This window comes from Falco cherrug, chromosome 2 (assembly GCF_023634085.1).
Source record: "Falco cherrug isolate bFalChe1 chromosome 2, bFalChe1.pri, whole genome shotgun sequence".
In the NCBI taxonomy this organism is placed as follows: domain Eukaryota; kingdom Metazoa; phylum Chordata; class Aves; order Falconiformes; family Falconidae; genus Falco; species Falco cherrug.
The window spans coordinates 105,899,697-106,188,054 of NC_073698.1; the positions used below are offsets into that span (position 1 = coordinate 105,899,697).

At 36.4% G+C, this 288,358-nt stretch overlaps 1 long non-coding RNA gene across 1 annotated transcript; it reads right to left on the bottom strand.

The window, feature by feature from the left end:
- Positions 1-245,489: 245,489 nt before the first annotated feature.
- LOC129735451 (uncharacterized) lies at positions 245,490-257,119 on the bottom strand. Its single transcript, XR_008731104.1, has 2 exons — positions 256,918-257,119; positions 245,490-245,633 (listed from the first exon to the last, which is right to left on the bottom strand). It is a non-coding gene; the product is annotated as an uncharacterized LOC129735451 (long non-coding RNA).
- Positions 257,120-288,358: the final 31,239 nt, after the last annotated feature.

A 288,358-nucleotide genomic window follows, 5' to 3' on the forward strand; every position in this document is an offset into this window, starting at 1 on the left:
GAGTGGAGGAAGGAGCTGTGATGTGATACATGGAAAAATAAATCAAATGTGAATTGAAATTGTCTCTCCAGTAGTACATTCATGAAGTGTTAAAACTAAATAGTCACAAATTAGCACTAGCAGTTTCCACGACCCCCAAAAATGTGTTCCTTTTGTCTTGATTCTAGCCTAATTCAGATATAATAATAATGAAATTAATTGATCAGAAACTAGATTCTTAAACCCATCTGGGTTGCAAGACCTCCCTACCTCCATTCAAGATGTTTCTGACTAATGTGGCAGATTCCAATGTTGTACTTGGAGATTTCCCACACACAGTCTAAATGTTAAATTTTGCATATTTCCACTCCTAAAAATCTGTTAGCCAAGGATGTAAGTTAATCAGGATTAAAACTAATAACTCTTGGAGGAAAAATAAACCAACAAAAAACAGTACTCCTTGGTCTGATTCCTGGTCCTGAACTCTTATCTCAGTGCTCTTCACTTAATGTCTTGTCCTTTTTTTCTTTTATGTGAGCTGTTTATGTGGGTACTTTTTTAAGAGCTTGTGCTGTTTTAGTAAGCACTTACTTTTCAGGATATTTCCATTTTCATTAATATGAATAAGCCTAAACATTGCATCCTGAGACTATTTTTGAGCAGTCTTACAGCATCCTTAAGTAGGTTGCTTTCCCCTACAGAAGGCTGCATCTTACTGAAAGATCCCTATAGTCATGTGTAGGTAGAATAACAGTCAAAGCAAACTAGAGTATAGAGAAAAGATTAAAAAAAATATTGCAAGTTCCAATCTGTTCTTTGAGAAACTGAGAGCACATTTCATCCCCCTGGTGACCTGTAAATATGAATTTAAAATAATATTTTAAATAAACTCAAACTGGTGGGAAGTGTCCAGCAACTTCAGTGGGTTTTACATTAAGCTTTACATAACCAAGTTCTCTAGGCCTATCCATAGGAATTCTAAGAGATCCATTAACTGAAATACAGCATGACTATTAAAGGAAAAATATTACTTTCTTTGTCAGTTGTGACCAGTTTGAAAGGTGGTTGGAGAGCTTCTGGTCATGTTAAGCACATATCTTTTATCAAATACAGTTTAGCAGATGTGGAAAATAATCTTTGATCCTCCGTGGTTTTAGTTAATGCTCTGTCCTGTTTTCAACCAGGATAAAGTTAATTTTCTCCTTGCTGGCTAGTGCAGTGCTGTGTTTTATATACGGTGTGGGAAAAATGTTGTCAGGGAGTTTTTTGGTTTCTCAGGCCTTGCCAGCAGGAGGTCTGGAAAGGCACAGGACACAGCCAGGCCAGCTGACCTGACCTAGCCAAAGAGGTGTTCCATACCATGGGAGGTCATGCTCAGTATGTAAACTGGGGAGGGTTGACCAGGTCTGTGGATCATTGCTCAGGGACTGGCTGGGCATCAGTCAGTGGCTGGTGAGCAGTTGTATTGTGCATCAATTGTTTTCTTTCCTCCCTTCCCTTTGGATTTCATCCCTCCCCCCTTCTCCCCCCTTTTCACTATAACTGTTATTGTTGTTATTATTATTATTTTTGTTTTATCTAAATTCTTAAATTGTTCTTATCTCATCCCTTGAGTTTTACATTCTGTTCTGATTCTCCTCCCCACTCCCATAGGTGAGGGGGGAGTGAGCAAGTGGCTGTGTGGCACTTTATTACCGGCTGGGGTTAAACCATGATACCCTCTCTGATAACCAAAGTGACTGATTTGGAAATGCAAGATGGGAACAAAACTGGAATCCTGTTAAAAAGTTGTGATGTCTAACCCTTTCTAAAGCAGAAGTGCTTGTATTATCAAACTTGGTAACATTAACATTAACACTGGTTTGTTACTGTTGTCTTGTTATTTATAACTTCTTGCTTTTTTCTTGTTAGATTAAATGTACTTCTGAGAAATTGATGGTATAGCTGTAGCATAGTGGAAGCTATGTATGTAGACATTGTACTACTGTGAACATGGGGGTGGCATATACTTTACAGTACAATTCTCTTGTTTAGACTGTTCTGTAATGTGATACCCTGTTTTGACATAATTTATTTATGCATTCTCCAAAATCACTAGATAAGCTTCTTCAGTCTTTTAAATATTACAGTTCTATATCTAGATCTTCTGTGTCTGTGCATTGCTATGGGAAAAGACATAGAATGTTTGGAAATACATCTGCATGCTTACAGCACTTAGAATGAAATGCAAACTTTTCATCAATACAAGAACTGTACATCAAACTAATGCTAACTCCAAGTATGCTGAACTCTAAACCAATCCAAGATACTATGTGTACATATGTTAGTTCCCTTGTGTACACAACTCTCCACTTCCCAGACATTTCATTTTCTGGGAGAAATGAGCTATCAGAATAAGCAGAAATCCAGAATAATCTGCTTGGCAAACTTTGCTAAATACAGCCAGTCCACACTGGTGCTGCAGTGCATTGGCTTTGTTATAAGGAGTCTTGAACAGAAAACAGGAGAGAGTATCATGGTCCTCTGTTTTTCACAGAAAACCTGAAGGAAGTTGAAGCATGAGCTCAGAATAGTCCCCTGTGCTGTCCTCTGTGCTACAGAAAACCACTCAGCATCCTAGAACAAACTTAAGACATATGGTTGGAGATCTTTCTAAAAAAGCCACACAACAAAATAACACAACTTCACTGTGCCACTAGCTGAGAGCAGGAAGGATAAAGGAAGAACCATTCTTTTGTAGGACTCAAAAGGAAACTTACATTCCTATGTGTTAGCTAGGAAATGTACACTTTACCAAATGGGGTCCAAGTAAGAAAAAGAACCAAAACAAAGAAGCAGAACAAAAGAGCAATTGCATCCATCCTCAGTGGAAGGAAAAATCCCTCCTGGCCCTGCCCTACTGGCAAATGCATTTGTCTCCAGAAGGTGAGCAAAGTCTGCTAAAGAAATAATTGAAAGACCTCAATGGCACTTCTGCACAAAAGCATTTTCTTTCTAGCTGATATAGCGTATAATGCTTCAGAGAAAGGTAACTGACTATCCTTTGCCAATAAAACAATAAAAAAGCTCAGAGGTGAAATTTTACAGTGTTTTTGCCATCTAGAACTTAACCACAAGTGAGGGAAAAGTGAAAGTATAGCAAAGGATGAAACTTTTTGGATTTGTTTACGGAATCTCCACACACAGGTCTCATTTAATTAAAGCTTCTGTATTCTTCCTGCTCTTGAAAAAGATGCTTTGAGGGCAACAGAATTATAGATATAATTACATCTATATCAGTGCTAAAAATGAAAAACTACCCTAGCGAAGCTAGTCTGATTTTTTTCAGTGCCAGATTTTTCTCTGTTGTATACTGTGTATCGCATTTTTTCTTAATAGCAACTGAATGGCTTTTCTGTGAGTTCCTTGAGAAAAATTGTTCTGTGGTTTAGTAACTGTTGCTGTTGGCAACTTTATTATCTGTTGACTTTTCCTTTTAAAGATTTTGAGAGGGAATTTTTGTTTGTTTTCTGTTTATCTTTTTTCCATCATTCCTAGTAATTCTTCTATGCTTCTGTATAACTTCATTCCTTCCCGGTATTTTCATCTTATGTTTCTTGTTGAATGTTTCCTTGGACATCATTTAACCAGGTACATGTGCTTAGTTCTCTTGATCTCTCTGTGTAGGTCAGCTGCTCCAACCTCCTAAATAATGTTTTGTACTGTTGTCTCTTTCATATGTCTCTGTAACTATTAGATAATTAAATCTTCTGGACTAAACACAGATGTGGTCACTAGTCCTTTCCTAATTCATCCGTCTCCCAGTGAACACAACAAAATTTCTTGTTAAGTTAATTGGACTTTGCTTAACTTTATAATAGAGTTGGCTTTTACCTCTCTTCTCCATGCAACTCCAGTGACTTCAGCTTTATAACATTTTTATATACATATATATCTATAAAACAGGGAATTAATTTAATTGGCTGTACACCAACAATTTTAGTTTCTCTCCCTACTACTTCTTATTTGAAAATCTAATATCATATTATGTTTAGGAGACTATGTATTTCTTGTTTTCTGTTATATTTCTCAGCTGTTCACTTTATTTTTTTGTCCCTTGAAACCAATGTGTCTTAAATCATTGTCATGCTGCATCTCTTTTTGCATAGTGCCATTTAATGAAGACAATAAGACAGAAGCCTTACATTCAGTCATTAAACACCTTTCAATGATCATTTTATTTTGATCCCCATGTTTAGTCACTAAGCCAAGTTCTTATCATGGGACTCTGTTCACATAATAGTCACATAACAGGGTTAACAGTACAGATGCTTCAATACTTAAATCTAAATAGATAATGGCTAGAGGTTTTTGCTCAATGGATCATTTTATGTTGCCATCATTAAAAAAAATGAAGCTTGGTGTGCAAGATATATTGTGAGGTTTATTAGAAGTAGTAAACAGAGAAGAACTGTCCATTCTGGACACTAGTCTGCTTCTTTTTTTGATGGTAAATTATCCTTCAAAAAGTGATATTGTACCGTCATTGCACAGAGAAGAAACATAAGTACCAGGTTTAGTGAGAGGTTGTATATCACAGAGATTCCCAAAGTGTCTGCAAGGGGAAATGGACAGGCTTTTGTTGATAACCAAATTCTACCACATCATGCAGATTAAATATGTTACTAGGGCAATAGCTATTTGCCACTCTACGGATTTACTTCACCAGTTATTGCCACGGACAGCGGTGTATTCAGTCAACAACTTCTCCCAACATGTTCAAAAGTTTTAAGCTTCTCTGAGTCTGTATTTCAGAGAAATAAATACAAAGTGACTAAGAACACACAGATGTAATCCAAGCCAAATATTAACATCATTTACTGCAGAAAGTAACTTCACATTGCAGCAGTTTTCTGAGAGCCCCTCATGAGCTGCTGCCTGACCACGAATTATGTAACACAACTGAATGCAAAAATCATAACCCAAGTTGCTCCAAATTCTGAATAAGATGAAAAAAAAAAGCACAAAGAAGTAATCGAAAACATTGTGGTAAATTCCTGTTCTGTCAGTCCAGAAAGTGTCCAGAAATCCTTTTGCCAGTAATCTTACTTTCACATAGCTAAATGGATATATAAATTCAAACTGTAGAAAGCAGTATCAGGAATTAGGAAACTAAACAACTTTTAAAATTTCTTTTTTTTATAAAAAAGGAAAAGACCTATATCTCCACAGTTTTGCTTATTGATAATATATTGATAGTTAGAACAACTAAACTGAAAGTTGTTGCAAAGCAATATATAACTTTAAATGTTTGAGAGTTTTGTTTCTATTTTACCAGTAAGAAGCAAGAGGGGACTTTGTATTTTGTTAAAATAACATAATAAAATTTTGATTTCTCAATATAATTCAGCATAAATATTTGTCTTTAGAGAATCAATGTCTACTCAAATTTCTTCCAAAACTGAAACCCAACTTCTATTGCAAACTATATATTTTTTTAATTTAATAGATAAAAGGCTTCATGTGACACATTTCACATGAAAGAAAGATATTCTTGGTCCAGGTTTAAAGTGCTAGGAAGAGTGGTGTATAATAGTACCACTCTCTGCACATAAACTAGAGTGGTGCCAAGGGGAGCTGCTGTAATAGCGGTAGTAAAAATGGAAAGAAAAGAGAATGTAGTGAAAAGAAAAGGCAATTAGGCTGTTCAACTGATTTAAAATACCAGATTGAAATAGCAGCCAGGAGCACTTTCTTGCATTTACACTTAGTGAAGGTACTGACCTTCCAACTTCAGTTACAAATCTTTCCTATGATATACTTCTCTTTGAAAGATTAATAGAGTCTATGAACTGTTCTCTCTTTAAACCCTTTTGTAATCTCTCATCAGATACAGCAATTTCAACATACAAAAGTAACTGGAATTACTTCTGCAGTTTAAAAACCTTTTGCAGAAGAAATGAGCAACAAAACAGATCAATGCTTTGCGTCTATCAAGTCACAGCAGACATATCCTTGCTATGCATCCTCTTCTAGAGGGCCTTGTGTATTCTTGTTATATGCCTTTAATGTTTCTATGGAAATGTCCATTTTCTCGGCACCAGTCAGGTCAGTGTATGGATTCTGCAAAATGTGTTCAATAACACATTGAATTACTTTTTTTGGCTTATTTTGATTTTAAATATAAACTTGAAATTCAGCCTCAGCTACAAAAAACTGCTAAACTTCAAAACCTGTGACTGTCTCTGAACGTACCTGACTTCTTGAAGCTTAACATGTAAGTGCTATGAATTCATATCTTTTTTTAGGTAAATTTGAAGGCAGAAAAAAAATCCTAATTCTTAATATTACTTTCTATTTGTGGGCTTTGGCCTGAGATTTAAACTTAAATGTTTCAGTAATGCTTGTAAAATCAGAAATAAAATAAAATAAAAAAAAACCCTCCAATATAAAGTTTTGCATGCAAAAGGCTATTCTACCTATTCTACCAGTCAGGTGCTGACTCTGCCAGTAAAAATTATGCACAAAATCAAAAGAAGAGATTTTTAAAAATCTGTGTAGATACCTATTTCTTATTTCAAAATATCTTCAATGACTCCTGGAAGAAAGAGGAATTGTGGACCTCTTTACACTACTCTGTCAAGTTGCCAGATCTCAGCCCTAATAAAGTTGGGACTATACTTTCCAGTTTTTGAAGGTACTTTAATAAGAGATAAAACCAAGTTCAGAGCCATTCTCACATGCCTCTGCTCCAGTCTGCCCTCGTGGAGAGTAAATAGCTGAGTAGGTTGTTCTGTGATCTGGGAGTGGAGAGGAGAGGAGAGGGTTTCTGGAGGGGTTTATATGGCTGGGGTGATGCCCTGTGGGTGGGATAGGCTGTCCTGGGAGGGGCAGAGACAGCTGAGCATGGGCCTGCCCCACCGACTACAACCTTGTGGTGGTACACAATGGCATCATCGGGAGATTGGGCATTTCCTCACATACTGAAGGATGTAGCTTTAGGACTCTGTTGAGGAAACAAAGTCTCAAGTTCATGCTCATCACATTTTTCACCCGCTCACACAGAATCCTTCTTCCAGTGGAATAAACCATTGCATGCTCTGGGGGAAGCAGTGCTGCCTCACATGGACATTGCTGCATGTGTCCTCTAGAGCTGATCTGGTCTGATCTCCTGCATACACCTGGTTCCTGACATATTGCTCAACAGTTGCTGCTTGGAAGAATCTGTCAGGCAGAGATAATGCACATTGTCCTTCTCATTTACTGTGCAGGAGAGATGACAGCTTGTCTTTCACAGCCCTTTTCATTCCCTGGGAGTGGCAGAGACTGGATGCCACAAACCGCCATGCAATGTAAACTCTTGTACAACTTATAGTTGACATTCACATCAACCCATTATATATACAGTACATTAAAACATACTACTACTTGTCCTTCTTCTAATCTGTATCCTAATCCTAACCCTAACTTCAGTTGTACACAAAGGCCAAATAACTCTCTATGCCTTAATGCCATTTGCAAATCACTGGAAAGGCTTGTCGCTGGCCTTTGAATTACTTTGGCAACCAGGGAACCCGCTGGATCCAAATTGTAATAATATTCATTGAAGAATTCATCATCACTTTACTTTGGATACTCTTTATGAAACTTTTTTATTGTACCTCTTCTCTTTCTCATTCTCCCAAATTTTACCCTAACCCTGACCTACAAAATTTCATGTATAATCCAGTGAAGATGTTTGTTACTAATTCTTCTCCCTCTCTCTCTCTCTCTCTCTGTGTGCCACTTAGGGACCCTATTCACACTGTAACCTAATATTTATTCTATCTTTAACTCTAGCCTGACAGAAGATCTAAAGATTTGAGTCTAACTATATAATTCATTAAATATTTCATTTGCCCACTCTCAGTCCTTTGGCTACTCCTCATAAATTTTGTCTTTCTGTGACCTCAAAATCTAACCCTGTATTTAAACCCAATTTGACATAAGAACTGCAGACCCCTGCCTAAGCATAAAACATGCTGATATCTGGCACCAAACCTCAATATACTTTGTTGCTTCTTATAGCCTTTAGTTTTACTGTGCTTCTTCCTTGTCCAAATTTGTTTGTCGTAAACAAAACCTCAAACTAAGCTGAACTCAATGTAGTTGCCAGAGACCACTGCCATACTCAACCCAATTGTAACTCCTGGGAAAGGGCAGTCTACAGTGTCTATTTCCTTTAGCTCCTCACTAGGTACGCCACTGTTGCTGTTACTCTTGTCTTTTTCACACACTAAACGCTGTCCCTGACTTGACACTGAGGCTAGGAACTCCTGTGAATCTTGAAGGCCATTATAACTCACTTGAAATTTCTGTTCCTACTCAACAATTAATTGAGTCACACCTTTTGATGAAGGTTCTTATTGAAGCATATTGGTTTAATCCCTAATTTTAATGTCAGTTTCACACAGACGGTAAAGACCCTTGGTAGTCTGAAGCCTATATGCTCCTTTTTAGGATTATTATATGGAGTACTTGGTTTATTCCTCTTAAATATTTTTTCTTTGCTTGTCTGGCCTCCAAGTTTTAACCTAGAAGAGCTGATGACCAGCCAGCTTCTGCACTCCATCTCCTGCACAGGTGTTGCAGTCTGTGACCCATAGTACTCTCTGGACACTCTATGAAACCCATTTTACTTACAGACTTTAATACCACTGCGTTTGTTTTGTAAGGTATACTTTAAAAAGCAAGATAACCATTATTAGCTCACATTAGCTTACTAGATAAAGTTATTCAAAGAGTGGAGCAGAGAACTGGAGAGAACTTGCTGGCCCAAGGCAATTTACAGTCTTGTATGTAATTTCAGGATTGTGACTAGCTACAAAGTAGATTGCCACCATAAAAAACTGAGTTAATTGTTCAATGTTGTATTGTTTAATATGTATAGGATACACTAAGATTTCTTTAGGTGCTCTATGTTTATGGAACATTGTTTTCTGTTTCTTCAAGGTATGCACTACCACTCATAAACCAAATGTAAAAGAAAAAAAAAAAAGGCAGAAAAAAAAAAAAAAAAAAGAGTTAAATGTTGGCTGAAACCTATGAGATTCAGCTGCCTTTCCTTAAATGAGGTTTGGGGAACTAGAATGTGTATGGTGAATGAGTTTGCTTTATTACCTATTATGGTCTTGTTTGCCCTAATATCTGCCACCCGGCAGTTTCTATTAGCATGATGAGAGAAAGAATGGGATAGAGAGAAGGAAGTGAGAAAATGCTCTGTGTATGTCTTTTAAAAATTCATAATGATTAACATTTATAGCGGAATACAGCTGACAGTCCAAACTGTTGATATTGGCAGAGGTGCTTCTTAAGAAGGCAAGAAATAAGGATAAATTCAGTGACTATATGTATCAGTAACTCCACTAATAAGAAAGCGTAGAAAACTAAAACAGAAAATATTGTATGCTGTTTTGCAATCTTGTGCAAACTCTGTTAAATTAATTTCCAGAATTATTAGCACCCAAAACAAACAAGCATGAATTTTTAATATACACTGAAATCATATAATTAATCTGTTTCTAAATAAATATTTTATTGTGTGAGTCCATTACAGGTAGCATTTTAAAAACACATTTAAATTTTGCCTTCAAAGAGACTAAAACAATTTCAAGCCCAGTTCCCACTGAAACTTAATTGAACTCAGGGTTTCCTGGATGAGTCAATCTTAATCAGCAATCTGATGTCCAGCAGCTGTCCTGGAGGAAGGAGAGGTCTCTTGACTCTCAGCATGTATAGATGTCCAGCATCAAAAGCAGAAAGGACTTAAAGCCCTCCTATAATGTAGTGTTAGTTGCAAAAGCATTTAAATTTGTTTCTATTCTGAGGAAGTCTTGAGGAAGAAATGGTTGAAAATAAACTATACAAATTATTCTAGCAGTGGTGACAACGGCAACATGGATAGAGCTTGTATATGCAACCAGGACCTAGATGTGCCTATTTAAGAGATTCAATTGTATTGAGTAAAGGAGATAAGGCTAAGATCTTGTATGAAAACATGTTTTGTGATGCATTTAGGGTCACACAGAAAAGCTGGAGAATCCTGCTTTGAGGTTCCCCAGCTAAGTATAGTTGTAGCTTTGCTTTTCTTTATTTTGTTCAGGGGCGGATGTTCAGTATCTTTGTCATGCCTAAGCTAAATCAGTGTGTTGGAAATATAAGCATTGCCCAGAAAAGATTTTTCCTACTAGGTTTTTTGGTGGTTGTTGCTTCTGGGTTGGTTTTTTGTTTGGTTGTTTGGTTTTTTGGTTTTTGTTTGTTTGGTTGGTTTTTTAAGTCTATTCTATGTACTTGCGCTCCACAGAGACAATGTGTTTTTTATTATTAAAAAAATATAAAAAATCTAAACATCACTAGGAAATACCTTATTACACTTGAAGGGGAGTTGGAAATATATAGCTCAGGAAGTGTTAACTGAACTTTAGTATATTTCATCTGTAAATACGAAACATAATCCTTACATCAGATAAAAATTTTGAAAAAGTTAGCTAGTAAAAAAATACTGTAATTAAATTGTTGTGATAATAAGTGTAATTACTTATTATATAGCTTGCTGCCTCACAGATGGCTTGTTTCTTTCCTTCTACATCAATAAAATAGGCCTGGATCCTAATATAGAATGTGCAGCAAAATATCTATTTAACTGTCTTCAAGAGGTATTAGTTAATGAGATTTTACTGTTTTGGGAAAGCTTGTCTCCAACAGCCTTTGAATGGAATTTAGGACCATGTCTAATTTTGGTACTTTTGACATCAAGGAAAATAGTTATGTATGTGGCAATTTAGGTTAACCATTTAATATAACTGGTTGATTCTTTTTCTTAAAAGCCTTTGAATAATAAATATTTTTTTCTTGGTATCAATAAACGAGTACTTGTTAGTGATATGAAGACAAAGTTAGAAATAATAATTCATTTTAATTCCCAAATAACTATTTCACTGTGTTCTATTTTCTTTAGGAATGACACATATATATTGCATGTATGTGTATGAAATCTAGTCAGAATATGTTTAGAAGATTTTTTTTTCTTTGATTACTCTGCTAACTGAAAATATTAAGTCTAAAATAAACTAAAAATATATGGGAATTTTTGTCAAATATATTATGCATTCTGACCATTTTTTCCCCTTTCGAAAGTGTTCTAATTATTAGACTAAGGTTGTATCAAGTTAAGTGTTCAGAAATAAGTTTTTCCTAATACTTGGGCTGACATATGGCAGAAGACCCAATATGTAGGAGAATAGTTGCAAGGGAAAAGAAGAGCTCCTACAGCAAAAGTATAAAGGTAAGGACAAAGAACTGTGGGATTTCCTTTCTTTTCTTTTGTTTGGCTTTTCCTTGCTTTCTAGCAGAGAGGATACTCAGAAGCTCTGTGTATAATATATTATTTAATATATTTCCTTTCCTAACCACTTCAAAATGTCTGGTCCACATTGAAATTCTAGGAATGCCATATCACAAAGAAAACCTGCATCAGGATTTTGCTCTAGAGTTTTTTGTCATATTGGTCCCTAAGGTGACCATGCATATAAATGATTCCTAACATAAGGCAATACCAGAAGTATATTTTAAAATCACTAAAAATTATCCTCTTCCTTCTCCTTCCCACCAGTAATGGTGAACTTGTTAAAGAATCACAGGGCTCCTGAGAGGCTGAAGTGAGAGAGTAAGAGTGCCTTCCTCACTCTTGCCCTCTTTCTCCCAGCCCACCTAATATAATAATTACATTAATTAAATCCTGTTTATAAGTGATTTAACCTCATGATGGAAGACTATAATTAAAAGTATCAGGAGGCCATCAGTACCCCCGTACAAGTGGTTGTAGAGACCCATCTCCTCCCCAGTAGCTCTCAGGAACAGCAGCACTGGCTCAGACCAAGGGCCAGTGTGGTACAGCAGCCTGCCTCCTGCAGCAGCTATGTGCAGGTATGTAAGGAAGAGAGAAAATTGATTAAGTGATACTTTATAATGATACTTCCTCCTGCAAGTTCTGCCTGCCTCCAGCTGCTTTCAGCTTTGGAAGTTTCCTGAACCTGCTGTGCTTTTTCTACTTAAAAACTCTTGATAACTTATTATTGAATGCTTGTGCAGTCTTCTGTCAAATCCATGTGAACTGCCAGTATCTACACTACCCTCAGCAGGGTTTTACACAGGTCTCTTGCTGCGTGAAAAGCTGTCTTATCTTACTAAGTGTTTTCAGCCTTGTTCCTCCTACTTTAATCCTTTCACTAGTAGGCTCCTAGTGCTTGTGTTGGTGTTGGAAGATACGACAAATGGTCAGGACACCTCTGTGCTCGTGAATTCTGTAGCTCTGTCATATACCATACCAAAGTATCTGTTTCCTGATTAGTCATTCTTACACAATTAATCCTTCTTTTTTTCCAATTTTTTAATCCATTCCAAGATGGGGAAGTCAGTGTTTCAAAGAAAAGTGAAGCATGAACTTATGTGATGGTACAATGTTGTTTTCAGAGGTGTGGGGTTTTTTTGTTTGTTTGTAGCTTCTAACAATAGATTTATTTTTGTCAGCTGATGAGTTTTGAGATCACGTTTTCATAAAACTATCATGGTGCCTAGATGAAACTTGTGTTTGGCAATGGTCCACAAAGAGTATGATATTAAATATGTAAACTTAAGTTTCATTCTTCACAAATAACATAGATTAAGAAGTGTTACTTACACACCTTTCACTTGTGTGTCTGTCTATAACAAATTTTTGTAGTTGTTTTACTATCACTTAAGATCAAAACTTCCTTTTGGAGTTGATTAGTTTCCATTGTCTTCACAGTCATCAGTAACACAATACGATTAGAAAACTTTCCTTCTTGCTAGGCCTTCCACACATTTTTATTTTGATAACTGAGTATATACTACTATCAGTTTCCCATTTATTTTCTTTTTTAACCATTTATTTATCTATATCACAACCTTTTTCTCTTCCCATGATTGTTTTGGTTTTTTTAAAGTTTTTAATAAAGCCTTTCAGTGAAAGCCTTCTGAAATGTAAGACCACTAGGATTTTAAATTTGCAAAGAATTTCAAGAGGTTTGTAAACATGTTTTTTAAAACAACCCAACATGTATTAACTTTTTTCACAATTGTCAGACCTTGGAATCCATTACTTGGTATGTTTTCCTTTTCCACGTGGTTTATGGGCCTCCAGTTACCTGAATACCACCTGAAATCTTCCTTCCTATTTCCTTTTTGTTTGATGCAGCTTTTGTCACTTAATGTGAGTAAGTATCATGTTAAAGACCACAATTAAGAATTCTATTTGAGTACCATTTAGTCCTAGAAGGGTTGGTGTGTTTTTGGTGGTTTTTTTTTTTTGTTTATTAGTTTTGTTAATTTAATTCTCTAACCTAAGTCATAGTCACTTCAAATTCAGGCAAACCTTCTTAAGCCTCCCACAGGGAGTTCCAGTGTGGACCTCTGGATTTTTCTCCTCAGAGAATGCTAACATTAAAAAACGTCACCACCTTTCTTCAGTAGTCTTGCCTCTTTGAAGGCTTGTTTTATACAGTGGTCATCAGCTGGCTTTGTGTACAGTCTGACATATTTTTGCTCCAGGTAGAGTTGAAGACAGTGTACATCCAGATACTTTTTTTCATTTAACCTCCCAGAGTATGATTCTATTTTCTTCATCTAGATGTAACTTTCTTTTTCTGGAATATGCTGATTCTTTCTAATACCTTGCCTTATTATTCTACTTAATTATATCGACAACTTTTATTCTGTCAAAATAAGTAATGTGCTCTGATGCTTTGCTAGCACTGTGGTGTTCTTCAGCATTCTCCTTGCTGCCTAAAAGGATTTAATTTTAGTTATCCCTTTTATCCTCTTTCTAACAAGCTTCCTAACTTTTCCATAGTTCCATCTTTCAGGTTAAGTGCAGTCACAGGGGTTTTAGCTTGATTCCATAGGGATATGAAATTTTAATACAACATATTTCCTATTACAGTATAACTTGTGGAGTGAATGATTTTGATACAGAACCTGCACACTGTTTGAGATGAAGGAAAGGTTTTCGTTTGCTCTCTTGGGCTGCATAACTGCTATCCTTGAAACAATTGATGATACTGTATAAAAATACCTTTTCTGAACAAAAGCTACATTGGAATGTGAAAGCTGTTCTGGCCATGGTAAAATAGGTCTTGCAATAACGGTTCAGAGCTGTGCTGGGGGAAGTTTAAACTGGGCATTAGGAAGCATTTCTTTAGAGCATGGTCAAACACTGAAACAGGCTTACTGGAAAGGTGGTTGGTGCCTTGAGCCTGTCAGTCTTTTTGGACAATGCCCTTAATAATGAACTTTAACTTTTGGTCAGCCCTGAAGTGGTCAGGGGACTGGTCTAGATGATCATCGTAGGTCCCTTCCAACTGAACTGTTGTATTCCTGTTCTAATATGCATAAATTCTGCCTGTCTTTTTTCCACTCCCACTTCTCCCCCAAACTCCCCACTTCCCCTTTATTTTTTTCCCCTCTCAGAGAAAGAAATAGTTTCTAAGTTGAAACCAAACTGTTTTTGTCGTTTTTCTAAGCAGGGATAAGATATTCTAGAGAAAAAAGCAACATGCAACTAGTGGTGTAGTGAGGTTAGATTGTAACATGCAGACTAAGGCATAATTAATATTATAAGGGTCAGTTTGGTTACAGCTGTAGGAAATGCTTAAATATCAGTAATTCTTTTTTCTAAAAAATGTATGTCCATGTATTAAGCCGAATTAGATACCAGCATTTAAAATGAGGGTAACTGGCACAATTATAGCAGTAAGTAGATATTAATATTTAGGTTAAAATATTCTGCAACACTTAATTTTTCATTAGCATAATTCTGTAGAATATTCTTGCATATGTAGTCTCTTTATTAATTATATATTAAAAAGGTTATGACTTGCTGATGTTCAAGCTTCTGAAATCATTTAACTAAAAAAAAGAAACTTTTCAAATTCATATATAAATAGTATTTTTTATATATTGCAGTTTGAGGTAACAACTATTGATGTCTAGTTGTAATAATAGATGGCAGTATTATAATTTTTTTGTTATTCATTGGTAATTTGAAACAGCTAGTCTCTATCAAGTCTTAATTTTTCCAAAACAGATCATTAAATATCAAATTTACTGTTTTATCTGAAAAAGTTTTCATGTTTGTTAGGTAATCCATGGAAGCTTCCTGTTAAAACTATTATTTTTTTGCTCAGCTTGAAGAAGTCAGCAATGCATTCATGTAAGTAGTAAATTGCCATAGGAGGCTCTAAAATAATTTCATTTCTATAGTGTTGATGTATAGCTATCTATACATAACAATTTACTGTTTTCCCATCATGATGGAAACAATGCTGGTACAAAGTTTGCCCTCATAAAAGGCTTTGTTTGCCCTGAGATTCTTAACATTTGTCATTAGCTGATAATTATATTGTTAAAAAAATATAAGATTTTGAAATCTGTATTTGCACAATTATCTCCTGCAATGAACTTTGAGTGTAACTGACTTAATATTTTTAAAGAATTTGAAAAAGCTGTACTAATTTTGCAGTAAGAATGACTGCACAGTGTGAAGTATTGAGGGAGAACCTAATGCATGCTGTCCAATTTAGTTCAAGCTAGTCTTTGTCCAGTCTCATGGATCAAATGCTCTGCAGCCCTTTGAGCTCATTACATGCTCTTCTGGAGCATGAATCTAGTTTTCTGCCATTGAGAAGCCAGCAAGTTCATGACCTCTCAGAGTGAGAATCAGAGTGCAATAAGTACAAGGAAGAAGAAGAAATTTACTTCAGTGGTGTTACAGATGAGCTTTTGGATTGCTTGGCAAAATCATCAGGAAATTTTCAGAAGGAAAAGGTGATTCTTTTGTTATAACACAGTCACAGTTCAGATGTTGGGTATTTGTATATCTCGGAATTTTCATGCTTTAAATCATGCCTGTCTGTAGTGATATGCCTGCTTTCACTTGTTAGTGATAGATATTCCACATTTTCTCTTGTGCTTTTGAAGGAATCAAACAAGCAAACAAAAAACAACCCCAAAACACCCAAAACAACAAAACCCCATGTCCTTGTTTCAGCTGGAATAGGGTTAATTTTCTTCTCAGTAGCTGGTGCAGGGCTGTGCTTTGGCTCTGGTGTGAGAACAATGTTGATGGCACTCTGATGGGTTGGTTGTTGCTGCATGATGTTTATACTAAGTCTTTCTCAGGCCCTGCCAGTAAGAGGGCTGGAGAATCACGGGAAATTGGGAGGGGACACAGCCAGGACAGCTGACCCAAACTAGCCAGAGGGATATTCCATACCATGGGTTGTCATGTTGAGTATTTAAGAGCTGGGAGAAGAATGGGTGCGGCACTCAGCATTATGGCATTTGTCCTCCCAAGTAACTGTTATGTGTGATGGAGCCCTGCTGTCCTGGGGATGGCCGAACACCTGCCTGCCCATGGGAAGTGGTGAACGAATTCCTTGTTTTGCTTTGCTTGAGTGTGTGGCTTTTGCTTTGCCTATTATATAGTTCTTATCTCAACCCTCGAGTTTTACACTCCTTTCTGATTCTCCTCCCCATCCCTCTGGGTGGGGGGGAGCGAGTGAGCGGCTGTGTGGGGCTTAATTACCAGCTGGGGTTGAACCATGACACCCAAACATCAAAACTAATCATGAAGAGGGCACTGAAATTCATCTTAACAGAAAAATAAAATAATCACTCAAAAAAGATGTTTCTATTGTCTCATTGTGTAATCAGAGTAGTGATTCTGAACTGGTTCCTTTGTCACTGCAAATCAAAATGATTCAACACTTTTGATGTACTGATGTGAAACTTAATCTATGATGTCATTGATGAGATGTGATTTTCACCAACCAAAGAGCTTTCTATGGGTTTCAATGCTCAAAATATTCCATATTAAGTGACTAATGTGAATGTAAAGTTTTAAAGGATTATTTTTCTACAGAAAAGGAAACGGAAATCAGTTCTAAAACATGCAAAGAAAATTTCAGAAGTCTAGAATAGGCCTTTTATTTTAGAGCCATAGGAAAGGAAGAGGCAAAGACCCTGATTCAGAGTCTGGTATCACTGCTTATAGAAATGAAATAGAAATGTGAAATTATAGAGGAGGGGGATGTTCTCACTCTATTCAGACATTAGTTTGTTTGGAAGTCAAACAAATTGCCTTTTCCAGAAGTGATAGTAGTGGGGGAATGTTATTTTGGTCTAAATAATTAATCCTAATAAATACAGTTAAATCTAATTTAGATATGAGTAATTTTAATATCTCAAATACTTCTCTAAAATAAAGTGAATGCATCAAACCTCATTCTATGAGATATTGATCTGAAATGTATAATGTGTGTATTAAAACACCAGAGACGGACACTTGAATCACAGAGAAAACCATGGAAACTTTTACAAGTAATCTTCTTGGGAATGTAGTATTTTGAGTATTTTAAAACAAAATTTAGTGACAAATATTTCTATATATTCTTTGTCTGGATATTGACCATCACCTATATTTATTAATCATCACCTCTTTTATCCGTTCAGTTTTAATGTCATTTTCCCAGTCATAGACAATGTGAGTTAAAACGTGACCGGTATTATTCCTAAAGATTACTTCAACATACTTTCATGTCAGTAGATCAATATTCTTATTTGTATCTGACTATAGGGGGTGGAAGGTAACCCATAAATACACTGAAAGTGAAAAATCATCTTTGAAAGAGGTGAGAGTATGAAAGAATGCAAGTTTTTCCAACAGCTGCAAGGAACTCTCTTAGAGAAGACTGTCTGAATTCATTCAAAGTTTTCACATCTGCTTGTATATCTTTAAAACCTAAAAGACCATGTAAGAAAAAAAAAAAACAAAAAACCAAAAAAACAAAAAAACAAAAACCAAACACCAAAAAGACTTGGTAACTGATTTGTAGGAGTTTGTAGTCTTACTAATTGGTACTTGATCCTGGGTATCGTGAAGGAACGTTGTGAAGTTTTCATTCATGGAGAGTTTGTCTTTCTATTTTCTTTTAATTAAACACCACAATGAGCATAAAGTAAGAGGGAACTTTATTTGGTGGAATAAATTGCATGGGTCTTGGCAGTTAATAAATGTTTATACAAATATAGATCCATATAGATTTACTTTGCTGCATGGTGGCTTTGGTTTTGTGCATTTCAAGATCTGAAAGTGTGCTAACCCCACAACTGTTTTGGGGTGGCTAGGATGGAGTTAAAGTTCCCCACAGCAGCCCTCAGTGCTGTGCTTTGTATTCATAGCTAGATGAGTGTTGATAGCAATCCAGTAGTTTGGCTACTGCAGAGCAATGCTTGCACAGCACCAAGGCTGTTTTCAACCACCCATCTGCCTCCTTCCTCCCTAAAGGGCGAGAAGGCTGGGGGTGGGAAGAGCAAGAGCTTGGGAGGGGACACAGGCAGGACAGCTGACCCCAAATGACCAAAGGGATACCCCTTTAGGCTGTTCCATACCATATAACATATCCTTCAATAAAAGCTAAGAGAAGGGGTGTGGGGGGCTGGAGAGAAATTCTTTATTAAGGCATTTGTCTTCTGAAGCAACTGCTATGCGTACTGAGGCCCTACTCCCCAGGCAGGCGCTGGACATCACCTGCTGATAAGGAGTAGAGAAGAAATGGTTTTTGTTTTCCTATGCTTCTGCACACAGCCTGTGCTTTTCTGTTTTAAAAACTGACTTTACCTCCAACCCACAAGTTTTTAATGTTATTTTCTCCCCAATCCTGCTGAGGAGGGAGAGTGAGAGAGCAGCTGAGTGGGCACCAGGCAACCAGCCAAGATAAACCCACCATGAACTAAAAAAATTCTGAAACTATCATCTTGAAAAATAAGAACATAGATCTTCTGGTTTGTGTGACAATGACAGTACTTTTAGTTTTTACAGATCATAGTCCTGACAGCTTAACTGATACTTATTTTTCCCTCCCCATAGTTTTCCTCTTTTTTTGTTTGAGTTTAAGGATTATGTTTGGCAAGATTTTCTATGAGGTCTGGCAGGTACTTTCTAAGTGTCTTAATGTTCTTTATGTATCTCCAAAGTAGATATACTTAGCTTTAAATATAATTATGTTTACAATTACATGATTTATTATTGTTGACTTTATTCAGACTATAAGGTTAACATTGTATGAAAGTGCACTGTGGATCAGAAGAGTACTTCTTGGTTGAAAGTGAAAACACTCAACTCTAGCAAGTTTTTTTCTAGGGTAGCTAAAACAAATCTGTACACACATATGATTCTTAAGTCTACTTAATTCTTTTATGAAATAAGTCAAATTAAGACAATTTGAAACAGTGTTTTTATACATACTATGAGTATATTAGCAATAAAAAGAATCTTTGCCCTGCATAATTTATCAGGTGGTATCATAAAAAAGCTTAATTTTTTTGACTTGAAAACAACTAATCACCTACCTAATCTTTCTGAAGATAGTAGTGCTTTTTGATTGCCAGTGGAAAGTAAGACTTAACATATCTCTTGGGACAGCTGCAATATTAATCACAGAATGCAAAGAGCTGTTCTTCATCAGCTGAACTGATAAAGAATATGGAATGCTTTGTATTTAAGGATTTTTAAATGTAAATATCTGTGGTGACACAGGTCGAGGCGAACTGAAAAAACACTATGTCTGCGTTTGGACAAAATGGCTGGGTTTGGACAAAATGGCCTTTATTGTTTATAAAAATTATTTATATATCTTTAGACAGTGCACGTGTCAGACCCTGATTGGTTTTTGTGTTCTTCTTGCTTGCTATTTGCTGTTGCTCTAGGTGCCCGTATGCTGCGGTTCTAAGTTCCGGTACTTCACATCCTATTTACGTACCTGACAATTTGTGGCTGTCTTAAAGGTACACAGCTAAGTCTCTGAAGTCAACTAACTTCTCTGCAGACCCGCTGCAGACCCCAACAAAAATCTAGGTTCAATTCAAAAAGTTCTGTAGCGGATCTGTTAAGCAGATTGGTATCGGCTATGACAATGGAAAGTTCAGCAAGCCTTTTCTGCTTTTTTGCTCTACAGGTTTTGATGTACCTAGTGAGGGAGAAGCAAGCTTGGCTGTGTTCTCTAGCCTCCTCTTGTTGCACCACAGGAACTACACTGCCTTGTCTCGGGAAAGCCCAATAGGTGAAATATTTTACCAAGTAACTGCTCTACCTAGAATTGCTTCCCACCTACCAACATATTTATGCAAGTCTTTGATCTGCCATTAGATGGTGACTACTTTTGACCCATATCTATCTGAGCTTGACAGGAGCTAGTGGCCTAGGCTTGTAAATTAGTCTTACCTTACTGTTCTCTCTTGAAACTTCTAGTCTCTCTGATCAGATGCAAGTATGTTGTTTACCACTCTGTGTGTATACATGATATTTATCACATGCTTGAATGTTCATAAAGTTTCTTGGAAATTGTATTAAGAGATAGGGAAAGAAAGGTATTTAAAACTGGTTTCCATTAGTTCTGTTGTGAATAAAAACTGATTAAACCATTGTTACACAACTTTGTCAATGTAGTTGATGCTAGCTTCATATAGTGAACAAAACTTTATTCCTGATTTTTTCACTGGACCAGCATTTAGGAAATCACATGCCTTTTTTTTTTTTTTTTATTGCATTTTGGTCCTGAGTTATGTAAAGACTTACACAAAAAATATAGATGATTGGTAAAAAGAACAACAAATCTAGCACAGATCCCCACTTGAGCATGTTCACAATGTTGTGTAGCTGTGGTTTGAGTCAGTTACTGTGGTGGGTTGATGACCGGCTGCCAGATGCCTGCCCAGCTGCTCTCATTCCTCCACCTCAAAAGGACAGGGTGAGAAAATAAGATAGAAAAGCTCATGGGTTGATATGAAGGCAGGGAGATCACTTACCAATTACCTTCATGGGCAAAACTGACTCCACTTAGGGAAAATTATTGTAATTAAAAATGGGTTTGATTAGTGAGAAACAAAGAAAAATCAAAACAATCTCTCCCCCTGGATCTTTCACAGGGTCAGCTTCACTCCTCCATCAGCAACTCCTCTACCTTCCCTGCCCCTGCCACCACCCCCCCCCAACCCCCCCCATGGCACAGGTGGGGATGGAGAATGGAGGGTTGTGTTCAGTCCATAACACTTGGTTTCTCCCCCTTCTTCTGACAGAGGTCACCCTGCAGCCCCCACTGCCAACACCTTGATCCCTACACAAGTAGGTACAGCCATCTAAAAAATGAGGGTGTCTTGGCAGTCAGCATACTGCCCGGTTTCCTAGGCTGTGTGAGTCACCACTGTTGGTTTCCTGATCTCACTGTCACATGTCTAAGAGAAGAGAACTATAGACTTGAGGTTTCTCTGATGGGATTTCTTGTCAAATTACTTATTGTAAGATTCCTGTTGTATAGTTTTCTCCACAAAGCTATCTACATCCGATCAGCTTAAGTGAAATACATAGTTGACTAGTTACAGGTGGGCAGTAGCTAAATTGATATAGGCTCAATTTTGAAATGGCAACCAATTTTCAGTTTGATAAAACAACCAATGGTTTTATTTTGATGTAGCAATCTGAATGTAGCAATGACACTTGAAAAAAGAGACAGATTTTAACAAAACTTTAAAGACACCAATCATGCATTTATTTAGATGTGACAATCAGATTGGTCACTCAGCCCTCCAGAGATGGGCATTTAATCAGAGCTGGATCATCAGTCTTGAATAATCATCCGCTTCAGAGAAACTACCCTTGTGAATGACTTTATTCTAGTCACTTGAAAATGTTCTATCTATTGTTTGTATTAGAACTGTATTACCTAAAGAGGCAATTGGGGGAAAATTGTGATTAGTTTTTTCTCTGATAAATTGCTTACACAGAATGATATTCAGTTGCTGTTTTCTTTTACAAATGTTACTTTCCCACTGCTCCCTATCTGGTTTTGCCTAGCTCAAAATAGAAATATGTAAGAACACTGTATAAAGAGGTTTTTATTCTGCTTCCACTTGCATGGCACCTTCTTTTTTTTACTTCTGAAGGCATTAATATTTTTTTCATTAATTTTTTTTTTCGAATACGTTGAAATATAGTCATTAACTTGCTATATTTATGACTGGTTGTTCTAGGTCATACATTGCTTGAAGCAGACCTCTATTAATATGTAAATTGCAGTTTCACACCAGTGGCCTCTTTAAAGTCAAAGGGGAAATAAAGTTTTTAGATTAGAGTTGGATAGTTAGCATACCAAGAGGGAGTGTGTTTAGATCGCTATGAGTTTGCATGAAAATTATAAGTGAATTTCTTTCTTTAATCCTGATTAAGATATATATTAGTTAAAGATTTGTTCTTCCAGGTGATAATGTTTTCTGCAATACTTGTTTTTCTATTTTTCCTTGTCACTGTTTTGTTTTTTATTGTTCCATAAATAACATAGGACTGAGTCACAAGTGTGAAATCTTTGCTGTCAAAGCAGTTGTGTAATGTAATCAATGATTAATGTTAAAACATGTCTTGATTAATTTGAGTTTAAATCTTGTTCACTCAGTGGACATTCTTACTTTAATTTCTGGTCTACTGTATTGAGAGTAATCTTACTGACATTTCTCCTTGTGCCAGTAGTCCCTGAAGTTGTTTATATTCACCTGCGTCTTTAGGGTTTTGTTTTGTATTTAAGAATGCAACCACATACTCCTTGAGCCTTTGCTTTATTAGCTGAAATATGCCAAGCTTCTCTAGTAATATCATGATAGGATGACCACCCTCTTTGTTTCCCTGAGAGGGCTTTTTTGAACACTGCAACAAGTTGAATGCATTGTAAATTAAATATCTCACTGAATGTAACATTCTTGATGATCTTGCAGCTGATTTGCTTTGTGGCACTTACTGTTCTCATGGTGTTAATCCATATTCAGCATGGTTTCTTTGAGCAAGAAAGATCTATGGGGAAACTTCCCCTGGGGACTAACTAATTACGGGACAATATGAGTGGGTAATATCAGCTGAGGAAATTTGTATGGCTACTTTAAAAAGAAAATCACTTTTGATTAATAGCAGCTGAGTATCTGACTATCTGCCTCAGCATGTGCTTATGGATGCTGGACCATCCCAGTATTGACATCTCTCTGGGAACAGATGTCATGACTGTCTGAGTTTTCTGCTGATTTTGTCTACTGCTATAACGCCTTCCAGAGTTTGTATTTTGTTGTTTTGCGGGGGGGGGGGTTAACTTATTTTTTCTTCCTGCCCAGAACAGAATTTTCTGGGTTTCATGTAGGTAGTTTTCTTTAAACAAAGAGGAAGAGGAACAAACCAAGGTGAAAGAATACTAGACCTATTTTTGTGGTCTCAGGATAGAAGACTTGCTCTGTCATAGCCCTGTAAACTCTGAGAAGAGGTGATTAGGACCTCCTCCCCCCCCCAAAAAAAAAAAAAAAAGTTTAGTTAGATAAAAGTCTAGTTTCCTTTAAAGCTATCAGATAACATTGTATAGTCATAGCCAATGCTTAAGTAAGATTCAAAATTCCAGTGGAAGGAAAAACTCAACAAAAAAAACCAAACAAACAAACAAAAAAACCCCAACAAAAACAAACCCTATGAAACTACCCCACAGAATATGATGTTTTAATATACTTCGGTGCTTTCAATGAGCAGAGTCTCTGGCTTTCCCTATTCCTGACAATAGCAACCTTCACAATGATGAAACATCAGAATCAGAATTATTTTTTTAAAAGCATTTCTATTTACCAGAAGACTATCACTTTAAACAGTCTGTTTAATTTGTTGTAATGAGAGAAAACATATATTTTTTTTTTTTAAAGATCACAAAGTTCAAAATTTTATCTTACTGTGGTACAATTACAAATTGTGCTTTCAACATCTGTAACATAGAAAAAGCAAAGACTTAGCTTTAAGATAAGCCTGAGCATTGCCACTTTGGACTTGGGGGCAGGGTCCAAAGTGTCAATGCTCATGCCATCACATCCAGCTGGGGAATAAGCCAGGCCAACCAAAGCAGCAACAAATGTTCCTTAGCTGCCTCCCAAAATGAGAACCAGAAGGCTAACGACCCCAAGGGTGTGTATGACTATGGTGGATCTCCTTGTACCCCTCCTGGTAAACCTCCATGCTCAATTAACTCTCTGAAATGCTTGTACACCAATGCATGCAGCATGGGGAATAAACAGGAAGAATTAGATCTGTGTGCAGTCACAGGGCCATGATCTCCTTGCAAATACAGAGACATAGTGGGATAGCTTTCATGACTGGAAAGTGCCATGGATGGCTGAGTACTTTTTGGGAAATACAGGCCAGTAAGGCAAGGTGGTAGAGTTGCTCTTCATGTGAGAGCACAACTGGAATGTATCAAGATCTGCCTAAGGGTAGATGAACAAGTAGTCAAGAGTTTAAGGGTAAGGATTAAGGGGCAGGTTAATATGCATGACACTGTTGTGGGTATTTACTGCAGGCCACCTGATCAGGAAAAGGAAATCAATGAGGCCTTCTACATACCATGTAGCATCACCATGACTGCAGGCCCTGGTTCTCATGGAGAACTTAAACCACCCTGGTATCTGCTGGAAAGACAACACAGCTAGGCACACGCAGTCCTGGAGGTTCCTGCAAAGCATTGATGATAACTTTTTGAAACAGGTGGTGGAGGAGCCATCAAGGCAAGGTGTACCACTGGACCTTGTACTAACAAAGAAAGACCAACTGGGGATGTGAAGGTTGGGGTCAGCATTGGCTGCAGTGACCATGAGATGGTAGAGTTCAAGACCTTGCATGGAGGAGTGAGAGCAACAAGTAGGACTGCAACCCTGGAGTTCAGGAGTTAACTCTGGTCTCCTAAAGAATCTACTTGGAGGAACCCTATGGTCTAGAGGAAGGTAGGGGTTCCAAAAGAGCGGGTTAATATTCAAGCATCACTTTCTCCGGGCTCAAGATCTGTACATTCCTATGAGTATAAAATCAAGCAAAGCAGGCAGAAAACCTGTACAGATGAGCAAGGAGCTTCTGGCAAAATTCCAACAGAAGAAGGAATTTTACAGAATGGGGAAAAAGGAACAGGCTACTTGGGAACAATATAGAAATATTGTCAGAGTATGCAGGGGTGCGACAAGGAAGGCTAGAGTCCATTTGAAATTAAATCTGGTAAGGGATGTCGAGGACAACAACAAGGGCTTCCTCAAGTACATCAGTAGCAAAAGGAAGACTAGGGAAAATGTGGGTCTGCTGCTGAATGAGGTGGGTGCCCTGGTGATGAAGGATACAGAGAAGGTGGAGTTACTGAATGCCTTCTTTGTTTCAGTCTGGAGAAAGGAAGACTTTCCCTTGATCAAGGAGGATCATGTTAAAAATAATTTGGGAAAAACTAACACCCACAAATCCATGGGCCCCAGTAGGATGTACCCAGAAATTTTGAGGGAACTGTCAGATGTTATTGCTAAGCAACTCTCCATTATCTTTGAAAGGTCATGGATAACACGAAAGGTGCCTGAGTGACAGCCAATGTCACTCCAGTCTTCAAAAAGGGCAAGAAGAAGGACCTAGGAAACTACAGGCCAGTCAGCCTCACCTCCATCCCTGGAAAGGTTATGGAACAGCTCATCCTGGAGGTTATCTCAAAGCATGTAGAGGAGCAGTCAACATGGATTCCTCAAGGGGAAATCAAGCCTAACCAATCTGACAACCTTCTATGATGGAATGACTGGCTGGGTAGATGAGGGGAGAGAGGTGGATGTTGTTCAACTTGACTTCAGCAAGGCTTTTGACAGTATCTCCCATGACATTCTTATAGGTAAACTCAGAAAATGTGGCTTAGATGAGTGGACAGTGAGGCAGATTGAGAACTGGCTGAATGGCAGAGTTTAGAGGATTGTTACCAGTGGTGCAGAATCTAGCTGGAGTTAGCGGTGTTCCCTAGGGTTCAGTACTGGGTCTAGTCCTGTTCAATTTATTCATCAGTGACCTGGTTGAAGGAACAGAGTGTACCCTCAGCAAGTTTGTACAAAACTGGGAGGAGTAGCTGATACACCAGCAGACTGTGCTGCCATTCAGCAAGACCTAGACAGGCTGAAGAATTGGGCAGATAGGAACCTGCTGAAGTTCAACAAAGGCAACCGTAGGGTCCTGTACCTAGGGAGGAAGAAGTCCATGCATCAGTACAGGCTGGGAGTTGACCTGCTGGAAGGCAGCTCTGCAGAGAAGGACGTGGGAGTTTTGGTGGACAATAAGTTAACCATGAGCCAGCAATGTGCTGTTGTGGCCAAGCAAGCCAATGGGATCCTGGGCTGTACTAGGAGGAATGTGGCCAGCAGATTAAGGGTGGCTATCCTCCTCCTCTACTCTGCCCTGGTGAGGCTGCATCTGGAGTGCTGTGTCCGGTTCTGGGCTCCCCAGTTCAAGAGAGGCAGGGAACCGCTGGAGAGGGTCCAGTGGAGGGCTAAAAAGATGATTAAGGGACTGGAGCATCTCCTTTATGAGGAAACTCTGAGAGAGCTGGGCCTGTTTAGCCTGGAGAAAAGAAGACTGAGAGGGGAGCTTATCAATGCATACAAATATCTTAAGTGCAGGTGTCAAGAGGATGGGGCCGAGCTCTTTTTAGTAGTGCCAAGCAACAGGACAAGGGGCACTGGGCACCAACTGCAACATAAGGAGTTCCATCTGAATATGAGAAAGATCTTCTTTACGTTGAGGGTGACAAAGCACTGGAACAGGCTATCCAGAGAGGTTGTAGAGCCTCCTTCTCTGAAGAGATTAAAAATCTGCCTGGATGTGATATTGTGCAACCTGTTCTAGGACAACCTGCTTTAGCATGGAGTTGGACTAGATGATGTCCGGAGGTCTTTTCCAACCGCATCCATTCTATGATTCTGTGTGATATTTATTTATTAAACCAGCATATACTACTTTCACTAACTGTACTTTCCATAACAAAATATTAATTCAACATGCTGATTTAGACTGTATTAAACTATATCAAAAGGGATGCTAGGCATTGGAAATTCTTTTATCAGCTGTTGACGTTATGTGAAGATATAAAACAGATCCAAATCTATTTTATTCTAAGTTTGCATTTGGCAAGTGCTTTCTTACTGCATCTGTCGATATGTGGGTTTGGGTGGTTTGGATATTTTGGCTGATCACAATTCAGCAGACTGTGCAGCAATGAAACGTAAGCACAGTCCATGTTATGCTTCCCTGAACAAAAGCTGGTATGCGTATATGCAGCCTCCAAACTCCTGGATTTAATGTGCAGGTCATCCTACAACTGTATCAGGGGATTTTATGCACAAATCCTCTGCAAACACCTTGTAGATAAAAACAAAACTAAAAAAGCCAGGCATGCAGCTGTCATGAATGAAACCACATTTTGAAACTTTTCTGTCTCAAAGGTAGCTCAGCACGTGAGAGCCTTTAAAACCAATGAAAATCTAAGATGGGAGGCATTGGGCACTTTATAGTGTGGCCACAGAAGCTGGTTTTGAGCTGTGTAGAATACAGATAGGTGTAGTTACAAATCATTAATTGGGAGAGCAAAAGGTTTCACAGTAGGATAGGAATATGTGAGGAGATATAATACTGTAATTTTAAAAAAATTAAATCAGAGAATTGTGTTTATAGGAAGTACAGGGTCCACTCAGGCAGGTGTGAAGAACCTGCCAGGTTTATAGATGGGGATGAAGGTAATTTCCCAAGGCCAGACTCCATGTTGATGCAATGAAGTAGCATGCACTTGGCAGGATCACTTTCCTTTTTGTGACCTAGGACTGTATAGTAAGCAGTTCCCCAAAGCCTTTCTATGCGTATTAGACACACTACAGTCACTGAGATATAAGAATGTGACAGAAGATTAATTTATAATGTAACTTCATTTTCTATTGAAGAAGCAAAAGATCTTGGGAAACTCATTTAGCTGCTGGTGAATTAATTTCAAATCTAGCCTCAAAGATTTCAGCTTAAGTTTCTTTGCCTAATAGCAAAATATAGACAGAGAACTCAAGAAAAAGGAAAACTGCAATAAAGACATAAAAGAAAAAATAATAATAATCAAAAATCTATTCTATATCAAATTAAATTCATCCCAGTAGAAATTCCAGTTGTGTATTTCTGCAGAAATTCTGGGTCTAATTTTACAGTATTCTCTAGTTATCTTAACATACAAGAATATTGTTGCTTTCTTTGTTGTGTTCACATTACAAAAGAAAAATGTTACACAAAAGAAAGATGGTTAGTTCAGTCATTAACATGTTGCTAGGTAATGTTTTGATTAAATACACCTGGTTCTGTAGAAATTGTTTTTTGAGGTACACAAACAACAGGTGAGGTAATTAACTTTTCCTGCATTGTTTTTCTGTTAAGAACTCCTTAATGAGTATATAGTTATAATAGAGTTGTGTTCACAAATAATTTCACTATTTGTTGCTTGCAAATTCAGTTCTTTAAAATAAAGTCATAACAAAATAATTAATTTTCATATTTTGAGTGGAAATAACATCCAAATGAACTACTTTTTGTTCTGGGAAAAAATGACTGAACTAGCAATGTTTCTGATGCAAATCAATTTTTTCAATGCCAAGCTAACTAGTAAATAAATGTCTTTGGCCTTTTTTAGTCAGTTATTGCCTAATGAATAGACTATTAACCTTGTTAATTGATACTCAAACTCTTAACCAGCTTATGTCTGGATACCTAAATTGCTACTGCAGTCTTACTGATTGATTTTCTGAAACATGAAGGATCAGAAGCTGACATAAATAACAAGTATAAATAAAGAAGTCACACTACAGAATTACAGGTTTTATGTTGCCTGGAATAATGAGGCAAAAGGAGTTCTACCCTATTACAATCTCTATTTTGTAACCTAATATTAATTACAGCTTAATTTAAATGTTTAAAATCTATGATAAGATTATTATTTCTAAGTATGTGGACACTAACGCTTGCTCTCCCCTCAAACAAGATAGGGAGAAGCTATTTTTGAGTTTGCTCTTACACTAATTCCTAAAATTTTATTTATTTATAATACCTTGACAATGAGATGTGTAGTAATACAACAGGATCAATCTCTTCAAAGAACATTATGAATTTTATTTTAGTTCAATTTCCATTGTATAATAATAGATCAGAGGGTTTGAACATCAGTACTAGAAGATATTAAAATTACAGTATTGCAAATATGTCATTGGATTTGCCAATTAAAAGCTTATTATATATACTTACGGAGAAATGCTACCTGATCAGCATGTTTGGGTTCGGGGTTTTTTTATTCAATGTTGCTGTTACCTTAGTAGCCACATTTTGTGTCCATTTTAATATTTATTAGTTGACTTTAGTATGAAGTGAAAGGCCAGATTTCATTAAGACCACTTTTCTTTATCCAGATGTGACAAGCAGATTAGTCTCCTTCACTGAAAGAATATTTCTTGTCTCTGTATTTATGCCTAGAAATGAATTCCACATGCTCCCGGATAATGTCCGTGGCTGCTTCTAGCTGAGGTCTTCCTACAGGCAGTAGTGCATCTCTGTGGTTCAGATGGCAAAACCTACAAATGCAGAACTCCCATGAATCCCCATCAGATGCATAGAGCAGACTACTTATGGCAACTTTAATTTTCTATCTTACAGTCTTTGTTTAGTGTGGTAGTGAAGCAAGATACACCTTTTTGAAAGAAACATTTTAGTATCAAATGCAATGTCTCAGTACTCAAATCACTTTGCTGTTATTACTTACTGGCAGTGGTTTTAAAATGTATTTACAGCTTGAATCTACAATCTTAAAGGAGGAAGATACATTTCCATATGTAAAGATCAGTACTGAAGCGGATATATCCTCTGTTTTTTTTTTTTCTTGCCAACAGAGAAAAATTCTTATTTAGAATAAGATGATTACCACAAAGTATGTTACTAAGCCACTAGTTAAAAGCAGATTATTTCTATGTCTAAAAAAATTACCTCATTGCTGGGTATGCTGTATTGAACTCCAGATAGGATCATCACAAAGATCAATACCGAACTGCTCTTACAAAAAATGTGATCTTACCCTCAATTCTTCATTTCCAAAATCAACTTATCCCTATGAATAAAGAGCTCAGATCTAACAAGAAGATGGATTGTTTCAAAAAGCAAATACAAGTTTTCATTTCAATTATGGATTTTCTCATCTCTCAGAATAAAATATTTTTGTTTATAAACACTAGTAAAAACCATGGAATAAACCTGAATTAATTTCATTTTCTTCTTTCCATATCCAAAAGCAGCAGTTGTGGTAGAATCAGAAAATTCCCAATTGTACATGTAATTTAAATCTATTTGCCTGTTATAGCACTTATTTAAGGTGGTTTAAAGATACCACTATGCATTGATCAGTTGTAGCTAGTGAACTAATCTTAAACCCTTGAAAACTTATCAGTCATTGAAGAAGTAGGAAAAAATGTTTATTATTTTGGTAGCAACAAATGTAGTGACAAAGTAATACCGTTCTTTCCCTTTTTTTCACCCTGAGTAATTCTGCTATGTTTTGGGTTTTCAGATCCGTAAAACTAGATGGTCAGTTCATTTTCCTTTCTTTCAAGCTTCAAATGCCTTTTTAATACAAATCAACTGTTCTTCCTTGGTGAAGTGGAAATTCTTCAGATAGCTAAGTTTGAGAAATTTTGACCTATAGCAATTCAATTCTTTGTTACGACTTTTTTTTGACACAATTTATATCCTCCAAGCAATGCACAGGAACAGCTATTCAGAAAACAGTGGAATTGTTGCTATCAGAAATATCGACACTTTTCATGAAATAGTACTCAAGAATTTGGTGTCTACACAGGAATACATGTGACCTTGTTCTGAATCTGAACCATGCCATAATTTCAGTTCAGATCCAAATCTAAATACTATTTCCTTGGCTACATTTTTCATTATGTTGTCTTAAGATTCTCTTGAATATGTGTAATTGAGATTGTCACCTCTGATTTTCTGATGACCTGAAAAGAAAACAAAATTGAAGTCAGTGAATGGAAACCAATATGATATGTGCCTGTCCTATTTGCAGCTAGATGCATTCACACAGCCTTCTGCAATTTCAGAAAACTCTCAAGCATCTTGGTCAAGCGGAAACCCCTTGCATCAGCTATTGTGAGAAGTTATCTTCCTCTGCCAGGCAGCCTGCTCACCCAGACTGCGCTGACAGCATTTTTTTACTTTTGATATAGTGGCGACTACAAGGACGTTTTTTCTGCACTTTAATGTCACTGCTAAAATTTTAAGTACCATGTTATCATATAGACAGATTATAATGAGTCCTTCATGGAAACTGACTCCTTTTAAGCACATGCCATGTTGTTATATTTTGAGGAGAATTATAAGAACTGGTAGTTAATCTTGGAATTGACAAGATTTAAATGTTCTTCTTTCTAAAATTCTAGAAGAGTTTTGCTGGTAGATCTGTAGAAGTGTAGACAGTGCCAAATAGATCATTCATCTCAGTACTTGGGTAAGTAGCTGGCAAACCCCCTAGTTTTAGAGTTATAGATTAAGTTATAAAGTCGGTATGTAGAAAGCAAATATTAAAATTATTATACATTATACACTTCTGTGTATAAAATTCCAAAATTTCCAAATGAGTACTACAATTTTAGGTTACCTAATATTTAAAGTTGACTGTAGCTGCTTTATCTATTGGTTTGTGTTAGACATGAAACTGGAGCTTGATTCTGAATGCATACAGCTGGAAAATACCACTTGTTTATAAGTTTGCTGCCAATTCATCTCTAAATAAAATGTATGCCAGTTCTATTGCTCACAGATATGGTGTCAGACCTTTTAACAAATAAATATATATATATTTAATATTAGATTCCTAAAAATTCTTAATATTTTCTAAGAGAAAGAGCCAAAAACATTGTATAAAGCTTTTGAAAATAACAAGTCCTTCTCTTTTTGAGCTTAAACTTCTTAATATTATTTATTTACATTATTTATAATAGCGCAAAGGTGAAAACACCATCAACCACGTATTGTTCCTCATGCTGCTTCAAGGCTTTTCTTTTCTTTTTTTTCCATCCAAAGCTTTTGCCTAGAGTCACATTTGCATACTTTCTAGAAATGGAAAATTATTTCATTCTAAACTGATCCTTTTCTGTCAGATGCTCTAGCTAATCTGTACAGCTCATTACTGCTCTTGTCTTCTGATGCTGAACTACTCGAGGGTTCAGATATCACAGTTTGACAACTCAGGTGTGTAATGATTAGACTATATGCTGCATTTCCAAAAATGACTTTGGATCTCCAGTCTATGGCATGAATCAGCCTCAGTAATTGATAACATTTTTGCCCTTTTCTTTCCCACTGAGATTACATATTTGGGTTTATCAATATTCACATCTGTCATATGGGGCCAAATTCTTGTTAGGCCAAGCAAGACTAGCTGATATATTGCTATTATAAATCAGAGATAAATGAAATTCCATTAGAGGATTTGTGACAATTCCGTGTTTATTTAATAATGCAAGCTGCAATTGCCTGTCTTTAAGATATTAAGAGTGTTAGGGAGTGTACTAGCATTCTGGGAAAAAAAACCTAAAGAATGTACTACAAAAATCACCTTTTCTTGAAATTATTAATCTTCCCAAAACTGCAAGCTCTGGCCAACCCACAATGCTATTGCCAGCAGTCATGGAGTTCCACTAAGAGTACTGTTGTAAAAGACAAAATTTTCTACAGTGATTTTATAAAGGTAGCTTTCTGCTCGTTCTGTTTAAAAATGAAATAGTTTCACTTTTAATAGGAAAGATCAGCTATCTTTTTGTGTATGCTAAAATATCCTTCCTTCCATGCTTATTCAAATTTATATTAAATTGCACTGCAGACTCACTTTATTACACAAATAGATAGATATAGCCTTGTCCTAAATCACATCAAATGAAAATAGCTAAATTCTAAATAACCAGTATATATTATTTAATATGTAGGTTTAGGAACCAGCATTAATCGATAACATATCCTGCTGATTAAATTAGATGTATCCTGTTAAAAATTTTGTTATTTACTATAAAAATTATCCTTGTTGAATACAGTGAAGTTGTCTCAGGTCATTTAATGATGAATGACTGTGGCTTAAACTCAGGAATACATATTCTTGTCTTTCCTCCCTATTTCATTGTAAATTAATACATACAGGCCTTTTGGAATATGACTTTTTTCTTGCTAGGTAGCTTATAAATTTCAACACATTTTAAGAAGATGTATTTATTAATATCTGGAACTGTATTCCAGGTGGTCTTATCTATTCAATGCAGAGTTTGAGAACTGAATACATAAATATATGTATTCCACAGTGTAGATAAGGTCAACTAATCAAGTGTATTCATAGTGATATATCTCATTCTTTCAAAGTATGGAGACATTAATCTTGAATATGTTATCATTACAGAAATTCATGAGAAATCACTTAGACCTATTCTGAAGCAGCTTGTTCCAGTCATTCTTCACTGTATGATTTATGTTTTCCAGCTATTAAAATAGCTGTATCTAATTTTCTTCTATGTAGTATACATCTTGTCCTTGAGATACTGTGCAGCATTTACTGTACATTATTAAGGTTGTTTCATACTGTGCAAGTATTGTTAGCTGTGGTTTAGTCGTCCTGAAAAAATATTTACTTCAGATGAAAGCAAGACAGAAAAAAAACCTAAACAGGTCCAGTATTGCTTTTCTATGATAATTATGCTACTGAAACATTTAATAATGATGTATTTATTTTTCATATTATGAAGAATATATACCTTTATATACCATTATATCCAATTTATAGTAAAATTTATATATTAATAAATCAAAAATACCTTTTGTAGTTTGCATTTGTAGGTAATACTTTTATATTAACTTGGGATTGATCTTCAATTCAGAATATAGCAGTAGTTATACTTGACTTCAGAAGGCATTTAATATCTCTACATTTTAAAACATCTTATGTATGGCTTTTCAGTTCAGATAGATAGTACTTTTTTGAAGTGAAATCTTTTTACTGATATTGGATATAGAAGATTACTTTTAGAAAACCATTGGGGGGTGTGGTGTGTGTATGTGCGTGTGTGTGTGGTGTTGAGGGAAGAGAGGGAAGAAAGGTCTTAACGCAGAATTTTGCCAGAGCATTCCACACCAGCTGGGGATCAAGTATCTTATGCTCTTGTTCTCATCTATGGAAGAAACTCTCTGTGTTAACTGTTTCCTATCAGGATTCACTTCCTTTTCTTTTAGAAATAAAATATGAAGAGATACCCTGAATTTACTGTCATAATCCGGAGGTTTTTTTTCCCAGAAGGTATTTTTCCCATAGGGCATTAATAAGAATACACAGTAACATTCTTTTAACTTATCACATATTTACTTTCAGGGGAAATTTCTTATTGATAATACATTCATCGTTGCATAAATGATTTATTGTAGAAAATTAAAAGGTTTTGCCATTCAGAAAACCTTTTATGTGAAATTGTATTTTTCTTCTGCTGGAATCACTGAATTTGAGAAGCAATATTTTCCAATACAATATAATTATATTGTGGGTTTTTCAATGTGTGGTCTTTATAGAATATTTCAGTAACCTCTAAATTTTTAATAGCATTGTATTGCTGATCTCATAAACCAGAAGTACAATGATCCCTAAGAAGAACTGTACTTCTGCTGGTAGTAGTAGTAGTAGTAGTAGTAGTGGAACTTGTAAGAGCTCTTTGGTTTGCAATTCTGCATCAGGAATTATACTTTTAGGAGTGCAAAACTACTGTGACTTGAACTGATAATTTTTCTGAAGGTGAAAGGATAATTTTGAATTCATATTTTTAACACTATAATAAATGATTAATGAATAGTTGTTTTGATAATGATAGCTTTTTTAAAAAAAAATATACAATATATTGGCATATATTAAGAATGTTATAACTTCGTGTCATCTGTCACTACAAGGATTCATGCTCCCTTATCAATAGGCACTTATTCTACATATGTCCTTCACACTCTAAAATATTTTCCTTATTTTTATACATATCTTTGTATTGTACAGCATTTGTCTTTAATTCCACATTCCTGGTGTTTTTTCAAGTGGTTTTTTTTTCATAGCAGCCTTCTCTCTAGGGTTTTGAAAGTAAATTCTGATCTGTGGTTTCATGGTTCCTTATCATTCTCTGCATGACTTGCATTTTTAGAGTTTCTTTTATTTTTTATATTTTTTTCACCACATTATTGTTTATATTTTGTCTAACTTTTTGCAAATATGTCAGACATTAGTTCTATGTCATTCATGCATCATGAGGTTATGACTATTAATAGGAAAAAAATGTCAGAAATCACATGGTAGGAAAGCATTTATCTCTACTACTACTTCTTACAATGAGATGAAGAGTGTGACTGGTCCTGCCATGATCTCAGCAAACATGACCTCAGTGAATCACTATTCATCAGAAATAGCTGGTATACAGAGAGCCAATTTTTAAACTTCTCATTGTCATACAATACAATATATACCATATTCCACTTAATTAAACCAGCTGCTTTATTGAGATGTCTCCCAGAGATATCTGCTGACTTAGTCCAGTGAGTGATAGCAAATAGCAGTAGCTAAGGCTTAATTGGAACACTATTATCATAAATCTCTCACTCCCTCTTTATTTTTAGCAGGGACCACTATGACTAATACCACCTGATTAAACAGTGTTTAATTAGGTGTTAAAAATTATGATGATTTTATATCCAATGCAGTGGGTGCCAAATAGTGATGATAAGAAGAACCCTTATCAAGCAAAGAGCTTGCAACTGGTGAGAAAAACCTGTGTTCACGATATTTTAATTGCAGCAATCTTCTCCTTGAAATTAAAAGTTCTGAGTAGGTGTTGGATGTGACAGTATTACAGATTAGTAACTGAGGCTTCAGGTTCATGCTTTCAGCCAACAGAATCAGTGTACAGAAAGTGCCAACTTTTTTTTTTCTTCCACTATATGTGTGGTCAGAAGACAAAGATAACTGAGAAGTTTCACTGTATTTCAGATTGACCAGAATGTATTTATTAGGTACAATGTTGTAAACTCATTTTTGTGAAAACTGAAGGTTGTATACCAGAGCTGAGAGTAATGTTTACTACTGATCATTGCTATGATTAGACTTAGAAAATAACAGCAATTAAATAATTTTGTGTATTTAAAAAACACAGCTATTTTCCTCAAATGTCCTTTGAAGTATGTGTATGAGAAGCTGGCTGTGATTTGGTTTGGGGTTTGTTTTTTTTAATGTTAAAAAATACTTCATATTGTTTTTTCAAAGTTAAAAGTGCATTGGAAAACTAAGATTAGGATTGGTAATGAAATTAATGTAAAGACACAGAATAATAATGCCTGCAGTTCCTGAAATCTTTATATCATTCCTCATATTTATAATTTACTGTAAACAATCATAGCAAATGGTTTACTTGCTCGTAATTTACAATTTATAACTTTCTTAATTTTAAGTGTAACATTGAAAAAATACAGGAAAACAATAATATAGATTTATTTTAGATGTTGCTACAGAGCATAGATGAATGCTAGCAGTAATTTAGGAGATAAATATTGCAAACATGGCTCCAGGTATAATTTATTTGGTTACTGCAGCAGATTTATAATCCCTGATTAGGACCATTGGTACTTCTGAAGTGATGAAGCTTACTTTTAGTAAGCTCTAAAAAAACTGTCAGGAATTCACTATGGAAGAAGAAATCACAGGTTTGTAACAAGCTTTTCAAGCATTGGACAGTAATATAATATGATGTTGTAACTCCTTACAGTGATGGAAGAAAAGTTTTACACCTTGAGTTTTCTTCAAGCAATGGAGCCATCACAAAGTAAATTAATGGCTTAAAAATACACATATTTTCAGTTTTACTCAGTGTGATATTATGTACCCATAGTTTTAGTGTGTGAAGCCATGGTTTAACTCTGCTGCTAAATTAGTTTTTGAGAAATTGCATCCATTATTTTGTAATGAAGTAAAACCTAACTGCAGTGAAACAGACTAAATTCTGCTATATGCTGATTACAGCAGCTGTGGGTTATAATGCATGGCATGAACATACTGTCCCACCTCCAGGTACTGAGTTAACCAGCATGCAGTCAATCAATGCTCCGTACCTTTTGGTGTCATCAGAAAAGGGAACTAAAGAAATCAAAAAGTGCCAAAAGACAAGCAGGCAGGGAATACAGGCCTGGCTAACAGAGAGCTTTGGCTGGAACTCAAGAAAAAAAGAGAGTTTATGATCTTTGGAAGAAGAGGTAGGCAACTCAGGACTACAAGGATGTCGTGAGGTTATGCAAGGAGTAATTTAGAAGGGCCAAAGCCCAACTAGAACTTAATCCAGCTACTGCTGGATTTATGTAATTTATGTTTCCATAAAAGCATTAGCAACAAAAGGAGGCCTAGGGAGAATATTCATCCTTTATTGGATGGGGGGGAAACATAGTGACAAACGGAGGAAAAGGCTGACATACTTAATGCCTTCTTTGCCTCAGTTTTTATTAGTAATGGGAGTTGTTCTTTGGGTACCCAGCCCCCTGAGCTGGAAGACAGGGATGGGGAGCAATGTGAAACCCCCATAGTCTGAGGGGAAATGGTCAGTGACCTGCTACACCACTTAGACACACACAAGTCTATGGGGCCAGGTGGGATCCACCCGAGGGTACTCAGGGAGCTTGTGGACATGCTTACTGAGCTACTTTCCATCATTTATCAGCAGTCCTGGCTAGCCAGGGAGGTCCCAGTTGACTGGAAGTTAGCAAATGTGATACCCATCTACAGGAACGGCCAGAAGGAGGATCCAGGGAAGTACAGGCCCATCAGTCTGATCTCGGTGCCAGAGAAGTTTATGGAGCAGATCATCCTGTGGCACATACAGGACAACTAGGTGATCAGGCCTGGGTAGCGTGGGTTTATGGAAGGCAGGTCCTACTTGACTAACCTGATCTCCTTCTATGACAAGATGACCCATTTAGTGGATGGGGGAAAGGCTGTGGATGTTGCTTATCTGTACCTTAGTAAAGCCTTTGACACCATCTCCTACAGCATTCTCCTAAAGAAACTGGCTGCTTATGGCTTGGAAGGGTGTACTCTTTGATGGGTAAAAAGCTGGCTGTATGGCCTAGCCCAAAGAGTGGTGGTGAATGAAGTTACATCCCATTGACAGCCGGTCACAAGTGGTGTTCCCCAGGGCTCAGTACTGGGGACAGTTCTGTTTAGTATCTTTATCAATGATCTCGACGAGGGGATTGAGTGCACCCTCAGTAAGTGTCTGCAGATGACACCAAGTTGGGGGAGAGTGTTCATCTGCTTGAGGGTGTGCCGCATTATGCGTATGAGTCTGATATGTGGCTAAAAAGGAAAAGCATGGCTAAAAGGGAAAATCCATGGCTAAAGGGAAAAGCCCTCCCATGAATCACAAGGTTCAGAAAGGATCCCCTTGCTTTCTCACCTCCTCAGAGAGGAGTCTAGGTGCAGCTAGTCTCAGACATGGTCAGCAGTTTAGGTCTGAAGGATTATATATATGTACAGCTACTCACCAGAGTCAACATTTGCCTGTCAGAGTGATCTCAAGGACAGTTTCACAAAGTTGGAAAAAAAAAAGAAAAAAGAAAAAAAAAAGAGAGAGATTTATTAAGGTGACAGATATAACAATTTTGGAATTGCTATTGATAAATGAATTTACTGCAACACATGAGCTTGAGTTAAGGGTTCAGTGCTTTTGTTAACAATACTTCCCAACACAATTGGAAGCATAATACTTACCAAAAAGGGATCCCTGCTTGGGGAGGAGATAGGTCCAGTCCTGTTGACCTGTCCAGTAGTTGGAGTTCTTGTCTTCAAAACAAGGATTCTAAAATGCCAGATTTATGCTCATGGAGAAGTGATACTAAGTCGATTTTTGTCTACCAATTGGCCCTTAGCAAGGATTGTCAATTCTGGAAGGCCTGTGGGGCCTGACAGTTCACAGGGAATGGAATTTGGTACAGATGTAGGGGGTCTTTCTGGCTTTCTACTGAAGCAACACTGGGCTGTGAGGCCCATGCTTCACCACAGGCATTACTCAGTTGGTCTGAGTGTTACATTGACCTGTCACATCTGTTTAGTGAGATAAACATGTTGCTCAAGTCAAAGCCCGCTAGTCCCTGAGTACTCATGGTAATTTCTGTAATTAGAACCAACCAGTGCCCCACAGAGTAGGAAGGCTCTGCAGAGGGATCTAGACACACTGGATCAATGGGCCAAGGTCAACTGCATGAGGTTCAAAAAGGCTCAGTGCCGGTTCTGCACTTCAGTCATGACAACCCCATGCAATGCTACAGGACTGGGGAAGAGTGTCTGGAAATCTGCCTGGAGGAAATAGACCTGGTGTTGGGTGTTGGTCGATAGCTGCCTGAACATGAGCCAGCAGTGTGCCCAGGTGGCCAAGAAGGCCAAGAACATCCTGGCCCGTTTCCATAACAGTGTGGCCAGCAGGACAAGGGAAGTGATTGTCTCCCTGTACTTAGCACTGGTGAGGCCACACCTCAAATACTGTGTTCAGATTTGGGCCCCTCACTACAAGAAAGACATGGAGGTGCTGGAGCACATCCAGAGAAGAGGAATGAAGCTGGTGAAAGGTCTGGAGCACAAGTCTTATGAGGAGTGGCTGAGGGAACTGGGGTTGTTTAGCCTGGAGAAAAGGAGGCTCATGGGGGATCTTATTGCTCTCTACAACTGCCTGAAAGAAGGTAGTAGTGAGGTGGATGACAGCCTCTTTTCTCAAGTAATGAGTGATAGGATGAAAGTAAATGACCTGGGACAGTTTAGACTGGATATTAGGAAAAATGTCTTCACCGAAAGGATTGTCAAGTATTGAACCAGCCTGCCCAGGGAAGTGTTTGAGTGAGTCACCGTCCCTGGAGGTATCTAAAAGATGTTTAGATGTGGCACTTAGGGACATGGTTTAGTGGTGTACTTGGCAGTGCTAGGTTTAAGGTTGAACTCGACTATTTTAAAGGTCTTTTCTAGCCTAAATGATTCTATGATTCTATAAATATTTATCCAGTTTTTCTTACTTATTTTGGTCTAAAAAGTAAGAGCTAACCTCTTAACTTTTTGGAATTAATTTGAAAATGTGTTATAAAATAAATTAGGTAATGCCTTCTGTTCCTTCTTTTCCTTTTTTGGAAGTTGTAAAAATTAGGTTGCATTGATGAAACAAATCCTGAAGCCTCTTGATAAATTTCACAAATATGTATGTGAATACTCCTAACTTTATTTTGTGATTGACTAGTGAGTAGATGGAAAAAAGGATTTCTAGGCCTGACTGATTTTTTTTTTTTTTTTTTAATAAAACCCAAATGTAGGTTAATGCAAACAAAATGCTTTGTGTAAAATAACACATTTTGGAGACATATATATATTCTTAATCCCTCAGCAGAATCTTAAAAAGAAGCACTTTAAAATTACTTTGAAGGAGGGGAGGGGAGAACAAAGCAATCTTTTGGATCCATTATTTTGAAGGAATGGGGGGAGAAATCCCAAAAGATATCTGTGTTTTCAGATAGAAAAACCTCTTTTTTTGGGGGGGGGTGGATTTAGCTTTTTATCCATTAAAACTATTTTTCCTTACTTTTCACCACAAAAGATGAAAATAATTTATTTTTAAAATAAAAAACAGATGGAAAAGAAAATTTTGAAGAAATAGCTTACAATTTTTCAGTGAGGAATAAAGGTAGGTTTTATAATCTCTAGCTATTTCAGAGTTAGCCAAGAAGTTCTTGCAAAAGTGAAAAAAGCCCTATGGGTTTTTTTGACTTTGTAAAGAGGTCTTAGAATACCAGGACTCTAGGTTTTTTTCTAGTTAATACCCTTTAATGAAATCTGAATTCCATAACCAGCAGGTTTCCTGCCTATGTTTGTATTTATATACATTGTGCCTTTACAGTGGTGTGGTAGGTAATAACTTGCATTAAGCTATTAAGACCTAATATTTGCAGCACTTTAGTGTCAGGATGACATTATGTAGTCATGTACTTTAAGAAGGCTTTTTCTGAATGGAAGATGAAGGTAAGTGCAGGGTTTGCATTGGGTTCTCTTCATGAAATGAAAGTTCCATGCCTAATCTGAAAAAAAAAAAAAAAAAAAAAAACAGCAACTCTCTAAAATACTGGGCTTTTTATTTTCTTAGAGTTGTTGATGTAACTGGCAATCTGGCCTCCGACCTCTCTGCCCCACCACCTCTCTCCATTGTGAGCTGGAATTGAGAATTTTAGTTGATCATTTAATAAAAATTATTATCTTTTACAGCTATGTAAAAGGCTTATGTGTGTATCTCTTTCTAAATGAGCTTTAAAGATCCCTGTCAACCTAAACTATTCTATGATATCCAGTGGGATTTAAAACTGATGTTAATAAATGTTTCTGAAAATCCTTACCTAATTCCTAAGAGAATAAAGTATGACAATAGAATAGTCGGAAGCAGAGAAAAAAGTGCAGGAGAATTCAGGGGGAAGCAAGATTTCTGAGTTCTTTGCAAAGGAGAAGCAAGATTTCTTTGCACTTAGTGAATAATAATGACTTTCATATTGATTGTGTAAAAGCCAGTCCCATCACTGCCACTGCAGCTCAGAAATTTAAAGGGTGACTTAGCATACCTAAACAGTGTGAGTACAGACCTATGCAAGCACGCTATTCATAAATCAGTCCCAAGCCCCAGAAGTGCAATGCAGAGGCAAAGTCCTGGTTTGTTAGCTCCCATATAAAGTTAATGTAGCTCTAATGAATGACAGTAGTGTGAACCTGTATTTGCAAGCCTGCTTTTAGATCAGATGGAGTTAACACCCATCAATATCAGCCTGGAGGTCTCTTTCCCGTGTTCAGTGTATAGAACGGAGATGCTTTTGATGCCTTTTTCAAGGAAAACATTAGTAGGGATTCTTGTTGTATGGATGCAGACGCTTAAGTTTCCACAAGAGCCAAACTGTGTAATCCTGCCTGTCTACTTAGGAGTTCTTATTTGCACCCATAAGTGACTTCTCTACTTACTATACTGACTGTCATCAGTCAGCACCTGACTTTGAAGCACTTAGTTGCATCTCTATGTTGTGCCACAATTTAATAGTTGGCATTTCACTCAAGGACCAAAGCATTAAGAAGTCAAGTTTTGACATACTCAAATACTTTTCTGAACTATGCCTTCAATTTATTTTTCAAAACAGGGCTTTTAGCTCCAGGAACATTAAACATTTTTGTGTTGCGAGTGTCCTAGAAAAGCCTAATATCACAGTAGTTCTGTATTCAATGAAGCTGTACAGAATCATGGAAGGTCACATATAGTAGGGTGGGGTGTTTTCTGGATTGAAAGTAGGATCTGATCTTTAATTTTCAGCTACTTACTGAACCTTTGAAATTCATGACTAAATAGGTGTAGGCCAGAATATTTACTGAAGAAACCTTTTAATTTTCAATGCCTTTCAATCTCCTTTTTCACTTCTGCAAGATTCATGATCCCCAAAGCATGTTCTTTCACAGGCACTTGGCAAAGTTGATCTTTCAGTCAAAAAAGCTGTGAGCATATATTGCCTGTAATTAATTCAAATTATATCTATGCAACTCTAATAAAAAAATAACTGAAACCTTCACAGATAATAAAAAAGACATATTAAAAGTTAAATACTAATCTTGGTATAACCTGAGGATTTACACCATAGGAATATGTACTATTGAAATATGAACTTGTAAAATGTATATTTGATATGGTTGTATTTTGAAATTGGTAGGATCTAATGAATACATACAGTTGAATAAATAGCACATTACAGATCTATTCTGGTTTTTAATTTCATTAGAATTCCATTTTAAAGAGCAATAATCCAAAGGTCAGCCAGAGAGAATGTTAGTAGCAATTGCACCAAATTATGAACTCAAATTTACTATGACTTTTAAAGCTTGTCTTAATGTTAAATATAGTGCTGGAGAACTAATAATGCTAATAGAATTATAGTTTTAAATTAATTAGAATTTCAGAATAAATAACATTATTTTGTGTATGTATGACTGTTGCTGGAGATGGTAAGCTCTACTCATTAATTAACAAAGAACCCATATGTTCTTTTTTTAGTTGTGCTGTAGGTTGAAGGGTTTTTTTAATCAAGGGATAGATGAAGGATATGCATCACATTTGTGACTTCCCTCATTCACAAGACATTTTTAAATTATACTTTCATATCAGCATTTGTATATAGTGTCTAATACAAAGTGTGAATGGAAAGTAGATTAAACTATTTTAGCAGAGTCCTTCAATTATATTTGGGATTCTTTAATTAAATTAAAATGTTGAGGTCAAAATGTCAGTCAACAATTAAAATTGATTTTCCATCGCTATGAGATTCTATACTGCATGATTCAGATAAACTGTACTTGGATAGGAACTAGACAAAAGTAATGACTTATAAATTCTATTATTTTTGTTGTCACTTAAATCTGAATGTGTCTGAATTTGGCTAAGAGCTGTGATGAAGATCCTTTCAGATACCTATTGGCTCCTGATAAATAACACCATGAGCATGTATTATATTCTGATTAGTTATTCTTTTAATCTTCAAATAAATCTTACACTCTTAATACACACAGAGATCTACTTGTCCTTACTACTACAAAAGTTGAGAATGGTAACAAGCACGTTTCCCAGCAGGCTGCGATCTTCTTTCCCAACTTTGTCAGAACATGCAACTCTATCCCTCCCAGTCCAGTAAGAGTTGTAAAAAGGAATATCAATAATTTAGAAAAAAGATAACTTCAAAGCAAAACCCGTAGTCATGACACTACTATCAGTCTACAGACAGAAGACATCTTCCTTCTGATTACTCCTTCCTTTGGATGAGCATCTCTGCACATCTCAGGCATCATGCTTGCCAGCTCTCCTTAGGAAGCTTCAGGCAACTCACCCTGTTCTCAGTACTCTCTTTTTTACTTTGTACTATAGTGCCAGAGAACCTGTAATTTATAATATAAATTATATTTATAAGTATAAAATATAAAATTTATAAATATAAATTATAAGATATAACATTATAGCTGCTACTAGCTATAGATTTGAAGCATGGTAGAACCATGTTGATCTCTATATCCAACAGCTTAGGCTGTTGGGGTTTATATAGGAAACACATACTGTTTATTTGGAAAGTGATTGTCAGATTTCCATGTTCTACATTTATCTGCTATTGAATTCATATATTATGAAATATGACAATACTTCGTGACCTCATTATTGCTGTAATCTTCTGATCTAATCCTAATCTAGTAATAAGCATTAATATATAACATCCTAACTTCTGTCATACTCTTGTTTTCTGAAAAGACATCATTTTTGTTAGTGAAAGGATTGTCTAGTAATAAAAGCATTTAAATAGCAATGTTACAAAAACTTCCATAGTTTTTTACTGTTTGGGTTTGGTTTTTTCCTGGATTTACAAAATTTTGGAAACAATGGCCTGAACAGTGGTCTTTCTTTGCAATGATCACCAAATGTGTATCTTCACACTAAACTGACTAGGATATTTTTAATAACATGAATCTCCCTTTTCTTTGTATGTGTAGGCTCTTATTTATTCACTTCTTATCACTAACTAATCTTTTCTTGTAATTTTTGAAAGAATGTTATGTGTAAATCGTTCACCACAGATTGCCATAAAAATATCCTGAGACCCTTGCCTTCTTCAAGTGAAATGCTCGTCTGGTATCATCAGACTCTTGTGTACATGTGCCCAACTACTACAGTCATTCCATTGATGAAGAGCTGTGTACTAATACATATGGTTTGGTTTCATCAATTGCAGATTAAAATGGCGAACTCAAGAATGGGCTTTGACACAGACATAAACATACTGGCAGAGGATGAGCAGGACTGTAAATATTATTATGCACTGCGAGGTCAGCAAAAAGTGTATCAGTGAAGCATTTGGAAAACTATTGCAATAACTCATATTATATTTAGAATTTAAGTAGGTTTTCAGTAATAAGATAAATATTCCAACTGCAAGATACATACAGACTGTTACCATTCCCTTTATTTAAAGAAATTAAATAAACAGAAGGTGAGAATTGCCATTTTTTTATTTATTATATATTTTTAGGCAGTGCACTGTTCACTGAGTGTGGAAATTATGCTGAATGTTAACATGACTCTCAGCTGAATCATTGAAAGCTCCAGCTGTACTCAAAATTAATTTGACCTGTCTATAATTACTATGTACATTTGGACAGATTAAGTTGTTCATATTCTACTATCTGTATACTCTCTTTGTTCATATGGAATGATTATATTGTTAGCAGTGATATTTATGGATTATTTATTTCTTCACATGAAGAGAAACTTCATGTTCATAAAATGCTGCAGATGCACTTTTTTATTTGGAATTAATGAATACCCAAACTGGAAAGTAGGTGACACTCATTTTTAAACTCAGTTGAGCTTTAACATGGTTTGGGAGTCTTAAGAAATGTTTTTACACAGCTGTTTCTAAATTTAGATAATGGATTATCCTTCAGAAGAGGTTTGTTGTAGCCTAGGAATATGTAGGAGGCTATTACCACAACAGTTCAAGCACTTAAAGTCTTGATAAATCAGATGTTTACAGGTTTTGCTTATTTTTGGTTTGGTTCCAAAGTTTGCCTATTTCTCCTAATACAGCAAAATCTCTTTTGCACAGGATTTTTGTTTATTTTTTGGTTTGTTTTGTTTTGTTTTCCCCTTAATTTCTGAAGTCTTTCTAGAAAAAAGTTATACTGCTTAAATCTCTGTGGCATTTTCTTCCTAATTTTATAATTTTCTTTTTGTTGTTAATCCTATTTAAAATCATATTATTCAAGCCATTTCCTGCACCTGGTCCTTTTTTTTATTGCCAGATTGTTGTGATGGTGCAGAACAGAACACTAGTATGTTACAGTAAATGTGTTTGAAGGATATTGTTAGTGAAGTATTTTGTTCACTCTTTCTTTACTTGAAGCTAGAAAGAACCACCTCTGAGACACATTTGCCAGTTGTGGTCACTCTAAATCTTCCTGATAGATGATAATCTTGGATTATCAGTAATACTTTGCCACCTTTTTTCAAGGTTATTATAGCAGTCACTGGAAGTGAGAGGCATCTCAAATTTCTCTGAAGTCAAATTTCACAGTTTCTGCATTAAAAAACAATAACAATAAAATCTCTCCCTCTTTACCCACTGCTGCATGCAGCTTATTAATGTAGAAGAAACTTATCTCTCTCTAAGAGACTTTGGTGAGTAATTACCTTTCAGACCAAGCTTGCCCTTTATAAACTTTTTTATTTTACTTTGTTCAGAAAATTATTCTGAAATTACTTCTGAAGTTGATTTTGTTACTTCTGGGGACTTCTGTAAATAGGAGTTGCATGGATCAAAGAGGCTTGACATCAAACTAGTTGAGCTCAGCATCAAATAACTAATCTTGGTGCAGCAAATAACATATTCCCTGATGTGATGGAAAAGGCTTGTGCGCGCTGCTGTGGTAAAATGTATTTTTATTACAAGTATATATTTAAAGTATAGCAATCTGCTCTATTTTACAGAGTTTTAAAATTGTCATAATAAAGCAAGGCATCAAGGTTTCTCTGTCATTTACCACCTGTTCTTTGAACATTGTTTTCAAATATAGACATGACATGGGAGACTTAGGATGAGCTAGCCACAAGGACAGAACCATACCACTCAGAGACATAATGTAGTAACGAAGAGCAGTGGGTACACTAGCTAGACAGCATTTTCTGTTTTACAACATGCTTGCACATCCTGCATTGAGTATATACTCATACCAGTGTGATCCTCTGTGGTCCAGCTGTGACTTATACTGTGGGTCCAAGGAAAGGGGACACTTGCTGTTGCCCCTTGCTCTGCCAGGCCTTGCATGGTGGCCCAGCCCCTATGCATTGACTCATATGCCTCCCAAGGCTCAGGCTCTTGTACCATGTCAGACCCCTGGGCACGGATGTTCCCCCATGGTGCTATCATCTTCACTATTGCTTTCTAATTAGGTGGTTGATATCACTAGTCACATCATCCTAGGCCAGTCTCTTTGACTTGCTCCATATCTAAAGCCAGTTAGTAGTTATTACCTGAGGTGCTATTAACTACTGTCCCTCCCTTGTCCCCCAAAATGTGTCACAAGGATAAGAAATCTTTTAAACTTTCTGTTGTGCTTCTCTGTTTCTTTCCTGTGTGCACCTAATGTCTTTGAGCAGGGTAGATGTCGGCCAGAGCTTTTGTGTAAACTCCCTCTAGAACAACCACCCATGCTTGGTTTGTTTTCTCAGCACACACCAGCATCCTCTACTACATCAGTAAACATAGTCAAAGTGTCACTGCACAGTACTTCACCACAGGATGAGTTGAACCCTGTTTTCTTCATGACACTGTTCATCTTACAAGGTCAGCCTTAAAGTAATGTGGTAATTTTGGGTACACAACCATAGAGTTTCAGGCTTTGAATTTTATAAAGATGATTTGTGTAGTCTGACACCCACTTGAAAAGGTGTTGGGGTAGAGAAGCATAGACACACACACAAAAATAAAAATACTCCTGTTCTACATCTGTTCTGAGATACCTGTCTGCTAGAGAAGTTGTAAACCTGACTGCTAAACACAGGTTTACAGCTTTACATTCCTGCATCATCTGTAAAGTGGCTGGGATAGTGTGGGCAATAAAGTCAATGTATTTGTTTTATAGAAATAACCCCTTTAGAAGTGGCCTATGTAGCAAGCTATTAGTTTCTTGAAAAGACATGTCAAAGGGAATACAAGTAAACCATAAAGTTTGTTTCAAGGCCCTTTCTGCTCTGTCACATTTTAGTTGTCCACACTGAAGGCAGCCTGCATGCTTACTCCCACATCTCAGGTGCTTCTGTCTGAATCTGGAAGACACCTAGCCTTTCTCTTAGCACTAATAATTTCTGAGATAATGCTAGTCAGTTCTATTTGTAGTAGCATACATTCAGTTCAGTAAGTTTTGCACATAAAAATGAATGCATGTAGTTTCTGTCTTGCCCATTTTTCACTTGTTTGTTGCTTTTGTAACAGTATTCTTCTGTCTTTTCAAAACTGTGATCCCCTCCTTTTTTTCCCCTCCATCTCCCCATGCCACTCATTCTCTCTTCCCTTTATTGATAGTTTTGATCCTACGCAGTTCTCTGCCTCGTGTCTGCTGTTCTGCTGTTTAAACAAAACATCTCCTTTCTTCTCATTCAAAAAGATTCTACCTTCTTCTTATCTCAGTAATCTTCATTTCAGTTATGGTTCCCTTCACCTTCCCACCTGTTTCTCTTTCATATACGTTGTTTTGTTGTTCCACTCATGTCATGACTCTCATCTTTGTCACTGTATTCAACTTCACCTCCTCTTAATCTCTCTCTCCTGAATCTGTTTCCCCCCATTCTTTCTGCTTCTCCCAGAATGCTCACAATTTTAAAAGATCACTAAATCCTAATCTCACCCGTTTCTTTTCAGCCCCTGTCTCTTACAGTGCAGGGAAAGGGGTTGTGTGTGTGTAAATGTGTGTGAAATTAGCAGCAGAAGCTGAAGATTAAGTCTCGAGAACAGAAATATTTGCAAGAGAAGAGGTTTCCAATGGTGTAAACTGGAATGTCACACTGAAAATGTCACTTACTTAGATGTCTTTATTTCAGAAGATGCTCCAACATCTATTTTCTACTCTATTGCTTATCCAGACTGTTAAAACCATATCCATGAATCATTTCATAATTAAAATTAACCCATAGTATAACACTTCCCTCAGTTTTCAGTGCAAGGTTTCTACCATCTCTATAGACCAATATTTTCTGTGCTTTGTGCTGCAATGAAAAAGGAAGATTATGCTCTATTTTCTGAGTATAGTATACTTAAGAGGGTCTAAGTTGACTTCTGCTCTCTTTTCACACATTTTGACTCAGAAATAGAGTTTTATTTTTACCATTTAAACAGTAGGACACAAAGGTATGCAGTAAATTTAGATTTTCAATGTCTTCTTAAATTGCCTCTTTCAAAAGTCTGAGAAAAAAAGTACTTATCCACTTCCATGGATAAATGTCCAATTACTGAGATCAAAGGGGAAAGTTTATTCTGTCCTGAGGATGCCTTACTAAAAATTGCCAACATTCTGACAGTTTCCTCCTTTTTGAAATAAATTGCATCTTGGGTTATGTGTTTCAGTATATCTTTGTTACTACAGAAGAGATTAAGTTTTTGGCTTAGCAATAGTCCACAGAAAAAGAGGTATTTGAACTGTAAAATGAGTATCTTGAAGAGTACGTAGAAATATGGTAGAAACTAGTGAAGACCCTGGAGACCAGGGATGATGTGATAACTGTGAAAGAATGAATGAAAGCAGGGGAGAGGCTGTTGAGGTTCCTAACCTGCAGTTATTACACAGTTCTTTAGTGGAGGGTTCTATATAATAAAAGACATTTAAAAACATAGGTGGTAAGATGAAAATTGTTTTAGAGCTTTTATTCACTGTGCACATTGTCAAAGCTTTGAAAGATAAATATCAAAACTCTGGCAGTCAAAGGAGATGAATCAGTTGTAGAAATTTCCTCCTTTCAACGAAACCCTGAAAGCTTTGAAACCTTTCTTTTACTTTTTTTCCTGATTTCCATTTTAGTTATATCAGGTAATGAAGATAAAAATGGCAGGTTTGACTTCTGAGTCTGAGGTAAGCTAGATTCTCATTTGGAAAACTATCAAAATTATTAAGATAATGCTTCACAATGAAGTGATGTTTTCTATGACTTTAAAGATAGTCTGCATATTTCAAACTACTTAAAACCACTGTTTTGTTAGCAGGATTTTGAATGTCTCTGCTTCTGTTATTGCCTAATGTAGTACATTCAAAATGGGCATTGACATTAAATTTTTGTAACAATGTATGGAAAATACGGACAGGAAGACAAAGATAAAGCTATTGAAATGCAAATTGTACTCTTGAGCTGACTGGAGGAGTTATATAGTGTCTGTATTTGAGAGCAATAAACATGCCCCCTTCACAGCCCACCACACCTCATCACAGCCCATCTTTTTTGACTATTTTGAGCAACGCTTTGCCATTAAAGGATTGAGGTGGTATCAAAAGTTGGCAACATTATTTTTATTTTTGTAGTAGTAAGTCTAGCAGGCTTGTTGTGTACCTTTGGCAGTCATCATCATCTTTCTGCAACCCTAAGCTACCACTTCCAGAACCCTTCACTCACAGATGAAGCTGTTTCGGTTGCCACCCACCTCTCATCATCCTGAAAGTTTGCTCTGTGGATCAGATAAGGCAAAATCTTCCATGAGACATTTTAAATACCTCAGAATTCAATCACCCCAAATTACGTACTAAGACACTTCAATAATTTTTTGACTGACTGGTGTAAGGTGCGGTGGGGGCAGAGGTAACTTAAAATATATAAATTCCAGTGTAATGCTCTATTATACCTTTGTTATACTTTGGTCTTCTGCGTGGAGTTTTTAATTAATTCTTTTATAAAATTGTTTATATGGTATTTTCTTCCTACACAGTGATTACCAATGCTTCTACACTATTAATTATGGTTTAGGCTTAATCTAGTGTGGGTTTAATTAAGAATAATATTTTTTTTGATCAAACAAGATTAAAGACTATGTACACCAGACAAAATACATGCAATTTCCAGTTGAAAAGCCTTGTGCTTTTGAAATGCAAACTTTTTTTTCATATCCATGGGGTTTTTTTCTCCTGCAAATGTGTTTTTCACTATTTAAGAAAAAATAAATCAGAATGATTCACCTTTAAAATGCTAAAATTAAATGTTTCGCTTTTAATTTTCCTTTCTGAAAATCCCTTTTTGCCATGTTTACCCTAGATTTTTGGACAGTGAAGTTTGCCTTTTTCTGCAAATAAATTACTATTTTTAAATGCCCTAGTTATTTCAATATATACAGGTTTTTTGGCCGATTTTAGAAAGCTCAGGTGGGCTGTTGATTGAGCATGGAAAATATCTGTTTACAGATTTGTGGCAGTCTGCATACTTTATTTGATGATTTATTTTTTTTTTTTTTTGTGACGTAGAACTTGTAATGAACATCCTTTGCTTGCTCTGTCAATTAAATGTACTTATTTTCAGTCTTCACTGTTTGTTTAGCAGAAATTGTAGGCTTTGTTTTTTTCCTGTTAAAGCTTTCTTGGGAAAAGCAGTCTGCTCTGACAGACCTTCAAAGATAATTATCTTCCTCATTCCCATCCTATTTAGCCCCTGGAATGCCACTTCCCCTCTGCACATTTTGCACTGTGCAAACTTCACACTATATAGACAGCTCATAAAATGTTAAATTAGTTATTATAAGAAACAGAGAAACAGTAATGATTACCATTCACATTCAATGTTCAAGCACAGTGAACTAACTCATATTCTTTAAAATACCTGTAAAAACTGACCAGTTTTTTTCAGAACACAAAAGTATAATATGTTGCCGTCTTCAGAATTTATCAACGTAGCATAATTACCTACATAGTAAGCATAAAAATAATTTAAATATCATTTAAGTATTAAAAGCTAGAATCAAATCTGAAATTCCAGTGGTACATGATATACTTTAAGTTTCCCCAATGTCTTCTAATAACATTCCTATGAAGAGGTTGCTGTGCTTTCTTGCTACTGGTTTAACAGATTTGTTCTTAATGAAACACAATTAGAAACAGAGCATTTGCCTTATAAGTATGTCTATGTTCTAAGAGTGTCTTAAATGGTTCAGTGAAGGTACAAAATTCTCATAAACCATGGTCATGAAACAACAAGCTCACAGCCAAAAAAATAATTTTCACAATCCAAAGTATTCCCAAGTGTTTTCTATCCAACAGAATAAGAGCTAATGCACCTAATATTTTTTTTATAACCCTGAACATTTCTATAATCTTTTGATTAGTTACATTTTTTTAACTTCTGTACTTAATGTGCCCTTTTAGCTTTTTTAGTTTTATTGACTACCAATTTTAATATATTTTTGTTAAATACTGTTTATATCAGATTCTGTTCACATTTATGAATAATTTTTAAGAAAATTATTTATAGCTCATTTATTCAAAAGAAATAGAGTCCATACTTAAATAACTTTGAAGCATAAGTATTGTCATAGCCTGTGTACCCGCTTATTTTGGAAAATTCTCTTTATTTCTGGACTGATTTAGTAGTTTTTATCACCAAAATTACCCAAAATCAATGTTTCTAATCACACAGTGAACCGATGGGTCAGTAATGATATGCCTGTCTGCTTTGGTTATGATGTTTGAATGGTCACGTCTGTCTGAAAAAAGAACAGAGAGAAGATAGTTGAGAAAGAAGGAAGAGCAAAGAGCTGGCTGTGTAGCTTGTCTAAGGGAAGGTCACAAAAAGTTGTAACACGTTGTCATCCGTGCATTATTTATTTAATTCTTTTAAATTTTCTGAATACAGTTGTTTAGTACTTTTCATAGTAAGGAGTCCTGCTACTTTCAAATTTTTTTCTGTTCTGTTGTGAGGACTCCTGTACCTTCACATCTGACTAGATGGATGGGAGCTTGTGACTTGGCATGTTATTAGTGGTGACATTTTAAAGCAATTATCTGACAGACAGAAGTAAGCTGAAGCTGACTGAGACAAAAGGGAACTTTTAAGTCAAGCAAATAAAGAAATTTTGTATTGTTATGTATTTCCTATAAATATACAAAAGATTACTGCTGATACCAGATAATCGACATTTTATGTATTTAATTGCAAGTAAATTAGGAAAAAAACCACATCTTTCTCTTCTATTTGCCAACAATCAGAGTATTTGATCCTTCTTTTTCAGATTTCATATCACCCACTGTAATACACGGACAACCACTGCTGGGAGGATCTAAAGGCTTTCTCTGTCTACCTGCAAGCAGGCTCCTCTCCTCCACTTAGAGGCTAACAACTATTTCAGGATTTTAGTTATTATCTTCCTTAGACTAACTTTTGCAAATTTCACTTTATATCCATTCAACTACACTCTGAAATGTTGGCAAAATAAACTTCAGACAGCTTAATAGCTCTCTGTCAGCGTAATCTTAGACTTGGGAGTGGTTATCTGAAGTTAAAGCCTGGAAAGTGAGCAACTACATAGGATGTAAGAGATATTAGTTAAGGACGTGTGTATATCTCTGTATGTCTCTCTATATGTAATATGTATAAATCACAAAAAATTTCCATTCTCCATACTCTCTCTTTTTTGACAGATTGTCACTTTGGTTTACAGCCAAAGTGACAGATACTTTGCAATTAGATGTAGAAGTTTCTCAGTATTTCAGAAATCTAGGGCACTAGGATGACCTTCTCCTTCCTTGGAAATTCTGGAGATGTGGCTTTTGTTGTGAATTTTAAGATCAGTTTAAACTGTGCTAAAGGATATCAGGAAGTAATTTGTGGCATGTGGTGAATTTAGGTGTGGAGCAAATGTTCCTTTAAAATATACCTGCTATGTGTCTGTGAAGTTTTTCCCTTCAGTTTGCTTTCAGGCTAAAACGAGCCATGTGTTTGTCATCTCCAAGCTTTGATTATTTCAATTCATATTTCAGAGTGAATTTCCTGAAAAAGATCCAGACAATAAAGGGTATCTCTTCTGTTACAGAGCAAAACGTTGAGTGCCCAAGGTCAGTTCTTCTATACGTAAACCTCTAGGATGCCTCATTAATTGAACAAAAGAAGGAGCAGTTCATCAGGCACAAGACTGGAACAAAAATTCCATAAATAACAAGAGATCTTTCATATTCTAAGTATTTAGTGTTTATCCTTTTCCTTTCTAATTTTTTTATTGTGCCACTTAGTAAAAAAAATAAGTATAAGAGATGATTCATATAAATGACATTTTTATTAACTATTTTGAAAATTCACTCAGCAAGGTATCAAGCATTTCAGACTGTCATTCCTTTTTTATCACTTCCACTTGTTTGAAGGTTACCATTAAATTTTTCTGTTCAATCTGTGTATTTGTTAGCCAGTGGTCCTCTGCATCTTTTGTTGGTCGCATACACCTCTAACTTATCCCTGTATTTGAAACTCACGCAGCAAAAACTTCTTTCCAGTGCTTTCTATTTTTAGCCCAATTTTCCATCTGCTCTGTCAAGCTGAGTGGTTGTATAAACAATGATATGTTTTCCCAGCTTGGCTTTGATTCTTAATTAAAACACAAATAGAATGCAAAAAGCATACTTACTCATTTTTATGTATCCTGAATGTTCATGCACTCAAAGTATAAATTTTCTACACAGTTTTCTACAAATAGGCAAATATAAAATATCAGTTCCTGTAGTTTCAGAAGTAGCATAACTTCATAAATCTCAAATTTGCTTGTACAGTGAAGATGTTGATAAAGGTTGTCATGACTAGCCAAGCTATACACACACACACACACACACATGCTTCCCCCTCTCCCTCCAAATTTTTCTACAGGAAGGAAGAACCAGGGGAGTGGTAGATTTTCCAAAACCTTCAATGGATTAACTTGTTTTTACATTTTATTTTTTTGTTTTACCCAGTGTGTTCTATTAAAAGGGAAAGAATTTTAAGGGAAGTATAAATATTGACTATCTTTTTTGCCACTTTTCCTGTTGTCCTTGGCTGTTTGAAAATATGAAACAAAAAGCAAATGAAGGAAGAAGAATTCAAACATGAAAGTATTACTGCCATTTCTGTTTGGTAAGTGAAAGGCCATACTTCAATATCTCTTTGGTGGCTTTTGAACATTACACTTGCTTTTAATAGTTCATGAGTTATAAACTTTCCAGCTTCTGATCTGGTATTCACCTCAGGAGTCTTAGTTATAAACTGTTTGAGAACACCCAACTTCAAAGCCAGTCAGAACCACACAAAGAAGTTGAAGGAGCTGGTTGAGAGAAATGCTCATTGGGCAATAAGGACGCTACCTGTCACTTAGCATGACCGTGGCTGCCAGGAGTGCCAGAGAACTCATTACAAATAGACTTGCTGGCAATGAGAGATGTGTCAGAGCTCTTCAAAGGAGGCCAGCTTTATGAAGAGCCTGTTACAGGTAGTATAAGAGCCCAGTTGGGGCACATAATAAAAATAATTGCTGAAAAAAATGGTAGAGTACTGAGGCTAGTACAGAGATCAGTGGTGATTAGATGCTGCTGGATCCCACCACAGAGGAAGCTAATCCTTCAAACCTCTGTGAGTGTATTAGCGCACGCTTGTTGGAGTCAAATCAGTAACATTTACTCTTTACAATGTCACTTAAACAGAGATATCAGATTTTCCTAAAAATACAGGAAGAAAAAATAGAAATAAAAAGCTCTTGCCCACCATGTGTTGATTTCAGTAAATCATTCCTCTGTGAACACATGCAACAGTAGTCACCATCTGAAGAAAGTGTTTACAAAATACATCTTTCTACTAATTCTGTGCAGAAGGAGCATTAGAGATGTTTGGGTTTGCCATGGTTTAACCCCATCTGGCAACCAAGCACCACATAGCCGTTTGGCTCACTTCCCCCCCACCCTCCCAGGGATGGGGGAGAGAATCAGAAGGGTAAAAGTGAGAAAACTCATGGGTCAAAAGAAAAAGAGTTTAATAGGTAAAGTAAAAACTGCAGGTGCAAGCAAAGCAAGACGACAAATTTGTTTACCACATCCCATCAGCAGACAGGTGTTCAGCTATCTCCAGGAAAGCAGGGCTCCATCATGCATAACAGTTACCTGGAAAGACAAACATTGTAATCTGAATGTCCCCATCTTCCCTCTTCTTTCACCAGCTTTATGTGCCAGCATGACATCATATGGAATGGAATATCACTTTGGTCATCTGAGGTCATCTGACCCAGCTGTGCCCCCTCCCAGCCCACTCACTGGGGGGTGGGGGGTAAAAGGCAGAAAAGGCCTTGGCTCTGTGTAAGCCCTGCTCAGCAATAGCTAAAACAACCCTGTCTATAAACGCTGCTTTCAGCACAAATCCAAAACATAGCCCCACTCTAGATACTATGAAGAAAATTAACTCCACCCTATTCAAAACCAACACGTGCCCCACCCCTGAACCAATGGAGGACAAGCCTTACAAACAGGAACTTTTCCTTCAACAGAAACATTGGTAACAATTTTTCTTTTCTGGTTCACACAAAGCTAGTAGAATTCAATTGATTTGGTACAGATGAGGCTTGCACTGCAGGCATGGCACAAACAGCTAGTGACTAAGTGTGCAATTTGTGGTGTAAGTACATAGGCCTGTAGAGAGCAGTTGAATAAATATTCATTGTTTCTGTTGAATAAAGTACTGAATGATGTTTGACTTTCAGCCACTAAGAGTTTAGATTTTTTTGCCTTTAGGATCAGCTTGCTTAATGCATTTGGTAGCTTTTGTGTTGCAATGGTAGAAAACTGCTCTTTGTAATTTGATCCAATCTCTTGCAAGGTCTTTGTGGCAACCTTGGAAAGAGAGGCAATATGGACACTTTTTAGAGGTGCCAAGTGGATTTCAGGAAGCCTTCCCAAAGGATAGTTATTGGGTTTTTTGCTGAAGTTAGAAAACAATTCTTTTCCAGCCAAAACTACTATTACAAACTGTGTCTGTACCTTACATTGGTTTCAGATATTGACTTCTAATTTTCTTCACACTTTCTATCACTGCTGTAGCTTAAAAAAAGGATGACATGTAGTGGTGAAGAGTCATCTTCAGACAGAAGCAAATTACCAAGGAGGACTTTTTTTTTTGTCTTTTTAAATGTCCTTTATGGACAGGGAGGGCTTATGTAATTGTTTTTGTCTTTTCCATGTACTTTGTCAGTAAATTCAGCAATGTCAGGGTTTATTTTATGGTTCAAAGAGATTTGTAAGCATTCTGATGAAGATTTACACAGCTTGAAGAAAGCAAATATTTTATGGAGAAGTCGAGCAAAAAGCACATGTCCCTCTAAATAAGGACTCATTTCCTTTCAAGAAAAAATACTTCTGATTTTACATCTAAATAATAATTCTAAGAAACAATTCTTCTAAAAAAAATAATTAGTATTTTCATTTTATCTGCTTTCTTTTCTCTACATTTTCTATTTTACTGATATTTTTTTGTTCTGAATTCTGTCAGGTCAACTATTATGTTCAGAAAGGATGTAATATTTCACATATGCAAATACTGTTTGCATCTGAAGTCGCTAGAATGCCATCTGTGTAATGTTTCATACTTTCAGTATTTAAAAAAAAAAAAAACACAGAAATTTCAAAATACCAACTACAAAGCAGAATTTTCCTTTTCCTGTCCAGCTTCAGGCATCATGCTAGACACCTTCTCTTGTTAAGAATGGTAGCCACAGTAAAAATTTCAGAGAAAATCTAAACTGACAAATATTTCTTGCATAATGACTTTGATGTTAGAGGAAAAAAGGGGCAGATGGTAGCAGATGAAGAGATAAATCTTCATTCTGTAATGATCAGTTTTTCTTTAAGGAAAAAATGTTAGTTGAAGGTGAGAGGTTAACACCTCTTCCCTCTTTCAACCTTTTGCAATGCCACCCATGGATCTTGGAGTAAAACGGGGAGTCTGGTCAGGAGCATTTAGTACTCAGAGTAATTTAGTGAAAATACTATATACATTATATTTAGGTTTCCGTTCCTATAGGGAGTGCAAGAAAAGAGCCGATTTATTGAGTTCTTATCTTTTATTATTAACTGAGGTAATATACTATTCTTAGTGAATTTATAATCTCTGAAGATCTGAAAGTTCAAAATACATCCAAGGATTAAAAAGCTGCTTTGAAAATTTGAATGTTGAAAACAGAAAAATAAGCCAAGGATACTTTTTAGAGTATGTAGCTGTAGTAGTAAGAGTAGCTGGATTTGGCACATATCAGACACATTTATTCCATGCTGTGAAATCCAACAGAGAATATTTAGGTGGCCAAACTGATTTTCATGGAGCTGAAGATACCTGCCATTGACTAAGAAAATCATTAAACAAGACCTGCCTTCAGATAACTATACAACTGAAGTCACCACTTTGCTATGTAGCAACACTTTGATTTTCAGATTGCTAGAAACATTATTTTGAGCAAGTAATGTATCATTTTATTCAGATCACCTTTACAAGGTTCTCTCTGACAAATTGAAGAAATCACTAGAACAAGTTCAGGCTAGCTTTTCTTCTCTCTGAAAATTTGTGTTACTAATTATATAAGAGTAGAGAAAGGAACAAAATAAAAATAAATCTGAGACAGAAATAATTCACACTTTAATTTGATCCGTTTTCATTTCTTACATTCTTTCTTCCATTATATTTTTATTGTGAATTCCATCTGACCTGCTATTATACATATCTGTTAATAGGGAGTGTAATAAGATTAATGCATGTAACTTATTTCAATCTGAAGTCACTAGAATATAATCTGAAAAATTAATGACATTATTTAAAACAAAAAACCTGTGTCTTAGAAGCATAGTAATGGATCACATCAGAACCAGCAGAGATTGAGGATTTGAAAGCTAGCACGTTTATAAAGAAAAGGGATAAAACACAATATAAAATAAATTTTAAAGATTTTTTTATGTGGTTCAATGAAAGATAATCATTATTTGGATTACTGATATGAAAGAAAACAAAATCAATAACAATCAGCACCCCTGCAATCCTAAAAGTGACGATGAAATCTCTTCTATTGTTTTCATTTGTATAGGTAAATAACACATTATAAAAAATTATATATATGTAAAATTCTCTAACTGGCTTAAAAATCATTGTTTAAAATCAATTTATAATTTTGTTAGACGAATCTTTGCTTAAGCATTACTTAAAAAGATATGTAGAACTCAAAAGCTTTATTTCAAACAAATCTTGTTAGCTCAACCTTCATGTTAGGCTTCAGAGTTCCCATCTTGTTTAGGAAGCAGAAAAAAACCTATGAGGAAATGTAAAGGTATTAAGGAAACTAAAAATTTAATTCCTCTATACTTCAGGACTACACTTCAGGGTGTTGTTGACTTAAGGATAAAGATACATGGCAAGGCAGGATTATAATTAAAATTTATGGTAACTATCAGTGAAATATGTGTAAATAGTAGTAGCCAATTGCTATTATGTTCTCTTTAAATATGTGGAATAAGAAAAGCCTATTGTTTTTTTTAACATTTTTATTATTCTGCTATAAAACCTCACTTTGTTTATGGGTATAGTTTTAGGGTTTAGACTTTAAGGATTCCAAGTCATTGGAATCCATTCAAACCATTTATAGGCTTAACATTTAAGTAATTAAAGGGGGAAAAGCACTTGTGTAGTGCTAGCGAATTGGGGGACTAGAGTATAGCACAAAATTATACTAAAAAAAACATTCATGGTATTAACATATAATTTTACAAATCTCTTACAATATGCAGGTAAAAAATAATTGGTTTTCATATCACACAGGTCCTTAGCTCACCTTGCTATTTCATGCTTATGGTTTAACTCCAGCTAGTAATTAAGTACCATGGAGCTGGTCAGTCACTACTCCCCCCTCACCTGGGGGGGATGGGGAGAAGAATCAGAAAGTAATGTAAAACTTGAGGGCTGAGATAAGAACAATTTAATAATTGAAATGGAGTAAAAATGAAAAAGCAACAATAGCAATAGTGACAATAATAGTTAAAATTAAAAAAAAAAAAAACAAAACAGGGGGAAGGGGACAGAGCAGGGAGAAAATAAAATCCAAAGGGAGAAGAAGAAAGAAAAAATGCACAATACAACTGCTCACCACCCACCAACTGACGCCCGGGCACTCCCGGAGCAGCAATCAGCAGGCCCTGTGCAACCCCTCCAAGTTCATATACTAGACATGATGTCCCATGGTATGGAATACCTCTTTGGGTAGTTTGGTCCACTGTATTGGCTGTGTCCCCTCCTAAGTTCTTGTGCCCCCCCAGCCCTCTCCCTGGCAAGACCTGAAAAATAAAGGTCCTTAACTTAGTTGCTGCTGGGTAATATTTATACTAAAACAGCTGCAGTGCATCATCAACATTGTTCTCACATCAGAGCCAAAACACAGCACTGCACTAGCTATTAAGAAGAAAATTAACTCTATTCCAGTTGAAATCAGGACAATCCTTTACTGTAAAAGTCATAAGTGATTCAGATTTTATTTAAAAAATAAAATAAAAATAACAGGCACTAGAAGCCTCTCTTCTACCAACTCCTACAGCTGATGGACATTTAATGGAACTTCTTCCTGAAGATGCTTATGGCTTCTAGCTCTTACTCTAAATGTTGAGCAAGAGTAGACTATGAACTTTTAGGTTTTTAAAACAAATCTTTTAGATTTGATAAAGTAGATTAATACATCAATCAAAACTTCATTGGGCTGTTGTCTTTACATGCTGGTAAATTTTTTTTGCTTTATTAAGCTGTAGTATGGTATTTTTGTGTTGGTATGTATGTTAACAATTTTAGTATGCTACTGTAGGATATTGTTATTATCAGACCACCTAGAGCTTCAATATGTTAGTCTCTTTAACTATTGAAAGATCATCATAACTGGAATAAGCAGATCTGTGGTGCACATATAGTAGAAGAGTTTCATTTGATATTAGAATTCTGGTCAAATTTGGAGATGGAGGAACAGGTTATTTATATTAAATATTACAATAAAAATGTTAAAATACTTCAGGACTGGTGAATTAGAGCATCTCATGGACTTGTTTTTACATTCCTAAAACATTCATTGTAATTCCAGACACTTTGTATTATTTTGGTTTTCAATAGCCTGTAATAAAGCATAAGGCAAGATTTTTGTAGGGTAAAAAAATACAGAACAGGTTATGAAAGTCTGTATGTATCCCATTGTTAGAATCTTTCATGTGGCACTTCAGTAACAGTGAGATTCATTTTGTTAATGCCATCGGATACATGGTGGAAGATAAACAGAAAGGATAGCTTTGACGTTTCTCCTTTCTGATTCCTCCTTCTTACCTTCTCTGTGATGTAGGAAATACATTAGCAAAAATGAAAGTTTCAGTACTTGTGATATTATTAATGTATCAGTAATTCTTTATCCATAAAAATACTGCTGGGATTTAAAAATGTCCTGAAGACAATAGAACTGGTAAACATTCCTATTGTCTTCACAGTGGCCAAAGTAATCAAAAATTAGTGTCAGGGAATCATTGCCATAGGTCACATGCTTTATGTACATAATTTATGATATTATTTCAATAACATGACAATTTGAATGCTGTAAGCATTCATTAAATCAAGCAAAGTATTACAAATTGTGATTCATTTACCTAGAACAAATGCTGATCGTATTTTTTTATTCAGCCAACCTTACAGAGAAGTTTTGAATGCAAGAGGTATTGCTTTAGATGCCAATTTAGGTACAAATTCTGACATAAAATAATTAAGTTTATCTAATTTCTTCTGCAGAATTAACTAATCTTACAGGAATGGGATGTTATTAAATGATTCCTGATATGTTAAATGTAGAAGAAATTTCTGGGTTTCCCAAACAATGTCATCTAAAACAGTGGCCTACTGCCTTAAAAATGAAGCAAAAAAACCTTACTAGTCCATATGTATACAATACTGGTTGATTTGTGTTTACAGGGACGTAGACTAGAGGACAATATAAGTATGTGTGGAATTACTTATTTCCTATACTTGCTTAATATACCACCACCAGAAAAACTTCTACAGTTTTTTTCATTTACTTTTTTAAAGCAGCCTTTCAAGTACTGTGTATACATCCCATGTTGTAATTCATCATTTCTTCATCTGATAGGTTACAGGGAATTTATCTCCACTTGTAGTTGAAGAAACCATTTCAAAACTCTGCAAGAAAGTTGTATGATAGCATTTGTGAAGAATTCTCACAGTATTTTGAAAGAATGTAATTCTAACAGTCTACTTGCTCATCACTTCACTGAAGAGATTTTTGACAACCAGAGAGTAACAAAGCAGTAATATTTTTCTAAGAACTGTGGAACAGAAATAGACATAGCTCTTGGGTACGTGGTTTCCTCTTCTATCTTCATGATCTCCGTTACAAGTAAGTGTATTTTTTTTTCTCTGATGTCAACATCTTTCTTGATTTTTTTTTAGAAATGTGTGGGGTCTCTTAAGAACAGTAAGCTGTGACAAAGTGAGTTTTTAAAGACAAAATAGGCGGGCATCATTCTGCTGTTGAAAGGCTAGACAGTCTCTTTCATGCAGGCCTGAAGAGTCTTGAATGATTACTAACATTATTAATCCTGTCATAGTTCTAATAATGATTAACCTCCTTTCTCTGTTGAAGGCCCGGATTTATTGAGTTCTAGTCTGACTTCTTTTGCCTTCTACAAGAAACTAAGATTTATATATCCTACTTCTGGAAAACCACTTAAGCTTAAGGTGGACTTGTGTTAGCTCCCTGGAGGCAAAGATCTCCTGATGCTGCTCTCTCAAAGACTCTCATAGTTGTCCCACTCTGTCATGACCCAAAAGGAGTCATTTAGGATAACCTCCCTCCCCATGGGACAAACAACTAAGTTTGTGATTCCCTTGGACTGAACTAAGGTGAAACACCATAAAACCAACCAGTTCTATGATTTATTAACACAAAATACAAAATGGAGTTATATACAGTAACTCAGTGGCAATTACTTTAACTGGATAAGCAAGTTCCATGCCACATGTTGTTACTTAGATCTGGTTACTATTCAATAAAAATTAAGGGGCGGGGGGGAGGGAGAGAGAGAGAAGCGATATCACCATTTCCTTCACCTGGTGTCTTGGTGGTGGTAGTCCCACCCAAGCTTTCTTTGCACTAAGCAATGTTTAAGGCAATTATCAATGTATCAGTTCCTTACACACTCATGTTGCTGAGAAAAGCAAAAAACCTCAGAAAATAGGAGTTAGAATTTTCTAAGCAGCTGTACTATAATATTATACAGCAGTGTACGTTTTATGCAAACTCTTTATCTCAATTGCACTATTTGCAGCTTCCACGTCTACTTAGTAAAATAAACTTATTTTTCTATAATTAATCTGCTGAATTGGAACTATTTTCAATAACTGCTAAGTTTAATATGCAGCACATGAAAAACAACTGATGTCAAACTCTTGAAAGGATACAGAAAAGATGCAAAGCAAACTAAGGCTGCATTAAAGCAGTCTGAAAAAGTTATTGTCTAACTCTTTATTTTATTACACTAAATAACATACAATAATTCTTGAAATAAATTAAAATAAACCCCCAAAATTTCTTGACACCAATTGTATCTTTTGAAAATTGATCGTTCACTCACTATATTTTGACATTTAAATCTGAACTAAATCAGGTAAACTGTTCTCCAGTTTCCCATAACTGATGAAAATATTTCTATATTGGTAAAATGCAGATGAAAATTGATGGTAATTACTAAGTGAATTTCTTTAATGAAGAAGATCTAATTGTTAACACATCAGAAAACAATTTTTTAAATGTTCACTTCCTTTGGTTCATCAGTTTTCATTCTACTAAAAGAAGAAAAGAATTTTACTTCATAGAGTAGCCATGATGTAGTAGATAAACAAGTGTATCCAGGTTGATTAGATGTGCAGAATGAAAATTAATCCAAGGCCTTGAAAAAAATTATTTTAGGCTTCAAACAGACTGGTACCATTGTGGTGTTTCTCAAACTCATCAGGCACAACTTCCACATGCTGGAAGAAATCTAGGAAGCAAGCAAGTACCAACAATAAAAAGGTGGTTCTGGTTGTCATAACTGGTGTCCTCCTGTGTGGTTCATAAAGGAATGTTACATAGGTAGAGGGGGAAAGGGAAAGTTACAGTGGCAGAAAAATGGAATTTGCAGATAATTCTGGGGTTTAATACTGTGCAGGTTTTCTGTTTCCTCATCTGCTGCCTTCCTTACAACTCCATTTTACTTCTCATATGTAGATAATAGTACACTGAAAGCCACATTTAGACTTGTAACTGCTCTATAGGTCTTTTAGTTGCTTGCTTTTCATTTCAAATTCTTATTTCATTATTATACAAGTCCTTTTCATAATAGATTTAAGTGAATGACTGCAATTTTCCTGTGCCAAAATCTGAAGAAAAGAGAATGGTATTATAAGTTACAACTCTAATGGAAATTCTCTGTCACCTGCATGTATGGGCATTAGAGTGATGTTAAAAGTAATGAAACTATCTTTGAACTAATAAGGTAAAAAGCAAAAACTGAATGATAAAATTGACTTAATATCGAATCATCTGTCACTGGTGTAGCTATAGAAGTAGGAGGATTTATTGATTATTTTTAATGCATACAAAGGCACAGTGATCTTGATTTTGAGTAAGCTATATTTAATGAAAAAGCCAAAGTTCTCTTCTAGAAAGTGACATTACTTTGAAAGTACATTTTTTCTGTCATTTAGTATAGATTGTATCTTTATTTTATAAAATTGGTGATCTATAACAAATAATCCAAGAAAAGCTCTCATTCTGACTCTGATAGAACCAGCCATGCACTGAAAACTGTTTCAAGATTCTGAGATTTCCTATAGCTATTAACAGAGGTCTGTCACCTTGCTAAAGTGAAACAAGAAAATAGGATCAACAGTGCAATCAGTACAGCTGCTATTGGGAAGATAATAATTTTTTAATGTGCTCTACAACTTCAGTATTACACCTTCCAGCATGGCCCATACCGCTGTCAACTGTACTGTGGGCCATCATCAGAGTTTAACATCTCCAGTAAGATGGGTTCCAAACCAGCATGGTTCTGTGAGCTGGGAAATTCACCACTGAAGAACATTATTGGCAATAACAGAATTACTTGCTGTGCTATGCTCACTAAATGGGCAGTTCTGAAATTGTTGCAGAACTGAAAGGTATGAAGCAGTGAGAACATACGCAAGCAAGTTTCAGCATTCAATGTAAAATGCAAACCGGGGTATGATTTTTTTAAAGAAAAAAGCATCACTTTAAATGAATTAATATATAATTATCTTGTGGAATAGAACTGAAGAAATATTTTCACATTTATATTTTATTTTACTCTGTCAAAGTACATAAAAGGTGGCTCTTTGTAGTTTTCCATGGTTACAGTATTAGCTATTTGGTAGAAATTTCCCTTGGCAGGATGTAGTTATTCAGGGCCATAGAACTGAAGAAATAAAAATTGTTTGTGCTTCCTCTCCATTTTCAGTATGAAGAACATGGTGGTCGCTGCAAAGATGGAAAAATAATAAAATTAATCTTTTAATGGTAGCTATGAGTCTGTTGTGTCATCAGCATGATGCAGAGGATCTGTGAGAGCGGGGCTGGCACAGGCTGGCTCACTAGAGAAAGGTGTCACACACTCAGGTCACTTATAGTTGTACCAAAGATTAACTTTTGCTTAACTGATTTTAAGTAAAAGCCTATTTTTACAGCAGCAAGAAAGCAGCTTTATGCCATGCACCTCACTGCAAAATACTTATTTTAGATAAATATTTGTCATGGGATTAATGTTCTTTCTTGATGATGTGTTTTTATTATGCTGGTCTAAAATATTCCTTGCTTTATCAGGCAAATTAATCAGACAATGAGTTATCAGAGCTTTTCTAATGCTTTTAATTACGTGTGCCAAACAACTATACTGAAAAAAGTATGTTTCTAACTTTTTGTTTTGAAAACATATTGCCAATAAAATATGTATCCCAAGATATATAACAGTTTCAAAGTATCTGCACTGACATACAATAGCTAAGGACCTGAAGGCATTTGAGGCCAGGTGCGTGTACATAAACTTCAGTAAGCACTTGTACATTCATTTTTTAAAGTTAATTTATTTGCTAAGAAATTTTTCTCTGCTGAGTTGTCTGACCTTGGAAACACCAGCTGTAGATTTTCCCAAACCAAAATTATTTTACTGCAACAGCTAAATTGCTGACCAAGTTTTAAGGGTGGACAATTCTGAATCAGAGCGTGTTTGTAAATGGAATATGAAATAATGTATTTTCTTGTCTGTCTGTCATGAATTTATTTCTTCAGACTAAATAACCCTTCTCCCACAAGCGTACACACAAAAACATGCACCTGATTTATCTCAGTATCTAATCATAGGCAAAAGATATTGCTGGTTCCCATGGCAACTGCAGTTCAGTATATTCATTGACCTTTTTCTCATCAGTATTTGCCTTATTATTCAGCACAAAAAAGAAATATCTTGTCATATCAATAAGGACTCTAATATTTATAGATCTTAATGCTTTTCCTCTGTCCAGCCTAAGAAATATTACTTTTCAGAAGTCTGCTCTGTCACTAGAAAACTTAATTTAAATGTAAGAATTATCGGGGCTGTTCTTCAGTCTTATTTATGTATGCTGAATCTATTATTCGACACACACCAAAGAATTCTTTTTCCATCTATTTTGACAGGCTCAGCTCTTCAGAGAATTTATATCTAATGCGAGAAGCTGATTCCACTGGCACTTCTGGCACAAACTTAAAACTCAAAACACAAAAGAGCCAGAATATCTATTCTTGTCTCAATGAGATAAAATTTATTGTAGAGAAAGGAAAGAGCTACACATATTCTGCTTGAATTTCTTAAACTTCTCTAATGGAAGAGGAACGAATAACCCAAGCTACAATGCTTCCCTGTATCACTGTGTAGAACTGAGCTTGAACTTCAAAAGATATTTGCCTTTCATATGTCTATTCTGCTATTTGCAGAGCAAAAGTGAGCCTCTGTTTTCCTGGCTTAACCCAGTTTAAGTTTTAAAGCCTTAGGTGTCTATAATTTCATCACCATAGCATGAAACTATTACATGCTTTGAATGTGTTGGTTTGTTGTTTGTTTGGGGTTTTTTTCTTAGTATTTTATATGTATACATATATTCTCTGTGTGTGTATATATGTAGGATAGTGATTTTATATAGCTTTTCTGTGCCTACCCATAACTACTGATAACTTAAGCATACTATGTTAGAAGTGATCAGCAGTAAAACAACAAAATATGCCTGCATTTGTATTAAAAGTGTTGTAAGTGGAAGAACACATTTTATGGGAAAAAATCTAGCATTTTATATGAGATATGCAGTTCTATTTAAAATGTAGCCCAGACATAGTGAACCACCAGGAACAGACAATACAAAGTGGCATTATTGTTTAAAATATAGGCAATGAAGGATTTTTCTGTTTTTTCTGTAACTTTGCACTTCAGCGGTCTCTTTCTCAGTTCTCACAACTGATCCAAGTTCTGTCTTTGTCTATATTATTTACACAAATTACTAATTTATTGAAGAAATTCAGAAAGTGATGCTCTTAAAAAAGTGCAAGGGCAGCTCAGAGGTTTATAGATAGGGGTTTTTTTTTGAGGGATTCAAATCATATTAAACTTTCATTCCATAAGAGCAAAATGAAAATTTCTTCTCTGAGCTTTTAATTGCTGTAATTATAATTTTAAAATAAGGATAAGCCGTGTTCACTTTCACATCCTGAAATTTCATGCATACGAATTAGGCAATAGACATGCAAACAACCATAAACACATTGTAAATGATTGTGGGTTTTGTTTGTTCAAGTCTGAAGCTTTCTAAGGAAGGATTCTGTTTCATGCACTCTTCTCAGAGAAAAGACCTTCTAACCACTCTATGAAATCACTACTATTGGGCTCAAAATGTCTATTCTACAACTCCCTACAAACTGAATATACTTATTCTGCCCAATTAATACATTTTCCTTTCAGACTTTTTCCCTTTCTTAGTACACATTATTCTCCTAGTAAATTATTAAACCTAACCCCTTTATGTGTGCGTGTTAGCCTGTACTATTATTACATATAAAGTTAAGTGGCTTGATAAATGCACATTTGCTGCTATCCTAGTTGAAAAGGTAACTTATATTTGGTACATTCCCGAGCAAGTTTCCATTCTTTCATAAATTGTTATAGATTCTATCCTCATCACATACCCCCACCCCCTGCTCCCTTATGATAGAGGAATATTAATAGCTTAATGAGGAAACCTTTCCTTCAAAATGTTACTGAAGTTTCATAAAACTAACGCAAATATATCATCAGGTGTCTTTGGATCTAAAAAGTTAAAATCAAAATAAACCTGAACAAGTGTATGAATTTAAGTAATCAACAGTGTCACAGGAGGAGAAGGAAAATGTATAGAAGACTAACTTTAAATTCAGAAAATGTGCTGTCTATTTACACAACACACTGCTCAGTGGTCATCTACTAGAGAAAATAGTAATTACCTATTAAACTAAAGTTACTTGCACTCTTTGGGTAGTTTACAGATTTACTGGTATTCCAGGAAGGCTGAGATAATGTTTACTCTGATCATGTTCTGGGCAAGATAACCTTTCAGGATCTCTGACTCAATAAATCTGTTCTCTTCTGCACTCAGTAGCTGCCTGCTTCTGGCTGCCAGTCCTCTCTCCTCCATCTCGCACCACATTGCTGACTGCAGCCTTATCAGTCCAATCCTCTGTGTCTGCTGTTCTGATGGGTTTGATTACCAGCTATCTCCTATCTCACCCTGCCTGGTAGAAGTTATTATGTGAGTACATGCCTGATGCATTTCCAGATTTTTATCTAACATTGTATGTGCACCAGTTGTCAGAAGCGTGAAAGGAATGTTAAGCAAATTTTAAATCAGACTAGTCACTCTAAGGCCCAGTAGTAGATTAAAAAGAAAAGATTACACTGTTGCTGTGAAAATGTAAGGTGTGTAAAAATGTTCTATTTAAATGAAAAACATTATTTGTTTTAAACCCCCTCTCCCCCATATTTTTTTCTTGAAGGAAATACCTTTTCTACAAAGGTATTAACTCATGATAGAAAATTTTATTCCTTATATCTAATCATAATTCCACCTCATGTTTGTTGCCTCTCATCCTATTAGCACCTTTGAAGAGGATCTGCCTCCATCTTCTCCGAATCCTCCGGTTAGACAGTTGTAGACAGTGGTAAGGTCTCCCTGAGCTTTCTCCTCTCAAGGTTAAAGAAGCCCAGCTCCCTCAGCCAGGGATGATCCAAGTCAAATGAATAATTCAAAAAATACTTCTGAAATGTACACTTGAAGTTTTTAGGTTTGGAGATCCTTCAACCAGACATTGTTGCATCACATATCTCTTAGATTATATACTTTATGTTATTATAAATATTTTAATGGAGAAAAAATGAACATGCTCTAAAAAAGGGCTAAATGAGAAGCAAAACATTGACAGTTCTTCAGCTCAGTTTATCGAACATGAGGGATCTTAGAGAAAGCACTGAGCGGAGAATATGCCTCATGTATCTAGATCAGCGGTTTATTCTTCTAGATGTCAGTGTAGGATCAACTGTTGATAGTAAAGATTTACAGCTCTGGACCTATTTCAAGAAAGCTTGAGATTTTTAATTTGGTTTCAAAATGTAGATTGCCATTCAAAAACACAATAAAATAACTGACTGTTGGACGCCAGATGTCCACATCTTGGAACATGTGCCAGAAATCAAGCTTGTCACTTGAATGGTTATAGATTAATATAGAAAATGAATTGTTACATTGCAGCTTTGTGTTATTTTTACATTTATTGTTAAATAACTGTTTCTTCATGATTTTTTTTTTCATTTCCTTTCAATAGTTCAAAATCAGTCATCTTTAGAATAAGCTTTACTATTGGAGGTACATTAAAATACGGAGAATTTTTTGTCTTCTAGGAGAAGCAGTAAGTATGGCAGTCAAAGGTCATTCCAGATCAGAACAGAAGTAGCTTAAAATACGTGTTCATAGAGGGCTGTTGAAGATTGTATCCTCTCTAGTACAGGTGAAACACACAGACAGAAAACCTTTTTGTTTCCTTCTTTCTTTGATCATCTTTTTCTTTTCTTCTTACATAATGTCATAATTCAGTAATTGGAGCAGTTTTCTTTGTTTGCTCCTGCCCTGAATATTTGTATACTCTGGAAGAGCTGTGTTATGGAAACAAATTCCAAGCTCTAGTCAATGATCATCCTGCTGTTTAATGTCATTTGTGCCTGAATTTTCTTAGATTTCTTTGTGACATTTTTTCTTGAAGTTTTAAGTCATATATTCAACTACACCAAAGTTTGTCTCATGTGGAAAGTTTGTTTTGTAAGTATTATATTTGTTACCTTTTTTCATACTTCCACTTTTTATATATTTTTCTTGCTATATGTAAGATACATGATAAAAGAGGATTTTTTATTATTATTTCAAATTAAAATATAACAAAATAATTAAAAAAACCCCAAACTTATGAGAGTTTTAGTCACTATTTTCAGCTTTTCTGTATGGTTTATAAAATGAAGTCGTCGTACTTTGACCAAACTCATGATGAAATCAGTAGAAAGTTCACTGTGGACATCTGAAACTAGAACTCAATATTTAAAATAGAATAGAACAGAAAAAAATAGAATATTTCCAGTTGGAAGGGACCTACAATGATCACCTAATCCAACTGCCCAACTACTTCAGGGCTGGCCAAAAGTTAAAGCATGTTACTAAGGGCATTGTCCAAATGCCTCTTAAACGCTAACAAGCTTGGGGTATTGGTCATGACTCCAGGAAGCCTGTTTCAGGGTTTGACTACCTTGTTGGTAAACAAATATTTCCTCATGTCAGATCTGAATTTCCCCTGAGGCAGCTTTGAATCATTCCTATGTGTCCTATCACTGGATATCAGAGAGAAGAGATCAGCACCTCCCTCTCCACTTCCCCTCCTCAGGAAGCTCTAGAGGACAAGAAGATCACCCCTCAGCCTCTTTTTCTGCAAATGAGACAAACTCAGAGTCCTCAGCAGCTCCTCATAGGATCTGCCTTCTATACCTTTCACCTTCTATAGCTTTCACAGCTTTGTTGCCCTCCTCTGGGCACATTCAAGTACCAGATTAAATTGTGGAGCCCAGAACTGCACATGATACTTGAGATGAGGTTGCACCAATGCTAAATACAGCATTTTATTTTGGCATAAAATTTTGGAAAGGGAAAAAAACCCCAAATTCCCAGCCTAAACAAATCTATAAAAATTGATTTCTAACAAGCAGTTATATTATTTGATTTACCTCCACACTAACAATATTATAAATCAATACTTCCTAATGTATTGCTTGAAAGAATGTATAAAGAGTGGTCTATCCATTAGGATTTATTTTTCAAGAGAAACTGTTTATACTGATTTTTGGATGCTCTTTAAAATATATTCTAACTATAATGTTATTTTAAAGCTGTTTCTAAAGAAAACTTTTTCTTTTAGGATACCTCTTTTTTCTTTATTCCTTTTTTTTTTTTTTTTTTTTTTTTTACAAATATGCACATTAGTTTTGAATGTGAGACGTTTTTTGTTATTCTTCTTCATGGTTAATTGTTGATGTTGCTCAGGCAAACTGATAAAAAAGTGACCTTGAATTTACTTTTTATATATATACAGCTGAAGCCTGCATCTGAAGAATTAGAGTTATATTTTTCCTCACCATGAAATCTGCTAACTACCTTTACAGTAGGTTTCAATAGAGTGCTGAAGGAACTCACAGTGTTACAGACAGAGAGCACAGGAATCTGTTAATATTTTCTTTCAAAATTTCTTGAGGATGTCTTTGATATTTTTATGGGGTTTTTTTTCTGTTTAGTAATCCTCTGAGACAAGAAAAGAAACTTAAGGAGCTTTAACCTTGATGGAAAAAAGGAAGAAAAGAATACAAAAATAGAAAGGAATCTTTTCACCTCCCTGGTTGCTGAGTATAGCATTTTGGAGTTAAAGATGCTTCTGTCTTGAAAACCGGAGGTAATCAGTGTGACAAATTGTTCTGCTTTTTAAAAAAAATATTTTAAGATAAGGAAAATTTTAAAGATATATCAAACAATTCTACTTCAGTTATGTTGATTCTGCTGTTAATAGATGAATGCTGCAATAGAACAATAACAAAAAATGCATGAAAATATACAAAATGTAACCTATCTATAACTTTGACAAGATAGTTAAATCCACATAGCAGACATAGTAAACACATAAAAGTGTAGGACCACAGCCCTGGATTTCATGACAGCAGAACTCAACCTTTTCAGAGATCTACTTGAAAGAATCCCAAGGGATATGACACTGGAGAGAAGAGTGGTTCAAGAAAACTGGTTGATGTTCAAAGATCCCTTCTTACAGAACTCAAGAAAGTTCCATCTCAATAAGCAGAAAATCAAACAAAGGCAGGAGGTGGCCTGCATGGATGAGCAAGGAGGTCCTAACTCAACCTAGACATAAAATGCAGTGTAAAAGAGGAAGAAGCAAGTGCACATGGTCCAGGAGGAATATAAACATATTTTCCAGTCTTTCAGAGATGAGATTAGGAAAGCCAAGGCAAGCTTAGAGTTGAATCTGGCCAAGGATGTGAAAGGCAAGGGGAAAGGATTCTTCACTTACCTAAACAGCAGAAGACAGTCAGGGGAAATGTGGGCCTGCTCCTGAATAAGGCAGAGGACTGCTGACAAATTAAATGGAGGCCAATGTACTCAGTGCCTTCTCTGCATCAACCTTTAGCAGCAATACCAGTCTTCAGGAATGCCAGGTGTCTGAGACCAAAGAGAAATTCTGAAGCAAGGAAAACTTGGCCTTGATGGAAAAGAATCAGGTCAGGGAGCATTTAAACAAATTATAAGAGAGCTGGCTGATATCACTCCACAACCTTTCTCAATTATCTTTGAAAGGTCACGGCAACTGGGGGAGGTTTCTGAAGACTGGAAGAGAGCAAATGCCACTCTTATCCTCCAGGCGGGCAAGAAGGAAGAATTAGGAAACTACAGGTTGGTCATCTTCACCTCAATCCCTAGGAAGGTGATGGAGAAAATCCACCAGAAAAGAATTTCCAAGCATATGAAGGACAAGAAGGGGACTGGGAGTAGTCATCAGGGATTTATAAAAGGGAAATCATGCCTGACCAGCCTGATAGCCTGCAATGAGGTAACTAGCTTGATAGACAAGAGGAGAGCAGTAGGTGTTGTTCACCTCAACTTTAGTAAGACTTTTGCCACCTTTTCCCATAACAAACTCATACACAATTTGACAAACTAGCTAAGCAGACAATAGCATGGGTTGAAAACTGGCTGAGTGGTCAGGTCCAAAGGGCTGTGATCAGTGGTACCAAGTCCACGTGGAGGGAAGCCCCTAGTTGTGCACCCTGGAGTCAATACTAGGGTCAATACTATCTAATGTCTTCATTAATGACCTTGATATTGAGACAGAGTGAACCCTTGGGAAGTTTGAAGATGATACAAAACTGGGAGGTGTGGCTGATACACCAGAGGGTTGAGCTGCCTTTCAGAGAGACCTGGACAAACTGCAGAATTGGGCAGAAAGGAATCTCATTAAGTTCATCCAGGCAAAATGCGGTGTCCCGCACTGGGGCAAAATAACCTCAGGCCGTAATACACTCTGGGAGCTGGTTGGCTGGAAGACAGCTCTGCAAAGAAGGACCTCAGGCTCCAAGCATGGACACCTTCCACCAAACCAGGTTGTTCAAAGCCCCATCCAGCCTGGCCTTGAACACTTCCAGGGATGGGGCATCCACAGCTTCTCTAGGCAACTAGAATGAGTTCAACACACACTCACTAGGGTTATTAAGAGATTGCAACATCTTTAATATGAGGAGAGATTTGAGAGAGATGGAATTCCAGCCTGAAGCATTGAAGGCTCAGGGTGTTCTTGCCCATGTATATAAATACCTGATAGGAAGGAGTGAAGAAGGAGCCACGCTGTTCTCAGCAATATCCAGTGACAGGGCAAGAAGCAATGGCTACAAACTGAAACACATAAGATTCCATGTGAATGCAAGAAAATACTTTTTCACTTGCAAGGGTAACGAAACACCAGGACAGGTTGTTCAGAAAGGCTGTGGAATCTCCTTCTATGGAGATATTAAAAATCTTACTGGACACAGCCCTGAGCAGCCTGCTTTGACTGACCCTGCTTGAGCAGGGGTTGGACTAGATGACCACAAGAGATCTCTTCCACCCTAAAGGGTTCTGTAATTCTGTTTTTTTCTTCTAACTCATCAGCTCAGACTTTGCTATTTACCTTGTATATTTTTCTTTGGGTAAAAATCACAGATTAGTAAGAAAAAAGAAAGTTCCTGGGTTTGTGGCTATTTCAAAGTGACTATTGCATTAAATACAGGCAAACTAATCCTTTGCAAAACAGAGTAAAGGATACACAGACTACAGGATGTAGACCAGTTGTCTTCAAATAGTTTTCTTTTATCCTAGTGTGTTACCTTGTTGTATCATATAGAGTTTGTTTACATTATATACCTTGAGGGATACAATAGTACTTCCCCAGATAAGATTCTAGTTGGTCATGGGGGTAGCAGAGGAACTGTGATAACAGTTTTCTTCCTTGGCTAAACACATACACAGCAACTACACAGAACTGTACCATTTTTGAAAGACATGTTTACATGCCCACTCTCCCAGCTTCAACTCTTATCTATAGCTGTAACCAGAGGGTAGGAGGATGAGACTCTGGCATTTTTAAGGTAATACATTCAGACATACTGTAGTTTTTCAAATGTTCAAGATCATCTCAAATCTTGTATAAGAAATAGGTTGTTAGAGAAGCTGGAACAATTATGTGCTGTACACGCAATATAGCAGAATGAATGACAACATTTTTCATAAATGAAATATATTTTCCTCTTGAGGTTAGACAACCATTTACTTTAATTTAATCAATTTAATTAAATGGAAATAGTGGCATAATCCCTCAGGGAGTGCGTGCTTCACTTATGAAGTATTCCATCAAAAATATTTGAAACCCGAGAATTTTTGCCTCAGTAGATGTGAAGAGCATATTTAAATATGAAGTCCCAGAGCTAATGCAATTTCCCGGCTGTGTCAAAAATGGCAGCTTTTGTTGTGCAGATACAGAATAAAAAAGTAGGCACAGTAAATTTATTTGCATATAAAGTTCTCTAATAATTGTATGTCATAATTCCAGACTGATTTATAAGTTCATGAAAGTTATATGACATTAGATAATCACGTGCCTGAAAGACACACTAAGCATTACCTTAGGAAATGGTTTTCCATTTTCTTCAGATCAATTTATTACAAAAGAGAGGATAAAGTTCTCAGATTTGTTTGTAATTTAACAAATTATTATATAATATGGGTGTTATTTTCTATGATAGAGAAGCCTTAAACCAACATATCATATGGGTGTTATTTTCTATGATAGAGAAGCCTAAAACCAACATATCATAGTTAGAAGACTGTTGGTAGGGAAGTCATAATTCTAAGTGATGACACAGGCTGTTAATAAACTATACTGAAGTTTTCCATATAAATTGTTTTAATTTCAATATAATTTTTTTATTAAAAAAAAATGAAATAGCTTAAAGCAATTATAGACAAATAATTTGGAGGACTAAATTTTCAAATTATTTACATTAAACACAAATTTAGAAAAAAGTGTTTGTTCTGCTTAGTTACGCTTTGAAGCACAAGTGAAACAAACCTTGATGTAGAGAATAGAAGAGCAAGGAATTCCAAAGCCAGTTTACAGGAATTGTGACGACTTTCTGTTCTGATTTGATTAATCCGTATAGGCTCTGAACAAGGGGAGACGAGGAGGAGCAGGACAGAGGACTACAAGGCCCTGTAGGTGGAATCCAAGTGGATGGAACCAAGCATCCCTGCCAGATGGTCCTGTCCTGTAACCAGATCTGGTTTCTTGAACCATCTAATTTTCTTTGAAAATCTCCAAAGTATCGTGGACAGGGAGGTGTCAAGGCTAATAGGTGTGGTGGAAACATTTTAGAATCACAGAAACATCTGGCCTGGAAGGAATCTTGGGAGGCTGTCTGGTACAGCTGCCCCGAGCAGGGTCAGTTTTGACATTAGAGCAGGTTCCTCAGGGTCATGTCCAGTCAAGTGCCGTGTATCTCCAAGGATGGAGATACCACAGCTTTTCTGGGCAGCTTTGGATATGCCTGAGATAGTCCATTACTGGGACATTCAATCAACTTTAACGCATCATTTTTAGTGAAGCAGGAGCCAATATGCTGAAGATACAGAAACTTAATTTTTTAGTAGTGCTTTACATAAAATGTGTATTAATAGAAGTATGCCTCAGCTCCTTGACATCCTGGAGTTGATTACAGCTTTTGTTTGTGTTTAACAACTTAATCCACTGTGGGAAGTACCTAGTGTGCCATTTATAGTGTTTGATAAAGAAAATAGAAAGTTGCAGAACTGTTAAGAGAGTGTCTTTTTGGTATTTCTCCTGCAGTCTTAATCAGAAATACACACACAGCTTTGTCAAAACGTTTGTGTTTTATATTGCCTATTGTTCCGGATTTTTTGGGAAGTTTTGTGCACTGACCTCCTACATATAAAATTTTGAAGAGGAAAAATACCAAACAATCAAAAACCACAAAGCCTTCTTCCTAACCATTAAGGCAATAACAATACTGTGTCAGCATAGAGGCAAAAAAGGAAAAAGAAGTGCAGCTAAAAATACTATCATAAAAGATTTTGAGGAGTAAAACTAATTATATACACAAACCTAACTTTGCATTATCACTACATGGATCTCAAACAGGGAAAACATTTGCCTTTGAACAAAGCCTCATGATGGTACGAGCATATTTACCTGGCAGATAATGCCTTCTGATTAGGAATGTTGTTTACTGTGTATTGATTTCAGCCTGTACTTAATCAGTGTTATGGAAGAGAGAAAGAACAGATGTTCCTTAAGGATACCAATTTCATGTGCGGCTTAAGACTGAGGTAAAGAGAATTGGGACTATGAATTATGTAGATTACAGTAATTCCTTTCCCCTCATGACTACCTCTAGGTACTTTTCTTGCTGCTTAGCATTAGTAAGTTTTTCATACTTTGTGTGGTGGCGTGCTTACCCCCCACCTCCATACTGACCTTTATTTCCCCCACCAATACTCAAGTGATAACCATCAGTGATGGTTATAATGTATGCATCTGGTCATGATAGCTGCATCTGACTCAAAGTGGATTTGGGGGAGACAGGTAACAACACATTAACCAAGGGCTAATTTGAGCAATGTGCCCATCTAACCACAGTGCAACCCAACCCAAGTTTGAAAGAAACTAACTTCAGTAGTCAGGTGTCCTTTCTGAATCACATGAGTCAAGAAGGGTCTCCTGGCAGTTTGTCTGACCCTGTCCTTCATGCAGTAAATAATCCAAGCGTAGCCTGCCATCAAATCTTGTGAAAACACTGTTGCATTTATTATCAAACTTTGGTAAATTGTTTTTTTATACCAATAAACATATTGCTCCTTCTGTCCTATGAATGAAGTGTGTCACTCCTGCAACACTGAGTTTTAATTTTTTTAAGACGTAACATTCAACTAGCAGGTTGGCTTCAGGGAAAGAAGCCCCCTCACAATCCTGTCCTTGCTGTTGTGTATCAGCGTAACCTCTGCGGTGAGATTCTAGTAACGTGTATTAAGACATCTGTCCATATTTATGAAGGGTGTGGTTATGAATTTCCCATATGAACCTGAATGGGCCTATTTGGTTTAAGAGGAATTCTAGATTAATCTTCTTTCTGCTGCTTATTTTGTGTCCCTGCTTTAGATTTCTGTAAGAAACAGAATTCTTCATATTGGTGGGTAGTGTTTCTGGAAGACAGGAATACATTGGCGATTATTTCTTTTCACTTCTTTTTACCTCAGTGCAGGTCTGATTTGTTTTCAGCACTCCTTTAGACTGTCTCTTTTGTCTACATAGTTAACTTGTTTGAAGCATTTTGTGTTTATAGCTTTAAAAATGTTCTTGTCTAGGAATCATTGCTAAATTCAGCAGTGAATTTCTTTGCAGATTATTCTATTTAAACTTGTATCTCTGGGAATTGCAGAGTGTTAGGATCATGTTTTTATCTAGAAGCTCTTGCATCACATATTAATGCTAAATATACATTGATCATCTCTATGTATGTTTGGGATTGATAGATATTCAACTGATTTTTTATTTAAGAGCTATATAGGTTATTGAACTATATGCGTGTATTCAGAGGTTTTAGAAAGGATTTCATTTCCTGCTTTCATGAAGATAGCCAAAATAATTTATTTTGCTCAAGTTGGAAAAAATACTTTATTTGTAGAAAAAACGTTAAAAAGTGAGAGGCACATTGTATCAAATGACTCCTGCCTCAAGGATATTTCACTATATTTTGACTTTTTTTTTCTTATAATTGAAGATTTTATTCCACTATCAACTTTTTAACTTAATGTAATACATTTAGAATGGCTTCTGAGTGTTAGCACCTTTGAATGTATAAAAGAAAATATCTAAAAAAATATTCTTCATCCAATAACTCTAATTAGGCATAATCTTGATTACTAGAGTGAAAACAAACAAACGACAACAAAAAAAAACCAACAAAAAAACCCACAACACTTTAATAAATATGTCCTCCCATGTTTGAATTAATTACATGCTCTGTGTGTACTTAAGTTGTCCAGTCTATGGAAAGCAATTTTTCCCTTTATTTAGGCTTTCTGAATGATGCACATATTAGTGTAATGGGCATCATACTGAGATGCTAATAGTATTCCTGCAGATTTTCTCTTTGTGGATCAAATATTTTTACAAATTTTGCAGATTATGCCACTTTCATGATTTGAAAGGGTATTTTTCTTCACTGGGGAAGACTTTACAAAATATTTTAATTAAATATAAATGCATTCAGTTGTTAATCATGGTTCATAATTATCACGTTATAATTATAAAACATATCTCTGGCAAAGTACACGATGTATCCTCCCACATATTTTTTCTTGCTTTTAACCTGTGAAAAGAATTATAAATATTATAAGTAAAGTTCCATGAAGGGTTAGAAGACAAACCTGTTAAATACACCAAAGGCTGTTAAATTGCATTACAAGACCAAGGAACATAAGACGATCCTTTGTTGTGGAGAAAACTCTGACATAGTTCTCAAAAGACATCATCAGTGCCTGCTTTTTCCAACTGCTTTTCTTTGCCCAGCATGGCCAGTACTCCTCTAATGTGACTTTTGATACAACAGACTTGTTTGGCGATCTGTTCTCTGCTCTATAACAGTCTAAAAAGACTTGGTAATAGTTGCAGGGCTCTGCGGTGACACTCAAGATGGCTTTTAACAGATTAACTGCAGGTTTGGAAACAAAATCACTATAGAGGCACCGAGGTACCCCAGCAACACATGAACTCCTGAGGTTGTTTGCTAATTAGCCTTGCAGGGAATCAGTGCTGATTAGTCTGCATGGAATTCCACAGTATTACTGCCTCTGGGACCTGACATTCAATTATATGTATGGTGTGGCAGTTTTGACATACAAGTTTTTTCATGTTTGTCTCTGGAGTGGCATGCAGTATACAGCATAGACAACCTTACAAATTTACCACATCACCAAACATTCTTCCTTTTTACAGCTTAATTCTTTCTTTTTGTTTCATGTGGCTGTCAGTCACACCCAGCCACCCTGAATGCCCTTTCAAGTTTTTATTTGGCTCTGTTAGTTAACTCTACTTACTGCAAAAACTTTATAGTATCATGGTCCTGGTTAGCTTCTGTGTGTTTCTTCCTCAGGCTGACACCACCTAAAGCTCTGAAGACAATTGATTTTTGTTTGTTTTTTAACCAGTGAAAGCCAAATTGATTGGAAAAAATAATTGTCAACACCTTTACTTTGCAGGGTCCTAGGAAGGATCTAGGGACTGCCTGCAATCTTAAAAGATCAAGCAATCTAAGCTAAGAGTTAGGAAAAACATTTTTACTGAAAGCTGAGCTCTGATATATGTTGGCATGTTCACCTTGCATATTGGGTGCAACCATTTGCTTTAAAAAGAATATTTCTGTATTTCACCAGAACAAGTACTGTGCAAAGAAATCCTTGGAAGTGTCTCTGTAGTCTAAGTCAGTAAAACTGGATTCTCTAAACACCTGGAAATGTTTCTGAAATACAGATGCACATCTTAACTGACTCTAAAGGAGGCTATTCTTTAAGGTTAGTAGAGGCTTTTATTGATTTCCTAAAAGCAGTAGAACCAAGAACCAAAGGATAAAGTCAAACAATTTCCTGAAAGCCTTTTCTCTGTTCTCAGTTTTTCAGTAGCCCTACATGTAGTCCAGTATGGACCAACAGCACATCAGGAAGATATTGAAGCGTAATTGAATTAATCTCTAAAACTAGACCCACAGGCCTTGAGAAGCTAACCAGCAAAAATTCTTACCAAAATCCACAGAGAAGATCCTTTATGGTATGATTCAAAGTAACATCCCACTTTTAGGCACATAAATTCATTCCAGACTAGGCCTTCTGAGAAAAAGTATAAGGTAATTAATTCCAAAGCATATTGTTACCATCTGTCAATAATTCCCCATCACTATACACGTTCATTTATCAAAAATCTAATTTACCATGTCACCAGCTTTGTAGAAAGTCTTGGTGGTTCTAGTGAACTACGAGTCAGCAACAGAAGAATCACAGTGTCATTCCTGGACTGCCTAAGGAGGAATGTTGCCATCAGGTCGATGGAGGTGATCCTTCCCCTCTATTCACCACTGATGAGGCCACGCTTGGAGAATGTGTCCAGTTCTGAGATCCTCACTGCAAGAGAGACATAGACATACTGGAGAGAGTCCAGAGAAGGGCCACTAAGATAGTTAAGGGACTGGAGCAGCTCACATATGAGGAACACCTAAGAGAGCTGGGACTGTTTAGCCTAAAGAAAAGACTTGAGATGGGGATCCTGTCCATGTCTATGAATACCTGAAGGAAAAGTGCAAAGAGGACTCAGCCAGGCTCTTTTCAGCAGTGCCCAGCGACAGGACAAGAGGAAATGGGCACAAAATGAAATACAGGAAGCTCGGTCTGAACACGAGGACAAACTTTCTAACTGTGGGGGTGACTGAACACTGGAACAGGTTGTCCAAAGATGTTGTAGAGTCCCCCCTCCCCCTCCCTGGAGATATTCAAAAGCTGTCTGGATGTGGTCTTAGGCAGCTGGCTGTAGGTGGCCCTGCTTGAGCACAGGCGATGAACCAGGTGACCTCCAGAGCTCACATCCAACTTCAACCATTCTTTGATATTCTGGTATTATGGTCTTACAATAATAAATTCACATTTACATATCTAAAAAGAAAACATCAAAAAAATATCTAATTATTATTTTTCTGCCCATCAATCTTTCTGGCTGACAGAAGCTCTAAAAAACTTATGACTGCTACCAGAATTTCCATTGGCTGAGGAAAAAAAACCATGGAGGGAGGCAGGGGAAGGCTGTGTGACAAAAAGAGTACCTGAACATAAACCACAAGTTTCATATCTTGGCTGTGTTGATGTTCCATCATACAGATTATATGGATTAACATAGACAGTATGAAAAGCCTCCCAGTGGCAGCAGTTTTTTAATTTCAGAAATAGTAATGAATGACAGTCTGCAGAGATATCTGTATAAAGAGTGCCTCAAGCCCTGTTATGAGTGATCTCATAAAGCTTTCCCTTCCAAGGTGGTTGTCTGGAAAAACATCCCCTATTCCTATTGTGTTAATGGAAACCAAAACTTGTGAGTGACAAACCTGGATGTCAACATGCCATGTTGCTTTGAAGCTCACATATGAAGAAATCTCCTTTCATCTCAACTGGACATACTTATTCTGGGTTAAATCAGTAGCTGTTCTCTTGACTTTTCAAAATTCAGAGATTTGTTCTGTTTTAACTCTGTTTCTACCTTATATCATAACTAATTCCTATTTTTCTGAGAAATTAACACCTAAACTCTTAATCTAAGAAGTTTTGTCTACACTGAGTAGTTTTTACCCTCATGATACCTATTGCCATCTGTCAGGCAGTGTTGTCTCCTGTTTTTCTTAGCTGGATTTTTCTTCCAAGGGAACTAGTGAAAAGGTATTCACTGGGGAATACTAAAGGGAGGATGAATCAGAAAAATGTAACTTCCAAGACAGTTTTAGACTGGTCCGGGACTGGATCGTAAGTCATAGTAATTATTTGCCACTTGTGTTTTCTATCATAGCTTAAACAGCTATAGTATCAGTACTGCCCCTAAAGTAAAATCTGTATATATTACAAATTTGTAAGCAAATGCTATTTTCTTTTTACTGGATGACAGAGAACTTAGGGCACTTTGTAAAGTGAAAACAGTGGTATATCAGACCTTACTATTTAGAGGCTCTTGAAATTAATTAATTTTCAGCAAGTGGTACAGCCATTGGGGGCGTAATTCACCTGATCATTGTGTTCATCTATAGAGTACCTTTGCATCTGGGCTAGTTGTTGGAGTATCCTTTATTTCATTGGAGAAAACTAAGCAAGTTCAGAGCATAACTCATTATACCCAAGATTTCCTACTGAAAAAAGGTCTGAAGACTCAAGGCTTTAACATGTCGATTTCTTCCCACTAAAGAAAAAATTGACCAGTTTAGACATAAATGTTTATATAGTGGGTGCAAGTGCAATTCAAGGGCAGATTAAATGAATCTTGGCGTAGGTGACCAGACAGATTAAATTTGAAACTGCATACTGAAGGTAAGTATGAAACTGAGTGTATGGGTACGCTTTGGGATATACTTACTCTGCAACCCTAGCATAACTAGATAGCTTTGAAGAGTGAAGAGGGAATGAGAATAGCGGAATATTTTAAAAGTGTCAATTGCACATGCAAGCTGGTAAAAATTTATGGAATTTTATGATGTAAATTTGGGATGCAGGTCAAACAGCTTAGACTGACATTTCCTACAGCTTCCACGTGTTTTCTTAGACATTTTGGTGTTGAATACATCAGATCTGTATTGATATGGCAAATAGACTGAGGCATTGGATAAGCAATATTACAGGTATCTGTTCCCTGTTGACAGTGAACATATATCTGTACTTAGCACTAATTTTCCTTCATGATCTTTGCTAAGAGATTGCTGAATAAGATTTTGCCACAAACTGAGATGTTTAAGCTAATGCTTTGGGCTAATCCTGAAAAGTAGGACTGGGAATAACTAAATGAACAGGATAGTAAACTCTGTGACCTGTAAGTTTTAAAGGATCTAGGCAACAGAGCATAAATGACAGATATTTTTTTTTTAATATCTCTTACCAGTTTCTAAAAATACTTTGTGTTGACAAAATTCTGCTGCCGCTGTTCTTTCCCCTACCTGCATTATAGATATATATTTAATAAACTGTAAATAAATAAATAAAGGCTGTTACTAAAACAGTGCCAGGAAGAAGAAATAACAGAGGCATGTGTCAGAGGAAAGCTGGGGGCTTTTAACAGGTTATTAACAGCCCTGGTTAGCAAATTTAAAGTAAAAAACAAAACTAAAACGAAAATATTATACATCTGAATATTTTTGCCGGTTTTCTTTCAATACCATACCTGGAAACTTCTGTCATAATGGTTGATCTATTAATTAAAGTATATTTTATGCAAGATTTGTCCTCCTTCTGGTGACAATGTGTTTACAAAGTGGTCATTAAATCAGATAAAATATTTTTTTTCCAGTTTTGTAAGTTTTAAAGAAAAATCTTATTCATCTTACTTTTTTAAAATTTTCAGAGGTTTTCTGTCTAAACAGTGTTACTGTTCCTTTGAAGATGTACTATTGTTTTTTGTAAACTACTGGTTATCCTTATTTCTATAAACAGATTATCCTGAGGAAATGATCTGAAATGCTTTACAACAACATGGATAGTGGGCTGGGAGCTATTTAGGAGGGAGGCAGAAAGGGAAAAATTACCAAGGAATAAAAAACCTAATCAGACTGTTTCCTTATCCTGTCCTGTAAAACCTTGATCTTGTAAAAATCTAATGACTTTTACAAATTTGTTTTAAGCATGATTGTACAATTCACAGTAAATACAGTTGTATTTAATTTTCAGTATCTATGTGGGATGCTATGAAGTCTATATAGACATTCTTTCTTTATGATTTCCTATAATAATTCTCATTTTTAAAACTCCAGCCTGTTCTAGTGTCTCTAAACTTTAGGGGTATGAGGCAGCTCGAACAAGCAAAAATTATTGATTTAAGCTGAGTAATTATTATCCAGTTTAGAAAAAGAATGCATAAGTATCTCTCCTCTCTGCAGTCTCCAAAACCCTATTAAGTTAGCTTACATTGTCTCGCCTATCTCAGGAACTTAAGTCCTTCACTAGTAAAAAATGTAATAGGGATGATGGCCATCCACCTGGGGCAACTCTTGATAGCCCTTGTAAAATTCTTAAATAAAAGTTTATTATTGAAGCCAGCCAGATTATCAGTTTGAAAATTATGTTTCCATTTTATTTCTCTGATATGCCCAAAGGGTAAACTTTTGAATAGGGGGAGTGACCCTTATAAGGAAGTGATTTATGAGGACATGAGCCCTAAAAAAAAATAAGGCTATGGTTCATCATGCCACTACAGATCCAATGTAGACATATACAAGCACTGTATTTTTAGGAATCTCTGTGGTTGGTAGAGATTTTCTTAGCTGACAAGGTACCTGTATTCGGACTTTTGCTGTGTTGGTTTCGTAATGTGCACAAGAGATAAATAAAAGTCGATCTGTGCAACTGATCAGGAAGACTGAAAATCTGGCTCCAGTAAAAAGTTTCTGTGACTACCAAAAGCAGTTACTACTAAAAACATAGTTTGCATCAATATCAGTGTTTATCTGACAAGATTTAGGAACATGAAGGACAGGAAGACTTTACATTTTTTGCCTTTTTTTTTTTTCCCCTATTATATTCCTACTTAGGATTTTATCTTTGATTTGATTTTTTTTTCCAGTCTAGTATTTCTTAGCTTAATAATTGCTTTACTCCGACATTCCTTCTTCTTTTCATTTTTATTGATTAACAATGCACACTTCAAGATCTTGTTCATTCACAGAAATTACAATTGTACAAAAATGTCTGTTTAAAAAAATATTTAGCATTCTTGGTATTCCTTATTCTTCTGAGGAACTTTTTAGTCAGTTATATTTCTTGTTACTCAGGTGACAGTGAACTAAGATCTTTTGTGACTGAACAAAATCCATGAGGGTGAATCAGTGACAGAGTTTTGTAAGTAGGACTGATACTGGTTTTAGTGAATGAATCAAAATTGTAGAGTTTAATTTATTCCAGAATTGTCTTTATCTTTCCAGGCTGTACTTTCCTCTTAATTATTTCACTTACTCTAGTGGGCAGTTCTAATTAAGGCTGTTTTGACTTGATTTACAACATACAAATATCCTCATTTGGAATGTGCTTAAAGCCAAAAATAGTAAATCATAAATCATTATCAATTAACAGTTTATGCTATAGTATGTAATAAGAAAAAAATAACTTCTTACTGGTAGTTACTAAACATTGTGACCAATGTGTTATATAAGAAAAGTCATCCTAGCATGCTTTATATAAGAATTTATATAAGAAAAGCATCCTAGCATAGCCAAGTGAAGCAATAGCATGATTTCTCCAAATCCTCAGAAGTCATTTATGGATCTCCTGCTGATATATAAACTGAGTTAAGGGAAATGTGCTGTATATATTGTTAGGCACACACAGTAAAAGGAGATTGTTAATCTTTCTTAATGGCTTCCATGGACTCTTTTAATACAGCAAAGCATGTAAGAGTGATTTTAAATAATATTAAATCATTTAGCTAAAACTCTTGAACATATGTTTAACTTAAATATTATCTTTTGACACCCTATTGTATAGATATTTTTCCTAAATAAAATTCTATGTAGTGTGTATATTTTTATATGTTCATAAATTATCTTAATTCTCACTAAGCTGAAAATTAAGTCCTTATTTTAAAAAGAATATATAATATAGAACAAAGAGTTTGGGTCTTTTAGATTTTGAATTGGAAGTGGTAAGTAAGTTTACTCCAAATCCTGCCAAAAACTGTGGAAAAATAATACATTCAAAATCATATAACAGTAGAAGGGAGTGTGTGTGCTCTCAGAATGATATTTTTTTTTTCTGTTCTATTTCTGATGCTTATTTTATTAGCTTTCAAGTTAAGAGGGCTGAAGCAATTGTCCTATTAATTGTTTCCCTCTGCTCTCCATTTGGTATAACAGCCTTAATATATATATTAATCAGTAAGTACTTTTCATGGAATTTACATGAGTATTAGATCACTGTTTTGTAGTTTATCACTTATCCTCATTTTTGAAACCATGTGATTAAGAGACAAAGACTCACGTACTCCCTTCTTCTGCCAAAATGTGTAGAGGGAGTGAAGAACTGAAAACTGGTGCAGATTTGTTATAATCTAGATTGTACAGTTCATAGGAAGAAAATACTGCCTAGAAGAGCTCTGTAAGAGTATGAGTTCCAGACATATTGGTCCTTTCCTTCTATTTTCATAGATCCCATTCACAACAGGAACAGAAAATCTGATGATGCTAGTGGGAGAGAGCCACTGCACCCGCTTTGCTGGACAAATCCTACTGGCAGTGAACAAAAACTGAATTGACCCTGAATATCACGTTTAATGTTGCGGGGGGGGGGGGGGGGGGGCGGGGGGGGGCAGTGTGGTTTGGGGACCTACCTAGTTTTAATAGGCCTCCTTCAAAAAGCCTCTGAACTCTCTGTAAGGAACATTGAATGTGTTTTTGAAAAGTGATCACCAGGATGCATTACAGTGAAAACACATTTGACATATTAAGTTAAAGAATGGTGAAGGGCATGTAGTCACAATTAAAACATTTGCTAAACAATTTCCTGCAGTTTTAGAAGTAAATTATTAAAAATACCTATTTTTCTGTTATCACTTTGTACCATGCAGGTTTAAAGCATGCAAGATTGTCCAGAACTAAAAATACTGTTGTCTGCAACCTGCTGTTCTCTTTCCTCATCCACGTGTCAGAAATTGTGAATTTAAAGCTAATGTCCTTGGCCATCCACCAGTAACTGTTATTAAAAAGCTGCAGGTATAATAGTTCAGTGCTTGCAATTTTTGGATAGTGTTTTTCTGAAGTTTTGGCTTTGTCTGTATGTGTTCTCCTAGCTTTTTATTTTAATTCCTCCTTGCAAGAACTGAATATCAGCAAATTCCCAGTAAAAAAGAAGGGTGTTTGGTTATATTATACACTTGTTTAAATGGATCTGCAATAATTTAAAGTTTATATTTGAGCCATGGAATTTCATATTTTAGAAATGAAGGAAGAATAATCTGTTATGAAGGATTTCATTGAAGAAGATCTTTTACTTCAGACAGGAAAATAGACTAATAGGAAACTGATAGTGATGATTTAGATATTTTCATTTTTAATGTAAAAACACCGATACACATCTGTCTTCTCATGGTTTTCCTTCTCTTTGTTCTTGTGGTGAGGTGTTTGGGTTTTGTTATGTTTTACTGCTTTAAATTTAACTCTTCAGTATATGTGTCTTACTGATAGATCCTTATACACCTACATTGCTAAATAAAGTGCTAAATACCGAACAAATAAGAAATGGAAGATTATTTTCATTTCTATGTGCAGTGTAATTTAGCCCCAGAAATCAAAAATTACATATATGCAAGTCATGACTTAGGGCTTTCAAGACATACTGGGAACGTCTTTATGGTGTATAGGCCTCTGGATTTACAGGCATTACAGCAATTTTTTTCTGCCATCCAGCACCATCAGACTGTTGTGCATATAGCAGCACATCTATACTCTGCACAGCTGTGTTTATGCTGATTCCTTATAAAAGCAATGAAAGAGACCCTAGAGTGTCGTGATTCAACCCCAGCTGGTAATTAAGTACCGCGCAGCCACTTGCTCACTCCCACCTTACCCAGAGGGACGGGGAGGAGAGCTGCAAAGGAATGTAAAACTCGAGGATTGAAATAAGAACAGTTTAATAATGGAAATAGAATAAAAATGAAAGAATAATAATAATAATAATATTGATTAAAATGACAATAGTTGTTATAATGAAAAGGAGAAGGGAAAGTATAATATCCAGAGGGAAAGGAAGAAAGAAACACGTGGTGCACAATGCAACAGTTCGCCACCTGGTAGTCAAAGCCCAGCCAGTCCCTGAGCAATGATCTGCTCACCCCAGCCAACCCTCCATATATAGATATATAAAGCATGACATCCCATTTTTATGGAATACCTCTTTGGTATTTCAGATCAGCTGACCTAGCTATGTACCCTCCCAATTCCTTGTGCCTCTCCAGCATTTTTGCTAACGAGGCCTGAGGAGCTGAAAAATCTTACATCAAAACCCAAACACAGCACCCTACTGGCTCCTAAGAAGATAATTAACTCCATACCAGTTGAAACCAGGACATACAGAATTGTCAATTGCTTAACCAGCAGTTGGTATTTCTTCATATTTAATAGTTCCCTGATGGAACCAGTACCATCGTTGTCCAAGTTTTGTCACCTATATCTGTGTAATACTATATTCTTTAAGCAATCTCATTGAACTGTAAATTATAATGATATTATTATTTAAGTATTTTTTGGTGGTGAAAAGGACAAAGAAGGTTAACCATCTTCAAGAAATCCTCCAGTCTATTTATATTCCAAATTTTTTAAAGCCTTTTAAAGAAAGTATGTTAGAAAAATTAGGCATACTGGGTTTTAGCATAAAAATGATACAATACTTCTTGAATCTTAGCTTTTTAAAAGTGGTTGGTAATAATAGGTTTTGCTAGCAAAAGTTCTAAATAATAACTGCTCTATTATTATCCTTATATATATATATATTTGACTGTTTAGTGAGCCACCTAGAAGGGACAAGATGGGTGGGCATTGTCTAAAGCTGGGAATAGATATTCTCTAGGCATACTCCAGACATTCTGTGATACTATTTTTTTTTTTTTTCAAATAGGTACTAATCTAAAGAAGAAATGAAGAAAATAACTGTTTGTTTTGTTTTGGATTTTTTTAGTGAAGTGTTTGTGAAAAAGATCAGTCTAGGTTGCAGGTTAAAATCATGCTTTTTTAAGAAAAACATGCAGGTTTTACGCTGCAGAGGATAAAAATATTTTCACTTCTGCAGCCATGGTCCTACGCAAATTTCTGGAAACATCATTACAAGTTGCACATATAGGTCCCCTCAAAGATTCTTGACAAAACAAAACAAGCACAGTACATTCTTACTTGGACGTACTTTTCATTTCAGCACAGATGCCTAGAGGCAAGGTAGGCATGAACTGGTCATTCAGGTTTGTTTTCTGCCCTCTTCACTCCAGTAGCACAAGAAAGCCCAAATGATGGGAATGGTCCATGCAAGTCAAGGTGATCTATGCAGCTGAGGAGTGTGAGGGTCTGGGAGAAAGAGAGATAATTATAAATAGGGAAAATGAAAACTCTCCTCTTTCCATCTGCAATCAGTAGAAGAGTGTCAAGGGAGACAATGTTTACACAGGAACTGAGTGGGAGACTAATTGGAATATAACAGTGCACTATGAAATTAATTGGGGTATAACACTGATTTGTATCATGGAATTTGATGTGGCAGTTTGAGATTGTATTCTCAAGTAACAGTGCAACATAATTATTCCAAAGGAGCATGGGCTACCACCTCAGATACCGTCAGGGAAGCGCACACTGATTATAGCAGAGTGGTTTTGTTATGCCAGTCAGGAAAGTAGCTGTCAAGCTTTGCAACATAAAATATTCAACCTCAGATAATTAACAGTTGTCTTAAATTATGCCAAATTATGACTCAACTTTTGGCAAATCAGAGCACTATAGAAGGTTAATGACAACATACATGAAAGTATACAGGAGACATATGTTTAGTTGCATATGTATGTGTCCAGAATATGTGTGACTGCACATATTCTCCTTTATGCAATAACCCCGCTGAGGGATAATGTGCAAGAATTCTATTTCTATGTACCTCTTGTGTACTGTACCTCTGTCCTACTGCTGTACTGTGTGTACTACTTGTTGCTTTATGCTGCAGTGGTGGCCTTGTGCACTGTACATACTTAGTACAAAAAGAATATAACACTCAGAGAAAGTTTATCGAGGTATATGAAGTCCTGAATGGATCCCACTAGGCCAACATAAAAGCCAATGCTACTCCCTGATCAAATTAAACACTACTTGATAAGTCACATGTACATACTACATGTATAAGAAAAAATAAATCAACATTGTCTAATTCTGAACAAATGCCATTAAGTTATTTTCTTGTACTCTTTTTCTCCTGGTGAGATTCTACAGAAAGTGAGACCTATAGATGGAGAGCCACACAATGTTCGTTCAACAAGCATTACTTTTAAGTAACACTGGTTTACAGCACAAAATACTTGAATTAATTCACAGGTTCAAGTCTCGTAATACAAAGCGCTTGACTTGTATCAAAACACAAACTTGTATAACAAGTCTAGATGCACCACATTTTATCAGCACTTTATAAAACTGAATGTATTTTAGCATCACAATCTGTTGTAAGAGAATATATTTTCTCTTATCATAGCCTCTAAGCAAGAGTACAAGAGAAATTCTCTGTCTTGCTATGAGCTGTGCTGTCCCCCACGCATCTCAAAAGCCCTTTGACAGGGCAGCTACCAAGCCTTCTGTAGTATCTAGCTAAATCATTTTTTTCCCACTGACTGTAAGTTATCTTCAGTTTTATTCTGAAAAAGAATATTCAGAATATTCTTTAATGGGGTTCTTCTGAAAACATAAAATATAAATTTAATTCCTTTTAGATTTGACACAGTACTTGCCTAACTTGCCATTTTAGCAACTTGGGCACATCTGTGTCTGAGAAAACACAAGGAAAAACATGACCTTCATATTGACTGTATATTAGAAAAAATAGTTTATTTTTGTGCTTAGATATATCTATTGTCACTACAGGTCCAATAAGTGCAAAACTGACCTTTTTAATATACAGAGCATATGAAGAAGGCTTATCATGATTGCTCAGCAGATAGGCAAATTAGTATATAATAAGTAAATCCCTGATTAACAATGTTTTCTTTTTAAAAAATCATGACTAAGGATATGAAGAGTATTCATCTTGGTTCTATTAAATTATCCCACTTCGTGCGTGGATGTAGTAAGGCTCAGATGTTAATTATGTGTTGCCATGCAGCAGCAGTACTGATGCGAGCCTGGATTCTGCTGACCTAAGATTATCTTTTCAAAGGTCCCAGTAGATTCAGATTCATACTACTGTGAAGGAGTCAGGGCATTTCTATTAAACAGGATTGCTTAATATTACCTTGTGCAAAGTATTTTAATAAAATAATAAATAATAATTAAACTTAAAGCAGCTTTTTAGATTTCATAGCTTAGACTTGTTCCCAGTAGTTACTTTAATTAGCTACTTTTTGAGGGAGACAATGAAAAAAATCACTCAGTATTTCACCATGGAACAAACTATCTTAATTAATTTTGGATGAGAACCACTTCCTTTCTCTGCTCAGGTTTCTTTCTGCCTTTCTTGGATTCAAAACATTTCACAGGCTTTCAAAGTCAATTCATATTTAACAAACCATGAAGAAAAATCTTTGTATATAAAGTTGTTATGAAGAGAAGGACCTTGATTTCAGCAAGTAGGTACTATAATTTTCCATACTGTAAAAGTGACAATAACCAAAAGGGATTAGGACCTTTCCTGTTTATTAAACTTAAGATTCAAAGAATATCTTTATTTGGAACATAATATTTCAAGTAACAGACAAGTACACTAGCTGTGCTCAACAATACAGTTAAGTGTTTGGATTTACCTTTTATGTCATTTCTTTGATTTCTATAATTTAATAAACCAGCATGCATTATCAGCCAGGCAAAGAATATGGTTGAGCTCAGGAAATTGCTTGAGGTGTATTTTCTAGCATAGTAGTAACTGTAATTTGTTCTGTGGATGGATTCAGAGAGTGCAAAGCTAATGTAACTGGAAGAAAAACTAAACATGAAGGACAAATACTACTGCTACAGCTACAGAAACAATGTAGTGAACCATCATAGTTTCATGTAAGACAAAAATGTATAGATAGATAATATCACTTGCCTTTAATGAATGCTTAATGACAGAACCAGTGCTGAAAGATCTTGTACTCTTTTGCCATAATAACAATTCTGTTCCTGCAGTGGGTTCCCATTGATAGTTTCGTCGGGGGTTTTGCAAGGATGAGGGTGGGGTATTTCTTGTTGTAATTATTTAATCTGGAAAAGATAGTAAAGAATTGAATATAAAGGCTGTATCCAACTGAAATATCACATAGTAAAAGTTAATGGTGATTGGAGAGTTTAAGAGGGTTTTGCAATGTAAAGAATTGTAGTCTTGCTAAAATTTGCATCCAGGGATAAGACTTGCAATAGAGGCATTACACTAAAAAACTCCCAAACAAACCCACAAAATAAACACAAAATCCCTTTTGCTTTTTGTTCTGCCCTGCTGCACACCCAATAGCTGTAGCCCTAGTGGTATCTATCCCACAGTTTTTGTTCCAATTCAGCAGGCAGTTCTCTGTTTTGACCACCTCCTTGGCTCATTCTCTCACCACTTTAGCCAATATTGAAGTTACTGTTTGACTCACTGGCTCATTTAATTTATGGAACATTTTTCAGTTAATAATTTCCCTGTCAACACCTCTGTACAGCTGGCATTACTTCTCACTCTTCCTTCTCGTTCAGACCCATACTCTGTTTTGGACACTTACTCAGTGCCTTCACTAGTTACCTGTTCCATATCCTCTACTCTCCTTTCTTCTTGTGTACTGAGAAAGCTAGGATCTCCTTTCTGTCATTTACTATTATTGTCTCCCAATATATTATCAGGTATGTATTGCTTTTATAACCATATGGATACCATTTTGCCTATAGCTATGTCACCCATGATGTCAGACCAGCTTACATTCACCTACTGCTTTCACAAGCAACTCATTTATACCTCATGCTAACTTCAGATTTGCCTCTCAGCCTCTGTATTAACATTTCCAGAAATACGGAATATTTTTCTCTATCTTCTTGAGCTGTGCACCAGTTCTTTCTGCAAAATGTACGTCTTTTAACATTTCACCTGCAAATGCTCCCTTCTGTAGCAGCCTCTTCCCATCTGCTGTTAGATCTCTCTTCTCCATTGTCTATTGTACTGCTGTGCTTCTTTCATATTTTAGATCTACAGCAAATGTTCTCTCATTCTGTCTAAAGAACATTCACAATAGCTTCTCTTAAGACACATTTAATCTTTGTGCCATGTATAAAGTTACGTATGTGTATATTGTTTTGCACTAATAAGCCTACAGAACATACAAATTCTACAACTGTTAGATCAACATCATACATCCAGGATGTAATCAACAATTTTTTCATTCCATCTAACAGAATGACCACTTTGTATGGAAGCACACAGAAATACTGTTAACTAATACAAAAATATTTTGCTGCTCTCTAATATAACTAAACTTTCTCCTTTCTGTAACAGAAATGGTCTTTCTGGTGTTGGTTAGAATGATCATTAGTGTACTGACTTCCAATTAGTAAAAGATTCATTTTGCTTAATCTCATTTTAATTAAATATCTTCAAAGTGAGGATTTAGGATGGGGCTTAGGTTGGGGACTTTGCATCAATCCAGTACAAAATGACCCATGCAAATACTAAATATAAATAATATAATGTATTTAAATATAATTTAATGCATTTAAATATAGTTGGCAGCCATTAAAAATAGGCTCATGGAACAGGAAATTAATCATCCATCTCTGTAAAAATTTATGGTTTGGTATTGTTCTGGATAATGCCTAGATGGAATCCCTTTTCATACTTTGGAAATCCTCTAGCACTATTTTTGGTTATTCATTTATTGTATCTGGGTTTGCATCATAATGCACTGCTCTTTCATGGACTAAGCTTTCCGTGCCCTGGTGCTGATACACAAAGCAAATGATTTTAAACCAGAAATTCCTTGTCTAAGAAAATGGCATTGTAATAAATACAGCTGATGTCTTCGTAAAATGGGACAGCAGTATAAGATGCATTACCGTAACCTACTGCTTCCCACTATCTAGTCTACCTAGTTCATTCTGCTTAAAAGCCAATGCCTCAGCTCTTACTACATGTGGGATTTTCAGACTCCTGAATAAAAAAAAGTACTTTCTCAAAGGGCCTTATACCAACAAAAGTATATCTAGCATAATTCATCCTCCCCTGTAAGGATTTGCACTTTTTGTGCAAATCTTTCTTGGTTTTCTCCAACCACAGTGTAAAGCAATTCATTTAACCCTCATGTTCCTCCGCTATTACATTAAAAAGAACAGGGCAGACACTATATCCTGTGGGGAAGTGGTACTCACTTATTTCTTATGAGAGAGATGCTTCTGTTGACACCAGTGATGTGGATATTTGTCCTTTGTTTTGGAAGTATGCATGTGGAGGGGAGTAGGGGACATGTTTCTTATTTAAGGAAAAAAGCCCACCAACGAAATGAAGCAAAGCAGAATATTTCATGGGGACGGGTGTCCTCAATAATTAATAGGTGGTAGACATGTCTTAGCTGTGAAGAAAGCTTCTACCCAAGGCTAGAGTCAGCAAGTGTGAGGAGCTTTCTCCTCTTTTTTTTTTCTAAAGGAAGTTCAAGCTAACCTGTTCACTGAAGCATTTTGGGTGGCCAAAGACACATCTGCAGTCTTGCCAGGAGGAGACAAATTCAGTTTCTTGACTGGATTAAAATATGACAGTTCATTGTTTACAGAATTTTGTCCTGAACTAGTAGGGTCACTGAGCCGAAGTCCCTGAATATTGTACACAGGGAAAATTTGGAAGCTGTTGTACCCACAGATTTCCTCAATGCTGGATTTGATATGAAAAGAATAAACAAAAAAACACATGTAAATACAATCTTGTCTCTTAGAGGAACATGCCACTTGTTCCAGCTCTTCCCTCCATCTGCCTATTGACAACTGCTGCAAAAAGAAGACAGTCAAAATATGAATTTGTTGAAGAAAATAATTGTGTAAAAACAATATGTAAAAAAGCTCAGAGATGTCCAAATTTAAAAAAAAAAAAAAAAGTAAAAAATAGTCAGAAAAAGCTAGGTAACATGGAACCCAGTGCTAAAGACAATATGATGAGAGATGGGCAGATGCATGGAAGTGTTAGCACCGAAAGGGATTTGTATGTGAAGACAAGAAAGATGCAGCTAGACAAGAAAGCTTATAAAATGGAATAGGTTCACAATGGTATGGCTGGAAAGATAACTTAGAAACTCTGCTGTGAATCAAGAGAAGGATGTGGTTATGAAAGAGCTAGGAATCATACTTCATAGAATCATTTAGGTTGGAAAAGACCTTTAAGATCAAGTCCAACCATTAACCCAGGACTGCCAAGTCCACTACTAAACCACAACCCTAAGCATGACATTTACATGTTTTTTGAATGCTTCCAGGGATGGTGATTGCACCATGTCCCTGGACCGCCTGCTCTAATGTTTAAGCACCCTTTCAGTGAAGAATTTTTTCCTAATATCCCATCTAAACATCCCCTCCCGCAACTTGAGTAATTTCCTCTCATCATATTCTCCAAAACTAAACAACCCCAGTTCTCTCAGCTACTCCTCATAAGACTTGTGGTCCAGACCCTTCACGAGCTTCACTGCCGTTCTCAGGACATGCTCCAGCACCTCCATGTCTTTCTTGTAGTGACGGGCTCAATACTGAACAGAGTATTTGAGGTGCAGCCTCACCAGTGCTGAGTACAAGGGGACGATAACTTCCCTAGTCCTGCTGTTCACACTGCTTTCAGATACAAGCCAGGCTGCTGTTGGCCACCTTGGCCACCTGGGCACACTGCTGGCTCATGCCCAGTTAGCCGTCACCCAGCACGCTCAGGTCCTTTTCCGCCAGGCAGCTTTCCAGCCCCTCTGCCCCCAGCCTGTAGTGCTGCTTGGGTCTGTTGTGACCCAAGTGCAGGAACTGCCTCTTCTTGTTAAACTTCATACAGCTGGCGTTAGCCCATCGATCCAACCTGTCCAGATCCCTCTGCAGAGCCTTCCTGCCCTCAAGCAGATCAACAGTCCTACTCAACTTGGTGTCATCTGCAAACTTACTGAGGGTGCACTCAATTCCCACACCCAGATCATCAATAAAGATATCAAACAGAACTGGCTCCAGCACTGAGCCCTGGGGAACACCACTTGTGATTGACCACCAGCTGGATGTAATTCTATTCACCACCACTCTTCAGGCTCCATCATCCAGCCAGCTGTTTTACCCAGGTAAAAATTACCACGTATTTGATACAGGAGGTGATAATAACTTGGGAAAGTTAGAGAAAAAAAGATCTCACAAATGTTGAAGGAAAAAAACCAGTATGATTAATACATAATTAGATGGTGGGGGTTTTTTCTCATATGTATTAATGATTATTTAATTGTATAGTATCTTTCATTTGAAAATAATAAATACATTAAAAACTGATTAAGAAAAATAAAACTCTATGAACAGTGTATAAGAATAAAAGTTATTGATGGTGGTGATGATGATGATAGTGTTTGTGAAACTATAACACTAGCCCATTTGAGTACAATTTAAAAAACACAGAGTGAACGTAAGATGATAGATTTTCTCAGTTAAGTGTCAGTTTTCTGTCTGAAAGAAATAACATTTTCATTTTGTGGATACAATGAAAATAGAATATGAGATTTAAACACAATGTCCTTTGCAAGGAACTAGTCTTTCTTCTTTGTTTTCCAATTGTTGAGGCTTTGGGGGGGGGTTATCTCCAGCAATGCAATTTCATATACCTACAAATTTAGTACTAGAAAATCCAAATGAAATAGTGTAGTTTTCATAATACTGAAAACAGAACAGAATGAACAAATCTCAGATATGACTTGTTTGGACTAACTTCTGCACCTGTCAAGCCTGCAATGTGGTAAAAAAAAGCAAATGAAAATAACCATCAAAATTGCTTGCTTGAGGGACACTGTGGAATACCACAGGTAGTGTTTGTGGCACAGTACTGAACATTTTCATGTCACATCATCCTCTAGAACAGAATTTTGTGTATAATTCTGCCATCTTCAAACACAAACTTTTGGAATATTACTGGGAATTTGTTTTTTCTAAATTTATTTTTCTTCTGTTCTTGTGCTCCTGACAGATTCCATTTTCCCATGTTTTCACCTGCGGTTAATGCAAAGCCTAAGCTTTTACCAGCTCCCTCCCTGATTCACAACTACACGAAGCTACCAAATATCTGTTCAGAGCCATATGACTCTGATGGCAATGATTTCAAACGACGTGCTTAAAATGAAGAATACACTTAAGCCATGTTCTGATTAGGGATGGTTCATAAATTCAGCTTTGAGGTATTTATACTCTGTCAGATCTATAACACTGTCATTCCATTCTAGTTGTCTCTTTCTTTTTATTCTTCATGTTTCAGGCACCAAATCTCTGTCGTCTGGATTATGCCTTGTGACTGAGACGCTTTCAGTATAACTTGCAGAATATCCTTTTTTTTTGAGGCACAGAAACTTACCAAGGCCATAAAGGAACAGAAAGGATACGAAGTAAAATCCAATTATTGTTTTTAAGTTTACCACATTTCATTTACAGACCACCCAGAGAGGAGCAGGCATAAGAATAATATTTTGCAGCAAAATGTTGTTGCCTGCTCTGAACACAACCACAAACAAGTTTTAGATGTAATTCTTCTTTATTGGCATTTTCAGACATAAGGATAACATGTATCTTTCATACCTTATGAATGCTGCATGTATCACAAACTTTACAGTGTGAAGAATACTAAAAACATGTTCAAGTTCTTACAAAAAAATGCATACATTGCACCTGTTTATCAAAATACTGGTATGTTCCTGTATGGTCTGGAAGCTTTAAAAGATTCATTTTATATTTGGACAACCTCAGGCAAAACATCTTTAAAACATCTGAAACAGGCAATTTTGACTATTCAAATTTATCTGTGACTTTAAAGTCACTGCACTTTTGCTGTCTTGCCTCTTTCTGACTATGAAATTAGTTTTTAATTATTGCTAAAAAAATGAGAAATTAGTAGACTTAAAAGTTTTGACTGGAGTTAGATCAATAACACGAGAAGGGGTCATTCAGGCATAGTATTGCCATTGAATCCAAAATCAATTGGCTCAATGTTAGTCATGCAATTTACCTTAAAATATTGCATCAACACTCATCTTGAGGATGGAGATACCAGATCCGTGTAAGACAAATGGTTCTTGTGATACTTCCTTCTACTTTGGTCTAAATCAGAGTCTTGAAAGTCAAATCATAGTTAAATATGCACATATTCACTTGAGTCAGCTCGTTATTATTAAAATTATTCAGTCACTAACTTGATACCAATAGAAAGATTTGCAGAGCCAATAAATAATTTAATAAAGCATAGTTGTTTAAGAAGTCAGACATATAGCTGGTAGAAAATATAACTGTAAGTCCTCAAACTTTTTCTTATCTGATGAACTTAACTGTTTTGAAAAAATATTATTCACAAATTTTTCAGGGTGGTTTTGAAGATTAAATTGATCTAATATGACAGAGAGAATTGAGATATCTGAATAAACTGCAGGATTTTCCAAAATCAGGTAAAGTTACTGAAATACTTGGTCACCAAGGCTTTTAGTTTACTTTTGGCACCATTTCAAGTTCCTGATTTTTTTTGGTTTAAACTATGACTGTCTTACTGCTGGACATCTTTATAGTATTTTTCCAATTATGTTCATATAGATGCTTTCCATAGAGATAGGTGTTTTACTTCATGATGCATCAATGATTAACATGCAGTTTTTAACTGGGTATTTTACAAATTTATGTAAACAAAGAATTATTCTCTATTGATAACTGACTTCTAAAATTAATTTATCCATGATCTTAAAAATACATTGTGGATATCTGCAGATGAGAGATATTAGAAGGTCAGCATAGTACTCTTCAGCTAGTATTAAAATGCAAAGCTTCATTACTGTGGCTGCATATGTTAGGAATCAAGGGGACTTATTCTAAATAAATATGTGCAATAACTGTGTTAAAGAATCTGACAAAGCATGCTGTGATTTATAATCTTATGTTTATAAAAGTGATGAGCCAATTTTCAGGTTAATTTTTCTCAAGTTATTTCAAAGCCCTGTAGCAATGCAAATCTGTACAATGTTTCATAATATATTAAGAATATGACATTTTTAATCTTCACTTTAGGGAGTCATCAAAATTTAGGACTTAGTTACTCTGACAGGATTTGTATTGCCATTATGAAAGTATTCAAGACCAAATGTAATTATGTCTTTTCTTGATATGAACAAAAGTGCATACACACACAGAAATTACTCGCACCTCCTTTAGCAAAACAAATTGTGGTTTTCTGCCAATTGGTACTGTTTTCCACCAGAAGCTGTTGTTCCAGTAAGAAAGTATAAGTAAACTAACAACATTCTAAATTATTTTTTTCGTTTTGCAAAATTATTTACTGGCAAGATGGTTATGATGATATTAAAAGAAATATGTAACATACTAGAGGTGGTTCAAAGTAAACTGAAGTTCAATTACTATAGGAAATTACTGTTCTACCGGTCTATTCTCTAAAATGGGGTAAAACAATTAAACAGTGTAACATTAATCACGGAGTCATAGAATCATAAAACACCAGGTTGGAAGGAACCTCAAGGATGGAGCACTGCGAACAGGGTATGCACACAGGGATAGAGAGGGTGCATAGAGGATGCTGCAGTCTGTGCAGCAGTTAGCCGGGAAGAGCGGCTGAGAAGGGCCACACACGCTGCCTGTAAGCAAGCCCACAGCCCAGGGAAGTGCTCATGGTCTCTGCCAGGATGCTGGGCACTCACCTCAGAGTTAAAACCAGTGTTTCTACAGAGCGCCTCAGAAGTGTCTGACACTTCCACCCAGATGGAACTGGTACGCAGGGAGGCATCAGTACAGGTAGTAAGTTGCAACAAGTGCCCAGACCCTCCTTGTGGAGAAGGTAAGTACCTGCATGAGGTGTGCACAGGCTGCCTGGTGTGTCAGGTGGCTGAACTGCATGGAACAGTTAACAACTGTGCGGTATTAGAGGGGCCGAGATGGAGAGAGATAAGTGGTTGCAGAACCAGGCTCCTGTGGTGAACATCACAGAGGATGAGGCACCTTGGACCTTGGTGACTCACAAAAGCAGGACTCCAGTCTCCTCCAGCATTACTGTTGTTGCTGAGAGGGTGTCACAATTTGTCAGGGGCAGAAGCTACTATCTATTGCTACACTTCCATGTGGCACCTCAATGCTGGAACCTGGGAAGAATCAAGGAAGACTACAAAGCCCTGGAGATGCAAGTATAAACTAATTAAAAAGTTATATACATTGAATAGTTCTAAAGATATTTTCTTTTCCCAAACTTGACCTATTATTATAAATCAGGTGAAATAACAAGTGAAGAAAAAAAAAAAGAAAAAAACAACTCTGAAGAAAAATGCATTTCCAGAGTGTAAAGGAATGAAGTCAGTGGGTTGATTAGGATTGATAACATGCAGCTGTGGCCTTGCCTCAGAGGCAGTGGGTTGATTGACATGGATGATGTGCAGGTGTAGCTCATTCCTGCTGAGTGGTTAAATAGCCCTGAGGATTGTGGGAGAGGGGGCTGGATGGAGGAGGAGTGGTGTGGTCTGATCTCTGGAGGAAGGAGAGACAGCACAGACAGTAGAATCTGACCAAGGGTAAAGCCTTGTTGCAGTCTACTAGTTTGATTGTGCTGTAGCAATTGGTGCTCCGTGTGAGGATGGCTGAGTTGGACTCTGGCTACAATGCTAGAGCACAATGCAGATTTTGTTTTGATTTCACATCAATAACTTTGAACCCATTTATTTTTTACACCATGCTCTGCAGGAGCAAAGTCTTCATTTCATGTACAGCCAGATTTAGTTCCTGCACCTTGAGCATTCCCTCACAGCTCACTCTGAAGGATCAGAGCTCTCATCAAAGCTTTACAACTTACAGGCTCCCTTTTGGTGCCTTCCACTGACATTTTGGCAATGCGGTTTCAGGCTTTAATAACAGAAGATGAGCAGGAGTGGAATAGAGCAGGATCAGAATGTTTGCTTCATGCTAAACCAATGCAAAATCTAGTGTCTGAATTGTTCATTGCTCCAGGAGGAAATAATACATAAGGGCTTCTAATTAATTTCACCTATTGTAAGTAGGAAGCAAAATTAACTATCAACTATAGTGGTAGCAGCTTCTTGGTTCTTAAAGAGAATTTGATCCTTCTTAATTTATTCAAAAAAAGGCTGAAATGGAAGAGGGGTTTGAAATTTACTTTGTGAGTTCAACACTTAGGCACAAATATTATAACTTGTTTCCAAAATCTAATCAAAAGGCTCAGATGGAATTAATCACAGCCTCATCTAGTCAAAATCACAGAAACTGAGAAGGATGAAATGCATCAAGAGACTGTGCTTGTGCTGTGATAGATGACATTTTAACAGTATATTTTAACCTCCCTTCTCATGTGATTAAATGGTGTCTGAATTCTTCAGATCATACAAAATAAGAGCCGATGAAGTAGCTACATATTTCTACAACCAAACTTTGTTAGGTGTCATGTAGAGAATTTTAAACTATTTTACTGCAAGTCTGAGGTCTATTCATTGTTGCAACATCCTTTCTTATTTAAACTACTCGGTCACTGAAGAGATGGAATAGTCATAACCAATAGATTTTAGAAAAATCTTCAAAATAAAGGAAAGAGGAAAAGCAAATTGTTAAGAACATACAAATCATTTGGAAGCCTCTACTTATGGACTAAATAATAGCAATAAATTAAATCCTAGGAAAGATTTTCCCCCAGAAACATTCTCTATTTAGGAGCTCAGAATAAGTAGATATCCTACTTAAATTATGTTCTCAAGTATTTCAATCCCTACAACAAACTTATTAAATTACTTCATCTTCCAAGAGCAATAAATTTGTTGTTTTCTCCTACTGGAGTTATATTTCATTTCTTTATGAGCTTTTGTTTTTCATTAGAAAAGAGGTTTTCATGGTATTGACACCTAAACTGATCTACATTCCCCCTAAAATTTCCTTAGAAAGATCTCGTCTTTGGATCTAGAACAAGCGTCCCATAATTTTGGTTGCTTTGTAACCTGAGTTGTTGTTGTGGTTTTGAATATTATGGAAAAGTCGGCTTACCTCAAAAGATATTCTAATCAATGTTTCAGTCATTATTATTCATATATCTACAATGCTTTGTCCTCATAATTTCTATTTACATATTGTTATTTACACAAGATCTTCAATTTGTTGGTTACAGAATATTTATCCTTGTGACAAATATTTCTTAATTTATTTCCTAACGTGTAGTAATGATGGTTCACTGCAATCTACTTTGATCTTTGATATAATAAAATATTTATTTGGTATCAGATCTGATGTAATAATTTTGGAGCAAGGAGGTGAAAGGCTAATATGGTTATTTTAATGTGATCAAAAACTTGTACTTAAAATATTTACTTTAAGTTTAAAGCTTGAGGTATACTTTTATTCTCTTTTATGATAACAAGGAACTCTTTAAATTTCCATATTTTAATAGGTAACGTTTTATGCATGAATGAGACACAAAAGGCAGTTTTCACAGACATTTTCTATTAAAGCTGCCAGATGACTAAAACCAATTTTTAACACTATAAAATAAGCAAGAAAGAAATACTGAATTTTGATGTTGATGACAGATGAGTGACAACTAATGTTTCATTCAGTAGACTGAATTGCCATTATAAACATAGTTATTTATCTTTGAAATATTTATTTATTCATGAAAGATCCATTATTAAAAGGATGACTACGAATTCAGACTGATTTAAAAAAAATAATCAAATTAAATAAAATAAGGAAATAGGATTTGGGGGTTTGTATGGGCCAGTAAACAGCTGTTCAACTGATTAGCAATGTGGTTTTGGAGTGTATTTTATTCTCTGGTAGAACTATTGTGTGATTGTATTCTGTGTTGCTAGCCTGGCTATGATTATAATTTAATTTACCCATATTCAATTTGAATATTTGTATTTTCAGATAATGACAAGACAGGACAAGATGTAAACCCATGAGGGGACAGAATTCAAACTGAAAATTATCCAGGCAAATGGAAAGCCATTCTGGGGGAATATGGGATGTGAAGCATATTTATATTTCCTCATTTTGGTAGAAATGTTAAATAACAGGAATGATAGACTAACAGCTAATAAAAATAATGACGTTACAGTGGACACATCAGTTATTCCATGCTCTCCCCAAATAGGTCAAATTCCTTCTGGGCATATAAATAAGTTTGTCATACAGGAAAAAGAAAAAAACAAAACAAAACAAACAAACAAACAAAAACAAACAAACAAAAACAAAAACACGGACACAGAGAATCAAACAAAAAAATACAAATCCAAAAAAAACCACCAAAGAAAAAACTCACCCCGTTAGCAGTCTTAGTTGCCTGAGATAGCCATAAAATAAGGTTACAAAACAATGGTGTAATTTAGTCTAAAGATGAGAAGACTTAGGGACCATTAATAACAGTATAATGGTTGCATGAGGTAATATGTATAAGAATCTCTAAACTAAAAATAAATATTATTTTATGTCTAGGAAAAAAAATCATTTTGACGTAAATGAAATAGCCTTTTGTAGGATGAAAAAGGGCAGCATTGTCTTTATTAAGCCAGAAGTAATTTATGTTAAAAGCAGTTAAAATATATGTTCCCACATCACATAAGGCTAGGTTTGAAAGTTTTAGATTAGCTACTGGAACTTCTATCGGTATTTGTGCAACAGTTATGAGTCTACAGATATCTTTTTTTTTTTTTTTTTGGGGGGGGTGCAACTAAACAAAATAAATACTTGCCTATTTCTGCACATCTTTTGTTTGAATAGTCATCTTCCTCTAGTACAAGATAATTTTGAAAACTTGCTTTGTACTACGTATGTGTTCCTACTATTCATATAAGATTTCATATTAGTGCCAGGTGACTCGAGTAAAATTACCACTTAATAATTTAATGCCATTTTCTGTCATGCATCCCTATCTATTGCTCTTCCTGAAGACTTATTAATTTAATGATTTACTCTTTGATGATAGTAGTGTTTTAGTTCTCTGATCATGAACTGTTGAATTAGTTGTGATATAAACCCAGATCAAAAAAGATCTCCTGTCCCAAGGACTCACAGTCTGCATATAATCATAAGACTTTCAAACATTATTTATCCACTCCTCTTTTGTTATTGTTTTTCCTTCTCTCTTTCCTTTTTCACTTCTGTATCCTTAATATTGAATGTATTCTTGGTGGGTGGGGTGGGAGAGGGGAAGACTTTTTTGGAGGTGGGCATTATTCAGTTTGCACATAAAGTTTGTCTCATCCAATTTATAGAAAGGGAATAAAGCAGTCATGGCTACTATGACAACAGACCTTGACAATATAGAAATGCTGGCAGTAAGAGCCAAATAGAAAAGCTTTATTATTTCAGAAACCAAATTCATAGGAAAACTATGGTAACCCTCAGTACACTAGCTAAGCCATTCTGACTTCTGATGGAGTAAAGGTTCAGGTTTTCAAACCTGACTTATGCAAGATGTGTTTTTCATAATCTAATAGCTGTATTACCACTCACTGGGACTACTATAATAAGATCACATGCAATGTGCTAAAGTCCTCAAACGTCAGGGAAACCATTATAGCTTGACAACACTCAATTTTTTGTGAAATGTTTTCACTGAGTGGACTTTTCTTTGGAAGAAACAGAAGTTGGTCACTGTCAGGCATTTAATTGCTCTTAGTATCTGCATAAGTGGTTTCACCAGACAAGGTATGTACCTCCAAGCTCTGTAGCTGTCTGAGATGCTGTGAAAAGGTGTGTTTCTTCTTTTTTTCTTAATCAAGTATCATGAGGTTTCCTATACTTATTATGAGAAGTTAGCAACAGATGATTCGGTCTGTTTTGGTAAAGTGTAAAATTTGAAGGAGAGAGGATTTAGTATCACCATCTATTTAAGCAATGACTATGTATGATGCCAGTAGATAATGGCATCTATATGATGCATGTATAGAATATGCAAGTATATCAACAAACCATTTATCAATATATAAGTTTTGCAGCACAAAATCTACAGCAACCCCAAGAAATACAGGTAAGCTGTTCCAGGTGATGTGTAAAACCACATACCTCACTATTTTAGCAGAAAGTAAATAGATTTCTCTGTTGAAATACTTGTGATTTTATCTCAGTGCAGTAATTTACTCATATTTACTTACATTTGTTTTTCTCAGGCATAAGAATTAACCTAAGTTTTCTAAAATTCACTGGAGAATAATCAATGTCTAAAATTAATTCCAATTAGCTGCTGGTATTTTGAATTTTTCCTATGGTGATCTTAAAATACTGTCGTGATCGTCATTTTTAAGTAATTAATTTTCAGTTTCTTAATGATGTATTATAATTCCAAGGACACACATATTTATTTTTAAAAAAAAATTTTCAGAAGTGTCCACTCCACGTTTCAGGTTATTTGTACCAAAGTGGAACATAATCTAAAAAATAACATAGAAGATAGAAAATAACATAACATGATGTAATGTTTATTTGCCTTAGACTTCAGGAACATTTTTAAAATACGATAACTATGAAAACCTGAAGTCTGTAGGTGATATTGAAGTATATGATGCTAGCAACAGAAAAACTTTTACAATGTACCATGTCCCAAAAAAAATCATCTATTTCTATAAAATAAAAATAAACATTGGTAAAAACAGTGGATTAATCTGAATTCACTTTGCATATAAGGCTAAGAGAGGATCATAGGAAGTTTATTAATTGAAATGCAGTGGAAGCAGAATGAGAGGATGAAATTCACTATGCTTTTCCATTTGTAAAGTCCAGAAGCAGAGGGGAAAAAAAAATGTTTTCCAAGCTACTGGAAACATATCATCTTGGAAATAATGATATATTAAAATATAGTAAGGGTTTTCTTCATAACTGTAATGTGTAGAGGTCACAGGAGAAAATAACCTCCATACAAAACCTGCCTCTCAGGAAAAGTCTTTCTTTAATCTGTTTTAGTCTCCAGCTATATAGTCTGTGTCAATGTTATTATTCAACTTTAAAGTAAAATATTTTAACATCTTCCTGAAAAATGGGAATTATTGCTCTCTGGATGAATCTCAGTAATTAGTATTTATATCCTAATTTAATTCCAACTCTTCGGAAAGAACTCTTTCACATATTTTATAGTAGTTTTCTGCTGAGAATTTTTAGGAACACTAAGACAGCGCTCCAGACTAAATCATGACATACATCACAAAATCCCCTCCAGGTATGCTGATTGATGGGCTTTTAATACTACTTTTCTTAACAAGAATAAGGCCATGTTTGATAATGTTGGTGACTACAAAGAATGTGGGACCCATTCTAACTGTAAAGACTTTCCTGAGGGGAGTTTTAAAGGGATGAAATGAGCCTTTGAAAACTGAGTAAAAGGCTGAATCTGATGCTTGCCTGCGGGGCTTTTGATAATTTCTAAGACAAATGAACATCCATTTCTGAAGTCAGCCCTGACCGAATAGGATGGGCTAGAAGGAACAGGTGGATATTAGAAAAAAGGTCAGTACTACTGAGGGGTGCTTCAGGAGGCTGGGTCAAGAGGAAAAATAGCTAGGATGATAATCAGAAAGACAGCACACAGATACGACATAGATACTGGCTGAATTACCAGTTCTCTTGCAATTTATTTCAATACTTGATAAAACCACCTTTCTAGTCTTACTATCCTATTTCTCTATTTCAGGACAAGGTCAGTAAAGGCTTCACTTCTTTCTCACTTCCCTCATCTTTTGACCTGTAGCTATGATCCAGCATGTGGAAAAGATCTGTAGGAAATAAACCATTAGAGTTTGTTTTCTCTTTTACCGTTATCAGCTTTGCAAATTCACTGCAGTTCAATCCCTAGAGCTCGCCCTGTCACCATTTCCTTTTACTTTACACACATGCTTGTCTTCATCATGAAAGCTGAGGGGAAGGAGAAACTTGAGTACAAAACTTAAATAATCTTAATAATGATTATCTGATCTTGAATATTCTAGCATTCAATTAATTTTTTTTTCATTTTTTTTTCTTATAAAATATGTCCCTGACTTCATATGGCCTTACACTATCCATTATTGGTGATGTGAAAATCCTTTTTCCTTGTTCTTTTCTGAAGTCTTTCCTGTTCCTAATACCTCAACTGTAACATGGTGGTGTTGTATTAATGTATACCATATATAATCTAAATTTTATAGTCTAGCTCATCAATAGCTAGTGTAGGCCTTCTTTGAAGTAAATCTATATTCCCTCTTCAGTGAAATAACATTTTAAACAAAAGCTTTCAGCATTCATTTTCTAATAACAAATCTCACAACAGCTGTTGAATATTTTTTAAAGATGATAGCACAGATTATTTCAAAAATTAGCATCTACGGCTTCCTTCCAAAATGAATTTGTTTTCCCAGAAAGAGTAACAAATGCAAAATAAGGCCTTTAATTCACCTTTAATATCACTATCAATAGTGATAACATGTATCAGGATAGAGATGCAGGCTTCTATGCTCAATTTTGAAGCGTTCCACGAAAGTTACAGCAAAGCTTTTTTTCTTGATTTCTCTCTTTTATGTAAAAAAAAAAAAAAAAAAAGTACACCAAGAGCCTGGATGCCACATCAGCTATTATAACATATTACAATTTTATACTGGAATATTTATTTAACTGCCAAAATAACTAAAGAATATCAAAACATGCAGTATGAGGAATTTCCTTTTTTTACTATTTTGCCAAGAAATAAAGTTGAAAAGAGTGTCTAATTTTTTTTCACCTTTCCATTTCACTAAGTCATTGCAGTGCATATGTTGTGTATATATATATCAATTATATTATTTAAACTGCACATCAAGCTTTGGCTTAAGCACATGAAAAAAGGAACACTTCAGATTCTACATTTTGTGGGTGTTGATCAAGTTGAATTCTTCCAGACTTGGGTGATGTGGTTTAACTCCAGTAAGCAGCTAAGCACGATACAGCTGCTTGCTCACTCCCCCACACCACCATCTGGGGAAAAGAACTGGAAGGGTAAAAGTGAAAAAACTCATGGGTTGAGATAAGAACAGTTTAATAACAGTTGAAATAAACCAATAATATAATAATTATATTTGTTATAATAAGAAGACATTGTAATGAGAAGTAAAATAACAACAACAGCAAAAAAGATATAAATAAAATCCAAGAAAGACAACTGATACAAATGAAAAACAATTGCTCACTAACAAATCATCAATGCCCAATCAGTCCCCGAGCAGTGGTCCCCATCTAATTTCCCCCCCCTAGTTTATAAGCTGAGCATGGTGTCGTATGGCATTGAATATCCCTTGGTTAATTGGGGTCAGCTTTCCCAGCTGTGTCCTCTCGTGCTCCCCCAGCCCACCCACTGGTGTTGCAGGGTGGGAAGCAGAAAAGGTCTTGGCAATGTGCAAGCACTGCTCAGCAATAGCTAAAACACCCCTGTTATAAGCTCAAATCCAAAACATAGCCCCACACTAACTACTATGAGGAAAATTAACTCTACCCCAGCTGAAACAAGCACAGGTGAGAATGTTCTTAATTACAGGCTGCAAAATTTGGGTTGAGAAGGGGGAGAAAGGGATGTTCCACAAATGTTAACACTGAGCAAGGGTTATGAACACTTAGTCTCTCTTGGTACCCTTTCCATTAAATGATGATGAGAGGGATCCTTCAAGAGGCTGAAGAGTTCAGATCTTCCCCACTAAACCTTCTTAAGAGTTTAAGCCACTATGATTATAGTTCTGCACTTCTACTAGTGATAAAAGTATCTCTGAGATTAATATTATTTTAAAATATTAATGCTGAAGGCCACAAAAGGGGAAGTGGTGTAGCATTAACATAAAAATTTATACTCTAGGATCAAATTTATTCATGGCAAAATCCAGAGAACACATTCTGGGGAAAGAACACTCCAGAAGGGTCCCTCACAAGTTTCTCCCTAAAGTCTTGGTGGAAATGAGGTGTGGTCAAAGGGAAGGCACCTCTGAAAGCAGTAACAAGCTGATGTTTATTTTATTTTGAAATACTTCTTAAAGAACCATCTCTCTATATTTTCTGGATTGTGACAGAAATACATCCTTCACTGGGGAGAAGCCACATCATTTGTGACCAGCTTGGGTATCAAAGAAGCATCGCTCACTGACATCTTTTGTCAGGGGTCCTCAAACTTTTTAACCAGGGGGCCGGTGCGCAGATGAAGTGGCAGGCAGTCATCTGCGGCTGCTTGGTTTCCCCCCCCCCAGCCCCCGGCGGGGGGGGGGGGGGGGGGGGGGGGGGCGGGGGGGTTCTGTAAATACGGGGGGCCAGATTGAGGACTCTGGGGGGCTGTATCCGGCCCATGGGCCGCAGTTTGAGGACCCCTGTCTTTTGTCAACCCCAGTGTAGTTTACAGAGGGAAGATATTATAGGGCAGGTTTTCTTTGTGGGAAAAAACGACAAATGCTGTTGCCATTGACACATACATATGAAAATATGTTATGTATGAGTAAAATATAGTTATCTAATTACAAAAAAGCAGAAGTCTTATTTTAAGTTTTCCTTATCTGGTTTCTCAATACACTTCAACCACTTTGTGCTTCTTTTCATGAAAAGACAACTGGTTTTTAGACTGTGTTTAGCAATTTTCTCATGAATGAAAATCTATTTAACCTTCCCTCAAGGAAACTTCCAAACAAAACATAAGCACATTTGTTGCTCTTTGTGATGTACATAAAGCATAAAAACAACTGAAAACTTAAACTGAATTGGACTGAAACATCCCACATTATAAAATAAAAGTCAGAACTTCTGCATCTTATTCTGGCCATTCATACTTCTATTCTGAAATAATGACAAATGTTCTGTGATGTTTACTTTTTACTTATTTTAACAGTCCTTCAGTATTTTCTCATTTGAAAATAAAAAACAGAATACATCATCAATAAAACATAGAGTGTCGAAGTCTGTATCAAGACAGGTATCAAAACATCTCAACAGTATGGTATTGTTTTAGAGTGCCATATTTACCTCTTTTTAATGTCTTTAGTAGCAAAATTAAATTCAGTCATAGATTTGAACCTTAAGATTATTATAAGAAGTATGTGATATGGTGTCTTACTATTTAGTTCTCCATTTATCCTCTTACCAGGTTCTGCTGCTTTTCCCTTATGTCATCCGTCTGTCCCACGAACCAGGATCTGCAGGCTTCCCAATGGCCTTCTCTCACCAATGATATATTAGCAGTGTCTCTTGCAAGTCGTTCTACTCACTTCTTCCTTGCTCTGGCACTTCTCCAGTTCAGAGGTGCCCCAGCATGCACTGTCCTCAAGGCATTATAAAATATGGGATTAGAAAAAAAGCAGGCATGTTCTCTAGTCTCATTTGCTTTCTACAGTTTAAGATGGCAGAGATACTTTAAAGTAGCAGAGGTTTTCTTCTTATTATATACTAAAATGACTTAAAGGTAGTTCAGGTAAGAATCCATTAAATATAGGTTCTAAAAAATATCTACTGTTACATAGTGTTTCTGTTTATAAACTCTTTGAGAATTCATTGAATAAATCAAGATTCAAAACAAGGCAGCAGATACTGAAAAATAGTAATTGAACTAGAACCGGCTCAAATAAAGAGAATTCATTTAAATTCTACTCAGCACTCATTACATGATCAAAAATTAATTTGAAGGACAAGTTAAAATATGACATGCCACAGAGTAAAGAAAATGTTATAAAAATATGTAACCTTGAAAATCTTTACCTCATGTAATAAAAAATCTAAAAGATAGATTTTTCAGATAAAATAACCCTATCTGTCATCAAATAAATAGGAAAAAGTTTACCATTGAGTGCTTTTATATTATGCTGATGAATATATACTTATGAAACAATAATCTAAAATACCTTTGCAATAGTTATCTGAATCCTGTCTCCTGGTTTTCAAGCCTACCAAGCAAGGATTTATCTTTCTTGCTTTCAGCTAATTTCACCATCTCTTTAAATTCTTTTTCAAGAGGGGACTCCACAGGTTTTAACAGAGACCTAATAGAAAATAGAATAATCTATGTCAGTCTATGGACTAAACCCAGATAACACATAAGATGCAGGTATGCTGATGTATTTAATATGCCAGTTCCATAAAGGAACTGAGTGATGACAGTGTTTTGATTTAGTTTAATCTTCCCTTTGATTTCTAGATGGATATTTTCTTAATTAAATACTCTCTGCTGCACTAATATCTTCACAGAATTTTAAAATTCAGAGAACTCATGCCCTAGCATGTATGTATTCATGTTAATCAACCTAGTGCTGATGTTTTAATTTTCAGTTTTGGCTATTATTAGAAAATCAATTTTGAGGGAAAACATCCTGAAATTGTTGTTACATAGTTTTTTCAGTATGTTATAAATCTAATTTCTTTATAAATTCTAATAAAAATAATCTTGGTGATGCTGATATTTCTTCAGATTTGGAAAAAAAACAAAACTAAACCAAACCAAAACTAAACAAACCTAGTAAAGTAAGTTCTTTCCTTAATAAGGTGCATGATCTTCTCTAAATTAAAACTGCAATATAGCAAAGCCTTATTAGTACATCAGTGTAATACTTGCATTGTATTGATGCTGTATCACATTCTAAGCTCCTATCCATAAATAAATGCAGCTGATTTTTCTCCTTACAGCATTCTGTATGTTATAGTAACACCAAAAAAACAGCTACAGAACATTAGTTTTCTGTGATGGAGTTGTCTGAGAAACAAAGCTGGGATTCAAATTTTGCCTTAATAGTTATGCAGATAAAGTATGGATTAGGGTATCCAAAATGGTCCTATCAGGCAAAGAAACAAACTAGTGTTTAGTCTACCTGTTAAATAGTTGACAAGGACATCTATTGCTCCAAATTTGATACTTCTACATTAAAAGAAGGGAAAAAAAATATTTATTTGCCTTCTATCAGAAGACTCCCAGAGAAATTGATTATATGACTGTATAAAGCACTCCAAACATGCTTTAGTCTTATGTTTGTGTATGGATTTGGGTCTATATAAAGCTTGCACCCTTTTTTCTGTGTGTGCATGTACTTATACATGTACACATACATACATATACATCTTAGCAATACCTTAAGCAATATTTTCATTTTTTCATGTTCATGTGTCTGAAGAAACTGAAAGAGATCCTTAATTCCTTGTTATCATGTCCAGAAGTGCAAGGGTCTATTAGGTCACAAGGAAAAATTAGGCAAGCCTTGATAAGAATACTAGTACAATTACTTTTCTGCTTTAGCTTCTGTCTCAAAGAATACCTGATAATCTGAATGTAACCCAAGAACTGGTTCTATATTTATGGAAGCATTCCCTAGCTTCTTCCAAAGCACTGACATTAAGACAATCTTCAGTTTTGTAAAGTGTTCAGTTCTATACAGCATACAAAGGAAAATGTGATCTTGTCTTGAGCAGTCAAAATAAATGGCACAAGTCAGATACAAGATGCAACAGATGACCTATAGACTTCTATAAAGAGCCATATCCTCTTGATTGTTCTCATTTTAATTTAATGGATGGTGACACTACTTTTGATGAGTTTTGTAGTATTCTTTTGTGGAGATGCAGTTGACTAGACTAATTATTTTGTGTAAGACGTAACAATTGGGATTTCACAGTTCAAAGTTGGTATGACGGAATAGGTAGGTTCAGGAAGAGGAGTAGAAACCTTATGTAGCAGACTTTCTCATGGAACACTGACCAAAAGGATTAAATTCACATGATACAGAGAGGATTTTCAAAAACAGCATTGAGAAATGAAAGTGTGAACATGAAGCATGTAATACCCTTGGGGGATTGAGAGTGGTTTGTCCATATGAATGTCATGTTCCTTAAGCTAACAAATACCCCTTTTAAAGTTGAGTATATCTCTGTTACTGTACATAAAATGTCAAAACTCTGAGACTATCTGTTGTATAACACAAGCAAAATAAGGTGGTTAGGACTCGCTAGATAAGAGCTGTTGGTCTGTTTTTTGATAACTGGTCCTTGACTAAAGTACTCACCTTTCATCTTTTTTTTAAAAAACTGTTACTGTTTATAGTTGTTTCTAACAAAAATACTGCGATTATGATTTATTAAGTAGGAGAAGGATCCCATGTTTTCAACAGCATATACTTTTCCATAAAACGGCTATCTGGAATGCATTGATTAGCTTACAAGAATGTCAATACAAGTGATTTTTCACAGTGAGTTTACATCAAAACAACATATACCCATCCTATCCTTTTTTTTTTTTTTTTTTAATTATTACAAATACAGTAATAATCTAACTGGGTTTGAGTATTCCATTTCCTTCAGAAGACTTCTTGTTCTTTATGTACTACATCGTATACTGCTCACAGTAGATGTAGCCCCTAGTTGTTCCAGGCCAGCAGATACATTTTTGAGCACAGTACAGCTCTCTGTCTACCTACACAGACAAAAATGATGTAACAAGGGTATGCACATGTGATGGAGAACTACAGAGCAGAATATACCTGTTTTACAGTATAAACAGTATAATGCTCTCATCACTTTATTTCTCAGTGCTCATCACCAATTACACATACAACAGAATAAAATTGTTTCTCATTCCAGAAGTTCAAACCCAATCTAACCTAAATTTTTTCAACAAGTCATTTGAATATTTCTGTGGTATTACTTTATTCTTATTCAGGTCCATATTTTCTCATTTCCAACAGAATCCCAAACCAGAACCGACAAGTGAATATAGGAAAATTTTTGTATTATCCTATCATATTTAATCAGAGGAAGGTATGATACTTGTAGTATGTTCTTATTCTGTACAAATCTTGTGATGGAGAAATAGCAGCTGATTCTCCGTATGGCAGAGTCTGGACTTTTGCAAAACCTGCAGGAACAGACAGAAACAGGCCTGAAAATCACACCTAATTATAAAGAGTAACTCTGTGAAGAGGGTAGTTATGGATGGACAGGTAGATAAATAGCTTGTAAACGGGGAGAAAATCTGCTAAGAGTTCTTAACAATTGGGCTGTGCTCTTTATCACTTAAAGGGCACGTTAACTTTCTCTTTACGCAAAACTTTTCCCCTTGGATACCTTCCATTCTGCAAAATGAAAGCAACCATCTTTGTATATATCTGGGAAGGCATACTATAAATATCAACTATTTAATGAAGCTAATGTCCTTTCAACTAAAAACATACATACCATACAAAAGAGTTGAAATAGACCTTTAGACCTTTTACGTAATAGTTACTTGTTTTAAGAAGTTCCTTTATTCTATTTCCTCCCTTTCTGCTGTTAGCTATCTCATTAAACCCAGCTTTCCTGTTCTTCAGCAATTTCATTTTATTGTATTCCATACTATACAATGACATGGAATGTAATCTCCATACTAGTATGACATTTCACCTAATAAACTTGGCTTTTTTGAGACTTCTTCAAGCTTCAAACTTGTGCTAATGCTGGAGGGTCACTATCTTAAATGATTTCTATAGTGGAATTTCTATCAGGAATGTTTAGAAGTCTAACTGAATAGCCTTTGTTCTTATCAGAAGACATAAGCCAGAATTTTAGATGCAATAACTGAGTGTAATTCTACCAAAGTCAAAGTACATGACTTTATAGTAGCTGTGACTGAGGGTAAGATTCAAGCATCAGAGTATGAAACAAAGCACTGGAGTCAATCAAGAGGATGGCTGAAAGGTAAGTCTACTTTGAAATACAAACAAACTTTAACACTGTCAGACCTCATTTACCCACCTTTCTTATTGTTACACTTCACTTGAAAAGAGAAACAAGTATTTTACTCCTATAGCCTTTATTAAAGATGTGGATCTCATGGATTAAAAAAAAACAAAAAACCACAAAACAAAAAAAAAACCAAACAAACAAACAAAAAAAAAAAAAAGAAGAGTTAAAAATTATACTGTTCCTATGTTTTGCATAGGTTGCATAGATGCATGTGTTGCATCAGAATGTATATACATATGTGTACCAGCAAATTTTAAAATGCTGTGATGGAAATGTTTTGAAGACTGCCAAAATTGGAAAATTTTAAACTGCAAAACTTTATCAAATACATTTGTTAACAGCACTTTTCTTGCTAGTTGTCAATGCTATATGTTATTAGTCATCATCACTATCCATACACAATTATTTCCTTTTAGCACTTACATCTTAAATTAGCTAGAAAGACACACCACCCTGATGCCGTACAGTTAGCACTGATGGCTAGGGGATTTGGTGTAAGTTGCCAAAGTTGAAGTTTTTGTGCTTCAAGAGCTCCTCAGTGAGAGAAGTCAAAACCTAGGTGGGCTTGTCTTCTCTGATTTTCCTTGCTGATATCTGATGTTTTATTATCAAGAAAGGGGATGTCATATACTCCCTGCAACTGTTTATCTCCTATGCTTTTATGTTGCCAATCATCCCTTGCTTTCAGCAGTACCTCCTGTCTATTTGCAGTCCCTTGTGCTTATCTTCTTCTTTATCTTGAACTTCCAGTTACTTGGATGCATCACATGTGCCACTACACCCATCTTTCTTTGCCCCTTCAGTGGTCATGTTTCTCACATACTTATGTGACGTGCTTACTCATAAACATTGCCATGCTACTCTGGCTACGCTATCACAGTAGTACAAAATACTTACATTCTATGGATTGTTATTTTTCCTCAGTACATTTATATCTGGATTCAGAGCAAGCCACCCTGATGAGCATATTTATGATTTATAGGTATCATAGGCCTCTGTTTTGGATATATATGTGCTGTAAAGAGGTATATATTAGATTCAAACACTGTACTGAAGAATCTTTTTTCACACTTTTAGACTTGTTTGAAATTACTTTCTGCAACTTTGTCCAATGATTATGATAATATTGATACAAGAACTATTTACTTTAAAGAAATATGTAAATATCTATCATGAAAAACAAGAGGTTAAAAGAATCAAAAAAACAAAGGATAATAATCAACCCTTACAAATAGTTAACAAAATGGCCTTGGGAAAAGGAATAGACACCGTAAATACATCAAACTAAGTAATAAGAAAAGCTGAAGGAAAATCAAATGGTTAATAAGAACAAACAGAAAATTACTTGAACTGTGTGAACTATCCCAATTAACATACTAAAATACCCACCTTTGAGAAAAGCAAGCCCCCTACTAAGAAAGCCCCCTCCCCACAAAACATGCACCATGAAAAGACAGAATACTGTACCCTTCTTACATGGTGACAAGGCTCACAGGAACCAATAAGAGTAAGGGTGATTACAACTAATTCTAAAAGAAGTGACAACAGTTGCTAAAAGTGTATAAAATGCTTTACCATGTGTTAACTGGTGTGCTAGCTTTGTGGATTTACCACCTAACACGACATGAAATAAACAAGTATCTTGGCTCTGTGTGTTGACCAGCCCTTGCACACCCGGCGAAGAACCCAGATTTGGGACAGCAATATGAAAGAGGTAAATATTCTAGAAACGTGTTTCACTCTTTCTCCCTCTTGCTCTCAGCAATAAAAAGTTTTAAAATGCTCTTACATGCTGATGAACGCCCAGTTTCAGAATTCAGATCACATCCAGTTGTAAGGTGCTTTATATTCAGCCAGTGCTATTAAAGAAGTGTATTTTAATATCAGTCGTATCTTATCAAGGCAATTTATATCGCCCTCCTACAAGTGTAGAAATGATTTACAGTAAGTGTCTTTACCTCATAAAATAGCTAAATGAGTTTTCTGCTTCAAAAGTGCTTAAATCATGCTACTTTCTGCATTTGTGAAACAATTTATGTTTTCAGACACACAAGCATTATGGCATCAAAATCTGTTAATTGTGGTATCTCTTTTTACATGCTCTTTATTTATATCCTTCTTTGGTTTAATCTTTTTTTATTGTCTTTCAAAACTCTTTTTCACATTATAGTTGTATTTATTGTAGGGAGTCTTATCTACATCACCATTATTGTTAATTACTTGTGAATTGCATGGTTTGCTATGTCTTTTAAGAGTTTCCTTTCTAATGACTGACCTTTCAAGCAGAGCCATTAGTGCAAATTGTAGCATATTTTTAACTAGTGTTTATAACAGCAGCTTTAACTTGTCACTTAAAAAAATGGGTGGCTTTATACTTCTTTTCTTGAGTGGTAATTAAATTACTGTAGCATTGGTGGGATACTGCCAAGGACACAATCTTCTTGTGTTTGTTCTTCTGCAAATATTAATTAAATACAGTCTCTACCCTAGAATGCAGACAAGGATGGAAGAAATAAAGTCAATTTCTTTTCTTCCTTCATTCTGAAGATTGAAAACTAAAGTAGAAACCTACTAAGTGACTTCCCCAAGGTCATGTATTAAGGTTATGACAGTATTGGCTCTCCTGGGTCCCACTTTGTTGATTTATCCAGAGCACCCTTTGGTTTTGAATGCACTACCTATAATATGTGACTTATTGACTTTACCATGGAAAAACTTGTGGCCTCATCAAACACATGAAATGTGTTGTGTGGCTCTAGAGTATGACTCAAAGCACAGTGCTGCCTAATGCCCCTGCCCATTTTTCTGTATGCTGACACTCAGGGTGCCTATGTAGAGACAAGCAATCTTGTGAAATCAAATGTTTTAAGCCATATGTCCTAATCTATGTCACATAATGAATAACATCTAGAAACATAGCAACTAATATAATAAGCTTACTGTATGTATACATGTATATTAGATATATATATGCAGCACAAACAACTGCATGAGCTCCGTTATCTCAGTGGTAAGGAAAAGTAAAAAAAAGTTCTTTGCAAGGCACTTATATCAAATGATCATAGGGCTTATAAAATATTACTTGATAATGTCCATATACTGCAATCATAATTAGAAAGTGTCATAAACTTTGTGGTCGTTTAAGGTAAAATTTTCTACTTCTGAATAAAGTTGTACTTGTCTACTCTTTCATGATTTTTAAATGTATGGTAAATATCACTACAACAATTTCATTCACTCTCAGTGTTATTTTAGAAGTTTTTATACCATCCTTCACAGGGGAAAGTTTTATATATTTATTTAAATATATATATTTTATATATATTTTTTATATATATATAATACAGCTAAATATAGCTAAAACCAGATGTGTTTTCTGTGGATTTAATATAATTTCTCAGATTGGTGGTTCTTGGGCAGAGTTAGTAATTTGTGAATTTTCATACTGGTTTTGGGCATACACTTAGTTAAGTGGGAAAAGGAGAAGGTAGATACTAGTAAATCATAATGTATTACACTGCATTTTAAGCAAATGAAATTATGGCAGTACCTTTATATTAACACAATAAATATAAGTTTGATAACAACCAGCAGAGCAAATTAAGCAGCAATGGCTTTGTCACTTGCTTTGTCCAAACAAGACCTGCTTGGGAGTTTTGACAATATTTTGTACCAGTCCTAAATAAAGAAATGACTAAAAGGTCCATCATTCCAAGAGTTACTCAAGGAGGCTTCAGTTCCTGCTATTCCTTCCATTTAGGAACAAAAAACTGAGGGGGGACCAAATGTACACACTACTACCTCAAGGTAGATCAACTGCTTCTTATACAGTAGGAGAAGATGTGTTTCCACTATGCCTGGTGGTCACATATACCTATTTAATTAAAATGTCTGCCTCTACCACATGCCCAACACAAGTTCTCTTTTAATTGTGTGATGTATGCACAACCAGTTAAATATTTGTATGCACATGTTTGTGCACATGTGTATGTATGTTCCCCTCCCTTGATCAAATATGCACTCTTCCAGTCATCTCAAAAGTGAGTTCATTACCCAGCGTGCAAAATCAAAGAAAAAGTCTAGGAATATGAGATAATTGCTTTTAATACAAAGTTGTGCAAGTTTGGGTGCTAGGTGAACTAGCACACCTTGGTAATTTCCACAATTAAATTTATACATGATTATATGACTATTAATTTGTTGACTTCTAACCCGCTGACACTGATTGCATGGTAATCTACATAATGGTTACACAACCTTGTTGGTTAACTATGCATGATCATTGAGGAAGGGTCTCTTTGTGGGCTGGGATATCTGGTGTAAGGGGTGTGCTTTTCAGTATCACATATAATGAAAGTACTTTACTTAAAGACACATCTTTGGCTATTTGTCCAACAAGTAACAGTTACATCTTAATCACAAGAGTCTTGTGTTGCCAACTTTCCATGATGTAATTGCTATTCAGAGTCACCTTGTCCTAAGCAGCAATTACTTCGGATAACCATCCTCCATAGTTCTCTGCATGGGACATTCCGAGTTGAAATAATGGTTGCGTTCTTCTTCTTCAAGAATATGTGCAAGTTGTTGAATAAAACCATATGTGTTACAAAACTTGTTAACATTCCCACAGCACGGGAGACTGCACTTGCTTGCCTGGTTGTTTTAGACCTTATCTAGTGAAACAAGAGGTGTTTTCAGGTAGAGGTTGGCTAAGTCACTCACCAGAAAAAAAGTAATCTAATTTATTACTACTTCTTCAAAAGATAAGGATGCTTTTTTATGAAGAGCACCAGGTAACGCAGCACAGACAGGATGGGTTATATTGAAGGTCACCTGCTGCCCACAGGACAAAGGTTTAGCATAGGCACCTTGTTACAAAGAGATGATACTACAGGGGCTCAGGTGTAGTGAGTTTCTCTTGTCATTACTTCTGACTTGTATAATGAGCTCCAACAAGCTTGTAAGAAGCACAATGCCCCATTTAAGGGTTATTCATACCTGAAATGCTGGCAGACTTGTATGTGGATGTTTTCATCACTATCACTTCTTCCTCCCCATTTAAGGGTTATTCATACCTGAAATGCTGGCAGACTTGTATGTGGATGTTTTCATCACTATCACTTCTTCCTATAGTGTGAAATATGCTCTTGAAAGCAACTTCACAGTAGACTGCTACCAGAGGAATTCTACAGTAAGAGATTCAAAAAGCACTTGATCTTAGAATTTCTGAATGAAATAAGCATTCCTTCTTACTGTCCTCCCAGTATGATACGTGTAAGTATAGGCATTGCTACAGAAGTGACAAAACTGGGTTGGGGGAGAAAAGGAGCGGGGAATAGAGACCATAACCACACTTAATAACTCAATTATTAATGAGTGCAACACAGTAAAATCTTGGTATTGTCTCATTACCTTGTTGTCACTGCAGATACCTTTCCAGGATGTGAATTACATTAAGGACTCATATGGCTGAAAGCAAGATTGGTACCTTGCCCTTTGTATTTGACAGGTGTGAAATGGTTAAGTTTTGAGAAACGTCATAGCTAAACTTTTCAGAAAGATTTGATGTTTTGTCAATATTGATTCAGGCTTCTCAGTGTCAGTGGAGTAAAAAATAATAAAGTTATCTTGCTGCAGGGACATGAAGAAAAGATGTTTGATTGATTCTTCCATTATCCAATGACAGCTATTATGGAGCAGGTAATAAAAATGGCAATTATATTCTTGCTTTACAGAAGAAAAAGGAGGAAAAAGAAACTGTTCTAAGATTTACAGAGTTGACATATGAGCGCTGAGATATGCCAGATGCAGGAACTGCAATGATTGGTCTTACATCCTTGTTTCCAGAAGCACAGATATGTAGCCATAATATTTGTATTCAGGAATGGAAACTAACATGAAGTAGTGTTTAGCAATATTGAACAAATAAGTGCATCCAAAACCAGTACACACATTAGGAAATGGTATAGTTGTAGACCCATTAATGTACAAAGTAGATTTAAAGAGATAAAAAAGCCTGCAGACGCTTTTTAATGTTTCCTTTTTGCTTAGATTAAATTTAATCACAATAAAATGATTTCCAAACACTCAAACACAGTATAAGGTGCTGTTTATTTTTGTGCCTGCAGATAACAGTTGTGCAGATGATACTTTCCCTTATTTTCACATGCTTGTATTTCAGAGACAGAAAGTACATTTGTGCAAAACTTATTTTTCTATTTGGAAGAAAAAAAATTGCTCTGGATTTTTTAAACTCTGATATTAATTCTAATAAACATACTTTCATTGCACCAGTTTGCATTTTATTTTGAGAAAAGAACAAAATAATTTATGATTCTGGCATTAGACATAAACCCCACAATATTAATATATACATCTTTAATTTGAAATACCACCAGTCCTTTCCAACTCTGCAATAAAAACAATTAACAATGTGGTGGGTTTTTTTCTTCTTTTGTTGTTGTTGTTTTTAAGACAGCCTCCAGATATGCAGTGGAATATGGAAGTAAGAATATGTTAGATGTTTCCCGAGACAAAGCAAAATTATTTTCTCAAATTGTTCTTTTAAGTCCACTAAAACATCACCTATGGCTGCAATTTTACCACCCATATTTGTTTATTTCGGCATTCCAGTGACAGAATTATTTTTTTTGTCTGCTTGTCTTTTAGTTGGTCTAATTTTATTTGTATATAAATGTAATCTTGAAAACAATTCCTTAATATAGGTCTGTTGATTACACAATCTATGTCAATAAAAGATAAGTTACATAAATAGCTCTTTATTTCTCAAGTGTTGCAGTTGAAGACAATAGCAATGTTAGGTATTGCTCAAGCTGAAGGACAAGTAAGAGAAGAAAAACTGCTTGTTATTAGTGACCGTTCAGTTGACATCTGTTTTCATAAATTGTATCTGCCTCTGTGCAACAGTGGAATTTCTGCTCTTCTGGGTAGCTGCTTGCTACTTTTTGTAGCCTACAATGTCTGCTGTTATAGTTTGCATTAAATATTTTCCCAGGTGGATAACAGTAACTTTCTCATCTGGTAAAACCTCTCCCTTTGACCATGCTGAAAAACTTCTTTCAAACTTCAGAATGATTTTTTAGCCACTAGGTCTTTAAATAAGTGTCTCTGCTTTATTGTCAGCAAATGTTACCCTTATAGCTTCTCACCAGGCTCACAATCCCCCCTCTCTTTTGGCTCCACTTCCCATTGCGTGCTGGTCCAGTCACAGATGCGTGGTCTGTGTCAAGTGGAGCACAGCCACTGTGTGTATATGATCTCAGACTGGAAATGCGTAGCCAAATATTATCGCAAAGTTTGTCTCCTTGATCTTGCACATAGCACTTCCAAAAGACAAATTAACGTCATAATACTAACTGAGCCTTCATCTTAACTGCAGAAATGAAATTCCTCTTTAAATGGTAGTTGTATTTGTTCTCAGGAAAATATACTTCCCTGAAGAGGTTTAAAATTCCTTTGGGTGGTTGAATCCTCAGACTGGGTTGTGACCAAGCCTTTGGTGATGTTGCAGTGGCAGACAAACACTTAACCTTATTTTCTGGTGAGACAACTAAACTATATGCTGCACAGTTTAACTGGAATATTCTAACTAGACTAGTAAGACTGAGGAAAACCAGGAAGCACACTTCTTATTTCTAACATAAGCAGTCAAAAGGCTTTTATTTCAGACAGTTAATGATAACAGCTGGCGTATGTGCTACACCTTTCACTACGACCCTATCAACACTGTAATTCTGCAATGTGAACAGTAACACGATACTTTTCATCAAGTTGAACGTGTCATGGCCTGTATCTTCAGAAAAGGAAAATAAAAGTGAGAATAGGCATCAGTCAATAACATAACAATAGAAAAGAGTAAACAACTAGTTCTACAAAATATTCTGTGAAGAAAATGCACAGTAACTGTAATTTTGCAATATGTAACAGTATAGTATCTGATCTCTAGCAGTAAACAACACTAAATGTCATGAGAAAAATGTGTAAGGATGACAACATTTTTTTGAATAGGCTCTTTTTTTTCTTCTTTGTAAATTTTCTTAGTGAAATGCCCTAGCAAATTTCCTCATTTTATAAAAATTAGAAAAATATTTAGTCAATTCTTTCCATTATAATTAGAAGCCCCCATCTACCTATATTAAAAACTGAAGAAAATTATATTGGATTTCTTTATTAGCTAGTGGCTGACTAATTCCCTGTCAAATTTCTAATAACATTTTCTTTATGGCATAGGAGAATTTTAATTATCTTTTGAAGTGTTTTTTTGCCAGGATCTTGTAATGTTTTTCACTATATAGACAATACTTTTCAGTATATGTCAGAACTACTGGATAGCCCTTCACTTTTCCTTTTTCTTCGATTCCCTTCTTTTGACCCCAATTTGAAACATACAAAACAATCTGGGTGGGGTTTTTTTGTTTGTTTGGGGTATTTTTGTTTTGGTTTCTTGTTTTCTTTTTCTCTTAAGATTATGTCACAGCAATAGCAAAACTATCAAGCTGCAACAAGGCCTTTTACCATCTCATACCAACACACTCTTCACACCAGTCCCTCTGCTGCCTTGCCCTCACCTCACCCAGGGCACATGTTCTCTCTACTTCTTCCTCGGCTGCTCTCTCTTCGTTGGCTCTCAACCACTTAACTTAACCAGCCACAGCTGCACCTTATCTACATCAGCCAATCCACAGTTGAATATTATCAATTATAATTAACCAGCTTCATTCCACTACAAGATTACACCCCACTTTTCACAAATATGAACCAGTATTGGTTTGGGGTTTGGTTTTTTGGGTTTGGTTTTTGTTTTTTTTTTTCCATAAAGTACCTGGGACAGAATATACTACAAAGATGTGAAATATTTTAAATTGCATAAACACTAAGCTGCTAGCAAGACAAGAAACTAAATCAGACCCTTTTCAGAACAGAAAATCACTTTCATCTTAACATTAAATGGACACCTAGTATTGTTTTAAACTATTAATAAGATATAACTGTATTATTACCTTCAATTCATTAGTCCAGTAACTATTTTGACACTTTGTATATACTTTACTACTTTGTAATAAAATAATTACTCTATCTTCAAATCCAGAGGTTAGTCTTAGAGAAGGATTTGAAAAAAAAAAAGTACAAAAAGCCCAGAATGATAGATCATAACCTCAAAAACCCAGGGAGGTGATTTGTCCCAGAATCACTACTCACCATGTGTGTAATTTACTGACCTGTTGAGTCTGTTGGCAAAGGGAGCAAGAACTGTGCTTGAAAACTGCTTTCAATTTGTTTCCTAACACAAGCCAAAACATGTTTAACTTGTCAGGGCAAATCATGCTCAGTGCACTACTGTTAAAGCATGCTTCACACCTTAATTATTGTATATGCTTTCTGGATCAGGCCATTTCAACCTCTTTTTTAAGTAAGATTTAGGGATTTCCTACTCCATGTATCAAGCCAGGAGACCTGAGAGCAGACATGAACCCTCACACTTGCCTCCAGCTTTCAGGTGCTGGAGAAGGAAGGCTTAGTCCAAGAGGGTGTTACAGTGTGGCTGCTGCAGGGCTGCTGAAGATCTGAGCACAGTGCAGCAGTGCAGTCAGGTAAGTTTGTAGTGACAGTATTTGTCAGAGTTCCCAGGAAAGCTGGAGCATGGCTTGTGACAGATGAAGGGATGCAAGAGGAGTTACAAGTGTTTTCTAGTAAAAGCCTCATTTCAGAGGTAAGCAGGCGATTACTGGGTATTAAACCGTATATGGCATTATTCTTTGGCTCCCTGGTCTTTGCTGCAACACAGGACAGCTACTTGCAAAATGAAGACAGCAAAACCACTCCCTGAGTAAACTCTTACAGCATCGTGCGCTGAAAAGGCACTTTTCAAAAGACTCTTTTGTTTCCATGCAGCTGACAAAACATGCCCTCTTTTATAGATGTGCAACAAATACCAACAAAGAGCAAAGTGAAGTATTACAAGCTTTTTTTTTTTTTTTCTGTAGCTACTTCCTATCTTTTATATACGCCTGCTGAAAACTTTTCCATGTGATCCTTGGCCACTGTTTATACCTAAATTAAATCTACATGTAAATTAGCATTTGCTAGGTATTTTTCATTAATTTTAAAAATAAAAATTGGGTTTCTTAAAATCATATATTCAAGGACTTGCATTTTTTTACCAAAAAAACCCCATTAAACTAAATAAGATAAATAAACTGTCCTCTATTTTTGTAATGTTTGAATGCAAATACCATTTCCTGAGCAACTCTGACAGTAGTTCCACTTGCTTTTTCTCTAACTAGTTTCATGGAGAATCTTCTCATGTTCTGTGCAGTAGTGCAATTTTTCTACAAGTTGTGCAAGAAAATGTGTGGTCTTCCTTATTCTCATGCCTGGAATAGCATCTACAGTGGATGAGTGACAGATGACTAAAATATGGAGCAGCTGCTATTGATGTCAGTTTTTGCTATAGCTGAAGGATTTTAATGCTTTATAACTACAACATTACTTTTAAAAATAAACTTTCTCACTATGCATGTTCAACGAATTCTAAAACAAACCCTTTAATCAAACAGAATCACAGTTAAAAAAGACTCTTCCAATACTTATCATCAGGGTCTGATCCTGGATCTAGGAAATGAATTTACAGACTTTTTTTTTGCCACTAGAACTATAGTAGATCTTATTTATTTCTGTTCAACTATTGATAGATGGGGTGTGGTAAGGGGAGAAAGGGCCAATCTACTCAACAGAGAGCAATAGCAGATTTCAAATAAGAAACCATTAGCTCTATCAAGACATAGGAAAGGTGTGTGTCCCACAACTACAAGTAAGACAGGGTAAGCCCACAGTCTTCAATGACTGTTGTGAAATGCAGAGCAACCACAGGGGGAAGAGTTCAGATCACAGAAGATGAAGCAGATCAAGAAGATGAACTTTTTGTGGTTTACGATTGGCACCATCATTGACTGCCTACTTGATTTTCAGGCACTTCTTTTAAACAAAAACAATTTACAAATGTCATTTTCTTACTAGTATTAAGGAGTGAATAAACGAGCTTTGGACTCTTCATATGATGTTTTCACCTAAGAGTGTTTGTCAATATGCAAAAAGCATGTTTTAATATGTAATGGGGAAAGCAACACAATATATTTTATCTGTGTGTTTTCAGTAAGAAATTTTTAAATAGTATGCTGAAGTAAGATGCCGTGACATCTCATCTTCAATACAAATTGAAACTTCTGCACTGCAGGAGCAAACCAACAATAACCACACTGAACAAAACTCAGATCAGAAAAGGTAATTATTTAATACATTTATAATTAATTTTAATGGGAAATATTAATTACAAGGCCAAGAGATTGCTTTTTCTTTCTTCTGACACTATAAGATAATTATCATATGTTATGCATTGTTACTTTACTAGTTTCATAGTAAACTTTAAAGTTTCACATTTCAGCTTTCATCAAAACTATTTAAGGAGTGAAAACTTAATATTTATATAGGACATGATACAAAACAACAAAAGCAGCAATGCTTATCTACTCATCTTTTTTTTTTTTCAAAACCTGTCTATTGCACACTACTGAAGAAAAATGCAGAGGCATACTATTAAGAAAAAAGCAAACCTGTAATTAGTAGGAAAAGTTGCCTGATGAGATTAAAATATTGATTTATTATGAGTTGTAGAGGAATTAAGCTGGATTAATTAACATTGATAATATAAAAGTGTGTGCTGGCTTCAGAGGTGGTGGGTTGGGCAATGTAGGTAAGGTGCAGCTGTGGCTGGTTCTGTTAAGGATTGAGAGCCAGTGAAGAGAGAGCAGCCGAGGAAGAAGCAAGAGAAGAGAGAGTAGACCCTGGATGAGGTGAGACAAGGAGAAGGCAGCAGAGGGACTGGCATGAAGAGTGTGTTGGTATGAGATGGTAAAAGACCTTGTTGCAGCTTGATTGGAGAGTGCTGTGACAATGAGTTATGCCTGTTTTCCTCAGCTGATGCTCTGACTTCTTAATCTTTTGATTGTTGGGCAATTTGTCATAGGGGTATCTGTAGCAGCATATTCACCATACTTACCTCTTCCTAAACACAGTCATTAAAGATAATAAATGTTTCATATATTCCAGGAAGATATTTTCATTACAATATATGATTTTATTGCCATCTCTCTACCAGATCAGTGATAGCATGTTTCCCATCACCTTAATTGATTAGTCACTGTGGAAAGCTGTAACTTTAAAAAGAAAACAATCTTAAGATTCTTTTGTTGTTAAGAAACTTTAGGAAAATTCTGTTTTAATGCCTATGACATTACATACATGGTCTTACAGATTTAGAAATACAAGCACAGTCATGGCTTTGTGATGGTCCTTTCTGTGTGAACGTTTCAGAAGGAGAAAAGTGCCTGGGGATGTGAAAAAACATGGGGGTCATTGTGTGGCTTGTTCTGATATTTCTGTAAGTTGCTTTGTGAGGCAGGTGGAACTGGTCCAGTGAATTAATGGACTCAGCATGGTATCTGCAGCCCTTAAGGGACACTCCTGTCATCGAAGCAGTGGAGGATCATGGTACCGTAGAATGCCACATTGTCACCAGGAGACAGCAGTAAGAAATGCTGAGGGCTGCAGCAACAAATCCAACAAAACCATTCATTTAAAGAACATAGCTGTAGGTCACACAAGAAAATAAAAGTGAGCAATTTGCATAGCCTGGTCTATAGCTAAAGCTTCGCTGAGTTATTAAAGAATAAGAAAATGCAGATTTGAGAGACACACTACCTGGCAGAATTTGTCTTTTTTGTTTCAAGTTAGCTAATGACCACTGAGAAGAAGCTGACCTTTACAAGTCATCTAACATAGAGGAAGACACAGGTGTTATTTTTCATTATTTCTGTGCATTAAATGACAGACAAAATCAGCCATAATCATTATTGAAAGCACAGGTGTTCTTAACTTTAGCCTTGGGTTAAGCAATATTCCACCTTGCCCAATGTGAGCTGGAACAGACTCAAGTAAGACTCATTGACATTAATCAATTGCTCGTTGGGCTAATGCATGCAGGGAAATGTCCTGCTCTTGCCTTTCTCAAGTGCATGTGGTGCATGCCAGTGTAAGACCAGAGCGAGGCTCTGCTTGTATTCTCGGGAACAGAATTAAGACTCAAAACAGAGTCAAGAGCCAAAGAACTTTATTTGCCCAACAACAGGCTTGCAAATGCAAAGGAGACAGCTATAGAGAAAGGAAGGAAAGAAAGAAGGAAAGAATGAAAGACTTCACAGCAATAGCTACCACCCTGGAGCTGTGGCTTCCCAATAGTCCGATTCATTTCCAAGTCCGGTGGGGGAATGTTTTGTCCAATGTTGGTTGGTTCCATTCTTTTATAGGGTTGTCACAAGCTGTTCTGCTTAACCACACTTCCCACCTGGCAGTGGTGTGCATGCCCAACACTATCAGGTGGTCCTCAGAGGTCTCCAGGCCCCTTGATCCCCCTGACCCCAGGTCTGGGCTCATGCACAGGGGTTTGGTTAAGTTTCTCAGGATTAGCTCCCCCACATTGTTCCATGGTGCCAGTCACTATGTTTTCTGCCTCAACAATGTTGAGATAAACTTCTGCTGTGGCAGTGGCCTCCTGCCTTAGCAATGTTGAGACAAACATCTGCCATGGTAATGGTGGGTCTCATCAATGCAGTCTCTTACATGTTGTTAGTGATCTTGCTACCCTGGGAAACTGGGAATCTTAAAACCTATGCAAGGGCAGCACAACGATCAACAGAGCTTTTCCTGATCTTGGAGTTTTCAACAGATCCACTTGTGAAGTTACGGGGATTCACACGCCATCTGCCTGGCCTTGAAAGGGCAGCACCTGAGATCAGCAAGTGCTGCTACCAGGTGTCCTGTGCCACAAGGGATAAAACTGCTTCCAAAGGGCCTCTGCCGTGTTAACACTGCTCTCACCAGAGCCAGCAGTGTGCAGACAGCTGAGCTGAAAGTTGGAAGTTCTCCTACAGTGCCACTCCCCCATTCTGGTTCAGGTAAACTATGGTGGGAAAACTCGTAGTTAAGGTAATTTGGACCTTCAGTGACTAATGCTGAAGACTGGGTATCTAGTTCTTCAGAACCACAGCTCTGCCCTGAGATTTATTAAGTGTTCCTGTGTCCATTTCTTGCCAAGGTTATGAAGGATTGTGAGTCAGTGAAGAACTCAAATAGTCCTTTCATACTGAAGCTGAGTCAACACATAGCCACGCTTCCAGCTGGAGTCAGCCTTAGGATTGACAATTAAAAGGGCCACAGGATGAAAGCTAGATGGTGAAGAAAATGAAGAAAAAAAAATTGTTTTACACACACAGCCTATCTCTTCTCATGAATATAGCTTACTCAGTAAAGGACATCACTTACACAAAGTCTCCACAGTGGATACAATCTTTGTTACTTGAGTTTTGTTTTCTGTTTTTGGTGGGTTTTTTTTAATCTCTTGAATTGGTAAATATGAAAAATATTTAAACATTTATGATGCGTAAACATACCCCCCAAGTGGGAAAGTGAAAACTTTGGCAAGTTATAAGTGGTAGCAGCAGCCTAAGCACGATAGCCTTCCTGGCTTGCTTTTATAGTTTACCGAAAGAGATGGACCCTCTAGGGAGAATGGGAAATCATGTTCCTATGTTAAAGTGCCGCTCAAGGTGCTTGTGTTCCCTCAGGGACCCTAGGGATGTTATCTGCATGGGCTGGTTTCATCAAGACATATCCCTTCCCTCCTGACCTGAAAGCACTCATGACAGGTGAAATTTAGTTATGTAAAAAAGACGTGCTGGCAAATACCGCTGTACCATTAAATTTCACAGCTGTGTTTGGGAAGCAGCAGCAGACAAGAAACCTTAAGTGCCTACGTGTCTCAAACTGTACAGGTTGAATTGGCCCTCTGAGGTGGGAGTGGACCAGGATGAGGTCTATGTGAATGATTTAAATTGGTGTCTGTCTCTACCCTGTTCCTTCTCTTTTTAAAGCCACAACAGATTATTTTGAAAGTGAAAGCTTGGTATTAATATTGAATTATTTCTTTATCTTGACAAAATGATAATTTAAGAGCCCACATAAAATTATTTCACGCCAAAGAAAAATTATCTGTTTTATCCTCTATAGCATTTTCTTTTTCTATTCTTATAATTACTTGTATTTCAAATGTCAGTAAAATCTGAAATAGAATATTTTAACATGAAAGATCTGAAATTTTTATTTTAATATTCTCCTCACCCTTCAATGAAATCAGTCAGTGAACATTACAAAAATTTGGAAGTTGCTTGGGCCAGTCTGAAGTTACACTAATGATGAGGAAAAAAATAGAATTCCATGTCTATATAGAATTTGTCAGTCCTCATTTAGAGACATTTGTTGTACCATTTATGTTTGTAAAGCAGCACATCCCCTCTTGCCAGCAGAATCCAATATTACTGCATTTACCTGCCTAATACACAGATAAACAAGAAATGTCACTTTGTTTTTGGAATGCGCTACCAAAAGCAATGAGAAATGACAACTTATAAATTGCCTTATTAGCCTCTTGTACTGAGCCAAGATGGGATCTCACCGCTTGCCAGCAAAGAAGCCACCATGCCCACCCAGTCCCTGGTGTCCCCAGCTGCCCCTGTGAGGAGTGTGCTGCGGGGCTGCCTGTGCCAGGCTCCTCCACTGCTCCCTGCACCCTGCCCCGGCCACTGCCAGCCAGCCCACGGGAGGCACAGAGCTTCAGACAGAAGCTCAGAGATTGTTTAGAATAGGAAGTGCTCTCATCTCTGTTGTATTTCACTGTTGCAGGGATGGGAAAAATACACTAATTTCAAAGACCAGTTCATGCTGTATTTACTTCTGTTGCAAGGGCAAAAAGTACTGATAAACTGCAAAGCTATTATTTGTTCTGATCTAATATTCTGCAGACTACAAGAAATGGAATATTTTTTCCCCCTACACTGTGAGGATGAAATACTTAGCTTTAAAATTTTATGTTTGATGTCAGAAGGACTTGAAATTAGACCTTAAGATAATTGTATTACGATTGCTATCTGGTTTTGTTACCCTTTCTCATCCTTTTCTGACATGATTTGGGAATAAGCTGGTTCAACAACCAACAGCAGAAACCAGCACAGCCTGAAGATGCATTACCTTGTGAAGTGCTAGAGCTAGAAAAGCCCATTTTAATGCCACAAGTAAGCTTGGACTTTCAGTTTTCAGGTAACATAAAATATTAACCTTTCACTCCACTGTTCATGAGATATTGGCTGTTAAAATGAATGTGGGAAAAGCTTGTTAACGTAGTTTTATTTGTAAGCCAGTACAAGCGCGTTCAGGATCAATATGCTTTTTCAAACATTGCTCCCAGACTACTGATCAAGCAGGGGGAAAAAGTGTCTCTGTAATTGACTAGATAGCTACAGAATATCTGTGGGGGTGATTCTTCTTGGGGATTGTGCCTTAGCTTTTCATCTTACTTTCTCCAGAGACACACAAATGTGTGCATAATTGGGCATGTACACACACTCATTCTCTTCTGGGATGGAAACTGTCTGCTCCCACCCTTCTTTATCTGACTGAAGAGCCAAAATAAAGTGTTCATTGACCATCTACACAATCCAACTACCTGTTGTGTTTTCTTGATTCTTACCCTTAATTTACCTTTCAGAGAAGGTAACTACATTAATTATCCACACGCTTTTTTCCCCTGAGACATACAGGAACTCAGTTATCTCATGATGCTTTTTGTTATGTCTACAACAAACTTGGTTAGCAGAAGAGAGTAAAGTAGATGCTTTCTCAGCCCATGAAAATGTCTATGTAACATAAGGATGATTTTTCAACTAATATTCCCTGGGATGCGTAATACTCAGTTATCTTTGGCACAAGTGCAGGGTTTTTTAACATACTAACTGAATTTTATTTTTTTTTAATTAAGGAAAGTTTGTGGATTTCTGACAAGAGAAAAATTTTGAATCCACTACATCCTTCATCTTGAACTCAACACTTCATATATATGCATCATTCATAATGAACTTGTATAGAAATGTAATTATGTCTTTTTCCATTATGTACAGTAAAGAAGTTTTCTTGTGATGTCAGTTGTCTCTGTGAAAAATATTTTAAGATGTCTAAGCTGCTCCATATCTATTCACTAGGTTATAGCTATGGAACAAGCTGAGGAGGTAGACAACTTAATAACCTAATGTACTTGTCTCCATGTTCATAAAAATTGAAAAATTGTTATGATTAGAAAACAAAACGGCGTAGATATTTCTGAGATCAGTTACCTTTTCCATAAAATTAATTCATAAAACACAACAAAAGAAATTAACTAGAAATTCACAATGGATTACCTATCAGAATTGTTTATTGTTTCATCTAGGGTTGATTTGCCTCCTCTCTGGGTGCTGACAATGATATAAGTAAAATGAAAAACAGTTTTTAATGTCCTCTTCAGAGAATGAAGGATGAAATTATTTTAGTAGTCTGTTCCTGAAGATCTTAAGTGATGGTGTTTGATTGTATTTTTGGATAGCACAGAAAATGCTACATCTGATTTTGAAGTAACCATGCCCATCTTTTTTACTTTGCCTGAAGTACATATATTTTTTTTTCAGATTTTTATTTTGTTTTGCAAGGCATCTTGCTCTGAATTAGCATCAAGGCAGACCTTAGAAAGTTTCAGAGACAAAGAAAAAAGAATTACAGGGAAAAAGCATCAAATTAATTTTGTGTTTAGATACAAAACTATCAGAAATAAAATAATGGGTTACCTTGTATTAAAGACTGCTAATTTTGGACACCATTGACTAAATGATGTTGGATTTGGGCAGAAATTTATTTAAAGGCTCTATAAATATCACACCATTCATTATGGGATGCAGCCTTTGTCTGGAACTTCAGGTTAATAGTTTTGCAAAATCTCTGCAAAAGGAATTGATGGTGAATCAGGTTTTGCATAAAATGTAAGTGAATATGGGAAACTTGCACCATTCTAAAATTCCTTTGTGGAGAGCAGCCTAATGATGCCAGGGAAAGAAAAAGTGAACTGCGCTGTTTCATGGTGTGGCTGAATCAAACTACAACTCAAAGCAAACTAATAACCCACTACGGAGGAAACGGGGAAAGGCTCATTTCTTTCTCTTTTTTTCTTCAATGATGTTATCCCTTCCCTTCCCATATTCCAGGTTTCATGATTACTTGTTTATCTAATTCAGTTTGCTAACACGGCAACAAACATCCTTTTTGCCTTTTCTTCCCAGCTCGGTTTTCCTGTCATTTAGTAATTTAAAGGAGTTTGCCATCTGATCATTTGAGTGCTAGCATCAGCTCAAAAGAAATGACAGAAAAGAGAGATGTAAAGGGGAGACCTTTCCCTTTTGATGGCAGCAAACTGCTGTATCAGCCGAGTCCAGTTGTACCAGCACGATACCAGAGGTGGTGTGAGACCGGCTCACAGCTGGAGGACATAAGTATGGAGCAGTACCAGGAGGAGGTCCCTGAACCATCTCTCACCAAGCAGATGGAAAAATGTTGATTACTTTTGGTTATCAATTTTTTTTGGCACAACGTGTGAAAGTGCATCACATGAACAGAGGCTGGCCCTGTGGAGGTCAGCAGCTTGTAAGAGACTGAGTACAGCAGTCCAGGTGCCTATTTGGCTCCAGCATAGACACCTTTCTTTCTATGTCATCTTTAAAGCTGTATCTCTTGTCCTTAAGGACAAAAGGATAGACAGTTTCTTTGCTCTTAAGCTCAATATTTCAGGGATTCTCCTGAGCAGCAGAAGATTGGAGTACAACTCCTTGATGCCAGTAAATACAGGTAAATGACTTCAAGGCAAGAGACTGGAAGAGACTCATTTCAGAAGCGCTGTAGGCTGGGCAGTCACCCAGCATAAGCACTAGTGAGCATTCAAGTGCTTATCTGAAACAGGAAGAGAAATGGGCTTTCACGCAGGTGTTCTGCTTTTCAGGTGACTATCCCAACCACAGTTTTGGAAGTGTCCATCTTCACCTTTCAAAAACTAAAGGGTACAAATACAATTTGCAGCTCAGTTGTACTCAAGGTCTCCAAGCTCTTGGGTTTTTGCTGAGATTCTTCAATGCCTCATCTACTATTTAAATATATGCAGGAACTGGTTTCTTCATACCTTTCTAAACAGATAAAAATTGCTTTATCTTCACCTTAGAAACAAAATTACTAAGATTTATGTAAAACGATAATAAAACATAACAAAGGACCTGAAGCTATGTCTGAGGGGTAATTTAAACTCCACTTAGTCTTCAATAAAAACAAAATAGTATACCATAACCATTTACTGCATGTACTTTAACACAATTAACAGTCTGAGTGTTCTCAAAAGCTTCTGGAATGTTTTAACATGGAGGCTGAATTTCTTTTTACAGAGGAACAGTGATTTTTCCAATATTTTTTGACCACTGCAAGAGGTTTAATGTTACTTATATGTGCATTTATTAAAGTATTTTTTGGTTATTAATAATAACTAAAATTCTACACCTAGCTGTTACTTCTCTTTTTAAGCTAAATATGTTGAACTAAATACAGCAACCTTTTAGCTGAAGTATGTATATATCTAAGTATATATAAATATATTTATCCAATTAAAATGTGTTTGTCAATTATGCAGCACAAAATTTGCACTATGTAAAAATCAATTCATGAAAATGGGCTAACAGTAAAGCAAAATGTATTGAGACTTTATAAACATAGTTTTGGGTGTTCAGTCTAGAGGTTTTTAATATCTTTTCCTTTAACAGAAAATATTAAATAGTTCATCTTTATAGCACTAAACAGGTTAGAAAACTATAAGGGATTCATTCCTTCTTTCTGAGATTAGATCATAAACCCCATGTCCAAGCACATATGAGTAATAACTGAGAAAAAGATAAATACTAAACTACAATAACAAGGAAGACAAACAGAAGCTAAATACCTTTTACATTTTGCCTCAGTTGTTTGAAACCAAACACTAGTTGATGAATGGCCTTAGATCACTATTTTTTAAAAAAGAAAGTAAAGTCCCATTTATAAAAATACTCCATTAAAAAAAAAAAAAACAGACAGTTTTAAGCATCTCTAGTAACATCAGTAATAACAGTTTATATTGCTATTACTTTCAAAGAAGAAAGCTAGCTGCTTCTTTTCAAGGACAGAAAATGCTTTAATGAGGTATAAACACATCTGTGTTTAAAATTTCATAGATTGATTGCAATAGCTATTTATGTGCTTATATTGGGCCAGCCTCCTTGCTTGAGGCAATATGTACAGCCCTGATGGCTTCAATAGAATTGTGAATGTTCTACCCATGAACTTGGACACATATCTTTTTCAGGTACAGGAATAATCTTCAAAGGGATAATCAGGTCAAGAGTAGGTGATGGGGGATGCAACTATACATATTGGTTGCATTCTTTTTCCAGGCAGTTCCAGAAGTGGGGTTCTTCTTGGGTGTGGGGTGTCTTTTCACCTTTACAGAGGTAAATATTGTAGTAATCAGCATATGTTGCCTTAGAATTTCTTATCAACAGTTCTTTTGCAAATTTATACAGAATAAAGGTATAGTAAAATAATGTATAACAAGGTTAAAAGCAGTTAACAGCTGTCCTGGTTTCTTTTTCATTCTGACATTTTGGAATTTTTTTTTTAAAAAAGTATTATTCCAGCAAACAGTAACATAACTATGTACAGATCCAAATTTGGGGTTTTTTTTCCAAAATAATCCATTTATTTTCTGAATCAAGTAGTACTACAGCCAGTTTTATTGTGTAAGAATTAAATCTCTGATGGCCAAAAGGCAAATGCTGTGCCAGCCTGGGAAGAGGAGGAGGAAGATGAAAACTTCTTTCTGTATGAGGTTGGGAAAAGAAACCTTCTGGCTTCCAAGAGTCAAAGTCCTGGAGGCTGGGGGAAGTGTCGTGTGGTTAAGTGGGAGTGACAGAATAGATTCCTTTAGGCACTCTGCCTGAAAGAAGTGAGTAGCAGTGAAGCTTGGCCGTTTGCTCTCACTTCTTTTCCATGCCCAGAGGTCCAGCAGCTGAAATTCCTTATTCTGATGCAGTCAGAAGTCAGAAGTCCTATTACTTCATATCAAGGTAAATAGTCCTCCCTATTCCCCCTCCTCACGTATACATTACTAATCCTGTTTTATCCTTATTTCTGGCTACTGGGAAAGAGAAGGACAGTGAGGAACAGGCCAGGTCTTGGTTCTTGAGCCTCAAGGAGAATACAATGGTGGAGAGAATACCTTCACTTCAGGGAGGGAGCAGCTGCTGAAGAGAAACTCCAGCAGTCTCTTTAACAGGGACAGAAGGAAGTGTAGGAAAGCAGTGGGAGTTGTATCAGTCTGTCCCTACCTCCTCTGGCACAAAGGATTTTTTCTCCTCTCATTTGTCCAACCTCTGCCAAATACCTGTTCTCAGCAATGATGAAAAGCTAAGGAGCATAAGTTCTATTTTTCTCGTTTCTTTGGGGAAGCGTGGTTTAGCTTCTTAATGAGTTTAAGCTTCTACATTTGAAAAATTAATTTCTTATGTTTGCTTATCTAGTAATTTCATTGGTTGAGGTTTTAAGAAACAAAAAAAATGACATCTATAAAAGAAAAAAAATCGTTATGCATTTTCTGTTTATAACTTCTTTCCACTTACAATATATTCTAGTAGATTTAATTAATAGAAAAAAAAGATAACAGTTTCAACACTTCACAGTATAGAAAAATGAAATTAAAATGTATGATGATTTGCTCAAGGCCACAGACAAGCCTCTGTCAAATACACGATTAGCAGTGGATAGTCTTGAAAATTATTTACGAAAGCAAACTTTAAACTTTTGAGAATGTTTGTGGTCTCAACATGTGCAGATATTTGCAGAAGTGAGTAGTGAAAAAGAAAACCCTTCCTGACATGGTCATAAAATGTGTCACAGAGAACCATTACCATAAAATGGTACATCAATGGATTTAGAACAGTCACAAAAAGGAGGATTTTAGTTTCCATGTATCAGTAAGACTAGACCCCAAACAGATGTCCAATCACAAGCTACTCAGGTTAATTAAAGAAGAATCCACTGAAATAGCAAAGAGACAATATAAATTTGCAGATATTTTTTCTTAATTTTCAAAAGATGTAACCATGGTTGTTAATGACTTTTCTACTACACAGCAGATACTTGTGTAAACAGTATTCTTTTGTAATAAAATGCATGTTTAAAAGAGCTCCATTTTCTGTCATCTCTGTGAGACAATATATCAAATTCAGACACATCGATAAAACTGACTAGTACCCAAGAAAAAAAGTTAACACAGCTTCTTGTTTTCAGCTTTTGCCAGTGACTCATAAATAACAATACAGGCACAGATCTGCCATCAGTAAAATTACTGTGTTATCTTCTGAATAGTCTTCATATTAACAAAGTAATTACTAGTTTAAATCCTCCTTATTTCATCATTTTTAGAAACTATGGAGGCAAAAACAAATTAAAAGTGTGATGCAACTGAAATGTTTGTAATTCTAATGCCATGTAGATTGTGCCTTTCAAAACGGTTGTTTTTCGGTTGTTTGTTTTTTTGGTTTTTTTTTTCAGTATTACTATTACAGAAATGTGTGAGTATTCCTTTAATAGGGAGGTATTTGCTACAGTTCTGTGACAGAGTAGATGCTAGATTTCTCCTGATGGTCTCTGTCAGTAAAGGTAGTAATAAAGCCCTGAGCATGAGGTCCTCCTTCCCTGGGGTTCTCACCTAGCCCAGTATCCTCCTCACGCAGCACAGCAGTCAGGACACCACCTTCAAGAAGGGGGGCAGGGGGGAGGGAGGAAATAAAAAAAGGCAATGAGAAACAGCAAAGCAGTACCATCACATTGATGTGCAGCACTGTCCCCTGAGGAACTTTGAAAGAAATCTTCATCAATTTAATGGAGAGGGGTAATGAATTTTAATAACTTTGGAGCAATGCAGACAAATCCTCTCCCCTAGGTACTGTAAGATAGAGTCAAAGTTTAAGTTTAAGATAGGATCTCTATAGGTAGTACTCCAGGCATTGCTTTGTGCTGTGAGAAACAATCCCAGACCTGTACCAAGGTCAGACCATTTTAAAAAGGGTTTTGGAAAAAAACCTGAGCCCTAAGAAAGTAAGGCTATGCCGTAACTGTTAGAAAAGAAATTGTCAAAGTGCTTTCCACTGTCACATTTTGATTCTTCTCATGGCTCACCAATTCTTTGCACATGCTTCACATGAGAGACAAATACAAATATTGGTCCTGGGAGATGCAGCATTTTAAAAGGTTTGAGAACTACAGCAGTTTTAGCATTGATATTATATGTATTTGAAGACCTCACTCTTGCAGGTAAATTGAACCATTACCTAACATTGCCATAATTGGGCTTCTCAGACATTTTGTTGTGAAAGAAAAGCAGAGAATCATGGAAAATCCACTTTTTTTGAAAAGAGATCAAAGAAGAAATGTCCGTATAGGAAAATGAAGAAAAGAAAAAAAGAAGCAGATGAGACAGTCTAAATTACAAAGTGGCAAGTAATGGTGAATAGTCAAGGAACCATTTGGATATATAAAGCATTTAAACGTATGATTGTTGGTTGGAAACAAAGACAAAATGGAAAAATCAGTACCAAACTCGCTGAGATGGTGATGAGAGTGATGGCAAAGCACACAAGAAAGGAGCTATGATAACAGTAGCAACATAATGGTTTCCATTCCTTAATAAACAATAATTCCAGCCATTGCTCTTACCTCATTTCTTACAAAGTACAGAGCAGGCATAATTCTCATTCTTACAGTAAAAACAAAATTTGCCTGTAAAGGTACAGAAATACATGAAGGAATTGTGATGAAACACAAAATCAGGCCATTAAATACCACCTCTTTTTGTCTCAGAAGGCAGATCAGTACACAGCTGACTTGTACTCAGCACTGCCTGGTCAAATGGATCTACTAGGAGACTTGGTTGCACATATATATATACTTTGTGATTATTGTAGTATGTATACTGATATATAATTGCAATTATTATAATTGTTGTTGCAATATTTCTCAATTGTTTATGGGAAAAGCCAACTGAAGGTAGAGTTGTAACTACTTTTCTGTGTAAAAGCTGCACTTGAGGAGGAGGAAACCAGGAGTTTTTATTGCTATTCTTGTCACAAATAATAAGTAGTGTGGCAAAACACAGTTCTAATGTTTGAGTGACTGTGGTCTTGAATTAAATATAAGATTTGACTCCAGGCTTGGAAGGGCTATACCTGCTATAGCTGTCTTGGAAAATGGGTGTTAGATGCAGTATAGAAGTCTTCTCTTATAGGCTCCTGTAAGAACAAGTACATTGGAACCCCTCCCACGCTTTGTAGATTTGTAGAATCATCATGTGAAAGGCACAGCCAGTTTACTCCATTTGACTTTTACACCCCTGTTGTTTCCCAAATAAATAATGCTTGCTAAATTACATCCTTGACCTTTCCATGGCAAAGCATTCTCCTATGTCATAGGAATATTAAAAACAGCACAGATTCTACAGTTGATACAGGGGAATACATAACTCGGTATTTATGCTGGGTCTTACTGATGTATTTCATGTGTACTTTCAAAGTTACTCATGTTTCTTCACTACCTGTGTAGCTTTAGAGTGGCATGAGCACCTGCATATATAAACATTTATATATGCATGTCTATTTATAGAAGTTATTGTGTAAAAACCTGATCTTTTAAATTATAAATATTTCAGGTTTAACTTTAAATTTATTGGATTTTATTATTTACTGGTTTTGTTCTGTGGCTGGTGGCATTACTTCACAACACTACTAACTAAGCAGGTTTTTTTCAAAGTGTTTGACACGAGTATTATTCATACACTCATTGAGTTGAATTTGATTCAGGAGCACTGTATCACATATTTTCAGGATGTTTAAGTTATGGTTGCTCTCTGAAAGAAAAGAAGATACTCCTCTCAAACATATTTAGAAGTCTGGGTGTTTTTTGGGTTTTTTTTTTATTTTTAGTGAGGCCTAAAGAAACTCGATGCAAGAGCATTCAAGAGCATTTTTCAGCTCTGAAAACAAATCGTTCTGCTTCTATCAGCCTTTTTGAGATTCTTAGGATTTAAGCTTTGTACATTTCTGTCCTCTAGTTTGTGGGGTTTTTTTATGTTGGTAGGGTCTCAGCGGCACTGGTTTGGATTTGCAGTAAGCTTGTGGTATTGTGGGAGAGAGGGAAGAAGGAAGGCATTTATAAAATCTGACTACAAACCCCAAATGTTTAAAGTGCAGTTATTTCCCCACTTAAGTATGAGTAATTTTAAGGAAAAATATTTTTTTTTTTTTTCGGAGGAGTCAAGTAACTCTTTTGAAAATAAAACCAAAGCAAACCAACCAACAATATGTGATGATTTAGACTGTCAATTTCTTACCTTCACTTGTCAGCCAATAAATCGACAGCCATGTAGAGATGAGTTACCACTGATTTTACAGTCAACCTCTCACAGTTCTCGATGGAAAACCAAGGATTGGTATTTTTCTTTCACTAAATTACATATTTCAGGAGGATATCTTTTTCAATATTGCATCTGAGAACAAATCAAAATTAAAAACTTCTTGTATGTACAAATCTGCTTAAACTTTCCACATAAATATCAAATTCTAAGCAGAAAAATTGACTAATGACCTTTCCTATATACTGCAGTTTGCTTTTAAATACATTGAAATGCCTTTCTCCTCATTTTATACTATGAAGCAACAGCTTTTTTCATATTAAATGTCTACATCTCTCAAAAGTTCCATTACCCGTTGTCCTGGTTTCAGCTAGGATAGAGCTAATTTTCTTCTTAGTAGTTAGTACAGTGCTGTGTTTTGGCTATGAGGTGAGAACAGCTGAAACCAGGACACCCCTGATATGATTCATGATTCATGACTGTTATACATCTGAAAAGTACAAAGCCCATCTGTTATACAAATGTAACAACTAATAAGTTATGTATGAATGCAAATAATTTATAATATTTACAGGGAGTTTAAAATAACGACATCAAATGCATATATAACAGCACGTCTGAGTGCAGAAAAGAATGAGTAAAGATGTTAAAAATAGAGATACATATTATAGGTCTACAGACCTCTCACATAACAGTAATGTGCAATGCAAATCAATGACTCTCTCAACAAGCGGATTGTATGTGAGCATGAAACCCCACCAGAATTCAAATGTTTATCCTAAGGTTACTCATTTATATTATTCTTCCTTTCATTTGCTTTCCTTTTGGACTCTTTATATCTCAATTTCAAGTATTTTTCATTTTTCTTTCATATTTTTTTCTCTTTTTATATAAGTAGGCTTATGAATGTTATCAGTAATATATTGTATAGCTTTAGTCTACAGTGGAAAACTTAACAAGACTAACTCATTATTTCACAAATAAAGTCTTGTCAAACTGAAAAGGTACACATCAGCAGAGGAGAAGATGAAAACATATGGTCAGAACAGAAATTCCTTTGAGAAAGGAAGTGTTAAAAAAATATATGTGCATAAAGTATAAAGGTCCTGATAATTAGCAGAAACAAAAGGTGATGGTGATTCACCAACGATACCTAGACAAAAGCACAGAAACCTAAAGCTATAACGGCAAAACGGAGGGAAAAGATCAGCAAGGAGGACAAATTTATATAATAATCCTCTTGCTTCTAACTAATATAAACCAATGTTTATTCCAATGAAATAACAAAACCCTCTTTTTTCCTTTTCCGGTTCTCTAAAACTAAGACAAACTTTAACTCTTTTTGTTTTGTTTTCAAACTACAGACTTAAGAACAAAACCATATTGTATTATGAGGTACTGACTGACCTCAAACGCACAATATCATCCCGGTCAGGCAATCATTAAAACCAACAGACTTCCACCTCAGCTTTAGCAGTTAATATATAATATTTCTAAACAACTTCCATAATTTAGGAATCTGTAGTTGAATGTAGATTGAAATATGTTTGAAAATATATTAATATTTTAATATAATATTGCAAATATCTGAGATTATTCAAAGTATTTCATGTTTGTATTTTATGTTTATTTTATGATGTTACCTGACCATTTGGGTTTAGCATGGATTACAGCTAGATACAATTTCTCTTCACTTACAGCCATTTATAAAACTCTGTTTTATACATTTATGTTTCAGTATAAGGTAATAGATAATAAAGGACTTCGGTATCTCTTAAAGCTACAGAAGGTTACTGATCCATCACAGACCACTGGAAAATGGAAATGTTAGTGTGCCATTATCCTGTAAAACTTCAATTATTTCCTCAGAAAACAATATTTAGTTTGTCAAGCTCTTTGATAACAATCAAAAGGGCTATTTCTGTGTGGTTTACACATTGTACAACTGTTTGTTAACAAATTGCTGTACTAACTACTGATGCCAAAAAAAGAACATAACCAGGCCACTACTTGTTTCATGTGTGTGTAATAATGTTGGTATTAACCATTATAAAATTTATTTTGGATTTATTGAAATAAAAGGTGAAAATAATTGCATTAAGTCCTGGGACTACTGACCTTTGAGATAATATTGACCAACATACTAAAAGCTGCTTTTATGGTCTGGTGAGAAATAGGACAATACTTTTTTTCTAAGGGAACACTTTAAGCAAAACAAACAAAAAAAAAATCTCTGGAATAAAAAACATTAAGAATAAATTTCAGCATTAAGCTTTAGATGTGATTTAATGTTTGGAAAACAGTTTTAAAATGTATTCTGACCAGTGATGCATAGAGAAGATAGATGTATTTTCTGCTAGGTAGGAGATGGAGGCCAGGTAGGTCATGTGGACCATGACTGAGCTGCTCATTAACTATCAGGAAAGACCTATCCCACAAAAACATCATACCTTTTATATATCATAGATATTTACCTTTTTGTCTTTATACTATATCCTTAGCTTCCTTTGTTTATGCTGTTAGACTTTGCTAGCTTATTAGAAGAAGTCTTCGGCAGAAGGTTAACAGTCATGGAAGAAGCACAAATTCTTACTTTTATAAGTAATTGCCTGCACCTGCGTCCCCACTGAGATTTCACAAGACAAAGAGATGCTGTCAGCAGGTGGATACGAATGCTCTAAATAAAACCTGGTTTAAGGAATTTTGAGTGGAAGATGAACTTCCAGAACTTGTTTTCATCTTTTTTCTGTAAGTTACCTTTTTTTTTTTTTTTTTTTTTTTTTCCCCAGAATTCCAAACTGTGTGAATGTGAAAATGGGTTTTTCTCTGGTATGGCTGAAATGAATCCAGCTGCTGAAAATAAAATAAATACTCTGAGAGCTTTCTTCTGACTTAGTTTTGGTCTAATTTAGAAAAATTGTACTACATGTGAAGGTTAGTCGTATAAATACTTGTGCTACATGCTGAGAAACTAGTGAAGGATGGGATGCAAGAATTTTATAAAAGCAGATTGGAGAAAACCGCTGATCAACAGGAAGAACTGGTGATTGAGAATGATGAAGGTTATGAACAGTAGATCATTAGAAGAGCACGGTTACCACTTTTAAAACTTATTTTCAAAATAATTATGTTAATATATTTTGTAGTCAGTGTTACTTGCAGGTAGAGATGATGTTAAGTGCTGGGTAAACATAAAGGACCAATTGCTGTATTCCACAAAAGGTTGAGAGTGTATGTTATTAATGGATAGAGACTGCTTGTCATTACACAACTTCATATCATATGCATTACTGTCTCTTAATAGTTCTTTCTGTATCTTGTGCTTACTACCATTTTGATAGAATTATACCAAGCCTTCTGAAAATTTGTGTAGGAAGGAAATGTTATGACTGGTCTCAGTAAATTCCTACCCAGCTGAGAAATTCATGTCTTGCAGAAAGTTCTGTGGTGCTAAAAAAGGAGCAAGCTCATAGTGTTGTCTTTGGTTCCGTCACGAAATGAAGAAGGGTTTCTCTGCTCTCTTCAGTAGCCTATTTCCATGAAATTTGAGGGAATGGTATTCTATGTCAATCTGTGTGACATAGATAAGTGGTAACTTTAGAAATTAAAAAGGAATGAAAGACGGAGACATTCATGTGTATATACATAAAATTAATGACATGCACAACATCTCACTCCTTAGAGAAATAGTCTAAGACAACTTTCATCTAAAAAGTAAGAATGAAGGCATACCTTTGTTTTTCCCGAAGAAGTTCTGTTGTACTTAGACAAAATTGAAATCTTAATTTCTTGCACTTCCTAGATTTGCTTTTGTTTAAACTGGGAAGGAAAATTGAAGTATCTAGTACTTTACATTGAGAGATCCATAAGACTTTGTTTCAGAATGGGTTAAATGATTTGATTCAGAACTTTTAACCCAAATAGCATGAATATGAAATTGTGAATGCAGGCATTTCACTGTGATTTCTTTAATCTGCCATGGCTCAAATCACCTGTAAAAGGCATTTCCCTCTGGTGGAGTATTAGTTCATGCTGTACTTCAGTCAGCTGATGCCTTTTTTTCTGCTCCCCCCAACCTTTTCTCCTTCCAGTTCTATTATCCGGCTGGACTACTGCATCTGTAGCTCACTACATGGCTAGATAGGAAAAGAGATTATACAGCATATTTTGATGTCAGTCAGTGTGTTTATGATATAAGCCATTGTACCTGCTGTAAAAAAAAAAACCCTGATTCCTCATTTAGATGAGAAAAAAAATAACATTAAACATTACCGTTCTCTCAGGTGAAGTTATTATGTATGATTGCTTTGTGTATTTTTATTGCTTTTTGCTGACCAGGGAATAAGAGCAAAGAACAATTTTAATATAGCCAGTGCAATTTTCTCAAGGAAGAAAAAAACCCAGATTTCCTTTAAGGAACAGTACTCCTACTGGCAAAAAAGAATACAAGCAAACCACATAAAGTATATGTTCACATTCAATCCTTTCTCTAAGTATACATTGTAATATATTAAATTCATGTTGAAACAGAAAGTCCATTTATTTTTATTTTAATGAACAGAAAAATCTTATACTTTATCAGATTATTAATTCCTGTAGTCCAATATCTTCCTGCAATGTTTGAGCAGAAACAGATGATTGAGAAGACAACCATTAAAAAAAAGTGTGCAGGATAGTTTAGGGGAAATGGTCCCATATTTCGTGTCCATTAATGTCTGATATTCATTCATTCAGTATATAATTTTAGATCATATCAGTGATATACATTCAGTATATCCTTTGTTTTAGTCTAATTCCTCACCTGCTCTTGTTTTCAGGAATCTTCTTGCCACAAGACACGATGTACACTGAATTCCACAACATGATATCCAAATAGATGCATGTTCTGGTGTCATATTTACAATTGTTGATTTTCTTTACTGTTATCATTTATTTAAAAAAACTATAGCATAATAAAGAACAGAAAAAAATATAAAAAAAAATATTTTTTACAGAGAAATTATTAGCAAACTGTAGGAAAGCATTTTGTCTCAGTATGGAAATCAGCATTTTTTTTTTTTTTAATGTGGCATTTGACAAATAACTAGGATATGTAATTATATGCATTAAAAGCAGAATGGAGCTGTGAAAAGTGAGATAAAGGTTATTTCTCAAAACCATAAGGATGGTTTAGTTACAGGCAATATATAATCTTACTTGGTAATTCAAGTATGATGTTGTTTACCTTGTATTTTGGGGCTTTTTTCCACCTAAATTAACATACCAGAAATTTTCTTTTCCTAATTAAATTCATAGTCTGAAAAAAAAAAAAAAAAAAAACCAAACCAAAACCCCTCGAATTTTAAAATATTCCGGTTTCTGCAGGAGAATTTTTCAAGAATAACATTTTGATGAGGGTGGCATGAATTTTTAATTATTTCTTTTCTGAAGTTCATATCATAGCACAAAGTGTTCCTAATTTCCTGTTAAATCATTGCTTTTGTCTATCAATTGGGCTAGTACTGAGCGTTTTCCAGATCCGGATGATGTCTGCATGAAAACTGTATGTATTTAATAAAGAGCAGGTCAGAAGGCAATCTGTCTGGGATTCAGATCTCCATTCATTTATCTTAAAATCTTGTCACAATTAGTTTTCCTAATGATCCAAAAAAAGTTTTGTACTGTTGCAGTCCTCCATGAAACCATTTTTTGGAATATCATACTATGGTGCCTACAATTTCAGACCTGGTTATGCATGCAAAATCTTGAGAAAATGGGCTCTGTTGTATTCCAAAAAGCGCTTCTGAAAATGCTGTAGGTAATATCTCAAAACAGTGGATTAAAAACTAGGTTTTCATAGCATAGTTTGATTTTATTCCATGCCTTGTACCCCACCAGGGCCAGATTGTGAGTGGATTTGCTTGGGTATGATGGGTTGAAAGGCACTATTAAGCTCTTTATTACCTTACATTGTCTGTCTTTTCTGTGGATGCTATCCCCTTGCTTATTTGGTTTGTAATCTTAGTAATAGCTTGCTACTACTTAAACTACTGCTTCAATAATTGTCTAATATTCTTTCTTATTGTTGTGAATTAGCTAGGATTAATTCACATGATAATTTAAACCAGGCAGGTCTGTGCCTAGTAGTTTTCCTGTAAGGTCCCTAATGGTGCGTTTTATTTTATTTTTCACTTTTTTTGTGAGTCAATTCAGTCAAAACAAAACTTATTGCCATTAATGAGGATGTACTTGAATTTGCAGTCTGGTTGGATGATCTGTCATGCTCTTAATGGTAGTGGAGTGTAAACAGTATAACAGTAGGTCGATTTATCAGGCAAAAGGATGTGATAAACTGCAGTTACCACTCCATAATCGTTTTGGGTTGCAGGTGCTGTCTTTGGCAAAGCTGAAGGGCTGAGACATGCTCCATAGGATCGCCAGTAGTCCAAGGCTGCAGTACATTTAAGAGTGGTTCTTTCTGGTTTTACTTCCTTGTTCGTGTGAGATTAACTCCTCTCCTGACTGCATAAGTGAAGTGACTCAACCCCCTGTATCTGCTTCCCATGTGAGCGCTGGGGCTCATGTGAGGGAAGGGCTGTGGCCCCAGACAGAAGGAAGAGAGCAGGATCCCTTTAATGAGCTAGGACAGGTTAAGTTTGGCGTATGACTCCACTAGTTAAATTTGAGAAGCGTTGCTTGTCTCAGTGATTTGCTGCCCCTTGATCAGTCATTGCTGCTTTCTCCCCCTGGCAGGGAAAGATCACATGCCCTGAGCCTGCGTTTCAGGCCACACCTTCCTTTCCCTTCCTGGAGAATGTTAGCTTTTATAGACAGGTCTTGTTCCAAGACATTCATGCAATCCAGACAGATTTAATATTTCCCCTGGAAGTTTGCTGTATTATATTCTTATCCAGAAGACAGTGTGTGGACATTTTTCTTAATTAAAGCAAACTTTTAATTTTTCACTTCCTAGATACACAAATGTCTCTTTGCTAGACAAGATAATATCACTTGTACTTGCTGGGTTAAACCCACAATTCATTATCCTAAAACTCCATTTTCCCCATTGGACTGTGTATTTTCTTCTGAAGTGCATGTTAACAAATGTACATGACACATCTAAAATTAACATATGTATATAGATTATTATTGGCTCTAGATTTTTAACAAATATGTAAATGTTCATCGTTTGTGCTGACTGATTGTTACATAGATCTAGTCTAGCTATAGTGTAACACGTAGTTCAATAACACATTGAAAATGCTCCTATGTTCTAGTTTTAGCATAGTGTGGAGTTTCACAGTCCCCTGAAGGATGTGTAAAGAATAGGTTGATTCCAAAATTACTCTTTTTTTCCTTAGAAAAAGTTTATGAATACTCTCACACCTTGTGAATATATGTATCTCCATGAGAAACAGTTCAAAGCTATTACTATTTTTATTTATTTATGGGCATTTTTTGAAAAACAGATATTCATTTTGGTTTGTTCTTTCTTAATTTTCAGGTTGTGAGTTTTCATCCTTCTCAGTTTCTGTGATCTGAGTAAAAATATGATTTATTTATCTTTTTCAAGTTACTAAATATTTTAAATTGTGAAATTTTTTTAATATTTTTTGCCTTTTCCTGCTCTACCACTTAAAACTTGCTCATAGTTCAGTAAGTGGCAGCTAGACAAAACTGAAGGAATTTAAATTCTCTTAAAATATTTGAAATAGATATTAAAGCAGGAGATACTACTACTGCAGAAATATTTTTATATTACTGTAGTTACAGAGCTGAAGAAGGTCCATATTGTGATTTTAAGTGTTTCATGCTTTTAATAGATTTTTCCTGTTTGGGGTTTGTTTGTGGTTGGTTTTTTTTTTTGTTTATTGTTTGTTTGTTTTCTGTAGGCATCTGATTCTAAGCTTTGGCACGGATTTGCTAAAAACTTGAACTCATGATAATGGTTTTCCATTAAAAAATCAGACTTTTCTGTTAATTGTTGCATTATTATCTGACAATAATAATTCTGTATACCTTATCTACATCATTCACTACTACTGTCTTTGGAAAACAGACTTTTTAACTCATCTTTGTTCATTGTAATTAAGAGAAACAGGATAAAATTATTTAAAAATATGTCATAGGAATGAGTATATCTACTAATATTCATTACATATACTGCTTTAAATTCAGGTGGAGGAGTTTGACATGGTTTTAACCTGGTTTTACTGGTAAGTCCCTTCTCACCCAATGCTAGATAAGAATACAAGTGACAGAAAGTACTTAATAGGATAGTTATGTGGTAGTTTTCCATACACAAGCTGTCCCAGTGATTAACTCCTGTGTAATATTTACAGATAAAGTATTCTAGCAGAATTTTAGTATTAATATGTCACCTTATCTGCAGATTAGTATTATTTTTTTGTCTCTTTGAACCATAGTGATCATTGCAGGTTGATCACCTTCGATTGCGCATCTCTCCAATCTTTTTTACATATTATAATTTCATCTCTTCTAATTTAGTTCTTTAGGAATCAGTCTTAAAAACTGAATGCTACTTCTCAACAGCAGCACTAGGATCCATCACAGCTAGGAGGATTTTTAGAGTGGATTCCTACAAATCCTTTTAAATTCTACTGTTTATCACATCACAACTCTAATTTTCCTGATTGTGCAAATTTATACATTTGTATTTCATTATAAGATATTACTGCTGAACTTTGACGCACCATGTTTACAAGCTGGTGAGGTTGTACTTCCACCATGTTTCTGTCAGCTCTCCTGTATCATTTTCCTGTGTTAGTCACAGCTTCCAATTTCTCCTTGTTTCTCTTTCATGCTTGAATTAGCATGAAGGTATTTTATTACATTTGATCTGTGCTTGAAAACTCTCTGGGACTGATGTACCAGCATCCATGTGAACTATTTGAAGTTCTTACTTGTCTACTGTTAAAGAGCCTTTCTACTCCTTATCATACTGAAGTATAATATTTACCTAATAAGTGTAATTGATCTAGCTACTAAACTAGTGGCCTGAAACAACCAATTGATCTGAACTTATTTAGATCAATTCTCAGCTCTTCTCACTTCTTAGAGACAGAAAAACACGAATTTATACCTCACTTCAGGAAAAAAAAAAAAGGGGGTGGAGGGGGAAGGAAGGGGAGAAAAGGATTGAGAAGGATTTAGGAGGTAGGCTGCTGCCCTAACATTGACCAAGATGTACTTGTCTTATTCCCTAAAGAGTTACAACTTGGGATTGCTCCAGTCCAGCCTGGAATTGCATGAAAGAAATCGCAGGGAATTCAACTTATCTCACTTCTCTTTATACCAAGAAAATCCTCCCAAAATAGAGAGTCTTAATGCTGGTATCCCAGTGTTTGCAAGGCTACAAATACACTTACTGAAGGCCAGATGGCAGGGCCAGGCTTCCCATAGCTCCTTTCCAGCCAGGCTGGGGCTGTAGGTGCCAGCTCCTGAGATGCTGGGAAGGGTTTGCCCCCCTACCCGCCTCATGTTCCACCCACAGGGTCCTCACCTGAAATGAGCAAAATGGGATGGGACAGCAGCACTAAAAAATGTGCAAAGCACGAGAAGAAATATCCTTTTAACAAATGCCTTCAAAAAGCAGAAGTTTCTTTCAGTTTGGATTGCAATATAAAGGGGAAAAGCTAGGTTATGGCCTAGTTTTCCAATAAAAAATTACTTGTTAATGAAATAAGCAAAAATCAGCAATGGAGCATGTGAAAAATTGGTGACCTTTATCATCTGAAACTTATGAGCAAAAGTTTCAAAAGTAGAAGTCTCCTTCTATCAGTTAATTGTGTGCAGACTTTGCAATTACAGGCATAAAACATTTTAGAAATGACAGCTATCATTCACTAAGACTGTAATCTTGTAAATGCAGCCATGTGGATATTCCCTGTTGAAGTCTGGCATCTGCTTATCCCAAGCTAGTAGGAGAGTAGATCAGAAACTTCAGATTGTTCTGTTTGGTCTTAGGGGAAAAAGGGAAAATAATTGCAATTATTGCTTGAGAATGCAAATCAGTCTGGTTCATAAAATAAGCCCAAGGGCATTTGTTAAATTACTGGGCAAAAAGTTTAAAAATAATAAAAGAAAATGGGGTTTAATGTAACAAATAATTAGACTGTAAAATTTACTGCTATATGATATTATTGACACAAATAGGAGAGAAAGAATATGAAAAGTTTTATAGACTGCATATGAATAAGAACTGCAGAGGCAATAAAAAAAAGACTATGCAGAAAAATATTAATTGCTATTGGCTGCCAAAGTGCATGTGAGAATGCAATGACTATCAACTATGGTCAAGAAGAAAGAGGAATGTACTTCCCTGTATCTATTTTCTTTTGTCGTTGAACATCAGGCAGGATTTATGTGACATTGAGCATCTATTTTCTCTGCCTTGGTGCATACTTTTAGCTAATAAGTTTTGATTTATAGTACCCTTGAAATTCTCGTGTTGTAACTCAGCAAAATTTAAAGCTCTCATCTGAAAATTTGAAATGCTAAAATGCTACTCTGAAAACTCTAAACATTCATATTAAAATATTTCCCTAGGCAGCAAAGTGTGATCAGTTATATGGGAATAGCCCAGAAACCAGCAAAAAATAGGGATATGCAAGTACTGTTGTTCATATCAGATCGACAGACGCTTAAAAAAAAAAAAAAAAGGAAACAAGAAAGCCATCAAACCGTATGATCCATAGAAACCTTCCAAAACAATTTTACTGAGGTTCAAGAACAGAGGCGTGTAGTCCAGTCTATAAATCATTTTGATGTAATCTAAAAGACCAACAAAGTAATAAAGTTAAAATTAAGTATTTTTATTTCTCAGTGCAAACTTTATCAGAGTGAAACATTAAATTGCTTTGATTCTGTCAACAATATCCTTTATGAATTTCCTCTTTTTGCATGCTAATTATCTGATAAGCCCTATCATCCCATGATTTTTTTTTTTCTCTCTGATTCTGTGGCACTTAGACAATCAAGGGATAGAAACATGCATTTTCACAGAGAAGGAACTGAAAAAAAAGAAGGGTTTAGTTAGTGATATTTCAGTTGGAAATACACCTCTTCTGTGCCTTACAGGACTTAGATTATCTTCTTTCATTCAGCTTGTTTAGTCTAGCACAGATTTTTTTAAGGGAGAGGCAAGAAAGAAGAGCTAAAAAGCAAGATGTGAGTGACTAGCTTGAAGTAAGGACTAGGATGAGGTTGAAGGGACAAAATAGTAAGACCTTATTAATCTCTCTAAAAAATATTTAGCATATCCTAGTGCTATGGAACATTTTAGTAAGTCCCTCATATCCATTTTATCACTATTTGTGGATGGGTTTACTCATGAATTCCTGTATGGAAACTGAATGATGTAGTGAAATTTATTATAAGACGCTGAAGTTTATTGCCTAAGCTTTACCATGAAAACGTAGATGGTTCTCATCATCACTTAGGGTCAATTTGTGTTACTGTGTAGCATAGCCTCCTGCTTTGATTCTGTTCAAAATGGAACATTTCAACTTGTAGTACAAATTGCACTAATGAAACAAGCAGGAAGAGCAGACTTTCTTCTCTGATGTCAGGAGAGTTCACAACCGTGAACCCCTCCCTGGTAAGCACTAGCAAACTTGTACCATTGGTTCAGTCAAATGGTTTTTGCCCCTTTGTTTCATGGATCTGGTTACAGACAGGAGATGGACCCAGCTGGGAGGTCTGCTGTGATTAATACTTTTGCTGTATAAGGGGCAGATGGCACAACACTCATTGGCTTGATAGATTTATTAATTCTGCCTCTCAAAGAGGTGGCTTGCCACATTCCTTTCTCATAGTTGAGGATAAAAAGAAATGCACATGGTTGGAGGTTAAGGCAATGTGACAACTGAATCTTAAAATCAAGGAATTAGCCACTTGTTTGGACAAAGGCAAGAATTACTGGCATGATACCACAGACCTTAATTTAAAAAAAAAAAACAAAACTATTCTGCCATCCCTGAGAGTAATGGATAGTCTCTGTAACAGAGAAGTTAAACATTCTGCACCCTCTTCTAGAAAGTGTTGTGATAATTACGTCTATATTAATCTTTCCATTTGTTTGTTTGGCTGCTGAACTGGAAAAAAACCTATTTGGGATCAAACCAATTTAAAATTGGAATGGTTGCAGTAGATAAACTAAGCAATTTCTTCTCTTTTTTTATAATGATGCTATGCTTTGTGTTATAAACACATATCCTTGTGCATCCCTGTCTTAGGAAGTGGAAAGTGTAGGCTGATTCCCTGAAGTAGGGACCAAAGGAAGACCATATGTTGTCATTTTTAGCTGATTGATAGAAGAGGTATATCACAGCCTTTTCTCTCTATATTAGCTTCCCATTTCTTTCCCTTATCAGCTAAACTATTTGACCTTTTCCTGAAATTCCTAATATGTTTGGAATAAAAACCCTTAATTTTCCATCATATTTACTATTTGTAACACAATAAAATAAATATATCTAGTTTTAATGCCAAGGACAAAGAAAATCACAGTGATGCCAGGGCTAACAGAAACACTGAATGGGACCATGGTCAAGGTTTGAACTGTACAAATCAAAATGATGGCTCATTTCTGGCGTTATCTGAAACTGAATTCTCAAAGCTAGCAGAGCTTCTCTTCTGCCTGATGAAGTTAACCAAGAGAAAGTATGATAATCACATTTATTTTAGGTGAGTTTTATCTGTCAGAAGTGTACTCCTTATTAGTGATAACTTTTGTTGGGGAAAAAATATTGCAAGATGTAATCAATATCTCCCATTGCTCTGTGATTTTTTTTGTCTCTCTTCCCAATGTTCTTCCCCTTTCTAATTAGATTCATGAAACAATAACTCCTTAGCATCTATAAGTAACCACCAATAAGGTTCACAGAGATTTAAGTAGTCACAGGTTTTTGCAGCTGGTGAGATTAAGGAAAGTTCTAGGGAACTGGGAAACTTCTGTGGCCACAATGTTGACAAAAAGAATGAGAATTTACAGCAAATTGTCTGGCACAGATAGTCTTTATCACTTGTGTTAGTGTTGGAGTCTGTTCTTTTGGCTGGGGTGGAAGCAAAGGTGGGCTTCCCAAAACAGCATGAGGTATATGTAAACACCCACACAGGCGCCACTGGGAAATCAATGAAAACTAATTTGCTGGATTTCCCTGGCTGATGTTTGAATGGGTAACTTTTTTTTTTTTTACTGTCAATACTGCTCTGAAAGCAGTAGTATTGCCCAGCTGTAAAAAACTGGCTTGACTCACAAACTGTAGGAAAGCAGGTCACAGGTACTACAATATCCATATTATATGTTTAATTAAATGGTAACACAATATTCAAGGCTTATATATGTCTTTTAGCTATTACATTTGTTAGGGTATGAATGCAAACGAAAGCCCTATCTTCAGGTGACATAAATAATTTCAAGGGGAACAGGGATACTCTGCTGAGTACTTATGTCATGTCTTTGTCTCTGATGAAATATCTACTGTTGAGAATTAAGGAAAATATTTGTGCCACTTTATTCTTCTTTGCTTAAAATGAAGGCATTGTTGTCTCTTAAACTCTCATAGCAATAAATTTTCAAGACCATTTAGGTGGTTGTCTAGAAATAACTCTGTCTGAGGTACATTTTACTGAACATATTACTACCATTTATCAAGCATTCTTGTCTAATAATTGCTTCATTTGAATTCTTTTTGCTTTCATGCAAATAATAGATCATCTTGCTAGCCCTGGCTGTAAATCCATAACATGGGAGGGAAGGAAGAAATGTCACTTTTGCTCTGTCTATGTCCATATTATGTAATTTATTCATCTCATTCTTGGTTTGGATTAAATAGAGGGAAAGGATTACGAGTGGAAAAATCTAGGCTTCATCATTGGAATTCTCACTGGCAAAGCCACTGCAGGAAGTACCATAAGCTTACAAGAGTATAAAATGAGTATTAATAATTTGTCATATTTTATTTCCTTTTCCATCCTGTGAATTATATTTGTTTATATATAAATAACTTGTAACATGTCTTATACATATGCTTAGTTTCAGCAGGTGAACCCCCAGCCCTGATTTTAAAATGCAATGTATATCTTTATCTAATGTGTAACCCATCATCTGTTTCTGCCAAAGCTCCACCTGCCAGAAATCAGAAAGAGAAATCTTCTTCACTTGTTTCATAAAGCTAAAGTCATGCATGCAACTCTTTCACCTGAATATAATGGCAATATTTTAATAATTAGATAATAAAATTAAGAAACATTTTCACTCTCCTGCCTACACTACAGTTTAAAATGTCACAACTTTTTCTAAAAGTTCTAAAAGTTTCTAAAAGGCATTACTTTTGTTTGAACCCTTAAGTGAGTCTGGGTTTTGGACAGCAGCAACACAAGCTTTAAGCAGAAATACTGAAAAAGTCAGCGGATATCTTATGTTGGTATTGTTTTTCTAGGATTATTTTTTTCTTACGCAGCTTATTTTCCTTCAAATACAGTAGAGCTTTCTTTCTTGATCAAGATGGATGTTCAGGCTAATTACCCAAAATTCCTGCTCAGAAGAACTTTCTAGTATTAATCATGCTGTTAGTTAAACATTAATGTCTTCTCTCTGAAGACATGCTTGACGTCCAGAGGAGGAGATACTGTCTTCTATTAGTTACTTGCCTGGTGGGAGGCTGCAGCATACCATCATAGTATGTGGTATATGATGCTGGCCTGAAAAGCAAATCAACAGAAAATAACAAAAGCACTCCGTGCGTCTTTACACTCATAGAAGGATGTAGGGATACTAGAATTGTTTCTTGAAACTAAAGCTTTACTTATGACCTTTATGGTGAAGTCTTCCAATGCTTTAGTTATATTTCATTCCTAACGTATCTCTGCATCTTCAAGGATCTCTGATCAATCAGGTTTTAGTTCCACCAGCTACCAGCCTTGCTAAGCACCAGTCACTGCTCTTAAAAATTGCTGAGTATAATCAGATCTTTGGGGAACATTTCATCTACAAGTCAATTTCCCAGTTCAGTATATTCTAATTAACCAGCACAACCTAATCATAAAGAACTCAACCTTGTTAAAATTAGTTCCATTTGCCAAATTCCATTAAGTCAAACTTTTTCTTTAAATTAAAAGCACACACACAATATCTGAGTCGATTATATTTTATTTTCATGGTGAAAGTAAGTTTTTCCTCCTGAGATATTTATCTTGAATCTGCACTCTTAACGCAAGCCCTGAGTACTTAATATATCAATTGGACTGTCTGGCATGGCATTTTATTTCTTGACAGATTCTTTTAGCAATAGTATTTGTTATTAAATTATTTGTTTGATTATTATTTTTCTTTTTTCCATCCAGGACTGTTCTTTTAACCTTTCTGTTATTTCCCACATGCACAGCTTAAAATGCTGAATTTTCAAATGTAAATGGCAGCAACAAGACTTGTATGTGGCATATGTTCTGTTTATTTCAATACATTCATGTCATCTTGTAAATTTCAATTTTTCAAATACTTCCTACCTAGTATGTTTAACCACAATGATTTTTAGTGACTTATTTTCAGTGGGCAAGTGTATCTATTTAATTTCATCTTGATTCACTTGTCTAGTGGAACACTATTGTACTAAGTAAAATATTAATCTCAATTGCCAAGATCTGTTCTACAGCAACTGTATTTATCTCCAATACCATTAAAAGGGTCAAAGTATTTATTCTTAAATTATATCTTCACACTATAATAAGAATATTTTTTTTTCTTGCAGTTCTCATTCCGTTCAGCTTTTACGAATGGTAGGTTTGTCCTTCCATTTTCTAGGCCACACAAAAATGTTTATTTGCTTTCTGAAAAATAAATACTTGACAGATTAACAAACACTTTGAAGGAAATATGTGTTGTGTTAATCCAGAAGATCCTAATGAAGTAAGATATGTAACTATAGATATTTTACTCAATCACTCTTTACTAATTAGGTTGAACTACTTTTTCTCCTTAATTTCTTACATGAACATGCTGCTTTTCCAAGGAAATTGGATAACTCTTGAATGCTGTAATCAATGGATGCTTGATCAACATACTCTCACTTTGATGCACAGAGTTAGTACAGTCTATCATCAGAATGCTCAATTGACATTTGTAAGGAAATATTAGGTATAGATTATATCTTTTGAAAACTAAAAGATGCTTCTTTGCCTGAATGAGATTTTTAAAATAAGAGGGAAATGTTATACTGGAGGGAGACAGACTTAGTTATGCAGTACACTAAGTAGAAAGCTTTCCTGAATGCCTCTAATATATATTGTATATACATAAATATTTTTAAAAGTCTTAGAAACAATACTACTGACCTACTTAAATTTGTCCAGCTTCTAATTGAAATGAGATGGGGGGCAAGGGAGAAACCAAACAACAAAAAGAAATTACATCTTTTAGACAACAGACAACCAACCAACCAACCTCTCCATTAGAAATGGTAACCAACTCAATATCTACTTCCAGTTCTTACCACAAGGAAGCATCTGGGAGAAGTTCTATGGCAAACTTCAGTAACCTGGTCTCTTTGTTCTTCATCTGTAGGTTGCAGGGAAAGCAGATATTTTAGACGCCTGACTAATACACAAGAAAGAATTTGATAATCAAGAAATCACAAATTTCCTGTGCAGCTTGTATGAAGTTTTGCTTCTAAATCAATCAGAAAATGGAAATCTACTAACTTGCAGAGGTAGGAATTATATAATAATTGAATCTGTTATGCAGAGCAAGGCCAATTAAAAAACATTATTATGTACAACACAGCATGCAATTACTGGGCACACAGACCATAACCAAACATGCCTTTGAAGTGGAGCACCAGATGTGTCAGCTGTAATTTGCCAACATCAGAGTGCAACGCCAACTCTCACAAAACTGTACACTTTGTTACCTTCAGATTTTGGTTGATCTCAGATTTATTGTAAGGAAGATCTAGAAAGATAAACTGTTTCATGAAAACAAAAGTGGGATTTTTTTCCAGTGGTGCTCTTTGAAAGAAGAAAAGGAAGTAGCAATGCAACAGAGAATATAGGATTTCTTTCCTTTTAATTTGTAAATACAATTTATGATATCATTGGAAGCACTGAATGATGACTTTTTCAAAATCATTGCAGCCTTCGGCCAAAGGTCTGTTACTGCAAGATAAATATAGGGTCATCTTTTCTGAAAAACTGAAGCTTTAAAAAAATTGTCAAGACTTGATTACACAGACTGACAAGCCCAACACGAAGGTCCTTTCACCTCTTTAATTATTATCTATCCAAATCACAGAAGTGAAGGGTGCTCACCAGTATTTAAAATGTAACTTACGCAGGAAAAAAATAAAGTATAAGACAAATTGCAGAACTCGGGTCTACTGACTTGAAGAAATGTTTTTGTCTTGTGCATTACCGCTCATATAGCCACACATTTCCCAAAACAACCACCTTCACGACTCAAGAAAACTGCTTTTTTTCCTTATTCTCTTCTGCCTGTTTTGCTGCAGTTATGAATCGTTTGAGTATGTTTTTAATGGCTTAGTTGAAGAAATAGCCTTTCGACACAATATGTACGACGCACAATAAAACAATGGTTATTTCAGTCCAAGGAAACAGCCAGACTTCTCTATTCTGTGGAGATGGGCACTGCAGTCTAGATGATGTTAAGCTAATGATGGGTAAGATAAGCATTCTCATGGTGGGATTTGAAAATACTGCCAAGTTCTTAATGTTCAGGAAATGCCTGAAAACTTGCATCTGCTCTCTTGGGAAACTGCTATAGCAGTGAAATCTATCCACAGAATATTTAACATTCTTCATTGCTCTTTGATGGCATATGTTCCCTGAGGTAGCTTCCATAAGGTATCATATTTCTAAAGTGAAGCCAAATAAAGATCAGACATACAGTAATTGCTCTTTGCTGATGTTTTCTGTAATTCATCAAGGATGGCATATAAACTTACTCTGCTTATATTTTTCAGCACCTAAATGAAGAACACCTCTTTGCTGACAATCAATACTTTCGTCAAACCTGGTGGTTTTTTCATTCTAAATATTGCAGGTTCCTGACCTGAACATTTGCATTCTATACAAAAACACTGAAAGAAAATAGGGAGAAGGATGCCACATACCAGCTGAATGAACAGATGGGTAGGAGGTAATTTTTAGAGTCATCATCTGGCTTAGTAGAAAGGGGAAGGGAAAGTTTGTGGTTTATCAGAACACTTTACTCTAGTTCTGAAGTTTCCTGAGATGAAAAGCTTCAAGCTTTGGATAGATCCCAGCTACTTTAGCTCTTCGCTGCTCTTGTTGAACTCTATGTAATAGAAGAAAACACTGGCAATTTTTATTTATTTATGTATTTATTAGACTCAGGAAGAACAGCTGTCAATGTTATTGACAACTACATCTAAACTTCTTAATCTAACACATGATACTAATACTTTTTTCCTCCTCCCATTATGCACTCCATATTATGACACCTGTATGAAGAAATACAGGGGAGATGTATTTGTTCAATGTATATGCAAACTGAATGAAGCAACAAATATGGCACATGCACAGGAGTGCTCATGTGAGCCAGTGGCTTTGAAATACTTGAGTATCGTATTAATTGGAAAATACTGGGGGAAAGGCTTGCCTTTTGTTTGTTTGTTTGTTTGCATTTACTTTTTAGCTGCTATTAATCCACAGGAAAATGTACCATTGTAGTCATAATCAGCAAAATATATTTGATTTAACAAAATGAGGCCTTCCATCTAGCTTATACCACCTGGATGAGTTTAGGACAAATAAGACATTTTTCTAAATTATTACTTCAAATTACTATATTTTGTTGATTCGTAAATATACTTTTTTATTTTTTTTTCTGAAGGATATTTGTGAGATACCATCAGCAGGGTTGCTAGTACTTTTTTTTTTAGCCAAAGGCAAGATGAAGCACACTTTCCTTGAGTGAATTTATATTATGTTATGTATGCTTCATAGCAATGTATCTCACAAATATCTTGATATGTGTTCGGTTACCCATTTCTGCTGCTAAATTGCAGTCCAAAGTATTCCAGCTAGCTTCCACTAAAGCACAGTAATAGTGTATGCTAACCATAGGAGTTATTGTGGTACTTTGACAGATGCCACACTGGCTCTGCTTCTCTGTGTTCTCTGTTTGTATTTTGAATCTGCTTCTAGGCCAACTCAAAGCCTAAATTGTATTTGCCAAATGTTAGGTGATTTCATTTATGTTGTTGTTTGTAGATGTCATGTTTTAACCGCAGCTGGCAACCAGGCACCACACAGCCACTTGCTCCCTCCCCCCTCAGTGGGATGGGAAAGACAACTGAAAGACTAAAAGTGAGAAAACTCATTGGTTGAGATAAAGACAGTTTAATGGGACAAAAAGGGAAGAAAATAGTAACAATAATAATAAAAGAATCAGAATATACAGAACAAGTGATGCATGATGCAATTGCTCACCAACTGATGCCCAGCCTGTTTCCAAGCAGTGGCTCCCAGCCAGCTTCCCTACCAGTTCATATACTCAGCCTGACATCGCATGTATGGAACACCCCCTTGGCCAGTTCAGGTCAGCTGTCCTGGCAGCGTCCCCTCCCAGTCTCCCGTGCCATCCAGGCTTTGCACTGGCAGGGCCTGAGAAGCTGAAAAGTCCTTGACTTAGTATAAACACTATTTATCCGCTAAAAATATCCGTGTGTTATCAACATTATTCTCACACTAAATTCAAAAACAGCACAGGACCAGCTACTAGGAAGAAAGGTAGCTCTATCCCAGCTGAAACTAGGACAGTAGATTTGATTAATTTAGCTTTTAGCACATGAAAACTTTGAAACTAAAGCTTTATCCAATGTTAGAGCCAGTTTCTCTTGGTTTAATCTCATTTTAGATGTTATTGTCTTTACTTAAATAATTATAATATGGCTGAGGTTCACAATTACTAAACCTGTTTTGTATTTGACTCCAGCCTTGTTCACAGAATGGCTTGTACAGCAACAGTGCTCTTCATTTAAATAGATTAGGCCACTACAACACTCTACAACAGGGGTCCTCAAACTTTTTAAACAGGGGGCCGGCGCACAGATGAAGTGGCAGGCAGTCATCTACGGCTGCTTGGTTTCCACCCCCAGCCCCCAGCGGGGGGGTGGGGGTTCTGTAAATACCGGGGGCTGGATTGAGGACCCTGGGGGGCTGTATCCAGCCCGTGGTCCATAGTTTGAGGACCCCTGCTCTACAACAACCAGCTGGCATCAGCTTGCATCTCCTACATCCAAGCATTGTCTGACAGACTTTTCAGTCATCATGGTGGGAGAATCTGAACCCTCTTCCAGCATCTAGCCTGTTCAGAAATAACCTACCAGGAGCCGTTCCCTGAGGTGATGGATCAGATCTTTTTTCATTAGGGAATGACAGAAGCAGATCCCTTGGCTATTCTCATAAACAGAAACATAGGAATCCTTTGTTTCCACCTTCTGAAAATGAAGGTCTGACAAGTGTAACCTGATCTAAGCCAAAGAAAAAGGAAACTTGCATGGAAAAAGATATTTCTATCAAAGCTAGAAAAAATTAAGTTCTATGAATGATTGTCTAACCTGCTACAGAAAGAGGTACTTAACCTTGTGAAATAGAAAATATGGTTAAACAATCATTAAAACCTGGGCAATTAATTTGCCTTATGCTGGATGAAGGAACTGTCTTGACAGAGAAGTGTAGAATTTGGTTTGGATTTGTTTCTGATTTACTTCCCCAAAAAGTGATTAGATCAATTTTCCCAAGAGGTGAAAACTGCACAGTATATTTGTAAATGTGGGAAAGGTTCCCTTGCATACCTCCTAGTCAAAAAAATCCCTTGACCAGACCAAATGTACTCATATAGAACCATGGCTTTACTCTCTGAAAATCTTTTCATGAAGATGTAGTCAAATGTTCATCCAGTTTTGGCCTTTTCTTAGAGATAGTTCCTTGCTCCTTATTTTGTAAAATACGTTAATCAGTAAAATAAAATTCATGGTAATATATGCATAAGGTGTATGTATTTACATACCATATATAGGTATGTATGGGACAGGTTAGTTATGCTTGTAAACTGTAATTTTAATTTCCTTACACAAAAGAAGGCCATTCTTACAGATAGATACATATCTCTCTGTCTAAAGTAGAGAACACAATCCCACTTTTTTTTCCCCAACTTTTTTTTGTATGTTTTCTACCTATGTTAGCTTTTAAGAAAATACATTTTTTGTATATATAAGAAAATAAGAAAAAAACAACTTCTTATAAAATATGATATAATTATTCTAGATATTTATCTGTATATTTTTACATTAATATTGACACAAAAACTTAGGAAACATTTTAAGAACTTTTCTATGGAAGTTCACCTCATTTTTCTCTTTTTTTTTTCCTTTGTTTTCGGTTGTCGTTTTTTCTTCTTTGCTAAATGTCTCAGTTGCAAAATTACCTCATATGATACACAATTTGTTTATATTTCATTGTTTCTGATTACATATAATATGAATAAATATGCACTGTTATTGAAGTTTAGTATTAAATAAGATTATAATTGGGGTTTTAATTGTTACAGAAGAGTTAAACTTAACGTTGTTGTGTTTTTTAATCTACACATTGTATCTGCCTCATTGAGTTCTCGGTGTGTCTGCTAATGAACTACATGTTGTTCTAGCAGACCCCCAAGGCAGAAGCTCAGAGGAGTAACAGTCTTATGAATAAATGTTATTAAAATCATTACTCGACATGCTATCCTGCCATGATGTTAATCTGTTTAGGGATATAGTTAAGATGTGGTGGCAAGGGAACTGGGTGTCTCAGCATATGTCGTAAAAATTGAAATTTGAACTAGAAAGTGGTTGTCAGAAAAATTATGTGTTACTGTCCATCCAAAAAAAATGATGTTCTATTTATATTGAAAAAAACAAAAACAAAACAAAAAAAAAAACAAACCCAAGAAAAAGGAAAGCCTGGATACTTGTATGTTTTATTACTTTCTTCTTTCAGTATCTCAATTATTCTTTGGAATATAAAATGCATTTTAAAAGGCTGAGGTCTGAAAGCAGTAAGATGATAAAAAGCCATTTTTTGTATTATTGCTACTATGAATTTGACGCCAAAAAGCACTGTTCAGTGCACGTGCTATTAGCTGGAGTTTTCCATGATTTCATTGCCACATTAGCTGTAAGATAAATGCCTAGTGCTAAATCTCATGCCTCATCTGATTTGCACCTCAGGGCCCTCTGGCTGAATACAGGTATGTTTTGATGATTGACTGGATACCAAGAGAAAGGAATTCCAAATCAAATATAAGAATAAATGCAGTGTATTATATTACAATATAATAAAGGAAAATAGCATGTAACATGATGAAAGGAAACAGTACTAGTTATTATGCACAATATGATAAAAGAGCAATAGGAGCAAAGCATCAAATCATTACTGCAAAGCATTACAGAGACTAAGAAAAGGATACATCACCAATTACCACCTTAACATCATACAGGCCCACACTTCAGCTGGGAGCACTGTTGCAGCTGGTGCCAGGAGTCTCTCAGTAACTGGGAAATTCCTAGCAGTGAGTGCACCCATGGGTAAGGCTCCTGGCAAGTCCCAGAGTTTTCCCACCTTTATACTCAGTGAGAAGTAAAAACAGTTTACATACTGTGTATGTAAACTTTCAAGTTTATGCTAAGTGCAGGTGTGCACTATCTCAAGATTCATAATGTTCATATATGCCAGGGACATTGGCTAGATACCCGAGCGTGGTGGAGTTACCATCATGCCATAGCTGCACACAATATTCATTGTCTGGATGGTCCTGCTCATATCTTGCTTGTTTAGGGTGCTCAGGACAAACACCACCTGCTAATTAAAGTTGCCCTTGAGTTGCTCCCTGAGCTCAGTGTCCAAGTTAAACAATTCCTAATTAAAGACAAAGACCTTCATAAGCAATAATCAACTTAATACATTTTTACTGCAAGGTACAAGCCTCAAACCACCTGATATGTGGGGTCTGATGGCACTGGAGCACTGTGCAGTGGCTCTGACAGGAGCTGGCAGTGAATACAAGTGCTGTTGATCACAGATGTTATGTGCTGGGGCTTCCTCCCTGTCAGAGAGCCCTTGCCGGGAGAGCCTGCTCTCCTGCTATGGGACGTGACTCCAACCCACAGCTCGGTCAGAATGACCAAACATGGATGGTTCTCTCAGCATGTTGCAAATGTACTCAGGCTTTACCATATTCTTCAAGGCGATCTCTATTTAGACAAGTGTTACTGGTTTATTAAAAATGGATGGTGGATGGTAAAAGGGGAGGAAGCCTGGAGTGTTTTAATCTGTTTGCTCAGCTCTTAGTTTGCCAAGTAAAGTATGAATAAACATCTTGCAGTTTTTCCTGTAAATCTTCAGTCTTGGGGAAAGCCACTGTTGAGTAGACAAGAGAAGGAATCACAGTAATCAGAAAAAAAAAAAAAAAAAACTTCGCTGGCTGTTTGGGGTGAAATTTGTATCATTACCTGGGATGTGATTTAGGTCTTTAGCTCTGCAAGGAATTTGTTTTCTTATCTTTATAGTCTGTGCAGAAAACCAAGCATTTCTAAGGTATAGGGCTATTTTGGTATTTGCTTTTGGGTAAGATAAATCATGACATATAAATGTTTATTGGGTTTGATTGATTCAGTCAGGAGATGGCAATTGGGGCATCCTTCATTTATTTGAATATAAGTGCTTAGTGCACCTTGAGATGCTATTCCTTCCATAAGAAGCAGAGAGACACAACATTGGATTTGTTTTACAAGGTGCGTTTCCTTTTATAAGGAAATCCTTATAAAACAAGATGTGGGATGAATGCCAAAGCAGCTTTCCCACAGTATCTGAGATGTTCTTTAACACCTATGTTTCAGTAGCTGAAACACATTTCCTGATTTGTTTGCAGATGACTTTCATGTCATTGCTTATATTGGGTCAGTTCTATTTCTAACACTACAGTGAAAAATCATGATCCCTTTGGTTTCCCTTGGCCCTTTAAAATCTAGTAAAACGCAGTTTCTGCTACATATAGTCAGGCAGAGTGTTGCCACTGTTTTCTGTGCTGAAGTAGATTATTGCTGTATGTGAAGAACTCCTGGGGTTTATTACAGGTTTATTACACACAAGGTTATCACCCTTATATGGCCTGGATCTATAGTGATGTATCACTTTCTGCTTAGCAACCTGCTTGGAAAGCTCTAAATGACCCCGATTTACATGTGTTTACAGTTCTGCTTTAAGAAGGTCTAAACAGCATTGTTTTTATTAATTTATGTTTTTCACTGCAGTTCATAGTTACCCAGATCAGTATAAATTGTTGCAATTTTAGTAACTGTAAGTGTGCCATCAAACTCATGCATTTCTTTTAGCACATATAAAAGTTGGCCGCTGCATTAGGTTGTTATAAAAACTTACATTTGAATCTAGTTTTATTGCTTGTGCATTTTCCCCAAGAGGCAAATCAGAGTTTCACTCTAAATGTTTATCACAGGCTCTAGGCAGGTTTTGTAGCTCTGTCAATAGATGAGTTTCTTGTTTAATTCAATTCTGTTGATTATAGTATTCTGTATAAATCATGTCAGATAATTAAGAAAGTTTTAGTCTCCAAAAGAGAATAAATATCGATATACTCACATTTTTTTGGAAGAGTCATAGTTTTATATCAACTGAATTGAATCTTAATTTACAGTGTTTAAGTATTAGGTAATGCATAAGTTTTAAGATTAATGCAATACTTAACATATTGTACCAGATCAGTGATGCTTCTAATATTTTAAGGAAATATCTCAGGCATGAGTTATTGAAAATTGCTTAGCAAAACTTTGTAACAAATAACAAAAAAAAAAAAAAAAAGTTGAACTTATCTGGTTTTCAGGGGGTTTGCCAATCCAAATATGTTTCCTGCTGCTGATAATTTTACATGGATCCTGTACTGGAATACTGTCAGAGCACGGCAGCCCAGTTTACTGGCATTTAAGAAAAGAAATTATGCTACCGTAACTCCAAAATAAAATATAGAAGAATATGGTCCTGCAGTTACCACAGTTCTCTCACTGACACTGTTGTCAGGAAAAGAATGAAATAAAACTTGTGGCCTCTTGGTGTTGTTGAAAGATATCATTAGCAAATTACCTATCAGTTTGTATTACAGAAGATTCCTGTAACCTTTTCTTGGGCAAAAACATTCTTTCGGTGACATCTTCATTATTTGCAGCCTGAGTTGACATTCATGGGCTGCTCAGCCTGTTGCTGCAGAAGTGCCGCCTTGCCTGCCTGCCCCACTGCGCTCAGCTGCTGCTGGCACAGCTCCCCTGAATGCTGCTGCTCCTTTACACACCTCTCTAAGGAAACTGTGTCATCCTGCTTAAACAATAGCTTCGACATGAAGATCAGACTGCCACCACCAGGAAAAATGTGGTCCTGCTAAGTATCAGGGGAAGAGAAGCAGTTTTATGCCCCTTTATAATGGTGCATAACAGCATGGAACAAGACTTGGAGGGTGGAAGAGGAAGGCACTTTTCCCAGACTACTACTTTCTACCTCCATTCACAATTCTGGACCTTCTTGCCTCCTTTGTCAGGGCCCTGAGGGCGCTGTCAGCCCTGCCTGCCTCTGCCCCCATGCTGCTCACAGCCAGGCCCCCATTTCATTCCCCCAGGGCAATCAGCCCCAGGGACACCGCAGCAGGGCCAGCCTCCAGCTCCCTGCAGCTCAGCCCTGCCTGACAATGGGCCCCAGCATGGTGGGACCACTGGCAGACCCACACCTGGCCTGGTTCCTGATACCATGGGCTGGGGCTGCCCCAGTGCCCCCCGGCTGCCCCGCTCCCGGCTCTGCACAGGGACAGGCCCTGGCTTGCCACACCCTGCCCTGCCACCCCCACGGGGTGCCCCATGGAGGCCCCAGCCCACAGGGAGCTGCTGGCCTTCATGGCACCACGACAGCCTTTCCCTCATTCCCCATGACAGCAAACCTGATGTGTTACTGCAATTAGACCTGTAAATCAAACTACGGAACTCCAAGTGAAAGACTGTTACTTCATTCACAAAGCCTAATATGCAGAATTTTTAAAAACCTGAATTTCCTGTTTTGTCATGGGCATGTGCACTTTCATTACAGAAAATATTAGTATTTCTGCCAAAATTATGTTTTACTCAGTGAATATGTCAGCTGTGTGACAGGCCCAGCTGAAGTGTGTGTAGAGGCTCAAAAGCTGCAGCTGAGGACAAGGGGCCTGGCTCATCACACATCATTCTCCTGTCCACAGATGGTTTCCCCCTCGCCATGAGGAGTGATCAGTGCTGGAAATAACCTCTCATCAGGAGCCACACTGGAAACAGCCTATGTCCTTCTTCCCAAGGGCTACCCTGCCACAAAAAAATATTGCTAGGAGCGAGGGCAGGGCCATGACATGTAGCACTGGGGGATTTCTCGTCAGAAGAAACCCTGCAGTGGGAGTGAGTTATTTGGAATGAAAAGTACTTCTTGTAGTCAACAAGACAAATAAAACACAGAGAACAAGATTAAAATGTTACGGAACCTGTGAGCTGATTTTTTTTCACGATATATTTTTTCCTTTACTGTGTGCATGAGACTTCACCATGAGTTTCAGAAATTTGCCTTTTATACACAGCCTCTTTTATGGATTCTGTCCTTTTTTCTCCCTCCACCCCCCACTCCACATTTTATCTCTCTTCCTTTTTATTTTACCATAATACAATAAAATAAAGATATGGATGGGAAACATACTGCAAGGAGTAGTCTGGGTACAGGCATCCTTTGACAACATGTTAACTCAGTAAAACTAAGTATAGCACAAATCTGCTATTTAGGGTTTTTGGGGGTTTTCTATCTATTGCTGTTAAGTTGCTGATAAGTTGTCCTTCTCCCCCTCTGTGCTTAGGCTTCTTGAACAATATGATCTAAAATGGCTTCTTGACTAATGCAAAAGGCAAAAAATGAAAGCATCAGAAAGCATGCTATAGTCTTTGCTTGCAACAGTCTGCATTTGCGTAAATTACAGTGTCTCCTGTCATACTTTTAAGTTTATGATGCCTTTTAAACAATAATTTAATCTTAATGCAATACTCCCAAGTTTTAATTTAAAGAAGCCATCTCCTGATCTTCTCATGTTTAAAGCTGATGATGAGATAACTGTCTTTATAAATGAATTACCATTGGACCGTGACCAACAGGATCTGAACTGATTCCATTAATTCATAGTTCATCTTCAAAAGCAAGACTGTCATTAACCTTTTTGTCCTCCATCCCTTCTCCTAAATAATTTGCTACATTCTTTATCAAACATGAAGAGCAACAAATTGTACATTTCCAGTCAAACTGCTGAGGAACCTTTGACTAACAGCTTTCATTGCGGAAAGATCAACAAAACTTGACACTTCCACTGAGAGCTTCAAACAAATTCTGATCAGCAGTTACCCTAAATGAGGAATTTTCTGGTTTAAATGAAAGAGAGGGATGGACAGGTTTCAGAATAGCATGTGTCTGAGGAGGAGGCAGAAATTTCCCATTAAAAGTCTAGGTCACGATCCCTCTGAGCACTCCCAGAAACTTAAACTTACTTCCCTTTGCTGTCCCTCTTTCTATCTGCCTGCTTCACCACATGCCCTGTCCTCTGCTGTTTCTTTACCCTTCCAAACCATCTCTGTGATTGTTTATTACCTGTCTGATCAATAGTGAATGGGCTGGGAATGGCAGAGAGCAATAAAAGAAAATGGCCTTGGATAAAAAATATGCTTGGGAAAAAAACCAAACACCAAAAAACAACAAAAAACCCCAACAAAACAGATAAGGAAACAGAAATGGAAAAAGAGGGAAAACTAGCAAATTTCCTGAGAAAAGATGAGGCAGTAAAAGAGAGTGAGGAAGAAAGAGCTCTGTGAAATAGCTGGAAGAAATACAAGTAGATTTGGTAATTTCCATGTCAGCAAATTTGTAAATACTATCTGTATTATAATAAAGTATTTCAGAGCAATATTCATACTTTTACATTATCAGATCTATAGCAATTAGATTATTTTAATCATGTAAGTATTTTATACATGTAAGCAGTTATGAGTGTTATCACTCAGATGACTTGTGACAGTTGCATAATAATTTCTTGTTATGAATACTTCAGTATTTGGTGCTCCATACAAACTTGCTTCAAATTGCCTGTATGTACTTATTTGCTGATAGTAAGAGTACTAATGTAAGCACTGAGTGCAACAATTAGTGCAATGCAATGATCAAATGCAAATACTTCATTGTCAACCTGGGTGAAATCTTGGCTCCTCCAAAACCGGTAGAGCTGTACATGAATTGGCAAGAGGCTGGCTGAGCTCTAGCAGCAGCAGCCAGGCTAGCTTTGGAACAAAAAGCAGAATAACTGTGTTTAGTAGTGCTGTGCTTGAAATAAGTCCTGTTGAGAGGTAAACCTATTCAGTATGTGCATATCACTGTGCTGATGCAGCTATTTTGCCCTAGGGCACAAGGTAACTTCTGTATGGCTCCCCACAAACAGAGAGATGTATCAGCTGAGGTGAGAATTTGCACAGGCATTTCCTCCACTGTTCGTGATCACCACTTAGATTTGCTGGTTTTTGCTAAGGCTTTATTATTATCAGTAATGCCCCCCCTATTGCAGAGTATAAAAAGCATAAAAGAGTAAAAAAATGTGTCCTGTGAAAACAGAAGCTGTAGACCAGTGGCATGCGTTTAAGCTTATATTTGTCTGATGCTTCTTGGAAATTTCCCAGCTTTTTTTTTTTTTTTTTTTTTTTTTTTTCCTCCAGCAAACATTAAGGTCTCTAAAGAAAAGGTCTTTACTGATACAGTAGCATCCTGTGTTGTAGGGATACTCCACCTATATATATTAAAGCAGTTGCCTTTCATAAAAGAAAGTACCTTACACAGCAGATTGGAAGCTCTTGGGACTTGCTGATGCAGGAGGCTGTGAAAGGAGCTGTAACAGCACGGTCAGAAAGGGCTTAGGAACATTCATAGGCAGCAGCTTCACACTAATGCATGGAAACTAAGTCTTGGTAGTGATACACCAGCTCACAACCCTAACTCCATGTTGGCCAGGTTCCTGTGATCTCCTAAATTAACCTCTTCTCCTGCCACCATCAGAGAGAGCGTGTGTATGATGATGGGCAATTGGTCTGGCCTAGGACATTGCTTATGTCCTTATTTGTTTTATCTTTGCAGCGCTGCAGAATTTATTAAAGAAAGAAAAAAAAACCAAACAAAAAAACCTGTTTATTAGCTCTGTAATCAGTCTTTATTAAGTCCATGTATTATGTGGTTTATATACAAGCCCTTCTCTTTTCCAAGTTCATCAACATTTGATTTCTCATTCAAAGTATAAAAATCTGAATCCCAAAATATACTGCACCCTTAGAATGTCTTATCAGAGTAGTAATTTAAATTTGCATTACAGTCCTTAAATATTTCCTCTTATTTCAGTTCTTTACTCTCCTTGCAAAATAAGTCATTGCCATTGTACCACAGACCCTTCGCTGTGATGATAACTAATTTGGCAACACCTTCACTATATTTTTTTTTTTTACTTTAGAAACATTAAATAACCATAAGGATTATGATTAATAGAGAAGATTTTACCACTGAGGACTATAAAACATCTTGTATTCTTATTGAGGAAGACAATTCAGTGATTTTGTTTCTGTTTTAAATAATTGGCTATTCTTTTTCCCAAATGAAAGAAGTGCTGCAGATTATTACAGATTTTAAATGTAGTATTGATAATTCTTCCTATTTAGGAAAAAAAGTAGGAACCGTATAGTACTCTCAGTGGCTGTGAGGTATCAGTCAAACTCAGAACACTTTCTATACACTTATCCATATATAATATAAAGTTCATGTTCATATTATCCTAAATAAAAGACCTTTTGATCATTCACTTTTGTCTGAATGTCAGCAACTATCCTTTGATTTAATAGTTTTGCTAACTTATCTCTAAGTGTAAATTTCCCAGTTGGACTTTTGCATTATACTGTGAGCAACACTCATGCTGTATGCATTTTTATAAACATTGTTATGAATTAGTTTTTGACATAAGAAACTACAATGCGAAGTTATTTGTAGATATAAATTACACATTATTTCCATGCATATTCATACTGTTGACCTCATTTAAAGAAATATGCTTTTCCAGCCAGAGAACCAAAAAGTTTCCATGTAATACATTTCACCAGGTTTCCTTAAGGAATTTATTGTAATCTAAAATATTTTTTTTTCTATGTGTAAGTAAAACAAGGTTAGTAATTCTTAATGAATTACTCTTGTTAGAATGGGAACATCATTCTACAGCTCAATTTAATACGGCTGAATTACATGACATGCATGCATGGGACATTTCAGTACAAGTGTCAGCATAAGATGTTATTCAGGAATAGCTGCTATGCATTAATAACTATATGGGTTCATTAATCTAATTTTTACTAATAAATGAACCAAAAGGAGTATATATGATTGGCAGAAACTATCAACAAGATTGATTTTCTGACAAAATGAGCCCTAGTTTCTAGCATGACCAAAATAAAGTAAAAAAATTATTTGCCAACTCTTAGCAATGCCAAAGCATTTCTGAAAGTGCCACCCTTAGACTGGTCCAAGTCTTCATGTAGATAAGACTTTTCCCTGAAACAGAAAATAATACAACCTTTTCTGTAGTGTAAATAACAGCATAAAATAATCAATGAGCATAACTGTCTTTGACAAAAAGCACAAATGCCTTCCCAAGCCTGCAGTCCTAACACAGAGAGTTTGAGCTGCACAACAAAAAAATAACATATTGGCTAATAGATAAGAGACTACTTATAGTGATTACTCTAACTGATAAAACCATACAAATCAAATCAGGCACATCAAGTGCTCTTGACTTGAAAAGAGAAAAAAAGACTATTATCTTTACATCTTAAATACATAAGTTGGGGCAAAAAGGTTTAACAGTAATATGTAAATGTTCAAACAATGGAAAATGGATAGATAAAAGTGAAAAGCAATTAATAAAAACCAAAGTGCTTGTTAATATGGGACAAAGAGCTATTCCCTTAACAGAAGCAATGTTTAGCACAGGACTGCAACATCTTAGGTGCTCTCAGCAAGAACTAGGAAGAATTAGTAATTCTTCCATGGGATCCTCAAGTCTCTCTTGGGGTTATAGAATGAGGTATTAGGTATAGTCAAAAGAAATAAAATCAATTCCAGTTTCTGATAGCTTATCAGTCTTCTACAGTGACCAAAAGACATTTCTGAACAACCTAAAAATAAGAATTCATATACTAGAGTAGAGGTCACATTCTCGTGTGGAAGCTGTATCTTACTTGCTAAGAGTTTTTATGAGTTGAAACAACATGGCACTTTTGTCTCCCACTGCAGCAAAGACTAAGGGAACCTTTGCTATCTTGGCACCACCTTCCCAAATGTCTTTTATTGCACTAGCATCCATGGCCTCCAGTCATATTGTCTTTACATTTAGGGCTATAATTTGTAACAAATAAATATGATTTGCAACATACACATGCAGAGCAGTTATACCTTCTCTGTCACACAGAAGGTTGGACTAGGATGATCTTGGTATTGCTTTCTTGTCTTTTTTATCTTTGAATCTCTGAGAATTCTGACCAGTCACTTGTAAAGTATGCCAGGGATTAGTACAGCCTCCAATACAAGGAACAATCACACAAAAAGCCTTAACAAACTAATGTTTTGTTGTTGCTAAACCTTTCTAAGATATCATGCATGGAAGTCATTCTCAAATTCTTTCATATTGTGGACAGTTTATCATCCACTCATGGCTGCTTGCCTTTTGGGCCTCCTTCTTCCAGAATTTATTTTAAGCAAATATGCTGCTTGATTATACTACTAATAGTGGCATTAGAACCTTGAAGTTAGAACTGATTAAATGTAAATTCAGTTTCATACAGATGGCTGAGCTACTTGATTGTAGACCAGTTATGTTCCCTTTTTGAATAAAAGATCAATACAGTTACTTGACACTATCTTTATTTTCATTGGCCGTGGCCTCCCTGCATCTTATTTTTCAAGGTTATATTTTTAACATTCTTTTACTTTGCCTGCATTTGTGATCCTTTTAATTTTGATGTTAATTATAAGTTTGAACACAGGTGCATCATGATAAAAGACATAATGAAGGTGTATAAAAGGCAATCATGAGAGTCTGGAGAAATTAGTTTGGTTATTCAGATAGTTTCATTACATAAAAATCTTCTGGAAAGCTTAAATAAGGGGCAGAATTTGACTGCAATATTCATCAGCAGTGTCATTGATTGGATAGCTGCAGTGTTTGAATGGTCTTTTGACCATGTGACAGCGTAGTACATACTGATGGCTGAAAATCACAGTTACTAATTACATGATGTGAGTCAGGCCCTGAGTTTGCAGCAGAAGTCTTCTCTCTTAAGCTCAAAAAAAAAAGTTTTTGAACATCCTAATGATGTTATTGCCATATAGATTGAATTTAATAAATTACTTTGTTTCAGATACTGAAATGTTACCTCAATATTTTCTATGGTACCTAGGAAATAATAAATTCTGTTGAATATTTGATAACTAAGCTGTGACAAAACATAGGCTAAATATCTTTGAAACTTTTAGTATCATGAGGTGCTATATAAGCAAGATGTACTTTTTTTTTTATGTTGACAATATAATAAATCCTACAAAAAGCAGGAATTATTTGTGACTCAATCAATAGGATTGCTACCTGGATCCATAATCAGAAAAGATTGCTTTAGTGAAGGCTTGATAGCTATCAAACTGCATGCTTCTTTCAGCAATTTTTGCAAATGTTACTTTTGTGCTTATGGCTTCATGTGAGACTTTTAGTTTCAGGTGGTATTATAAGGACAAAACAATAGTACAATAATAAATTTGTTTGGTTGGGCAACTTTGTTCTCCATATTTTTATAACATATGGCAGATGGGCCAAAGGATTAACTGTAATGACCAAAACCACTAAAATGTAGGTCACACATTATTCCTTCTGTAAGCTACAGCATGTCACATTTCATGCTGAATTTTTCTGCTTAAATCTAGAGAGACGCAGACAATTCCATCTGATTCTTTCCTGTGTCTAATACACCATGAGCCTTTTATCCTTCATAGGATACACTGTAACTGGGAGCCAGCTGTAACTCATAGTTTTAAGAATAACTGGGTCTGGCAGCTGCATGTATGCTAACTCTTTTCTGCTTTTGCATGGTCTTTTGCATGACAATCAAAAGCCTGATGGACCTCAAGACTTTCTATAGCTTTCCATTCAACTGACATCCACAGTGACATCCCCTGAGGGAGCATGTGTATGGCTGAGAGTGGCTAGTACTATGCAAACAATATCAGTCTTTATATGCCAACCTATACATTTCTGATATATTGGGATCCCTGCCACTAATCTTCCTGCAAATCTTATTTTTGCTTATAGCTAATTAGACGGGCCTTGTTCTCTTCAAGTTCAGATCATATGCTAATACCAAAAGCAGAAATGGTTCTGACTTCTTAACCTTCATTATTTAAGTGTCGCTGAGCTGAATTCCGCTGAATTAATACTTAACAATATAAGTAAGACCAGAATTAGTGTTCAATAGAGCATGTTTCAGTGAAGTGTCTCCTTCTCTGCATGGGAACTTCAGTGATACATATAGCATCTTTGTATCACTACACTTATTCTGGCTTTGTTGACCTTTTAAGCTTCTTTTCAAGAAAGTAGCAAATATATTCATTAGAATTACTTGCCAAATAATTGCTACATTATTATCTTAATGTGTTGCTTACAATTTATTCCTTAAAAGCAAAATGGCAGCCCCTTTAATGAAGGAACAGTGGTAACTTGACCCACTTTTTTTCATTCCTTGCAAATGTTGCAAAGTTATCCTTCTTGTTAACTCTCATTAATTTTAAAAGTCAGCTAGACACATAAATATCTTAGTCTTTTATACATCTACTGTAATTAAAATTTATAAAATTGCTCTTTCTCTATTAAATTACTTGCGACTTTAAGCCACTCTAGCACTTCCATTAAGTATGCCACTTTTAATATAGAATATTTCATAAATGTTTTCAGCATATTCTATTATACAAAAACTTTTGAAACAGTTGCATTTAACACCTATCATACCCATATGTTGTTTAACGTAAGCCAAGTTCCTTCAGGCACATCTTAACTATCCCTTCTGCTCTTACAGAAGCAGAAGGTAAAAAAGTCTCTGTATTTCACTGCATGCTTTGCTGGAGGGAAAGCTCCTTAAGAGTTTTGCAACAACTTGCACTGTGGGTATCAGAAATGATGGCTCTGCATCTTTATGAATGCAGGGTTTTGGGGGGTAGTCTGTTATTCACAGAATACCATTATTAATAGAATACTGTTAAATGTCTGTTCTTACACAGCATAGAAAAAAAAATGGTATCTTAGTTATTATAAACTCTGTAGTTTGATTTTTTTAAAGGATCTTCTAGATATCAATTTGTGCTTTTTTTTTCCCCCCTGTATCTTATAAATTCTATCATGATGTTTCGTTCTTTATTTTGGAGAAAAGAAAACTGGGTAAAGGGTCTGGTTGCAGAAAACTGAATGAGAAGAACACTTTCTAACTGACAATATAGGAAATTTCTATTTTTTCATACATGCAGTCAAATTGGCATTCATGAGTCATATCAATGTTCATTAGTTACAAAATTCCTGACATGAATTCATTTTTCTCAAAACTGTGCCTCTTATGCATTTCACATGACTGAAGTCAAGTAACCACAAATAATGTCCTATTGTCCTTACTTTGAGAGGGAGGTGCAAATATGAAACTTGTAGGATTTTAGCTTGAAACCCATTGAAATAGGCTCTAAAACTGTGAAATTTCTTCCTCTTTTCTCTAAACTCATCTGATTTTAGTGTTACATATTTTCAAAAGTTTGGGGGTTTTTTGCTAGTGGGATAGCAATACCGAATCATACCATCTGGTTTATTCCTACCATTTCAAAGTTAGCTTAAAGAAAAGAAAATACTAGAATTTCCCATGGTTGGAACACAGAAATATTTTGGTGCCTATGGCTTCAAAATTATGGAAGGAATTTCTCTGAATGTGTTTTGCTGCTTTGATATCAACACTCCCAAGTATGCAAACACAGATATTATAGAGCTGTGCAATCACACAACTACAAGAAAAAGACTGGAAAGCACTTATTTAAGGACACATACTTGTTCTAATCAGGTATCTTACAGTCATTTGCTTTGTTTCTTCCAAGTTACTTTGTAACATGAGAATATTTAATCTCTGAATAACAAAATGAGGGAAAGAATTTCCATTTTGTCTTAAGAAAGAGGTCCAAATGTGTACCTCTACAGGCTTTGACACACTTTTGTAGTCAATATATGCATTCAGATTCCTATTTTTAATCATGAATATTTTAACTGAGTGGCTATTAGGAATATTAGGAACAGTTTTTGCTATTCAATGGAACACATTGCTATTCCGGTAACAGCAGTAAATGCTGCAGAATTTAACTGTTTCTCCCTGCACTACAGATAATCTTGAAGGTTTCTTCCATAAGAGACCACTGCCTCTGCCCTGTTGATGATATGATCATATAATAAAGCATGAGCACACTTGCAGAGAAAACTTGCAATGACATCAGGATTATGATAGTCTCTTCCTGGAAACCCTCTGATTTTATTAAGTATTTATTTAGCCTGGAATGAGGGGGTATTGTGCAGCACTGAACAGGTATTGGAGCAGGGAGTGAGGAGGCAGGTAAAAAAGGGCTTTCACCATTGCCTCTGCTCTAACTGTATTTTAATAGAATAGTGGAGCCTAGCGAGCTGTCAGTGTGGCACCTTTCATGAGCACAACTATAAATACACTTTTAAAAAAATGACCATAAATCATGTTTGTCATTGGAGAACATACAGGGAAATTATAGCATTTCCACTGACAAAAGCCAGGAGGAGGTTGGAGGTGGGAATCATGGCTCTAAAGTCACCTCTACTCTTATTTTTCATTCTAATGCAGTATGCTTTTCATTTTGCAGCTGAGCAATTGATTCAGTTAGGCATTAGTTTTCTTGGCTGGCTTGATATCTAAGACTTTAAGCATTTGCAGCCAAAGAGTGGATTCTTTGAGCTATCAAGGGCTGTGTAGGAGACTTCAATGCCTGCAAGGAGGAGGGCAGCAAACCCACTAGTAACAAGCAAAACTTAGATGCAATGAAGTTGTTTCTACATGGCACGAAAACAAGAAGCTCTTTTCCTCCCTTCTTGACCTCAGCTGATTTGATGTGAAGGAAGACAACCCTAAAGCAGCCTTGCAGCCTAACTGCCTTTCTCTGCACAGGGGGGATGCTGTCTGTTCCACTGCAGTGAAAACTTTCTGTTGTGTGGGGAAAGAGCAGGAGTGTTATAGGACTTGGTCCTTAATGCTCATACAAGAAGCTCTGCAATCGCTAGCACTTCCAATCAGCACTGAAATATGAATTTTTAAAAATTAATAAAACCCATATTTCGGCTACCACGTCCCTTAATTATGTCAAATCCTTGGATCCAGAGATATGCTTCCATGTTCTTATAAGGGACAAGATCTGGGTAATACTCAGTTCTGATGTTTGTTCCCCAAACCTACTTTTCAGAGGATGAAAACAGGTGTGTAGACTGAATAAGAAAGACAGTAGCTCGAACATGTCCCAGATGTGGCTGACATGAGATCCAGAATCCTTGTTCTGTTAGGGCATTCCTGACTTTAAGATGAGATAAAGGCAGACATTATTTATCTAAGTCTCTTTTTTAATAACACATTCTAAGTCACAGGAATGAAAGCCTAGAAGGAATATACAGCCTACAGCCTTTGACAAACACCTGACATAAAAACAAAATTCCTGAACATAAACAGGTCTTTAGAATTTCATTTTTGAAATTTAAAATTATAATTTTCATGTGTCACTGAAACATCAAAAATGGCACAGAATGGAAACAACTGTATGTTTAAAAAGGTCTGGAAAGAATTCAGAGATGAAATGCCAAATCTAAGAGTTTAGAACACACTTTAAAAAATTAAAAAATACCAGAATTGGTTTGAAAAGAGAAACTGCCTTTAGGGAACAAAGAGATATAACGAAATGTTAGTGACATTAAGCAGTGTAGGTCTCGGATCACTCTTTTCTTTTCTTAAAAAGTAGCAAATATGGCTGATCTGGAAGACTTTTGTGTTTCAACCACCCTACATACAATGCCTATTAGCTAGTGCAAAGATCTCTTAGACTTCAATAAGCTTTGGATGAGACCCTTCATGGCTGCCAAACCTTTTCTCTAGCATGCAAAACACAGAATGACTCCTAGTGGGATTTACTCAGAAGTTATATTCGCACTCTGATGGCATAATAGTAGTGCTAACGTGAAGGAAAAGAGGTGTGTCAGTAGCTGACCAAGGGTAGACAGTCCAAGGCACATATAACCCTTTCAATTTCATGACCAACATTATCTAGAACACTTGAAGACAATCTTGAAGGTAGCCAACACTTCTATAAAATAATAGAGGGTTTGGTGAAGACTTGAATGGAAGAAGGTAATTAATTAAAAGATGGTAGCAAGAATTTGAGAGAATCTGGCAAGCTTTCACCTAAAAAATCATTGTAGTATCATATTTTCAAGTTTTGTTTATTATTGTCCGCATTCTTTTCTCCCAACCTTTGTTTCCTTGTACACATATATCTAGCAACTATTGTTGCAACCATGTTATGTTTTCCGTATGGATAATTTCAAAATGCATATAGAAACAAAACCTTGGCAAAAGCTTACATCTCAATTTTGTGTGCCTGTAGGTGTAGACTTATAGCTGGATTTATGTCTTAAATAAAAATTAATATAAAGAATTTGGAATGCATGGTTTCAACAGTAATTAAAATAAAGGGTACTTTTAAATGTCAAATATATTTTTCAAAATCTGGATAGTCTTATCTTCTTTAAGCAAGGTGTTTAATGTATGTATTTCCTAAAGTTAATTTCAGCATAGTACATCAGTTTGTTTGGGATTCATATAAATGATTCATTGCTGACAGGTTTGACTCCCAGAATAATTAAAATGGTTCATTTATTTTGAATAAAACACCTAGATTTGTTGGGTGAAATGCAACCACATTATGTATTCATCTCATTCATTTCCTTTAGGATTACAGAAAGCCACAAACATTAAAAGATAGTTTAAAACTGTGTCTCAGAAGGGAAAGTATGCATACTGTTGCATCCCTTTACACAGCGCAGGTTGCTGGCTGTAGTAGACGACAGACAAACCCTAAAAACAACTACTGGAGAAAATCAAATGTGTGTAGAAGCAGGGTATTCTCTTCACTCTCACAGACACAGGTACAAGTACCCCATTTATTTTCTGTGTAGTTGATAGGACACTTCATGATTTGCATTAAAAGGCAACGTGTCAACTGTACACATGGAAGCAAAATTATAACTCCCACAGCTGAGGAAAATGCATCGAGGCTTTCCTATTGATATGGAGAGTCAGTAAAGGTGAGAGCTGGTATTTTCACCTTATAGTTGGAAAACCTGACTTACAGCCACTGATGCAACTCGTTCCTTTGAGGATGTGATATCCCATACAAACTTTTAAAAAAGCAACACCCTGACAGAGAAGCACAACTAACTTTGGTTTTTATTTTTCTCCTTCCTAATAAATACATACATTTGATGTTACAGAAATACATTCTATGACTGATTTAATGACTTTAAGCCATTTTTCTCCCTCTGAATTCTATGTGTCTTCTTTGAAGAGATATAATTCAGTAATAGGAAAACTGTAGGCATGACTGTATAATTCAGAAGCAGATCAACTGAGCATGAGACTAGAAATGAACCTCTTAAACAGAATTATTTTTATTTGTTCTCATAGCTGTCATGTTGCACACACACACTAATAAATACATATACATGTAAAATGCCAAAAAGATGTTTACTATTTGTCTGAGGGAATATACCTGTCTGAAGGGCATCAGTGCAGAAGGATTTATGACTCCTGATGATATTGTCAAAGAAAAAACACAAAAAATCAGAAAAAAAACTTTTATATTTCCAATTAATTATTTCAGAATAAGCACCTGACCTTGGATAATATACCCAGCAATTTTAAGCCATTTTCACTTTCACTACGTATCGGTAGCAACCTTACCAAAAGTATTGCCTGAAGTCAAGCCCCAGAATTTACAAGTGATATATCAGATGTGATTTTGGTGTTTGTCTGAATTTTGGTAACTACAAAATTTCCCCAGAGCAGCAGGTGTTCAGACTTCAGTGATAGATAGAAGAGCTTGACAGAATTACGCTAGACCAATCAGTAGTCTTACATCAGCACACTGGCCTCATGAAACTTGGACATAAAAGAGGGAAAGAAAGAAAAGGAAACTTGAAGATAAAAGACAAACTTTGAATAAGAGAAGACTAAAAGCACAATTATTTTTAACTATTAATTAGTAAGGAATGAAATTATGTAGAATAATATTTTTTAATGTAGCTGTCAAATGCCCTGGGGCTGCATTTATCAGAAAGGAAATGCAACAAGCATAGAAAGAAATAATGTTGTGTCCTCCACTTGCACAGGGTCAGCTTGTAGATCACTTGATCTCCATGATAATTTACAGCTTGTCTGATATGCCTTTTCCAGTGTGTACATGCCTATTCCATCCTGCTCCAAATGATAACAAGTCTGGCAAAATAATCTGCTTTATGATATTGACTAGCAGGTTGATCAACAACCAGACTTTTAGTCCTATACTTCTAGTACCTGTGCTAACATGTATACATCTGCAAAACCAGAAGAAGCCCACTGGCTTCATAAAGCCTCAGAAGATAATTCGGCTTGCAGAGCAGCCAAAAGCTTATAGACAGATAAGAGCAATAGTGCCACTTTCCCTGCTGTTGGGTGAAAAGATAAACACATTAATTAGCTCCTTTCTCTTCCAGTATGATATTTTATTACAAAAAATACTGCACATTCCCACACACTTACCAGGAGAGGCTACACAACCCAATTCCCCACCCATACCTACTGCTGTAAGTAGCTTTAAAACTCTAATGTACTCTGACACTTCTGAGTACCCTGGGAGAGCATAGCTGGCTTCCTCCACTAATCCAGCCTGTTAGCAGGTGTTGCAAATCTAGAGGCAGATGTTAATTGATTCACACTGATGGCTTTGGCAGGTTCACCTCGTTTGCCTACCCTGAATGTAACTGCAGTTGAAAGTATCTCCCTGTGCAGAGAAATGGAGGGTTAAGTAGTCCTGGTGTGCTAATAAGACTCTGCCTTAGGAGGCAGATAAGCTTGTGCCTGCTACCTGCTTGCAGCTTTGGCTTATAGTGTAAATGGAGAAAGACCCAAGTATGGGAAGTATGTAGCTATGGTGGAAGCTAGGCTCTAGGTGACTTTGATGTTATCCTTCCACATACAAGCAGCTAGATTTTTAGCTTTGCTTGCTAATCCTAGATTTGGTTAACCTCTTAGAGTAAAAGTGTTTTAAATCAGAGCTGTGCTTTACTGCTAAATGTAGTCATTAATACTTTGTGCTTTAGGGTTGTAGTGAAGGGAATTTCAGAAATAGGTGTTTACTTCCAGTTTGATAGAATTAAGTCTCTGACTATTGCTTTTCCATAGCTGATATAATGGCAACGTAAATACTGGAAAAAGACATAGACATTCTCATTCAAGGAGATGCCAAACACCTTGATGGTCACCAAAAAGGCTAGGATTCCCTTTGCAATGGGATCTGAGGAATGATACCATATTTTTTTTCCTGATAAGAAAGCAAAGAAGATAGATATATCTTCTGCATGCCTTTATATGAAAGTGCAAATAGCAGTAGGTTGCTTTTTCACGTCAGTCCTAAAACACCTGTGGTATGCAAAGGTTTGTTTTATCTTAGATCAAATGTGTTTTGAAACTTTTTTCTATTAAAATAACTAAGGAAAAACACATTCAAGTCTTACAGCTCTGTATTTTGTTTTATAAAACAGCCCTCTCCAGAAACTGAGAGGATTTTATTTTTTTCTTTAAAGGTATATTGTACAATGTCTAAGCTTCAAACTAATGTTTCCCCAAGATGCACAAAGGAATTCTCTGTGTTTAGACCTAAGGGAAAAAGCAGCTTAAAAACAGGTGGAAGTCTAGTGAAGACACTCACAAATGAGAGTCCTCTTAGCTACTGAATATGCAGTTATTTAATGTTATGAAGAGAAATTACTGTGAAAAAGAAATGCTATTCTTAAAAAATAGCTCAAAATCCATAGTTTCTTTTTAAATTCTTGAAATAGTGAGAAAGCAGGCTGGTTGATTACTTTTGAAGGTAAGTACGGAGGAAACCTGATAATTTTTTTTCATGTTATACAAATGTTATAGAAAACAGGCACATCTTTGAGATTCTGACTGGAATCCTGATAACTGGAAGTTTAAAGCAAAGTGTTCTCCTTTCCATCTTTGTTGTTAGCACTGCATACTGATCTTGCACTGCCTTTTCTCTCTCCAGCTCTAAAAACAGTCCACAGTGTCAGCTACATTAAGCACTTGCCTTTTTTCTATTTGCTTCAGATCCCAAAGTTTATGCTCATTTTCTAGGTTGGTAAATGATGATCAGCTAAATCTCTACCCATTCCCTCTAAGTCCATAGCAATAAATGTTCTTCTTGTGGCTGGGGGAGGGGAGTGGGAAAAGATGCTCGGCTGTTTAAGTGATTTTGTACCATTGTTCAACCGAGATAAGTTTTAAATCCACTACAGAGAGGAAAGGGAGCATTTGTGTGATAGAAGAGATACTGACTAGCATGGTGAGAAAGTGAGATAACTGTTGGAAAAGCTGCCTAAAGGGCCTTTTGTACTTCCAAGTCACCCAGAACTGGAGAAGCATTTGAAGTGTGTCCCTTAATTAATGCAACAGCATGTGATAATTTAGCCTCTGAGAAGTTGGTTTTTAAACTACTTTTTTTTTTTTTTTTTTTAATCTGACAAATGAACCAAGAGGATTTGCTTTTGCTGTTTCAGAGGAAGTGGGAGGAATGGCTCCAGGGAGCACTGAATATTTAAACAGATTTGAGCTATCCAAGATCAGAGTTAAAAGTGACAGCTTATTTCACCTAACATGTTGTTCATCTTGTATAGTAAATGTAAGTACGTAGTTTTTATGGCTCAAAGCTACTAGTTTATATGATATTAGTGGTACACAGCTTGGACTAAAAATAATTAACATGTAGGAATCTTCTTGAAAAGTCAACTATTCAGCTCTCTTTGAGGCATCTAGGCAGTGTGATAACTGCTACCTCAAAACTGATAGCTTCCAGTGTCTCAGTAAACATGTATTTCAGACCACCAAGTGTGTCCACCCAGTTAACTTTAAAAAAATAATAATAAAGCCTTCATGTCTTTCTACAGTATGACTTTAAGTTGTTTAATTTACATGGGGCAAGAAATTTAGTTAGAAGTTTTAGCATATCAGGAAACATGTTGCCACAGATAACAGGTTTCTCCCCCTTAACTTATACTTCCAGTGTAATTTCCCTTAAGGTAATGATAACTTCCAATACTTAAAACAACAGGCTGCTGTAAGTCAGCAGCTAAATGGACTCTCCTGCAAGTAAATAGTCCTTACTGCTACCATTTGTGACCTGCCCAGGTTACTGTTCTTTGTCTATAAGCCATTTCATTACATCGTAGGTAAACAATACTTTCAGAGGAAGAGAAATTGTCCTTGCTGTTTAAAGGCATGCAGTGACAGACAGCATATCTCAAGGAGTATTTGTCTCTTGTCACAATTCTATTGGAAAAATTTACAGCAAGTAAAATGTTGTCTTCATAATGCCTACAATAAGACAGGACTTCTTCCCCTGCCCCCTTTCTACTCCTACCCCCTGTATTTAAAGGTTTGCTGCTGTCAGGTGTGTTGCATTGCCATTGATTTGGTTAATGTTACTGCGCAGCATTATTTACTGTAGCATTACTGACTTCTTGTTAACACTTCCAAGTAAGAAATGACCTGCCACGGTGCTGATGTAAGTAGTTGCTGCTCACTGTTGCTATTCTAAGCCTTATTGTACTAGTTAGGTGCACCCTTCTGGTGCATCTGACTATTCTCTGATAAATAAAGACCAAAACTGTGATCCAATATAGTGATGATACCCTTCATGTGATAGTCAGTAACATGCTTCAGTATCATACATGAAAGATGACTATGTTGCCATAGTGATGTCTGCATTATTTGTCTCCTAGAGCTGACACTTTTTTTCCCCCTAAAGCTCTTTAAATATTTGATTGAAAGACTCTGACAACTATTTGATATTGATCTGTGAAAGACTGAATGCCCACTGTCAACAGTAGCATTGTATCATTTACTAAAATCTGCTTTAATGTACAGAGTCAGGCACTTTTACTTTTCCAATTATTTTTTTTTTCAGTAATAAATAAGGATGGCTTTAGTAACTCAGTGTAACAGTGATGCTACAGCTTTCTTCTTTTGAGAGTACTGATGGAGACTGGCCTCTCAGGTCATCCTGTGATGGTTGAAATAGTCGCTTCAAATAGAAGAAAATATTTCTGTTGTATATCACAGTGGGGTTTTTTTGTTTGATTTTTTTGGTGGTGTTGTGGTGTGTGGTTTTTTTCCCCACCTCCTTTGCTTCATGTTTCTTGTTCCAGACTCCAGACTGTTGACACTTTTGGAAGAGTTATTTAACTTTTGTTGGAATCTTTTGCCCTACCCTCTTCCAGACAATATTTCATTCATACTCACATTTCTTTTCTCCCACAAATGTGTCTGCTTTCCAGCGCTAAGCAGAGCTATGATTAATCTGTCAAGAAACACTCAGATGAGATTCCAGCACGTGAAAGACAGGATCTGTCCTGTACCTTTCCTCAGGAGTATAAAAACATTTTTGCTTTGATGGACTGAAATTGTAGCTTCTCCTAAATATATCTATGACCTTCTGTATGATTCTTTAGCAGCTGTTTCTGAGGATGGTAATATCAGTCAGCCACACGATGTTAGGATTTCCCACTGCATGGAATTTCTTCCTTCTCAAGATTTCAAAGCAAAACCATTCTTTTTCTCCAGGGTTTATTCCAGAGCCTTAGATTTGCTGGTGTCTACCAACTACTTCTTCACTTGTGATTACTTTAGTGGAGATGTATAGTTCATGTAAAATGGTGGTTAATGTTACAAAGTAGTAGAAAAAGGACATGCATCTAGCTAAGAAGAAAAAATATCTTATTTCTTTGGGCTGCTTCTTAGGAGGAAAATCACTTTTCTTTGAGGGTATAATTGCACTTAACCACAATAATTCTTGTTCCTTCACTCATGAAAGACTTCATTCTCACCTCTCCTTTTCTTCCAAAGTGGTTGAGGTTGTAGGGCATATATATGTAGTTAGGAGGTAGGTTTTGTATTCTTTGATCTAGAGCTCACTCCTGGCTTACTGCAAACAACAAATTTATGTCTGTGTCTGGTCTTCTACCTATGTACTACATTGGACTCTGCTGCAAAAGGCAGCTGTTTCTTAATGAGCCTCCCATTTCTAATTGACTGTGTCAGTGTTTGTCTTTCTGGTCCAGAGCATGTTCACAGGGTGAAATGCAAGTTCAGCTAGAAGTGCTGATTGTCTTCCTCCCACTATGCTCCTTTGCGAATGCTTGCTTTCCTCATTAATGAGGGAGAAGCACCACAGGATACAAATGTGGATGGAGGATTTTGATGGGTGTTCAGCTATGTGTCTCTCTCTCTCTCTCTCCCTCTCTCTCTCTCTCTGGCTGTTTCAGTGGGCTACTGACCTTTACAGTGTTAGTGCTCTGCTACCTATATAATTCCTCATTCCTCTTAGTTCTGTGGTTTTGTTAGAAAAATATTTATATTATAGAAATTGTATATAAACAAAAGATTCTCCACAGCTGCAGCTGTGGTATCAAAACAATACCTGGTGATGATAAAGTCTATACATGAACTCATATCAAGGTGCAAGCTGACGTTAGCCTAAATAGGTCTGTGGCAAGACTTTGGAAATGCTATGGCTGATTTCATCAGTGTTTCATAAGTGCTGACTTCAGCAGTGTTTGCAGCTGACTGCAACATCAGTGGAACTAGCTCTTAGTGACCTTTATTCAGTGCTTCTTAAGTAGGTACTAGGCTCATTGAAAGCAGTTTTTCAAGGACTGAGTTCCCAAGATAAAATGAGACATAACAGAGAACCTAGGTAAGTAGTACGTCTGGAGTGACTAGTATTCACTTGCATTGAATCTGTGGCATCTTTCATCTGAATTAGTCTGAGCTTTTTCAGCTATTGTCACAGGAAAAGAGGGGAGCCAAATACAGCAGAACTAATGCATTTTTATATAAGATAATGCTCTTACAGATAATTGTTACGGAACATTATTTCAAGTAGTAACAGGAATTCTTAAAGGTGCTTTTGAGTCACTGCTATTTTTTTCCCTTTCTATAAGACTTTGCTAACCAAAGGAAATGCACAGATATTTGCTTGAGTCTTTTAGATAGAATTTTTTTCATTTTCAGGAAGTTTGTTATTTATAGTGTGTGACACAAGGGAGCTCATACTAATTCCTGGCCTTCAAGTGCTACTGTAATAGTAATGTTTACAAGAGGTCTCTCTAGACCTTTTTTCTCTGTTCCCACCCTAATTGCTGTCACAAGTTCACTCTTCCTCCTCTCAGTGACTTAGTAAAGTTTTAGAATCTGCATCCTGGGTGGGCGCTCAAATATGAGCAAAACAAGCTCTGTCATCTCACTCAAAAATTATAAAGAACCTGCAGGGATCCATGGCTTTAAATAGGTCGTAGCTATTCTCCTTGTGTCCCTCTATTGTTGTGTTGTCATCCCACCCTCCCGCCCCAAACTCAAAATATAAGAAAATAACTGACTTTGAACCTTCTGTTGTTCTATGTTTTTTTAAATTTGCACGTCTGGAGTCTTACATATTTGCAATATGACTTGCCTAATCACGGAACATAATATTACTAAGACATCTTGAAGCAATTTCACAGTTTCTGCTGTTTAATTACTTTCAACTTAATAACCAGTAATACTAAGCAAACAGGCTTCAGGGTTGTCTGATTTTTTTTTTTTTTTAATTTCATAAAATGTGACTTTAAAGCACAAAATATGCATTTATCTCAGATACAGAGAAGATAGTTTCTATAGGATTCATTTATCTAACCTGACTGTATGGTGGTACCTACTGTGGTTTTGAGATATGTCCTTTATAGCACCCTCATGGATCAGAGAAGTATTACCATTTCTGCTAAAAAGGGGAGGACAAATCAGTCCAAAAAGACTACAGGTTTGACTGCACTAAAATTATCAGGTGACCCAGGTAAGGACACAGAAATTGTAGAACAGATGACAGAATGATTAACTTAAAATGCAATATTCTTATTCAGAAGTAAACTAGACCTAAACGGTTCTGGCAATTTTTCTCTCTCTCTGTTTTTGTTTGGTTTTTGTTTTTGTTTTGTTTTTTAGCTTCATAGTTAAATGTATTATCTCAGCAGTTAAAGCAGACTTGCTCTAATTTTGTCAAATAGCTCAGTATGGACAGGGCTTTAGATATTTGTAAAGGGTCTAGATTGGAAGTCTGACTTTGCTAGTACTCAGAAGCAGCAATTTGGCAACTCAAACTAGTGCCATCAGCTACAGGTGATCAGTGTTCCTATATGATCAAAATGTTTTCCTTATTAAAAAGCAATATATATTTTTACTGTTTAAGTTGTAGCTAATCTGATATTGACAACATCTGGTGGTGGTAACTTTTCAACAGAGACTGAAATATGAAACAAGTAGTTCCTGGAGCGTAGCTGAACAAAAAGATTAATTGGCACCATTCATATGTCACCCCTGTTTTGGATTTACCTTGCATATATGCATCATATTTTCTAAATGTCATACTGAAAAGATCACCAAAGAAATACTGTAATTTATTTCACTTTTGATTTCCACTCAGTGATTTCCAGAACTATAAAAGCATTATCATGTGTGTTCTATGGCTGTGTTTGAACGCCAAAAATTGAATACAAATTCAGCACAGGGATGGGTTAAATATTATGGTTTTTTAACTCAAGTGTAATATAAAATACTTAATTTCTGGAAGATTAAAGGTATGACTTTTTCTATAGTGAGGTTTTGGGGTGTTTATTTACTCCAGAATTAAAGTGTGCTTGGTAACTGATTCTTTATGAGTTTGCTTTCTTTTTTTTAACATGCTTTTGGTTACATCGCGTTATTCTGAACGCACACCTTTCTGTAAACAGAGAATGAAGAGGTGTAAGGAAAGAAGTGTTTAATTCAGTAATGTGTTTAATTGCTTCATTCCGTTGTCCACTTAAAGCTTATTTTTAATAATAATAAAAAGTCTAGGAAATAAATCTTAGTGATATATTAGCTTTCTAATTTTAATCTTATTTGTTCCTTAACTTCAGCCAAGAAAGAATAAACTTAAAAGCAACAACAAAAAAAAGTTTAATAGATATTATGGGTAATCACAAAACTGGTAAGTATTTAAGATAAGAGCAATTAATCAGAATGACAAAAATGTGGTAAATTCAGTTAAAACAACTTAACATATCCCTTGCAGAATGTCATTAATGTTTGTATTATTAGCTAATAAAAATGTCATCTTAAATGCTAGATCGTTAGGGAAAAAATTAAAATCTAATCCAATAAACAGCTCAGTATGTTTGTTTATAATTCCTGAGTAATTTAATTTAGTTGACCATATAATTTTGCAGCTCAGAATTGTGATTTCTAGGTAATTAAAGTAGCATGTAACACTTGTTCATTCCATCAGATAGCCAAAACGATTTTGAACACTTTTGTGTTTGATAAGTAACCTTGTACTTCCAGGTGTAAAAGAATACTTCCTTTTATAGTGAACGTTCTCACCAGAAAGGGGGTGTCTATTATAGATATCTGTCTTCAAAAATAATAAAAAAGAATATTTCCTGTCTTGTTATATGATAGTGATTTCTCCCCTCACTTATTGCCCTTCTAAGAGGGAACATTTTTTTATGTGCTATTTTTGTTGACCTTTAAAATTATTTGCATTAAGGCCTTTCTTCAACATGAGGCAATAGTACGCAACATAGGCCTTTTCTTCATTAAATCATCTTAGAATAGCTAAATGTGTCAGTAATCTTTTTTTCTTTCTCCCCCCCCCCCCCCCATGCTGTTCTTCATTAGCATATCAGTGAATACTTTATGGAGGTTCCAACTCCTCTTTGAGTTATCACCGTACCATCAATTTAACAGACATCTTGCCACCTGTATGCACAGCTGATAGGAAAATATAGAGTCCTCTGTATTACTCAGTAAGACTGAAGAACTGCAGGGTAGAAGAGGGTCAGACTGTCAGTCCTTCCTTCCAGTTCTGGAAATCAGAATGGTTTGGCAAGTAATGAAAAGCTGTAGCTGGAAAGCCTGGGGGAAAATGGATAACACTCATAAAGTTCAGGTGAAAATCTCTAGCATGGACTGCCCATTCAAGTCTTTGATACAAAGATGGTGTGTTGAACTTGTGCACAGATCCTGCATCCTAATTCCACAGGTCACCAAGCTGTTGTTCCCCTCATTGGTCTGGGCTTCAAAACCATGTTTCTATGGAAATAGTTACACATTCTTAAAGGACTAACCTAGTATCAGATTGTAAACAATCAGTTCACCACTGCTCAAGATAGCTGAGATGATGAATGGATTTGGAGCCTTATAGCAGAAATGTTTTTTCAAACAACAAGCTGATAAAGGGGAGACAAACAGGGATTTGTTGCACAGTACTTCAACCCCAGTTAACAGACGATTAGCACAATTAACGTAAATTGGCATCAGTAACTATTGTGATTGAATTCTCGCACTTATTTTCCTAAAATTTAACACTTAAAATCTATTAGCAGGCCACCCAGAAATAAAAGTTCAGTCTAGATCATATCAAGTGGCCCATTTCTAGTTGGCACAGTAGTTATAGAAATACATACGCATATATATATTTTATATGAGTCAAACCAGGAAAGAAATTTGGTTTTCTCAGCAAAACGAGAAAGAAAAATAACAAACAAAATATTCAATAAGTATAAAAGGGGTTTTATGTGGAAGATGTATTTCTAGTTTTCTTAATGTTGTTTCCCTTTTTGTAATAGTTTGTTGTTGTTGTTGTTGTTTCCTGGTAAAATTTTGTTTTGAAAAAAATGGATTGGAATTTTTTGATCTCTCATAATTTAGATTTGCAAATACCTGTCACTGGATGAAGGAAACAATTATTTCAGCTCTATCAAAATTTCCTTTTTTTCTCCAGTAAGCAGGCCTAAGTTTACTGTTTGGAAGAGCACTTATGCACATTCTTTGCATACAATTTACTGGCAACACTGGGCTACAGCAGGTGATTAAGACTGTACAGAGCTTAAACCGGAAATGCTTTTCTGTGGATGCCCAGCACCTCTAGCCTTTCTGTGTTCTCAGTATTGTCTTAGTGGACAGTCCTTAATTTCCTGCATACTTAAGATTTTAAGTAGCTTGCATGTAAAAGATACAACCCAATAAACCGTTTTGTTCTGCTTTTTTTCAGTGAATCTTTCTTCAAGAAACTTAGAGAAATTTTCTTATATTGTTTCTAATAATTTGGTCTTTCTTGGTTAAAGTAAAAGGCCTCTTCCCAGAAAATTATCTGGTTTTGGCATCTTTTCCTTAATAGAAAATGGAAGATTATTCAGCTGGCAGTATTGCCGTGACCTTTATATATCAGTGTTATCAATTCTTTGAGGTGCCTGCAGGTGCTTATGGATGATCAAACTGACATGAAATGATTAAAGGATTGATTAATAAAATCAAATACATTGTTAGAGGTTTGACGTTAAGACAATCAGAACAAATGAGTTGTTAATGTTTGAATTAAGAAATAAATAGATTTGCATGTCCTGATAAGCACGTTGTTAAGCACCAGCAAGTTGTTTGTTTCAGCAGAGAAAAGTACAACCACAAGGTGAATGAGCTGTGTGGAAGTTTACCACAAGAAGCACTAACTAGGGGAAAGGTCATTCTGGCAGGAGGAGATTGCAATTACAAACTCATTGACCACTGACTCAAGAAACCCTCCAGACCCAAAAAGAAGTTGAGACTGAACATGCAAATTAATTGACATGAGAAGTGAGGAAATTACTCAACAAATAGGAAACTGAGTATTAAGTAATGAAGGAATTGTGTAACCAGTGAAGGTCGATGTCTTTGCTTGCTTAACTGTTAAATAGTGTAAAGTTTTGACAATCTGCGAGCTAGGCATTTGTGGTTTACCACCTAGATCCCTAGTTTGTGCAAACTAGAAAAAAAGAATAGAAATAACTTGGCCTGGATTGTGAATTGGTGCTGCACACTGGGTAATGAAACTGCTTAAGGTTCTAACTAAGGTTTCTGACTAGAAAGAAGGCTGTAAGCCTACACTAGATATATCCCTATTATATCTTCTTTATACTACCTTCAGCAGTTTACAAACCTGTTTACTACATTGAAACTAGTTAAGCATGTGCTGAAGTAACCTGTCCAGATATTCAAGTCCTAGGTGTAAACACCTGTTAGTGAGGGGAAAACTGTAACTTAGTTTTTCTCAGCAATTAAGGTGTAGGGGGTCCCCAGCTTTAGCTTTACTGAAAAGGGAGGAGTTACTGCAACAGCAATTCCAAACTGATTTTTGTATGGAATTTATATGAACTGTTTCCCATCTTGTTTTGCAACATTGCAATTGGAATTGATTTTTAGGTAGTGTATTAAATTATATTGGTATTGAGAATACATTACTGAACCTTTGAAAGGAGATACTTTAATTATCCAAAACTGGAATAGCTGTGTTCAGACAGTCCCAGGGATATGCTGCTCGCCCTGCCCCACTCCACTTTAAATAAATCTGAATTCTTACAAGATTCACAACCTGAGTGTTCACTTCTTTATGACTCCTGCCACAAAGCCCTCTCTGGCATGGAGAGGGCATAACAATGTATGTTAACATTTTAGTAAAAAATTAAACTGCCTGAAAGGCTGTTTGCAAACATCTATTGGTATGTATGAATGCTACAGAAATGGCTGTTTAAGAAGACAAGATTTTGACTGCATGAACTAAATGAAGTGCAAGTCAGTATGAACACACCTGGGGGAAACACAAAGAGAAATAACAAGAGATAGGATTTTAGGAAATGTTCTTAATGTAAACTGGCAGCATTTTCCTATTCTCTCCTCTCCAAACTACCAGTTTTCTTTGTATAGATACCGTTCCCATAGAAGTGTATATAAACATCACAATTTACAAATGATGGTGATCTTGGGCACTGTTCCTTTGGCTTATGCTAGGGGCCTAATCTAGAGACTCAGGTTTCTTTAAGTATTGGGCTGGATTGCAGTTACTCAAGTTCTTTCTCTCTGAAACACAGACTACTTATTCTGGGCATTGGTATAACGTCACTTAGGCTTATCGGGTTTGGACATGATGGTTTCTTTGTGCTATGGCTACTCTACAATGAGTAGCGCCTCACTGTTGGAAGCTTTTGTTGCCTGTGGAGAATGGCAAGGTCAACATAGGAAGTGTAATGGCACCTCTGATGTCAAGTGATGATGGCACACCTGATGCCAAGAACTAGAAAACTTTGAAACCCTTTGTCGGCCAATGATTCTGGATAACCAAGTAAATTCAAGCAATAAACAGTTGTATTCTAGGAAATCAGAGTTGTGGGAAAATCATACCCTGAGAACAAGTGCTTCATAGGTCCTTTGCACATATAGGTTGTTGCTTCCTTATTTTTTTTCCTCTTCTGTGGTTTCCATGCTCCCTGCTGTTTTTGATTACTCCATCTTGCTTGATAATTGACAAAGAAGTAAAAGCAGAGGAGAAACAAGTCTGGCTGGCATATAAGGACTTTGATATAAGAATAAACTAATTGGCATTTCTTGTTCAGCATTTGAACAACAGCCAGACTCATGCTGGGGCTGAGGGGGTGGGGGGGACTTCAAAGCCGGTAGCTCTCCTGTTGGCAATGCCAGGCACAGCATGGCCTCCTAGTTCAAGCAGAAGAGGAGTATTTCTGCGGAATGCCACCTTCTGTTCTCAGCAAGTGAGACATCACTGACACGGCTCCCAAACTCACAATGAGGCCAAGCCAAAAGAACCATCGAGCTTTCACGTGCTACAGGCCAGCTGAGGAATAACAGTGGCTCTTCTGGCTGATAAAGCATTTCTAAGGGTTCTTATAGGGGACAGTGTGCAGTGCGGCTGTGGTTACCCTGTTTGCCTGACTTTCTACAGGGTTTTAGTAGTGGGGTTTTTCCATCAGAAAACAGTGAACATACTTTTGCATGCAGGGGTGTGTGTTTAATATCTGTGTCTCTTCCTTTGTGACATTCCTACTGGTTTTATTTATTTTCCTTTTACTGATTTGGGGGAATTGCACCAGTGTAAATGAGCCTGAATATAGACAGTTCCAGTTGAAGGGTTGCATCCATGTTCAGATCTGCCTTGTCAAAAAGTATAAATACATGTGTGTCTACAAAAGTGTGCATATGCAATTAGGAAGTAGTTTACAAATAACCCCAAAAGCTCTGATTTATGAAAGAGAACATTTTTGCCTCTGAGTTAATAAGATCTATTAAGCATTACAGAGCCTTAAGTGTTGTATTACTCATAGTAAACAGACATTAGTGATAAAATTATCTTAGTTACAGATTTTTAGTTAACCTTGAACCTTCAGTATGTGCCGTACATGACTGTGCATGCAATACTCAAATACTTGAGCAAGTACATTCATTATGGACAAGCCCCTGGCAACTGCAGGTTATTGTAAAACAAGCACTTTCAGGTTCACATACTAGCTGTTTTTCATGTGCCGTTGTTTCACAAAGACAATGCTGATGAGAAGCACTGGCTGTTTGGTCCTACTGTATCACATTCGGTAATGATAAATGTGTTTTGAACAAACCAATATTGGGTCCATAAAAAGAAATTACTCATGTGTAAATGGTAGTGGAAGCCCTGCCAAGGAAGTAATGAGACTCTAGGAGTGTACTCATTGGTATTCAAACAAGTGAAAATGCTGAAGGCAATGGTGTCAGCTTAATTTTCTTCTCTGGTCTAAACCTCAAACACTGGTGTAGTCTTTGTAACTTGCAAGGAATGTGCACAGATTAATTCCACAGGAGTTCTGTATATTGTTTCAGGGCAATATATTTCTTGAGTAAATTCAATTCCTGTAGCATAAGACTCAGCACTAGTTATATTCTAATTTGGTATATTTATCCCAGCAAATGAATTGCTGACATGATCAATAAGAAAACTTTTCATATGGGTAATAATGTTGAGGGTGATCTGTGCACAAATTGTTTTCATGAAGCTAAGAGGAAAAAATAGTACAGGTAAAGATGGAAGTCTTATCTTTATACCACTGTTATTTTCATGGAGTCCATTTTTTAATGTCCATGTTCTCTGCCTTGTCAACTTTTCAGATCAGCCTGTGGGCTGTTGGATTAGTTTTAGCTGTTCTTGTGTGGTTTAAAGAAAAATCTGTTGTTCAGCTGTTGTGTCGGAGAGGGGGAAGAAACTTCTGGCTATTCTTGTATATGTCAAATGATATGTAGAGCATTCTGCAGATTAACGTGATGACAAAACCATCCAGGTATCAACTTTTACAGAATGAATTACTTATTTGCTAGGTACCTCATTATTCTAAGTAAATCCTTGTTTCCATGCACAAGGAGATGTTGACTAGTTGCGGTGGGGGACTGGTTTGTGTGGGGGCTTGTTTGGGGGTGGGTATTTTATTTTTTGGCGGGAGGAGGAGCTTAAAATGGCAAGAGCTACCTCGTCTTGATATTTTCTAGAGAGTATAGATTTTAGAGGTATTACTTTGCTCCCCCCCCCCTCCTTCCCCCGCCCCTTCTTCTTCACTTAGTCATCTATGAACTTGTAAAGATTGCTAAGCATCTTGGGATAGAATAATAAACTTTTTCTCAAACACTCAAACTCCAGAAAATTATAATATACTGTTAGTTTATTTTTAGATAAGGATTTTATAACTATATATAACAAGTATCTAGTTTGGTGTATGTTGGGGGGGGGGGGTTGGATTTTTTCATTTGTTTGTTTTGGGGTATTTTTGCTGTTGTTTTTTAAGTTTCCTCCTTTTGCCTGGGGAGGACAACTGAAGCACAAAAGCTATTCCAAATGCCCAAAACTGTTTCTGATCTCTTTGTTAGTTTCTTTACAAATGACATTGCAGTCTGGATCAAAGCTCTGAAGAAAAAAGCAAATATAATGGCAAGGTATAATTGTACCTTATGCTGGCTGACATGGAAACCCTCCTATGATAAGATGTCAGATGGCAGAGAAGTAAGGTGGAGAAAATTGCTTGACTCAGTCAGAAGCAAAATCCCAGGCTCAGGTGGTGAATGCTGAGAAGAGCTGAGTGTCCGGTTATAAGCCTAAAGTGGTTGATATCAGATTATCGAATCAAGTAGTAGGTACTATAACTGAAGACATGAAATCTTATTAGTGTCCTGAGTCCATGGCTGTGGAGTTGTCACTTTGTGTTTGGGAACCATTTTAGGCTGATGCATGGGTAGTGCATAACACTGTTCCTTCAATGGGAAGTAAGTCACACCTGTTACTCTAACAATTTCTTAGAGTTTGTCTGATTTTCCTTGAACACAGATTTCCAACAACTAGTCTGTAGAGAACTGGTATGCTTGTACACATTTAACTGTGGATCACAGAGAAAAGTATGTTATTCTATAATGATCTTCATCCTTTTTTTTTCCACTCTATTATGTAACATTAAAATTATACTATTATAATTTTTATCTGTTTCCTTCATATTTTAGGTAGTATATCATTAAGCTTTAGCCAATAAGCATTGGAAGGAGTTTATAAAAATGGATTAGAAAAGCACTCTAGTAGCCTTTGATCTGAACTCTGTGCTTGCATTTAATCTCTGGTCATATACATGACAACCCCTTCCCTTTAGCTAGTGAAACTACTAATTCAGGAAGTGGTTCCTAATGAAAGAGTAGTCGTATTGTAAAGGAAAGATCAGAACTCACCAAAGTGCATCACAAGTGCTACTGAGAAGCTGAAAGTCTCATCTTCTGTAGTGCATTCTGTCATACTATTTGGGCTTTGCTTTGCCTTGTTTTAAAGTTCGCATCAGTGCTAGTTTTAGTACTTTTACCACAGTAATATTTGAAATATTTCTGGTGTAATTACAAAAATCCTATACTAGAAAAACTTTCCAAATGTTTTTAAAGATTAATGACACACTAAAATGAATTAGAAGAAAACCAGTATATTGTTACGGTGAAGAAAATAAAAATGTGCTCTTTTTGTCTTGTTCTTACACAATGGAAACAGCTTCTACTTGTATGAGGTTGTCCTCCCTTCTCTTTAATACAGTTTTTTAATGTTCTCTGCCTTGATAAAACAAACCTAACAAATTAAAATTTAAACTAATTTTCATGAACATGACCTATGCCTTCCTTCCGAATTTTCATACTAATAATAAGGGCAGATTTCAAATTGTGTGTTTATATATTTCTGCTTTTTTGATTATTGGGGGAGGGGGGGTGTTACCTTTTCCAAAGCACATGTCAAAGTGAACAAGAGGTTTTGATTCACCAACTTTGTACTATTAATTTCTTATTAGAAATGTGCTGTGTTGAAGCTAGAATAAATTTTCAAAATATTGGAAAACAATCATCCAGACTATATGACTTGGCCAAAATTGACTAAGAACATTTGTTAGACACAGTTATTCAAAGCACATGAGCAGTTGTAAATGACATGATGTAATCTTCCATGCATTAGCCAAATTACTCATTCTCTTCCATGATAAACTAAAAATCTGTAACCCTATAAATGGATCACCAAGCTTCAAGCCATCAACATACCACCTTTACTTGCATCTCGTTCTCCACTGGTGCTTTTTTGTTTTGTTTTAATGAAACTGTCATTGGCTGGCAGTGTAAAATAACAGGTGCATGTCTATCATTATTATAATAATCCTTTCTTCTAATTATTTTTTCCTTGCAATGCTGTTGGCAGGTCATTTAGGTTGTAAAATGAATACTTCTGCTGGAATATTGCAATCAAAGTGTACATTGCTACCAAGTGCTTTCCTTTGAAGCACTTTAATATAGTACCTGTATGCTTAAGTTTATGTTCATAAATGAAAGGGAATTCCCCATGGTAGCATTATCGCCTCTTTAGATGTGCTTTTATGTTTCAGAAACACTAGCCTGAACCAATTTGTATCAAATGCTTTTTTATGGCATAAAGGAAACATTAAAAATGTGGTATAAATCAGAGGTAAACTTAGTTTTGCATGAACCCTATTTGCTATTGTGTGTTCTTATTATACTGTCTGGGGGGGAAGGGGGAGAGAAGATATACTTCCACAATAGGAGCTACTCAGCTCACTAATGCAATCTAAATTGTGTATCAGCACATTAATGGTAAAGGTCACAAAGTTAATGATGTTTAAAACTGTATTGTAAAATTTGCCTCAGCAACCTCATAAAAAGTAGCAAGTAATGAAGTACCTTTGATTTGTGGTAACACTAACTTTGTTTCTTCAGCACAAGAGAGAGTTAGGCTCATAATTATAGCTGAAATGCTGCTTTGATTTTTATTTATTTTTTTCTGACTATAATTTTCACACCTATTTAAATGAGCCAAAGAGAACTTGTACACAAAGAAAGAGCATCTATCCTTCCAAAAGTTTCAGTGCTGTAGGCAGTCCTCAGAGCTTTTTGTGGAGCTCTGCACATACAGCCTTATTTCATGTGAGCAACTTGGCATCATTAAATCTCATAACACTGTAGCAGTTTACACTGTAAGAAAGTAAAACTTTATATTTATAATTATAAAACTACTGGTTTTATTTTTTAAAATTCTTGTTACACTGAACTGGAATATGTACAACAGGGAACATGGGCAGAGTTTAAGAATTTACTGTTAGTTCAATGAACTTTAGCAAGTCCAAATTGAATTGTGAGTCTGGAAAAGGCTCATGAATTATATGTTTAAAACCATTGTATAGAAAATATATACTTAGTACCAACTCCTTTATTCTGATGTTCTTTCACTCTTCTGATGTTCCCCTGGGCTCTAAAGGTGATACCACAATCTTCCCTAGGCAAAATCAGGGAAAAAGAAGTTAAAATGAGCCTTTTGGTGTCCTGAGGTTTTCACTAGGAGGACAAGGAAGATGCTCAAGGTGAGAGTGACAGGAGAAACACGATGCTGATGCATTCTTCCACCTGAATTTTGGGTCTCCTTAGAGTTATTTTTACTTCTTCCCATCCTTGCCTTCTCCCTTTCCCCTGCTCCCAGGGAGCGGGTGAAATCTTCCCTGCAGCCCCCCAGTATCCCCGGGGCCATTTGTCCAGCAGGCGCTGCCTGGGCTGTCAGCCCCTTCCCCAGCAGCGCTCCCAGAGCTGGAGCTCAGCCAGGCTGGGCCATGGGGCTTGGCCACGGGGCGCCTGGTCAACCCAGCTCAGCCCTGCCCAGGCCAGGGGCAGCCCAGATCAGAGAAAATCAAAGCCTGTGGCTTTTTATTAACAACAGTGAAATTGTATTTACTAGATTACATACTTTGGAGAAAAGGGTTAGGAGGTTAAGAAGGTCTTGATACTAATAAATTGATATATTAAAATATATTTTTGTGTATATGTGCACACATATGTATTTTGGGTGGTATGTAAATTACAAAATGGAGAAAGTGAGTTTGAATACTGAATGCATATTCTATCTTGAATAGAGGTACTTGTAAGGATGAACTGCCAGGAAACTATCAGGTTTCAGAACTACAGGTGTCCTACCTTTAAGCAAAGGAAGCATTTTACCTTTTAAATACTTCCTCCTTATATTCCTCCTGATAGGATTTAGCCATTCATGTTCAAGGCCTCTGAGTTGTATCCTTCTTGGTCAAATTTCTCCCTTTTGCTATAAATCAGAATTCTCTCAATTAGAAGCAACTCAGAAACTAGAAGGGTGTAGGCAAATATTTTTTCTTTTTGAAATTTAAATCAGTTGCATTCCATCACACTTTACTCATGGATCTGCTAATGCAGGATTATTCTCATAAGGAATTATGTCCATGATAAAAAGTGCATTAATATATTGCATTACATATAACGGTAAGCTGCCTTAATTTTTTTTCTCCTCTTTTTTCTATTCCTGTACAAATTTAGCTTAAATTATAGCAAAGCTAACCCCAAGAGTATAGTTAAATTCTTCTTGAAACATAATTAGTTCAGCTGTGATGTCTTTTTTAATTTCTGATAATAGTTACAAAATATGGTGCATATATCTCTATAAGGAAAGAACCTTAAGACATGCTAAAACAGGGGCATATAGCTATTCAGAAATACAACCACAGTTAGGGTCTTTTGAGTAGCTCACCAAAATACTTGGGATTTCAGAGCAGCAGTGTCTTCAGACAGTTATCATCCTTCTTATGCTATCTTCAAATCCAAAAGAAAGTTTCTGTTAGACCATCTCAGCAAGCAGTTCAGGTAGGGTGGTGGCAGCTTCAGAGACAGAAGACAAGATCATCTCCAGCAATCTGGATGAACAATTTCTATTTGGTCATTATTTTGCTTAGATACAGCCAAGCTGCCCCCTTTCTTTCTGTTATTACTGTTCTAACTGTAGATTGACAATGTGCAAGGCAATGAAGGACTGCAAAATCGAAAAGGGAAAAGTTTAGCCTCTTTTCATAGCATTTCTACACAAAGCGCTGTTTTGTTCTCAGGTACCTCAAGTTACAATTTCTTGTCAATTCTAAAGTCCTCGGGCTAGGATTTGGCTGAGATTCCCAGAAAAGACAATCCAGCATCATAATCTTGTTCTGGGCAAAAGTGAAAACATTGTGCATATGTTTGGAGCTAAAAATGTATTGTTAGTTCAATAGATCCTATAGCAATCTAAAGTTGGAATTAATTAACGCAGAAAAGCTTAATGAATTATACAAACCTATACAAAAATATTTTTATAAATATATAAAAATATAAATTTCCTTTCTTTTATCTGTCCCTTTTTTTACTGTTCTAATTTTTACCTTAATCTTAGGGTCAACAGTTCCTGTTTTTCTCAATCAAATATAACGTATTATATTAAGCATTTCCAAGAATTAGCAGCAAATTTTCTTCTTTATGGAAGAAATAGTGTGAATAAAAAAAAAAAAGGAAATGTTCCCATAATCCTGATTTTGTTGCTTGGATGTGCTTTCTCTTTCATGCACTTGTGGAGTTTTTTGAGTGAATTTGAGACAAGTTGTCAATGTTGTTAATTGAAAGCTTCTCAAGAAGGATACAAGACAATAAAAGAAAATACAATTGAATCAGTGGAATGAAGTACTGAAGTAAAACTAGTTCCCACAAAAAACTGAAGTTGAAAGTATGGTTTTGTCACTAGCCTTACAATGAGGGTGTATGCATGGCTGCAAATGTGTGTGCACTTGTTTTAGTGTCAAGTGGTCACGTCTTTGTAGCAGCAATGAAGATACAGCACTAGCTAAGAACTTGCAGCCATTAACATGTCCTCTCCTCTGAGGTGGCAGTTTCTTCTAACAAGTACTTATTTTAAGCCCTTTTCCTCTTCAGTTCTTCTGTATTTATAACCTAAATCCAGAAAGACAAGAATCAGCACCTTGCACTTGTAGTTGAAATGAGGTAAGTGGTTGGGTTTTTTTAATACAGTTATAAGGCACAGCAGCTCAAAAAGTTCAACATAACTTCCACTGGAGAGAAGTTACATTAAAATTAACATGCTTTGAGAACTAACTCTATGGAATTAAAAGAACGTGAAAATAAAACTGTTTGGAATCATAGAAAAACTTAATTTTCTAAGCTGCATGGAATGAATGCATACACCATCTCTTAAGAGACAGCTTTTTATACTTTCCAGTTCTGATGGATCCAAGTTGCTGAGGGACGTTAAACAGGTAAAAAGACATATATATTTAGTTTCATCTTGACTATGGCTTTTCAAAACAAACTGTAATACTATTATCTTGGGACATACCTTGCAAGACCAGATTCTACCTCAGTGTAGAACAGCTGAGTAAAGAACTTGCAACTTCTGTACCTTTCCAAGTAAAGAGATTTGACAAGAACACTACAGCTTCGGTCATTATACCACACAATGAAGAACAGTATATATAACAGTATCATTTCATTGTACTGTTATTAGTACCAACACTGTACAGTCTCAAGAAGAGACTGAAAAATCTCAGCTCTCCACTTCAACACTTGCATCATTTAAGATGGTTCCTGTAATAAGGAAGATGGGGGGAAAACTGCAATACACCAGCTGTCAGTGAAAAATGGAGAGTAATAAACTACCCTGGTCTAAATGCAGCAATAGATCAGAAAAACTATCTAACCATAAGAGCTGCTGAAGATCTTAAAATGACTTTTCTATTTAAACATAGCCCAGGGTTTGCTCTAAATGTGCCTATGAATACATCTAAAAGAAAAGGTCTATAGGAATAAAATTGACTTTGACCTCAACAATCCGTAATGCAGAACAACTTTGTCTCATTCAGGAACTCCACAACATTTCAACAAGAATTTAGGATGACTGATAAATTCTTTGCCTTAATTCTTCATATGCCTTTACTTAGTCCAGTCTTCCAAATAATGACCTTCCCCCCCACCCCCCACCCCCACCCCTAAGTTTTGCATTAAAAGGAGGGAGGACTGTATTAAAGGATACAGGAAAGAGACTTCTTAATTTATGTGTTACATGAGCTCGTATATAATGATAGCTGATGGCTCCAGGAGCTGTTGTTACAGACACCTTATCTGAGCAATTGGGCTGAGACAGCTTTCTACTTGCTCTAGCTGCAGCACACTAAGCACAGTCAGAGGGGTGTGTGAGCAGTCAGCGCCTGCAGTAAAATATATGTACTAGAACATATGTAAAACTGGTGATGTAAAATCTAGATGTAGCCTGGGAACTGCATGGGTGATGTTATGGTAAACCTGGGCAGAATGCAGGCTCTAATGGCATGAACGGATTTGTCTGCCCATCTGTGCTTTTAGAGAAAGACAATTTTGAGGAATATTACATTGTATGAGTCCTGAGGTATGGAGCTGTTTTGGACCTAGGCAAGCTTATAGCTGCATGAGTCAGAAGTGTTTGCTCTTACTTGGATTTCTGAGAGGATTTGATTTCAAAGGGAAAATTGCCATGCAGGAAATGGGGTTTGATATTAATGTTTCTGAAAAAACATGCACTTTTAGAGGGTGTGGATAGGCAGAATAAAACTTCCCTTTGTCAACATCAAACATAATATTTGATATGTGGGAAAACAGTGAGATGATTGATTAGATTGCATGGTTAATTCTTGTTGGTAGAAAGAACTAATCTGCATAAAATTGAAAATAATTATCATCTTGTTCAACTATTAAATCCATGATGACTGCTTTTTCTTTTTAATACTGTAAATGGTTGAAGTATGTCTCCCTTTGCCATTCAGTGTTGTTACTAAAAATGCTTTCATAATTTTGAATCTGCATGTATGTTAGAAGTATAATTTAGTCCATTTTTGTTTCTGAATATTTTGTTTGCAGGCCTAGCTGATAATTTCATGGTCATTTAGGTATTTTCAATAGATTTTAAAAAAATTGCAATATCCTCACAATTTCCATTGAGAACATCTTAAATTAATGGAACAACCTTTTTGATTTGTTTGGGGTTTTGTGTTTTGTGTTTTATTTCTTTTCCCTTGTTTTCTAGTATCCAGTACACAAAGAATTGTGCCATGGAAAAAGATTGGTTGGCTTAGTCCATTTAGGAACATGAAGATCTCAAACTGAGATCTCAAATTGAGATTATGAAGATCTCAAGTTTCTGTTGAAATACGTTTGTGCAAATCAGTTTCGGTGTTGTAATTTTTTTTCTGTTCCAAAAGATCAATGTTTCTTAACCCCAAAGGATTTTTGTTTCCTTTCATTTTGTGAAAGAGATGATTAAACATCCAGTGTCAGGATACCTTGATATTGACTGTACACTCTTTCTACTAAAAAGAAACATATATAAAGATGTAGTGATTAGATATCATGAATAACAAAACTGATTCTACAACCTTTAAACTTCTTTGAGCCGTGGTGTTTCTTTCACACCGGCAGAAACTGTATCCCTTTAAGACTTCAGTACAGTAGACAGACAGACTAGAATATATTGTTATCATGGCATGGAAAGCTTTACTGTTCTTTTATTTTAATGGAAAGCCCAAAGACTTCAAGACACAAAACTCCTAATTAAGCAAATCTATTAAAAACATTTTGAATAGACTATTGTGACAATGAAATAGAAAAATGACTGGAGATATAGAGTAAAATAAAACAAGGACAGGAACGAAGAACAAAAAAGTTGAAATTCCATTGAAAACAATTCCCACATTATCAGGCTTGTATGCCATATTCTATAATGTTTTTAAGAAGTATTGAATAGCATTCTGCAAATAGCATTAAAAATTATGCATTTCTCTATGGAGGCAGAAGTCCTTGAAAGTACTTCTTCATGGGTATTTGGGGACTACGACTTGTCAGCATTTGTGAGCGTTATCCAGGTAATAAGCCTTCAAAGATATCCCAGCATTTTCAAGCTGGTAATGCTGAGCTTTATTGCATACTAACATCACTCTTACAAGAATCTAAACCAGCTGTTAAACCATCAGTCTTTGCGAAAGAGTCATTGCTTTAGTACAGCTTCTGCATATGAGCTCTCAAATATTTCTAGGATGATTACTTAAGATCAGGTGGCAGCATGCAACTCCTTAAACGTCCAGTACCTAAAATTTTGTTCATCCTTGATGGGAATGCATGTAAGAACATTGAAAGAGATATTTTAAGAGAGGGATCACCTAAACTGTCAAAATTCTAGATACCAATATTTTAAATTGAAGAAAGATGAGAAGAGTTTCATGCTTTCTCATCACATGTACCAGCCCAAAAACTGGACTGCTACTGGTATAGAAATGAGTTACAGATAAAATATACTCTTTTTCACCCAATCCTCTCAATGTACAATTTCTGAATATGATTTATTGTGACCATCAGACTTTATAGTTACAAAGGTCTGTAAAAATGTAACTATGGAGCAGCTAAGAAAATGACTGACAAGAATCAAAGTAAATAGAAAAGAATCCATTCAATTTCTTGAGACTTGCATTGTCTGGGTCTGCTATGTTGGTGTTTTCTAACATCAACTGGATTAACAGATATTTTTTAAAAAAATTAAGAGGTAGAATAAAAAAAAATTGCTAACGTGATATATTTGTTAAGGGGCTTTTATGTATTTTTTTTTCTTTCCTTTTCCCATCATTAGTTCACCAAGATATTAACAGTTATGAAAGTGCATATGCTATGAAGTAGTTGTGTTTAAGATCTCTTAATATTGATGTAGTTAACAGAATCCTAGCCCCAGGGATGGACACTACCTCAGTGCTGTAGAATGTGGAAAACAAAAGGGCACATATGAACTTTAGAAACCTTTTGCTATACAAGCAAAGCACTAGAAACTTCTGCATGAAAAATTCCCTTCTCTAAAGTGGTGTGAATGGGCTTTCCCATGGGTTCCCTCACATCTCACAGGAAGTTATCAGTCCTACAGCATCCTTGGACATGAAAGACAGACACAGCATATTCTCAGCTTTGTTTGTCCTCTGAACACAGAGGAAATTAACTAAACTAAAAAATGTGGAAAACAAATACAAACCCATCCATATAAGTTATAGCAGTTGGAGCTGCTAGTAGCTCTCTGTTGATTTTAGTTGAGAGGTCTGGGGTTTTGACCTGAGGCATGTGGAGCTATGCTATTCCTGCCGGTACAGAAAGCACTTCAATTTTTGTTTCTTTTTTTCTACCAGACTTTGGCTAGAAGCACTTTCACCCCTGAGGATGCTTCTTGCAATAGGAAGACACTGTTGTTGATTCTGGTACCTTTTATAGTACAGCAACCCTTTGATGTGTTTTAACTTTACAACTGGATTATCCAGTCCAACACTCATGCCCCCGAATCAAATGTAGAATAACATCATTCATGTCAGCTTGATATCTTTCAACAAAAATGTGTGTGTGGTGCATGCCTGTAGCAGCTGGCTCTAACATCAAACTCAAGCCCACATAATTTTTCTGAACTCCTTGATTTTTTTTTTTCTTTAATGTAGGAACAGTTATATGGCTATCATTGTATTTAACCTTAGAAAAACAAATTGTTGCACATTCCACAAAATTTTCATTAAACATTAGTCTAAAATTAATTGTATATAAAAAAAAGACTGTTCAGATACACTGTACCTGAAGAACAGGGATGTTTGATAAAATGCCTGGCTAGAGCACTACACTACATTTTCTGGCTCAGAAATTGCAACACAAAAATACAACATTAATAATATTTGCTACTTTACAACAAATTCACAATAAGCCTTCCTTTTACTCGAAGTCTGGGGTAAAAGTGTGTGCATTCAATATGAAAATGAAATTTGAGTTAGCTTTCCTCAACTTTGTGAAAATCTGCAGGGTACTACTTTTTTCATTAAGGACTGAAGCTTAATTTCCCTTTGCATCTCTAAGATCTATGTAAAAGCCATTATTTAGTAATTATGGAAAGTCTGTAATGACTTTATTCCTGTATTAAGTATCACCATAGAAATGCTTGCAAGTGTCTTTTCAGTTGAGTGTATCTCTGGAGTGGATAGTTTTGTATATCTTTGTTCTTTTTCTTTTTGGCAATATAAAAACCGCATTTGCCCTTTTTGATCTTTTTTTTAGAATACTCTCTATGGCCCAATTGAATTCTTAGCATCCTCTCTCTTTAGAAGAATATGTCAGCTCTCAAGTGTCCAGTAGCTCTTTTAATCTGATGCAGACTCTTTAAAACCCACAAGCATGTCTAGGTTATCAGATTCACTTTAAAATACTGCCATTCATCTGTTCAGTTTAATGCATTCTCAGTCGAGAGTTGCTATATTGGCTAAAGGCTATGCCACACTGCAGCTTAGAAAATGAGAAAAGAAAGGCAGCCAGGCTCAGGCTAACTATACCATTAACTTTCCTTCAGCCTGCAATACATCACCAGAGCATCAGACCTAATCATGTTTTTTATAGCTGCTCTACCACAGCAAATAATGATCAGAGATATTCATTCAGAAAGGAACACTTGTTTAGACCTTTGGAAATTTGCTGTTCTCTTAAACATGATAGCAGTGATTGGCCATTAATCTTATAATGCATTTTTCTCTCCACTTAAAAAAAACAAACAAACTGTTCATGCTTTGAATGCTAGAGGAAAGGGGAGAGGTGAAATCTTTACCTGTAAATGGCAAGATAATGTACTTGACTAACCCCACAGAACATCTAACATAAATGGTGTTATGTTGCTTTTCCTGCCAGTGGATATCGTAGAGCCATGTATATTGATTAACTGGTGACGCAAACCAGCTCTTTTCTGTGTCCTATTGACAAGATCTGTTTTGTACTTGCTAATACCTAATTGGGTCTCAGGGCAGTAAAGCTTGCTATTTGTCTACAGGCAGTTTACTTTCATTCCGTGTTGACAAGATTGCGTTTTAAATATCATGGGAGCACAAGACCCAGAGCTAATCACCTGCAAACCTTGAGGAAAATCAGTTTTAGGCAGGATCTCTGCAGAATGTTTAACTACTGGAAGGAAGGAGGATGTGTCAGTAATAGCAGAAATACCAGCCCACCATGGGATTTGTCTGTGTGTGACTTGTGAAATACATTAGGTAAATTCAGTAAAAATGACAACAGTGAGCTGCAAGTGAGTTTCAGCTGGGACATGCGTTTTCATGGGTTTTCTGCTTAACAGAACTATATATTCAGACACTCTTCAAAATAGATATTAGTAATAAGAGGTTGACATTTGTATTTTAATTTAGAGTTCTACTTTTCATTTTACTCCAGAAAGTAGAAAGTTAACTGACTTTCAAGTAAAATGTAAGAAGTTTCTATTTTGTTTTGTTAGAATAAATGTGTGAATACCTATCGCTTACCATCATTTGTATAAAATAGATCAACAAATATTATTCTAATTTCTTGCTTTTCAAATGTGTACCTACAAATCATCTGTCTCTGTAATGAACTCCTTGAAAGCTTGTATAAAACTTGGTATGTGTTATGTTTCAGCTGATGGCAGGTGTAAGTGGCATTACTTGAAGTATGCTCCCTCATCTCTAAAACAAAAATGAAAACAAAGAAACAAACCCAAACACCCTGTGGCCACCACCCTGCAGAGCAGTTATTCCCCAGGCAGCTCCCATGCTGCTTTGTGTGTGCCAGCAGTGGGGACACGGGAATTCCCAGGGACACAGAGCTGCTGAGCAACCACATGAGACCATTAAGGATCAGTCAACCTCCAGCTGCTGGTGCTCTATGGTATGATATGCTCTATGATGCTGAGGCAGCACCCTGGTGTTGCTGGCCAACCTGGCCGTAGCTACACTAACTAGCACGACAGGAATAGCTTTCTTTCCTCTGTTTCCACCTGAGTGACAGAAATTCACATGACAGTATCTCACAGGGCTCCCATGAGTATCAGTACTTAGTGGTGCTAACAGGGAACATATAGAACAAACTACAAAGGTGCCAAAATTATGCAGAAACACAGCATCTTGTTCTATAATGCATTTACTTTTTCTGAATTCGTGGTGTAGGAAGAAAAAGCAAGGAACTAATCTGACCAAATTTCATTCTCCATATCTGAGTAAGAAATGAGCAAGCTAATACAAATAATCATCTGTATAAAAGCCTGGAGAATGAAAAACATATTGAGGTGAAAAGGGATGCTTTATTTGGTGGTTGTTTTGTTTGGGGGGTTTTTTTGCTTGTTTTTTATTTGGTTTTTTGTGTGGTTTTTTTTTTGTTTGGTTTTTTTTTGAGGCAGTAGAGCTGTATTTTTACTACTATTCTGATAATTATACCTTAGTCATCTGTTTCTTAATATGCTTAGAAAAAATTGTATAATTTTTGAGGGATTCCTGTTGGGGTTTCCCCCCCCCCCCATTCAGTTATTGTTCTCAGTACGATAAGCATACACATACCTGTGGCTCATGTTTTTTCTCCTAGCACACGTACTCTCCTTAGTATGGGTAGATGGGTAGGGAATACTGACACACTGCTGACAGAAAAACACTTCCCCTACCCCTCATTCTTCTTGATTTTTAGTGCGTGCTTTGACACTGCAGACCTTCTCACCCTCCTAGATCAGTTCTGTTGCTGTGCTGACATCTGACTTCTGGTTACAGTTCCCATGAGGCAGAGTCGTTGAGTGTTCCTAGACTCTACTATGTAGCCTACCTGCAACTATTAATTATGTGCTAATAACTCCAGACCATGTACATATTTTGACCACTTTTGATTCTTCCCTTTTTACTTTGTTTGTACTGATAAGACAAGTTCAAGGGGACCTTCTATCTTTTTACAGCTGAACAGCCAGAAAAAGTGCTTCTCTTGACTAAAACATTTCGTTTGCTTTCAGCAGCTGTAAACATAGTAGCATTTTTCATCCTTCCATTTTTGTGCTGCCAATGTGTGTTGCGAGGAACTTGGTGAGGAGCTGGGAAGGGCCAGTTGACAAATATTTAAAAAATAATGGTGTGTGAGGAAGCTTCAGGAAAACGCCAGTTTTTAAAAACTGAGTAGAAAGATGTCAGAGTGATAGCTAATGTCTAGATTCTTGGCATAGAATGGACAGTGACAGCTCAGGAGCCACATCTAAGTCCCTTTTTTGCTCTTCTCACAATCAGAAACAAGGCACGACTTAGGCAAGAGACCTTCAAGGAACTGCACAGCCAAGTTTCTCCATTTTTTCCTTAATACTTCTCCAGAACTGGGAGCTATGTAGTCAAAGGTGCAAAAAAGTTTCCACCTTAAACAGCTTCAAAAATCCTCTCATTCTCTGTTTGAACTCTTTCCCCCACCCGTGACCAATTCTCAAGAATACGTGGGTCAAAGACTATTTATCAAAGGAGATCTAACACTTCCAAGCTGTTCCCCAAGATGTACAGGAAATGAGGCTGGGATGGGAGAATATGGACATCAATACAGCTCGCGCTGTGCTGAAGTAAAGGTATATTCTGTTTCCATTCTTTTCTTGTGATAGGCACTACCCTCAAGATCTTTATTATCTCTCTGATTCGTGCCTGCTCATCTTGTTCTTAGATGGGGAATCTCAGTGCTACTGGAATGAAAATAATAAATACCTGCTTACGCTGTGTATCCCCACTGAGCTGCTTCTGTGAGATTACTTGCAGTAGCCAGTGCCGCAGCTATGTGTTTGGAGATTTGATCTTAAATCATTTGGCTAAATCTGCCCACTGTGCAGTTGATTTGAAGGGGGCTTTTGCTAGAGGCCCAAGAAAAGCAATGGAAGCAAAAAAATGTGAATCAAGACCACATCTGTTTGTCGCAGACATTACATAAAGTCCATTTCCTAAACCTCCACAGAACTTATTGTTTTCAATGAAACTCTGATTCTAAACTGAACTCTATCTTCTCACTTCAATGCATTCACTTTTAAAGCTATTAAAACTTCTAAATGGAAGTAAAAACCTATATATGTTAGAACTCTAGGTTTTTAAACAGTTGGCACTTTTTATTTATTGTATTAAACTATGCTTAAAGGAAAAATGTTTTATTCATGCAGATCACTTATGTATTACAATATGTTTCAAATAAATACCGAATATTTAATATTTCCTCAGTATAGTATATAATTCTTGCTGGAAACCTTTTCTTGAAAGTAATTAGATAGTTATTAGAAAGCTTAAAGAAAAAAACAAAGCATCTAGTTGATAGTTTATTTTTAATGGTTTGCTCAAAGTAGTATTTTGCTAAGCTTAATAAGAAACACTGTTGTGTCTTAATTTGCTCTATATAGCACCCAGTAAAAATGTGTTTTAAAAAAGTCAGCCGAGAAGAACTTGAGAAAATAACTTTTTGTACTCTACGTATATGCAAATGTATCTTTTTGTACATGTGGGAATGGATAGCTAGGAACAAATCTCACTTCATTACAGTAATGAGAAATCACACAAAACAATACATACACATTTTCTCATACATTTTACACATACTTACCAGAACAAACTCAGTGCTCATTCACATTGAGGGTTTTCATTATACAAGGGATACCATACCTAAAGGATTTCAATGGCATGCACTCCTATCTTCTAATAGTATTGGAGTCAATACTGCATATGCAGGCTGTATCTTATCAGACAGGCTAGCAGGGAGTAAAAGATAGTGATTTGAAGAAATGCTTGAGGGAGTGATACTTGCAGTACAATGACATATGTTTAATGAGAAGGCTTATGACTTGCCAATAAAAAGCTTAACCATATCCCTATGTTACTTAGGCATTACTGTTCAAAATAAGTTAGGTTAAATGATTTATTGACTACCTTTAAGTATTTTTAAAGAAAATATTTTTTTCTGTATCTGTCTTGTACAATTACAGTCAATATGCTTATTAGGTGTTTGTTATTGCTAAAGAAATGTTTCTTCTTTAGTAGCCTAAAGCAGTTTTTAAAGAAAAGATTCCAAAGCAGTCTTCCCGTAGTTAAACAGTGACAAAAATGTACCATTTCAAAGGGAGAAAATGTGCCTCTAAATCCACTCTACGTGATGCATTAGGAGTTTAGCGATCCTGAGAAAGATAGGCTTGCTAACTTCACAGTTCTTAAACATGATCATTACTTCTAGAATAGTGGGTAAATATAAGAAAGTGCTGAGAAACTGAATCGTAAGAGGTATAATTTCTGCTCCATAGCCATGTCAGCTTGGGAGCCCTGCCTTTTTTGCATAAAGCCTAATCACTGCTGGAAATGAAGTGAGCATTAGTCGTCTTGGAATCAGCTTAATTGAAAGCCAGCTCCTCTTACCTCGGCACATGTGCTACTCATGGAAAACATTTTCAAACCCTATCCTTAATTAAATTTCCATGTGGCCAAATGTTCTTTAAAGATGCTTACACTTCCTCTTGGAGAATCTGTATTGTGAAAGTCTCCTGTAGTGCTGGAGTTGCTATATGAGATGTGGTTCTGTCAGCAGTATGTTTTCTGTGTTTTATAAGGGTAAGGGTAGCAGAATGTGGAAGAGAGGAACAGTACCTATTGGGGTGCTTCGTTCCATTCCTCTGAGAAGCCATGTGGTTTTCAGGCTCTGCTTTCAAAGCACGAATTCCCAGAAATTAATGAGATTGGTTCTTCTGACTAATGCTGAAGGGAACAAGAGCTCTGTTATTTCTGCTAACTTTGTGGAGAACAAAGAAGTAATGGTGTACTAAAATCACAAAATTTAAACAAATAAACTGTGTTTTATTTCAGTAAGCCTATTGTTTAAGACAAATACTTTTAAGCCATTGTTGAAGGCTCCTAATGCTATCAACCTAACCATTAACTATGCGGCCACAATACATTTTTCATTTAGTAAACATTTTCCCAAGCCAACAGAACTATAAATTATGAATAAGCCTTTAATGAAAATACATGAATAGGTAATATGAGCTATATTCTTAAATTATTAGCAGCACAAGATATTGCCTAATGTTATTTTTAAATTATGCAGATTAGAATAATTTGGTATATCTCTAGTGTTAAATTATATTGTTCTGTGCCACCTTAATTATATCTTTTGACATGAAATAAACTATCTGGATGCTTTCCTAATTAATCTTGTCACTATTGACCCAGAAACATACTGTGTGTGGGTTGTTTCAAATTGCTGTGGTTAAAAATACTAAATATATAATTTAATTAATATTGGTATTAAAAGTAGTGTAAATCCATCCTGCTGCCAAGGAAAGTTTGAAAGCTGATTGTTTCTACACCATCATGCAAATGATAGGGGTGCAGAATTTATTTACTTCATACATAAGGTTATGTACTTTATTGTTGCCTACGCTTTCTTTTGCACTGACTGGCCATTCTTTATCTCCTATCAGTGTCTAAGATGACCATGCAGTTTTGCATGTCACAAGCATTTGTTCATGCCAGTATATCACTTCTCTTCAAACAAATCAGCAGGTCTACAGCAACTCTTCTTTCCTGTATTGCATTTTTTAAAAAAATATAGTTTAGGTAGGATCTCCTTAAAGAGAAGGTACTTTTTCAAATGAAGAAGCTAAAATATATGCATTTGAGACATAAACCAAAAGCTGTACCTTTTTCAAGCTCAGTAGAGAAAGTAAATGGAAAAGATTCTTCAACTTTAAGCACTCCTTGTAATGTCAATATATCTAACTATTTTTTAACACTGTGGTTGCATAAAACAAAAAGATTGGTACTTAAGATATCCAGAACTGTCTTAACTATGAATTATCCCCCCAGAACCTCTGGATATGAAGGAGACCTTTGTTGCTTTTCTTTCCCTAATGCAAAGAAAATGTTTATTTTTTTCACTGAAGTCAGTATCTCTTCCAGTGTTGTAAGTATTCATTTATGAATTCTTGCAATATATATAAATGTACTTATAAATGTAAATGCGCTGTTAGAAATGGCTTCCTTGCCACAACACGGGATTATAAGATTCCTCAGACAAGTTCTAGGGAAGACGGTGATTCAGGCCATTTAGATGTGTCTGTCCTTGCTACACAATGCTCTGTGCTCCACTGCAATGCAGGCAGCCCCAAAAACATTTAGTATATGACAGCAGGATATATTGAAGACCTTTCTTGTGAATATCTTTGTTGTTCTCTACAGTCGAAATTCAAAACTGGTGTGGGATGGTTTTGGTTTTGTTTTTTTTTTTCATTTTACACAAGCTACAGAGACTATATAACTTAAAATTAGCTTGCTTTGGAAATAAGTGGAGGACGTATTAATTTTTCTGTAGAAATATTCAAAACTTTACGGAAGTCTAAGAACTTGGAGTAGAATATCAAAAGAATCAGTAGATGGTGTAGAATTATATTCAATCCCTCTGTACCTGGTTGCAAACCTAGTTAACAGTTTGTTGCATTCTGGATTGGTTTTACAACTTTTGCTGTTTCTCACCAGAGATAATAACACCTCCAAGTGTTTTCATGAGAAGCATTTTCAAATGCAAGGATAGCAAAGTTGTTCCATGTGTCCACAAGACAGCTGTTGTGGTGGCATCTATTTGGCCATTAGCAGACCACGTCAACTAAAATGAATAATATAGAGGTCTTCTCGTGTTCTTCTGTGTCAGTATGGCTTTTTTTCCTTAAAAACTCCTTCAGGAATATGACTTAAAGAAAGAAGCCTGCTAAACACAGGATGTTATAGAAAATGCCTAGGACTGGTTGATCTCTTTATTAACTTGGAAGGAAGTTATTGGAGCAGTATAGTTACATTCTGCACTGTTCGGAGACATTTTCCCAGTTCACCAGTCTTGATCAGTTGGAACTAATAGATCAGATAAATGTCAAGATCTGAAAGATTATTCTATCACAACATTAAACTCTCAGAACAGGATCCAAAGTTTTCAATATGAAGATCTTAACTGCTTTAATCTTAGGGCCGGTAATGTTCAACTCTTCTCAATCCCTCAGTAAATTTGCAAGGTGCTCTCCCAGCTGTGAGATGCCTGTGACTAGGTCATACAGAGCACACAGGCACATTTATGTACAGAACAGTAACAATCCTCCAAGCAAGAGAGGAGAGAAAAAGGAAAAGAATTTGCATTATATCAGTTGTAACTATTCTTCCTGCTGGAGTTTGATTTTGCCTTCCTACAGACAATTGTGTCAAAAATCTACACCTTGATTTGAAAAAAGTATGAACATTTCATATGGAAAATTTGGATTCTGGCATGGGTTCTGATGCTTTCCATCAATTTCTTTGCCAAAGACAGCAAAAACAAACAGGTTAGTAAAGTCAGGAAATGGCTGGCAAACTTGTGCTATCAGTTCTTTAAGGCATTGCTTTTACACTTTTTTGCCTCCTTAGCAGTAGTTTTTTTAAAAGACTTAGTATTGATTAACTATGCTAGGTTCATATTAAACCAGAGGAAAAAGATTGCAAAGAGAAGATTAAATGTCTTGAAAAAAAGACACATGAGGTGAAAAGCCTTAAACGGAAGTTACAACTACTTTGAGGGATGTCCAGAGTTTTTGGTTTAAAATCTGTAGTACTCCTAGCACCTAGGGGCATCTCCCACTGTCTTTCGTCCATGTTAGGGTATCTCTCGAGGTCAGGATGATGATGATCAAGAGTCTTACACTGAATCCCAAGGCTCTACCACTAGTGATGCAGATGTGATATGAAAGTCTAAATTTTAGGCTACCTACTTTTATCAATCTCAAATTAAATGCTGCAAATAAGTGAACTTTCTCTTTCCCTTTTTTCTCTGCCTATTAGACCTACTTCTGTGTATTTCAATGTTATGATCAATGAACACAAAAGAGCAGTAGACATCTTTATTTTGAACTGCTGGGGTCTTTTTCTATTCCACTTTTAAAGTTTGACTTCAGAGAAGAAAAGGAAAGAATTACTGCTAAACTTAGCAAACCCTGTGTTACCTTGGACCGTGGGGCTTCTCCACAAGCTTTATGCCACATCCTGCAGCTGTACAGACTGTACAACAGGTATGGGCATGTTTTTTCCAGCACTTAGCTAGATGCTTTAGGTGTTGCAGGGGAACTGCAGCTCCAGAGATCAGTGTGTACCCTTTTCTGTTTCAAAAAGTAATGTATGAACAGACAGAAAAGATAATGCAGAAGATGTGACTTTTCTCAGATTATCTGGCCTCTACACAAAAAAATGAAGAGTGGTGTGTTGTGGGTGAGGGGTATTGTCCCCCCCCTCAGGAGTTTGGTGTTGGAGATGACCATAATATGTACAGTAGTAAGTAAAATTGAAACAGTAACAGTTCTGTTTGCATGTAGAGTGAATTATTTCCTAATTAACTCTTTTATTCTTTTGCATCTCTTGTTTTCCTCTTACGTACTTGCTTAGAGCTGTTCCCAGGTGTGTTCATTGTGTATTAAGATCATGAGTTTATAAAAGATTATTCTATTAGTAATGCAATAGTTGTATTTTAAATGGTTCTTTCGGAGTAAACTTAAGGTTAACAGGTGTCTGTGGGTATTTTGCTAAGTGCAAGGGATGGACAAAAAGTCCTGTATTTTTTGTATTTTAATTTTCTAAAACCAGTTTAAATTCCATACATAAGCTGTCAGAAGTGTATACCATAGGCTCTGAATTACAGATTGACTTCTGCAAATTCATCATTTGCCTCCCCCAAATTTAACAAGGAAACTACTCGACAGTTCCACAGAGATCATCTTTTGCGCAGTAAGCCACCAGGTAGATTCAAACATGTCATGATCTGAACTGAACCAGAATATCATTATGTCTAACCAAGTTTACCTTTTTTTTCTTGGTATTTCATATAAGCACGTATCTCAAAGGAGGCAATAAAAATGCTGTCCAGTAACACAGGGGCTTTTAAAATATATTTTTAAAGGTATTTAAAATAGATTCTTATTTCCTAACATTAAAAAAATTACGTTCTTACTTGAAGCATCAATAGTTAGGCACCCAAACCAGTCAATTATTTTTAGTCAAATAAACTGAAATAAAAATGAACGAGTGAAATATTAACAATTAAGTTAATAATATTAATAAATAAAAGTTCAACATCCAAAATACTCACATGTATCACTAATATACACCATTTTACAATACTAATACCACAAAGTATATTTAGCACCTATTGGACTTCTGCATAAGTAGTGTGTTCATACTCTTCCTTTTTGTATGTTTCACTGCTTTTCCATCTTTAGATCAGGTACTCATTTCAGAATTTTATGTGTTGATAAGTAGAAAATTAGTTCCTTCAATGGTTTAAGGAAAAAGGTTCTTGCTGAAGTAATTTAATAAAAAAAAAAAAAAAAACACCAATAACTGTTCTAAATATTTAATTAATTGGCTGATGTTTATGTTAAAACTGCAAATATTTTATAAATTCCAGTAAAAAAAATCCCAATATTGTATTAAAAACATTTTAGCCAAACCAGGTTCTCACCGTAGCTAAAGACATATAAAGAGCAGTTATGTATAGTTTTATGAATCAGTTTGTACTTAGCATAGACCTCAATAATAGTATTGGTCATGCTATTATATTTCATTACATGATAAAATTGGTTTATAAAGGAGTCTTAAAAAACATTACCATCAAGATATAATTATTATGGAAAATTAAGTTTCTCTTAATAAATTAATAATGATTTTCTAATTTTTAGTGGACACAAAAACATTGTGTTACCTATAGTCAGAGGTTATTTCAGTTCAATAATACAGCAGTCATTCTTAGCATATATGATTACAATGAAATCTAGCTTTTACAGGAAAGTATTGTAAAATAGAACCATTAGTACTGAAAAGGCACTGGTGAAATCGGAATGCTATATGTAATGAAATTAAATGAAGCTCAATTAGATTTTCATAATCAAAATCCTTAATGGGTGTGTCCAACAGCTTCAGAAATGCTAGTTTGCAAATAAGCAATAATTATTCAGGTTTTTATTTCTCGGGGGACTATGCAATTTCTCGGGCGACTTGCTTGAAGGTAACATACAGGTTTATTTTTCATTAGTCAACCATTTTGAAGACATAACTGGTGATTATAAAGTTTTCCCAATCTGCTAAGTGGGGGTGTTGACTCTTTCCTATTCCTCCAAATAGAATACATCTTCTTATTGGGGTATTTGGACATACTTGATCACAAAATAGAATATGCTTTTTTACTTAGATACTGCAGCTGATCTGTTTCAGCATTCCATGGTATATATATAGCACAAATGAGAAAACATGTATCTAACAAAAGGCACCCCACTATGCACATTTATTTATTTATCTAGAAAGCAAGAATAATTGCCCTGTAGTATCATCTCTGTTTAATTACCTCATTAAAAAAAGCATGGAAGACGATCCTGCAAACACTTTCTTCATGAATGCTGAGTAGATGAATTTAGAGGGATTCTTTGAATGTCCAAATGTAATTTTCTTAGTGAAATTGTTAGCCAGGAGCCATAGTATGCCTCTTCCTAGAACAAGAAAAAAAAATTACTCCAAATCAAGCCAAAAAGAAATCTTCACTTAAGAGTCAATGTTAGAGCGACATTTTAATCAGGGGTTGCCAAGGATATTACGTGACCTAGAAGAGAGGTCAGAATTGTGTCAGTCTTTGCCTTCCTTTCTTCTACCAACACAGAGAATATGCGGAGGAAGGGAAATTTTAATTCTCCAAATAAAAGTAAATGATAAAATATTGCCCTGAAGGCTTCATTCAGGACAATAGAACTGCCAGCTATGTCAATGGTACATTGGTACAATTGGCACATTGTCCTGGAAGCCTGGTTGTGTACATTCTTACAGACCAAAATCTGTTAATTATGCTGCTTGGTACACATTTATTAGGAACTGTGGGCATCCTCATAATTAAGTGCTTCATTGTTTGTGTGCAATCCTTAAGTGTTAGTACAGTTCCTCATAGCAATTTAAGTTTTGTTCACTAAAAAAAAATTACATTTAAATTGCCAGTCAGATAGAACGCAACTCCATGTGAGTTATGTCTAAGCTAATTTACTGTCATTAGAAGATTCACAAAATATCCTTCACCAGTTTGAGTTTGTAAACGTTTTTACCTCTTTAAGGAAAAATGTATTCCTTTCTTAATGTTCAATCAGAAAAAAACAAAGTTAAAAAAAAAAATATATATATATATATATATATACTTGTAACAAAGGAAAAACCTGATTGTATTTTGAGGATATGGTCTGGTCTTCTTTCTTTCTTTCCTTATGAAACGTTCTCCTAACAGAACTTCATTTTCCTGTAGTCTCATTTGTTTAATTAATAATGTTATATATGCTGTTGAATAGTATAACATGGTTTAATTGGGACCGTTGTTTCTAGCATGAAGTAGTGGTTTAGTGTCACTTTTTTCTATCAAAAATCATGGTCAGAATCTTTCTATAGTAGAAGTTCAATAGGTAGAAAGTACATCCTGGTAGAAGATATTGCCTTAACTGTTCAGTACCTTTTATCTGTCACTCCCAGTTTCTCCATCGCTGTTTTTTTCCCTAAACACACAAATATAAATCAGATGTCACAAATCAGGATTAATAAAGAAAGGATTTTCTCTAAAACATAAGATAAAGACTGAAATAGAATTCAGAGTTTTAGAAGGAATGTTTTAGTAAACCAGAATGTAACCCGGAGTGTTTGTGTGGTGCTGTGGTCCCTCCCTCCACAGGCTTCAGCTTAAGCAATTCTCCACATAATTTGGTTTTCAAATTTTTTTTTTAGAGTTTCTTCAAAGTAGATGGCAATAAAACTTTCAAAGGCAAGGCATCAGATCCAGTCCTGTCATAACTTTGATTCTGACATAAATCAAAGATCAATCTTGATTCATGGTATTTGATCTCACAATAGGTGAGCCAATACCACCCATCCCTGGTTTGTGGCCTTATGATTTTTATATTTATTTATATATATATATATATATATATATATATATATATATATAAACTTCTTAAAAGTTATGAAGTATCAGCTCTTTCTGTCTTTGCTATAAATCAGATGTCACAAATCAGGATTAATAAAGAAAGGATTTTCTCTAAAACATAAGATAAAGACTGAAATAGAATTCAGAGTTTTAGAAGGAATGTTTTAGTAAACCAGAATGTAACCCGGAGTGTTTGTGTGGTGCTGTGGTCCCTCCCTCCTCAGCCTTCTGCTTAAGCAATAGCAACCAGTGGTGGTCATGATGGCTGCATCTGGCTTAAGTTAGAATTTGGAGGGACAGAAAACAACACAATAGCTAAGGGCCATAAATTGTGCTCAACAGTTAAGAGCTAGTTGATCACATGCCAGCCAAAATACAGCTGGTTTACAAATACAGCTACAAGTCAATCATCTTACTCCAAAAACAGTGGACAGCCCAGGGCCTGTTGAGCTCCCCTGCACAGCAGCAGGCTGCACACAAGGATCTTTGCTTGAGTAGAGACACCTCTCAAGGTTACTCCTTGAGGTTGAGAGATTCCTTGCCACAACAGATTTTTGGTAAATAATTAATGGCATCATAAACTTTGAAATCGTAAAGTGGTCTAAAGGATTGATTGTGCACGTATAATCCTTTAGACATAAACCATTGATCAAGCCTGGGACTGTTTGGATCCAGCCACAGCTGAACTTCTTTCTGAGGAGTTTAGAATGCAAGGGAGTCCTTTCTGAACCTCATGACTCAGTGGGAGGATCTCCCTGACAGTTAAGTCTGATCCAGTTCTCTATGCACTAAATAATCAAGTGTACCTTGCCATCAAATTTTGTTAAACCACTGTCACATTGACAATCAAACCTTGTTAAATCACTGTTTTTTATCAATAAACATATTGCTACTTCACTTTTATGAGTGAAGTGCATCATTTTGCAGCATCTGGGTGATAATAAGCAAGGATTGTGTGGCTTCAGGCTTTTCTCATGCTGTATTATTAAAAATAAATCAGTGGAACAAGCAGGACTGTAAAAGGAAACTTCCATCTCGAGGCAAATTTAAACACTTTCAAATCTGCTATAAATGAAGAGAGTTGTATTTTCAGAACTTTTGAAGGTAAACAGCTTATGTATAATATCAATGCAAACATCAATGTAATCAAATTTCATTTCTCTAAGATACACAGGTTATTATGAAATGACCTAACCAAAATTGTTGTCAAAATAGCCTCTTTCAACTTGTGTTCCATGGATGATGTACTAGATATGCTGATAATATTCTTAGTATCAGCATACCTATATGATTTATATAGATAATATATGATATTATGATTTCACTGGAAAATGTGGTTGCCAAGGGAAAATTTCTTGCTCAAGCAGTTCAAATTCAAAGTTTTCAGCAGTTCAAATTTTACTGACATGTTTTAAATTAAAGTATCCTGCTTCTAGGTACAGCTGGAAGAAAATAGCGTAATATTTCCCAGACATTTTAAAAAGGAAACAGCTTTTTTTTTTTTTTTTTTTTTTTTGGGGGGGGGGGGCGGGGAGTTGGGGAAATGGAGACAACTATACACATGAAAGGACTGAAACTGTCAAGACAGTATTCTGAATACTATATTCTACTTGTTAATTTACATCATCTTTACTCATTGACATATTTAAGATTGATTCAGATTAAGTGGTATAAATGCCCTTTACCTGGACACTTACACTAACTTTAAAATTCTTACATAGTCTTGAAAACATTACAAATTATAATATAATGCAATGAGATCTCTGTAGTCTATAGTTCTATCATTATCTGGAAACATCCAAAAGATTCATGGGAACACAATTGATAAACATGACAATTATTTTTAGAAAATTTATTACAGATAGCATTCTAAATTGTCTGCAGCTTAATCAGGATTTCAATAAATAGATGCTGTAATGAAAAATTGCATAAAACACCTTTTTCTCCTTTTAGGCCTCCCTAAAGTTTCCATTACACACATATATAACATTTTAATCTACATTCATCCCAACAGACTTTAAGTACAAGTTTTACTATTTAATCTGAAAAAGCAAATTCACATTAATAGCATGTTAATCTATATGGTTAACACTTAACTTTGGTAATAATTGCTGTTTAGTTTTATAAAGCATTCATTAAATGCCTTGCTAAATTACATAAAGATCATAATAGGCATTTAATGGATGCTTTTTAAAGTGAAGTAGAAATTACTTCAGATTATAAGTAACTGTAGGTTTATAAAGCCATCATTATATGTCTATTAAGACCATTTAACTTAAGCGTTCTATAATTAGAGAAGAGCCAGAATTTTAATTGCACATTTGCAAACTGCTAGCTAGGACTTTTGAAAACAGCTCTCCTTTTATCCTAGCCACTGTTGAAGAGAGTTTGCACTTTCTGCAGGTTTTATTTCTGAAAGGTTTGGGTTTATTTTTAATTTGTATGTTATATTCTGCTATATTGTAATCAATTCTATGTGACAGAAAAAAAAAGGCATCTAATATACTAATAGTTCCTTAATAAAGTATCTCTAATAATGGAGAAAACAATTATAACATTATTTTTTGTTTGTTAACCATTAAAACTGAGTCTGAATGGGAACTGTTTGGCTCAAAGTATTGACAAGGGGATGCAGACTACATTTCCTACTGATTGATTAGCTGAAAACAGGCATCAGTAATAATTTTTCCCCAAAATCTAGCTCTTTTGGCCTTAAGCTACCTCTTACATAGCTGCCCAAATAATAAAAAAATAGTTGTCATTGGTTCTATCATATTCAGTATCATGGGAGATGCTAAATAGTTTTTTTCTTTTAGTCATGGAGAACATAAAGTGGAATCAGCCTCTAAATATCCATCAGTGTAGAAACAATGTTCTTGAGGACACCAGCATTGCCCAAGCCCGTTCTGTTCTGTTCTTAATTCAGTCGTCAGACCTCAGTTTCATAACAGATGAAACTCAGAATTTAAAATGTTCTTCCATCTTTGAATAGAGATTATTCACCTAAATTCTTTCTTTAAAAAAATTATCTTGGACTTTTTCTTCACTTCCATGTAAACACAAAACAGGCCTTGCACAGCCAAGGAAATATGTACAAAGCCCATTGGTGTATCATTCTTTTCAGAAACACAACATTAACCTTAGCGATACATCAGATTGTATTTCCCAGGATGGGTATATGGATTCAGAAAGAGAGATGATCTTAGTATGACGTGGTCTTTCATGTGAAATAGTACATGACTTGCTTCTGTTCATATTGTTTTGAATTTCCCCACTGTTTATTGATGTTCATATTTCTCTTCAATGTGGGCTTAAAGCAGAAGCAAAGTATTTGCATTTCAGTAGCAGAATGTTAGAAATGGAAAAATGGCAGAAAAAGTTAACATTCTTCTCACACCCGTCACTGCTCCCCATTCCGTTGCATCCATTTCCTTTCCATTACCCTCAGTTCAAGGCTGGCAAAATTACATTTTCTCTGTTCAGTTTGGTTATGCTTTGTTTTTCAGTCTTGCATCAAATACACTATATTAGTGTCCCTGGGCCCCCAAGAGTGAATTAAATTATGTGACTAACATTCCTGAAGGCCATTTTCTATTAAAATCCAGTTTTCGTTTTCTTTTGTAATTCTGATTGGTTGATTTTAGAAGGTCTTTCCCACAAATACATTTAGCTTGCTAGCAATTTTATGGAGTACACAAGTGTTACACTCAGATAACCGTATGCTTTTCTAGTCTGAAGTTCATCTAATATTGCATAGGTGAGGGAAACCACAGGGAGCTCCTTTTTTAAAAAACTTACTCTTGGAGACTAACAAATAAGTTTGTCAAGAAAATCAACTACTGAAAACTGCATTTCCTTCACCTTTAAGCTGAGGTTCTTTAAAGGTGAGCTCTGGCCAAGTAGCTCTCCATTTTTTGTTGTCAAGGTTCAGTTCCCTCTTTTTAGCTCACAGACACACAGATCTATTGGAGGAAGTAAGTCCCAAATAATATTCTCCTGATGTAGTCTTGAGTACCTGCTTTGCCAAAATTTTGGCTGTATATTCACTTATTTATCCTGATAAGGGAGAGAGGCATTACATAGTATAAAGAACTAGAAAAAGAGCAATATATAAGAAGACAAGATGGTAAACTGGTAAATGACTAAAGGGGAAAGTGGAAAAGAAGTAATAGAAGAGAAAAATGCATAATGACCGGATAGTAGGAGAAGAGGAAGATAAAACCAGAACATGGACCAAGGAAAAGATAGGAAAGAAATAAAGGAATAATACATGAAGTCCATATAAAAAAAATAGGAGAAATCAGTTGGAGATTTAGTCAGGTAGCTGTAACAGAACACATGTACTCAGAACACATGTAACAGCAAGCCTGGCAAATAAAGCAGCCAGACTAGATTAAATACTCCAAATTGAAATAACATCATCAGTTAACAGTTGCACTTTGGGCAGGGCATATTTTGCTCTGAGAAGCAGTGCAAGGGAATCACTGTGTTCTAGCAGAGATACTGGTATTATACTTTTATATGGGGTCATGTATTGCTATTAAAAAAGTAGCTATAAAGACCATAATTTTTCTCCTTAAAACATTACAAGGTCTGTGTCTGTTGGAGCTGGCATTCAAAAGGAAAATGCTCACAGGCACTGCCTGTTTTCTGTCTCACTAAAACAAAGCTTTGAGTCTGACTTGCTCTTTCCTTTGTGCTCAGAACAATTCAGAATTTTGTATTATCTTATACATCTCACTACCATATTTCAAGTCTATTCCTTCAATAGCTGAGTTCTTCAGCTTGGTTTGAGTAATAACCCTAGAAGAAAACCCTTTGTTTTCTGAATTATATAATTTAGTTCCTGGTTACTTGATATTTTAAGCACATAAATATTTATTCTACTACAATATCTTGGTGACTCAGGAGTGTTCCAACTTTATTAATCGGTGAAATATTAAAGCAGGGTCCTCCTCTTATAACCATACCAAAGCTTTAAGGCACACTAGTGACTATGCTTTTTGTCTTCTAAAATCACCAATAATTGTCTGTGCAAATGTAAAAGTAAAGCATTTAGTGTGAGCCAAAATAACAGTATTATACTGGCAATCAGAAGTGAAAGGCTACAGAATTCAAGGTGCAGACAGCCTCATAATCATAGCACCAAAAATTGTTGTTACGGAAACTGAGTTTCCCAGGACACACCTATAGATCTTAAAATATTTCATCTTAGCTTGTAGCTAGAAGTTTGCAGCTGCTTTCTATTTACAGTATAAGAACTTACTAACAGCTTTTCAGCCATCTGTAGTACCGCAAAATACACTGAAAACTATTCAGAAATTGCTTTCCTCTGAGAGTCCAGCATTTTCCAAAAAATACTCAGTTTTACTACCTTCTTCAACATATTGTTGCTGAATAGAAGCATTGCTTTTAAACAAGTATTCTTAAATGCAGCAAATAACTACTGACATGTTACTATCACAATAAACCCTAAAGTCTAAGATGCTTTCTCTTAAAACTGTAATTCATCAATTATGACATGATTCTAAAACTCCATAATTTTCACTTGCATGACATCCGTAACATACTGCATTTTATTACTTGGATTAATTTAGCTCTTAATTTGTCAACTAGATGCATATTTATTCTCTCTCAAAAGGTAGTACAATAGAAAACTTAGGAAACGACAACATCAGCAGCTGACTATATAAAGTAATTTCTTTTCCTGGAAAGGATATGAAAGTCAATATTTTTTCGCTTTAATTTCAAAGCCAGAATTCAGCTGGTTTTATTTTTGTTTGGGTTTTTTCCCTCTATAAAATGTCATAATTCCTCTAGAATTAAAAAATGCAACATATATACAAGATTACAATGGATGGTAATATCTGATCTTGGAATACATGATTATTCATCAGGCTGTAAGTATTAGCTGATACTTATGTGTTATAGTAAAGAGATAATAAATAGGATATGAAAGAAAATGCCCTGCAGTGAAATCTTGGCTTCATTGAAAATGGCAAATCTCCTGTTGCCCATCAGTGGGTCAAAGACTTTGATGCCCATGTGAGAATTTAAATAGAAATTAATTTCTCCACTTGTGAGAATTTGTATTATGTAATTATTTTTGGGGGGTTTAATTCTCTCTTACTTCTTCAGGCAAAGCTCCAGCTGAGATCTCTTGTCTCTTGCAATCAGTGGGAATTTTTCTTAAGGAGAATGTTTTGCCAGCACTGCACAATTTGTTCTTTTTCATTGTTTATCTTTTGTCCATTTTATTATTTATCTTACGGGAGAATAAGGAAAACAGGCAGCTTTTTGGAACTGAGTAAAATGAAAAGGAAAAACAGACCACAAAAAACAGGTAAAGACTCAATAAGTTTAATCAAGGTTAAATTTATATTATGGATTTGGAATTAGGGTTGCCTCACCTGTATAAAGGTTCTGTCAGCCCTTTATTCTTTTTCAAAGAATTATAAGGAGATAGCATAATGAAAGGGCTGAAGCAGTTGCCTGAGGTCTGTGGGCTCCTCAGAGCCATTTTTTCCTACTTCCTCTGTGGCCTCCTGCCACACCAAGTCCTCAGGACACTGTCTGAGATCCTGCCCCCCAGGTAGCTGCCTCTCCTGCTGGTGCCTAGGAAAGGGGCTGGATACCCAACCTGTCCTCTTTTACCCATTCAGCTCTGCAGCTCTGGCTGCAGGCACCAGCCTGCCTTTCTCACATAGGTCATGGTCCTGCTAGTGGCTGCTACCACTAATGGACTCCTGTTGTCTATCAGATGCCTTTTCATATTCCTTGTCAGTGGCGGAGGGTAGTAGCTTGCAGCGCTTCAGTGATGCCAGCCTTCAACAGGAAAGGCTGCCACAGATGGTCCACAGGGAAGCACCAGCAGTGGCAGAATGTGTGAGGAGTGAGGAAGGATAGACAGAGGATGAGGAAGGCCCTGCTGGTCCACAGGGTTTGCAGGGGTTGGCATTCACCCCCACCTGCCTGTGCAGCAGGTGGCTGGCAGACACCACGCTTGGGGGAAAATTATCTGGGTCAAACCATTTTCTCTTGCTCTCTGTAGCACTCACTTTTTCTTTTTACATTACATGGAGCTTAAGGACAGATCTGGGCTGTCCTGTGTGGCACAGACGTGACCTGCCCATGTTGAACTTCTGCTCACCTTCAAGAACCTGTGCTACAGAGCCTTCTAGAAGTCATCTAATCTTGCTTTCAAAGCTTAGGAAGGAAAGAGGCTGTTCCTTGGTAGCTAGTGGAGTAGTTGAATTGTCCTTGTTCTTAGTGTATCTAATTTCTAGTATTAGCTTGCCTTTACCTGCTGGAGTAAAAAAATCTATCAACTTTTTTTTTCATGTATAAACACTTTTAGGCTAAGATCAGTTTATATTTCCTTTTCTTGCATATTTTAATCATAAATTGAACTAAGGTTCGTAAGTACAGGCAAGTTTTAAAAATTCACATCACTGTCATACAATTACTTTTAAAGACTGAGCACCACATTGATGCTTTGTATTGTGTCCATCAGAAAAAGAGGAAATATTTCAGTGACAGCCTAACTATGATACAGGTAATAAAACCTATCTATTCAGGATTCATCCAACCTAAGGCCTATGTTAATTTTATCTACATCAATGCAAAGAAAGGTATGGTTGTGTCAGTTATTTATTGGTTTTAACTGAAAGACATAAATTGGAATAGAATTTACTCCCGAATTACTGTAAGACATTGAAATTTGTTCACTTTTTTCCTTCATCTCAGAAAGTAGTTCATATTTGTGCTATTGATTTAATAAATATCAATAAATATTCATAGATAAAAAATACTTGAATCTTTAAAAGTCACATAATAATTTAGATACTTTTTCATGTCTTTTGTTTTTTTCTCCTACAGTTCATCTTTTGGTCAACTTTGCAGCACATGTCAGAAGTATAAATAGTTACAAATTTTTAACTGTAAAGATTTTGTAGGTGTTGCCAAAATAAGGGTAAGTTTGTCTTTGCATTTCCTAAATGTTTCAGCCATTTAAAGGTTTCAAGTTTGTACATTTTAAAGATTAATTTAAATGTATAGTCTAATAGGTGTCACTTGTCCTCCCATGGAAAAATGAAAAGGGGTGATATTAATTAAAAAAAAATAAAATTGCATCCTTTCCTTATATACTTAAGACAAGCAACATCCTGACTTGGGGGACCAGGGGGAAACACTTCTAGTTCTATGTTGCATAACTGTTAAATAAATCTTCCAATCTACTACTTTGATTCTGGTGTGAAGAACTGGATCTGGGATGTTGCTATGTGTCCTGAGGGCTACCTGCTAGTACTAACAGAAATGGTAAAAGCTATTTCTTTCTTTGTACACTGTTAGAAGTAACCTGGGCAAAAACCCTGCCTCGAGTTCCCTGTAGACTTCATATATTTTTCAGCACAGCATGATATAACTCTTCAATATTTTAGCTTGTTTTCATGAAAAAAAATTTGAGAAGGCTCTTGAAAAAATAACTTTGTCTGAAAAAAACCAAATGTCCTACTATCTAATATAAAGAGAAAGCAGTTTAAAGCAGAATTTATAACCAAACCCTTACAAGATTTCCAAATTACATATTAGTAAAAAGATATACATAAACACTATAAATAAAACTAAAATGTGATATACATATAGCTGTGTAATATATCATATGCAGCTAACAACAGCCATTCTCATACAATAAAAATAGATTTTTCATTTCCAAGTTCTCAGTGTTGATCCATTTCATATGTATAATCTTCAGTTATATGATGATTTTCTGCTAAGCTTTTGCATTGTTGATGGTAAGACTCTTAATTCCCAAACAGTACCTGTCAGGCATAGTCATTATTAACTGCCCTTCAAATGAAATTATAAAATAGGACAATAAAATATCATCTGGAGAGAGCTGTAGAAAACAAACAAAATATGGATGCTGAGTTTCCATAAATAATATATACAGTGTGTGAATAAAAGATATACATTAGCTTTTTATTGGGTGTTGGACAAATGCCCAAATAATTATGTGTGAAAATAAATGCAGGGCAATTCCCCTGCATTTTATGTAACATCAATTGTTTTTCAGTTAATAAGATCAGTACTATTCCAAATTAGTTGTAAAATTAGGATATTTGTCTCTAATCACAAGTATTTCAAAGCTAGTTTTGATGCTGGAGGCACAGAACAGGTTGACAGCTTTGGTTTTTAGCTAATATACATTAGCACATAAATGGAAAATATTTACAAAACTTTTTTCAGTAGAATAGCTGAACTTCATGCCAAAAACAGCTAATGAAGAGAAGAGGGAATAGGACAAGCTAAATAAATTATAGAACTGGTGTTTCATTAAAAAAATCTCTGTATTTAATGATTCAGACTCAACTTTTTAAAGTCAGCATTGCTTGTAACTTTAATACCATGCAAATTACACTAAATATTTTAAGAAATTACAATTATTTACCTGTTCTAAAATTTTGTTGTATTATTGAATTACTGCTGGTTTTTACAGGATTTTCTTATGCCTATTATTTTATCAGTGTCATTGTAAAAACCTACATTTGATATGAATGAAACCAAATGTTTCCATTTCCTATGGGTTTTCTTTTTATTACTTTACTTGACCTCAGATGACCTTAAGACATTGTTCTCTTGGCTTTAGATTTTTTTTGATATTTTTTTTTTAATGCTAAACCACTAAAAAGAAAAAGGGCATGTTCCCCATCAGTTGCACTGTGAAAACAGGGAAAACTGTAACATGACAATAAAGAAGTAGCAAATCCAGGTGCAAGTCAGACTGTTCCCACAGTGCCCTGCTGCTGTATACAGGACAACGGTGGAGAAAACAGAGGTCCAGATGATGCCAAAATGGCACAGAGTAACTGGTCAGAGACGAAATTTGTCTTTAAGCAGCAAAGGTATTTATTGTGTGCAATGTTGAGGATCGAGCTGGTTCGCACCAGACAAACTAGCTCCAAAGTTTTCAGTGAAAAGTCAGGTGATTTATACAGTCTTCATGAGAGGTTACAACATCTTTACATACATATTCATTTAATTCCAACATCTAATTATCATATTCATAATAGGTGGAGGCAGAGCTTGAGGTGAAGTCTTCTAGAATCGTCTTTTGGGGACACTTTTGGGTAGTTGTTCCGTTCTTTGGCCTCACTTTTGGGGGTCGCTCAATCTTCTTCCTCACTTGAACTTGTTTCCAGAGTTTGCAAAACCTCTTGACTCATGGCCTTCTCATCTCCTTCAAATGCCCACCTTATCTTTATTTATGACTACTAGATTGCTCAGAGTACATTCCTCCTATCACTTCAGTACCATCAGTGGAACAGAACAGGCTGTGCCATCTCTGATGTATCTCAGCATATACAGAGCATCACCCAGAGCATGGTACCAAACCCATCCTGACTAATCCTTTAAGACCTTGCTCTGCTTCACAGATGTAAGTTCTGAGACTTTTAAGGTGGGTGGAAAAAATGTGACTCTCCAGTTAAATTACCTTTGAAAATATATCAGTGTTTCAGTTCAGAAGTTTCATTTAATGTCAGCATAGACACTCAGTGCAACACTGCAGTAGTTTTAGCAAGCCGAGCTGCAACCTAAGTCATGATACCTAAGAATTAAGCTTAGACAAGTTGAAGAGACAGGCTATATACAAAGCCCTGAGTACCCTTTTTTCCATTAAGTTTTACACACATACTAATTCACTAACTAGTTCATAGATGTCTGCTTCAGTATGGTCCAAAAATTTCCTAACAATACGTTTTACAAAGCTGAATGAAATAAGAGATGAAGTGCATTTTGTAGACCAAGTGCTCATGTAATACCTTTGCTCAAATTTGAAGCTGTGTTAATTAAATTAATAAGCAGTGGTTTATAATAAACCCCATAATATCTAAGATGATTTTCTTCCTTTTGGACAGGTTGAAGAGGCCAGATGATTCTTATTCTAATGGGAACATTCCGCACTTGATAGGAATTTTTTTATCTCAGAGTCAGTCCAGTGGGAATATTTTTGACATTGCTAAAGAAAAATTCTAAACCCTGTTCCTCACCCACACTGATTCACAGGTGACCAGTGAAAAGTATAAGCCATTACTGGTGCTTCGGATATTGTTTGCAGGATCAAAAGACCACTTCTGGTTGTGAAATTTTGGGAGACTGAAATGTTGCTCTATGTTTCAGGACGCGAGGTAATGTTTCACTGAAACTTCATCTTGGAAGTAAATATTTGGAACTTGAAAGAAAAACAGGTGACTACTAAGAAAAGTGATTTAGATTATTCTGAATTATTATTATTGACAAAACTGAGTAGTCATATGTTCCTGATTTAACTTCCCTGATTTAGCATGACTATATCTGTTTAATAATCAGATTGCACTATAAAAATAAAGTGCAAGCAGAGAAACCTGTTATCTCTTTTTACTCTCACTTTTAAAATACACCTCTTTTACATATTTTCAATTTATTTTCTTATTCAGCACAAGACTCATTGGTCACAGAGGTATCTTAGCTGTTTTTAGAGTTTGCATTTGGGATCAAAATGATACTAAATCCTTTTAGTGGAGTATTTTTCATACTTGCTTTTCTTCCCGTCAGTCAGTTGTTAATACCTAATCATCACAGTTCAAGCAAGGAGTGTCATTAGTAACGCTGTGAAAAAAGTACTATGACAAGACTTTTTAGAAATAAACTTCAAAGAAAATATTTTATTGTCAGAAAAACCCTTCTAACTGCAGATAAAATTATCCTGCATAATGACCTTGCAAATATCTTGTGTCGAGCCACAGAATCTGAAAAATTCTGAGTAGTCCAATACTCTGAGACTTTCTATTAGAATTTGAATTTCATAATCCCCATCTGTTCCTCTTTTGCACACCTGCTCTTACACCTATCTGCTCAGACACTCATGCAGGCTTACATATACACTGTACTACAATCAGAGCAAATGTTCTTTGAAAATGTTCTCTACCTGAAATGCAGGTGGAATAGTCAAACCACTCACATTTTGAAATGACTGAAGAATGTTAATAAACCCCTTAATGCTCCTTACTTTCTGATGTCAGATGTTGAGATGTTTTGTTAATGTGGTTGCTTTTGCTTATTATTATTTTTTTCACATTTCTGAAGTTTGAATTGTTTTTTGAAGTGTAAAGGCAGAGACTTAATTCAAAACAGAATTCAGCTTCTGTTACATAATGAGGTTATGGCCCCCACTGTCATTAGTACTCCAGACATAGGCATGCAAGTTCTTTTTTATTGATATCCCCAATAACTCAGAGTGCACTTCAGAGTTTATGCTAGACTTCTGGGTTTCTTTTCTAGTTCTACATCTCTTGCAGAGGACCAGGTGACTCTTTGGGGAGGGGGGAGGAGTTTTATAGTGCTTGATGGTGAAAGAATGGCATCAAATTACCATTGATATCTTTGAGTTGCAACATGATTGTATAGGAAGAAAGTCCTCTGCCAGGTTTTTAAAGGAGCCTTGGAGCCAGTTCTGTTGTCAAATTGCAGTCTAATACTTCTATGTCTGTGAAACAAGACAGACAAGCAAGGTAGTTCCTGGTTTCATGTCCCATATTTTTTATTTGTTACCCCTGTATCATTGAGTCCTATCTGAGGATGTCATTGTATCAGGTACTATACAAATAACCAAAAAAGAAAGAAGACAGTTTTGTCTCTTAAAGTAACACAGTATGTGGCTTTCTTAATTCTGTAGAAATCACCTACTAATGATTGGTTTCATGTTTCATGAAGTACTAGAGTTTTAAGTAATTCTGCTTTCACCTGATTATCTTTGTCTCTTCCAAATCCTACCTGAGCCTTCTAATCAGTAGGATCCTGACCATCCTCCGTTATCTTTTTCTAAAGCTGCTCTCATTTTTCCTTCTCTTTGTCCTTGGATTAGAGTTAGTTAATATACCAGACAACTGAAACACTTAAAATACTTAAATAGTTGAAATATCAAATTAATTAAAATACCACAGTGATTACTTCTTTTCTGTTATTATTCCACCATATGTACCTACCCACCAAGTTTTGATAAATATATTTCATGAAGCTAGTGTCAGATTGGTGTAGAAACATCAGCATTGTTAATGGTAAAACATTAATTTATTTGAATTAAAAATAATAGGTTTTTTCACTAACCACTACACATAATGTAAAATACATGCATATTCTTTGTGCATCAGCAGAGATATCACATTATTTGCTTCACTGGTGGTGTGCTGAACACAAATTGGTTATATATACCATAGTGTAACCCAGAGTCTCTGGGGAAACTACAGGTAAGGGTAGGAGGATTAGAATGCAATGGACAGAAATATTAGGGATACAAGTGTACTGCCTAGTAAATGCAATCTTTTCTGAAAATTGGATGTTCCTAGTTTCACACATACACAGGATTGCCTTTTTTTGGTTTTGGTTTGTTTTTTTTTTCTTGGTAAAATCTGTGCTATAACTCAAACACCTTTAAGAACTCACTTCTCCAGCTTCTGACTGGACAGATATTTGAGAAGAATCATACAAATTGCTTTTTTTTCCAGTAAGTTGTAGAACTATGTAGAAAGGTAGTGCTTCAGACTATTCTAACTGTTCCCACAGCAAACTAAAAATATTATCAGTAGTATTAGTAGTAGATTAGGGGTCACAAAGTAGATAAGAAAGGATAACTTTATTTTAGATGCAAAATTTATATTAAATCTTTCTGTGCATATAAAGCAAAACAAATATAGAGGAAAGAAAAAAAAAGAGGAAAACTTAGGAAAAAAGCAGTACAAACCAAGGGTTTTCTAGCATGCATTCGAAGGCTTTTCTTTCTCCTGAGACAGACCACAGGCTGTGAGAATCTTCACAACCGCAGTAAAATTAATGGAGTGATGCATATTTACCACAAACTAAACTCTGGTCCAAGAAACCCAAGTGAGGATAATTATTCTTTGAAGAGTTAAGTATTCAACAAAGATGCAAATCTCTAACTTAATAATAGAGAGCAGAATAGTACAGGCTTGATATGACAGGTCTCAAAAGTGGAGGCACAGGATGCAGCCTGTGTAAAGTAGTATAGGCATGGGATGGGAAGAGATGGGGCAGACTGGCACTGGAGGACACATGGCTATAAACGGCCCTCAGTGAGCAGTTAAAGAAATACAGACCTGGAGCTGTGAAAAGCTAGTGTTAGGAAACAAAGAGAACAAAAATAAAGTGTTTAACATAAGTAAAAACACTCCATATGTAGTAAGTGTGGGTGTTACATGGACTTGCAGACTGTAGAAGAAAGATCACGGTGAAAAGCATGTTACCAAACACTAAAGTGACTCAAAACTTGTTCCTCACTCTAGGATATGAAAGCATTAACTTCAACATCATATTCCTTCCTCCCAGCAGAAGACTCAAGATGCTGACATCTCACCACACCCATCTACAGACTGGCATCATTGACTTTGGGACCCAGGGGGGCAGTGGAAGAGTGAGTGTAAAATCTGGGGAAGAGGCAGATGTCAGGAAGTTTTTGTACATTAATTTTAACTATATTGTTGTGATATTTTGTTTCTTATTTCTTTTTCTGTGTAATACTAATTAAACAGAAAATCCGAACTAATTCTGTGATTAGATTATTAGGATAGCAATTACATTAACAACAAATCTTTGGCTTTATGTTTAAGATGCCTCATTTTTGCCTATAACAAGACTTTCAGCATAAGAGGTGGAAAGTTGTCAGTTTCCTAGATACAAATTAATGGAAATAGTTACTTTGGAGAAAAATTTCCAATAAAATTGTGCATTTTCCACCTCTTCAGTGTTTTCAGATCACAAGTGTGCTTTTCCAGAAGACATAGTTTCATTAAATGCAATGTATAAATTAAGTAAACAAGTTATTGAGTTCACTACAGAGGTGATTCCATAAAATGTAGGAATAATAAACACAATATCAGACTGTTTGATCTACTGGTCTCAACTGACCTTAAATACTATTAATTTCACACTGAAATGGTATGTGTTTTTTTAATGGGAGCGTCTCCATCTCCTGCTTCCATCAACTGCTGTAGTATCCCAGGGTCTTGTAATGGAATTAATTTAGCTTAAGTAACACCTGTGACTGCTGGAGTTCCACCATTCTAGTAAATTCCATTGACCATTTCAGTAACAAAACAAACAAAAAAAAATATTTTAAAAAAACTATTTAATACTGTATTTTTCTCTAAATTTCCTTGGTCTACTTAGAGGTAATTGTAGGTAAGGGGAAGGTATGTGTAAACTCAGTTTTTTTCTGAAAGAGTTTATTATTAATTCCATTCTCACCTGTTTAGCATATTCACGTATTATCTTATTGGTCGATTCTTATTTTTTTGCTTTGTTATAAGGTTACAAATCTCATATACAAACCAATGATAAACAAGACGGCACAAGGTTTTGCTGGGGTTTTGTGGGTTTTTTTTCCTTTAGAGATATCTTTTCAGACTACTCCTTGATGTTTAGCAAACAGATTGTATTTAATAAGTTAAACTCTAATTGCAATCAAGAGTGAATGATGATCAAATTTAAAATTAAATTATGTTTGCAGAAGTATCCTGATAACTTGTTTTGCAAAAGATTGTCTTTCTTCCTCGTTAAAATCCTAGCATTAATCATTGATGGCTGAACGTGTACACTGTTCAGTTTTACATTCTTTTCAAATTCTCCTCAACTGAAAACAGCACATTGTGGGAAAAGATCTGACAAAGATGGTTAATCTAAAAATTGTGCATCTATTGTAAGCATAGTTTTCATGTGGATATAAAATTGCATATGGAATTTAGAGGTATTGCTCTGACATTAGTGTCATGATGATAGTAGTTGACACAGGCTCATCTGTTCCCAGTCCAACAGAAAACAGAACAGCAAATCTGATTTAATACATTCAGTGTAAATGAGAGTTGCCAACAAAACTAATAGGGATCATAACCAAGCTAGTTGTGACACAGAATTAAATTGTTTGTAGGAAAACTTTGTAGTTCATATACTTTTTGCCAGCTATGATAGGTTGCTTATTTTCCAGAGAATGTCACAAACACGACTATTGAACTATATGATCCTCTGTTCTTCTGTCCGTAGCTGTTTCATTATTTCCAAATCATTTGTGATGGGTGTTCATATCCAATCTTTGTAGCCCCTGAATATTTCTACCAGTGGTAATTCTGTGATTTTCTGCCAGAATCTAATTATTTGACTGTCTATTTTGAAAGTTTATTGGCTCTTTCAGCTTGTTAAATCTGTATTTTTAGCTGCATTTTTTTTTATTCTTCTGAAATCCCTTCTGACATTCAAAGCAGCATAGGAAAATGCTGTGTAACTGTAAAAGTCAGCAAAGGGAAGACAGAAAATTTTGCACGTTTCTTTTTCTTCATAACATAGAAAGGAGTTTTGGAGACCAAAACATAGAGGTCAATTTAATAGAAAGAAGTAAGATCAGTACATGGAGTCAAAGCATACCTTAAGACTTTGTGAACAGCTAGAAAACAAGTAGAATTACACATTAGAAATACTGATCAAATGAAATCTGAATAAATCTGAATGAATACAAACTATTAAAATCCATATTTTGTTGTCCCTTTTTGATGAAACAATTTATAAATCCTAAAAAAAAACACTATAAGAAAAGAACTTTCTTATTCAACCAAAGAATGTATTTGACTGATACATCCAAGTAATTATTCCTGGTTTAAGGAGTGAATGAATAGCTGTGTGGAACATACCTTCGTTAAGCTGCTTTGCATAGAAGTTCTGTATGCTTATCAGAGGTAAAACTTTGTAGAGGTTCAAGGACGACTTCCCGACAATATCACCAATCAAGACACATGGATGTGTCAAGGGGAGCCTGTGAGTCACCCTGCTTATGAATGTGGCAAAACCATGTCAGGAGATGGAAGCGGAGAGGAGACCAGTAACACACAGGGGTGCGGTGGGTTAGCCCTGGCCAGCAGTCAGAAGCCCCCACCCAGCTGCTCACTCACTCCCCCTCTTCAAACAGTACAGACAGGAGAAAATAGGATGGAAAAGCTCATGGGTCGAGATAAAGACAGGGAGAGCACTTACCACTTATTGTTATGGGCAAAACAGACCCCACCTTGCAGAAAATTAATTTATTGCCAAATAAATAGATCTGGGTAGTGAGAAGCAAAGAAAAAAAAAAGCATTAAAACAACACTTCCCCCACCACAAAGTTTTTTCCAGGCTCAACTTTTCTCCTTCATTCCTGACTCCTCTACCTGTTCCCTGCCATAGGCAAATAGGGTATCAAGGGTTGTGGTCAGTCTTCTCACAGCGCCTCTTTGCCACTCCCTGCTCCTCACGTTTTTCTCTTTCTCCTGTGTGGGCTCCTCTCCACAGGGTACAGTCTTTCAGGATAAACCTGCTCCAGCATGTGCCCTCCCGGGGCTGCAGGGGATCCCCACTGGGACGCCTACAGCCCCTCCTGCCCTCTCCCCTCGGGCCGGCCGGGCTGTTCCTGACCCGCTCCCCCTCAGCGCCGGCAGCGCTGCCCTCCCTCACGCAGGTTTCCCCACTGCCATGGCGGCCATGGCGGCTGCGGGGCCCGGCCGTGCCCTGCGCTGGGGCCGTTGGAACCGGCTGGAATCGGCTGTTCCCAGCACGAGGCAGCCCCAGCCGCTCCCCACAGGGGCCGCCCCCAGCCCGTGACAGACCCTCCGCACCTGCACCCAGTGCAGAGTCTGGTTTTAACTTTAAACCTTTTTTACTCCATCCATGAGCGGAGATAGTACCACCAGGGCGTCTGGTGAGCTGACCAGAGGAGCAATATAAAGCGGCAAACCTCCTGGTAGCAGCTTTGCTTCTAGATTTCAAATGGTAAATTTAGGTGTTTAATTAAATATTCCTAAAGGACAGGGTGGAATAAAAAATACAAGCAGGTTAACTAAATACAGACAGAATTGAGAAGGAATACCTTTGAGAGAAATTCTATCCTGCTGGGTGTTCGGGCTCCAGAGACACTGAAGGAAGCTGCTTCAGGGACTTTTGGAGACATGAGACATGCATTCTAGTAATAAAGTAGAAATAATAATGAAGTAGGGATGTTCTATGCCTGTTCACTAATTTTTATTGTTTTTATGACACAGAATAATTGCTTTTGGAGATCTTTATGTCTTAAACTGTCTTTAAAATTAAAGTTGATACTTGTTTTTACAGTGAAATTTTCATCTGTGTTCTCAAAATCCACATCTTAAAAAAAATCATTTTATGTAAAAACACTAGCTACTGTAAAGTAAGTAGTTAGGGACTTAACCAGCTGTTTTGACAATCAGAGGCTCCTTTATTATGCAGCTGCAGCTGCAGACTGACTTTGAAGGTAGCTGGCACTGGGGCTGGAATGAAGACAGAGAAGGAGGTTTTTCCCATGGTACCCATTGGCCATTACCTCTCTCTGATTTGAGGTCAGGTAGGGACTTTTCTGCTCAGTCAAAATACCTGTCAAGAAGATCTACACTTTACACAGCATGAGAGAAGAGCTGGCCAGCATACCAATCTAAATCTAGTGCACAGTACTTCTCTAGTGGCTGTGGAATAGAAACCCTCCTTTGTTTCAGCTGTGACATTTTCCAAGTGTTTTGGAACACTTTTGGGAGGGACACAGATTATGGGCTCTACTAACTTCCCAAACTGTTATGAAAATGCGTATACTAAAGGCAGGAGAAGGCTATTCCTGATAAAAGGCCAGGAATATTTAAAGCTGATGTTGCATTGCCATCTGCTCCACAGTTCTGGTTTCTTTGTGAAATCAAAGGCAAAGTAAACTTGTACTTTAAATTTTGCTTCACTAGAAGTCTTTCCAGTGATGAGACTTGGAGCTTTAATTACCAATAGCTCTTGGCATTTCTGAAGCTGTAACTCAGTAAATAAGGAACTTAGCTATCCTCCACCCTGTCCACAGTGAAGAGTGTGTTATTCAAAATGAAGCCGTAAGACCCATTTGTAAGACATAAAAATAGTTACTGCTGTGCTCAAGCAAACAGACAAAGAATGCACCTGTATTTTGTGAACCTGTATCTTAATAAACTCTTTACTGTCCAGTCATTTACATTTGTGTAATTCTGCTTTTATTTCAAGAAATTATAGTCTTGAGTCATAGTGCTTGGTATTTTTCAGTAGAAGCAGAAATGGCTGAAAATTTCAGGTAGAACTCTGCCCATTTGAAAACACCAAGTATTCAATATAAAAGCATTTTTACAGGAAAATGTAGAAATTTTTCAACCTGGAGAATGTTATTAAGATAAATGAGAATATTAGCGGAGGAAAAAATTGCTTAATTATTCCTATCCATTCCTAGAAATACCTTAGTTACTTTTTAAATATCCAGAATGCAAACGTTAAAAATCTTTACTTTAAATTGTTAATAGAGCAGCTAAATGGAGGACTTTCTGAATAGAACTACAGAAAACAGATACTAGTGATGCACTATAACAAAGGTATGGGAATGACCTCTATAGTGAAGGAGAATTGTGCTCTATATAAAAACACTAACAAGACAATTAATTAGGCGAATACTACTCTAAGATATCTATCATGATTATAGAGCATTTTTTTGTTTGTTTTGTTGGTTGGGGTTTTTTTTCAGAATGAGTTTATAATATTCTAGAATTACATGGCTTCTCAATAATAAATGGTTAGTGCTTGTTATATTAGTCAATGAAATTGTCAGAGATACATTGCACCTGCTTTTTTGTATCATTCTTTTTCCTTAGGGCATATATAGTCATCCAAAATTCTACAGTTTTGGGCTCATTTTTTCTGCAATAGCCAGGCTTTAAAAAACTGGTAAAATTATCTTCATTACCGATGGACCATGACAACACACAATTTGTAATTATCGAGAAAGCTGCAAACATAATCTGGTATTATGTCTGTAAACTTGCATAATGTACCTGGTTAAACTTTTTTTCCTTACTTGGTCACATGTTAAACTTCTTTTATGCGTGCGTTTTGATATTTGCAGAGTCAATATCTTCCATTGTTTCTTTTAATATTTGTTTTACTTTGTTTAGCTGATACAGTACAAATGCACAGTTCAGCCATGGAGACACTTTAATTTAAAAAAAAGTTCACAGTGATGCAGTCAATACTGGAGTATTGTAAAATTAAGAATTATAAGCTTCAAATTAAAGCTTTGATTAAGATATTTCTGGGTTAAACCTATTAATTTCAGAGAAACACAGATAAATGGAGAGTAACCGCTTACCAGATCTATTTAAAAAAATGTACCAAAATGTTTTGTGGATTTAAAAACAGCCTGGGGAAAGAAATGTAAGAGAAAGAAGAAGGACACTGTACAAGCAAATACCTTGTCTGTACATGCAAATGTCTTCCTCTGAACCATTCTGAACTTCTATGTGGAAAAGAAACAGAAGTCTGAGTAAAATTAATGAAAACGCATATTATGGCATGTCTCAGTATTTCAGTTCCTCTTAAAGTGTTTCTGCTGTCTGAAGAGGAGTACAGAATGTATCACCATGCTTGCTGAGTGAAGTATCTTATGATTTCCCTCTCTTTTCCAGATGTTTGAATCTGTGTGGTACATTATGAGAATTACATAACTATAGGTTATCCCAGTGTCACATAATCACATAAGATTACACCGGAACTCAAATAGTTGATCTTCTCTACAGTATTCCCTGATTTGGGCTCACTAGTCTTGTAAAGCAGGTCTTGATGGATGTCCCTCAGAGGTAGGTGAGCTCAGGTAAATCAGCACAGGCTGCAATGTAGCTGCCTGACGTATCTCGACAGTCACTTGTATAGGAGACAGTGGCAGTTTAGATGAACAAGATTGACATGAAGCTAGTACTTTAATCAACGAATGCAGAAACACTTCCTTTTGGTAAGAAATATTGTGAGTTTGCATTATGTGAAACTCTTGCTGCTTTGGTTTCTGCCTTGATTCATGGCTGAAGCAAACCTGAGAACAGGAGGCATTTCCAGAGAAGGTGATGCCCAGTCCAGGCTGTACAGGCACAGTAGTTCTTCAAAACATTACAGTCAGGATTTTCCTAGCTGATGACTCCTTTGTTAGGTTTCTTATTATGAATTAAATAAACTTGATCTTTAGAAGGCAATAAACATGCATACCTGAAGAATTCTCCCCTTTGAGCAAGTTGTTGGTCAGGATCGGCTTTGGAAAAGCCTGTTCTAAAACTCCTTTAAACAAAATTCCAAAGATGAAAACTGAAATTCTGTGATTTTTCTGCTATTTGGTGTGTTGAAACTCAACCTCAGATTACTAATCAACATTGCAAAAGGAAATTTTTGATTAACAACATATCACATAACACAAAAGATAAACCACATGCTACCATAATGTGTGCATCCTGCTGATAAAATCTTGCAACAAGTTGCATTACATGGATCTAGTTATTGTTTATTGCTTTGGAAGCCGTTCTTCTAGAGGTCACTAACAACTAGCTGTATTAATGTGTGCATATTAGTTACTGTTAATGGTGTCGATGATTTTGACCTCATATATTGTTTTCTTTTTCTGATAAACTATATTTATGATTAAGGCCTCAGTTCCCATTATAATCCGACCAGAATAATGATCAGAACAGAAGTGCATAGCGGTACAAGTAACATTAAAACCAGTAGTTTCTCACATTTGAGCTACTGACAAATTTAGTCTAATGTTTGACTCTGCAGCCACCAGATGGTGGCTCCAGCGATATTCACATGCAACATTAAATTGAGGTTCCTGCATATCATCAGAGCTGAGACAACAATGGAAGGTTTTCTGGGAAATTTCACTCATCAGTTATTGGCCAAAGAATTACATCTGTGCTACTGTAGGAGACTTTTCCAGGTTGTCTTGAGACCAAGCTGAGCCCCACCTTGCTATGCCTGGATGCTGGAGCCTTTGCTGTCTGCTGGCCTGGTAACTCCTTCCTCATCTGGGAGTTTGGAGCCTTCTTTCTGTGACCTTTTCAAGACATTCAAAGGTTCTCTTTGGTTTTATATGAAGCTCAGGGATAACAGACTCTGTCTAGTCAGGTTTTGTTCAGAAAGGTTGTATAAGAAACCCAGTATGACAAATGCAGCTTTGCAGGTCTAAAATGTTTCACAATTTCACATAAATATACTGTCAAACAAGGACAAAACTCTCAGTCTTTATATTTCATAAATCTTTTATAGCTTCAGCATCATGAAATGAGAATAACAACCCTATGCAAATGAAACAAAACCATGCAAACTTAGTTGTTGTAGCTGTTTTATTTATGTACAGATGCAGGGTCTGATTAGGCTGCAGGCAAAATTCCTCAGACACATCCAGCATTTTCTCGTTCCAAATTATATTTTAAAAGTATATATTTTGAATATATGTTTATATGCAACTCTTAAGTTCAGATTCAGCACTTAGTAGCCTTTCTGCCTGTGTCTGTTGCACTGTGTACCCTATTGGATGAATTCCAATTGGCCAGGGATTACTCATGTTAAATAGTCTATAAAAAAGTCTGCAATGTAAGTCAGTGTCCTGGAACATTTATAAGGCAGCAGAAAAACTTTTACGTACAGGGTGATAAAATCAATCTGTTTGCTGGAATATATCTTTATTATTTTATTCAGATGTAAATCTAGTCTACTGCAGAATATTCCCAATAGCGTAGAGCTGATATTACAGCCAATTCTTGAAATCTTATTTCTCCCATCTGAACTAATAGCCAACTAGCCATAACTAAGGCATTCTCGGGGAAGCAAAACTGCATGGAAAAAAAAGATAACTTTCTACCATTTTCTTTTATATTGCCAATTAAAGCTAAGATAACTGGAGTATATATTCTTTTTTATTCAACTGTGCAGTAACAGCAACTTATGGCATATGTCTATGTACACGTGCACATGTCCTCCCTCAAAACTAACAAGGAAATTTTCTAAAAATGTTCACTTGTATGTAATTCAGGGATAATTTCCTCTACTGCTAAAGTTACTGACTGAATCTTCAGGTTAAGCACTGCACAGGAGACTAAGCCTATGATCATGAGAATCCATTTCTGTCTAAGAGTCTGTAGCTTGTCTGGCACTGATATGCCATCATTGTTGTATTGCGTATGCATCAGCATCTTTGAGTTGACTGATACTGTAACACCAGCTAGGAAACTAGCACTGTACACATTTAGTGTATTATGCTTTAAAGACCCTAGCTGTTGCTGGATTTCTGTAAAATGCTGATATAGTCAACATTGATAGTCTTATGTTGTTAGAAAGCGCTGAGACGGCACGTTTAAATCCAAAGATACAACTCACTTGTAGCCTAGGAGTATTTTTTATTATTATTATTGAATCACAGTTTTATGTTTCTTTCCATTCTTTCCTTTTCTTTTTCAAGTGTATGTGACTTGGTTTGTTTTGTCCTCAGAACCCACCTCTTCCCTCTCGGTATCCTGGACTAGATTAAATGTAGAGTTACTGGTACAGCTTCCCTATAAGAAAGTACCATTGGAAATCATTCCCTATAAGAAAGTACCATTGAAATCATGTACCTAGGGATCTAATTAGAATAATTTGAGAAGTGTTAAATCCAGCTAAGTATTTCAGCTCTTCTGAGTCACAGCAAGATTCATTTTACAAGATCAGTTACTAAATGGGTATTAATGGTTCTTTATGCTTCTGAAAATTGGTTACTTTCCAGGCTTAATAGTCTGCTGGAAGCATTTGAGTGTCATTCCAAGTCCCTGCCCATCAGATAAATATATTTGTCCATGCACGTCCTTTTCGAAAGACTGACTAATAATACAGAAATGCAAAGAGGGACTGCTGGATGCTGGATCACCTAATACCCTTCTGTGAAGGGATATTTCATTCAAGCTTGGAAAGCAATTTATCTTCAGAAATTATGTTGGTATGTGTTCAAGATGATTTAGGCTTACCCTTTTCATAAGTATTCACTAGTGGAGTCTGAAGCTCTATATTCTTGGCAACAGCAGTTGCAGTTTGCCTTGGTTTGCAGATTGCTTTACTTATTTTCCCTTCCACTTGCTATCATCTCGCGTCATTTTTATTCAAAGTTTCCTTAGGTAAGCTATCAGCAGGTAGTAGGACCATGCAGGAAACATGACCTGTGTACAAATTACATCTCATACTGCGTAGATGTATTCTTTTGACACCACAGAGTTCACAGAATAAGGCCTTCCCATTTACCTCAGGGACCAGCAACTTCTGCTGAGAAAACAAGTGTAAGGAGATGAAAGGATTCAAATACTTTGTAGAAATGCCTCATGCCCAGTTTAAAGCCAGGGAATCGTTAATGCTGTAGGCATGACACATCTCTGCCACCACTGCAGCACTCTAGCAGTGTGCCTCTAATCTCAGGCTAAATGAATTCTCTCCCTTCAAAATTACAAACTCAGAATCAGGGGGAAAGCCTAGTGGTTCCCTAGCAGATGGCAGTGAGGGCATGGGGTCTGTCTTGCAGGGTGAAGGCTATAAAGTAGGGAGCATCCCATTCGAAATATCCCCCTGGTTATCTACTGGGGGTTGTGGGAACAAGGCCTGGGGCCACCAGGGTGGTGCAGGATGGGATGCAGTCAGGGTCCAGGTGCACCCAGCTCAGTGGGGCCAGGCCCAGGGCCTGAGCTGGCAGCAGCCTCAAGGAGGCCTCTCCCTGCCTGTCTATGGCTTCTCAACGACCTTTTCAAGACGTCCTGAAACACGGAGCCTTGTTGCTGCAAGAAAGTCCCATCCTGCCCTGGGCACCACCTCTTGGAGCTGAGGTGCTGCCCTGCCCAGCAGCCCACAAATAGGCCTGTTCTCACTGAGAGATGGCTTTCTCCTAGGTGTGTCCTCATCCATCCCAGAGCTGGCATCTTGGTGCCAGACTGGGGAACCCCTGTGGTGCTTGGAGCTAAGATGCTACCAGAAAGGAGAGAGGGGGTCTGCAGCACAATCAAAACAGCCCAGGAAAGACCGACCTCAGTCATTCCCAGTTGCAAAGCTTTCTCCCAGGACAGGTGACTGAACCTGAAACCTTTAAATTTTCCAAAAAACAAGCTCATAGCTGAGCTATTTTATGTGTATTGTGGGGCTGCTGGCTCTCACATTGGCAGAGTTTGTGGTATCAGTCACTTCTGGGTTTTTACACGCATTTTCTTTAATAGTGTTTCAGTTTACTGGTAAGCTTCTAAGCATGTGGTCTCCTTAACTAGTTGCATTCATGGAATCAATAAAGAATTGGAAATATTCTTGAGGCTTCATTTCCTTGATGGGTTTTTATTCTCTTCAGGTGGGTGGCTCACTGTCCTGTATCCAGAAGAAGTCTCATTTCTCTAACAGAAAGTAAGTCTTCAAAGTCCAAAGTAATGCATCTGGAATTTATACTGGAATCTACAGTACCTATCTTTTTTTGTAGTAATATGCAGGAATTACCCGAGGAAAGTTTTTTTTCCCATAAGGCATTACGATGGCTATGACATTGCTCTCTGCAAGCAGCAATGTTAAAGGGAAGAGTATTCTGTCCAAACCCATTTATTTACTCAGTGGAGATGACCTATAATGTGAGATTATTTTTATTAGACTTTTTAAAAAATAAATAAACTTGGAAGGGATTAATCTTGTGCATCAGTGACTACAGACTTTGATAAAATATCATATATACAAACTGGGTCAATGCTGTGTTCGCATACGTCTAAAACCTCTGTAAATTTTTCCATATTCTCTGGACAGTATAAGCATGGTTATTTCTTCAGAATTCAGTAAAACTAGTGTAATTTCTCTGACTTCAGTGGAATTGCAATTGATTTATATAGGTTAATTTAAATTGGAAACAGTCCTGTAAGTAATGTGTAAGTTTTGTAATTATGGGGTGCATACTGAATTTATTTTTTTTTCAGAAAAAAGTCCCTCTTAAAGTGTCACTTCAAGACATAGTGGAATTTGATGGATTGTACAAAATTGATTTCCCATAGTGTGTACAAGGATTTATTATAAATTTATAATGCTACTGACTCCATTTTATTGTAATGCATATTGTCTTTTATTATTTTTTTTAACAGGCATTAAAATAGGTTGGTTTAGTTTTGGTTTTCTAGCAAGTGCATCACTTTGTCACAGCAATAATAAAATTTAGGACAGATTGTGATATTTCACACAGTTATACAAATCTGGAACAATCCTACTGAGACGATGGAATTGCCTGAGATTAATAGAGATGTAAATGTGTATTTGCTCTAGATTTACAACAGCAAAGCTGAGATTACTCTCTAATTTTAACAAGTAGGGAATTTAATCATTTGTGTGATACATTTGATGGTTGATCTAGTTATGCATACAATATCTATTAAAAAAATCCACATGTGCATAGTATGATTTTAAATTCCCTATCTGGCTTAATCTTAATTGATTAAGAATTTTTTTAGAAAACATTTGCAATACTTCTACTAGCTGTACACAAAACTACTCCTTTCATGAGCCAACCTGATGAAAAGGCATGGCACGAAGCTGAAGTAAATATATCTAGCATTTATATGGGTTTATTAGCATATTAACTCAAATGTAGTGAACACTAATCACATCCACCTAACTATCAATCAAGTCAAAGACTGGGCAGAATAGATAATTCACCTTTCTGAAGAATGGCAGGCAGAGACTGGATCCAGGGAAGCTTAAATTCTTTCAGTATACACATTGACTACTCAAAAAAACCTGCACAGAGCCACATAGTAACTGCTTTTTGATTTTCAACACCAAATACTTCAGAATGTTACACAGCTCTATTTGAACTGAAGCTATCTATTTAGCTTTTATTTCTGTATATCACTCTTATCAATTTCACTTGACTGATACCTCTCTCATGTTGGAAAATAGTTTGCCCTAAGAGTGTCTATGGCTTACAGAATACAAACCATTTTCAGAATATCTCCTGTAATTGAAAGCTGATGAGACAAGACAGTCATCACTGAAAAGTTTTTGCTGTCTTTAAACTAATTGTGAGTTTGCTTTATCAGTCTGACTTCTTCACAGGAACAGGCAAGCCACTCTGAGCTACTTCATGAAAAAAAGTTACATTCTCTAGGGTCCCTACTGTCACTTTCTTTACTTTCTTCAACAACTATAATATGAATTAGAAATACACCACAGCTTAAAATAAAATAAAAGTTCACAGGGAACTAAAAAAATAGCTTTTTTCTTTTCCATTTAGCAGGCTGCTTTTATAAGCCTGAGTTATTCAAAAAGATTTTTACTGAATATTTCTGCACTGAATATTGTCTGTATACTGCTTAGCAGCTGGCCAGAGCAAACATATATATGGTTTTGATAGATCTGATTCATATCTTAGCATGTTATAGATCTAGGGACAATTTGATTAAACCTGATGGCATGTGATTTGTGTAGAATTGACAAAGTGGTAATTACTAGAGGTTATAATATACTAAGTTTAGATACTATTACTATTGTTTTGTTTGGGTTTCTCCTCAGTGCTTTTAAATCAAATTATCTTGATTCTAAAGCATAAATTATTGCAACGCTGCTATTGTAAATTATGTTCAATCTGTAATTGAATGACTAATTGCCACAGTTTAACCCCAGCCAGCAACTAAGCAGCTCTCTCACTCCCCCTGGCAGAGTGGGGAAGAGAATCAGAAAGGTAAAAGTGAGAAAACTCATGGGTTGAGATAAAACCAGTTTATTAGGTAAAGCAAAAGCTGCATGTGCAAGCCAAGCAAAACAAGGAATTCATTCACCACTTCCCATGGGCAGGCAGGTGTTCAGCCATCCCCAGGAAAACAGGGCTCCATCATGCATAATGGTTACCTGGAAAGATAAATACCATCACTCCGAACACCTTCTTCCCCAGGTTTATTTTGCTGAGCATGACATCATATGGTATAGGATATCCCTTTGGTACATTGGGGTCAGCTTCCCTGGCTGTACCCCTTCCCAACTTGGGCACCCTCAGCCTGCTTATAGGAGGGATCATGTGAGAAACAGAAAAGGCCTTGATTCTGTGTTAGCACTGCTTGACAATAGCAAAAAAGTCCCTGTATTATCAACACTGTTTTCAGTGCAAATCCAAAACACAGCACCATACTAGCAACTATGAAGAAAATTAACTGTATCCCAGCCAAAACCAGCACACTAATCTGGTTCTTCTGGATTTCTTCATCTTTTTTCTCCAAAATTACTTTAATAATAGAGTAATAAGTACCAGATGTTTTAACAGCAGGCCTTGAATGACATGTGTCACCTAAGCCCAGCTAAAATCAATGCTTTAACATCAGTGCATCTTGGTCTTGTAGTCAGGAATCTTTGTGTTGCACCTAATACTATATTTCCTTTTCTTTTTGTATGAAAACATAAAGTCTAAAATCTGGTATTTGCATTTTCTTTTAAAATAAAAGACTGAGGAAGTCCGTTGCAGCAAGAAGCCAGCTGATTTTTTTCCTTACTAACGTGAACTAAATAAACTCTTAGGCTTTTGTATTTTACCCTAAGTCCCTCGGTGAGCATACCTATTAAAATCTTTTTGGAAAGGCCTGTAAATTAGCAACAAGTTTTTAATCCATCTACTTTCAGTTTTACTTTGTTATTAATTATATAAATTGTTAATGATTGTTTTTACACACATACAGTACCTCACCAATATGTTATTATTTACATTGTGCCACTTAATTATACACAGTTTTGGAAAACTTTTCTTTAAGATTTCTTTTTTATTGTTGCTGTAGACCAGAAGTCACTTGCAGTCTGCAGTGACCAATGCATATATCAGAAAAGCATTTTTTCTTTTCATGGATACATAATATCAGAACTACAGAAGTCTGGAACTGATGAAGCAAGAAAAAAAAAAAAAAAAGTTTAATTTTGCTCAACATTTGGAAATTGGGGATAGGACCTAGTGATATGTTGTGGTCTGCTGCCCAAAAAGGCCGCGAATCAGTCATGTACTCTGACAGCATCCTTGGCTGTATCAACGGAAGCATGGCTGCTAGATTGGGGAAGTGATTTTTTTCCCTGACTCAGTTTTTGTTAAACCGTATCAGTATTGCTGAGTCCAGTTTTGCACACACACACACACACAGAGAAACACGCTGTTACAAGGCAGACATCAAAAACTCAAGCAAGGTCAGGAGAGGGCAACCAAGCTGGTCAGGGCTGGACCACGTGCCCTGTGAAAAGAGTCTGAGGAACCAGAGCTTGCTTGCCCTGGAGATATATATATATATACACACATGTGTGTGTGCATGTGTGTGACATAACAGCTGCCTGCCCCTATCATGGTTGTGGAGAAGATGGAGCATAGCTCCTCACAGCAGCGCATGGTGGGAGGATGAAGGGCATAAACTGAAATAGGGAAGATTCGGAGTGGATATGAGGAGGAAACTTTTCCCCATGAGGCAGCACCAGAGAGATGCAATGGAGACTTTCAAGACTCAGCTTACAAGGCACTGAGCCACCTGGTCTGAATTCAAAGGTGGCCCTGCCTTGAACAGAAGGATGGAATAGAAGCGTAACAGCAATCCCTTCGAAAACAGCAGTCATTTACAAACTCCTACAATAGTTACCTGTTGTAAGCTGATTGTTGCATTAACATTTTTTTTATCTGCCTTACTTCTCACTCAATCAGGTGAATATAGTACAAGGGGGTTGTTTGTTCCTTATTGACTGACTTTCCAAAACCACACAGCTATCTAGAATGACATTTTCTCCGTTCTGTTTTGTCATATCTGTTCATCGTGTTCTTCTGAGATTGCAGATATTGATTCTATTCCTCTTAAATCTTTAGAGAATCCTAAAGATTCTGACCTTTTGAGGGCAGTGGTTCAGAAACAGTAAAGTGAGGTTTTTTGTTTTGCTTTGGTTTGGTTTTTTACAAGGGAATCTGACTGTTGTGACTTAGAACCACAAAAATCAAGGGAATTACCTTATGGTCTTTTTCAGTGACCCTTGAGATGTATGGAACCATGATGATGAATTGCAGAGATACCTACAGAGAAAACTCAATAAACAAGGTACATGTTTGAAGATCTCTGTACAGGGTTTTTCTAAACTCCTAAAGGGACAGCAAAAGCTCTGGAAAATTTATGTTATGCTTTTGAAATTATTTTTTCCTGACCTTTCTACTTTAGACATGGCTGATTGCTTGAATTGAATGTGGAATTTTTTTACCTTGATACCTCACCTTTTATCTTTAAAGTATTACAGACCACTTCATAAAGCTGTAAATTAAATACTGATAATGCACTAAGTGTGTAAGTAAATGTATCAGCAGTTGTGCACTCAGCTGTGCCTAATGCTTAGCTATGCACTTTAGAATTTCTTTTATTAAGAGCAATGCAGGCAGGGATTCCTAAGTCATGCCTTAACCTTTGAGAGGAGTGCCTTATACCACCACCTGAACAGATCATATTTTAGACACAGAGAGAGGCTGTCTGTCATGGTTTAACCCCAGCTGGCAGCCAAGCACCACGAAGCCACTCACTCACTCCCTGTCACCCAGAGGGATGGGGAGAACTGGAAAGGAATCTAAAACTTAGGGATTGAGACAAGAACAATTTAATAGGTAAAGCAAAAGCCACACATACAAGCAAAGCAAAACAAGGAATTCATTCACTACTTCCCATCGGCAGGCAGGTGTTCAGCCAGCTCCAGGAAAGCAGGGCTCCATCACACATAATGGTTACTTGGGAAGACAAATGCCATAACAACAGATGTCCCTCCTTCCTCCTTCTTCCCCTAGTTTATATACTTAGCATGACGTCCCATAGTATGGAATACCTTTTTGGCTAATTTGGGTCACCTGTCCTGGCTGTGTCCCCTCCCAGTCCCCCGTGCCCTCCCAGCCCTCTCACTGGCAGGGCCTGAGAAACTGAAAAGTCCTTGACTCAGTATGAACATCACCCAGCAACAACTAAAACCATCAGTGTGCTATCAACATTGTTCTCACATCAGAGCCAAAATAGAGCAGTGTACCAGCTACTAAGAAGAAAACTAACTCTATCCCAGCTGCAAACTGTCTTGTTCCAGATGTACCCTTGAGATATAAAGTATGACTCTACAACTATATGTCTTAGTGGCTGAGATGCACATCCAACTGTCCATCAGACTGGATGGAAATGTAAAAATTCATTGCTACTGTTGAAAGAAGCCGGAAAATGTAAGAACCTTGCACTTCCATTGTTTTCAGACTATGCTAAAATTGTAAGGGCGTTCCCCCCCATTCCCCCCCACCCCCACCCCATTATTTTGAAAGTAATTTAAAGTTTTAACCATTTGAAGAAACTAGGCCTAGAAATTAAAGATCTGACCCAGGCTTAACTTGTATCACTCCACCCTCAAAGAGAAAAAAAAAAAGAAACCGATTATTTTTTTTTTTATCAACTAATTCACTCTCTGGGGAAGTTTTCCATAGTGAGTACAAAGAGAAAAACTATCTTCTAACTTTATGCTTTAATTTCATTGGGATAAACCTGGATTAGAAATAATGATTGACTAGATTGCTACTTGAACCTGACCTACTTATTTTCTCTTCTAATCTCAAGAAAAACATTTCCTTTATCAGTTAATCTTCAGGGACAGCAGTGGGCATCCAGTTTTGATCTATGATGCTATTTAGAGCTACCTCTGGAATCTGTAAAGATTACTGATGAAAATTTATGTTTATAGGCACTGTGACCTAGTCACATCCTCTCTTGCATCTCCTATGGCTGTGATGCTGTAAGAGCCATCATGGTCTAGAGACAATGTCTAATAAATGGGCTTGTGTGGCTTTTTTGGTCATTCTACTTATCCCTTTCATTGTGACTATTGATATCCCCCTATCAGATAACCTTGGGAACCTAGCAGATCCCTCTTCCCTTATCACCTGGACCTCCTATGGTAGTCTCTAGGACCCAGGTTCCTCCTGGTCCAGCTTGTCCCTGGTCTGTCCAGTAGTAAGGCTGAGCACATATTCCCAACAGGGTTCTTATCATAGAATCATTTACTTTGGAAAAGACCTTTGAGACTATCAAGCCCAGCCATTAACCCAGGACTGCCAAGTCCATCACTAAACCATGTCCCTAAGTGCTGCATCTACACATTTTTAAAATATCTTCAGGGATGGTGATTCTACCATGTACCAAACTCCAATGCTCAACCACCATTTCAGTGAAATATTTTTTTTTTCCTAATATCCAATCTAAACCTCCCCTGGTGTAGCTTGAGACCTTTTCATCTTGTCCTGTCGCTAGTTATCTGGGAGAAGAGACCCACCTGCCTGCAAGCTCCTTTCAGGTAGTTGTAGAGTGCAGTAAGATCCTCTGAAGTCTCCTCTTCTCCAGATTAAAAAAAAAAAACCAGTTCCCTCAGCCACTTCTCATAAGACTTGTGCTCTGGACCCTTCACCAGCTTCATTCCTCTTCTCTGGACATGCTCCAGCACCTTAATGCCTTTCTTGTGTGAGGGGCTCAAAACCAAACGCAGTATTTGAGGTGCAGCCTCAAAAGTGCTAAGTACAGGGGGACAATCACTTCCCTAGTCCTGCTGGTTGTACTGTTTTGGATAGAAGCCAGGACGTCATTGGCCTTCTTGGCCACCTAGGCACCCTGTTGGCTCATGTTCAGCTGGCTGTCAACCAGCACCCCCAGGTCCTTTTCCTCCAGGCAGCTTTCCAACCACTCTTCCCCTGGCCTGTAGCATTGCATGGGGTGGTTGTGACCCAAGTGCAGGAACTGCTACTTAGCTTTGTTGACCCTCATACTATTGGCCTTGGCCCATTGGTCCAGCCTATCCAGATCCCTCTGCAGAGCCTTCCTGCCCTCAAGCAGATCAGTACTCCCCCCAGCTTGGTGACATCTGCAAACTTACTGAGGGTGCACTCGATCCCCTCATCCAGATCATCGATAAAGATATTAAACAGGACTGGCCCCAGTACTGAGCCCTGGAGAACCCACTTGTGACAGTGCACCAGTCCACTCCATTTACTACCCCTCTTTGCACTTAGCCATCCAGCCAGCTTTTAACCCATAGTACACCCTTCCAAGTCATGAGCAGCCAGTTTCTCCAGGAGGATGCTGTGGGAGATGGTGACAAAGGCTTTACTAAGGTCTGGGTAGACAACATCTACAGCCCTTCCCTCATCCACTAAGCAGGTCATCTTGTTGTAGAAGATCAGGTTTGTCAAGCAGGACCTGCCTTTCATAAACCCATGCTGGCTGGGCCTGATCGCCTGGGTGTCCTGCACATGCCATGTGATGGCACTCAGGATGATCTGCTCCATAACCTTTCCTGGCACTGAGGTCAGACTGACAGGCCAGTAGTTCCCTGGATCCTCATTCCTGCCTTTCTTGTAGATGGGCGTCATGTTGGCTAACCTCCAGTCTTCCAGGACCCTTCCAGCTGGCCAGTACTGTTGATAAATGATGGAAAGTGGCTTGGCAAGCTCCTCCACCAGCTCCCTCAGTACCCTTGAGTGAATCCCATCTGGCCTCTTAGACCTGTGCACGTATAAGGGGAGAGAGCAGCAGGTCACTAACCATTCCAGGAGGATGCTGCATCCAATAAGGGATGGAGATTACCCTTGGCCCTCCTTTTTTTTCCTAATGTATTTGTAATAACGTTTTTTATTATCTTTTGCAGCAGTGGCCAGCCTGAGCTCTTAACTGGACTTTCACCTCTCTAATCTTTGCTCTGCATAACCTCATGACATCCTTATAGTCCTCCTGAACTGCCTGCCCCTTCTTCCAGAGTTGGTAAACTCCATATGCTATACACAATATACATATATACATGGACAGGCACACAAATAAGACACACAGAGCACTCACAGGAACAATGACAGCACCAATTTACTCCTCTTGCTCCCTCTGCAACTAACCAGGATGGATTTCTACTAGTAAAAGTAAATATATTTATGCATGTATGTAGAAGGGGCCTCTCTCCAGCAGCAGGGCTCAGACACAGTCTGCCCTATCACTGGGCCCTGGAACACAGTCTCTCCAGTTGTTTGCACCTGGTCATGCCAACCTCTGCAGCCACAGCCCCACTGAAGTTGCTGGTAGAGACAACCCCACCTGTCCCCCTCTCTCTCACACACAGACACATCAGGACTTAGCTAGTCCTAATATCTGACTACCTGTGCCCTCGTCTATAGAGATAAACAGGCACTCTCACAACTCAGAGCTGTCACTTGGAGAACGATTTATCCCCTTGGCTCCCTGACCACTACACCTGCTTGCCAGCTCATCTGGCTTGATATTTGCAATTCATCACACACTCAGTTGCACACTCACACTCAATCCAGTTACTGGCACCACAGACCCCCATACACACAGCTGCACATGAAACAGAGATCCCCTCACTGGAAAATTGCTGAAGGCAGAGCTTAATGAGGAAATAGGACATTCTGCCATGATCAGGTGCTGGGCATGGCCAGACAGACATACTAACCAGCAAACTATTTATACATGACCACCCTTTTTATCCCCTTACCCCTCTGTTTTCCTACACTTACCCCCTCAAATCACCTATGTCCATCCATTTCCCGACTTTGGTTCCTCCCTGAAACATTCCATAAATCATGTGCAATCTGAAAGTGCTCTTCCCCTGCATCCAATGGGGTGATGGCTTTCTGCTGAGACAGCCCTGGGAAGGGCCCAGACAAGCTGCTTGTTCTATTAGAATCTACCATTTGAGTTCCCACCTATCATTGTCCATCTGTGCTTTCCTGGGTTTGTGGTGAAGGGCGTTTGGTGTTGCTCTTATGATGGGCCTGGGAGCAGCTGAGGCAGTTTTTTAATCAAGTTACTCCTCCTGCTTGTTGTTTCTCCTATCACTGAAGCTAAGCTAACCTCACAATGCAGTACTTGCCAGACAGGAACTCCAAACACCATATTCCATTGGCAAAAATATACCATCAAGCAGTTAGACACCTAATTGTATTAATTTTGCTGATTTGGAAAATTAGAAATGTTCATAAATTGATGAACCAGTGTTGTGGGAAATGGAAAACTGTGATGATGAAAGAATTGAGATTTCACCCATTTTCCTTGAGAGTGTTCGTTATTTCCATTAGTATGTATTTCCACTAAACAAAACAAAACAAAAATATAACTTGGTTTAAACTAGGGAATGAACTTCGGGTCATACTGTTTAACACTTGAAGATAAAGCCTCTACAAAGCACATTTTTCAAAATGACCAATATTTTGTGAATTTAGATTACTTATTTTTTCATATTGCTTGATCATAAATATACAGTTAAGCCTATCATTGTGTTTTCATTTAAAAAGGTAAACAAAAAAATACAATACTTGTGTGAAGGTCTCATGGTAGTAAAGGTACCTGTTACCATATATATAAACAACAGAGCAAAATTGTTAAGAAAAAACTATGAAAAGTATAGTATACTGTGTGATGCTACATCTTCATACCTTGCAAAACTGAATTTTTCACTCTAATCTCATGCATAGTCTCAGAAGTGTACCTGAATAACTTTGGATATTAGCTGATGTCAGTGTCACCCACAGAAGAATAACAAGGAGTTTGTATTTCAGATCACACAGTCACCTCCTCATGTAAACTCTTTTTTTTTATCTCTGTATTATTGACAAAAAAGTTTTCCATTTACCTTTACATAAAATGTAAGCATTCCTTAAGGGTTTTTTTGAACTTGCAAGACAGTTGAACGTGTCTTATATATTTTTTTTGTTTGAATTTAATTTAAAAGCAATATTTCAATATTTTTCTCAAATGATAATGCAGTCTTCATGTTCTGACTTGCCTTAGGCTTCCCAGCTTTATTCAAAAAACATACTACATCCAAATCTTTCCTACCTCTTTTCTACCTAACTCTCACTGGCAAAAAGTGGTTAAGTTTCCTCAAGACACAGACTGCAGTTCAACCTCCAAATAATGCTGTGGCAGTGGAAATAATTGGCAGCCTTTGTTCCATTCCTTTTTTTCTGGAGAGCCAAGATACGATAATTCATGCTGACTCAGATGTAGTACTTTTTTTCCAGTGCACATATAAGCATCCAAGAAAGCAGAAGGTTTAAAAAAATTAAAAATTTCTCCCTTCTTACAGAAAAAGGATATGAATTCAGTGTTGTCAGACTGACTCAAACCTGTATGTATGTTAGGCTGATTCACTCCCCATACCTACAATGTGTGTGGTTTAGCTCGTAATTTTATAAATTTTAGCTAACATACGGCTCTGATTTGGCCTGAATTATCTAAACGTGGTCTAGTTAGGTTAGGAGATTGATTTTTCAGTCTAGTACTTACTACAGTAATCATTAACAGAACATAAAGTAATTGGAAAACACGAGACAGTTTATGAAGACTCAAGGATGCATTCTGCACTATTTATTTTTATCCTTACAAGGTATTACGTTAAGTTATGTTTTCTGTAGACAGTTACGGTATTTTTTCAGGTACACAACTGTATCTTACCTATAGAGGTTCACATGAAAGTTTAAACAACCTAGAAAATTGAGGTAATTTTATAATAAATAAAAGAGTAGCTAATGAACATCTGATTTTATCTGCTTTCCCTGCAATCCTCCTTGTTTAAACTTCCTTTTAACTATAGAAATATATTATTAAATCTCCCGGAAACTTTAAGGCCATCCAGGAAAGTCTGTAAAAAATTTCATCCCCTATCTGACAACTCTAGATAAGAAGATTAAGTTCAGCTTTGGACCCACTATTTTGCCACTGTCACAGGGTGGGCTTGGGAGAGAACTGAGTCACTGAATTCACACAGGCAAAAAATGAGAAAAAACACATTGCAAAGGATGCCCTCTATGTAAGTGAGGGCACTCACTTTTCAAGTGAAAGTTTACAGAGTAAAATGGCATTTCATAAAAATTTATGAAGTGGTCAGGCCTTTTCTTAAAGCAAAATGTTTGAACAACCCTATAGCTGAAAGAGTCACGGACTTTGTGCTGTAAAGAGGATAGCTTGCTGGTAGTCCTACGGCTGCAGTTTGTACAGACAGCTGGGAGCAGATCACTCCCACTGTAGCCCATTCATTCTTCTTTCCCTGCCCAGAAGAAAGCTACAGCTGTGGTTTGACCTCTGGTTTAGTCTGTATGAAACCTGTCACCTGAAGGGGTAGAACCCACTAGTCCTCGTGTCACAAGCTTAATTTTGAATTGAAGACTTTAACAAGGTTTTAAAAGAAACTGGAAATTTATATGGGTATTCAGGCTATCATTTCACTTCAAGATTTAAGATGCAAGATTAATCCATATTTCCCATGCGGGTCATATACAGACTTCTGAAGCACTTGAGCTACTCTTAGCACCATAGGATACAAAGTTCAGTGAACCCTGACTTCAATGCGGTACAGCAATTACATATTCCTAACTATTCCCTAAGGAATGAAGGTGGCTCACTGTGATGCTTATAGTGAATCAGGCTCAGTGGTAGATTGTATCCTGGTCTGAAAGCATCATATATAATTAATGAGATTACTCCAGGGCAGAAATTAAGCATCTTTTTTGCATGTTCAGATTGCAGAACTGGGACAGAATGGCTCAAGGGAGCTGCTCTAAGGAAAAGTAACTCCAGTTATTATGCTGGTCATAAGTTGTTCTGCAACCACAGAGTTGACTGGGAGAAGAAAAAACACAGAAAATTTACTCTTTAACTGTAATAAATGAATATTTCCAGACCTGACAATTGCATTAAAAGAAGAAAAAAAAAAAGTGTTGGTACATGATCACTTAACTTCCATTAAAATCATAGTTAGTCTTGCGTCTAGAGCTGCACATTTGAAAGTTGACAGTACTCTGTCCTTAAAAAGGAAGAATTTAGAACAGGTGCAGCATTATGGTCTTTAGAAAGTTATTATGGAAACATGAATAATGTAATTCAGAAGGTTAGCCATCTGCTTTCTGAATATTTGTCACTGATGCAGCAGCAGCAATGTAAAAGTGATACAAGGCGGTGTTTCTACAAGGGATTTAACAGAAAGCTTGTGCTTTTTGTGAAGAAAAATATGTTTCATTTTCAGTTTGTTTTTAATAAGCTTGTGTAGAGTATGTGTCTTGTAAATATAAAGATGACTATAGTGTGATGCATTTTACTTGTATAATTTGCATCCTTTTTTACTGTTTTAGCACAACCTTTTGTGCAAGATTAAAAATAAAAATCAGCATTTTTGTGATTTAGAATAATTTTACTAAATGTGAGTATTTAAAAATATAAAATGTTAAAAGGAGAGTAGTTTAAATCTCAAATACTAACTACAGATAGCGTACTTCTAGGGCATCAGCTGTGACATGAGGACTAAGTTAACATCCAAGACACATGGCAAGTGTCCTCTGACAAAGAAGGGAAATGTGAGAGGGCAAGCTAACTTCAAAAAGCAGCAGAATACATCAGTTGGAGTGAGCATTTACAGGAGAACTGTTATACCAGATTTATTAACAAGCTTTTTGAAAATGACAGAAATACCACCTCTTAATGTTATGAATAACAAGTAAATCTGTCTATGGACAAAATGTTTTCATTATGGCACAGAGAATGAAACCTTCTTAGAAACTGACAGGAAACAAGGAAAACTAAATAACTGCTTAGAGACATGCAGCAGAAAAATAAATTTTAACAAGGTCAGGACAGAATTCATATTGTGTTGTAAACACCACAACAAAAAGCTGCTACTGATAGCTGCCAGCGATACAGCAGTTATGGCTGCCCTAAACACATATTTACAACACAGAAACTTCTAGAAGTATTTAGTGAGTGATAATTAGGGTCCATTTATATCAAAGAGTTTCAAAACTTATATCAAACAGAATGTCATTAAGCAGTGGAGTGATGGTAGAGAAAACAAGCCAGCTGTGAGTGCAGAAGATAGAAATCAGAACATGCAAAGCAATTTGGCTTGCTCAGCTGGAGTAGAAACATTTCAGGGGGGTAAAAGGTTAAAGTCTTTTTAGGTGGTTCATGAAGTACTCTGCAAAGTCTGACCACAGAGATCAGCTCCTCAAAAGGAGGGCTTGCCTGTTGTCATGCTGTACAGACAAGGGCAATCAGGAGAGGGAGTTCATCACTTATAATATCAGGGTCCCAATTACTGTAAGAAATACCATATATATATAAAAACATACCTTCTGCAGGGAGCTCCCCCTGTGAGCTGTGGTGGCAGAAGTACAGATCTGGGTGCCCAGAAGCACGATTCATTGCCCAGCTGTGGCCTCCCTAGATGTGTGGGAAGAAGCCGCCAACCACACAGGCATGCGCTTACCCATTGCCATTGAGGGAATCAGTCAAAACAAGATCTGACCAGGGCACCACACACACATCCTGGGGCTTCAGGCAGAGTGACAGGAAAAAAAAAATATTCAGTTACAGGCCCAAAGTGGATGATCTTTACTAGATGTAGCAAAGGCTGAGTAGGGACTGTGTAGTTAACCAAAACATCATATTGACTACATGTGAGGGAGTTTAATAAAGATTGATAAGAATACAACAAACTGACTTTTCATTGTGTTTTCAGACTGTTTGGCTGTTCAGCTTTAACACTCTAATACAGGGTTTTGTTTGAATAATTTCTTATGGTTACATTTCTTTATTTCTACTGAAGATAAAAATGCCACTGATCTTTGACTCATCTCAGTACTGAGGAATAAGGTCAGTCATGATGAAAATTAAACATTGCAATAGTTAATAGTTAGCTGACAGATAGGAAAATTACTGCTTAGTAGTCTGAAACAGTTAGGCAAGGAAAGGAATCCACTGTGATATGCCTTCGAATTTCCCTTCACTCGGATAAGGAAAGACTCCAATCAAAAGTGCCTTATAAATTCCACCACACACATCATCATTCCTCTTCTATACAATGTATTGGATTAAAATTCAGGATTAGGAACACATTATTTAATTAGGAGTTAGAAAATCACAGATCTGTTACTAAGATTTACAAATCCTATTCTTATCAGTATTTTCTTTCTGTAGTTCTATGGTAGTGAGGAAATATTCTTTTGAGGCTTAGACTTAAAAAGTGAGAACAATGTATGTGTGAAGCATCTAAACCACAGAGGAGTAAGCACCTACAGCAGAACTATCACGCAGGAGGAAAAACAACTCCATCTACAGTAACTGGGGGAACATTTGGGCCAACCCAGGGAGCAGTCCAAGTCCTATATACAAGTAGTTACTGGTTCCTGCTTCTGCTTGGGTTTCCCTAGAAGTCAAGATTCACACCATATATAGAAAAACTTGCCAACGAGAGACCTACTTACTGTGGCGTGTGAAATGGAATGAAAAAGGCCAAGTGAGTGCAATATTTTCTGTGAAGCATGACTGTGCATTTCCTTTTTTTTTTCTTTTTTTTTCACTCCACTTTGTAAAAAAAGGAAATTCGTTTGATTCTGGCATGCAAATGATATTCTTTTTGTATGCCCACAGATACTACTATCCTAATTTCTGTGTCCTACGCCATTCAGTCAGTTTAAATTCCAGCTCATTTTTCAATTCATTTGCAGGATAAAATTGATCATGATTACATTGCACAGTAATTATTCACAGATCTACTAGAAACATGCCCATAATTGTCATGCTATCTATAGAAATGAAATGGCTGAAGACAGAATAACGGAGTATTTAAATAAAATCCTAAATAAATCAAACCTCGAGTAGATGGGTTCATGAGATTAAACCTAGGATGGAACTTGCCAGACCAAATATCTACCTGTATAGACTTCTTCTACAGTCACTCTTCAACATAGTTCACTCTAAGGCAAATATTAAGAAGAGGTCAACGTGAGCAGTATTTAGAAGTGCACTACTATTGATTATATAAATCATATTTTCTTATTATTATCATTATCGCTATTATTATTATCTTTATCACTATTATTATGACCAACTACCAGTATTTTAGCTGCCTAGTTTCTTGAAAGAAAGGAGGTAGTGAACCTGGAAAAAAATATTTAAACGGAGAGGTAATTATGGCCCCTAACTGTCTTTCCTCAGGGAAGCCATTTGTATGCAAACACAATAGTGATGATCAGATAAGGAGCATCCCGATTTATTGTGTAGAATAGAGAACTTGGTAAGAAATTGAAGTTTATAAACAAAAGGCTAGAATGTAGAAGCTTTCAAAGGGAAAGAAGACAAGTTTGAAAATCCCAGAAGAAAGTTTTAAAATCTCTTGAAAAGGGGAGCAAAAAGGATAGGCAAAATGGGTAGCCTTAAATCACTTTTATGTTTTCTTTGAAGATGGTAATTTAGTGAATTTTGCCAGTCTTGGTTGTCCTGACTCTCAACAGTGTTTGTGCAAAGGACTGTTACTAGAGACCCAACCATCACCATTATGTCCTGAATCTTAATGTCAGATGATCATTGTCCTTCATACTTTGTCAACAGAAAAACTCTTACCAGGTTTTGACCAATACAATAAAAATACAACCTTTGTCCATGCAGGATCAAATGCATACTGTTAGGAGAGTAAATACAGCCGTGTGAAACTAAGCACTCTTTTTAGTATTTATTTGTATCTTAAATATAGAATTATAAAATTTGGGAACACCTCATGACCTTACTCCAGGGTCATTAATCACCATTAATAAAAATTTTGTGTCATAGGTTATATATAGCTATATGCATGAAGCACTTAAAGACACAGAGTATTTGTCTGATGGATCTTATTTCATAATTTCACAGCATGTATTTTTTCAAGTCCAGTTATATGTCTGTGAGTAGCACAAATACAACTGACTGCATGTGAGATGAACTTCCCTTATTTACAATAAAATATGTATCTTTACTTTTCAGATCCTTTTTTTTTTCTTTCCACAACAGTTCTTAGTGGAGGCTGTATTGTGTTTATGTGGCAAGGTTTTGGTAGCCAGAGGGCTGCTGGAGTGGCTTCTGTGAGAAGGCACCAGAAGCTGCCCCCATACTTGACAAAGGGCAGTCTCAGCTGGCTCCAAGACCTGCCACTGGCCAAAGCTGAGCTCATCAGTGACCTTGTTAGTGCCTCTGTGATAACTTTATTTAAGAAGGGCTAAGAAATACTGCATTAACAGCAGCTGAGAGAGGGGAGTGAGAAAATGTGAGAGAAACAACTCTGCAGACACCAAGGTGAGATAAGAAGGAGGGGGAGGAGGTGCTCCAGGCACAGGAGCAGGGATTTCCCCTGCAGCCTGCGGTGAAGATCATGGTGACACAGGTTGTTCCTCTGCATCCCATGGAGGACATGGTATAGTAGATACACTGCATCCTGTGGAGGACCCCATGCTGGGGCATGTGGATATGCTCTGAAGGCAGCTGCAGCTCATGGGGAGACCATGCTGGAGACAGCTTCTGGCAGGAACTGTGGAGAGGAGCCCATGAAGAAACAGGGTTTCTGGCAGGAACTGTGGCTTGCTGGGGACCCACACCAAAGCAGTCTGTTTGTGTATGACTGTACTCTGCAGAAAGGACCCATGCTGGAGTAGCTTTTGAAGAACTGCAGCCTGTGGGAAGGAATCATTGCAGAAGTTCATGTTGGAGGAGGGACTTTCCTCTGTGGGAGGTACCCCATGCTGGAGCAGAACAGTGTGAGGAGGAAAAAGCAGCAGAGATGAAGCATTATAGGCTGACTGCGGCACCCAGTTTGGCATCCCCCTGCAGCACTCAGGAGTTAGGAGTGAAGCTGAACCTGGGAAGAAGGGAGGGGTGGGGGAAAGTGTTTTCATTTTTGTTCTTATTTCTCACTATCCTACTCTGTTACAATTAATTGGCAGTACATTAAATTAATTTCCCCAAGCTGAGTCTGTTTTTTTCCCATGATGGCAATTTATAAATAATCTCTTGTCTTTATCTCAACCCAAGAGCTTTTCATTGCATTTTGTCCTCCTGTCCAGTTGAGGAGGGGGAGTGATGGAATATCTTGGTGGGCATGTGGTGGCCAGCCAAGATCAACCCATAACACAAGCTTTAAAGTATTATTCTGCGCAGTAACACTGAAATATTTATTCTTATCTTGGCTGATCCAGAATAGTTGACTATCACTTTAGGGTGGTTATCTGAGTTTCTGTCAGAAATAGGATTTAAAACCCAGAACAGTAGGGAGTCTCTTTTTTTTCCTTCCTGGGAGAGAATTTCAAAGACAGTGATTTAGGTTATTTTAAAGTAAAAAAATTGAAAGAAATCACAGCCTGGTTTACTCTATTCCATAAAAAGTAGCACTATCTACAGTTTCTTGCAAAGTGAAACATTTTGTCTGTTTGTTTATGAGTATTTCCATAAGTCTTGGTTTTATTTCTCTTAAAGGATTCTGAACCATAAAGATGCAGCCCTACATCTCTAAAATATTTTAAATTGTGGACTGGGTCCATCTAGTTGTTGATTATGCTTGAAGATACTATTCTAAGATATGCTTTCATGACTAGCAAGACCAGTTTAAGAGGCTTTTCACTTTCTAGCTTTCCCCTTCCTGTTGAAATATGTATTCCTATCAGCTGAATAAGTGCAGCTCTCTCTGTGGTACCTTCTGCACAGGAACTTGTCGCTTACTCATTTTACAGAGTATTATCTAGTGTGTGATAAACTCACTGGGAAAAGGCAAGGTCTGGAAAAAAGTGGTCAGAAATCTTTTAAATGAGATTTGCCACCAGAGAAACTCTGACATGAAATTCCACCTTGAGATCTCCTGCTCAACCCTCCGTTACCATCCACCATGAGGGCAATTGGTGCTCAGCTTTATTGATGAGTAGAATGTGGTGTCAAAGCCAAGGGACAGGAGTCTTCTGTGGAGCTTTATATTAAGTGACCCCAAAGGACACACATTCCAAAGCTGCTGTTAAATTTGTGTCAAATGCAGCTACATATTTACTTGTCTTATGCCTAAATGTGATTGACTGTTTATGAATCTCTTCTACATAGAGAACTAGACAGTTAAAGGGTAGCATAGGAAAACAGTGTGTATGTTAGAAAAGAAAAACATGTACATTGTTGCATACCCATGCTTGTTTTAAAATTAGTCAATTTTATCTGCTTCATTACACATATTTTGCTTATCAGATAATTGTTCAGCTGTCTGAATGCAGTCACACTTGTTATTAACACAATTTAAATTGGAATTAACCTTGTTCCAGCCTGTAGTCTTTTATAAAGAATGATCTTCGTGTCTGTAGACTAATTGCACTGAGAAAGTTCACTGCAAAGACATAATTAATAGTCCATAATGTTTGGGAAGGTGACATTTCCTACTCTTTGAACTCTCAGTATGGTATTTGAAAACCAGTATAAGGTACTGAGTCTAGGATATTTAATCTGGAGTGGTGTCTAGTTGGTAGTTAACTGAAACTGCTTCCTTTCCCCTAACAGCAATAAACCAGAAAGGACTAATTACCCCTTTTTATAGGTGCAATTTGAACTTAAAACTCTAGAGAGAGCATGAGTAGTAAACCACTGCTATAGCTGATTACACCATCTGCACCTTAAAATTGGGACTGTGGAACTAGCAAGTACACATAGCATTTAGCACTGAAATCCCCAAAACAAATTTTGGGTTTTTTGTAGAAAAAAATTTCAGAAGGCAGTGATAATTCAGTAGTATTTTCTGATTCCTTTAAAAATCACTTTGTTTAAATAAATACATATTCCATGTAATCCATCATTAGTACTTAACTGAAACTCACTCATCTAAAGACAATGATGTATTGATATTCTTGTGAGTTTAATAAACCCTGCTGCATTAATATATTTTTGATTCAGCCTATGTGAAGAAAGAAGCGTTAGGAGATTCCCTTAGGAAGAATGGCAACTAGCATTTTTCTAAATATAGCAGAACCTACTACTGTATTTTTGTTTTCTTTTGGTCATTTCTTTTTTCTATAAGTAGGCAGGATTTATTAACTTCAATATAACTACTTAGGCTTAATATTGTTTATTACTTTTATTTTACTGCTAACTTGTGAAGTTCCGTAGGTTTCTGTATCTCAATAGTTGTTTACATAAATGAGAATATTAAATCCATTTGTGGTTTCTTAAACATGCTTTGTTGTTAATCTGGAGTTGTCAGAAAAAGAGCAAGTTTTGTGAATTCCAGCTGAAGAGTTGTCCACATTCACCGTATTTCCACTTCTCTTCCTCTACTGCAGGTTCTGGAATCTTATATGAAGTGAACTCTGCATTCATTATTTTCAAAATGTCTAGCTCTCACTCACAGATTTTGTCGAGCCTTTGGGCTGTTAATGTTACCAAGCCACCCATAAGCATTTTCTGAAATAGTGCAAACTTCTGCAGCACACAGTATGATTGTGGCCCCGTGACTGTATAAACATCTACTTGAATTGCCTTAGTGTCTAGAAGAACTTCCTGTTCTGACTGTGAACTGTTTAAAAAACAGAAAAAAACCCAGTATTTTTCCTCACCCCTCCAGCTCCCAGTTAGTTTCTTTACTTCCTCTCTGAAATAATTGGGCAATCCAGAACTATACCAAAAGAGAAAAGTCAAAGTTTGGCACCATTTCTCTTGACACAAACTGTTGGACATTTGGGGAGGAGACTGGTTTTGCTTTTGTGTTTGGTGGGGGTTTTTTAGCAAAAGATCTCTGAAATTTCAGGGAAGAAAGAAATAAGCATTAGCCGTAATGTTTTAGAGGAACAAAAATTCCCACAGCCTCCAAGGAGCTCTGCTTTGCTTTCTCTGAGAGTTTGTGGGTGGCATTGTTTTGTTCTATCTGTTGACTTAATACAAAGTCTGAGAAATGCTTCTGACTGTATTTTTCTCAAGTATGCCTGAAAATTAAATTAAGTTTTAAAGGGGTTTTAGTGTCAGTTGATAGTAGCCTGAAAATTGAAACACGGGCTCTTGATTTTTGAGATGCAAGCAAAAGGTTCAACGTAGTTTTGCCAGAAGGCAAAAAATAATGTGAATTTATTGCTAGTGCAGGGTAAACTTTGGAACAGACAAAATACAACTTGATTTTGAGCTGTTTCTGCAAAGCATAGCTCAATTGATTTTGAGGGAGAGAGGACTTATTAGTACTGCACGAAGTAATTTGTTTGCACACGTAGCTATTGCTGTCTGTAAAGTTGGCTCAGTCATGAATGTCCTTAATTCACATTGAAAATTTATATATGTAGTTTTATATATAAATATATGTATATAAAAGCCATATAGAGGTAGTCTTAGATGGTTTAAAAACAATACCTGACAAATGTCAATTTGACTAGAATTCCTCTAATACATATATGCGTAATTTCTCCTTGTATTGAAAAGAGGTCTCACAGTCCTGCCTCAAATGATCTCCAAAGCCTGAGTATACATATAGAGCTTGAAGTCAATTTTATACGTGTATTTAAATCACTAGACCAGTCAGCTTAAATATATGGTGTCTTACCACTCCGTGTAATAACCATAATGAACAAACACATATAAAGAATCTCAGAAAAATAAAAGAAAAAAACCTCTTTGATAAATTTACAAAGTGTTTGCAAATTTTCTTTAAATAATATGTTGTTAGAATAATATCTTTACATTTCTCTTTCACTGAGTGTGATTGCTTGGTGTCCTGGTTTCGGCTGGGATGGAGTTAACTTTCTTCTTAGTAGCTAGTACAGTGCTGTGCTTTAGCTCTGATGTGAGAACAATGTTGACAACACGCTGATGTTTTTAGTTGTTGCTTGGTTACGTTTATACTATGTCAAGGACTTCGTTTCTCAGGCCCTGCCAGTGAGAGGCCTGGAGGAGCACGGGAAACTGGGAGGGGACACAGCCAGGACAGCTGACCTGAACCAGCCAAAGAGGTATTCCATACCACGGGACATCATCCTTGGTATATAAACTTGGAGCGTTAGCTGGGGCCGGGGAATTGTTTCTCCGGGACTGGCTGGGCATTGGCCAGCGGGTGGTGAGCAGCTATTCTGTGCATCACCTGTTTTCCTTTGGATTTTATCCTTTCACTCACCTTTCCATTATAACTGTTATTATTACAATTATTATTATTGTTGTTGTTGTTGTTGTTATTGTTCTTTCTTTTTTGTTCTGTTTAAATTACTAAATTGTTCTTACCTCAACACTTGAGTTTTACATTCCTTTCCGATTCTCCTCCCCAACCTTCTGCGTGAGGGGGAGGGGAGTGAGCAGCTGTGTGGTGCTTGGTTGCCACCTGGGGTTAAACCATGACACTTGGCTAAACATAAAATGCAAAAAAGTAAAAAATATGTCATTTAAAAAAAAAAATTTGTACTTATCCAGCAATCCATTGTTTGTGACTTTGCAATAACCAGTGTGTTCTGACAGTGTCCCATTGGGGATGGCTGCCATCCCTAAATTTCTTAGAGGACAAATTGTCTAAGAATAGCATAATGTTGTGAACATTAAAATAAGACGATAACAGGAAATTTTGATAAAATTGAATTAATTAATTGAGATTTGAGAGCAGACAAATCTTTTTAGTTAGTAAGAGAAGCAGCTTTCTTTTAAAATTAATTTGAAAGCAATCTAAATGTGAAATCTGGAGTCAATGCCATTTTTAGCTGGAGGGTTCTATGAAAAATTGTCAGATATTTTTTTCTAGTGTGTTTTTAAAAAAACACCACAGAGATTTATGAACCAGAAGGCAATATCTTGTTAAAACGAGGGACAGAATAAACAACCAAGAAAATGTGACTCCTTAAACCAGTATTTTTCATCAGATTTTGACAGGGCTGGGGGCAGTAAATGATATCAGAAAATGTGGCACTGGATCTAACATATTGGAGATGATAATTTTTTTCCAGGACCAACAATGTTCTTTTTTCTGTTGCATCTCCAGACCTTCAGTTTATTCCTAACATCTGCCCTGGGACAAAGCTGTGTTTCTGTTGATTTATACTGGCTCAGAGCACCCTGCATGCCAATACTGTTGGCTGATGCTTCCTGCCATGAGCTGTAGTTCTAATGTGAGGATGTCAGGAGACAGGAAAAGAAAACTGAGAAGTTAAGACAAAGAAAGGGCAGATTGATCAGAAACTTTGGCCTGAACTGTGTTTTTCTGCTCACACACACACAATCTGTTAACGCCTAAATTTCATGACAGTACAGAAGATTTAGAAGCCTGTTTGATATAAATCTCCATTTTCCTTAATGTTTATCTTGAGGGTTTGGGTGTGCAAGAGCAAGAGTGAATAGAAATTTCAGGCATCTCAGCTGGAGGTTGGATTTTTTATGTGTGAGAGAACATAAGATTCAGCTCTAGTCAAACATACAGATGCGATAGCACATCCCCAGTTCATGTAATCTCTGTGGTGCCTCTCATGTGGCTGGCCACCATTGAGCTGGCTCAGCAGAAAGGCTCCGCTGCTATAAATTAATCTTCAGTGGCCAGAGACAGTGCAACTGCAATGATCCTTTATAACAACTGTTTCTGAGAACTGTCTGGTTTGTCCTGTCAGAGGTCAAGGAGATACCTGGAGTATCTAAGATGTCTGTGGCCAAGGAGGGGTGTCCTTCCGCCCAAGGACCTTCTGTCCTTGGAACCCTCTTACAGTTCTTCCAGTGACACAAGATGGGACTGAGTTATCTGGAGATGAAAAGATGAGCTGACAGAGCAGAAAATAAGAAATGTACTTCAACTTCTCCAGTGACTAATAAGGTAGGAGCTGTGATCAAGATCTTCCCACAGCTGAGGCATTTGCAACATGTCCTGAGGGATGGGGTGGGAGGTGTCTCTGGTTTGCAATAAGAGGCAAGCCCATGTTACAGGCTCTTTTGTGCTGGAAGCCAAGACAGACTCACCACCGAGTGTGATAGCTGAGCCCCTTGATGGCGATGGCTGCACCTTGGGGGAAACCTGGGTAAGGAAGGGCTGCCCAGCCGCCTGGGGTGAGGGGAAATGTGTGAGAAACAGCCCTGCCAGCCCCAAGGGGAGAGGGGTAGTGGGGGAAGAAGCTGCTGCAGGCACCCAAGCAGGGACCATGGTGGGGCAGAGAGAAGAAAAGAGTAGCAGAGAGAAACCACTGTGTACAGACCATGAAGCCTTTACTGCACTGGAGCAACTGAGTGTAACCTGTGTTGGTAACAAGGTGGGGAGGAGAGGGGCTTGGGGTGAATCTCAGCCAGGACCTTTTCATCTTATTTCTACCCCAGTCCTATTGAGATGGGAGAGTGAGAGAACAGCTGGGTAGGCTTCTGGCAGCTAACCAAGGGCAACCCGCCACAAGATAAAACATACAATTCTGACTTAATCTGGCATGAATCCAGTTACTATGCTCCACAGGGGGACGTATAACTATTCCAGTCAAGACCCAGGTACAGATTCTGTAAAAGTAGTAGTTGTTGTTATCATTATTATAATAATAATTATTTATTTCTGTAATAGACATCATTGAGAAATTTGTGTTACACATTTGCATATAAAATTTGCATTATGTTATATCAGGCTATGCAAGAAAACAGCATAGCTATGTGTTTTTGTTTTAAAGTTGAAAAAAAAAAAAGTAAACTAGAGCAAAGTTCATTTATTCCCCAAACGAAACCACAATAAATACATATATATAAGCACATGTGTTCATAAACTGCAATAAAAATAGTTGGGTTTAAACAACCTTCAAGCATTGCAGAAAAACAAGCAATTTAGTACAGATTCAATATATCCTGTGTTTTATTTCAAGGAACATTATATGAAGGTAATATGCTCTTGGGACAACCTAGTGCCATCACAAAAGTAATTATGTCTGATTGTCATAATCATATTTAAATTATTGCATATAAATTTGTTTCAATAAAAATGAAAGCTGAAGAATACTTGCACTTCCTAACTCTATCTTAAAGATTAACTTGTTAGTTTACAGAATATTAAAGCTATTTAAGGGGAATATTTTTTTTTTCTTTGAAGTGAAAGGTATGTCTTTAGCAAACTTCACAGTTAGGTATTTAAATATTGTTCTAGCAGGCAGTGACACTAGTGGCAAGCATATTACCAGACATATTCTGATAAATATATCTTAATGGAGAATGTTGGGTCATCTCAATTGAAATTATAGACAGGAAAATGCTTGCTTAAATGACTTTCCTAGCTGGAATTGTGCTTGAATCTGTTAAAAAGTTGTATTTATTTTTTTCTAAGAATGCTCATTTGCTGTTCCAAATAATGTCTAAACCCAAATTTACTTCATTGATTGTGAAGTTTGTGTATTTCAATAAATAAACAATTTGATTACCTTATAAGTAAATACAAAAACATTTGCATTTCCATATGCCATAAAATATGAGATAAATAAGATTGATTTAAAAATTAGTTGAATATTAAATTATCCTGAGAACAGGGTTTCACAGTACTGATAGATAATCACATCAGGACATTGAAACCTTCTTTTTAGGATATTTTAACATAAGTAGATAATAGTAATAGTAACAATAGTGGTCTAATTACACTTGCACTACTGTAACTTTTGACATTTTAAATTCGCTGGTAGATTGATTTCCTCTGGCCTCATTGTTATAAGAAATAGTGAATAATGGCTGCCTTTTCCCCTTTTATTGTTTACTTTCCTCATGCCCTTTCTCATCTCTTGCTGAACTCAAGAATCTCAGTGTATTTTGATCTTCATTGTATAGAAGATTCTCCTGAATCTCACTGTCCTTTCCTGCGCCTTTTCTACTTTTATCATGCCTTTTGAAAGTGAGTGAATTTGGGGGCTATAGAACTGCCAGTTCTTTTTACCAGTTCAGGTTTTATTTCACATGTGGGTACACAATATATTTATACTGTATCACAGTGAATATTTTAAGATTTGTTCTTTTCTTATTAATTGCCAAGTTTCTACTAGGTTCTTCAATTGGACAGACTGCTAGCCTGCTCTTTTTGGAGATGGCTACAAATAGTGATAACCAACCAGTAATTTCAAACCCACATGCTCCATGCATTAAAACAGAAGGTTTAAGTTGTTGTCAAGTTAAGAACAAAGGAATTTTGAAAAAGCTGTTTTGGGAATAAAAATGAATCCAGCTTTGTTATAAAATAACTATAATCACAATTATAATAAGGACCAATACACATGCACATGACTTTTTGATGTGATTGCACAGTATTTTACAATGTGCTCAGAAACTTCTGTGCTGTAAAAGAAAACCTCTGACAATCCATGTTGCAGGGCATTTGCTAGAAATTTGTGGAAGATTTTGAATGATAATGCTGGAAGATTTCTTTTCTATAATAATGCTCTGCATTATCAGTTTCTCAACAAGCGTATGTAGTTTAATGAAATAGTAGCCACATAATTTCTTATGTTTTGTCTGGTGTCAGGTTTAAGGGTATAAGAATTTTTGTATCCTAGAAGCAGAACATCTGGGTTTCTTCTGGTCCAGTTACTGCCATTTGTATATAGGCAGAGTCATTAACAGCCTTACCTGTAAGCATCCAGGAGTAAAACAAAATCACAGTCTTATTTTTCAAAATGTAATACTTGAATCGGTTCCAAGAGTTTTCTCTATTTCATTCCATTGACAAATGATCCCTTTGTTTGCATAGCCTCATGACTGGGACTCCATTTATAAAGATAATGCTCTCATTACATACTATTATATTTTCAGGATCTGAAATATATTTTGCATCTGTACCCAGATGCCCGAAGATTCTGTTCAGATTCAGTTTTCTTTGTTAGACATAGCATGGTATTGCTTTTCAAAGCTGTTATGTAATAGGCTGTAGTATTTTGTGCCCTTGAATAGTTATGTTATGGAGAATCGTGGTTTTATGATGAAAAAATAATCCTTTTATTTATTTTTTTTCCTTTGTACTTCTACTACCTTCACATGATTGCTAGGCTTATGTGTATGGCAAGCAGTTTTGACTTGTATGAGTTTAATAAATTGAGATTTTAATATATTAAAAATACAGATAAATGCAGAACTAAATAGTCTAAGATTCCTTAGTTATGGACAAGGCTTTAAAATCTGTGAAAGAGTCTGATATAAATATTGGTAAGAATAAAATTTTTTAAAATTCCCTTCTTTTATGGTACAGGCATACTAAGAACCTGGAAGTGGTATATACATTTTGGATGCGTAACTGGGGGTTATGTGTCAATTACTGACTGTTGGTTCACTTTGAGGCCATTACAGCTGGTTGTAACCCTAGTCACATCCTCCTCCTCCTCCTCTGGTGTCTGTAAGGAAGAATGTAAAAGAGCGCAGCTGGAACTGTTGCACTTGGGTTTGTTACTGACTTCGAGCCAGTGCTTAAAATCTCCATAGACCAGGACACTCTTGGTGTGTGAAGAAGACTGTGTGACAGACAAGTTGAGCTGTTAGACAATGGTTTGAATATGTCATTTCCCCCATCTTCCTTTCTTTTTAAATCTGTTATGGGAGAAAGTTTAAAGAGATCTGAAAAGGAGTGTCTGTAAGTGGAAAGATATTGTTGAAGGAATGGAGTAAATAGCAGCTAGAGGGAAGACAACAGGCAGCTCTGTAGCCTGTTTGCTTGCTTACTAACAGTGATACTGCAAAAACAGGACTGAAAACCCTACCTGAATCGCTATGCTGCGTACAGGCATGAAGCAGGCTCTTACCTCTGAAGGGTTCCTGGAATATGTACTCCATTTATCTTCCCAAGGCCCTCTAGCACATGTAAACTTCTTAGTCAAGGATATAATCTACAGCTATACAAACAAAAGGAAAACACCAGGAGAAATCAAGACCAGTATCCAATGTACCATTTGCCTGCTGAGTCAGGAAATCTATTGACTAGTGATAATAATCCTAGGAAGCCAGCCACTAGCTATGCTACAGAGAAGATGGGGGGGGGGGGGGGGGCGGAGAGAGAAGAACAACACCCAAAAATGAAACCCCAACAGTCTTTTTCACACTGATGAGGAGAGATATCCTATCCTGATCTTTAACGACCAGCTAAGATAGTAAAGAGGCAGGTTGAAAGAGCTAATGTTTCCATGCTCTGTAAATGATGTTAGAGAGGGAAAAGCTCCTTCGTCCCAGAGCTTTTGCTCCCATGCTGAAAAGAGAAGCTTCCGCTGATACTGCTGGGTGGGATTTTTGTTTGGTTTGTTTGGTTGGTTGGTTTTTATACACCATTTCTTTTCTGTAGTGGGTTCAGCTGTTTTAGGTTAAGGGCTCTGGATTTCTTTAGTCCAATCCCAAGCATCTCATGTGAGCCAAACTCTGGTGTCAAGCACTGCTGCTGTTAGGACCAGGCTGTGGGATCTAGCTTCACAAGTAGTATCTGCAGAATCATCTTAGACTTTTCTACTGATTGGCACAGGAATTATCAGTTGCACAAGAGCTATCAGTACTACCCTAGAGTAAAACTGGAGTCTAGAAATGAAGGGTTAGAAACAGTACTCCTCTCTACTTTTCTGGTTGCAGATTTTTGCCATTCAGTGTGATGCTGGAGCTCAGTATCGCAAAGAAATTTAACTCTTCCCTCCATTTTTTTCCTGCTGAACTTCCACAGCTAACAGTGAAGGGCAGATGGGAAAGCTTCAAAACCCCTTGTCTCTTACCTAAATGCTGTTTAAATTGCAAAATAGAGGCAATCCATTCCCACCATCTGAATTCTGTCCCAAGGCTCTGCTCAGTCTTCAGTGAGGGCTTTACCAGTATAAACAGAAGATTAATTAACCTGTACTTTGTGTTCATTTTGAATATATGCCTTGCTATTGTGGATCCCAGCATAAATATATATCTAGCATCAAAGTATTCACCATCTGTCTTTCAGGGCTGTGCAGGTCAGCATTGTCCCCATGCAGACACATACCTTGAAGTTCACAGCCAGGCCCCAAGTAGATATGTGTTTAATGGATGCTGGGAAAAGTCACTGTAATGACGATTCTCAAAGGTACTGCAACAACACTGGGTATTGTAGGAACTTCTGGATATACAGTCCCTTTGCAGTTTCATTAGCATAATTGGAACTGGAACTTACTTTAGTGCTGCTCAAATTTGGATTGATTATTTAATTGGATGATAATAGTAATGCTTAGCACTTTAACAGTACTTTACATGGTCAGAGAGCTATGCAAACATTAACTAAATAATCTTCACAATGCCCCTGTGATGTAGTAATTAGAGATGGAAAAGGCCCGTTACTAGATCATAAAATTCCATTCTCTTGCCAGGGCAGCATACATTCACCCAGCAAAGGACATAGCAGGTACTAAACTACTGCTATGTTCAATCTTTGCTCCCCTTGGACATTATTACAGTCTGGGACTTCCCTGAGACCGTAAAGGGACTTTACAAAGTTTTTAAATAGCGTTGTAACTGAAGTGCTCCTTTTTGATGAAAGTAAAATAGACTTTTACTGTCCTTCTCCTTGCCTACTTTTCAATGTCAGTGGAAAGCAGTGTATTTGATTCTCCTCAAAAGGAATAAAGAAAACGATGAAGCTGTTTAAAGATGGGTTAGCAATCTCTTGCTTAGAATAAAAAAAGATAGGAAAGACTCCTGCCTTTCCAGAATAAACTCTCCTAATACTGCCTATCTGCCAAAAGTTCAACACTGATGGTATAAAAGTGAGACATTTAATCAGTGACTATATAAAATCTTTCCATTACCAGATGCTTTGATACAAACACACTCAATGTTTATACCCTCTATTTCATCAGGTTTCCAAGGTTGCAAAGCTTTTTAGATGTTAAACATCTGTTCAAAATACAATAATCAATACAACGATAACCTTCACCGCTATCAATCTTTGTCTTTTTAGTGTTGTTTGGACTGGCTGTTTTCCCTGACAGTTTCTATACTCTGACTATAATCATGACAAAACACCTCTTCTGAATAAGTGCTGAAATTGTAGCCACAAGTTAACTTTCAGTATGTTCAAGGTCTTTTTATTTTGTTGGCATGAATATCCATGCACTATGTAATTCATTGTATGAACGTGGAAAGTGCAGGTCTCGGGAGCACATGTGCTCGTGCTGATGCTTGTGGCATTATCAATAGGTCTGTTCAGGGAGATAAGCCAGGGAGAATTTAAGTAGTTGCTATTAAGTCTGGGGCAGACCAATTCCCTGACCTGGCTGACCCTATGGTTTGCACAAGAGCCTGTAGTACATGGGGAGTGCCTAGGGAATGTGAATCTGAGGCAAGGGAATGTGGGAGAGAGAAGAGTAACATTTTGGGAGGGAGCAGAGGGGGGAGGCAAGCTAGCACCACCGCATCTGATTTATTTTATAATGGTGATACATAAGGAACCTTGATACCAATAAAGGAAAAAATATGGACTAAACACAACTTGCCTATTTAACAGTCCACAGTGTGATTAAAAAAAGGATCAAGGAGTTTCTTTTCTTTGCTGTTGGTCAGAAGATGGACTTCATACCAGCTTTGTCAAGTTTTCTTAAATCAAAGCTAATTTTTTAATATTATTTTTTTAATATAAAGATGTTGAGATGACAACCTTTATCAAGTAACATCTGGGGTCATGTCTGTCCATAGGTCAGACTTTTTTTGCTTTCTAATGCTATAAAAAAGGTGGGTTTAAGTTTAAATAAGATACACAGTACACACTAGACATTTCTCCTTGAGTTTGCTACTTTCAGAGTATTTGGTTTTGACCCGTATTAGCAACTCTGAAACTCCAGGCAGCAAGCTGTAGAAGTTGGATAGCTAAGCCTCTTGGTTGGTAATTTTCCATGCAGGCCAGGCGAGAAAGTGAGACAAGTAGAAGCCGGAAAATTGGGGGCACGTATCTTACATACTGTTGTGCTGATAAGCATGAAAGTCTTAAGTACTTCTTAGTTCCTTCAGCTTGTAATTTTCAAGCAATATTCATTATAGAATCAACAGAACTCATTATCTGTGAGTGCAATAGCTTTCTTGTAAACAAAAAGCTTGTTTTTTCAATTATCACAGTTTTTCTGTGGTTTTGTTATTAACCCGTAGCATTACTTCTTATCTACTTTGGTGTAACAGTGGAAACATGAACTATTAAGAACCAGAGGGAAAAAAAATCATACTTGAGTCACACTTATAGTTAGTTATAGTTACTATAGTATTAGCTTCTGTGTTAGCATGAGGTTCTTTTATCCAAACACATTTGAGACCAAGAGCTCATTTCCATCAGTCAAGTTTTATTGAATTAATAATAACTGCTACTATTTTTTTCCAATGTTAACAGCTGTCTTGGTGCCTTAATTATTACTAAATAGCTTTGAATAGAAGCCAATCACATCCGTGGCATAATTGTGGTTATTTTTCATTTTTAATATTAATGAATAGTTTTAGAAAGCATTGATTTAAAAAAAAAAAAAGGAAAATGTAGAAAACGTGGTTGATGAACAGGGCAAGTGCTTATGAACATTTCAGCACTTGTATAAACATTGTAAGGATACTGAAAAAAACATCTTTTTAGTTTAAAGTAGATCAACAACAACAAAATATGCTTTTTATCTTGTTGAATACATCTGAGTCAGCTACAGATATGTATGACGATGTGCTAGATTAAAAGGCCATTTACACATTTTGTAAGAGAGTAGGACTGACTTTAGACAGCACTTTTTTCAATTAATAAACAAAATATCTGGAAGATTTGACTAAAGTTAGAACACCACTGTGAGTAGCACTATTCAAATATAACAAGATAAGTATCACGGTTTGAAGAGCTGAAATTTTCAGTATCTGTGAATTTAAATACTTAAAATATACTAGCAAAATAAAAGGATAATTGAAAAAATATGAAATATTTTAAATACATTTGAAGTATTTTTGCTTTTGATTATTTTAGAAATAATTTTCAAACTCTTTTTGCAACCTTATTAAGAATCTCTAACATAACAAAGCTGGAATTTGAATCACATGACTTTTATATCTGCAAATCAGATTCATGGCAACAGTGTGTGAGAGTTGGCAACTAAAAGAAGTGGCAAAATGAGTTGGTGTGTTAATTCACCGAGTATATCACTGATAACAGTACGAGTACCCTTCAGGCCACCAAACTGTCACTCTGGTGCCACATGCACTAGACTGCCTTGGCCAAGTTTAACATTTTAAGGTGGAGCTTTACCAATTTTGATGCTTTCTTTCTTTAGCGTATCTCAGGAACATGAGGATAGAAACTTCCTTCTCAAACTGTTCTAGTAGATTGTGGTGACGCAAGTCGAGGTGGACTTAAAAGAAACACTATGTCTGCGTGGCTGGGTTCGGACAAAATGGCCTTTATTGTTTATACAAACTGTTTATATATCTTAGACAGTGCACGTGTCAGACCCTGATTGGTTTTTGTGTTCTTCTTCTTGCTTGCTATTTGCTGTTGCTGTAGGTGCCCGTATGCTGCGGTTCTAAGTTCCGATTCTTCACATCTATTTACATACCTGACAATTTGTGGCTGTCTTAAAGGTACACAGCTAAGTCTTTGAAGTCAACTAACTTCTCTGCAGACCCGCTGCAGACCCCAACAGTAGATATTAGAATTAGATAGAAGACAGTAAGGGCCATGCCAATATTTTTCATCTTGGAAAAGGAAATTGCTTTTGTTTCGTTGTGAGTTTTGAGCTACATAACTTGACAATAATAAGCTACAGGACAAACTTTGCCCTGTGCTGGCAAGTGAAAAGTCATTCTGTGGGAATAAATTTATACATCAGTGATGCAAGAAATTAAAAACTTGAATAAATTTTGATAGACTAGAATAAAATATTGTTGGAATTGGACCTTGACACTATAGCCCATAAGGGCTACCATCTTTTATAAAAGTATAAAATGAGTCATACCAAGGTCATATCTCAATGTGCTGAACTTAAATTGTTCTGTAAAGAAGACTGGTCTTATTCAAAATGCATTTTAAATATTTGGTTACATTTATTTGGATGTTTTCAGTATTTATAATAAATTTATCATATCTGATGAATGAATTTAACTGAAGATAAATTCTGTGCCTCCTGTTACCAAATTGTTGCTAATCTGAGCTACACCTGTGTAATCTGCAATAAAAGAAAGACTAAGGAAGCTGGCTTCTAATTTCTAAAAAATTAGAAGTATTTTCCATTTATTTCCCTTAATAGTTCTGCTGAATTTCATACTTCAGATTGTTCCATTTCCTTCATTTTCTGAATTGGTGATTTAATGGAAATGGATATAAATTCAAATTGATCTATGCAGGTATTTTAGGAAAGTGTCACAACTACAAGCACCGATCTAAAAGACGTTTAGTTTCAAAGGATCCATGGAATCTGCTTTAGTGGCCTATGCATATAAAGCCACAGGGAAAAGAAAAAGATTAAATCTGAGCATATTGAATCTGGTAAACTGACTACTGTAAATGTTTTTTCACCTGTATTAGAGGACATATAATGGGAGGCAAAATTTCTGGAGGTTTTCTTAGCTTTTATTTGTTGGTCAATATTATTTAATATATTGTAATGAATATTCTGATTTAAAACTTACTTGTCAAGATGCTGATGGGTATTTGCAATACAGTTCCCTTCTAATGGAATAAAGGAGAACAAAGAGTGCTAAGGTAAACCTCTGAATAGATCTTCTACACTGTGCTTGCAACTTCGTTTTGTGAGTTTGTTTATAGAGTTAACATGCTCTTCAGTTGCGTAGGACTGTTCAAATGAATAACTGTCTTGATTTTAGTAGCTGGATGGGCTCTGTAGCACTCTTCACCTTTTGTACAGATGAATAAAAAACTAAAGGTATTCTATTGCCATGCTCAGAACAATGCCTTCTTACATTACACTGCATTAATATCCATTGTCATTGTTGTAAAAGTGTTGCTCTCATAGGGCTATATATTAACTGAATATCCTGTGAAGGATAAAGCTATTCTGATGTCTAAACTTTGATTAAGAAATCATGATAGCTATTGATGACACAAGAAATCTGATAATCAAAACTGTTTCCTTCTCCCCGGAACACAAGTCTTCGACCCAAGGCCAATATCTTAAATTTTCTTCCTCTCTGTACAACACAGCCTTGTATTACAGTGTTGAAAATCAAAACAAGTTTGAGTCCATTAGTAAGAAGGACTACCTTATTTTTCTAAGATCACAAATGTTTGTCGTTCTTAAAAGAAAAACTGTTTTGGATAAGGCTTTCACTTAAGAAAGTGCAATTTATTTTCTGCAGATTCTATTCTCACTTGTAGTAGTTAATTAACAGGGATCCAGCTTCAAAATCTCTTTGGTTTGGACTGTCATCACTATTACAACAGTAAATGAGGGCAAACAAGGAATGATTGAAGACAGAGTCCCTTTACAGCATCTTTCTTGCAGCTAAGGTTTTATTGGTTAATCTGGACAACTGCACTGTCTGCTCTTTAATCATTTTTGAGCCATCCAAAACATGTTTTCCCTCCCAAAGAACAACTGCTGAAGTGACTTCCTTTAACAAGGTTTCTCTGCTAGCACAGAGCACAGGATCGAACCTGGTGTGGTATAGCTTGTGATACGGTTGAACAGATCAAAAAACCAATGAGTTCATCATAAAAAATAATAATAAAATATATTTAATACATTTAAATTTTGTATCAGTTAATTTGGAATGACAAGGGCAATGTTTCTTTCCATAACCTCTGCTTTCTAAATCTTTAATCCTTCTCAGCTGAGTTCATGTTAGAAAGTGCTGCTTCAAGCTCACATTCCTCTAGTCTCCTGGGTAATGCCAAAAGCACGGAAGCTGATAATGCTCATGCGTGGCAGGTACACACAATAGCTGCATCTACGATTCTGTCACAGTGATTGTGATGTGATGCTGCAGGTAAAGCAGCTCAATATAATATTTTCTTCACTGTGGCTGAAAAGTTACACTTGAAATCACATATGATAAATTATTATATTTTAGAAAAGCAAACAGTAAAAAAAAGCACATAGAATAAGAAGTGACCTGAACTGAAATTGCATTGCCAAGACGTGAGCATGGCATCGCACCTCAGTGATAAGTTATTTCCTGCCAGTATTCTTTCATCTTTTTTGCTTCTTGATAGAAGTTCTAAAAGCTTTTTACTCTCTGACCTCCAGCTGTCAGTAGTGACCACCAACAGTATTTCCTCGTATAATTTTTCTATTATTATAGCAATAATTGTGCAAACATATGTAGATTAAATGAGGGATGGAACATACTAAATGGCTTTTTTGAATTCCGTTTTGGGTACCGCTTAAGATAAATTCCCAGAAAGCTCCACAGAGGTTTGAGCCTTTACTGTGGCTTGCCAAATATATTTTCTGTTCACTCTTGGCAACTAGATGCTTCAGCAAAACCCAGACTTGGTTCTGTGAGGGTGGAGAAAATATTTTACGAGAATTTATGGAAGGGTGATTGAAACTAGCAGCAAAGTCACTGCTGATATCACACATGCACAGATGTTTTAAGAAAATAAACAAACCTTGAAGCATACACATAATTTTCAGCAATTGATGTGGTGGCAACCACCGAAAGCAAGATAAAATTTTGAAGTATTATTTCATATAATATTGCATTGACACATACTAAATTTGTGGTGGTGTGATTGTAAACAAGATTATTTTCCACACAGCACATAAGCATGCTTTCATATATTTTTAGGCAGTCATCTGTTGCTTCTTAGATTATTAACATTTTTTTTTTTACCCTAATGATCCCACAGCCATTATCTTCTAAGTATCCCAAATTATAGGCAAAAATGAGCTATGGGAATCATATCCTGCTCCCCAGGCCCCTGTTAGTGCATTTGCACAACTCTGACCCCGTGGAACTGAAGTGCTGAATCATTGGCATAGTCTTGACTTTTCCCTTTTCAAGCTGGAAAGCACTTGGAAAAAAAAGTAGCCATCTGGCTTTGGCATAACAGATTGAGACATTCCCTGCTCCACAAAAAGATGGCTGCCAGGTCTGACTCAGCTGTGCAATGTAATTAAAGGTCTCAGGAGTAAGCAAAAGCTGTATTATAAGATTTCAGAGCTGTTGATTGGCTCCTGTTTATTTACATTAGCAATTTACTAAAACTCCTACCATAGGATTTTTTGGTTATGCTAGTGCTGTAAGAGATGCATAATAAACTTGAATAAAACAAAAACAATACCACTGACCCAATGTCTAAGCCTGAAAAAAAAAAACCCATATAGTGAATATTTCTAAATCTTTTCTCGGGTCTCTGTCATATGCAGATCATGGATTTAATGGGAAGGTTAATATGGGAATGTTGGTCCTTGAGGTTTTGGGGGTTTTTTTCCCCAGAAGATTACTAACAATTTGCCTTTCCAAAAATGCTACAATCAGCCAGCACAACAAAAGGTGACTTTTGAGTCACTCTACTTGTAAGTCCTCAGTTTAAGGAATAGGATAGTGAAAATATGTCCAACTGCTAAGAAGAATTTACTTTAAGTAATCTAACATAAAATAAACTCAGGAAAGGTTGCAGATGGAACTTACCCCTGCCACGCTGTTCCTTATGTTCCACAAGAGAATAATTATCAAATGCCCTGATAATATAGGCAGTGATATTGCTCTTCCCTTTGGCTTCTCTTTTTTCAGTGGAATGAAAAGGTGCCTTCTGCTTTAAATATGTGATATCTGCCTGGAAAGATAAAAATGATTAAGACTCAAAAGCTTTCCTTATTTTGTTTCCAGCTAAATTCCAACCTTTCAAGTCAACAAAGGTAATTAACCTAATACTGACTACTCTGTGTATTCTTATTGTGATCCTGATAGACCTAATTTACCACTGACAGCACTAAAAGGATTCCCCATTTAGCTTGTTCTCCCATTCTGCTGATAACTCATTAGCAAGCCCTGGTTTTGCTTAATGCATGCAACAAAAAGAGTCAATTGGTTTGCATAAATCATTCATTACCTTCAAGGGACAAAATATTTTGGCCCACTGAGTTTATATTTCCTTGGGCTTCTGTTCAATGAATTTAGAGGCCGATTTTCATTTTCCCCACAGGCAGACCCTGTGTCTAGTTTTGTATAGCAAACACTGAATTTATGTTAAAGTAAGGCCATACCACTAAGCAAAGTGTTTAAATATAGTCTGTCATGAAATAGAATTCCACCCGTGGGATTCAGCAGTGACTAGAGCAGCCTGTTCACCAGTGCACTGAATGTAACAAACAGTAACAATGATAACGTCTCTAAATGGGACATCTTAAATTTCCTTCTGGATATTATCAGCTACTCAGAAAATCTCTGCATTTCCTATTTCAACATACAGCTGTTTCTACTTAATAAAGTTAAATAGATTTTAATAGTACTACCTGTTATGTCAGTGAATGCATATAAAGCCCAATTAAAATGATGGGGAATTATTGAAAAAACTAAAACAGAAACAAGCCTCAAAATGTCTCACCATCATAGAACAGAACGGTTATCTCAAGCTGAATCTGCAAACGTACTTTGGAGTATGTTAAAATCTTTACATAAAGTACCTTTTTTATGATGACATGAAAAGCCTTTCAAATTTTCTTTTGTTGTAAAATTTAGCTAAATTCATTTGAGAACAAAGAAATTTTCACTCCTTTCTTTTATGATTCTCCTTAATTCTTTCTCATGTTTTTATTCTATTATTCCTTTCCAAAAATGTGATGTTTCCTTTTCTCACCTTACTGCTTATCTTGGTTTTGGCTTTGGCTTTCCTAGTGCACCTTCTGGTGCATTTGAGAGTAAGTTCTGCCTATTTACAATCCCTTATGCTTGATTTGTCCTCTTTCTGACATACTTTTTTTTTTAGCTTAGATGTCCCTGACCTGCAATTATTCCTGTCTTCTTTGTGTCTCTAGTCACATTGCTCACATAAATGTTTACACAATATTTAGACCCTGTTACCTCTTTTACTGTTTTGTTATGCTTATGTTTGAATTCAGTGCAAGGTAATATTAATTACAACCCCATTTATATTTTATAGATGTCACAAGCCTCTAGTTTGTTTATATCCCCCAAATTACTTTCTGACAGAAAAATGCATATAGGAGGACTTCATGTGGTGATTAGGGATTTCCAGCTGCATGATAGTTCCTGTGCAGTTTATCTTGACATCGCTGAGATTCTTGGTTCTCTCCATAATGTGCATGCAGACCTACTGTACTGCACATGCGGAGCACCTCTAGAAACGTTGGATTTATTATAGATGAGCTCAACTGAGTGTGCATGCATCTTTCCCTCTGAAATCCAAGATAAACATTGCAGTATCTTTCTCTTGAACAGATTTTTTTTTTCCTGTCCTATCGAGGTAGCTTTTTGAATCTGAGTTACAGTGTTCACATGACTTAACTCATCTCCATATTTATGGGTGAGGATCATATGATGCAGGGATACTATGAAATAGGATGTTGCCTAATGTAGTTTAGGTTACTGAAGTTTCTCATTTATATATTTGCAACCATTTTATTTAAATCATGTCAAGACTTCATAGAAGCTCAAGAACTGAGGAAACAAACTTGAAAGAAGAGAGCCTAAAGCGATGTGATATAAAAGCTTAAGTATAAATGCCTCCTATGATCAAATATACCAAGGTTCACATGACACTACAGTGACAAAACTATAATTGTAAATGAAAGTAGTAAACCAAGTCGTAGGATCTCTCGGCAAAAACAAATAAAAATGGAGTTTGCTTTCAGCAGGAAAACCCTTATTCAGGAACAAAGTCCAGAGAAATGCCACAGGCCAGTAAGTTATATGGCCTCCTAAGAAATATATCTGTTTGTCCACTAGGACAATTTCGCTAGTGAATTCCTTTACTTTCAGCTTTGCACTCTGAGCCAAATGATGCCAATCCAGGGAACTATGCAGCCTTTGTCTTGGTGCTGCAAATGTTAGTTGTGTTATTGGATATTTCATCTCAGGGCTGAAGGGGGTGGAAGCACATTTAGCAGCTAGTGCTCTGCAAGGCAAGTGGAGCTATTTCTATGAAAATATATATTTAAAAAAAAAAAACAAAACCAAAACTAAGCAACTCCAAGGCCAATAAAAATAACGAATGAGCTATATTGCCCCATTAGATGCCTTTATTTGTTAGCTAAATAACAGGTTTATGCTTTACTGTTTCTGTTTGGTTTTGCTTCCTCTCAGTCCATCAAGAAATCTGCTGACAAAACGGAAGACATTCTTCTTTCTTCCCTAGGGGTATGGCATAAACCTTACAGGGAGCATAAAGAAGCTTCCAAATAATTTCTTTAACAATACCTTGTACAGCATTAGAGACAGTAAGACATTAATTTCCCTTATGACTAATGAGAGCCTCTGCCTGTCTCCTACCCCAAAAATTAACAACGTGTTAAAAAGAGAGATCAAGAAATTTATGTCTTGGATGCCTCTCATTTCAATCTCATGGGCATCTGTCTGCACAAGGAAAGCTGTATTGATTACCACAGTGATCTACCACTCATTTTGAATAGATGGCAAGCTTGAACATCAGGCAGATTAAATTCTTTCAACCATCATGACTAAACTTTTTAAATCAAGACTCAATTTTGTATTTTTTAAGCAGCCTGAATGTCTGTCTGAAATGCAGAATTTAAAGAAAAGTGCCTGCATGACATGGTCAGAGAAATTAGGGAAATAAAGGTGAAACTGGATTATTCCTACGTGGAACCAAAAATACCTTTTTTTCCCTTCTTTTTCTTTTTTCTGAGCCACAGAGCATATGTTTGCCATGTCCAGAACTGAGCATATTCACAGAGATCTGTTTGAAAGAACAAATTAATGAGGGCTCTCAGCACACACTGCACATTGTGTATAAAGGACCTGATCCTGCAACAACTGAGAGTGCCTGAAAGACTTTCAGGCTTTAGGCCATGACAATGTACTAAGTCAACTACTCACAGGCTGAAACTGTAAGCAGCCCTTGATGTCCACTATTGTTGATTAGGTACAAAAAAATGACTTTTTTTAAGGTTTCTGTAATCATGTATTTTTGTAAGCAGTTTCTTACAGAGCATTTTTTTCCTATTTCAGAAAAAAATCTTTGATTGTCAGATTTTTGTTGAAAGCAATCATACCTCCTCTAACTGATGTTACAAACTGCAAAAATGATATCTTATGAGGGTGTAGGGGTAGGTTGTTCCAGAAAGGAGAGAGCGAAGTTAACAGAAGAGCCAAGAGATGATAAATAAAGAGGCTCCAACCTGTTGGAGGAACTGTTAGAAGATGGGGAGGATCTTTCCTGTTCTCCAAGCTTTATGAGATATTTTAGAGGTGCAGAAGTGGCTGAGAGAGCTGGTTTGAACTTTCCCTCAGCTTTTCCTTGCACATATGTATTTTACAACATGCAGATCATCGCAGGGATTTTTTAAATGTATGACTCACAGTTCTTACAGGTAGATAGATGCAAACACATGGCATGTGTTCACCTCAGAAGCTGTAACAGCTCTGGAGGAAGCAGTTTCTACTAAGAAATTTCGAACAACTTTTATATTATCTTTTATTCTTTTATGCAAAAACTAGGCTATGCTCTAGCAAAACTTTTAAAGTATCGAAAAGAAGCAAAGTGACAATTTCTTCTCTCAAATGAAATAAAAGCTATGCTGTCCCACTGTCATTGTTGCCAGATTCATATGCCAAACAAAAGGTAATGTACTTTTTTCAGACATTTCCCTTAATCAGCATAAAGCTTGAAATAAAAGCTATATCTGATTATTAGCCTTAAATCTTAATCTCCTTTCCTTGTCACATCCCTGCATTACTTTAGAATGTTTAAATATAGATGAATAGAAAGAAGGCTCATCTACCCACTGCAGTCATGCAGCTATTAGAAAAGCAAATATTTTAACAGTTCAAACAGAAGTGAAACCCAAGAGAGACAAGGTTTAAATTCAGAAGAATGCATTTTTCAATTTAGATGAAAATAGGGTGGATTATGAGCTGTTTGTGACTACCACCTCACTGTTTGTTTTCTGAAGATTTGTAGTGGTAATTAAATGATGACTTCCAAGTAGGGCTGGGTATCCATGGAAATAAATAGAGCCTGTCTTTATAGACACAGAGATGAAATGAAGGTATTTGTGCAGTGAGAATTTATTTATTTCTTAATTTGGCTTGCAATATTGTGGGAATATCGGTCTTAATTTAAAATATTTGTTTATTTGCAAGTCCTGTGTTTTCATTTTTGTTTTTGTAGTGGGAATAAATCAGACTTTCAGGTGTTTACAGAAACCCACAAAATTGCATTGGCTCTTTTGCATTGCAGTATCTTCATGGGATACTTTGAGCAGACTTCAGTCCAGAGACAGTTTTGGACTGAAATTATCAAGGTATTTGCAAATTATGGGCTAAGATCTGCAAAATTGTCCTTGACTTTTGATGTCCATGAGTTTTTGGTACATTATTCTGTCAGGATAAGTCTCTTGTAATTAAAAAATAGTAACTTTTCCCTCTGTTATTCAACTGTTTTCTACCCTCTAGTTCTCTTCTCCATCCTTTGATCATTGTAGTAATAGGTGTAGTCCTTGGATAGTTGCATGCTCAGTACAATGGTATAAAGTAAGAATTTTCATTTGACTGGATTCTTACCACTTTGATTTTTCATTAAAATGTTGTTCCTGTTTCAACTGCGTAAGGCTGGGTTTGATCAGAAAACAGGACAAATTTCCATTTTCTCCTAAATAAACCAACCAAACAAAACAACAACAAACCCCAAAAACAGTGGGAGAAGTGATAGTTTATGTTCATACCCAAATTTTATGCCTACTTTGTGTCACTGTTAGTGCCTCCAATTGCATATGGAGTACTCCTGAGAGAAAATCCATTCTTTTCTTCAAATTAGCAAAGGAAGAAAAAATGAGCAGCTGGTTTATTTTTCTGGCTCCCATCTGAATGTAAAGCTTCCAGGGCTTGTTGAGACCATTTTGATATGATTGTTGTCCTGCCCTTCTTTCAGTTCTCATAATGAATATACATCAAACAGTGTTTCCAGATATCTGGATAATCTCCTGGTTTGGTACCTGTTGGGTTTTTTCACCTTTTAAGACATATGCAAAAGATATTTCTCCTTACAGCACTGTCAAGACTTAAGTAACAAAGAATAAAAGTAGAAAAGATGAGAGATGATACTAAAATGTAATTAAGAATGTCTGCATTGCCTGCACTTGTGACTGGGGACAGGTTTTGCTTGTAAAGAGCTGGCAATCTATTTTTTTTTGTATTTTTTTTTTCCAAAAGAAGGTTCCATTTTGTCTCCTGTTTCTTCAATTAGTATGAAAACATAAAAGGATTTAGAAGCAAACTCAGTGCAACAGTCCGTTAAAGGAGAGCCTGACTAACTGCACTTTGGTTGGAAACCAGTGTTAAATATTTTGTATCTTTACAAGGGTAATGCAAACAATAGAATGGCCCATTTTTATGGCCTGTCACTTAACTCTTTTCCTATGCCCATAATTGACTTTCATCTACTAACAATCATTGTCATCAGTGATGTCCTGGGTTTAAATGCTTCAGATCAGACCCTGGACTCCTTTTCCATTTCACATTGTATGATAGTACAGTGGCTGTTGCTAGGCAGGCAAGGTCATGGTGCAAATGCCATTACTGTAGGTATCTGCACTCAGTTATTTTCATTTGCCAATGACAATCTGATGCTAATCAAGCAATTAAACTAAATGTAAAAATAATTTTGATGGCTCAGTGGTTTCTCATGAGGGTGTTATCCTATTTGGCCAAACAGTTGAACAGACATAGTGCTGCTTGTATGCATTCTGCCTAATGGGTATTTCTAGGTGTTTCCTAGAGATTCAAGAGACCAAAGCGTGAACAGCAAGTCCTTACTGTGGTTTCAAAGCATTGCAGTAGTGATGTTTCTTGGTAAAACTGAATGACACTTCTGAGTCAGGGTCCAGTAAATGAGAAGTTTTCATACTTTAAAAGAAGGACAACTTTTGGGGGTGAGAGTGAATACTGCGCAATTTCAAAATTATATTTGCTTTGTTAAAAAATGTAAATGTCTAAAAATACCTCAATACAGTCTTTATCATAGTATAGTAGGTTCAGAATCAATCAGATAAATCATACATTTGGAACTAAAAGTAATGAAATTCATTTGAATGCTCTGGGTTTGTGTTTTGCTCCTCTTGTTTGTCTTTGAATATATAACTGCGTGATATTTGCTGCCATGAGGGACCTGCAGGCCTCTACCAGTTGTGAGAGCAGTCAGAGCAGTAGATCTTCCACTTTTAAAAGTGGGAGCTTTCATTTACATTTCTCTTCCACCAGCAATGCAGTTGTGGGAATACCTCCCTCATGTCTGCGTGTTTGGCAATGACCCATGAAATGACATCAGGTAACAGAGACACACAGAGAAGAGATACATCGTGGGTTTTTTTCTCTCTGAGATACCCCCTTTCTGATTTCTCATGGCATCCTTCTTGACTCTGAATTAAATAACATCCTATGCTGATTGTGAATGGCTGATCTTTAACTTTGGAAAAAGCTAGCACATAGACTACAAGGGATTAAGAGATCCAAGAAAGGAGAATTCATTGTTTGCAGCCTCTTTGGATGAGCCATTTCAGAGTGCACCATTGAACCACTGTGGAAGCCATAGCAGATTACTGAACAGTTGTAGGGGTTCTACTTGATTTTTGTGATCCACAGATTTGCCTATAAAAGGTGGCATTTGGTCCTGTAAGCCTTAACAAAGCCAAAGTATTTAGCTTTGCTATGTTTGATACAATGTGAACTAAAGTCCTAAATCACTAGAATGAGGTGAACAACTATAGGTGGAATTGTTATGGAAATATTCATGGGTGAACTTAAATTTTCACATGTCTCAGGCATAGATGTGTCTTCAGATTGCAACCTTTCTTTATAAAAATCTCAAATACAAAGATAAACAGTGTTATCTCCTGGTAAGAATACAGATAAACAGCATTACATTTCCAAAGCAAGTGATTTAAACCCATCCTAATTAAAAAAGAACCAGAACAACATAGTAAGTGATGCAATGTCAGCTATCTCTCCATGTGGAAGACAGAAAAGCACTGAAAAGTGGGATACCACATGGTGGGTGGAGGGAGAGTTTCATAGCTCTGGACTTACCTATCAGAATACCAGCAATGTTCACGCTGACTCCTGAAACCTGGACTATGCTACTTAGGAAAGCACAAACAGTCATTAACCAAGTAGGGAAACAACCTTCAAGAGATACTTCTGACTTAATTTCTGTGCAACAAATAAGAATTTTTAGAGAAAGGGCCGGATTCACCCTCTTTTTCCAGTAACATATTTCAAACCCGGGCTGTGAATGACTGTAAAATTTCTGAACAGTGCAGTGGAAAAAGCTTATTATCAGTCTGCCCACTTCTTTTTTGGGTGCCTAGTCTGTGGTCTCCGTAGGCTGACTGTCATATCATCAGGCCAATTGATCTTGTTTTCTGCCTATTCAAAGTTACCTTATGCTCTGCTAACAGCTATTTGTTTCCCAAAGATGACAGTTGCTCACAGCTGCTATCCTTTCTAGATGCTTGGCAGCCCCTTTTCTTTCACGCTGAGAACAAACACCTGGTCATATAACTGAGAGAATACTGGACCCTTTGGAAGGTTGACAACTAAGTACCAGCTGTAATCACTAAAACAGTTCATCCATCTTTCATTCCTCTCCTCATCATTTCCTGAAATGCCTAACGGAAAAAAAGGTGACCAAGAGTGGACTGAAGCAATTGTTCTATTAACCACAGCCTACCCCTGGCTGCCACCTTTCCATGGAAAGTTTGTAGCATATGTGCACTAAGCCAGTTGGTTTCTGGGAGAACATGGTCTTACCGTGCTTGTACAGTATAGTTTAATTTGTAGAGGTTAACCAGGCCCATAAGATGTATACTGCTGATTCTAAGGGTTGCTTACTTTTTATAGCTAGAAAGACTGGGTGCAATTGCTCTGTTCTGTTCTCAGTCTTACACCGTTCCTGTTCCTACAATGCTAGACTATATTTGCCACAGTTTAAACTTTCCCTAAAAAACATCAGGTTTCTAACTCTCATCCCAAACATCCACTCACTTGAGAACTGTAAGCAAGCCCAGCCTGTCAGGACTGATACGCAGGAAACAGAACAAGAATGCTGGTTTAAGTCATAGTTAATAAAATGACAGCTCAGGCCTTGTCTTGAAACTTTAGAAAAATTTAATTACACTTTTTGTAATGGGTTCACTGAGCTAATTTTCTCTGCTTACTAACATCAATGAGTTGACTTAACTTTCTCTATTTTATCAAATAGAGAAAAGGAAAAAACACCCCAAAGTAGACCGATAACATATCTTACACGCTGTAGCTGTAACTATTTCACAGTGCACTTCTCTAATGAGATTATTAGGCAACTGCTAAATCAGCTAGTTGCTTTCTTTCTATCATGAAGTATTCATCTCATTCATAGTTTGCTCTTCTCAAGGTTTTGCCTGGTAGCAAGCCCTTATGCAACCTGCAGCTGATCCTATGCTGTGAGCTGCTTCTCTTCTGTCACCTATTCCTTACTTCTAACACTTCTGTCATGTTTTGTTAACCATTCCTTACTCCGTCAGTGTTCCTTGCTGCCCCTTCCCTAATTGCTGCCCCTTCCCTAATTGCTGCTTGCTCAGAGACCCATTCTGACTGCTGCAGTTTTACTAATAATTTCTATCGTTCAGCTGTTAGAATACAAACATTGCTGAGGGTTGACACAGCCTGTACAACACCACTTACCCAACTTTGACTTCTTTACTGGAAACTCTTAAG